Source organism: Haemaphysalis longicornis, unplaced genomic scaffold (assembly GCF_048455015.1).
Source record: "Haemaphysalis longicornis isolate Haplotype H1 unplaced genomic scaffold, Haemaphysalis longicornis Haplotype H1 scaffold_9, whole genome shotgun sequence".
In the NCBI taxonomy this organism is placed as follows: Eukaryota; Metazoa; Arthropoda; class Arachnida; order Ixodida; family Ixodidae; genus Haemaphysalis; species Haemaphysalis longicornis.
In genome coordinates, this window is record NW_027526460.1 from 162,575,101 (window position 1) to 162,854,394 (window position 279,294).

A 279,294-nucleotide genomic window follows, 5' to 3' on the forward strand; every position below is an offset into this window, starting at 1 on the left:
GATTTTATTAAATAAATTGTGTGTTTACTGGAAGATCGATGCCGACGTATAAGTAAGAAAAATTGTATTGGTCTTTCTTGCACTCGTATGTAGGTGTAAACACTTGTTACACTTCTGACTTCCAATCATTCGGGTCACATCGGAATTTTGGCATGTATGTCAAGTTGATTTTACATTTGCGTATGTATGTATCTACTGTATCTGTGCGTAACTATGTATTTATACAATGTTGAAAAATTGACAACATATTCTTTTGTCTATGGTTGACAACAACATGCTCTTGTATGTACTGTGCTCAATGTTGTCCATGTTACAGGAGGCAGGGGCCTCGTCAAGCTACCGTTGGGTGGCTTTTTCTCCCGCCTCCTTGTGTACCAAAAAGCGTGAAATAAATGCAGACTTGAAATGAAATGAAATGAAATATAAAGGTAAAGGAGATAGGGCTGATGCCAATTCGTACAGGCCTATTACAGTTACCTCAGTGGCATACAGGCTGGCAATGCAAGCCATAAAAGCAGAACTACAGGCGTGGATAGAGGAGAACAGCATACTGGGAGAACTACAAAATGGTTTCAGACGAGACAGACGCTTAGAGGACAATTTATTTGTCCTAACCCAATGTATAAAGGTGTCAATGGCTCAGGAGCGACCATTATGGATAGCATTTCTCGATATAGAGGGAGCATACGACAACGCAGATGGAGAACTTCTGTGGAGCATACTTGAGCGGGAGGGATTAGGCCAAGACTTTATACAGCTGTTACAGGCAATTTACAATGAGAGCCAGGTGCAAATTACGTGGGAGGACCAAAAGTGCACGGAACCAGTAGTCACAAATAGAGGTTAAGAGCAGGGTTGTCCTCTGTCGCCATTGCTGTTCATGCTGTACATGCCTAGATTAGAAAGAAAGCTTGAAGGCCGTAAAAGAGGTTTCAATCTATGTTATAGCCGCGAAGGACAGGAAGTGGAACAACATATGCAGATGACATAGTACTACTAGCAGATAGCAAACAGTGTCTGCAACAGCTCGCACATATCTGCGGGGAAGGAGCCACTCAACTGGGGATAGAGTTTAGTACAGCAAAGTCGGGAGTTCTAGACTTTAATGATAACGCCCGTAACGAATCGGTATTCATTCAAAAATTGCCCCCATCTCCCCGCCAGGGAACCCTGGTGTGATGCGGCGCATGCATACGCGAAATGAGAGAGTGCACGTGTTTTAGAGACCTACCTCTTTATTACATTTAAGAATGATGACTTTATGGTCAGTAAAGTGCGCAGTGAGCGGTTGCCGCAGCAGTGGTCGAATCTTGGTTTCATCGTCGATGTTCGAGAAGAACGAGAGCGAGCGCTGACTGAACCGCCGCGGAGTGATACCTGCGTTATATTCACAGCGCTTGAAGGAGAGGAGATTGCGGGAGAGAGTCGCGCATGCGCGCACATGCGCTCCGGAGCAGCTGTTAACGCAGCGTTAACACAGCGAAGCGCGCCAAACAAGCGCGCCAGCTGTCGTTATGCTAATGCGCCGGAGTGAGAATGTTGCGCACAGCTGTGGGAGAGACGAACGGAGGAGAGTCGCGCAGGCGCAGGTGGCGTGCGGACGGACGCCGACGACGCAGGAGGGACATGCCTCAGAGCAAGAGATGCGCCGCATCTTAAAGCAGCAATACCGTGGATAACGGAATACAAATATCTGGGCATATGGTTACACGAAGGTCAGGCGTATCTAAAAACTTATGAGGAGCATTTAAGAATGAAAGGCGGGAGAAACGCCTCTATCATGAAGCACAGAACACTTTGGTGATATAACGGATATGAACTAGTGAGAGGAATCTGGGAGGGAGTAATGCTACCAGCACTCACCTTTTCAAACGAAGTAGTGTGTGCCAAATCAGAGATTCAATCAGGGCTAGAAGTATATCAGAGGGCCGTAGGTCGACTGGCATTAGGAGCACTCAGTAAAAAAACAAATGAGGCAGTGCAGGGAGACATGGGATGGGCATCCTTCGAAGTGGGAGAAGCACAAAGCAAACTATGTTTTGAAGAATGAATTAGAAATATTGATAACCAGAGATGGGCGGCCAAAGTGTTAGGGTATCTTTACATGAAAAGCGTGGACACACAGTGGAGGAAAAGAACCAGAAGTCTCAGGATAAAGCATATGAAACCTGAAAGTGCAGGGGAAACGAACAAGGCAATAAAAATGAAGTGAAAGAAACAGAGTCAACGACCTGGAAAAAGAGGATGGATGCGAAGACGTCCTTAGATATCTACAGGATCGGGAAGCAGGAGATCGCAAGGGAAAAATTATTCAATAATACCAAAGGGAATGCATTGCTTTTTGAAGCCCGGGCGGGTTGCTTGCGGACAAAAACGCTTATCCGCGAGCCGGTACAGGAAGAACTATGCGCAGGCTGCGGAAATGACACAGAAACCATGCGACATATTGTAACGGAGTGCAGAAGTATCCGTCCAGTCTTCAGTGCTGGAGTCATCCAGCTTCCGGAAGCCCTTGGCTTTAAGATTAGCGGAAAAGTGAATTGGACAGCAGTAGAGGTTAGTAAAAGAAGGTTAGAATGTTGGTGTGAAAAGAGCAGAGAACAATCTGGGAAAACATGCGAACAAAGAAGTCAGACTAGCACAAAAATTTCGTAAAAGTATTTGCTTTTTATTTCGATATTATTATTTTTTATTATTTTGTTTGTAATTTTTGGCGAGGTGATTGAACAGCGGCGTTGCGACTAAACCGCTGTGCAACACCACCCCGTTACAAAGGGGAAGCCACTAAGCATCATCAGCATCATCACCATCGGCGGGGCCCTCGTTGGAATGGTCTATATTAGCATTGTGTGGGCTTTGGAGTGAACTGTTATTATGATTTAGGGTGGCCCAGGAGCTTTTGCAAGGCCACATGCGTGAGCAGAAGGCGGGGAATACCCTCCTTAACGAGCGCACGTTGTACGTGGAAATCAGACACAAGGAAGCAGGCAAGGAAATTGATGTGTCAGCCATTTCCGGCTGTACCTAAGTATACTCATCGTTATCTTGCACCAGATGACAATTGCTTTGTAGTACTATAGCGCACACCGCGTTTGACTCGATTTATGATCGCCAGCTTCACGGCGAAATGCAAATTCGGACGCTTCGCGCTAGCTGAGCCGTCAAATAAACGTTTCTAGCGCGTAGCCACCAGAGCTACACTTCGGAAAAAAAGCATATAAATCGCGAACGGTACAAAACACAAAGAACTAAAAAAAAAACTTGGTGGACGGGCCACGATCATTTTTTGCATGGGGTGCGACAGCTCGCCTTAGACGGCGCAGGTCCGTCACGATAGGGAGGGAGAGCGAGGAGGAGGGAAGGATCCGCCAACTGCCCATGAGCGGCCGGGATAAATCACTTTACTTTATTTATTTATTTATTTACAGATACTGCTGTCCCATGCCTGGGACATTGCAGGAGCGGGTACAGGAAAATCCAGCAATACCACAGAAGCAAACAATAGTTCACACAAATTTTGTGGCTAGCACATAAAGTTCTTCCCGAACTCTACAGTGTGTAGTCTACGCAAAGCACCATCAAGCTATTTCCACAGTTCCACGACGCGCGGAAAAAAAAAAGAATTTGAAACAATCCAAACGAGACCTGAAGGGTACAAGGTTCAAAGCATCTGTACTACGTGTTGTGCGGACTGGTACATCAGCGAAAGATAAGGGTGCGTGAACGCGGGTTGTTTTGTGTACAATCTTGTGCAACAAGCTGGCACTGTCACGCGTACGGCGGTGTTGTAGTGACGAAAGTAACAACAAGTGTGTCTGTAAAGACGGTGAGAAGTCTCGATCATAACAATTAAAAATGAACCGTACATCCTTTTTCTGCACAGATTCTAACCGGTTTTTATATTGTTCAAGATGAGGCGACCAGACCACAGCGGCGTACTCGAGCATCGGTCTCACTGAAGTCTTGTAGGCAGTTAGCTTGCAATCTGTAGTCGAGATTTTCAATCTACGGTTTAAGTAACTAAGTTTTCTTAGAGCTTGAGAGCTTATCTGATCAACATGTTTGCCCCATTTAATAGTCAGGTAAAAAGGTGACACCGAGATACTTGAGTTCGCTCACATGTGCTAGGGTGCACCCACTGTAGTTATAACTGAAACTGATAGGCTGTATTTTATTTCAGAAAGTCATAGATACAGTTTTCTTGTAATTTATGGGTATTTGCCACGTGAAACTCCCATCGCAGAATAACGAGATTACGTTGTTGAGCATTAATACGTCTTCAGAATTAGTAATGCAGTTATACAGTACGCAATCATCGGCATACAGACGTATGTTTACAGTATTTCCAGAGACGACATTAACAACATCATTATAAATATAATAAACAAGAGAGGCCCAGCACAGAGCCTTTTGGCACACCGGATGTGATTTCAACAGGGGATAATTGCACCTGGTTGAATGTAACAAATTGAGATCGAGAAAGCAACTAATCCGCAATCCAACCGAGTAATTTAGGGCCTTTATGAAAGTAAGTAAGTTTTAGAATAAGTTTTTTATGGCATACGTTGTCGAAAGCTTTGGAGTAGTCTATGAAAATTGCGTCCGTTTAACCCCTTTTGTTAAGTGATGTGGCAATGTCGTGTGAATTCTAGGAGCTGCGTTGCTGTAGAAAATCCTGCTCGGAAGCCATGCTAGCGCCGGGACAGAAAGTTGATTGCGTCCAAATACTAAACAATATGTTTATGAATAATATGTTCCATGAGTTCAGCTTGTTGAAATTAGGGAAATTGGCCTATAATTGAAAATGAGCTGCCTATTGTCAGATTTAAATAACGGGACAACATTAGCTGTCTTCCAAAGTATGGGAACAGTGGCCGACGCAAGCGATTTCTCCAAAATGACAGTCAAGTAACGAGCGCACCATTCGGAGTACCGCCTCAAGAACGTATTAGGAATGCCATCAGAACCGGAACATTTAGTTACGTCTAATTTTAGTATCAAATTGTGAACACCCGAACAAGAGATTCTGATGTCTGGAATTGTAGACTGAGCGGAGTTGCAAGCACAATCTGGGATAGCGCCAATATCAGGAGAGAAAACGGACTTGAAATAACTGTTAAAGCTTTCTGCAATAGTCTTAGGATCGGAGCATGATTGATAATTCATTAGGAAACAAGACTGAACAGATGACTTAGGGTTAATAGAATTCCAGAATTGGGTCCGGTTTTCTACCATAAACCGTGCCAATGTATTGTTGGAATGGAAATTTCTCGCTTGCTGCACTTTGTCCTTCAAAGTACACTTCAAAGAAATAAGCAGTGATGATCGCGCAGCTGACAAAAGAGGACAACCTTTGCGAAGTCGCTTTATAGGGCGAGTTAGTTGAATAATTTCCCTTGTGTACCACGGATGTTCTGCATTGCGTTTATGCACTTCTGAGGCAGAAACTTTGATATGCACTCCTGCACAATACCATAAAAATGACCAAGGATTGCATTTACATCACTTTGTTCACTGCTGGGGAAAATATCATGAAAACTAGATGCAAGCGTATTAATAATAGAGTTGTCATCGGCATGACTAAAATTAAGCACACGCTTAAATTCAGGTTGAATTGGCGGGCACACTATATTTAGGCACGAAATTACAGCATTGTGCTCAGACAAATCTGGGACAACCTCACTATGATATCCTTTTTTTGCAAAATTGGTCGCTTATGAAGACAAGCTCAAGTATTGAATTTTCACGGGTGCAGAAGTGACAATTTGATTGAGGTCAAATGATAGTGCCATATTAACGAGCTTGTCACAAAGCTTTGTGTCACGACCCTAAGATGCAAAATTGTCCCAGTTACCACGGGGCATTGAAATCGCCAGTCAAAATTATTTACCTAGGTGAAGCTTGCGATCTACAATGTAGTTGGTAATATCAGAAAAAACGTCAGAAGTTTCGTTTGGAGGCCGATAAATAGCCCCTACAGTAATATCCTGGCCACAAATTTTTAACTTGCACCAGATAGATTCGGTGTTTGGCAGATCAGGAAGCAAAGAATATTTAATCTGGTTTTTGATAAAACGTGCTACACCCCCTTCACGACCACTTCGTCTGTCTTTACGTAAAACTACATAACCCGGGGGCAAGATTTCAACATCTAAGAACGAATCATTTAACCAGCTTTCAGTGACGCAAATAGTCGAGGGCTGGTGGCATTCAATGAGCCAATTGAAGCAATCAATCTTGTTTAGTAAGCTACGAGCATTAATATTCAAAATGACCAAATTTTGTTCAATACTCAGTCATTCTGGAAGCCGTCGTTGAGGAGGAAGTAAAGGCGCATGCGCGGGCGGGCGCTCAGGCGCGGATTCAGAATGTTTATTAAACGTACCGCTGGCTTCGTCCCAGCTGTAACGAACGCTGTCAACGATAAGAATATCGTGGCGAAGTCGAACTTTATCTGCATTTTAAATGCAGAGCATTTCTTTAATTCACGATGTCACCCAGCGTTGGCGTGCCTCGGCGTCCGTAACAGCCGTTCCAGGTGCGCCCTCTCCCCCACTCCTCCTCTCTCGCATCATTCTACCCTCCTCGCTCTCAACAACAGGTCCGCAGCCCTCCCCCTACACTATATAAAAAAATAATACTTACCGGCGCCTGGTTTCTATCCCACGACACTGCGGGCGGAACGCAAGGTACATGGTGCTCTACCCACTGCGCCACAAAGCCGACAGAGAATGGAAGGCTACGAACGCGCCTTATATCCTTGACTCATTCAAACTACGTCAAGAAGCTGCTGATACAACGCATTCACTACATGTGGGCGGAACGCGAGGTACATGGTGCTCTTCCCACTGGGCCACAAAACCGACACAGAATGAAAGGCTACGAACGCGCCTTATATCCTTGACTCATTCAAACTACGTCAAGACGCTGCTGATACAACGCATTCACTACCACCAACTCCACAAACACTAAACGTTAACGAAATACACCCACCCCCTATGCGACGCATTTACTCGAGTCCCCCTCGCGGGGAGATGGGCCCTTTTTTTCTGACGCCAGCCGAATGCTGCCACAAAGACTTGCGTATCTGTCGAACAGTGCCGAGAGGCCTTCATTTATGTATATGCTTGATCTTTTAAACCTTCGTGCGTTGCTTCAAATTTGTGTCTTCGTACGAAAATCAATGAGCTTACTAGTAACAGGTCATCGACTACTATTTTTTCGCATTCCTAGCCTGTGCCACCGTTCAATGTTTTCACACGTGACACCCAGTTTGACATTTATGAGTTCGTACAGAGTTTCCAGTAGCGGCTCCGGAGTCTCTTTAACCGTTTCTGTTAGTCCGTGAATGATCAGGTTGTTCCTGCGAAGGCGATTTTCCAAATCGTCGTTACGATGATCAAGAATTGACACCGTGCTTTCTAGGTCCCTAACAGTGCTTTCAATCTCGCTCATTCGGGGAACCAGGTCCGCAGCAGCAGCTGTCATTGCCTCCACGGTTTTTACCCTGCTATCGAGAGACTGTAGTAGTAAAGCTAGTTTTTACCCTGCTACTGTAGTAGTAAAGCTTGAAATGTCCTGTCTAATTTTTTCCTGACCGGCAAGCAACTCCTTTAGCATAACTTCAGTCTGCGGTCCAAGATTAGACTCGATGTCTCCAGAGATTAAGAGTAACGTTCTTAGCCAACACAACAATGAATTCACAACACATGTGCAAGGCAGCGGGTGCGGCAGCAGCAACAAGAAACAATAATCGCTTCTGTAACACTTGAAATGGTAGCGTACCTGTAAAATCAAGCAGACTAGCTTGTAGCGATCGAACGCCATGCCGCCGCTGGACCCACTGAAGAGGAGCTGTCGATGTGTACGTCTTATATCCAACCCGCCGCGGTGGCTCAGTGGCTAAGGCGTTGCGCTGCTGAGCACGAGGTCGCGGGTTCGATTCCCGGCCGCGGCGGCCGCTTTTCCGATGGAGGCGAAAACAAAAACGCCCGTGTGTACGAGATTTCGGCGCACGTTAAAGATCCCCAGGTGGTCAAAATTAATCCGGAGCCCTCCACTACGGCGCGCCTCATCGCCTGCGTTGCGTCGGCGCGTTAAACCCTACAATCAATCAATCAATCAACGTCTTATATCCACCGCTGATGCCGCAGACGTCACTGCTGCGCCGTGCCATGCGCTGTAGAAACAGTCCCATTCAAGTCCGTAACCGCTGCCCGTGATAAACCCCGATGATAAATTGAGGCGGGGGTCATTCCTGCGTCATTTGCCGTTGGATATACCGGGTTTCGTTTGTATTTTCATTCGAAATGGACGCAAGTTTTGCTATATTTTCACTGCAACTATACTGTTACCGCAAAGAGTTCGACATACTGGATAATTCGGTGTAAATGGTTTCCATCAGTTGGGTTCGGGTGTACAACTGTACTTTGTTCTCTTTACAGATGCACTTTGTTCTCTTTGCTGGCCTATTTGGTGAAGCAAAGAGAGGATGACATCTTCACGACACTTGTGAGAACAGTGAGCTTCATTTGCGAATTAGATGGCAGCATTGGCAAAGGGCTCTTGGCTTGAGTTGCCCTCGGCGTTAAAAATATTAGGGTGTACCCAATCCTAAACTAAAAGAAAGGATTTACATGTAAGAGAGCAGCTGGGAAATCATTTCGTTGCTCTTTAGAAAGGCTCACTGACGTGTTTAGGCTTAACGTTTATGATCACTTTGACCACAGGTAGCGAAATAGCCCTATCCCTGTACTTTTTTGCTTTCGTAAAGGTCAATCGCACTCAAAATTTTGGTTTCTTGAAAACGTTAATTTTGTAACTTAGCACAAACAGAAGCCTTAAGGGGCGCTCCAGACCCTGGGAAGGAACAGCGTGTTTAAGATATCTGCCAGGAAAGTCAAGCTTTGGAAAGATCCACAGTGGGATAGTTGCTAGTGGTTTTTAAAGACGATAGTCTTTCTTGGGCTACTTAAACACAGAAATTTTGGTCTGTCTGTATGTCTGTCCGTCTGTCTGTCTGTGGCCCGATTGTTGTTGTTGGTAAACTTTATTGACACTTTATATAACTTTATAAAACACGCGAGGGGCGTTTCCCAGCAGACGAACTTTAGGTAGAGTGAACTAGAATATTCTAGTTCACTCTACTTTAGGAGCGCCTTTCCGAACACTACAAGGACTGCATCACAGAGCAATGACATGTGCCATTCTTCAGAGGGCGCTACAAAAAAGGTTTTTGAGAATGAACAGCATTTATATAGATTATTTGCACACTGGGCCTATATAAATGTGATTCAGAAATAAATATCGTTCGTAAAATATAAATGTTGTTTTGTTGTAGAACAAAACTTGGTTTTTTGTTACTAGTGTTTGTTCCCTCCTCACCTAGTCGCGCTTCAATCGCCACTCCCATAAGCCCCCATGCTGATGTCGCTGGCAATAGGTTCTGAACCGCTTTTCGCCCGAAGCTTCGCTACCATTTATATTTACCTTGCCGCAGCTGCGAAGCGCCGACCGGAGTGAAGGGAGAGGAGGCGCAGTCACCTGAGAGAATGCAGAACTAGCGGGTTTGTAGTATCACGTGTACACCACGCAGTTATCAAGCCGCTATAACGCCGCTGAGTCGCCAACGCACGCCGCTGACGACGTAGTTTGAATGCGTTAAAGATATAAGGCGCGTTACTAAGACTGATATCAGCGTCGCGTCCGTGGCGTAGTCGGTAGAGCGTCGCGCTGCGGCCGCAAAGTCCTCGGATCGAAACCTTGCGCCGGATGCTGTTTTTTTTTTTATATAGTGTAGTGGCCTGGCTGGCGCGCCGAGAGAGGGTGTTGCGAGCTGGAGAGTAGTAAAGGGGCTTTAGGAGAGTAGGCGAGGGGGGAGAGGAGGCGCTATGCGAGCGCCCTCATGCGTCGGAAATCCGGCGCCGTTGCTAGGCACGGTAGCTAGCTCCGTTTCTAGGCTGCGGACGGAGGACGGCGGTGGAAGCAGGAGTAGGCCCGACTAAGAAGTGCTTCGCACTTAAAAGAACTGTGTTTTCCTATCGATGCTTTCTTGTAGCTGGGCAGCAGCTGCTAATTGTATGTATCACCAGCACGGAGCAATTTATGCTTTTGGAAAAGTGGCTGAGTGTGTTCTAAGTACGAGACATTATCTATAGCCCGCACGTCCTTTCTTGTATTAGTACGAGTTTCTGTAGGTTCTGTGAAGTGGTGTTTGTCCATACTAATGCGCAATAATTGAGGTGGGAATGCAGGAGGGAGTTGTACAAAAGTTTCTTGATGTTACTTGGGAGTTCGTGGCGATGTCTGCTAATGACACCATCAACCTTCCGTGCTTTTGAGGTGATAGAGTTAACATGGTCATTCCAACTCATATTTTCCGAGAATATAACACCAAGTGTCTTTATTGATTTTTCGATATCTCTTGTATAGGGTCCCAATGTAACGATTTTCGGTGAATCTAAAGAGTACCTCGAGAACGAAAAAGAATGCGCTAAGGTTTTGATTCATTCAGTGATAGGACGTTTAGTTTGGACCAACTTTGAAGCTGATAACAAATGCGATTTGCTTTGGGCAAAATTTCTGGCAAATCCTTTCCATGGACCAGCACAGTGCAGTCATCAGCGTAGATAATGAACCTATAATGGAGTCTATACGTACAATGTCATTTATATAAAATAAAAAAAGCATCGGTCCAAGAATGCTACCTTGTGGCACCCCAGCAGTTATTTGACGAATGAGAGATTTACATTCAATATTTCTACGTAATGATTTCCAGAGCATAGGTATGACCGCACACGTTCCATGGGAGTCCCCCGAAAACCGTATCGTCCCAGTTTAGCAAGTAAGGTCTCATGATTAACACTATCAAACGCTTTGCTGAAATCTATGCATGGGCCTAACGTCATCAGCTCATTTTCTATGTTTTCCAAAATTGCTTCCTTCTGGGCTAACAAGGCGGATTCCTTCGAGCGACTTGCCCTAAAACCGCGCTGACAGCTGTGATCAGGTTGTACTTTTGTGTAAAGCTATTGATTCTAACAATTATTATCTTTTCCAGACCCTTAGAAAATAATGGTAATATAGATATTGGTTTGTAGTTGCCCATTTTGTTTCTATCACTCCCGTTGTAAGTACCCGTTGCTCTAGCCAATTTCATATTTCTGGGGAAAGTGCCAGTTTGCAAAGCGAGGTAGAAAATATGCGTTAGTACGGGCGCTATGATGTCAAGCACATATTTTACTGGTCCAATTTCAAGGCCATCAGCATCTTTGCATCGATTATTTTTAAGACTCTGGAAAGCGGCAACAACTTCTGAAATATCTGTTGGCCGTAAAATAATAGTATTTTATGTTTCAGGAATATTATGCAATATTCCTGAAATTACAATATTACATCAACGTGGCCACCAAGTCCGGTAAAACAGTGGTTAAACTTGCCCGATAGCTCTACTCCAGTTAGGATTTCACCATCAGCTACAATTTCTTCCAGCCGCGGCGGCCGCTTTTCTGATGGAGGCGAAAAGCAAAAACGCCCGTGTGTACGAGATTTCGGCGCACGTTAAAGATCCCCAGGTGGTCAAAATTAATCCGGAGCCCTCCACTACGGCGCGCCTCATCGCCTGCGTTGCGTCGGCGCGTTAAACCCCACAATCAATCACAATTTCTTCCAGGCGAGAAGCACGGGGTTTCCGTTTGATTATCTTATTTAACTTTTTCCACACGACATCACTTCTGAGGAGGCAGCCGCTGACAAATATGCGATAATAGTAATGTTTCTTTGCCTTTTGAATCTGCTTGTTAAGTTTATTCCGAAAAATTTTAAATTCAGTCCATGCTGGTGGCTCTCCGGATTTGAAAAATGCGTGGAAAGTTTGTTCTTTAATTTGTTTTACAATATGCGGACTGATTCACGTTTTTCGCAATTTCTTTGTTTATATTCTCTCAGTGGGAAAGATTCGAAATACTCTGCCTTGAAAAGGTCCACAAAAGCATCATAAGATAAATTTGCATCCTGTATTACGAAGATCTCAGCCCAGTTTACTCGGTCAATATTGTTTCTAAAGGTGTTAAGTGTGTTCTGTGATATTACGCGGAATGAGCCTTCGTTAGGCTGCGCACCTTGGCTGGCGCCATGCTTATCGACAAAAAGGAATATTGGCGTGTGGTCACTTATTCCGGGGCTCAGGACCTCAGATATGTTACGATCCCTTGAAGAGTTTGTGATGAACATGTCAAGAAGGAAACACGTTGAGCTGGTGACACGTGTTGGTAGTGTGATGACGTTGCAGAACCCATTGCGCTGAAGGATTGCCAAGAATTCAGCTTTTGTATCGGAGTGTTTCGATACATCGATATTAAAGTCTCCCCCAGGAACTATCAGGCAACCCGTGTCATTTGCATACGAAAAGAAGCAATCAGTATACCGGGAAAAAGCAGGAATACATCCATTTGGAGGGCGGTAGATAACAGCAAATAGTTCTTTGCCGTTGTTCGTGCATAGGAGTTTCTAATTATCTGTGATTTCACTGTATTCAGAGACTATTTCAAAGCTGGTGAATGATGTTTGAATCGAAACGCCGCCTCCGCGGTTGCCTATGCGATTCATATAAAAATGGCTGTAGCAGGGCAGAATGTAATGGTCTGACTCTCCGGTATACCAAGTCTCGGTGAACATTACAACATGGAATTCTACGTTGCATGCCTCAAATAGCGTTTTGTTCTGAGTGATCGGGTGTTTAGATGAAAAAGCTTCAGGCCTTTATTTAGATTGATGTCTCCAGCGGCTGAAACAATGTTTTCTGGCAGAATGTAATCGGTGCTCATGAGAAGGCAACTGATTGTTTTCTGTTTACGGACAGATAACCCTACGCGGAATTCTGTGCACCGTTACTTTGGTTATCGCTTTCACTGGCGCGGGGAATTACGGGCGACTTCTGAGCTCTATGTACAGTGATATGCTCAGCGTCTTCCACGCATATCTTGTTGATATCACTTTCAATGATTATGGCAAGCATTGGTGACCTTTCCACTTTGCGGGCAAAAATACTGCCGTTTTTTACCCACACAAAGTTCCACCCGTTTTCGCGTTTGCGTGCATTCGCTATTAAAAGCAATCGTTTCATTCCAGGGCATAGGTGCTCATTTATGTATATAGGCTCATCCGATCCTAGTTCAAGGGTTTCATTTGTTAGACGTTTCTTACGTACCTTTTCGAGAAACTTGTCTTGCTTTTCCCGGCGTTGAAATTGAACGACAATGTTATGCATTGCCGGGGTTCTTGGTTGGAACCCTGCGACAGACTTCCATGTCATTTGGGGACACGGTTTTACCGGCAGCTTTACCGATCTTTTGCACAATGGCAACTAGGTTTTAGCTCGGCTCCTCTTGAACACTTTTGATTTCGATATTCCTATTTCGGGAATATTGTTCATTTTTCAACAAATTGTGTTGACTTGGGCTGAGCTCGTTCTCGAGCGTGTAAATCTTGTGCCGGAGTGCTTCATTTTCTTTTTTTAGGACACCGTTTTCTTCTTGCACCGCTGAGCAACATCCATTTGCCTCATCAAAGCCTTTGCTCATAAAATCAAGACTTTTCTTCACTTCTTCTATCTCTATGCGTAGGTTTCGCTCGTCAGATCAAATGCTACATTCCAATGCCTCTTTGAAAAGCCTCAGATTATTCCTCATCCCTTCCTTAAATTCTTGCAACACTTTTACCACTTCCTTTGTCAATTTGATCAGCTATAAACCGTATTCAAGAACATCAAGAAATGAGCAATGGGCAGCAGCAACTGCGACAGACGCAGTAAAAAAATCTAAACAAACATTCCTAATTGAGAAAACCAACCTGCAAGGTATGCAGGAGACGCTTAGGGTGGTGTGCGCAGCGCTGTCACTGCTGGCGAAATTTTGGGCACCGGCAGCTTGCAGGCTTTTATGGGCGTCGAAACTGGCCACGTGACCGGCTGGTCACAGCATGTTTCCGCTGGCGCTGGGTGAAAGGCAGTGATGCCACATGTGCCGTCCTGGTTTGTGCGTCGTCGTCGGAAGTGCTCGTTAAGGCCCGCATCTGCTGCTTCTTTGATCTGCAAGGTATACAGGCGACGCTTAGGGTGGTGTGCGCAGCGCCGTCACTGCCGCAGACTCTCCTGCAGACTCTCTTTGGACTATTTGTCACGAGTCTCTCCCTAAGAGTCCCAGGACTCTGTACAGAGGGCTCCGAGCATACGTGGGTGGAGGATTCCCACCCTAGGGCTGATCTCCGGCTCCTGCAGCTCTGGGCCAAACTTAGGCAAGCCGAAGTAATTTCCGACCGGGACCCTTCGTCGATTCCTGCCAGCTCCAGTTTCAGCGCGTTACCACTGCTGCCAGAAAGCACGAGAAAAGGCTGTCCAGGCAGCGCTGGCTTGACTGGTGCGCCTCTCTCGGTTCGTCATCTTCAACGGCGTCCGTCTGGCGTACTTTTAACGCCATGGAATCTGGCAGTCGCCCTCCGGAAGCAGCAGCCCCCGCTTGCCATGCATGCAACAAGGATCCGGCGCAATTCGCCCCCCCTCGTTTCCCGGGCCTTGTTTCCAGCCTTTGATGCTGTGTCAGTGGCAAAGCCGGTTTCGTTCCCCCTGCCGAACAGTGTGGGCATACAACCGACTTGCGAAGCCATTTTGGGAATCCAGTCACCGTTTACAATGGCTGAATTCTTGGCCGCAATCGATCAAGCTAAACTACGTACTGCTCCGGGCCCGTCGGCATTACGAGGTGTTCAAAAATATTGACGCCCCAGCTCTCACGATGCTTCTGGACTCCTTAAATCAGGCGTGGCTCTCTGGTAAACTCCCTGAATCGTGGCTTCGGGCGGATATTGTCCCCATCCCAAAGCCCGGGAAATCACCACATAAACTTCGTAACTTGCGCCCAATCGCGTTGACATCTACGCTGTGCAAGCTGTTAGAACGGATGCTTGCCACGCGTCTTCAGTGGTGGTAGATTCTTTTCAGTGGTATCGCCCGGCACAAATCGGATTCAGGCCTCATCTTGGTACTGAGGATGGCTTGGAGTACCTGTCATGTATGGTTTTGGTGGGAGGTCGTTCTCGCCGTGTGAGGAGTGTGCTAGCTATGGACATATGCAAGGCGTATGACAATGTTAGCCATGCTGCCATCTTAGAGGTACTAAGTTGTCTCCGCATCCAAGACAAAGTCTGTGTCTTTTTCGGGCACTTCCTACAACACCGCTCTTTCTCCGTACGCATCAACGGTGGAAGTTTCGGCTCCTTTACACCAGTGCGCGGTGTGCCACAAGGATCTGTTCTGTCTCCGCTACTTTTTAACATCGTTTTGTTGCCGCTAACCTCGCACCTAACCACAATTCAAGACCTGTATTTCCTCAAGTACGTGGATGACATCACTGTATGGACACTCCATCCAGACCTGCCAAGACAAGCCGAGTGTCTCCAGCAAGCGTTAACAGACTGCCAGAAATGGTGCGAGTATGTGGGCCTCCCCCTTTCTCAAGAGAAGACTGCTGCACTTACAGTCGCCAATTCTTGGGGCCGTCGCTCCCTTGGAGTATCGCCGATCGTCCTACAACTGAACGGTACCGCCATTCCCATTGTCAGACACCTTAGGGTTCTGGGCTTAGAGATATGGGCCTCAGGGTCGGCAGCTCAGTGGATACGATCTGCTCGACAGAAACCCGGACAACTGCTCTACCATGTTCACCGCATCTCCCAGACGTCTGGCGGGGCCTGCTGGACGATGGCCCGTCTCCTAGTGCGTTCTGTACTACAGCCAAGGCTCGTGTACCAGGCACAGTTCCAGCACATGACGCAAGGGGACTGGGACCGGCTGGAGGCTATTAACAGGGCCCCCATGCGCACTATTACTGGACTCCCCCGCCTAACAGCAATTCCACAGCTCCAAGCAGAATCCCAGCTAAACACGCTTGATGAACTCATTCATCAGCGTCGTTCCGCACGCCTGCTGAAACGTGGACTGGTTCCAGAGGCAGCAGATCTCGCCGCGTACATGGGCCAGCCGCCGAATACGATGCCAGCCTTTTCCATCCCAAGGCAGCCCTGGCTGTTCCATCAGGTGACGGACAACAAGCCTCTGACAAGGCTACGCGCCCGTACCTCGAGCCTTCACCAGCCTCCAGATGCCGTCCTTCATGTCCCTGACTCGGCACCTGAGACGCAACCGCTGATTATTCAGGCTTTTGTGGACGCCGAGGCATACGACTTCTTCGTTACCACGGGCTTGACGTGTCCCTCCTACCCTGCCCTAAATCAAAGCTGCGCGTACAGGTCACTCCGTGCACCCCCAAGCCTGCTATCAGAACTTCCTGCCATTAGGGATAGCCTGCACCCGCTTGCATCGACTTTGACTACTGGGGACAAGCTGGAACTTTACATGGACTCAACGGCATCGATTCGGGATTTGCGTCGCGTTGCGCCTTGTATAAGCATGGCCGACGCATTCACGACATTATGGACACTTATCCATGCCCTGTCCGCGTTTCATGTACTCGCCGGGACACGCTTCCTGCCCACACTGTGGCAGATCGCGCCTGCCACCGAAGAGACCTCCCACGGCTACTATCACTACCTCGAGTATCTACCCAGAAGAACTGCTGGTGGAAAAAGAGAACCTCCGCCGCGCCACGCGTGCTTTACTTCCACCGCGTGGAACTGACTACCCCAGTGAGCTCGCTCGCTGGGAGTAGGTCTTGCTGCGGAGGCTTCGAGTGGGGTGGCGTTATCCCCAGCAGTTACTCACGCTTGGCCTGCCCGATACCAAGCCCCGCTTGCGGACACCTGCCTTTTCTGTGAATCCTGCACCAGAAGCTGATGTTGAACACCTGTTGCGGACTTGTTCAGGTCTTAGAAACGCCAGAATCCAACACCTCCGAAGCACAGGGCTCCATCCTGGGAGGCCCCCCGATCTTAAGCGTTGGGTATGGGGTATGGGGACCCCAGTAGCAGTCTCTTCTCGGCTTTCTGCGTGCAACTGGTGTAATGATGTACCTATAAACCTCCCTGTTATGCCGTAGGGCAATCTATCGCATTAAAAAAAAACGTCTGGTGACCCTCCCCATAAGAGTCCAAAGGTGGACATTTCTGTAGCAAGCCAGTGACTATGTGTAATGATTCAGTTCTGACTACCTTTTTTCTTAGAGTGTATACGTAGCGACAATGGCTTTGTTTCCAAGACAAAATCCAATCACTACATCTACCAATTGGTTTCTTGCTTGGGGTCATTTTAGCTTTCAAGTCGTAAGTTGTTCGTCGTCGGTTTGGGATTATTCAATGATGATGTAACTGAAGAACAGCGTGTCGTCACTGGAGTGTCCACCACAGACTATCTCACCGCAGATGGCATCGTTCACTGGCTCAAGCCCCAGAAATTATAGGCACAAGCAGTTACGTTTTCAAGAGCGTGTGCAAGTGGGGACTGGCCGGGAGCGGCAAATCTAGGGAATAGCGTTGGCCAGTACAGCACCTGTAGTATTCGTTGCTCTGTGGATGTGCAACCCTGTGTGAGTTTTCAGGCTAGCAGCAAATGAGGAATTCCGGTGGTAAGCATAGCCCAATACCTCTGTACAGGTATGTGCTCGTTGGTGGTGCATAGCACTTGCGAGCATCGGGACTCGCGTGAAACAGAAACCTGAGGGAAGAGAGAGAGAGAGAGAGAAAAAATTTTTATTTCTCCAGCAGAGGCTGATGTGTGGGCGTCGCCCCGTGGAAGGCGTCCCTAGTCCGGGACGCCTTCCAAGAGCGTTGGCTATTGCACCTCTGCCGCTATGTGATATGGGCTTAGTTAGTCTAGCCTTGGGCAGCCTTATCTTTGAGGTTAAGCGTGTTCCAACCAATATAAAACCTTTCGCTCCTTTAAGGCATTACGCCTTTATTTACGCCTGTATGAACGTTAGAGTATTGGTCAATACAACCCTTCGAACTCAGTGTAGCAGCTTCGCTCTAAAATAATGTACCCATATTTTGAATATTAAACCCATTTTTTTAAGCAGTAGCCCTAGTAATAGAACCTGGGCAATCATTCGAAATAATTACGAGATGTTAACACATTGCGGTGGGACGGATACATTTCGCTGTGAAAGAAGCCAAAGAAGAGCGGAGAAGAGCCGAAGAAGAAGTTGAAGAAGCGGCATGTATCCGGAAGAGCGTCTTGCTGCTGGCAAAGAAGGCTCCTGCAAAGAGGGAGCCTCCTACTGGCTGCCTCGCATTGGCAGCTGGTTAACGATTGTCCTCGCGGCAGTCATATTTGCTTGGGCCTACTACGCCTACGTGATCGTGTACTGCGGCCTCATCTGGCAGGACAACGCACCGAGAGCCGCTACCTACGGGATCGTTTTCCACGTGCTCCTCTGCTTATGCCTATGGTAATTATGATTCCCGCGTTTCTTAGAGCTAGTTTTTTTAGAACTATTGGCAAGAAGTCGGCCCACCACTCTGTACAAAACGTTACGGCAATCATGCCCTTAATACAGCATTGAGCTACACGTAAGTAGCACCGAGTTCGAGTTAGTAGCACCAATCGAAACTTTCCAAAATAGCTCGCAGCGACCTCTTATTCAACGTATGCATAAAAATTACACCGTTGTGCCCCCATGGCTTCGAACTCGTGGGAGTGTGCTGCGCCTGACGCTTTGTGTGTCTCTGAGGGGCGAACCATTTCGCATCACGCGCTTTATCTCGGCAGTACGGAAATGTGGCTGGCAATGCCTGTCCACCGCAGATAAGGCAAGGGTGCATAACAACACAGCCAAGCCAGCTAAGAATCATGCAGGAAAACAGTCCCTCCTCGTCAATTCTCGCAATATATGGGCAGCGGAACGGGCCGCGCCGCAGCCATTCGAATGCATAGTCTGGAAGCGGGTACGGAAGCAAATTTGGTCAAGCGGCAAGAGGACGTCACTTTCCAAACGCTATACGGACGCAAAGGCTATAAGACATTCTGTCATACGATAATTCTTGTGCATTTAGAACACCCCAAATTGCATAGGTCCTCTCAGAATGATCTCAGAACTTCACTGTGTGACAAGGTCACTGCCCTTGTTATCGGAGTCGGTGATTTTAATCACGATGTGTCGCGACTGGAAAAGAAGTTATTTACGCGTTTTGTGCGAGATAGTTGGCTTGCGATGCCTCACCAAAACCGCCGAACTTTCCACCTCGCACCGTAAGTGCACAGATTTGGCGTTATCTGAGAGTGCGTGTTCAATTGTAAATAAACCGATTAGTTTATATCAAATCGGCAAGAACGTTATTTCAGTCGTTTTAACGAAGTGACAACGAGTGGTTTAAAACGTCAATTACAAGTATTCTTACCCCAAAGTTCATGACTTCGCTCGTCATCCACCTTCGCAGACCGGGAAGGCCTTGTATTCTTTAACAATAAAGATCGTTGTTATGGAGCAGCAAACAGCCGGATCGGATTCCCTCCCCATTTCGTTACCCGAATGCTTTCTTCAGTGTTAAAAGTGCTCGTTTCCGTATGTCGTATCTTACTTCCGCAACTTACCCATGAAACGGCCATACGTGAGAGGCTATTTTGTCCTTAACGAGCGAATATAGCTTTGCCGGGTGTTATGCGTCATGTAAATTAAGAAACGATTGGGCTTTCCTGTCTGCGTATTGTTCAGCTTTCCTCCCGCCTGAACACGCACGTCGTCAGTACATGCTACTATCGCAGAGTCTGCCGCTACTGCAATATCCAGACACAAGAGTGAACAAAATGCGTCCATTATTTCGCACACGCGAGAAATTCTCACAGAATTACAAACTCTCTTACTGATTAACAGTAAAGTCTACTAAGGATTTTTTTACGCCGACCGTTGTTAATTTGCGCTGCATCATTTTTCCCAAGGCGTAGCAACTAGCTCAGTTGTCGTTGTTGTTTGTCGGTAGATACACATGTGGGAGTGCTCTTCTAAGGTACTGATAAAATGTCTTTTTAAGGTGTTCATTGGCCCGTCAAGTTTGTTTGTTCAGTAAACGAAGCCCCACGGTCGTGGACGTGCATTTAGGAGTGGTTTTTTAAAAGTTCGTTCTCATGTGGGCCGAGCAACGTAGCCTTCCACTTGACGATGACTGTCAATGCTCAGGTCGTACGCGGCGACGACGCTCACGTGGGAGGCTCCAATACCAGCGTTCTACAACCTGACCGTGGAGGAGCAGCAGCAGCTGGCGCTGTGCGGCGCCGGTTATGCGCGAAAGGCACTGCTCGACCAGCTGGGCGTCATGCGGGGCGTGCTCACCCTGGACCTGGACGGCAGTGTGCGCTACTGCGAGCCGTGCCGACGCATCAAGCCCGACAGGTGCCACCACTGCTCCGTGTGCTGCAGGTAGGCGTCTTACGAGTGCGTAGATAGGGGAAAAGTTTTTAACTTCCGTTCGTTAACACCGCTGTCTACTCATGCAGGAACTAGGTACGGGCTAATGGGCTTGCTCGGTCAGTGTTCTGCGTCGTGCTGATGTGGCACCGAATGCGGTGGGAACAAAGAACGGCCTCAACGTGACGCTTCTTGTTCGCGCCAGTCAGGAATCAGCGTCTATTGCTTGTGACTTACGTTAGGAAAACGGGCCCTTCCATCAGTATGCATGTGATCCATTGAGGAGATTGCGACCATGATGGAGCCTTTTTCTCGATCTCATTCGAGCTTTTACGACAGTCCGGAGACGAGCATGCGCAGCGTCTATCGAGGGGCGCAGCCAGAACGCATTTAAAAAGGGGTCTTTTTGCATTCAGAATCACGTGAGGTTTTCGCTCTATGGAACTAAATCTAACAGACCTCTGTTAAGTGCAGATCACTTTAGGGTGTCGCCTTGTCGTCGTAGCTGGCAAGCTGGACACATGTAGAGCTACACGGATTTCCGTCGTAGCCGCTGTCATCGCGGCGCAACCCGCAGGCTTCGAAAGCGAAGCAGTTTATATAGTACTAAGCGTTCGAAACGCGCGAACCGCTTCGCTTGTCATAAATCTCCCCGTTGTTTAGCGCAAATAAAGGGCACCTATATTTGATGCAAAATATACGTAATTAACCGGCAGCACCCGCGTAATTAGCCGGCAGCACCCACCTAGGAACGCTTGTTGGATTGGTTTTTACTATACCACGCGGAAAAATTAAAGCCGTTCCACTCAATGTGAAAGCTGTCGGAAGTGCAGAGCAGTGATTCGCCATAATGGGCTGCACGGCCGTTATCTGCTTACTGCTACCACCCCACGCAAATCAAATTTACTGCCTTCGCAGTGCTCGCGCGCTCCCTCCCTGAAACTGCGCAGGCGGGAGATCAGTTCTTTCGGTTTTTTTCCCCGCACGTGCCGGCGTTGCAAGATCATATTTTGCGCTAGCGCGAGGATTCAATTAGATTGGATTGCATTGGATTGTATGATAAGCTGCGGTAAGCATGATAATCAGCTAATCCTAGACAACCAGGAAAGCTAAGAATAACCAGCAGAACCTTAGAACCTTAGCTCACGCTACGTATATCCTGGCATAGCCGGGCTAAGCCATTGCTAAGCGCCAGCGGTTCACTAAGGTCCCTAAAATTACTTAGGGGCCTTACGGTTCACGAGCTTAGAGCGCTTATGACTGTATAAACCGCTTGGCTTTCGAAGCCTGTGGGTTACGCCGCGGCGAAGGGACCGTGAAAGGCTACACCGTAACGCCGTGGCGATATGCGTGGCTCCATGCACTTAAAAAGTGGAAGTGCAACGCCGGCACGTGCGGGAGAAAAAGCAAGCACAAAAAAATTCCCGCGCCTTCCCGCGTGGGGAACACGAGTAAATGCAGAGCATTGGGGGTCGTTAACGCCGCGTAAAGTCGCGTTAGGGTGGGTAGTTTGGTCGTAGTTGGGTTGGTGTTGGTTTGGGGTAGAGAGAGGAGAGTAAAGTCGCGCTAGGGTGGAGCGAGTGTCAACCAAGGAAGGAAGGAGCAACGCAGTGACTGAAGCACGAGCGACCGCTAGCCGCGTTATATTTGCAGCGCGCGCAGTAGAGGGAGAGCAGTACGGGGGGGGGGGGGGGGGAGAGCGCGCACGCGCAAACAGCGCGCGTCCTTCCACGCCCCACCGCGCTGCTATCACGCACCTGTTACGCCGAGACCACGACGGAGCGAACGGGCTGACTACGACGCATGCGCGCGCCAGCTGCTGTTGAGAGACAGGAGGGAAGGAGGAGAGGCGCACCTGCTGCGGACGCGGAGCTGTGGACGCCGTCCGACGCAGAAAGAGGCGAGGCTAAGAAATGCTCTGCATTTAGAAGAACAGGACTCCCGCTGGCCCAGTTTCAGGCAGGCGGTGCGCAATCACTGCGACGGCGTTAAATTTAAATTCCATGGGTTGGTAGCAGTGAGCGGATAACGGCGCTACAGCCCATTATGGCGAATCACTGCTCTGCGCTTCCGACAGCTTTCACATTAAGTGGAACGGCTTTTATTTATTTTTAGTATATCCTTTCAAAACGTGTCGCTAACGGTTACTGGACGAAACTTTCATACTCTTGGGTTCACATGGTTACACACAAGGATCACGTAACCGACCGCGACCCATGAATTAGTAGCGACGTGCCCCTGACCTACTTATTAAGTACCCATTTAGTAATGGGTATGTACGCGTGGGTCTTCAGGCGAACAGATGAGGACTCTAGGAGAAACTGCTAAACACATGACAACAAAAATGCTTACACCTATGACGAAAGGTTAAGGAACAAAAGTCACTTCCACGGCTGTATGTAAAGAACATAACAAAAGACGCCAGTGCGGCTGTACTGACACCCGACGAAGAAGGCGCAAATGGTTGCGTTAATTTTGCTTTAATTAGGCACGTAGAACACGTGCGTGCAGGTGTGCGAATTTGCAGTTATTGCGGTTAACTATGTGTGCGGTGTCTATAGATTGTCCGGGTCAGACGGGTTCTCGTCCAACTCTTGATCTCCCCCGTTAGGTCGGGAATGCGGCACATCTGCAATCACTGAGATTCGCCACCAAATCTCCCTAATCAGCGGATTTGCCGCCTTTCGTGTGCACCAGAATGTTGAATTGATGTGCGAACAGGCCGAAAGTGATGCCACAACCACCAGCGTCCGAACTAGCGGAATTCTCGATGCGGAAAAACTGCTCCTAAAAGCCACAAGATTGGACTGTACAAAGAGCAGCAACGATTAAGGACGAGCTGTGATTTACCTTCTTGTCTATTCAAAACACAGTTTCGCAGATTTAGTACATTTGACTAAATCTGAGTAAAATGACTGCAAATTTAAGTAAATATAAAGTTATGCGGGTTTTTCATCGTGAATCTTCTTGCCCTTCTTATAGTATTAACAATTTCTCTTTGCTTTTAGCAACATGGTACAATATCTTTGCGTCATTCCAAAATCAAACGTGTCACATAATATACATGTCACTACTATCATGTACTAGTGCGGACCGCATTCTCGGGTATGTGAAACTGAACGTTCCCAAAACTTGAGCATCCTATAAACTTATTTTGTATCAGTGACTTATCTCTAGCATACTCAAAGATGCTGCTTCAATTTGGGACCCTTTTACAAAATCGCTTATCGACGCCGTTGAAGCTGTGGAAAACAACGCAGCCCGTTTAATTTCTTTGAAGCAGTACATGTCTAACCCCCCACCCCCAACTTTCATTCCGGTGAAGCCGATTTACTCGGTGCCTCTCCGGCGCGCCCCCTCGCCACCTCCTACTCGTATTTCACAACTGTTATTAGAACGATAGCGTTATTAGGCTCGCTTTTCGATTTCGATGTGGCTCTTAGCTTCCGCTATCAGCCGAACTCATCCGGCGTCCACAGAAATACGGCACAGCTGCCACCCGGAAGCTATGACTCAGGCAGCAAGATTCGAGGGCTGCGACGAACCTGTCATGTTGTGCTAGGGGAGCAGAAGTTTGGAAAGGAGGACAATGACACAAAGTCGGATACAAAAGAAAGGACACGCGTTTTCACCAGGTGCCGCGCCTGCGTGGTGAAATTCGTTCTACGCCAAGTCGGAGGTAGCATGCTCGGCAGACACCACCTCCATCCGTGTCCTCAACTTCCGCCATCACACCAAAGCGTGTTTCCTCCTGAAGATTAAAAATATATATTTCCGGTAATTCGTGCCCCGAAGCTACTTGTGGGCAACGAGGCAAGTCGTGGTAGAAGTCTCCGGAAGACGTTTGACTAAATACGTAAATTCCCTCGGAGACCGAGGTGTTCTGGCCACTGGCGTTTGATTGAAGAATACTTGTTCGGGACATGGAACAATGGGCCGTAGCCCAGCCTGTTCTTGGCCTTGCGAGGCCAAGAGCAGAGCAGTCTATCGACAGAGCAGTCTATCAAGAACATTGGTTTTTTCGACTAGAGGCTGTTCACCTTGGAGACCTGTTTCGGATGTGGGTACGGTCCGGCCCCAAAATCACACTCCGTCACTCGGATTTTAAAGGGCCGACAGGAGCGCTCCGGATAGCGGAAGAGCCGCACTGCTCTACGGCCTTGTTAGAATCTTTAGCGCACGCCGAAATCTCGACCCACGGGTGTTTTTCTTTTCTGCTCCCATCAGAAAAACGGCCGCCGCGGCCTGGAATCTAACCGGCGTACACGGGCTCAGCAGCGCAACGCCTTACCCACTGAGCCACCGCGCTGTGCTTTCCACCGGGACTTATGCCGGACCAACAGTGGGTGACCTAACCAAACGGAGACAAGGGGTTAACGCCGGCCTCTAAGAAATCAACGAAGGCATAGATTATAAGCCTAAAATGGCTTAAATAAACCCTCTATATAGCATGTAATCCCATGAGTTTTCAAAATACTTTTCACTAATGCCACTGTTATGTCTCCGCTGCAAGCTCGGTTTGGAAAACAACAGATGGTTCCGCGCGGCCAAGTTAAAAACCACCTTAAAAATAGGCCCGAATATCCTCCCATGGAAGAGCCACCTAAGAATTCTCGGCGGCGTTCTCGACAAGCGGGTAGTTCCGAACTCACAATCACAAAAAGCAGAAAATCTTTAACCAATTATTACCCACAAGAAAAACGTCCAACCAACAGAAGAGCAAGAAAACGAGAAAAAAAACGATAAGACTCATTCAACCACTGGTCATGACCACAATTTTGCAAAGCCTGTCGGACCACAAATTTACCCGAACCAAAGAAAGTGAAAGAAACACCGTCATTAGGAGAGCATATGAGGCAGCTCTCCACATCGCAATTTTGACCGTTAGACGAACTAAGAAAGGGTGGACCACAGGGTTAACAGAATGAACACGCATAGATGGGTCTAGGAGGAGGGAAGGGCCGTTTACTCGATGGAGGGATGAAATAACCATATTTAAAGCAAAGTATAGACTCGGAAAGCGCAGGACAACATCGGGTGAAGATCAGTGGAAGAGGCCTGCACGCTGCAGTCGTCCTAAATAGGATGTTGGTGATAATAATGATGAATAGGTCCTCAACTTCTGTCCTCCTAACGCATTTCAAGAAATGGGAGAAACCATTCTCATAGCACCAAGAAAACAGATGTAAAAAAAAATCCCCCCACCTCCCCGAAGGGGATCGTGCGGAAATGCGAATGCATTGGGTGCACCGATGAGTGCGGTGTGAGTAATTATTATTAATGGCGTATTAATGAAGAGAGAGAAGAGTGTGAGTCCTCCAACCGATGATGACGTTGAAGCAACTGCAGTGACGTCACCGCCAGCGGGAGGTGTAATGCTCAGGTTGCATTGTGTTACACTTCGTGCTTGCGGTATCGTTGCCGCGAGGGATTCGACTTCACCGACTTCCATCGCTATCAAGGTGCCAGGCGCGCGCTCCACTGCATTATATAGATTCCGAGCGCAGCGAGCGGAGAGAGGGTATGCGGAGAGGAGAGAGAGCCCGCCGAGCTCCGCGATGCGAGCGCCCTCACACGCCCGAGCGCGCTCCTCCTCTCCACTCACTCTCCGCTACTCCGCCCGAGCTCCGCGATGCGAGCGCCGCGGGTCTGCCGCGCCGAGACGACGACGACGACGACGAAGGCAGAACTACGAGGCGCGCGCTCACGTGTGCTCGCGCTAGAGGAATGCAGGCGCACGCCGACGGAGCACGACAACCCCCGACTAAGAAATGCATTCGCATTTAAAACAAAATCGGGAGGGACGATCATACCCCCTGTGAAAAGAAACAGGCACTCTCGAAGAGGCATCTCCAAACAAAAAAGCCAGGCACCTGCCCCCCCCCCCCCTCGAATGGAAACCACTACATGCCACGATAGACATGCCTGCGATACAGCGACCCCGCATGAAAACCCTCCTCGACCAAAAATCAGGACAAAATCCTACACAAGCAGGAGCGGTATGGCAGGCTCAAGTTTATCGGCAAAAGCTTCAATATCATGAGACTACAGTATACACGTGCTGTGGGATGTACGAAAGTTGAGTAATCTGGCAATCTTTGTGACTGCATGACCCTCCAACATACAGGCACAAAGAAGTGGAAATTGGAGCCATCCTCTTGGCAATCTGAATAGCGGAAGTATCAAATAGAAGCGTAGCATCATTACAGACTCACGAAGGACATTACACAGTTTTCTGGAGGCAGAACACCAAGCGCTTCAGTAAGATATTCCCATTCATAATGCAGAAATTTAGCAACGTTAACTGGACATCCAGATCCAATGGTCTAGAAACGAACAATGAACTGTGCAAGAGGAACACGAATTCATATACTGTGCTTCTTCTGACCACGTCTACCACACTACCCTCTTCGAAAAACGTTAAGAACGAATCCTTATCCTATGCTTAGGACCACAATCTTTCCCTTTGCTAAAAGGAGGTCTTAGTGCCGAAGGATCACAAACTCTTTGGACGGAAAACCAACACTGTTTTCTGAAAATTCATGTGCGTTAAGGTGTTCGGTGCGAACGTGTAAAATTAACTTAAAACTCTGCTAAAATAGGGCAAACATCCATCCTATTGCGCGCAACCTTGCCATGTCCAGCGGAAAACAACTCAGACTTAACATACCCTCCCTCTTCGAGGCACAGGAGGCAGATTTGACGAGATGATTCCTTCAAGATCAGCGTGAGCTGATCTAGAGTGCTGATGTGGAATGAGAGGACAAGAACAGGAACTTCTGCATCTGGTGCCGTAGACTCTGGTTCCGTTAATAAACACCTTTGCAATTGGTTGAGTGTGCGGGGTCCCGTGCTCATCGCAGCGTGAGGTTACGAAGTAAGTCTGCGTCCTTCCCTGTCCACTCACGACCCTTCGGGAAATGGCGCCTTCTTCGGAACCTGCCATCGCCTCTCCCGGTGCATTCCGCGAGCCAGATCCACCCTAATTCAATGGCACTGACGATCAGGACGTCGAGGATTGGCTCACATCGTATGAAAGGGTGAGCGGACATAACAGATGGGATGACATGATGAAGGTGAACAATGTTTCATTATTCCTAAAGGGAGTTGCTGAGACGTGGTACCGGAACCACGGTGCCGACTTGCAGTCTTGGTCATCCTTCAAGACCGATTTCATGGAAGTATTTGGTCAACCATCCATGCGGAAATTTCGTGCGGAACAAGGTTTGCGAGTGCGGGCGCAGCACGCAGCCGAAACTTTTAACATTTGCATAGAAGACGTCGTCGACCAGTGCAAGCTTGTAGACCCTTCCGTGAGCGAGGCTGACAAGATCAAGCATCTCCTGAAGGGCATCGATGAAGACGCCTTTGAGATGTAGCCGAGTAAGGATCCACAGGATGCTGGGGACGTTATCAACGGGTGTCAGAGCTTCGACGAGCTCCGCAAACAGCGTATTCTCACGCGGCGCTAAGCGTCACAGCCGGGAGGGCCCCTTTAGAGATTGGTCGTCGGCAGCGAGGAGCCTTCCCTCATACCCCGCACCCCCACCAATTGAAAAGATGTTTAGGGACAGAGAATGGTAGCGTTCCAGGTAATGGTAAACAGGTAGATGCCGAGAGGAATAGCCTGAGCTATGATCCAGGTGCAGCGAGCTATCCGAAATCGTGGCGCGTTCTCAGCGAGGCTAGTGCCTTATCGTCGTCGTGTTCACAGTCCCCATTCACTGCAATACCCATTACTGCCCATGGCCACATACTGCAGCATACCCACGCGGGGCATAGTGCGTCTTTTGCAGTGTAGAATAGCTTAGTCTAATAAATAAATAAATAAGTGAATAAGTAACTACATAAGTAACTAAAAATATAAAGAAAAAATACATAAATATTAACCGAGATAAGGTTGAAACGCACTTCGAATCACAAGTTTATCAGCACTAAAGATGCGAATGACTTGCATATCTTTCAGAGATTTGGTAATTATCTAATTTATTTATTTATTTATTTCACTTACTCTCAATCGCCGAAGCATTGTAGAAAGGAGTGGTTTACAGAGTACACACAAAAAAAGACAGATGCGGCCATTTACACAAAATCTCTTAAATTGGCCAAATATACGTGGTCGCGACATAAATACCATAATCAAGAACAATTAGTTCACATCAATATATTCACATCACAACATATATTCAGATTAAATAAACAACAACTCAATTAAACAACTCAAAAGGCTATAGACCAGATTATTATGCCAATCAGGTTTCTTCTTGGGAGCGTCGTATTGATGTAACATTAAAAAAAGCTACATGATCTTCTAGGAAACAAACAGTTATTAAAAAGAGCTTTCCAGAATAATACCAAACGGGGAAGCTATATTCGGTCAGAAACTCGCTATTAAGTTTGTTCGTCACTTTGTAAGTTTTTGTGAAACTATTGCGTCACATGATCTCAGTAGCGTTGTTTCCATTGAAGTATCTCTATTACTCAGCCCGGTGGATGAAGCTACAGTGCCGGGGACATTCAACCCGCTAAACAACGCGACATGTTGTGACATTGATGAACTCGAAGTCAAACAAATGAAGTTTGTTTTTGACATTATTTCGCCAGGCGTAACGCACAGTTTAACAAATGCATTACCACTGCACTGTTTCCTCGTGGTATGCAATTATCGCGTCTGTTCGTATTGAAAAAACATGGTGACAGAAATCAATTCGTAAATTATAGAGCAGTATGTATACTGCCTTATATAGAGCAATATCTATACTTCCTAAAGTTGTCCGAAAAAGTTATTTATAGGCGCTTTGTCAACTTTGAATCAAAGCATTCCCTGATTTGCGACTCGTAGTTTTGTTTCAAAAAACACTATTCGACAGCATTTGTTCTACTGGAACAAAAAGAATATATTTTCGAGGAGCTCCACGAGACACAAATTAAAACTGACACGGACAGTAATGATGGTTGTGGTTGGTTTCCCCGAAGTCCGGTGTTGATCAGGGACCAAATCGCCCGGGCTCTGGTTGATTTGGCAGGAGGCTGGCAGGGCGATGGTGTTGAAGTTCTTGGAGATGGCAATTGAATTGACGAACGCGAGGCGTTGGGGTTGATTAAGTGAAACGAAGAGTTTATATACAGCTATTTACAGTAGGAAAACTGGGTACATGAGTAATGAAAAAAAAACTTCAAACTTCATCTAGACGCTAGCTCCAAGTGCGCACAAATCACTCGAGCTCCTCAACTTCGTCTAACTCTCCTATTCTCGGAGCGTACACAAACCTATCGAGAAACGACGGCCGAGACTCTGTCACGCCGCAAGATCCGTCTAGTTGCCCGGTATGGCGCTGTACCCTAAACCTCCGACGCGATCTTAACCTCTAGCCTAGCGGGGCTCACAAATCCCAACCTAGCTTTAAAGGTCGAGACTCCTTGTCCCGCCGGGAACTTCCCAGCTAAGCGCTCAGACAAGAACGATTTCCAACAGCCAAGTTCAGCCTTATAACACCTCGAGATCACACTCTCTCGGGAACGCCCCTATAGCGTTCGTACACGCGTAAGGGAGTGCCCAAATTCACGTACACAGCTGTCACTCAGCACGCTACGGAATATTCAATGAGGCGCCGCCATATTTGGGTCAACGGCACGCCCGCGGACGAGCAAGTGCGCGCGACCCCGCGGGGTGAGAGCGAAAGGCGGCGACAGTGCACCGTGCCGACCGGGGCGCGTTAAGAATGGCGTCTCGCGCGGCGCGCGCGTCGACACCGGTAATTCCACCCCCTCCACAAGTCATGTCGACGATTCTCGGAATCCGGTGGCGCCGTATGCTTTCTCAATGGGGGATTATCCCCGTGGTATTCGGTGGGCCAGATAATCCGTCTCCCGTGCGCGCCGTGACGAATTGGCGACGGCTGCGGCGTAGAGTTCACAGTGCTGAGGCCCCAGACAGAGGGGTGGGTTCTCACGTACAGCCCGGGCGCCTGGCCGCTGATCTCATAAGTGGACCTTACAACTCCCCCCTTTAAGAGGGTTACTGGACCTCTTGGTTCAGTCAATCCAAAAAGAATTCAAAAGGGCCACTCGTTTCATCTCCCTTCAGCAATAACAGCGGAACAAACAAACAAAAAAGAAACACGTGGAAGGAGCTAGGTATAACCACAAATGAGCCCCCTTCCATTTCTGCAGCTGATCCGAACCTTCTCTCACCTAAACAACAAACACAACCTATTCACTATCCGTTCAACAGGGACGGAATACTCCAGCAAACCGGAAACACACACAAAAAAATGCTAAAAACACTAAGTGCGAGTAAAAGGAAATTGGGTGGTGTCTCCGGGGCACGTAAACGCCACGAACAACGAGACAACTCAACCTATAACACTGATGCGCGCTATAACTGCAAACACGCACAAACATTGCGGCACTCGACTACAAGAACAAAAGGAATAAGTACTAAGTACTAGCAAACAAGACGGGCAATTTTGCAGTCAACAAAACTAAAACGTTAAGAAAGTTTGCATTGTCACTATGCGCACGCGCGCAAATGTCCTCCTTGACGGCGTAGCCTGATAATGTTCCTTAAAGACTGTTCGGCTTTGCTTTCGCTCACTTGCGGTGCACAGAAAGTTTGATTCGGCGCGCGGATCGATCAATTCGGTGCACTAATCGAGCAACCAAGGCGCGCGCGCGCGCACACACACACACACACACACACACACACACACACACACACACACACACACACACACACACACACACACACACACACACACACACACACGCACACGCACACGCATACGCACACGTACGCACGCACGCACGCACACCACCACCACCAGAGAAAATGGTGTAGCCCGAAAGAACCCATTCCCGAAACGCCCTTCCCGCTTGGGCACTTCCTGTTTCAGCCCGTTCCCAAAACGCCCTTCCCGTTACAACCCGCTCCCAAAGCACCCTTCACATTTGAACCCGCATCGTTCCAACCCATTTGAATTTCTGAAAATATGCGTTACCGTCTTCGAAACTGTTCCCCAAAATGTGCTTACAAGCAACGGGTCATGCACTAAAAACTTGTATGCACCACATTTTCGGGAATCGACCGATATTTCAGGCCGATAAAAGTTTCTGAATGGCTTAGGCCGATACTGCCCTTTTGACACAAAATTTGTAGCGGCGAAAGTGTACTAGAAAGATACCCAATATCTTGAGTAATGCGCGCATTGGATTTTTCTGTAGTCGGTGTTCGTACGTGCGGCTGAAATTTATTTATCAGCCACTCGTATGCTCATTGTTTGGAGCGTAGCTTTGTCTTCGGGTTCGAGAGATCTATAGATCCAAGATGTCCGTAGGGGAAACTTTAAAAAAGGCAACAAAATGTGCAGAAATCTGAGAATTGGCTACTCATTCCTTTCCTACGTGAGTAATGGGCAGATTTTTTATTTATTTACCGAGACTTTACGGCCTGGTCGGGCTCATGCAGGAGTGAACATAAAAACACATCAGTATTGGTTGGCGTAGTTTAAAAATGCCCAGCAGAAATAAGTAAAAGACATAAATATGTAATAGACTCAAAGAGGTCCTACGCAAAGGGGTCCGAACAACGATATGCATTCGCAATGTATTCCAATTTTAAAAAACGACGATTCAACCAGAACACTCATTTCCAATACGTGGGGAAAATTCTTCTAACGATACCGAGTTCACTGTTCGTTTAGTTAACTTATTCCAGTAAGAAATTGCACGAGGAAACAAAGAGAACTTTCGAATAGTAACTCTGCTGATTGGCTGCCAAATATTCTTACTATGATGTCTTCTCGCTAAACGTCTGAAAGGCCCTTGGAGGTAGTATTCCCGCGACAATTTTAAGTTACTGTAGTAAAAAAATTTAGGCTAGAGACGACCCTGCGCTGCATAAGTTTCTGAAGGTGTGCTCTATTATGCAAATTGAGTACACTAGACTGACGGGGATAAACAGAATCAATAAAACGCAAAGCTAAGTTTATAATTTTCGCTGCTTCTAATGACTGCGGTTTTTTATAGCCAGATGTGGCAAATGTATCCAGATACATAGGGTTACTTTATCTTTATACATCTTTCTATCTTTTATAGTTTTCATCTGTTTATTTTTGACATTGATGTACACTTGCGCTATTATAACGATTAAATGTGTTAGTCCGCCAAATACGATTTCTTTCTAAGAGAGGGTGTTTTTGCGATTGTTTATTTGTGCTTCCGCGGCGCTTTTCTGCGCTTTTTGATTTTATCATTTTTGGTAACGGAGTATCAGATAGTTTTGATTTATTTAGTTCACTTTTAACATTTGTTGTCTTTTCTGGGGGGGGGGGGATTTCAAATATTGGTTTTTATTAGTTATTTACTCGTCCTTTGAGGAATATCTTCAAGCTTGAGTTAAAGTTTCCTCTAGAGTGTGAATAAAATATGTTTGTGTATAAACCTTTGGTTAATCGTGTGTGTTAGTAGTTCCTCCTCACACTCTTTCGGAACCCGGCCATGATGGCTCCATTTTAATGTAATAAAACTTAAGTGCCTGGTGTTTTGGGGGTGGATCTAAACAAGCTAGAGACGAGAGTCAGTTGACCGAACAAGTGCAAACGAGGGCAGACGCAGGGCGACCCTCGCAATCTAAATACATTTAGTTATTAAGTGCATTTAGGTATTTCGCAGTTTTTGTTTTCATAAGTGACGTGTTTGTTAATTTGTTAATTTGTTGTTATTTGTTAATTGGTTTGTTAATATAAAAGATTAGTTTGATAATTTCTTAATTGTTCATTTGTTTGTTATGCTTCGTTAATTTAAAAGATTAAAATATTTGTAATTGGTACGACTTGAATTGTAACCAAATGTAAAAAAATATGAAAATGTTTTATATAATGTTTCATAAACTGGGTACGTTATTCTGGGAACGGGCTAAATAGGAAAATACGAAACGGGAAGGTAATTTCGCCCCGGGTTGAAATGGGAAGGAACAAACGGGAAGGTTGAAATGGGCATGGGTTCAAACGGGAACGGGCCAATTGGGAAAGGGCGAAGCGGGAGGGTCGTTTCGTGCCGGGTTGAAACGGGAGGAAACAAGCGGGAAGGGTGAAATGGGAATGGGTTCAAAGGGAACCTCCCGGAGAAAAAGGACAGGTGAACGGGAACGTTCACGTCCGTCGTGGCGGTATTAATGCTGGGAGGCAATTGAATAATGACCTCCCTAAACAACATTCCGAAAACAGAGTACTGCATTCGAGGATTTCAAACCCCTCTGCAGATGATCCGGACCGTGTATCGTTGCAATGTCAACGCAAGTCTCGACAATTTAGCCCCATGAGGCGAACACAATTTCAGGGAAGTTGGAGTGGTATCACAAAAAGCGACTTTGCCTCCTGTCCCATAGGCCAAGTGGCCATGCCTCTCCAATGCCCCAACGTAAGGCAATGCTGCGTGCTGGCAGCGTGAGCGAAGGGTTGATGCTGTAGCGGAATGGCGGCCCGCGAACGCGACGACCTTCTTGGTATCATTCTTTCCCTTACGCACAGACTGCCCCACAACAACAACCTCACAAGCACCTGTTATTACCAAAAACCACTCGTGCATGCTAGGTGCATTCTGAGCAGCGCCCTGACAGACAGTTTTTCGGCTGTCCCAGCACACACTCATCCTGGCAAAACTCAGAACTAGGGCCTGTGACACACTGCCAGGTCGCAGAACTTAGTGCGTCAACCCATCCAGCGCGGCTCCCGCTTAAATCTCGGTAATGGCCACAACCGAGACTAAAGCTACGAAGCTCTATCTCAGACACCGGTTTTGCAAGACCGCTGATTGCGTCTCGTTCCCCTGTCTCCTCGGCATCTGTCTCATGACATGGTTTTTCTCCCTCCTTTGTAACCTCCTCGGGAGCTCTCACGCTTTGTTTCGCAGTCCCCACGCATTCGTTTTGGTGTTCTCTGTCAGCCCCCTCGGGACCCCTCTCACCATCAAGACTACCTAACCCACGCGACATCTCCATATCGTTCCTACCCTCGTCAAATGCTCTCAGCTCATTTTCTTCCACCTTCTCGCGTTCTCTCTCATTTTCTTCTCTTTTTTCTGCATATTCAACCCAGTCTACCTTCTCAGCTCCATTATCCGCCCTTAACTCGTGCTTTCCCTCACCCTGATCGTGAACTCCGCCTCTTTTTTTGCCCCGTCTCGTCACATGCTTCCTCGTCTTCTATCTCCTTTCTCTTCTGGGCGAGCTCCTGAACGCCCGACACGGAGTTCCCTTTCTAGTGCGACTTTTGAGCGGAATATGGAACCCGGCGTGCCCCAGGACTTTCCTGTGCGACGCCAATCTCCTCCAGTCCACTGATTAGAGTTTGGGTGCTGCCCGTGCTAGCAAGTTCGGCTTGTATTAGCTCGGTGTTTGGTGCAGGCGTAACTTGCGGCCCTACACTCGCAATAGGACAACCCTTTGACTCGGCTCTTATACCGATGCGCTCGCGGGAACACTCCTCACGTTCGCTTCCCTTTCCATGCAACTGTTCCCGGCTGAGACGCTCGCCACCTGTGCGCAGCCAAGGTAGCTTATCTCGTTCTCGCGCGGCTTCAATTAAAAAAAAAACCCGCCCGCATCTTCCCACGTGGGGAACTCAAGTAATTGCGTCGCAGAGTGGTGGGGGTATCGCGTGAATGTTGCGTAATTGGGTATGGTTTGGGAATGCCTAATTGTTATTTCGTCTTTATTATTCTTATTTATTGAATGAAAGAGAAGCGAAGGCAAGGAGTGTAAAGTTAAAGTCAGTCTTTATAGCTTGGTGCCGTCAAGCAAAGCGTCAAGTCAAGCGAAAGCCAAGCAAAACGCCCTTGACTGAATTCCGAACGCGCGCTCCGCCCGCGTTCGAGAGAGAGGAGTACGGGGGAGAGACGCGCATGCGAACACTTCCGTACACAAGCGCGCGAACTTTCCATGCACCCACCACGCCGTTATCACGTGTACACGCCCTGCCGCCGTTACTGTTGAGCGCGACGCAGCGCACGGGTAGCTACGACGCATGCGCTCACAGACGCGCTCCCCCCGCACCGCCGCAGCTGTTGTTGAGAGCGACGGAGTGCACGGGGTACACGCGCTCCTCCCGCATCGCCGCACCTGTTGTTGAGAGCGAGGAGGGTACGGGGGAGGGACGCACACCTGCGCCTCGACGCGACGCGCATGCGCAGTGAGCGTGTGGACGGCGCCGACAACATCGATGAGTGACATCGCGAGCCTAAGAAATGCTCCGCATTTAAAACGGGCTGACCGCATTCAACTTTGCTGTCAGTGCATAACTGGGCCTGCTCGACGGGTTCTGACTTATGTGCTGCAGCTCCATACCCAAACTTTGCCTGCGAGGCTGCTCGTCATGTTCGAGCATCACTTCATTACGCCGCTCTACGGTATCACCGGACGCTCTACGGTATCACCGGACTCCTCATCCCAACGTCCGTCTCCACCCGTTCGACACCGGCGGAAATGCTAGCCTCGTGTAGGGAGCCACAGCTACTTACTTTGGCATCGCCAAGTTCAACTCCTACTAAACATTGGCAGGCGCCATTCCAATTCACTCGCTGGGTCTGTGCCCCATTGTTTCTGCTCGCGGGTGTCCGAGCGCAAGGACGTCTGCCTTCTCCGCTCCAGCTCCAACTCATACCTTCACAACCGCTCTTCAGATTCGAGCCGAAGTTTTTGCATGCGCTCCTTCGATTCTCGCCCCTCTCTTCTCTCTCGCTCCGCTGCCTCTCGCGCTCTTTCCTCCGCTTCGCGCGCTCTTTCTCCTTTCGCTCTTGAAACTCAAACTCCATTCGTCTAAGAATTATAGTTTCAGACTCCGCTTGCAAAGACCCTCCTGCCGCCGTTCCTCCTTGAGGTGGCGCCTCATGTGTCTGAACAGTTCCGTCTCCTGCCGCCATGTTCGCCTGCATGCTCCGCGTGGCCCCAGACTCAGCCTACACCGCCACAACGAAGCTCAAGAAATGCCACTCACCCGCACCTTCGGTTGTCGGCTGCCGCGTCGTTGGCCCCGTGCGTTGGCTTGGCTCTGCCGCTCAACTCCACGCGGATTTCAGCAGCTGCCTATGAGGGCGGGCTTGCGTCTGCTTGCCGCCCCTGGTTGTGGCCTGGTGATTTCTTCTGCCAAATCCTGTCGGCTGCGCCAGTAAAAATGGTTGTGGTTCGTTTCCCCGAAGTCCGATGTCGATCAGGAACCCAATCGCCGGGGCTCCGGTTGATTTGGCAGGAGGCAGGCAGGGCGATGGTGTTGAAGTTCTTGGAGATTGCGGTCGAATTGACGAACTCGAGGCTTTGGGGTTGATTAAGTGCAACAAAGACTTTTTATACAGCTATTTACAGTAGGAAAACTGGGTACATGAGTAATGAAAAGAAAAACTTCAAACTTCGGCTAGACGCTACCTCCAAGTGCGCACAAATCACTCGAGCTCCTCAACTTTGTCTAACTCTCCTATTCTCGGAGCGTACACAAACCGCTCGAGAAACGACGGCCGAGACTCTGTCTCGCCGCAAGATCCGTCTAGTTGCCCGGTACGGCGCTGTACCTTAAACCTCCGACGTGATCTTAACCTCTAGCCTAGGGGGCGTACAAATCCCAACCTAGCTTTAAAGGTCGAGACTCCTTGTCCCGCCGGGAACTGCCCAGCTCGGTGCTCAGACAAGCACGATTTCTAACGGCGACATTCGGCCTGATAACACCTCGAGATCACACTCTCTCGGGAACGCCCCTGTAGCGTTCGTACACGCGTAAGGGAGTGCCTAAATTCACGTAGAAACTGTCACTCAGCGCGCTACGGAATATTCAATGAGGCGCCGCCATCTTTGGGTCAGCGGCACGCCCGCGGACGAGCAAGTGCGCGCGACCCCGCGGGGTGAGAGCGAAAGGCGGTGACAGTGCACCGTGCCGACCGGGGCGCGTTAAGAATGGCGTCTCGCGCGACGCGCGCGTCGACACCGGTAATTCCACCCCCTCCGCGCGTCACGTCGACGATTCTCGGAATCTGGCTGCGCTGTCTGCTTTCTCAATGGGGGATTATCCCCGTCGTATTCGGTGGGCCAGACAATCCGTCTCCCGTGCGCGCCGTTACGAATTGGTGACGGCTGCGGCGTAGAGTCCACAGTGCTGAGCCCCCAGCCAGAGTGGCGGGTTCTCACGCGCAGCCCGGGCACCTGGCGGCTGATCTCAGAAGTGGACCTTACACCGACCATGGGTGTTTAAAAAACGAAAAGAAACATTTGGCCTCTCGTACGGGAGCCGAAACGTCTTTTTTTGTTTCATAAACACTCGGATTCGGTGACAGTTTTTAATTTCTATAATGCGTTTCCCGAACAGACGGGCTTGCGTCCAACAGCTGGTTCAATTCAGGAGCTCCACAAGAACAACATAGTAGTGACATCTGTGTCGACATTACAAAGGCATTTGATCTCATAAACCATAAACAAACGTGTTTAGACCGGAAGGTGTTTTATTATTTAGTCTGCTCTGCGAACGTGTTTAGACCACTCAGCAATTTAAACCGTTACCGATTTCGTGGCCATCCACCTGCATCTGTAAAATCTTATCTTGAATTCCGCGGACGGGCGGTTGATCTGAACGGAACCTTGTGAAATACACGGCCTATTCCGTGTGGCGTCCTACAAAGGAGCATTTTCGACCTGTTTCGTTTCTGTATGTTCAATAATGACATCCTGCGCGCAATACCATTCGCAATACTTTTGTTCTACGCAGACGACACGAGCATATTTCTATCTGCAGGTATAATAGAAGAGTCTACAGAACGAGCGAACGACGCACTAGAGAAACTTGACCAGTTCACATGAAAGAACGCAAATAGCCCAAAAACAGGTCATCTTTATGTGAAGGAATAAATAGTCACATAAACAACAGATGTTTTCAATGCATTCCCCCAGAATTTGTGCCATCAATTAAAACATTACGAGTAACCAAAAAGAGTCCTGGGGCTACCACGTGCCCTATCATGTTACGAAACCATCCCAGACCATACGCATTGTTTACTGGAAACGTGAAGTGCCACCGTTGAATGTGACGATCCTATTAGTGTTTATTCTCCCCTTAACTACTGTCCCTTAGTCTGGGGCACCACCGCACAAGAAAACCAACAAAAACTAAACGTTCTACAAGAGAACCTCGTAGGCATAATTGAAAACCTTCCTGAATTACACCACACAAGACTGATTTTTTAAGAAGCATAACATTGCGACGGTAACTACACTGTACAAATATCATCTGTGTCGCTTTTCAGACGCGCAATTACATACACTAGTACATCTTTACTTGGTCATATTTCTCTGGTAGTGCCACGAAAACATACACGCAGAACCAGTAAAGCAGGTATATGGAACGTTCAAAAGTTCAGAACAACTTATAGAGGGCAAACTCTAGAAAACAAGATTCCGCGACGGCTCAATAGCCGGCAGAGAAAATCATAGGCCTTGAAAGACTGCATAACAGACGGTTATTGGCATTCCTTTTTTGATAATTTGTGTTCTTTGTTTGCACTTTTATGCCTGAAACAGTGCTTCCTTTGAACTTTTTCCCTTCTGTGCGTTGTTATTCAAATACAAATCACTATAACTTTTACTACAAGTTTGTGTAACTGTACATATTTATTTATTTTTTACTTTTCTTGTATTAGTTTCTACGAAAAGTTTAAAATGCTTACCCAGTATTTCTGTGTATTTTTTGTATAAACAGTAACGGTCAAATGAACTGCGAACGCCAAAATGTAGACCATAACACGCAAACTGCAAGAACTATTCCTGAAGGCTTAGTAATTGCGCGCTGTTGGTACAGTTGGAATGCCGCATTTTCTGACTTTGTTACTGAAATTAAGGCACGCGCCAATATGACCTACATGAAAAGAAACTGCGCTATTAGTGCGTTATGGTTCATACATTGGCCTGGAACCTTGTGAAAGCGAGCTAGTTTGTTTGCAACAAACAACAAAAGCTCCATGAACATTATGGAGATTTTGCAGGGAGAACTAACGACCATTGGGTTTCTTGTGTGTCGATGAGCAAAGTAGCAAATCGCGTGCACCGACGCAAGCGCGGAAGTCGCGTACAGAAAAATTGTTCTGCAGATCCTCTGGAAAGGCAACCAGCTTTTACCGCCAAAATGAATCGCCGTATCAGGGCGCGATTCGCAGTTCGTTTCTGTTTATGGAATCAAACCAGCACGCCTCTAGAGTCAATTTGGGCAATACGTAAAGGCCTCCTTTGAACGCCAGTCAGCATTCAGTGCCGCATTTTTTATATTACCACGAGGGGCAGGTAAGCTATAGCGACGTCCGCCATCAGCGAATGCGTGTGGCCTTAATGTGTTACCACAGATTCTGTCAACCATTACGGCGCCAGGGCCTGTTAAAACTGAGATTCTTCTCCCTCAGTATGCCAGTACCCTACGTAAACCAAGTCTCAAATCGGATACTTGAATATTCAAGGCCGCTTTTAGTGCGTACGGCTCTGTCTCTTCGTATTCTTGCACCATCGGACGCACTGTTGCTTTATCTGTAACCACCCCCAAATTCGACTCCTCTCATATTCCATTACAGCCACACATTGCAACACACGGTATCACCTTTCGCGAATGTCTTTCCCTCGCAGGTGCATCCCCAAGATGGATCACCACTGCCCCTGGTTTAGCAACTGCATTTCCTTCACGACGCACAAGTTCTTTTTGCTCACTCTCTTCTATATCGTGGTCCTGTCCACCTTTTGTGTCAGCACCACGGCAGGATACCTGGTGAAGACGGCGCAAACGAAGAACATAACGGGCGCCTCCCTCCACATCACGATCATGGTGCTCGGGGGTGCTTCCTTGTCTTTCACCCTCGGAACGTTCCTCTGCTCCCACGTGGGCATGGTGCTCCGCAACGAGACGACGCTGGAAGGCAAGCGGGCACCCGTCTTCAGGAACCCGCACGACTCCTTTGACATCGGACGATACCAGAACTTTGTCCAAGTGTTCGGCCATGAGATGATACTGTGGCTCATCCCCGTCTTCACCAGTCTTGGGAACGGGGTGCAATTTCCGACCAGGCTTTGTCCTGGCCCTTGTGCTGCACAGTTCCGGCCACGTTCTGCGGTACCCGCAAGGTCGCGAAGTGGCAGCACCTCTGCGTTAGTTTTGGCAGAGCTGCCTTAGACACCTCACAGAAAGACTTGAATAATTCATGGTAGCGTGCACATATTCTAGCGTATAAAAGAATGAAACTCAAATACACAGTTTAAACCAGAATAATGAGTTTGTCCAGGTGGGCCGTTGTGAAATGATCAATAGTAGAGGTCTCTATTAATGACATGACCAGATACAAAAGGGTGGCATGTTGGGCTAGTTGGTGGTTTTCAGAAGCAAGGAAAGAACAGCGCACATTCTAACAAAGATTTCCAACTCTAACAATATTGGGTTAGAATGTGCGCTGTTCCTTCCCTTGCATATGACCTGATACCTGAAAATGAGAAGCAGTAATGCCTTGTTGTTGGACGTTGTTTTTTCGTTCTTGATGATATGTATTCAGTAATTCGTGATGCTTTGACGTTTGTCGGAAAACATTTCTTGGGGCCGTCAAGTGTTCTGATGTGGCTGGAATGCGCGCTTGGGTCTTATTGGCGTAAAATTGTCGGTACACCTCGCATCAAGACACTTGGCCGTCCCCCTACAGATTCCCCTAGCGCGCTATGGATCCACAATCTGCGTGATCCTCCCATAGGTCCTATGAACACTAGGCAAACGTGCGTAGACACGCCCGCCATGAGATAACGGTTCGCAGGGTCCCATTGTGCCACCAAAGGCTGCTTGCTGTTTGTGCTTAGTGTTTATTATTTTAGGGGCGAAGCTCCTCTTGCTCGGGGCAAGTCCCTCGGCGCGCCGTGTCCACTAGTTCTCGAGTCGCCGCTAGATGGCGCACTGCCGCTCAAGGCGGCGCGGCACACACCTGCACTCCTCCGTCTCTGCTGCTCCGCTGCATATTCGGGTGCGTGCGCTAGTTAGAGAGGCGACCGCCAGTAGGCCGCGCATATATAGCGCGAGCGCTTTTGGCGCGCTTCCTTTCTCATTGCCACGAGCTGAGTGAGTGCACATCTCCAAGCAGCTTGTGTGTATATAAGTGTATATAATTCCAATGATATGTAAATAATAAACATAGTGTATATAAGTGTATATATAATCACCCCTATAGCAACGTGTCAAGTCTTTATACGATGTGTGGGCGAATGTTTCACGGTTTTACCGATAAGCATTGGAGCTGCGCCCCACTCATCATCGGTCACTTCATGGAGATGGCGGGATTTGTTCTTTCTTGGCCCCTCCCACATGAGAGCCGTGTTGGAAGGGCGCGTATGAATTTGTGTACGCACTATTTGGGCCGTCGCCCTGCAAAGAATGCAGATTTTTTACCTCGTGGGGCAAGCTCGGCATACGCCCCGACCATTTTTTCCTTGATGACCTTGAAATATAAAAAACACAACAGTCATCATAATGAAGGAAAACCTCCAAAGTTCCACCAACTTTAGTAACTGGCTTTTCATTTACAATGGGGTTACATCGGACTGCAGGTTTAGACTTCACTAGACAATTGATCAGATCGGGTGTGTGCGAAGTGGAGTAGCAACTGTGTGCCTTCGTCTGCTCTAAATGGTTCCCTGCACCGGGATAGAAGGTTTCGTGCGCAACCCTTCCAACACGATGAGTACTCGGACACCTCTTTAGGTAGAGGTTACGATGTTGTCTAGCCACTGCCCGGCACTGCATGTCAGACCTCCTTGGTTGCACTTCGGCGATTTATTCATGTCTGGTGGAGCTTTGTGAAACAAAGCATTGTTTCACGTTTAAGTGCATGCTTTGCTCTGAAGATTTGATTGTAGGGTTTAACGCGCCGACGCAACGCAGGCGATGAGGCGCGCCGTAGTGGAGGGCTTCGGATTAATTTTGACCACCTGGGGATCTTTATCGTGCGCCGAAATCTCGTACACACGGGCGTTTTTGCTTTTCGCCTCCATCAGAAAAGCGGCCGCCGCGGCCGGGAATCGAACCCGCGACCTCGTGCTCAGCAGCGCAACGCCTTAGCCACTGAGCCACCGCGGCGGGTTTTGCTCTGAAGTATAGAATGACTGTGTTGACAAAAATAAAATAACGTAAAAGCCGGCTGATTTCGCGTGGTAACGCAAGGCGTCCGGAGGTTCCCAAGCTTAAATTTACCCTGAACACTTGAACTTCTTTTTAAAGTTTAACTTTTTAAACTTTTTAAACACACCCAGTACTTAGATTACGGGGTCGCAAAGTACCTCAGACAAAAATTACTGTTCTGTGGCATAGGATAACTTGGAAACTCGCTCAGAAGATGTTTTGTTCCTCCCTGTCTTGACGATCTTCGACAGCCCGAATTACGTCACTGAGACTATGTAGTGGCTGCTGGCCGGTTTTCCTTCAGTTGCAGGAATGAACGATTTTCGATAGACACTTTAAAAATAAAGCCACAAGAACAAAGCACAAATGAAAGGCGTATCTGAACTGTAGGCGGAAGCTACAGTTATCAAGTAAATAATCTTAGTTATTGCATTGTGTAGGATGTTTGAAGTGGGTAGAGCGCTTTTGCCTAAAATAAGTGTTGTTTGATTCAAGAAATATTTGAGGAATAAATCTTGAATAAAATCTTGAATATCTGTAAAAACCTTCTCATTTCAAACGGGTAAACAACGCGCTGTGGTTTCAGCGACTGAAAATTATCATCATCATCATCGTCGTCATTATCAAATGTCTTAAGTCCTCGTTCGCCCAACATCAAAACACTTCCGAAGAGTCTGTTTAGATTACCGAGCACATGCCTTAGTTAGCTGTCCCAGGTCTGCATCCCATTATCGTCATCAGCCTGTCTACGCCCACTTCTAGGGCAAAGGCCACTCCCATAGATTTTCAATTCCCCCAGTCCTGTGCTAACTGCGACCAATTTATCTCCGTAAAATTGCCGCCCTGCCCACGCCCATTTCTTCTTAATTTAATTGTTCTAATACATCCCTACCCGGGTTTCATCCCTGACCCCCCGCGCTCTCTTTTTGTCCCTTAATGTTACACGTATCACCTTCCGTTCCATTGCTCGCTGAGTCGTCCTCAATTTAGGGTGAACCCTTTAAGTGAGCCTCCACGTTTTATGTATTAAATGAAACTCGTAAACCAGATTTTTTGCGGTACTTGAGGCTAGAAAAGCTTTGCTATTAAACGAAAGTAACAATAAAGAACTAAACTATACAGGCACAGAAAACATGACAGTATTAGCTAATACGTTGTGTGAAATATTTCAAACCTAATACCACGTGAAACTTCAACAACAATAGCTCTGGCAGTCCCTTGCATTCCTTAATGTTTTGCTTTCGGTTGAATTGTACCGAAAATATAAAACAAGCAACACGAGGGAAAAGTATTGTTACGAGGCGGTGAGTTTGGTAGAGAAAAATGTATCTACAATATTTAAACTATTTACACTATTTACAGGGCAAAAAGCTAGGCTGCCACTATCATTCATAACGGATAATAAAGAACCTCATACTTTTATTCCGCCAGCACCCTTCGCTGAACATACTTTTTCCCTTCTGCTGCAGCGCCCCATAAACACGACGTTCGTTACTTGTCTTCTCGTTGGCCCCGTGGCATTACCCCCGAAGGAACGAGCCCCATCAAGACACTATGGTGAATCGGTGTCATACCCTTTGTACGGCTTGGGACGTACAACGTTGGCAATGTCCGCAGGAGGGTCACGGCTCGACGAGGTCCGAGATGCGGGGGAGATCTCACACGTGACATGGGTCACTTGAGTACGCAATACATGGGTACGCGATACGTCCACAGTACAGGGCAAGAGTTTTTCAGAAAGCCCGGCTCTCCGGTTAGGTGTCCAAAGGAGAACAAAGGATCCCGGACTTAAGCGCGCCACGCGGAGTTTGCGGTCGTAAATCGCCTTCTGGCCAGCTTATGATGTAGAAAGTCACTGGCGGGCTATCTGCCGAACATGATCAGAGCGATCAAAGGCATCCCGGCCGTACTCCAACCGCAGTGCTATAATGCGTAAGGGAGTGGGAGGGCGCATTGCGATCACTGCCATATAACAGGCAGAAAGGTGAATACCCGGCTGTATCATGCCCTGATGAATTATAAGCGAAAGTCTTTTGAAGTAGAATATCGTCGCAATCTCAATGGTCTGCAAAAATGTAGCAAATAGCATGTCGGTCAATGTACAATTGAGGTGATCGGTAAGACCGTTTGTCTGGTGTGATAGATTAGTTTTGCGGAACATCAGCGAAGAATATCGTCGATGTCTTGGGAGAGGAAGTAACATCCCCAGTCAGTGATCAACTGCCAAGGCGCCCCAGGCTGGAGAATTAGGTCTCGAAGCAGAAAATCTGCCACATCGGTAGCACAGCTGGTCGGCATAGCGAGTCGGCACTGCGTAGAGCGTGGCGCAATCCGTGGCGACAGCAATCCGCTTGTTTCCCGATGTGAACAGGGGAAACAGACCAAGCAGCTCCACACCTACACGGAGAAAAGGATCTCCCGGAACGTCAAGAGGCTGGAGCGATCCCACTAGAAGCGAGGTTGGTGTCTTTCTGCACTGGCACTGGTCGCAAGCTCTGACGTACGGAACAGTATACGCCAGTCTAAAAGAATCGGCTGCGTACTCGATCATAAGTGCGACATATGCCGATGTGCCCAGAGATGGCATGTCGTGAAGCTACTGGAGCAGAGTTGGTCGCAGATGCAGGGGAACAGCGAGCAACAAGTCAGGCCCATCAGAACGGACATTGCCATGGTACACGATGGTGTCACGGAGCACAAACATTACCGGCGAAGTGTCCGCTGAAGGAGAGTTCACGTTCTCTATAATAGATCGGAGTTCCGGCTCTCGCCTAATGTGAAGGAGTCCAGATATAGTGCATAAAAAAGTTGCACCGTCACCGTCACTCTCGTCAAGCGGGTCAACAGGATAGCAGCACACGAATCACCGTCTTGATGCAAACGTCCAGATTGGCGTTTGACATCAAACGCGTACTCCTCGAGGCGAAATGCCCATCGACCTAGCCGTACTACAGGGTCCTTTTGCGAGGAGAGCCAGCACAGCGTGTGATGGTCTCTCACGGCCGTAAACGAGCGATCATGCAGGTAAGGACGAATTAGGTCACCGACCAAGCAAGAGCGCGACATTCTGCTCCCATGATTGAGTAGTTGCACGCTCAGGTGGAAAGAGGGCAGCTGGCATAGGCAACCACATGCTCCAGTAAACCCTGTCGTTGCGCCGTTACTCAGAACAGCCCCGATAGCGTAACCACTGGTACCCATCCCACGGGGCAATATATTGTCCCATCAAATGCACTATATCGAAGTAAATTTGAATTACAATTTTAAAAGCGTACTTCTCTCTGCAACTCACAAAACAATTATGGACGCCTCCGAACCGTTTCATTATACAATTCGTGGAAAACGCAGGTCACGGTTCGAGAAATGTGCTTAGTTCTAACCATCTTGCAGGTTTACATTGAGCAGAATTGTATAAGCCTTTTTAAAAGAACATTTTGGGGGCGGAATTCTTCAAGGAGTTCTTATAGTGCCTAACCGCCTTGGAACCTGCTTAGCGTGCGCTCAAAATGAGCGTTGAGAGTGGCTATACCCCATTAAAAGCAGCAATAAAGAAAAAGGGGGCACAACAACGCTCGCGTAAAATAGTGGCAGGTGACTTTCTCTTAATGTTGTACACCATCCATGCTATCCTGGCCCGCTGCGCATAGACCGACGAGTAACTTATAAACACCGGCAAGATTTGTACATTAGCCCGAAGGAATGAATGAATAAATTGATTTCACAAGGATGGCTCTATGGCCGAAGAAAGAGGGGCTGGTGAGAGGACGGGTAGTTCACATTTGCCCGTTTAGGTTTCTCCTAAGAGGTGTGCCTCTTTGGTGAAGGCCCACATCGTGAGTAGCGTGTGTTCCACTTCATTGTTTGGGTGGATCCATTCGTTGAGCCTTCGTACTCGCTTAGGCTTCTGCTTGTGTTGGATATCTGCTGTTCCGGGCAAGACCACAGGCGATCGCTAACCTTCGCCGGTTCCCTGTGATATTTATGCCAGAAGACCTCGTCAGGCGGAATTCGCACGTTTTCATGCTGCCTCTAGTGCATCCAACGTGCCGCTGTATCATTAGTGATGGCTTAAACAGTTCCTGCTGCGCCAGGGAGCACTTAAGCCGCCCTCGGAATGCTGCGGGGTACGAGCTGCTGCAAATATTTTTGCTGCTAGGAAAAAGACGCGTCACGACCACTAGGTTATTTTTGCCTGAAACGTCCGTGCTCTCATCCACATTGAGCCAATACAGTGCACAAGACAAGTCTTTCAAAATTTCTTCTCTAAACGTTGGTCCCAGTAACTTTGTGACGGCTGCAGCACACGTCTTCCAGCCCAATGTGATGCCCTACACCAACGCTGAATCGCTGACGCCCCCCCTGGCCACGGGAGCCCGGTGGTGGGCAGTCAAGACCCTCCCGTAGACGGCAACATAAGCAGCCAGGCGCAGCTCTGCAGCCTTTAGCTCATTGGAGGAAGCTGAACAGACTCCTTCGGTCTTTCGAAAAAGGATGCCATAGGCCCCGGCATCTTTGTTCCAGAAGAAGCTTGATGTTGCTGCATTTTTTTGCTCTTTTGCGGTGCAGTTTAAAATCTAGGACGGGAGGCCACAGTTCCACCTTGCAAGCGCGGCAGTAAGCCCTGTCGCTCGAAGCAGATTACGACAGCCAGTCTCCAAGGGCAAAAAAAGAGAAAAACGGTGGCGCTTCATTACCTAATTGTAGCTACAGTTTAAGAGTATTTCATATTATCACAGTGAAGTTATCGTGCGCAGAGGGAGCACATCTAAAGTGGAAGTATTGTCACGTAGCCAAAGAAGACGCAGTTGACTGGAAGGTAAAGCACGTTTATTGAAGCGCACTTCTGCTCCCATAACAAATCAAAGAATACATAGGCGGCGAAGCAGCAGTCAACAAAGTGACGTGCGCAGGCGAGTGTCGGTTATAGAATCCCGCGGCATCCACTGTGCGAGCGTTCATCTTTCGGCGCGAGTGTTTCACGAACCGTCGAATTACATCCAGAATACTGTAGATCAAAGGAGATTATTCTAGGCTACTGACGTTAGTTCAAAACACTCTCCCTATCAAAGGCGATAACACATGTGGCATAAAAACAATTAATGGAACAAGCGCTTCACTTAGCCCACAGATAACACCGATAACACAGCCCGGCGCTGCGGGGAGGCCAAATCAAAACATCAATAAAAAACGCCAACGCATGCTTCGCGGCATTAACCCCCCAAAGAGTGCATCGACCCGATGCTAAAATAAAAGGACAGTCCGAAAACAAAAACAAATCAATAAAAGAGTCCATCATCTTGCGTAGTGAGGTTTTAGGCGAACCACGTGGACGATTTCGGTCCACGTGCGTCGCCGTGATATTCCGGAATCGCCGTCGGAACAACCTTGTAGGTACGTTGGCCAACACGTCATATAATCGGGTAGGGTTCCAAATACCGTCGCAAAAGCTGCTCACTGAGTCCCCGTCGTCGGACGGGAGTCCAAACTCACACGCGATCCCCTGGGTGGTACTCGGGGTATCGGCGTTGCAGATTGTAGCGTCCGGCATCCTCTATCTGCTCGAGCTCGAGCGAACTCGAGCGAACTCGAACTCGAGTTCGCACGAACTCGAGCGAGTTCGTGCACGAACTCGAGCGAGCTGGCGGGCCTCCTCCGCACGCTGAAGGTATCCTTGGACGTCGGCATTCAGGTCGTCGTCTTCTACATGCGGAAGCATGGCGTTAATCATCGTAGTCGGCCGTCTTCCGTAGACAAACTGATGATTGATTGATTGTGGGGTTTAACGCGCCGACGCAACGCAGGCGATGAGGCGCGCCGTAGTGGAGGGCTCCGGATTAGTTTTGACCACCTGGGGATCTTTATCGTGCGCCGAAATCTCGTACACACGGGCGTTTTTGCTTTTCGCCTCCATCAGAAAAGCGGCCGCCGCGGCCGGGAATCGAACCCGCGACCTCGTGCTCAGTAGCGCAACGCCTTAGCCACTGAACCACCGCGGAGGGTCCGTAGACAAAGTCGAATGGCGTCATTTGCGTAGTTTCCTGGATAGCCGTGTTGTACGCAAAGGTGGCATACGGCAGCACTTCGTCCCAGGTCTTTTGTTCAATGTCGACGTACATAGACAGCATATCGGCGAACGTCTTGTTCAAACTTTCAGTTATTCCGTTCGTTTGGGGTGTTACGCCGTCGTTCCTCGGTGATCCGTGTTGCTGTAGCGTAATATTCCTTGCATCAGCTTTGCGGGGAAGGCCGTCCTGCGGAACGTGATTAGGACTTCACGGGTTCCATGTCGCAGCACAACTTCGTTTATGAAGAACTTCGCGACTTCTTATGCAGTCCCCTAGGAAGAGCGGTGGTCTCTGCGTAGCGCGTCATATAGTCTGTTGCTACAACAATTAACTTGTTCTCGGATCGTGACTTAGGGGACAGGCCCAGAAGGTCCATTCCGATCTTCTGGAAGCGCCTCAATGGGATGGCGATCGGCTGCGTAAGTCCGGCGGGTCTCGTCGGCGGCGTTTTTTGTCGCTGGCAGTCACGGCAGCTTTGGAAGTACTGAGACACATCGGTTGTAAAGCAGTTCCAGTAGTACTTCGCCTTGAATTTTACAATAGTGCGTGCGGTGCCGAGATTTCCGGACGACGGGTCGTCGTGGCACGCTGCTAAAATTTCGTCACGGAGGTGTGCAGGGATAACAAGAAGATAGTTCGGTCTCGTTCCGGGGCTGAAATTTTCCTTCACGAGGACTGAGTTTTAAGTGTGAATACACTTTATAAGCGACCCCAAACCATCCACCGCCAGCGGCGGCGTCGGCGTCCGCAGTGCTCCTCTATAAAGAAACAGCATCCGGCGCCAGGTTTCGATCCGCGGACTTTGCGGCCGCAGCGCGACGCTCTACCGATCAAGCCACGGACGCGACGGTGATATCAGTGTTGACGCGCCTTATATCTTTAACGCATTCAAACTACGTCGTCAGCGGCGTGCGTTGGCGACTCAGCGGCGTTATAGCGGCTTGATAACTGTGTGGTGTACACGTGATACTACAAACCCGATGGAAGAGATGGAAGAGAAGGCGGCGAGGCGGTGGTCTGCGGGGGCCGAGTGCAAGCGCCGCAAGCGGGCCGACAACCGTGCATTCGCACTTTCACATTCTCCCCCTCGGGGAAATGCGGGAGAATTTTTTAAGCTGAATACTACAAAGTTGCGTTTCAAGGCCTTAGGCACGGTGATATTGCGTCCTTCGAGGTAGTCGACCTTGATGCGTAACTCAGGCTGCAAAGCGGACAGGTCGCTCTCGGTCTCCGAGCAACGCGACGTATGCAGCGGAGTCTTGAGTTTGTGGGTCGACGCGGGCGCGGGACAAAGAGGCGGCGTAGGAGTGTTTCCTGCCGGATTTGTAGACGGTTGTAACCTCGAATTCTTGTAGGCGCAGGCTCCATCGCCACGACGGCCAGGGGGTTCCTTCAAATTGGCGAGCCAACACAGCGCATGTCGGTCTGTCACAACCTTGAACAGTCTACCATACACGTATGAGCTAAATTGATTGATTGATAGATTGATTGTAGGGTTTAACGCGCCGACGCAACGCGGGCGATGAGGCGCGCCGTAGTGGAGGGCTCCGGATTAATTTTGACCACCTGGGGATCTCTAACGTGCGCCGAAATCTCGTACACACGGGCATTTGTGCTTTTCGCCTTCATCAGAAAAGCGGCCGCCGCGGCCGGGAATCGAACCCGCGACCTCGTGCTCAGCAGCGCAACGCCTTAGCCACTGAGCCACCGCGGCGGGTGTATGAGCTAAATTTTGAAATGACCTATTTAAATGTGTCAATAAATGAGCCATTTCAAATGAGCCAGGCAGTCTTCCCCCAGGGCACAGAAGTTGTCCTCCGCCTTCAACAGACCACGGCTGGCATAGGCGATTGCCTTTTCGCAACCGCTTTGCTTTTGGACGAGGACGGCACCGAAACCAATAGCACTGGCATCCGTGTGGATTTACGTTTCGGCGTTTTCGTCGAAATTAGCGAGCACGAGCGGGCTTTGCAGGCGTTGTTGCAGCTGGCTGAATGCTTTGTCTTGCGAATTTTCGCTGCTGACAGGGTTGCTATCTTTCGTCAAGCGTGTGAGTGGCTTTGCAATGCGTGCGAAGTTGGCGGCGAAGCCCCGGGAGTATGCGCACAGTCAGACAAATTTTTGCGCGCCCCTTTTGTGTTTCGGTCTTGCTAAGTTCGCTATGGCTGAAGTTTCCGCCACGTCAGGTAGGTCTCCCGCTTCGTTGACGACATGGCCCAAATACTTGAGTTCCTCGGACGCCAAACGGCACTTTTGAGGCTTCAGCAGTAAACCCGACGTACCGATGGCCTCGACTACATACTTCAACATTGCAAGGTGTTCGGCGAAAGTCCGCGCGAATACCACATTGTCGTCGAGGTATACGAGGCAGCTGTGCCACTTCAGGCCAGCTACAACAGTGTCCATGACTTTTTGAAACGTTGCTGGCGCCGTGCATATCCCAAACGGCATCACTTTGAACTGGTATAGGCCGTCCCGGGTTAGGAATGCAGCCTTCTCTCGATCTCTCTGGTCTACTTCAATTTGCCAGTAGCCTGTCTTCACATCCATCGATGAGAAGTACCTCGCGTAGCAGGGGTGGTCGAGGGCATCGTCGATTCGTGGCAAGGCGTACACGTCCTTTTTGGTGATTTTGTTCAGTCGCCTGTAGTCAACGCAGAACCCTAATGGGCTGTCTTTTTTCTTCACGAGTACGACCGGCGCAGCCCAGGGGCTTTTCGATGGCTGTATAATGTCGTCATTGAGCCTGTCGTCGACTGGAGTCCGGATGTCTTCCCGCTCGTGTGAAGAGACGCGGTACGGTGACTGTCGGGTAGGTCGGACTCCATCTTCGGTTATAATCCGGTGCTTCGCTAGCGGTGTCTGACGTAATTTTGAGTTTGACGAAAACCACTCGCTGTCGCGGCTCAGCAAATCCTGTAATCTGTCCCAATTTTCTTGCGGCAGAGCCGGGTTCACGTCGAAAGGATGCGGCAGCTTGGAAGCATCTGCGCATGCGCGTTCAAAGTTAGCGACCGCGATCACTTGACTTGCTTCTTGCGTTTCTTCGAGGAACGCAATTGCAGCGCCCTTATTTAGATGCTGGTACTCCTCGGTGAAATTGGCGACCAAAACGTGGGATTTACATTGCTTAAAGCGCACAATGCCTCTTGCGACGAAGACACAGTGGTTGAGAAGCAAACTTTCGTCATCCTCTACGATAGCGTCGACGTAAGGAGCAGCATCTTCACAGTAGACGGTGATTATCGAACTTGCGTGGGGTGGCAGGGTGACTGATCATCGGCGATCCTTACTGCAGCACGGTGTTCGGAGTTAGTTTCCGGCGCCACGGAGTGATCGGAGGAGAAAGTTGTCGACGTTGTCTGCAAATCAACTATTGCGCCGTTGTCTCTCAAAAAGTCTATTCCAAGAATTACATCGCGGGAGTAGTGAGGAAAAATGACGAACGCAGCAGCGCTCGTGGTGCCGTATATGCTGACGCGCGATGTGCACGTTCCACTTGGCGTTACGAGACGGCCTCCTACTCTGCGTACGCATGTGCGGACCGTCTCACCTTGGCTTGATTTGTACGGGCACCATCAAGTGCTGATGAGTTCGGTCGCATATGCCGAGGGATGTTTAGGCATCTGTTTCTTCCTAAAACGTTTACGTTGATTACGAAGTTTTCGAGCATACTTGGTCCACAATGCTATCTAACCGAAAATGTTGGCATATCATTTATTGTGCGTGTTTACAGTTTTTCGTTCGGCATTTCGAAATTTACTCTCAAGTGGAAAATTAAAAAAGCTGTGGTCCTAAATAGGTTGATTTTATTCGTTTGTAATTTCGCCTGCTTCATTCCTAGGGTAAAGCCCTCGAATAACACTTTAAGAGTGCAATCATAACGCTGTCAATCAGGCTTCGATATTATGTATCTCAAGAGTACACATTATATGTGCGGAATAGTTGCATTCTTTTACCTAAATAACACATATGCAAAACCCGCCGCGGTGGCTCAGTGGCTAAGGCGTTGCGCTGCTGAGCACGAGGTCGCGGGTTCGATTCCCGGCCGCGGCGGCCGCTTTTCTGATGGAGGCGAAAAGCAAAAACGCCCGTGTGTACGAGATTTCGGCGCACGTTAAAGATCCCCAGGTGGTCGAAATTAATCCGGAGCCCTCCACTACGGCGCGCCTCATCGCCTGCGCTGCGTCGGCGCGTTAAACCCTACAATCAATCAATCAACACATATGCAAACTGGAAACGCTGCCTACATACGCCCGAAAAATAAATTGAAAGAACGAGTAGCCTTTGCCAAAATTTTAGCTGGCCATAGTGCAGCCATTTTCAAGAAAAATGGGAGTTTAAAAGTAGGTTCTTTTGTCTGTTAGGGTTACTGCAAATATGCGAGTAAAAAGAGCTAAATTTAGGGAAATTCCAGCTACTTTTTGTAGAAGACGTGATCTAGCTTAGAACAAGTACATTATTAAGCTTCAATTTTGTTAACTTTGTAAAACAAATTTCAAGGCTGCGTATCACACAATTGAGTGGAGGGCAGTATGGCGTCCTTTTGGGTGATTTCGTAGCAGAAAAAAAAAACGGCCTACATAGGGTTTTGTTGTTCTGCCGCCAAAAAAAGTTACCTGAGGCAGGACGCTTCTGCAAAATTGATAATGATGTACACGTGTGTATCTGCACAGTGCTCGCGCGTAAAGTCAAACGAACTCACCTCAGACAGCCTTAAATGTACTCATCGCTCTCTTCAGGAACATAAACGCTGGATATCATGGGTGCGGTGCATGGTGTTGGGCGCTTGTTCAAAGTCGAGCGCTGGGTTCGCCTAGAGCGGCATCTGAACACGCGCTTCCTAAAATGAGTGGTTGTAAGGGATCACTAAAATGCAACAAAGAAACAGTTCGACTTCTGATTCAGATTTTAAAGAAGAGCAAGTTTATTACAGCGTAATTCATTCTACTGAAAGTGGCGCAACTGTGTGAGTAGATGGTGATTTTAAAGTTGTGTGGCTACACAGCGCTTGTTGATACCGCTGCTTGTTTTCTTTCTTTCAGCGAAAGTTTGTACAATCGCAACAGTGAAAAAAAAAGAGAAGAGTTCAATTGGCTTTATAGTCGGAGTTTTTTCAGCACTGAAGCCTAGTTTGCCTGCAGAAATATAATTATTGCATAGTGCAATAAATACGGGGAAATGTTTTAGCCGAAATCAATTTGTTAGCTGTCTTATATGCAGTCCTAAACAATTTCTAAGCAAGGCGTACTTTGAAATTTGACAATAAGACGAGTACTGTTACCGCAGGGTTCTGGTGCTTGTTTAGCCTCAGTTACAAAAAAAGACCCGAGGCGTCCTGTGCTATAACAAACTTTATTTTGAGCGTTTTTCAATTTCTCTTGTACATAGCTAGCAAGAAAGTGTTACAACTGCGTACAAAGTACGCTTTATTCTGTAATTTTTAAATTTGACATGTCGCTTGAGTAAGTCGTTGGTCCTCACTCTTTGGCTTGCGCCTTGACTGTTCATTCCAGCTTGCTTATTTCCGACCGGTCGATGCACTTCCCGACAGCGCAGACCTGGAAAGCGTAAGAAGTGTCACTGGGGATGTGTGGTATACATCAGCACGCAAAATTTTTAGTGCGCTGCCAAATATATAAGCATTCTCTATAATTAAAATAAAAATAAAACTAAAGTGTTTTATTAGCAGAGAAGGAAGTAGATATAAGGTCCACAGCACCCAGAGCCTTCTCAGGAGCATGTACTCCTGCGACACCTTGTAACCCAACGCCGCAGCCACTAAAAAGCGCTGCCTGACACCCGACGGCTCTGCGAACAACAACAACAAAAAAACATGCATTACGCCACTACCGATTGCGCTTTTAAGTATTGTAAATGCACCTAAACCGTTCCAGCGGTGATGGCTACGCGCAATTGAGACTTAACAGAGAGAATGCTATGTTAAATGGTAAAATGTAAATGGTATGTAGAAGTTCAAAGCTCTAACGCAGTGTGGCGGTATGTCGTGCCTCCGGGTACCTACGGACATTGGTTGACAACCGGACATGAATGCACATCTGCTTGCCCCCCCCCCTTCCCCCAGCCATTGCACGCAGAATGTTATCGCAAAACGGGCGCACTCAAAGGCGAATGCATTTCGAAAAAGCTCCCAAGGACTCGTTTTCCAACGTGCCGTTGGCTGGTTGGATATGCTAGGCGATAAACGCTACCTGAGGTCCACATTGGGATGTGAGAAGAGACAATAAAATCAGCGTGGATAGGATGTGCCGAGCTGGCCGTACCTTGACGTACAAAATTATGTTTTCAGGATTCTTTGCATCATGTTAATTTGTCTGGAAGTGGTCACATCTACTTACTTCCCGGAGTCTCGCACAGTTTCGCACCTAAAATTAGGAACACATGAAATTGTCATCCCAGAATTCTGATTTAAAAAAGCAATTGTTTTCTTCTTTATCCATATAGAGTTTCGTCGTAGGCTGATGCTTGCTACACAATCCAAGCATTAAAATTCGGCGAGTTGAATGCATGGGGCGGATCAGGGCCTGATTGTGAGCGAGAACGTTCTTAGGCCTGCCCTGAGAGCAAGATGTGTGTGTCTTATACATTTGATGATGTAGCCTGGCGTACAGTCTGGGGCTGCGCACAGCTCAGTAATTCGTCTGCTGTGGTAGCGCCTTACCGCGTTTTGGCGCTTCCGGCTTCGCCTTCCCGCCCCGTAAACTACCGTTTGGAACTCGTTGTGGAGACGATATACGAAATGGGCGCGCGTTTGTATGAAAAAGAAACGTCTCTTGAGCAAACACAATCATTCTTATGTCATTAAATCGCTTCCATCTCCCCTTCCGCCTTGTTTTGCATTGTCGCGTTTCTCCGGACATAGCGTTGGCGCAATTCAACAATTTTCTGCTTCCTGGCTTCCTGCCAACTCCACGCCTTTCGCGCTATTGTGTACCTTTACTTTTCCCTGCACTGGCGATGGACCAATCCTCGTCTTCCCCGAACTCGACGGGGGGGTCATTTCTGTAACATGAATTCTGCTTTTTTACGGGGCGTTCACTGTGCTGCTTGCCCCTAGCTGCTATTCGGTCCTTGCACTGCCGCCATCAAGCGAACGCAGGAAACGCATTCAAAGTATATTTATCACCAGTTTCTTGGTGAAAGCAATTCTTCTTCTCTTTGAGGGCGGTCATGCGGTTGGCTCTGCCGCGCAAGTGTCAGGCAAGACTGCGAACGTAGATACACTCCTCCCGTTTTATTTCCTGGTCTCTGTATACGCAGTGGCTGTGTTTTCTTCGCCACCGTCCTCTTCATCTAATTCAAGGTTAACACATAAAACACCTGATGCGCACTTCCAATCACAAACCATGGCCCTGTTTGCTTCTTTTTCTACCCATAGCAATTTTTTGTCCCTTCGGCTTCTTCGGCGTCAATATGAGAAACATAGCCCTCGGCTATGTAAACAGAGCACTGCGGCGGAATCTTAGTCTCTTCGCTGAAGACAAGTTTAGTGATGGTTGTATTGTCACTGCACCCGTCACAAGCTGGAGTAAATACAACTTCCTCACGCGCACAATCGATGACGACGTTGTGTCGAGCAAAGAAGTTCCAGCCAAGAATAACATTATGGGAACACGAAGGAGGCGCAATAAGTTCGATTATGTACAAGGTGCCTTGGTTGGTGACGCGAGCTGGCCATGCCGGCAACGTTTGAATCTGTTGCGCTTTTTCAGTACGCAGCGAGAAGCCACCCAACGGCGTCATGACGTTTCTGTGCATGCAACAAAAATGTGCACTAATCACTGACACAGAAGCGCCCGTATCTACTAAAGCCTGTGTAGGTCTGCCTAAGACCAATACGTCAATAACGTTCAAGGGAGAAAAACCAAGACTTGGACAGTTTGATCGTAACGCAGTTTTTGCCTCTGGAACGGCGCTGGCTAGTTTTGCCATGCGGAAGCGGTGGATCCTCGACGCATGGGAGAAATGGTGCGGCGACGCGAGGACGGCGAGCGACGATTACCAGAAGGGCGGTGGTCGGAAGGTAAGGGCTGAATCCGTCGGTGGCGTCGTGTGGGGCATGCGGATGCTTGGACAAAAAACCATGAGTGGGCGGTCGGAGAAGATCACTGGGGGCGTTGTACGGCGGCAGCAATATTTCGGGACATGTCCGGCATAACAGCAAAGGAAACAAATTTGGCGATTCCCCGCGTTCGCAAGCCATTCTTACCCTGTAGCGGAGGCCAGACTAGAGGAAATGGGCTAATCGGTGCAGCCGGGTGCTGATGAAAGGGTGGGGCCTAATGTACAGAGACGCAATGGGTATCAGCACACGTCAAAATCGCCGCCGGGGGCGGCCGGGTGACAGTTTCAGCATACGTTGTTAATGCGGTTACAGCAGTCATGATATTCGGAGGATGCACAACGGCGGCAGGGCTTCACCTACCTGCTCCTTAATTGCGCTACTGAGTGTCGGCACAACTGGGGAAGGAGGCTCAGCAGTGCAAGGCACCAGAGAAAGCTCACAGGCAACTTCGTCACAGAATAGTTGCTTTATGCGCGATAACAAAAAAGGACATAACTTAACAACGTGTGAGTTACAGCTAGCTGGTAATCTCTTGTACGACTTTCAAGCGTGAAAATTCAGACAGGGGACGAACGGGACAAAGCAAGCGCTAGTTCGAACTGAAATTTTATTTACAAAAACGACATATATAAAAGCAATGGTGCTAACAAAAATACAAAAAAGAAACAGAGTATGTGTGCATTGTACGAAACGAGAGTATGTGCGCACTGTACAGGCGAGCAGATGTTCCTCATCCCTTATGACATGCGCGCACCCAGGAAGGCCAGCTTTTCGCTGTCAAAGATACGGGGGTCATGCTAACGCAATCTTCGCCCCCACATATGCATGTCAGCCGCCTCCACACTCTCCTGTGTGCGCTGATCAGGATCTCGAAACACAACCGTACATTCATTAAACAGAGGCGAACACTTGCAGTTATAGCAATGACTTGTAAGGTTCCCGTATGTGCCTTTTTCCGCTCTTTTGGCATGCTCACGGAAGCGTTGATTAAAGGGACACTGAAGTGAATTTGTCAAGCTCCCGTTTTTGCTTGCACTGCGTAGACTGGCTCAAATTAGCACACTTTTCATCGTTTATCCGGTTGACAAATCGGTAATTATTTTACAAAGCGCGAAAGAAGAAAAACTACCATGCGCGGTTTGCGGCAGCAGCACCAACTAAAGCTGTCACGTTGGGAGGAGCGGGCACCGTGATTGGATGATGCCCAAGGTGAGCAACCAAACAAGTTTCGGTTTCGGTTCTGTAAAACACAACCGGTGGCGTTCGATGGGCATTCTCAATAACTCAGTAATCATCGTACCGCGCTTCGGCCATGTTGTCAGCGGTAAAAATGCATAAAGATAAGCCTCCCAGGACGGCTTGGAATCGTAGCATTCACTAGCCGAGACCTACGCAGTACATGAACGCCCTCCGCGTACCCGCAGACGCCCAAATGTCATGCGCTTTTCCCCCATATTTCGAGCTTACCTCCCTCATGCCTGTATCGTAAAAAGCGTGTTCGCACCAGGCCAAGGGTCTGTTCATTCTGGCCTGTGCCCACTGCCTGCAAGCAGTCGGTGCTTATGGCAACAGCACGCCAACGAGAACTTAACTTAAGGCGGAAAACGAAAAAGTTAACTTACAAAAAAAGAAAAAAGCACGTACCCGCGGGGATTCGAACTCGTGACTTGCAAAATACTTGCGGCGACATACCTAGCACCCAAGGCCACTCGGCCACGGGCCGGGCTGTATAACCAGTCTACACTTTTATTTAGTTTTGGCACTTCAAGCAGCTTAGGTGACTTTTTGTTGTACTGCGATCGTGCAGTAAGTGTCGCCCGAGTTGCCACAGTAGCTCACGTCTAGCAATTGCATTTCGTAGACGGAAAAGCGTTCGCAGATGCGTAGTCGTGCTGCTGACCGCTGTGCTTGTTCGCCCAGCGTAAAAAAGTGCACCCTAGTTTTACGATGTACGGTAAAAATATCAGTTGATTTTATTTCCTTAGTACCTATATTGACTTCGCTGACTCTTCTCCCGCCTTCAAGAGGCCTTATATTTTCCTACTTGCGTACCAGTCAGCGAAGCGTCGCATGTGTGCGCTTGTGCAGCGCTTTTGTGAAGCGACCTTGACTTGGAGCTAGCTACAGTGTACAAACTAACCAAGTAAAAAAAGGCAGATTCTTCCATTCACCAGCGTGTCCTGGCTTCGTTTCCACTGAGCGAACGAATTGCGACGACCCGTCGACGGCCGGCGGACGAAACGCTGGGCCGACTGACTCTGTCTGAAGGCCGGGGAGCCATGCAGTAGCCAATTGCGAGCTCGGCTCCTCTCGACGTCACACGAAAACGCCGCAGAAAATGTGCGAGCGTAAAGAGAGGAGGACAGCGTTTTCGAATTAATTTTTCTACTAAATAAAATCGCGTAAACGCGCCCAGGGTGGTCGAAACATGGCTTGGGGACTCCGGACTACAATTTGCGCAAGTAATCCCGCAATGTTTACATATCACTTCAGTGTCCCTTTAAGGCACCGCCCTGCTTGCCCAACGTAAGCCCCATGAGAAGACAATGGGAGCTTACACGACTCCCGCAGTTCAGTCAACGTACTGATTGTGGTGCCTAACCCCGCACTTTTTTCTTTTCTTTTCAACCGGGCACGTATCAGTGCATAGCCGTGATAGTTTTTCTGGAGCACACATCACAACGTTGACGCCGACCCTTCCACCAATCTTTTTAAGATTGTGTAAAATGCCGTGCAAGTAGGGAACAACCACCACCTAGGTAGGTTGGTGGGTCGCCTGGTTATCATGGTCGCCTTGCCCATGCCAGCCCGTCTTTGCTTTGAGCGAATCGCGCCAGCCACCACTACCATCACGTTTGCGGGGTAACCAGGAGACCTAAGGCGACGCACTTGCAAATAGAAACAGGTGTCCATAAGGTGCTCACATGTTTTGTTCAAAGCACTGTTGAGACTGCTGCTAGCAATGGCTCGTTTCACCAGTTTTGTGTGAGTAGACCTGAACGGCAGTAGCGGCTTCCGGAAGTGGGGGTCGCACATCCAACAGACATATTTTTCTGACAACTGAAGTCTCAGGATAGCTGGTCAAATGCGCTGAAGGGTATGTTCCGGTAGGGGAGCTGATAGCCGAGACGACTTAATATTGAGCGACCGGTGGTTGCAAGGAGGAGGCGTTCTTTTTGGCTGGTGAGATGTGCCTCGATGAGCTCCTCAAGGGTGTTGTGAACACCGAATTGTTGAAAACGGATTGTTGACGTGGTGATATGTAGCCCAAGTGCCATTTTGTAGCTTCTCATTACGAGGGCGTTTAATTTATTGCGTTCCGCAGGTTTTAGTGTGAGATAAGGCGTGCCGTATGTTATGCGACTTATTAGGAGAGCCTGTACAAGACGTGCAGTGTCGCGTTCCTTAAGGCCTTGACGTCAGTGGATAATTCGTCGAATGAGGCCAAGTATACTCCGTTTCATACATCAAGGGCAACGCTGTCAAAGCTAACGCTCTTGTTTGCGCTGTGTGCTTCCGCGACCAAAAGTTGTGGGTTGCTTGCGGTGAGCCAGAAACAATAAATGCTTCGCTGGCAACCTTAAAGCATAAATATATATCATCAGCTTGACAAAAAACGTCCGTGTTGCCGGACAAACGATCGAAATATGCGAGTTTGTATTTTATGTTTGTCGCTTTTGTATCAGGTTTTCACTGTCCGCGCAACCTTGAACGCCGGTTTTTGTTTGCTCTTTGAGGCAGCGTTTAAAAAATGGCGTCCAGCTCTCGGGCTTCGACCACGTCTCCTGTAGGCATTTTTTCGAGAGTTTGCACATCAAAGTTGCAAAGAACGCTAAGCAAGTAATTGAAAATATGTACGCCCGTACGAGGATGCGTTTCCCGGGGAAATCTGTGCAGAATATACTGAGTGTTGTGTGCAAGGACACCGGAGTATCTCCCCGTACCGTGGCGAAATTGAAGGCGAAGTCTCTGCGTGGGAATTTGGTGTCTCCAAAGAGAACACCACGCGAACCGTCAAGCATGACAGCTTCACAGTCCATGCCATCCGTCTGAAAGTGCAGAGCATGTATGCCAAGAGGGAGATCCCGACACTGGACAGCGTGCGAAAAGCTCTCAACGAAGACGACGAGGTGCCGAACTTCACGAAAACCACCTTCTGGAGGTGTTTGAAGGACATGGGCTTCACCTATGATAAGAGAATACGGAATCTTGGCATCATTGTCTGGCGCTGCAGGTACATGCGGGCGATCAAGGAATTCCGAAGACAGGGCAGGGGGGAATCGTTGATGAACTTCCCAGGAATGTGTGACCTGTCAGTGGCGGCTTTGTTCACAAGAGTCAACTGGCAGAGCTGGAGCGTGGACACCTTTCTGTCCAGCCTGCTCCCGCTGCTTCAGGCTGAGCCGATTCCCCGATAAGGCTTCGTTACCGCGACAAAGCAAACTATGGTTCCTCGTCGTGTGGTTTTGTTTGTGGAGTTTAACGTCACCAAGTGATTCGTGCTATGAAAGACACTACATTATAGTTCTGTCCTGTTCGTTGGTGAAGTGTATACAGCCGGAACAGTCATATAACTTCTGCAAAAACTGGGTGGAGGAAAGGAACCAAAGGAAGAAGTCGGAACCCACCAGGAAATTGACCAGAGGTGCTCTCCTATAAATAAAGTTTGTTTTTTAAACCGCGAAAGTCAGCCTCCTCTTGCAATATTTGTGTATGACACACAATCTGTATTGTCCCTGTATACATTTATGCATGACAACAAATCTCAAATCTTGAGCTAGTACTGTTTTTTGTCACAGCAATAACCTATACCATATACATTTCCAGGTTCCGCATGTAAAAACTATTGACCTATCCATGATTCGTTTGCAAATAAGAGCCTAGCTTAAAGAGCTCTCTTTTCAATCACAAAATAAAATATAACTCTTGCTTCCGGGGTGAAACAATGAAGTAAAAAAATAATAAATCACGGACAAGAATTCACAAAAATATTGCATATATTCGGTCTGGAAAGAGGCGAACAACAAATTTAAAATATGTAATTTGCGTTTCTGTGCCAGAAATCAGTATTCTAAGGTACAGAAATCTGCACGCTTTCTCGCCTTTCCCATGAATACTAAATGATACGTTATTCGCACCAAGTGCTTCGGGCTGCACCAGAGTGCAGTGCCAAAGTCGGTTCCAAACTGTTTCGGTAAAAACTGAACGCGTTGCTCTGCTGGCGGCCCGGTATAATCAATAACATGCTCAGTCTTAAGAGAGGCCCAGAAAGAAGTGGATCATCAAGGCAACGGCGAAAACAAAAGTTGAAAGTGAACACCTGTTCGTAATTCACCCTGGTTGGAGCAGCTATGCTAACTAATCAATGAATTAACGTGTTTTTCTTACACAAAGTACTCGTAGAATCAACGAGGTAAACTGACAATGCTGCAGAATCGCGACAAAATCACCATTGCTGGTCAAACATCGGTGCGAGCTTGTTTCGGCCCGCACAAATGAGCACGGTATGCATCCAATGAACCCATACGTGCAGTTCATTTCCGCATGCGCGTAGTGTTTAAGTTACTGGGAACGAAATAAGATTTAGAATTGAACTCGCAGAAGATGTGATGAGAAATAAAAAGAAACGTCGGAACGCGGTTTCGAACCCATGTGCTTCAAAATTCAGCGTCTTTTCTCCAGAGCGATGCGTTAGACCACACGGCTACAAAACCACGCGGAGCGATACACCTTTCTTTGCGGACTACTTGTGTAACCTTCACAGCGTTGCACTTGATGTATGAAACGGAGTATAGTTGCAGTACGGTGGTTTGCAGTTGAATGAGAGTTGGGTGGCCAGCCCCATCTTGTTGAATTTGAAGTCCCAGTACTCGAAGAACGGTCGCCTTGGGAACGGGTTTATCCTGTCTGTTTAGTGAGGCTCAGGAGGTGGAGACGGTCGTCTGCCACCAAAGCGGGTGCGGACAACGAGTACAGACATTTTTCCGGGGCACAAGTAAGTCCGCAGGTTGTCAAATAGGTGAGAGTGGCATCGATAGCTTGTTGGAGCGGGTCTTCCTGGTCGCCTACTGATCCACCAGTAGTCTAGATGGTGAGGTCGTCGGCGTAGAGTGCGTAGTGAATGTGAGAAAGAGGTCAAGAGCTGGTGGTAACTTGAGAAGTGCGATATTGAACAGAAGTGGTTATATTACTGAGCCTTGTGGCGTGCTGGGTGGAAAGAAGAGCTACGGAGAGAGAGAGAGAGATCAAACTTTATTTAAAGCGGCCCATGTCCGGGCTGCCGAAAATGTGGTTCTGGTGGGCCTGGAAGACGTTCAGGTGGGAATTCCGCAGGTGTCAGGGCCCCGCACGTGGGCAATGTGCCGGGCGAGGCGAGGCCAAAGGATGGGGCGAAGATCAGGCGGAGGAGCGGCCCAGTTTTCCCATGAGTATGGAATGTGGGATGGTAAAAGGTGTGGATGAAGAAAGTGAGGTGATCTCCTGGCGCGAGGACAAGTCCAGTAGGTGTGTTTAACGTCGGGATAGGCACCACACACCTGACAGTGGGGCGTGCCATCTCGGGTCATGATATAGTGAAGAACGAGGTCACAAGGGAGGGAGAGAGTCTGAGCCTGGCGGATGTAAGTGCCTTCGCGGCGTGTGAGTTCAGAAGTGGGAGGAGGAAGATTACGGCGAGATCTGCGAAGGTCCTTCAGCTGTTGCCTCCGGGCCTTGCGATGGGCGGCGCGTTCTTCCTTGGGGCTGTAGTCCTGGGGCCAGGGTTGAGGGTCGCTCGGGTTTCGATTTGCACGAGCAAGGGCATGAGCTTTTTCATTCCCCACAATTCCCTGGTGTCCGGGGACCCATTCTAGAAATACCTGCAGGTGACTGTGGGCTGCCATGTAGCATGTCAGCTCGTGATGAATGTGCGCAGGTAAGGAGTTAGTTGCGAATTCTCTGAGGGCAGATTGACTATCCGTGCGGATGGTAATGTGGTCAGTTGAATGGGGTTGCAGCATGATCGAATCGGCAATGGCTTGAATTTCAGCAGCTGTAGAAGCAGGTACATTACGGTAATGACGGATGGTTTCTTCACGTGGACCTACCGTGACAGTTGTGGCCATGTTGTCGGTAAACGTGGCGTCTGTGTAATATGTGTCATGTGATGGGCTGGAAAGATGGGGGCGTACATGGGCTGGAAAGATGGAGGGCTCTACTTCGGCGCCTGCCGGAGTCTGAAGACGGGTCCATGTGGCGTGGGATGGGCTTGACCATTATTCTAGGAATTGTGTCCCATGGTGGAGGTTCTTTTGGTAGAGGAGGTAAGTGAGATGTCGCAAACCCTATATCAGCCAGGATGGTGCGACCTTGGGTTGACGTCGTGAGCCTGTGCTGTTGGGCAGCGATGTGCGCGGCTACTTTCTCCTCAAGAGTATTGTGGAGGGCCGTGTCGTCAAGAAGATAGTTGGGGGCGTACATGGGCACCCCGAGCTCAGTTCGTAAGCATTTCCGGATGGCGATCTCCAATTTATTGTTTTGAGTTTTCGTGAGTTTAAGGTAGGGAAGGGCGTACAAAACTATGGAAAAGGTAGTTGCTTCTACTATCTTGCGAAGCTCGTGTTCCTTGAGGCCTGTTGTGTGGCGGGTGACTCGACGAAGAATGTTATTAATTAGATTGATCTGATTGGTAATACTTTTGGTCCATACTGTGCTCTTCCCATCTTGTTGCCATATAAAGCCTAGGATGCGGATGTGGGGTCGTCGGGGAATGGGGTGGCCATTGACAGTGAGGCTGATAAAGGAACGATAGATGTCTGTTTGTTTGTTACTCTGATTAAGAACAACGACGTATTCCGATTTTTCTGGGGAGCATTCCAAGCCCACGGATCTTGCATGAGCTTGAATAATATCCAAGCCATCCTGGAGGGCACGCTCCTGGGCACCCGGACTGCCTCGAAAACTCCAAATTGTAATATCGTCGGCATAAATGGCATGGCGGAGATCTGGAACCGAAAATAATTTAGAGGGCAGGTTTTTCATAGTTAAATTAAACAGAATGGGCGGTAGGATGGAGCCTTGACGCGTACCACGGCGTACGGAGAAGGGGGCTGATGGTTGGTTGTCGGGTCCAATAATGCGGGCAGTGCGATTGGATAGAAAATCTTTGATATAATTGAAAAGGCGTGTGCCAGGCCGAGTTTCTTGAAGGCTTTGGAGGATCGCGTCATGGGCAACGTTATCGAAGGCCTTTTTTATATCCACGCCGACGATAGTGCGGAGTTGGGCGGTGCTTGGAATTTCAAACACGTCTTCCTTAATCCGAAGCGCTATGTCTTGGGTGCTGACATGCTTTCGGAACCCAACCAGGGTAGGTGGGAAGTGGTTTCCGGCCTCAAGATGCCATTCGAGGCGAGTGAGGACCGTTTTCTCCATTAATTTGCCGCTACAGGAGGTCATCGATATAGGGCTGAGGTTTTTCGTTGAAGTTAAGAGCTACGGAGGTCACCGATCCCGATAATAGCTGTCCGGCCAGTTAAAAAGTTGCGTACGCAGTTGTAGGTGTGGAGGCCGCAATTGGTGCTTTGTGGGTTCTTTAAGGTGGCAGCATGGGAGACATTATCAATGCTCCTTCGACGTCTAGAGCCAGGAAGGCCCGTGGGGTGGATGTGCGGAGATGGTCCAGAACCTCTGATTTGGAGCAGGACGTCTTGCGTTGAAAGGTGAGCTCGAAAACCAATCATCGTATGCGGGACTAGATTGTTGTCTTCAAGATAGGCTGTAAGGCGAGTATGAATGAGGTGTTCGTAAAGCTTGCCTAGAAAGGATGTCAGGGAGATCGGGCGGATATTATTAATGGAGACCGGTTTGTTAGGTTTCGGGACAAGTGTTATATCCGCACGTCGCCACTGGGCTGGAACAGTGCCTTGGGTCCATTGCGAGTTGAAAAAGTCGAGTAGTGCTTGGAGAGAGTCGTTGTCGAGGTTACGCGGGGTTTTGTCATTGATGCGGTCATGGCCGGGAGTGGTGTTGCGGGTGAACTTGGCCAAGACGTTTTGAAGTTATTACATTGTAAAAAGGGCGTCGAGGGTGGGATCTGGGGCCCTGAGTAGTCTGAATGACCTATTGTACAAGAAGGGGGAGGCCCAAATAAGGTGGTTTTGATGTCAGGGAGTAGCTGGTCTTGGGATCCGGGGTAGTTGTGATGCAAACGTTTGAGGTGATGTGCCGTAGCAGATATGGAGGGTTTGTCCCCGAGAAGCGATCGCTGTATGTGTCATGTCTTTGTAGTTCCAAGCGTTCCTTGCGAGCTGTTGCAAAAGGTAGCCCAGTTTTGTTGATGTAGCGCGAGGGCGTATTGGGCTGCCTCTTGGTTGATCTCATTATTTCGGCGGCGGAGTTTCTTGCAGTGTTTTTGTTTTTTCCATCGTCAAAGTAGGCTCTTGTGGGAGTCTAATAAGTGGAGAAGGTGGGTATCCATGACTGGGTTTTCGGAGGTAAGAAGGAGAGTTTTGCTGTGTCGTGATACGGTTTTTTGAATTTGAGAGACTCATTGATCAAGGTCCGTGATGGTGACAGATAAGATGACACATAGGAAATTATTCAGGGTGACCAAAGAACCTAATTTATTGGTATGTAGCTGTTGAAGGATCTTTCTGTTTTGTTACAAAAATAAAAAATGGGCGCCATTGGTATTAAGCGTTGGTATTTTAACGCGCCAGTACGCAGGCCTAAATTTAGGGCGTCAAGGTTAGCGTGGTTGGCGATTCCATAGTGACGATTGAGATTTCAACAAAAAAGGAAACGGCAAAAAATATATCCCACTTTCATATCTCTTAGCGGTGGCTTTATGATAGTCGCTAGAACAACATAAAGTCCGGGCGAGAAAGTAGGTGGTAACTCGTCGCCACTTCGTCTGTTTTCTAATATCGCCTAATTGTTTGAAGTTTACTTTGCAATTGTGCCACTGCCCTTGGGGAAGACCAGTATTTTCAATTTTCGTTTGTATTTTCACTCTACTGTCGTGACAAACTACTAAATTTATTTTCTAACTTCAGTGATAATTCAACTCATCGAACCGGTTCGCGAACCGGATCGGTACGTGATTTTGCCGAACCGGAACTGAACTGGAATGAAATGATTGCGCCTGAACCAGAACTGTGTATTGTTTCGGTTCGATACACTGATGTATATATATATATATATATATATATATATATATATATATATATATATATATATATATATTATATAATGGGGTTTATTGGTTGCAGGTCTTGCAAGAGGCACCAACGAGGTCTGGCGCGCAGGTCTCGCGCCGAAGCACTGTCGATGGAGTTGCCGCTGTGTCGCTACGCGGACATATACCCACTGGGGGATTGACGCCACTCAGAAGGTCAGCCTCGGCTTTAGCCGAACACATACCCGCTCGGGGAGACTGGCGCCCTGACGGTACTAGGAGTGTAAACGGTACGATGTAATTGACAGGAGACGTTTTTTCGACGACTCGGTAGGGACTCTGGTATTTCGTCTGAAGTTTGCTTGAAAGCCCAGCCCTGGGGCCGTGGACGGCATCCGTAGCCATACAAGGGAGCCAGCAGCGTATGTTGGCGTTCCACTACTGTCGCCGTGGCGATACTGCTGACGTCCTTGGTCTGCTACCGTGAAGGAGCGTGCCAGTTGGCGGCACTCTTCGGCTCGCTTGGCGATTTCCGATACTGGAACACATTCCGAGATATGAGGGCGGTAAGGGAGGATGGTGTCCAGTAGGCAGGAAGGTTCACGCCCGTACAGCAGAAAGAATGGTGAGAAGCCGGTGGTTATTATACGGTATTATACGTGGCGTGGCCGTATTATACGAGTACGTGACGCAAGGAAGAACTAAGTCCCAGTTCGAATGGTCACGCGAAACATACATCGACAGCATGTCACCCAGTGTACGGTTAAAACGTTGTCATCCCGTTGGTTTGGGTGTCGTAGGATGTAGTCTTCCTGTGAACAACGCGGCATTCAGTGAGCAGCGCCTCCACGACTTCGGACAAGAAGACTTGTCCCCGATCTCTCAATAGCTCCCTGGGCGCTCCGTGCCGCAGAATAAAACGTTGAATAAGGAAGGATGCGACATCGCGAGCAGTGGCAGTGGACAGTGCAGCTGCTTCCGCGTACCGTGTCAAGTGATCAACTGCCACAATAATCCAACGATTGCCTGCGGCCCTGCTGGGAAGTGGACCGTAAATATCTATTCCAACACGGTCAAAAGGTCGTGCTGGACACCGTAGTGGCTACAATGCTCCCGTGGGATGTTGATGGGAACACTTACGACGCTGACAGTCTGTGCCCGAGTGGATGTACTTGATCACAAATGTGTACATCCCCCGCCAGTAGTAGCGCAAACGGAGCCGCTGATACGCTTTCAGCACTCCAGCGTGGGTGCACTGTGTTTCAGCGTGGTGGTAAGAGCAAAATTCGGAACGCAAATGGCCAGGAATGACGAGTAGCCACTTCCTGCCTTCAGATCAGTAGTTCCGGCGGTAGAGCAGGTCGTCAGGTATGGCGCAGTGTGAAGCCTGGCGGTGCGTTGCCCGGGATGCTGGAACTGTTGATGGACTCGACAGGTATTGCAAGATTGCGGCAATCCACGGATCCTTACGCTGTTCTGAGGCCATATATGGTGACACCACCGCGAAGTCTGTTGTGGACAGGCAACCAGTGTCGGACACGACGGGTGACCGAGACAGGGCATCGGCATCACTGTGTTTGCGTCCGGACCGGTATATGACTCGGATGTCCTACTCTTCAAGTCGAAGAGCCCAACGTCCGACTCTAGCGGAAGGGTCTTTCAGTGAGGACAGCCAGCATATAGCGTGGTGATCCGTGACAACGCGGAATGGACGACCGTAAAGATAGGGACTAAATTTGGCGATAGCCAAACAACAGTCAAACATTTCTTCTCGGTGACGGAATAGTTCCGCTTCGCCTTAGTTAGGGTGCGACTGGCGTATGCAACAACGTATTCATGGAAGCCTGCTTTACGCTGAGCGAGAACGGCACCTAGACCGACGCCACTGGCGTCAGTGTAAATTTGAGTAGGTGCAAGCGGATCAAAATGGCGTAGTATGGGTGGCGACGTCAGCAGGCTTCGCATAGCCACAAATGCATTTTCACAAGCAGGAAGCCAGTCGGTAATTTCTGCGCTTCCGTTGAGGAGCTGTGTCAAAGGGGAGATAATGGCGGCAAAGTTTCGAACGAATCGCCGATAATAGGAGCAGAGGCCAATAAAGCTTCGAAGGTCTTTCAGAGTGGTCGGTTTTGGAAACTCTGCCACTGCACGAAGCTTTTCCGGGTCCGGAAGTATGCCGTCTTTAGAAACAACGTGGCCCAAGATTGTTAGCCTCTGAGCAGCAAAGCGACACTTTTTCAAATTTAGTTGCAAGCAAGCTGAAGCAAGGCACGTCAACACTTGTTCAAGGCGCTCAAGGTGCGTGTGGAAATCTGGCGAAAACACGACAATGTCATCGAGATAACACAGACATGTTTTCCACTTGAGGCCCCGTAAAACATTGTCCATCATCCGCTCGAAGGTAGCTCTCGCATTACAAAGCCCGAAAGGCATCACATTGAATTCGTAAAGCCCGTCGGGCGTTATGAACGTTGTTTTTGAGCGATCGGCATCGGCCATGGGCACTTGCCAGTAGCCTGACCGCAAATCGAGTGAGGAGAAGAATTCGGCCCCCTGTAAGCAGTCAAGAGTATCGTCGATACGAGGTAGCGGGTAGACGTCCTTGCGTGTAATCTTGTTCAGGCGACGGTAATCTACGCAGAAGCGGATCGACCCGTCTTTCTTAGTTGTCAGTACAACGTGGAAGGCCCACGGGCTGGTAGAGGGCCGAATTACGTTGCGCGGAAGCATATCTGCCACTTGCTCGTCGATCACGCCGCGCTCCGCAGGTGACACGCGATATGGCCGCTGCCGTAGTGGCACGTGGGAGCCGGTGTCAATTTCGTGGGCGACATTCGACGTGCATCCCAAGGTGGCTTGCTGGCAATCGAACGATTCCCGAAAACGTTGTAGAAGGTTGATGAGCTGGTCGCGTTGGGCCGAGGTGAGGTCTTTATTGATAGACTGTAGGAACAGGTCTGGACTTGCCGTACACTCGGGACTAAGTGCACTCACAGGGACGAAGGACGGTTCGTCGGGCACGGCCTCTACATGTGAGGAATCAATAGCTTCCACGAATCCCAGACATTCCCCGTGGAACAGTGTTGTCGGGCAAGAGGATGCATTGCAGACCGCCATTAAGCTTGAACCAGAGCGAAAGGAAGGACAGCGGAAGGCAAGGGGAGCAACTTGCGCCAAAGAAATAAACTCGACGGTGTGAAAATCACTGTTGTGTCTGCAGCGACATTGCAAGAAACAGGAACAATGACGGAGCAGCTCGGGGGAATATCGGTATCTTCGGAAACCAGCAACTTGATCGACAGTTCGTTCTGCGGCGGCTCCCACAACGGTAGAAGTTCAACTTGCGCACGAGCGCAATCGATTACGGCGTGATGACGGGATAGAAAGTCCCACCCAAGAATGATATCGTGAGAACATGACGGTAGCACCACGAACGCGATGACGTAAGTGATGCCTTGGATGAGGACACCAGCGGTGCACATGGCTAGTGGCTTAACCTCTTGCGCACTTGCAGTCCAAAGTAAGTCAGTACCCCGAGATGTGTTGTGACTTTACGCAACGAGCGGCAGATACGATCACTTAACACTGACACTGCGGCTCCCGTATCAACAAGCGCGAGTGCGGCGACACCTTCCACAGTCACATCTATAACGTTACTATAACGTTAGTGGGTGAGACAAGAGGACTTCGGCATTTTGACGTTCGCGCAGTTCTTGCCTCGGGAACTGCAGCCGTCAGTTTCCATCGGCAACCGGATTTTGTCGGGGGCGCATGGGCGACACGGAGCGGCGACGCGGGGAAGAAGGGCGACGGCTCGAAAATGGTGGTGGCTCACTAGTACAGGAGCTCGGTGTCGGTCCTGAATCACCGGGAGCGAAATACGGCTGTGATCCGTAGGCCGATACAGGGTGGACATCACGATCAAGTGGTGGCCGCCGACGGCACATAGCGCCACGTGCCCGGACATGCCGCATGCGTAACAGATCGGGCGGTTGTCTGGTGTGCGCCAAGGATTGAGCTGTTGAGGTGCCGGTCGGGAATACCGTGTCGCCCGCTGGGGTGCTGTGTACTGATCTGCCTGAAAGGCGTCTGGCTGCAGTTGCCGTACGACTGAAGCGTAACTCATCGCAGCCGGTGTAGCGAGAGGCGCAGCCATGGGTACCGTCAGGGTCGATCATACTGGGGAAGCGATAGGCCCTGCGGCGGTAGTTGAAAAGGGCTGTGCCACTGCTGACGCTAAGTGTGAGGTCGAGGGTCAAGCCACGGATACAGGCACATGTGGCGGTTGGCAGGCTGAGGGAAGCGGCTCGGAGACCTGTTCTTGAATCACTCGCCGCACAGTCGGGGGCAGCGTAAAGGCAGGCTCTCTAGCGCTAGGAAGCAGAGCCAGATACCGCGAAACTTCTGCACGCATGAACGCCTCGATGTGCGGCAGAAGAGGAGAAAGGTCGGAAGGTACGGCTAATGACGACAGTGACCCTCGTGAAACATCTTCGTTGGGCAGTGTGCTTTGTCGAGTAACAACACGCTGTTTACGCAGCTCGTCATAGCTGAGTCAACAATTGAGGACTTCTTCAACAGTCTGTAGGTTCTTACCCAGGAGCATCTGAAATGCATAATCCTCGATGCCCTTGAGGATGTGCCTGATCTTGTCGGACTCAGGCATCGCAGGATCCACCCGCTTGCAGAGGTCCACGGCGACCTCAATGTAACTGGCCTCGTCGTCTCGCTGTGCTCGCACGCGAAGCCGCTGTTCAACGGCAAGCTTGCGCACAGCGGGGCGACCGAACGCCTTAATGAACACGGTCGTGAATTCAGGCCAGGTTTTCATGCGCGGTTTGTGGTTATGAAACCACGTGTTGGCGAGCGCGGTCAGGGAAAACTCGATGTTGTTAAGCTTCATCCCATCATCCCGTCGGTTGTAGGGGTTCACCCTTTCGTAGGCAGACAGCCAATCCTCGGCATCGGCGTCGTCGTTGCCATTGAAAAAGGCGGTGTCGCGTTGGCGAAGAGACCCGGAGCACACGATGGGTGCCTGCTGTGGCGACGCCATTTCATTGTCGATTTCTCACTGCAGGGGCGGGAGCACTCGCTTGCTTCGTACTTCCAGGCTGGGGATCGCGTGAAGACTAGGTCATCCACCAAAATACAATGGGGTTTATTGGCAGGTCTTGCAAGAGGCACCAACGAGGTCTGGCCGTTTCAGAGTCCAAACGAGGTCTGGCATCCGCACTCAGGTCTCGCGCCGAAGCACTGTCGATGGAGCTGCCGCTGTGTCGCTAAGGGGACATACACCCACAGGGGCATTGACGCCACTCAGAAGGTAAGCCTCGGCTTTAGCCGAACACATACGCGCTCGGGGAGACTGGTGCCCTGACGGTTGCACACTATCTTTGTTACAATATATATATATATATATATATATATATATATATATATATATATATATATATATATATATATATATATATATATATATATATATATATATATATCGTAAGGCCCGTGAGCAACGGGTGAACCGGGACGTTAATTCGGCGATCCAGTGGGTTCCGAACACCGTACCGACAGCGATGATGATGATGCACGAGGGAAGAGGATTAGGTAATGTTAATGAGAATGATAATGTCACGGCGAGAAGGGAATGCGGGAGATTGCCCAGAGTGTATGAACAGTCCCTAAGAGTGTCCAGGCCGTGGTGACGCGACATTCGCGCTCACAATCATTTACCCTCCGAGTGAAGGCGGACGCCTGACCGCCAATGTTCATGAAGTACGGCGCACAAAAGGTTTCAGCCGTGACACGTGCACGATTTCTGTGCCACGGTATCGACGGTCCAAGGGAGCTTGACTAGGCGTGACACGATAGTTGACAGGGGATGTTTCTTCAAGAACCGTGTACGGGCCTGTGAAACGGTGAAGAAATTTTTCACATAGTCCTGGTCTTCGACTGGGCGTGCAAAGTAAGACCTCGTCACCAGGGCAGAACCGAACAGTACGGTGGCTGGCGTCGTAGCGGTCCTTGCGGTCGTTGTGGCTGGCTACAGTCTGCAGACGAGCCACTCGACGGCAATAGTTTACACGGGAGAGGAACTGTTCTGAGGAGGGGCTTGAGGTCAACACGGGAGCCGATAAAAATTTGGTGTCCAGAATGAACGATGGGTCGCGGCCGAATACGAGGAAATATGGAGAGTAGCCGGTGGTCCGTTGAATTGCAGTATTATAAGCAAACGTAACAAATGGAAGAATTGTGTCCCAGTTGGTGTGATCAGGTCGAATGTACATAGAAAGCATATCCGAGAGTGTCCGGTGAAATCGTTCAGTGAGGCCGTTCGTTTGCGGGTGGTAGGAGGAAGTGGTTCTGTGGACTGTGTTCGAAGCACGAAGTACATCTTCAACAACACTGGACAGAAAAACCCCGCCGCGATCACTCAAAAGAACACGAGGGGCCCCATGGCGCAAGAGTATTGCGCGCAGGAAGAACTGTGCGACCTCTGCTGCGCGGCCAGAGCGAATTGGCGCGGTTTCTGCATAACGTGTTAGGTGGTCAACTGCTGTCACAATCCACCGATATCCTGCAGCCGTACAAGGAAGAGGCCCGTAGAGATCTATACCAACCGTTTGGAAAGGCATAGACGGACACGGAAGCGGCTGCAACAGTCCGGCAGGCGGGGATGTGGATCTCTTGCGCTGCTGAAAAGATGGGCATGAGGCGATCTAACGGGCAACGCAGGTGGACAGACCGGGCCAAAAGAAACGACTGCGGAGTCGCTCGTAGGTTTTTCTGAAGCCTAGGTGGCCGGCTGTGGCATCGTCGTGCAGCGCTTCCAGTATCTGCGCGCGGATGGAGCGTGGCGCAACGGGAACCCATCGGTGGCCAGAAGACAGATGAGTGGAACGGTACAAGATGCCGTCCAAAAACTTGAATTGTTGAAGCTGTCGACGGGACCTACTGTTTGGAGGAGGTGATGATCCGGTAAGCTGGTCGATCATTCTACAGCAGTATGTGTTGGCCCTTTGAAGAGAAGGCAGGCCCGCTACACGATTGGCAGGTGCGATGGGAAGGACCGTGTTGAGGGGTAATGACGCGAAAGTCTTGTTCGACCCCAGAGGGCAACGGGAAAGTGCATCCGCATCCTGGTGCTTTTTTCCGGACCTGTATGTGACAGTAAAGTCATATTCTTGGAGTCGACTAACCCATCGTCCGAGCCGTCCTGATAAATTTTTCAGCGTCTGCAACCAGGACAGAGCGTGGTGGTCGGTCACTACTGTGAAGTGGAGGCTGTAAAGGTAAGGTCGAAATTTTTGAACGGCCCAAACCACAGCGAGACATTCTTGCTCGGTGATTGTGTAGTTTTTCTCGGCGGTGCTTAGGGTACGACTTGCGTAAGAAACAACCCTTTCTCGGCGTTGATCATCAGACTGCAGCAGCACAGCACCGATTCCGTGGCCACTGGCATCCGTGTGCAGAATAACAGGGCGAGACTCGTCAAAATGGCATAGTACCGGCCCTGAGGTGAGCGCGTGCTTGAGTTGTCGGAAAGCTTCCTCACAGTCGTCTGACCACAGAAAGGGTGTTCCGGAGTGAAGCAGCTTGTTGAGGGGCGAAGCAACTGCAGCAAAGTTGCGGACGAAACGGCGGAAGTAAGACGCTAGGCCAAGAAAGCTGCGTAGGGCTTTTTTTTGTTGTGGCCGTGGGAAATCGATGACAGCAGCAATCTTGTCTGGGTCGGGCCGAATCCCCTCATTGCTGACTACATGGCCTAGAACCTTTATGCTTCTTGTAGCGAAACGGCACTTCTTGGTGTTCAACTGAAGACCCGCATTCGCGAGGCATGTAAGAACCTCATCTAGCCGTTTCAAGTGCTCTGTGAAACTTGAAGAAAAAATAACGATGTCGTCCAAATAACACAGGCATGTTCTCCATTTAAGGCCGCGAAGAACGTTGTCGATCATTCTCTCGAAAGTCGCAGGAGCGTTACATAGTCCGAAAGGCATTACATTAAATTCATATAGTCCATCAGGGGTGGCAAATGCTGTCTTTTCTTTATCGGCCTCGTTCATTGGAATTTGCCAATAACCTGAGCGGAGGTCAAGGCTGGAAAAATATTCCGCTCTTTGTAGGCAGTCCAGGCCATCATCGATGCGAGGCATCGGATATACATCCTTTCGGGTAATTCTATTGAGTGCGCGGTAATCGATACAAAATCTGACGGATCCGTTTTTTTTCTTAACGAGGACCACGGGGGACGACCACGGGCTGTTTGATGGGCGGATGATTTTGCGTTGAAGCATATCGGCGACATTCTCACTGATGACTTTTCGTTCGAAAGAAGACACACGGTAAAGACGGCGGCAAACAATACGGGATCCATCTGTTTCAATTCGGTGCGTTGCGACGAAAGTTTCGCCAAGCGTAGTACAATTAGAATGAAATAAGGATTTTTGTTTGTTCAGGAGGTCTAGTAAAGAGCCAGTTTGCGTGGGGGAGAGATCAGAACTGATTGCGGCAGATAGAGCCGGGTGCAACGGTTTAGAGGGCAAACTTGGGCAGGAGGAAATAGGGGAGAGGGGAACAACGCAGACAGCTTCGGAGTCAGCAGCGGTAGCCACAGTGGTGCCTTGACGAAGGAGAATCGGTTCAGAAGTAACGTTCGCGGCAACGAGTGTGGCCGACCCACGGAAGAAGCGCACAAGACAGATGGCGATCACGATGCCTCTCGGGAGAAACCGAGCACAGGGAAGGATGAGTACGTCCCCATCATGACAGTTGCCACCGCGAACGGAAACTGTGGTCTCAGTACCAGGTTTGAGGACGAAATCGGCACTTGCCACGATGCACTGCTGCTTTACGTCAGGAACATCCGTATAGTCCGTAGCGGTGATCTCGATGTCGGGGTGTCGGCAGGAGATGACCGCGGATGCCGATGATAGAAAGTCCCATCCCAGAATGAGTTCATGGGAGCAGCTAGGTAACACTGCGCACTGAATATGGTGCCGAATTCCCTCTATCAAAACACGTATTGTGCAGTATCGGGATGGCTCGAGCACCTCTCAATTAGCACCGCACAACGAAGGTCCAGTATACCGGGTAGCACGTTTCGGAGGCGCGAACACAACTTTTCATTAATCACTGATATACTGGCTCCGGTATCCACAAGGGCATCAACACAAAAACCTTCAACGTCCACAGACAATGTATTTGATGGTCCTACCTAATGGAGGAGTTTTTGGCTTTTTGACTAGTGCAGTTTCCCCTCCAGAAACTGCAGGCGCTAGTTTTCCGATTGGTTGTCATTGGAGCGGGTCGCGGGTCGAAGAGGCGACAGAGAGCGGCGATATGGTGAGGGTGATCGTCGCCGTGATGGACGCTCGGGCCGAGGCGGGCCGAACGAGGTTTGGGGCAGCGATGGGCGACGCGGGAGCGAACCATATGTGCCACGTCGGGACCCGTAAGAAAAGCCAATGTCGCCTTCGAACGGTGCGTACCCACGCCGTTCATCTTGCTGACGTCGGCGACAGAAACGAGATATGTGCCCGCGAATCCCACAATAATAGCAGACGGGGCGGTCACCCGGGAAGGGCTGGCAGCCAGGGTGCATGGTTGTGTAGTATCCCCGTGGCATGCTTGCTGCGGATGTCGCTGTTAAGTGTCCGTGGGTCAGCGGGGCTTCCATTGGTAAAGGCGGTTTGGATGCGATGGCCGAGTAGGACGGCGTGGGAGTCGCAGGACCAGGAGGCCTCCATGGCGTCACCCCCGCAATATATGCCAGCTCCTCTTTCACGAGGTCGCGCAGCTGAGGAGCTTCCGTGCGAAAGTGATATCGGGGGGCAGAAAGCGGGTCGCTGAGCTGCAGCTCTTCGCGGATGATTTGGCGTATGAGAAGCCGCAAGTCCGTGTTTCCTTGTGACGGCGTAGCCAGAGCAGCCGGTCGCAGACGAACAGCCTGCAATCCGTCCAGGCGCTGGCAGGTTGTGCGCACATCGCTGACGCTAGTCGGATTTTGCACCGCGAGGGCGTTGAACGCGAAAGAAGCGATGCCCTCCAGGATGTGGCGAACCTTGTCGGCCTCTGGCATGCTTGCATCCACGCGGCGGCAGAGAGCAACGACGTCCTCTATGCATGAGGTATACGTCTCGTCAGAGCGCTGAAGCCGAGTGACCAGCTTCCGTTTCGCCTCGTCCGACTGAGCGGCTGTCGTGCCGAATATCTTGCGCAGCTCCTGGCAAAATCTAGCCCAGTCGTCGATGCGGTGTTTATTGTTCAGAAACCATGTTTTTGCCACCTCGTCCAACGAAAAGGAAACCTGCTGCAGCTCCGCCGCGTCATCCCAACGGTTGAAAGCACTGACTTGAAAGATTGAAAGGTTGACTTGAAAGCACTGACTTGAAAGCACTGACTTGAACGGTTGAAAGCATACTCATCCAACCAGTCATCGACGTCTTCACCGCGGAGCCCTGCGAAATGCGGGGGGTCGCGCTCGCGGCAGGTGACGGAAAATGCAAGAGGCGCAGGAGTGGAGGCGCCAGCGTGGCTGCTTCCGGCCTCACGTTGCATCTGTGTTGAAGGCAAACGCCGGCCGGAACGAAGCTCCAGCGGTGCGCTTGGAAGGCGTCGAGGACGGGACCGAGGTCAACCTCCACCACTTGTAAGGCCCGTGAGCAACGGGTGAACCGGGACGTTTATTCAGCGATCCAGTGGGTTCCGAACACCGTACCGAGAGCGATGATGATGATGCACGAGGGAAGAGGATTGGGTAATGTTACTGAGAATGATAATGGCACGTCGAGGAGGGAATGCGGGAGATTGCCCAGAGTGTATGAACAGTCCCTGAGAGTGTCCAGGCCGTGGTGACGGAACATACGCACTCACAATATATATATATATATATATATATATATATATATATATATATATATATATATATATATATATATATATATATTGCCGCGAACCAAGTATGGGTTTGTTTATTTATTGTTTGTTTTTACTGCCGATGTGTTATCTGCGTTCCAAGCAAAGCGCGGCTTCCATTCTTTATTTTTATGTCGCACGGGCCATCACATTCAGATAAGCAGACTGTTTCGCCGTAACGTCACTAGCCCAGAATAATCTTCTGTGATCTACAAAGTTCTGGATGTGAATCGATGGTTCCAGAAACACTTGATCCGAAAGATAAAAGCCTGCAGAGCAGACGCCGCGGCATTCGATCGCCGACGCTCGCTTGGGCATACGTCACTTTGCTGACTGCTGCTTCGCCGCCTGTGTACTCTTGGAGTTGTTAGGGGAGCACAAGTTCGCTCCAATAAACTTGTTTTTTCTTCAAGACCACTGCGTCGTCTTTGGCATCGTGACATCTGGTGACAATATGTAAGGCAGATATAAGTGTTGGCCGTCAAGAAAACCTCGGAAAGCAAAGGGCAGGATATGGTAGGTCATTGAAACAGATAAATAATTTGGAAAGAAATGAAGTGAAGAAACAATGGCCGCCACGTGGGATCCGAGCCCACGATATCCAGAATACCGGTCTGGTGCGATTACCACTACGCTACCGGCGGGGCTGTTTTTCCCCTCCACTTCTGGGGTATTTATTTCAATGTAATTTTTTCCTGTGCTTGAGGGTGGTAGCCAGCGCCACTCGGACTTCTCGGGGTAAAAGGTACCTTCTATTTAACCCCCGGGCCGTGACTCGAGTGTCTACGACATGTCGAGAGTGGTCGAACAGCGTTGAACCCTCTTAAGCTCCCTATGGCACCAAGACTTCCAGAACAGAGGCCCTCGCTATGCATGTAGCGAATCAGAATAGGAAATGAGGGGCTCGTTGAAATAAGACAGAAAATAAGGGTTGGCAGTCAAGAAAACCTCGGAAAGCAAAGGGCAGGATATGGTAGGTCATTGAAACAGATAACGAATTTGGAAAGAAAGAGAGTGGCGAAAAAATGCCCGCCAGGTGGGATCCGAACCCACGATCTCCAGAATACCGGTCTGGTGCGATTACCACTACGCTACCGGCGGGGCTATTTTTCCCCTCCACTTTCTGGGGTATTTAGTTCAATGTAATTTTGTCCTGTCCTTTCGCGCGGTAGGTCGCGCCACTCCCACTCCGAGAAATCGGAGTGGGGAGGGGGGAACCGGAGAGGGGAACCCCTCCGATATATATATATATATATATTGTCACGAAGACAAGGACGATGCAGTTGTGTTGAATGAGAAACACGTTTATTGGAGCGAACTTGTGCTCCCCTGACAACTCAAAAGAATACACAGGCGGCGAAGCAGCGGTCAACAAAGTGACTTGCACAGGCGAGTGTCGTCGAATCGAATACCCCGGCGTCCGCACTGCAGGCTTTTGATCTTTTGGCGCGCGTGGTTCTCGAAACGTCGATTCGCATCGAGAACATAGTAGATCCAAGAAGATTATTCCGGGCTGTTCACGTTAGATCGGAATGCTCTCCCTATCACAACAGATAACACATGCGGCACAGAAAGAAAGAATGGAACACGCGCTTCCCTTGGCGCAGAGATAACACAGACCGGCGCAGCCGGGCGGTAAAAGCAAAACACAAATAAACAAACCCAATGTATGGTTCGCGGCAATATATATAGTGTCAAAATGTGAGCCCGCATGATCTGCGGGTGACGCTGTGGCTTCTTAACGATTCAACAACCACCGCAATGAATTCTCATGCGGACACAGCATCTAACACATAAAGGAAGCCTGGGAAAAAAGGTGTACGGCGAAAGTTGGACGGAATGCAAGTTCATGCCGACACATTCGCGTCACAATCGTCTCATTGCCAGGGAGACGTGGCATGGATGACCTCGCTGCCTTCCGAAATTCCTGTGCAACGGTCAGAAGAAGTTACATTGAATTGTCAGGTATCGAGAACCGACCTAGTTCTTAAATCGTAAGACCAAGATGGTAGCATGGTTGTCTTGCCAATCAGACAATACATAACTGAAGGTTATAGGTATCGTAACAACACTCGCTCTTACAAGCCGTTAGAAAACGATCCGAGCGAGGAGCGCAGCCTGGCGATCCTGCATACACTCATAGGTCTGCTGTGTGCAAAATTATTGATGATCACTGAATTAAACGTAATGAGACAGTCTTATAAGAAGCCAGGACATTTTTACCTTCTCCCAAAGGAACACAAAGTCTCTGTGGAATGTTTGTTTACAGCCGACATTCCTGGCAGACCCATAGTTTCTAATAACAATACCCAAACCGACGCCACATCTTCGTTTCTGAATGGTTGCCTTTGCGAAATCAGGTTATTCCGCCTTCACTGGTTCAGGACACCCTCCACTTCCTCCGCATAATGGAACAGATACATTAGAGTAGGCGCCTACTCAGTAACACCCTCCTATTTACACTTGACGTTGCCGCCCTGCCTACAAAGATCCCTCTCACCGAAGGAATCAAGTGTATTTCAAAACCTTTATCAGGTAACCCACACCAAGAATGCGCAAGAAGTGTACATAATTTTGGTAAAAGCACAATGAACTGAACAAGTGAACTGAGACCTGATAGTTGGTGCATGATGCTACTTTGAAAAAGCAGCGCCAAAAACGATACAAAAGGAAGTAAAGGCAAACACTGCGCTGAACTGCCAACTGAGATTTATTTAGAACAACGAATAAATACTAGAATCGAAAACAAAGAAGACAAAGAAATCTATAACCTGAACACACTAAAAAGGAAGCTGATTGCGAAAGTAGCCCCGTGTAATGCGTCGTTTATGATCTTACGTATTTTACCTCCCTGCCCTACAACTCGATAGAGGGTGTGCTCACGCACCTTTCTCCCATTGTGCGGATTACTAATGTCTCGTGTATCTCCCTCGGGCGCTGTTCACGATACCGCTTCAAGATGACGGTGCTATCAAATGCTGTTGGGGATAGCTGGCATTGCTTGCACTTTGCACTCTGTGCAGCTAAATTGCTGCCAGTGCCTGTTCGTAATGTGTTTGCGTGCTTCATGAACCGATTGTTAATGCAGCGGCCAGTTTGCCCCACATAGCTTTTGCCACACGAGAGCTCAGTTATATTACAGTTTATAGGCCCCGTATTCAGCCGACGGCACATACCACCACGTTTTCTAGGAGCCGAAAAAACAACACGTACGCCCGCGTGACCACCGGCCATCTTAATCCGATGGGACACGCTACGAACATAGGGTATCACCGCAGTTTTAATGCCTACCTTTTTTTGCCGAATACCCCAACTACCGGGACCGTGTAACGCCCCCCCTTATCACAAAAAAAATTAATTGGAGGAAGTAACAAAAACAGTGAACTCCCGTTAAGACGTACTCGGTTAAGACGAACTCTCTCTTATGCCAAACAACGTGGTTACATTTATGTGTATTTCCATAAACAGCAATGCAAAAGAAATCCTCTTAAGGCTACATCCTGACCACCCTGTTGGGTTAAGACGAACAAATTTCCGAGTGACCACCACTGCTGGTTATTCTGGGGAGAGAACATGGCAGGCTTGGCGGGGAGCAGCGGGGCATTTACATAACCGGAGAAAAGGAAAAGTAAAAGTAAACCACAGCCCGAAGCGAATTCCCGCTACGGAGGGAGGGGGCGAGAAAAAAAGACACGCGGAAAAAGTTATCACTTCTCCCAACCGTCAAAGAGCGGAGCCAGTGGCAAAGCAAAGAACAGAAGAGCAAGTCCGCGTTTTAGGGGCGAAGCACCTTAGGACATCGCTTTTTCCGTGGCCTATCCCTTCGCGTCCGTGTACAGAGGGTTAAGCATGCGCGAGTGAGAAGCATTGGATTGGACTGGATTGAATTCGATTGGGTTTGAATTGTATTGGGCTAAATTAAATTGTATGGGCTCGGATTTGATTAGAATTGTATATACTATAAACACGCGTTGTCACTCATTTGAGTGCGCGAGTGGGCAATGCCACGGGTGATTTTCAGTGGGAACGATCCCCAATGCTTCGCCCACTGGTCATGATTCACTTCGTGGAGATTCGTGATTTTTTGTGAACGCTCTGCTACGGAGGAAAGGAGCGCCGAACTATGAGAATAAAAAACTAAAAAGAAGCGCTGACGGAGGCTTCCTGTTCGAGAAAGGAGCAGCTCTTCTGACCAATGCCGTTGCTCAGCGGAAGCATGTGAGTTCACGTCCGTCAGTTCGCGTCGCGAGTCCAATCACGTGACCACCGAGAAAGCGAGTGGTTCCCTTTATGTGCTGCGTTGTCGCTTGAGGGAGCGGGTGTATGCTTTCCGTTACGGCTTGGGCGGCATAAAACAAGCAAGCAAGAGCCCTTGCAGACGGTCTTCTCTCAAGTTCCGCACTCAAATAAGTCACTATTCAGATGCTTGGTAGTAAGGAGCCAATGCTGTATAATGCTTTATAATGCCAATGCTTTTTAATGCTTACACATTATAAAAAGCAGGGTCCAAGCCGAAAAGCAAGCTTACCTTGTTACGCCCACATGTAACACCATCCACGGCACCAATCAGCATGCTGTTCTTTTTTTTGTCGATGTAACACTTCACAATGCAATCAGTCATGTTATGTTTCTGAAAAAAAAAAAACCACATTCAACTATCATAGCAAGCAAGGCATTTTAACCCGGATAACATCGCCACACTTCATTAAACATCTCTCCCCCTCTCTGTCACCGGTAAAATATGCTTACGAACCGGTTTGGCTATAGCTTGCGACAGCTCCCAAGCGCCTTAGTAACAGATGGTGTTTTCCGGCGCCTGTGAAGTCGCGTGAGAACATGCGGGATTATAAAAAATATTTTGCCGCTAGAAACGCCGCGTCAGTTCTCTTTCCCTGAAAAAGGATTAAGGCACAATAGTATAGCCTCGTCGATGCTATAGAAAGGTGCTATAGATGCCTATTTTGAAATGCTAAGTAGGTTTTTCAACCAATGCGTTTTGCGAATATGTTGACGAAGCGCCTTCTCATGTTAATTCTTCATTCGTCTCTGCGTATCTGTCTGTCGTTTTCGGTGGCTTCCTCTTCAGCGCTTCCTTTTTCAGCTCTATGTCTAGCGGCGCCCTCTCTGTTAACGCATGCGCGCATATTGCACGACTGGAAACTCCATATCGGGGTATTCGCCTATAGTCTGTTGTTTCCATAGTTGCATCCTGTTTTGCGTTTCGTTGGCTAATGCCGATGTCCAGAGATCCAACTTTTGATCAAGTCATACGTATTGTAAAGACAATCTTGCTGTCGGATGTCGCAACAAAAACATTTCGCCACCAGTGCCGAGAAACGGGCAGGATGGACTTGTGGCTACCGATACATGTGAGTTATGTGTCAGGTCGCAGGACAGGGAGAGGGCGCGACCGGTTGTGGAATACACGTTTTTGGCAATGAGATCTGGATAAAGAGCGTCTGAAGAACCTCTTAGGCAAAGCTTTACTGATACTGTCGAACGGTTACGCCAGCGCGATTAGTTCCACCTTAATTTGAGAGCAGCTACGCGGTATCTCTAGCAGCGCATCACACTCTAAAGAAAGGGAGTCTACAGTGAGTCGTAGCTTCAATGACTCCCTTAGACTACTAAGACTCTCTTTTACGCTCCACGACCCTCTTTAAAACAGGGGGGGGGGGGGTCACAGGAACTCTTGCACTTTGCAAAGGGAGTCACGTGTCAACAGCGTTTTTAGCATATATTTATTGGCTGGTTTTATATCCACAATGGTAGTTAGGTTTGTTGTTGCCGTATTGCAAGATTTTGTGGCGCTGATACAAAAACATGCAGAGTAAGGGTACACAGGTGTGTGCCCCCTGGTTTTGTTCGATTCTGCGCAAAGGGTACAAAATTTTATTTTCGAGGAATGCAAAGCATAAAAAACATAACGCCCTTTGTGAAAAAAACAAGGCAGAAACGCCAAGCTTTCTCCGATACAAATGCAAAGTCCACAATACCAAGTGGTGAGCTAAGCAGCGGCCGAAGCGAGAATGTTAGCACTTGAGCACTTGGACAGGTCGTACAGAGATTGTGTTCATGTGTTCACGGACGGATCTGTCGACAGAGAAGCCGATACCAGCGCAGCGGCCTTTGTGATTCCCGGCATGAACGTTTCCTGGGCGGCTCGCATTGACCAGTTGACGTCATCAACAACGGCAGAGTGCATAGCGATCGAGGCGGCCTTGAAAAAGATCAAATCGCTTCGGGTGCAGCATGCGGTAATTCTAACGGATTCCAAGTCGGCCCTACAACTCTTGCAGCTTGGATTTCCAGCAGATAAAATTTGCCAAAGCGCCCTGCGTCTTCTTCAGCAGATAAAGGAAAACGGATTTTGCGTTAGCTTCTAGTGGGTCCCTTCCCACGTAGGAGTGCTTGGAAACGAGGCTGCAGACCAGTTGGCTCGTGAAGCGACATCGTGCACTCGTCTTCTGAAGGTGGCTCCAGATGAACGGCGCATTTTAAAAACAATCATACAAGATCATTTCCGCTCTCTTTGGCGACCACAACATCGACCTTGTGTCACAAAAGGAATGAAGAGGACAGAGGCAACCTTACTGTTCCGCATCCGGACCAACTCAGCGCGGACACCGGCGTGGCTCCATAAGCTGAACATTATCGCTTCACCTCTGTGTGGAACGTGTGGTACTACAGGCGACATCGGTCATTTTATTATGGACTGCCGAGAGCATGCGGAGGAGTGGTTAGCTTTGTTTAAAGAACTGCGAAGGATGGCCGCTCCGCATGCCTCTTTGAACGATTTAATTTTCCCGGAAGGCCATTGGATCACGAGGAGGGACATCTTTCGTTTGATCCTGCAATTTTTACGTGTCACAAACCTCAGTGAGTCATGGTGAATTCCCGCGCATAGCGGTAAAAAGGTGCTGATCGGGTGAGCAATTGCCGGCATTCCACGCAAGGCTAGGTCCACCTGTCAATAAACATCATCACCACCACCAATGCGGTGTTATTTTTAGTGCGTAATTGGGTCATCTGAATATGCTGCTTCGGTTAGCTCAGCGTGTTGATTTGCACTTTGGCTGATAGGATTGTGGACTTTGCATTTCTATCACAAGAAAGCTTCGCATTCCGCCTCCTTCTCCCCTTCCTCTTCTTCTTCTTGAATATGTGCCCTCCAAATGTGTAAAGTTGGCTTTCCTACTTCGCCTTTCATCAACATCACAATTTGCCCTCACATTGTGTAAAGTTGGCTTTCCTGCTCTGATGTAATCATCATCATCACCACCATAAGCCCTCCAATTCGATAAAGTTGGCTTTCCTGCAATGCGTTCAAGCGTAAGCGCCATCAGTGGGGCATAGAGAGCTTCCCTTTAATAAATTTTGTGAATATGTCGTATCAACAAGCAATCATCTGCAATACATACAACACCTATGGTAGCGAAAATTTTTTTGTTCTTACAATTGTCGGTAACTATGGGCGAATGGAAATGCTAAGCGCGCAAAGACTAGCAAATATTTTAACACCGCATAGAAACCGCAGGTAACAATAACACAATACACTTAATGGGTATATAGGTAGTAAAGTCTTCACTGTAAGCTATTCCAAGTTGAAGAAATAAGCAGCAAGTATGATTGACATTCCTTCTGTATATGATTTAAATGGGTTGTCTGTTTTTTACGTTAAAAATCATGCCAACTGTGCGCCGGATAATGCTCTGCGAATAAGAACAAAAATAGAACTATACTTCGTAATATATATTGCCACGCCACTAAATGGCCTCCTCAGGAACCCTACAAAACAGGCGGGAGAATATCAGGACGCGTGACGTGTTCGTAACTACCATTTGTGTCTGAATTACGCCGCTCTGCAATTCAGCCTTTTTATGCACAATATTGCGCGCCTGCTTTCTTGCACCGCCTGGTTGTCATGAAACAAAGCCTACTATACGGCAGAGGTTATTCTCATTCGCGTTTTATCAATTATGCAGTATGTTTAGAGCTTTACGTGCCACTAGTAATTTTGTACATGAAGTATATATAGATGTTAAGCATCGCACTTGCGCGCGTTCGGAGCTCTGTGTTGAAATGTCGCGTAAATTCACACCAAGCTGACCTACCAAAACCAGAATACAAGTGTTAGTCATTCAAATTCGTATTTGTAGTTGCTTTTATTCAGTAAAAACTACTTAATGCTGAGATAATCTTTTTATTTATGCGATTAATACATATTGCCCACAATTATTATATATTTGAACCACTGTGCGAAACAGAGAGAGAGAGAGAGAGAGAGAGAGAGGGAGATAGAGAGAGAGGGAGAGAGATAGAGAGAGAGAGAACTTCATTTTCTTAGAGCCATGATCGGGCCCGCTAATCCGGGGCTGCCGGTGGCCGACGAGTAGCTCTCTCAGCCCGGTCCGTGAGCCATTTTTGGCAAGCTGGATTCGGGTTGAGCAGGGTGGCCCCCATTGTCTCGTGGATCTGTTGTTCGGTGTAATGTTCTTCATGTTGGGATTTTGTGTGCAGTGCCACATCGTGTGGAGTAAATCTCCCGTCAGGTCGCAGTGCAGGCACTGTGGTGTTGGGTAGATGTCTGGGTAGTATTTATGTATGCTTGCGTGAATTGGAAGTGTATTTGTGTGAAGCTGTCGGAGTAACACCTCCTCCATTCTTGTGAGCGAGGGATGAGGGGCTGGAAATCTCCTCCTGCCAAGCCTCTGTTCAAGCAGTATCTCCCTGTAGGCGGTACCCAGTGAAAGGGGTGAAGTTTATCGGCTGGCTCCCTTGCCTGGCGGGCAATCAGCGGGGGTGAACGCCCGGAATAAGGAATCGCAGGCGAACGCGTGCGCGGCGACATTCCCCCTGGTCTGTCCCTGATGACCCGGGAAACATATCATCTATGCCCCTTCAGGCGGCTGATTCGCAATTATGCGAAGGGCCTGGCGAAAAATCCTGCGTATGAGAAAATTTCGGCGAGCTTTTTGGGAATCGGTTAGTATAATGGCCCGAGGATGGGCGGAGATGGCGAGGGCAATGGCGACCTCTTCCACGCGGGTCGAATCCGTCGTTTTGATAGTTTTAATGGATGCCATTGCAATGGGGTTACCAGTGGACGAGCAGGCTGCTGCTGTGGTCACCCCATTGGTGGGGCCAGCACCGTCCACGTAAATTGTAGCAGGGTGGGAGTCCCACGTTTGGAGAGGTATTGGGCCCGGAGTGTTCTGCGCACTTGATCGTGTTCCGGATGCATGTGTCTGGGAAGGAATATACGTGAATGCGTTCTCTTATTTCCCGAGGGTTGTCGAATCGATCCTGCACCGTGGTCGGAGGGGTTATATCCAGTCTATTTAGGATGGCTCTGCCTGTTTTAGTCCTCGTGAGGCGCACCTGTTGGGCTATTCTCTGAGCATCTATGAGCTCTTTTGTGGCGTTATGGACGCCGGAGCCATTAGGCGCTCATTGGACGTAGATACTGGGAGGCCCAAAGGTAGTTTGACGCACTTACGAAGAGCCCGGTCATGTCTGTCCTCTTCTCTGGGTTTGAGGTTCAGAAAAGGAGCGACGTACGTGTATCTAGAGACCACAAAGGCTTGTACCAGCTTAGTGGTTTCAGTCTCATTCATTCCGTGGTTTTTGGAGGTCACTCGCTGGATCATTCGGGCTACCTGGTTGGCCGCCGCTATAAGGCCACTCACCGCTGTAGTGTTGTGTGCCATGTTGGAAAATTGTACGCCGAGGACACGGATCTCCTGCCTGGCGGTGATAGGCATGAAATCCACGTGCAGCTTGATGGCATCTTGTTTCGGGTATTTGGGCTTTCCTCGTATCTTTTAGTGCGTTTAAAAAAGCCGCCAAATAGTCCCATGACTGATCTGTGTTCGTAGCATAAAAACTATGTATATTACGTAAAACATAGATATAAAAAAGTTTGTGCCAGAACAAGTTTTTTTTTAGAAGCGACGCATCTCTTGCTCTCGGGCGTGTCCCTCCTGCGTCGTCGTCGCGGCGTCCGTCCGCATCCCTCCTCCCTTCTTCTCTCCCACAGATATGTGCAACACTCTCACTCCGGCTCATTAGCATACCACAGCTGGCGTGCTTGTTTGGCGCGCGATTCGCTGCGTTAACAACTGCTCCGGTGCGCCCAAGTGCGCGCATGCGCGACTCTCCTCCGTTGTCTCCTCTCCTTCAATTGTGGTGAATATAAAGCGGGTATCGCGCCGCGGCGGTTCAGTCAAGCGCTCCCTCTCTCACTGACGTGACCTTGCTTTGACTACTTCGTGCTTGACTACGTCGTGCTTGACTTGATTCTTCTGATGAAGACGTGATGGAAGCGACGGTACCTTCAGTGAGTGGGCTGACACAATCCAATATCATACGCCCATCCTCCCGCGTATGAGAACACTAGCATGTGATGGAAATGCATCATACGCGTTCCCAACACGTTTCACTCGATTTAGAGAATCAACCCAACGGAAACACCAATTGAACCCCCCGATGCGTCGCATCACATCAGGGTTCCGTCGCGGGAAGATGGGCGTAATGTTTTGTCTTGCATTTGCTTTAAAACACAATAAATGGAATACATGGATTGGAATGGAATATTATAGACAATACGAATCAATAGAATCCACTGCGAGCCAAGTGGATTAGGCCAGTGAGTGGCGCGAAGACAGCCGATTCAGCGGGGCAAGTTGACGAATTTTTGTCGAATTAACGTTTTAAAACTGCTGCGGGATGTAAACAGCGTGACACCGGTATGAAATTTCCTGTGTGGAATTCACTACACACCGCCTGAAACCATCTACTAAAGTTCTTCGGTTCAGGAAGCCGACGGCGCGCTACGGCTGAATGCGAAGCCGGAACAAAGACTGTTCACGTGAGTACTGTGCCTGATAATAATACCAAGTGAAATAGTTGTCTCGGTGAGCTTTCCGGGCACGTGCCGAAAAAGTTACACAAGCTGTGCTTGTTTGGTTGCGTGCTGGCGCTTCGTAAGCGTTGTGAAATCTCCCTCTTCCTGTACCCGAGACTGTTAATGTTAATTCTGTGCAGTGCGCTTCGCAGCTATTGCGCTCGCGAGACCGGCTGCCGCCGTCGAGACCGTCCTCCTCGCCGTCTTCGGGACGCGATATGCGTCGTAATATGCGTGCTCGTCAGCAACGTCAGGCGTCGTTAAATTGCCGTTCTCGCTCGCCAACGCGCCCCGACAGCGTACGCGTTGACCGGGTTCTGGAGGCGTTGTGCTGGAAGAAGAGTAGGCAAGAGGTGAGGACGCAGGAATTGTAGTTAAACAGGGGCGGCATTCTCGTAATTGTCCCTTTTGAAAGCGTCTCTTTTGCGTCTCTTTCATCGTGACGTACTTCCGTTTAAGCAATGGTGGTTGGCAGTAGGTTTGCCACGCTTGCGTTACGTCACTTCCGGTTGTTTGCTTTTAGCCAATCAGAGCTCGCGAAAAGGGACACTATTTAAAGGGACGCAAAAGGGACAAAACTCGAGAATACCGCCCCAGATGCGAATTTTCAAAGTGCAGGGGAGAGAAAATAGTATGCAAGGGCAGGAAACGGTGAGAGAGTCAAGGCCGCGCGCCAGCGAGCGAGTACGGCAATTTCAAGACGCCTGCCGTTGTTCAAGCTTCACGAGTACGGCACGCTAATGACGACGCCCGTCATAGAGTTCACGTAGAGCTCGTAGGTGCATAGAATTCACATACGGGGAAATTGAAGGTGAACTTCGCGCATGTGGCCTCGCAGGGAATCAACATAGTTTCGAGGTTGGTTTTACAACGCTTACGAGGAGCCTGCCCTAACTTGTTCATCCCGTCCATAATGTTTAGCACACCCTCGTTTTGCCCTTGTGCACTAGCCCACGTCAAGCTGGTATCTACCGCTACTGTTGTGTTTGCTGTCTAATGGCTGCATTTTGCACTGTCGGTCGCGGAAAAAAATTTGACCGTTGTGCGGAGCGGTACAATCCTGTAATACACGGCGCTAGTTTGCAATGGCAGGCTATTCAAAAGTGTGTCAAGTTGTTCCCTTTTTTCGTTCTGTAGTTTTCTTCTCTGACGATTCGTGAAATATTTATGATCACAGAGACGGACACAGGAAAACTACGTACAATTTCACGAGAAGACCGCGCCGTCTTCTTGTGAAAGTGTGTGTTGTTTTTCTGTGCCCGGCTCTGTGATCATAACAAGAGCAGCTTACCTTAGGAAGCATGTAACACCAACTAGCCCGACAAAAGGCTTTGCAAAATATTACATGTACTGATCGTGCACTCAGTGTGTACTTTCTGTATTTAGTGAGTCGCCTGTTTGGATCAGTATTGTCTGTCACACATGTTTGTCACTTGGGCACTACTCTAGCGTGCAGATTAGCGTTGCACAAGTAGACATGCTTCCTCTTCACACGGAGCAAAAAGACTGCACGAAAGACGAGGATGAAGACTAGGGTGACATGACAGCGCTCGTCCTGTCACCCTCATCCTTTGCGCAGTCTTTGTGTGCCATGAATCAACTAGCCAGCAACCAACTGGACCAAAGATGACCCGCGACACACATCGCTGAACGATGCTTCTCAAGTCAGTGAGAGCATTTCCGTTTTTCTCCTGACTTGAACCGGAATTCAGGGACTGTACTTTGCCCCTTGTGTTCTTGTTTGCTGCTGAGTTTCCCTTTCACCGTTCGCCATTTTAGTGTTGCAAATACAACTCATTCTGTTCTCTTTCTCCAGAGTTCCGTTTCCACATGTCACACTCCTGCAAGGCCGAGCGAATCTTCACACCAACAATTAATTTTCCTGGAAGTTTAGAAAGGGTCAAGCACCATACACTTGGATATTTGGCATGGAAAGACCCAGCATTGAAACATGTCACGACAGCAGGTAAAATCTTACAACGCTGCATATTTTCACCGACATGGCTGTCTGCAGTGATGCGGGAGGTGCAGGGATGTCGCGCCAACTTGTAGTAGGTTTCAGGGGGATATAAAATTTGCTTGTGCCTGCTTTAGACTGGCCCTTGAGGCAGGCTTCAAATTGCTTGTGCCGCTTGACGTCTGCGTAGAATTGTCACTTGTTGCAACTGCTCCCACCCTTACTTTTGCTTTCGGCTTTGGCTCAATCAGACATGGCCAGGCGTGTAGCCAGGAATTTTTGGGGGGAGGGCCCGTGGTCGACAGAAAGATGGGACGTGGAAATATGTAGGCAAGGCTTCTTGCGCGTTGTTTTTCAAACGAAGCTTGAAATAACTAACTTTAACATGCGATTTGTGCATCTATGAGTTCTGTGTAGAATATTCTGGAAGCCGCCTAATACTAACAGGGGATTTTAATTTACCTAATATTAATTGGTCCAAACTAAGCTCTTCCTCCTCAAGTGATCAGGTTGTTTTTGATTTAATGCTGGCATGCGATCTTGATCAAGCTGTGAATGTGCCGACAAGGGTGCAGGATCACACATCGTCGATATTAGATCTCGTGTTTCATAGCAAATGCCTTTCTGACATACATGTATCGTTTCATGATGGCCTATCTCATCACAAATTGGTTCTCTTTACATGCCGTCTTGGTAATCAATCTGACAATATGCACGGGAAACAAAAAGTGTTTAAAAATTTTTTTAGAGCCCATGACGAGACAATTCTAGATTACCTTGATGTAGCCTTCGATCGCTTTTCTGGTGATGATGTAAACTATCTTTGGAATATCTTCCGGTCACTCTGTGGCTATTGCCTCGACAATTTTATTCCAAACAAAAATAAAAAGCAACATTCCAAAAATCCATGGATAACTACAGAAATCATTCACATTACACGGAAAATGAAGCGAATGAGAAAGCGCAACTCAAAAGGATTGCCATTTCAAAAATTAAAGAGAACGCTTTCAGAAAAAATACGGTCCAGCAAAAACGTATTTTATTCTGTTAAATTACCCCAATTCCTTAAGAGTGATCCAGCCAAGTTTTGGCGCCACATAAAAGTTAATCAACAGAAAACTGCAGATTGCATTGTGCTTGGCGATCAAAATATTGAAGATGAGAAACAAATGGCCAGAGAGTTTAACCGTTACTTTCACTCTGTTTTTTTCAATCCATGCTCATTTAATAGTGCCATTGGTAGTAATTCTGTAGAAATTGATCCTGACTTCATAACATTTGAAGGTGTCTTTTCCATGCTTCTGAACCTTAAAACAAAATCTTCTTGTGGTCCAGACAACCTGCCAAATGCTTTTTTACGTCGTTACGCCGAGTCGCTTTCCCGTTTCCTTGTAGTAATCTTTCGCTTATCGTTATCTCAAGGCATTGTTCCCTCCGACTGGCGCATTGCTAGAGTAATTCCCGTTCTTAAAAAAGGAAATACCACTTTTTTGTCTAACTACAGACCAATATCCCTAACTAGCACTTGTTGTAAACTTCTAGAGCCATAATTTCTAACTATATGATTACTTTTCTAGACGAGCGCAACGTACTATCACCATTCCAGCACGGTTTTCGTAACGGTCTATCCACTACAACCCAATTAGTTTCCTGTATACATTCTTTATCCTCAGTCCTAGATAAATCCGGTCAAACTGACATTATCTTCCTTGACTTCAGCAAGGCATTTGATAAAATACCCCACTCCAAATTAATTCACAAACTTAACTTGCTTGGTTTTCCCTCGACCATTGTTAAATGGGTAACATCGTATCTATCTTCTCGCACACAGTTTGTTGATATAAATGGTACCTACTCCAATCCTCTTCCTGTTAACTCCGGAGTTCCCCAGGATAGCGTCCTGGGACCACTACTGTTTTTAATCTACATCAATGATATTACATCCTGTGCCAAACATGGTGTTGAAATGCGACTGTTTGCCGATGATTGCCTTCTGTTTCGTTCAGTCAAATCCACAGATGACCAAGTGTTATTGAACCAAAGTATTGATGCTGTTAATAACTGGTGTGAGTGCTGGGACATGCACATAAACCCCGAGAAAACTGTATCTATGCGCATTACTAACAAAAAGCAACCACTACTCGTACAGTATAAAAGGAACTCCCATTTTACTTACACAAAGTTATAAATATCTTGGCGTCACAATCACCAACAATTTAACTTGGTCCTGCCACATTGAAAAGATTTGCTCATCTGCCCGTAGAAAATTAGGGTTACTAAGGCACACCCTCAAAAGCTCTCCCGCTAAAACTAAACTCCTCGCATTTAACACAATAGTCCGGCCTTGTTTAGAGTACGCGTCTGAAGTCTGGGATCCGCACACTAAAAAAAATATTAACCATCTTGATAGAGTCCAAAGATTAGCTGTTCGGTTTATCTACAATCGCTTCCGCCAGACTGACTCCCCGACAGAACTAATAATTAATAACAAAATTCCAACTTTAGAATTCCGAAGGAAACTAGCGAGACTTAAATTTCTTTTTCAACTATCCAGGAAAAACAGCATCACGGAACTTTCTCACGTCCTCACTCCGTTATCTTCACGTCCTACTAGAGGATACCATTCTTACAAATTCACACCTATCTTTGCACGCACTCGCAACTTCAAGTACTCTTTTTTCCCACGCACAATAACAGACTGGAACGAACTGCCGCACCATATTTTTGAGTCTGGAAATGTACTAAAATCTTTGGAAAATTACTTTGAAGTGTGATTAATGTTACTTGTGAATATTTTGTATACCTGTCTTTTTTCCGTTGTTTTTTTTCTTTTTTTCTCTACACCTGTACGACTGTGTAATTGGTCATATCATTATCGTTGTACCACCTCCCACTCCTGCTTGGGCCATTTTTATGGCCTGCAGTATTTCATAAATAAATAAATAAATAAATAAATGAATAAATAAATAAACGCTAACAGGAAAGCCCAACTTTAAAGGAGCCATGAAGAGAAAATGCAAGTTGGTTTTATTCGAAAGATTTCGTGTTTTATAGTGCCCCCAGCGCTTGTCCGGATACAAACGGTGTTTATTCACTGAGAAATTGAACAATTTAAGTTAAAATTTTGATTTTCCCGCTCAATCGTGCGTTTTCGTGGTCCCAAATGACATCACAGGAACCGACCGCTCTGCAGGCTAGAGTACCTTCATTCACGCATCCGCCGTACAGGGTATAGACACGTATACGCTGGCGCCGCCATTTTCGGTTGCTCGCTCGCCGCCGAAGCAAGTCATTGTGTCAAAACCGCGCTAAAATTATCGCCGCAACGCGGTTTACTGAAGAAGTTTGAATCATATTGTCTGTTTCGCGTTGCTAGGTCTCGTGGGAAACGAAAGGAACAACGCGTTGAGCACGTTGGCCCAATTCCGGCGGCACGGGACCGTTCAAAGGTTGTCTCCACCCTGTACAGCGGTGTTGGTTTGTTCCCGCGTATCTTTACGTTACCCGAACCTAGATGGTGCCACCATACCGTGGCAAGCGTTTGGTTTGTTTTTGCCCATTTTTAAACCTGGCTTGTTTTTGTTCTGGGAGAAAATATTCGTTCCCTGAAACAGTGCTCGCTCGACAAATGTGGTCACGTAAGACACCGTTGCTTGCGTCAATCGGCCAGTGTCGTCTGAGACAACCCCAAGCCCCGCAGTGATGTGCAGCTAACCAAGCCTGCTGTGCGCATTACGAACAGCAGTACGCATCAGTACTTCTATGTTTACATGTGCTATCGTAACTTCCGCTGTTTGTCCCATCATTCTTATTGCTTTGTAAAGAATGTGCCCTAAATTTAAGCGCAAATCGCTCGTTCGGCTAGTTTGTAAGCTCTACCTAATTTGCGTCTGCTTCTGCCAGCCTCCGCCAATCGCAGAGCTTAGCTCATGTGACATCATAGGTTCTGTTGCGGGAAATGAGCTGGTGGGTCGCATGACCATTCACGTTTCTCCTAATTATGTAGCTTATTTGAGCGAAGTTTACGTTAAAAGTGGCGTCAGTATGATTCTAACGAGACAATCTTTTAAATGAACCAAACTTGTGTTTTCTCTTCATGGCTCCTTTAAGGAGCTTAGATGATGATGATGACCTAAATGCCCGTTCGCTGGTCTATGAGTAAGCCACGGGTGATTCGTTCGTCCGTAGAGCAGGCGGTTCTGCGGGCACGCGCTCTTGAGCGTCATCATGAGTGTGCTCGTGCGTGGCGCGCTGTCCCCGAAGTTCGTCAGGTGGAAGTGGAGGCCCACACTGAGTGTTTACTATCAAGTTTCGCGTGCTTTAGATTTTCCTTTAGGAAAGTAACTAATAAGTCTTATTATAAGCTATGAAACATTTGAGCATGATTTGAATGTTATCGCGGCAGCATCGAGCGGCCACGCCGGCCATGGTCCTACGGTTTCGTTTCGTAAGCACGGAAATCAAGATTTCGCACTTTTCACTCCCATTTAGCTGTTACATGCTACAACAAAGGCCCACACGACCGACTTGCCACCTTTCGGGTTTCAAGCTTTACATTCGTTGTTATCAAGCACAGACTTGGTTGCCTTTTATCTACGCCGAGAATAACGAAAGTGGTATGGAAGATTTGCTAAAGCTGGCGTTCTGTCTGTTTCTTCGAAAGACTAGCTTTCCTTCGATAACCTTCGAATCGCTCTGGACTGTACGTGCGGCACATTCGTATACTATGGCGGTGAAGCTAGCAAGCGTGCATCTTCGTCCTTACCTAATCGCTTTTTTGTTATTGTTTGTGCTGGTAACGTGAATAGTAAACTTGCGCTTAGCGGAACATCTCATTGCACTGCTGTTGAATGTTGAGCTTGTTGCGCCTTCGTTTAAATTTCATTATATTTTTATCCGTTATATCGAACAGAGACATACATTCAGTAAAGCAACGGTCAAGCAAATGCAGAATGCTGATTCTAACCAAGAGGGAGGTCGAGGAAACAATAGAATAGTGCCAAAACGACAAAGCACCGCAATAAAGAGAATTGCACAGTTTTGTTGGTGTGGAGGAAATACAAGATGGACAGAGCAATGCTTTTCATACAGCAGAAATTATGGATCTGAAATAGTCAAATAAATGCGATATGGGTAGAAAAATAAACATACCAGGGAATAATAGTTGGGGGAACAAAATAGAGTGACATGTTCTGTCATGTGATTACACTTTGCACCAGGGTAAAGACAAGGAATGACACGCTAAAGTCTTGACCACATGCATGCCTATATGGCGCTTTTCCTGCTGTTCCGCCATTTCTCGGCCGTGCTGTTCCGCCAGCGACACAGTGGGACTGCCTTGATCGGCTCGCGGCAGGTTTCCGGCGCAGCTCGGTGTTTGGAGTGCGCAATGCAGCCGGGTTCTATGTGTTGACATGTACAGCATCTGGAGCGGGCACAGGGATCATACGTTGACAAAGCCCTTGTTTTCACTTTTATATGAACAAGAATGTCCTTAAAAATGCAGATTCTCTGCCTGCAGGCGACTTCAGGTGGTTGTGCAGGATATTTGAACCGCACCCCAGCCTGGCACGAAACATTTTTTTTGGGGGGCGGGGGGACACAGTCCCGGTATGCCCCCCACCCCGTCTCTACGCCCCTGTATTTGGCTGCTCTTAATCCGCAAGTCCTGTGCATGTCCATCCTTAGTGTGTACTCTGCCGTTTTACAGGTTTGTATTACACTTGTCTCTATCTCAGTTCCTTCAGTTTAGCCCATAACCGCCATTTGCTGTCCTAGGTATTGCATAAATATTGTTGATTTCAAGTTAATTCCAAGTACCGGTTGGCTACTGTAATTACACGAAGGCATCTTTGGATGTTAATGCTGTGCAAGTTAAAAATTGAACCTTTTTGTCACTCCTTTTTATTCGCAGAGATGTTGTGTGACTTCTGTTATTTATTTTTACGCAGGAAAGGCTTCACATAAAAAACCAAAGCTTTATAATACTAATGGGTCATTCCACGCAAAACATCTAAGCCCAAAAATCGGCCACCGCCAATTTTATTGAGAAAATTTGTGCTACTGACCGATTAAGTGTAGGAGATCTGCACGGAGTATGTTTGTTGAAAAAAAATTTTTCGTCGTCTTAGGGCTCCTTGAAATTTCTGCAAACGCGCCAAATGTGGTTGTAGATAATAAATTTTGAATAAAGACTGAAACTATGTAGAATGACAAATAATATTTTAGAACACTCCGCTTGCATTGTTCTTTGATGTGAGACCATGAGTGAATCCGTGGAAGAATTTCCGGCGTTGTATGAGCCAAGTAAAAACGCAAAAAGTGGCGCTTTTTTTTAATTTTTCGCAAAGGCACCATAAAGCTTGAGCCAGAATATTCCCATCGTGCGTTGATATGGTCCTTGAGGGTCTACTAAAAATATTTTGAGTCGAATAAAGAGCGTATTTTTTAGGAAAAGCTGTTAAAATGCAACAAAATACGTTTTTGCCAAACTTAAGACCTAAAAAAAGCACCAAGGTCCTCGAGGTAAAATTGCATCAGATGGCTCATTTTATGACTCAGAACTTCAGCTTCTCATTCAGAACATTTCTTTCAAGTAAATTGTCACAACTGGGACGGTACATAACTGACTCATACAACAGATACACTGAAGTCGCCCTGGCTAGGCTGCGGATAGTCCACACACATGCGACGCACTCCCACCTGCTCACTGGAACTTCGGGACTCACGTGTAGCAGGTGTGGAAAGGGCCTATCCGTAGTCGACATACTAATCACATGCAGAGCACTTGACACAACACGACACAAACATTTCCTTGAATTATACAGACGACGCATTCCTTTGCACCCATCATATTTTTTAGCCGACGAACCAATGTTTTCTAGTCAGCGTGTTTTTAAGTTTTTAGCTGAGGTGAACTTTCTGCAGCTCTTGCCATATCACGTGTAATCATCCTGGCCCTATACACCAGCCATCTCCATTGTCTTTTGTTTTGCATCACTTTTACTTTTAGTCACATGTTCTAGTATTTACGGTCTCATCACAATTCAGTAACTTCTTTTTGGCGCTCTTTGCCCATAGTCGGCCTTGCGCCAATAAAACCCAACTATCATCATCATCGTCATCATCATCAAGTAAATTGTCCTTGAGGCGAGAAAAAAATTCTTGAAATTCACAATGAGCCACACTTGTGTCCTCTGTGGAACTGTGTCCCCAACTCGGAACGCGTATGTGCCGCCGGCCTTTTTCGTGGCATGCATGTGCACACCTAGCTCTCTGCTAAACGAATATGGTTTGTGTCACTTGCCATTACAAAATACACCGTAAACGGCAAGCTCCAGTCCACCACTTTTTATATTTGGGTTTTCGCACACTCACTCACAGGAACAGAGCGAGCGTTTTGTAGTTATCCGCGAGATTAACCTGCCCCTGTCCGATGCGGAGAAAGAAGGATCACAGAGTCATTTTTCCCTGCCCACCGCACTTCACCTGGCCCAGAGAAATTCACTGCAAGGTACCTCTCACTGCAAACAGAACATTTCTTGCCACTTGTTTATTTTGCCTTCCGTTTTTTTACCGACAGAGGGTGAGTGCTTTACCAGTTGAATAGTCAGCATCAAAGAAAGCTGGCTAGTTGTTCATTGTCGTTTTTTTACCTGAATTTATGAGGAGCTTAAGTAGAACGCAATGGCAACACCAAGTGTTCAAAGTGTACCGGGTCCGAAGTGATGTAATTGTTGCGCTCCTTTGATTGCCATTACGAATCGTGAATCATGTTGTGCCCTTTTTTCCTATAGTTTTGAGATTGGAACCCAGATTACTGTTGCTGCTTCGACGTTTTCAGTCTAGGCGTACAGGTCCTTTCGGGTTGGAATGTGATCTTAGAAAGGTCTCTGGAGACTTGCGCTTGCTGCCGGACTTTGAAGTGTGCCGCCGACGTCGTCACAAGCACTTTTGCCGCGTGAAGTGGCTAAGAAATTTCATCCTGCCGACAGTTTAATGTCGTCCTCGTGGTGGCAGTGATTCACGAAGTTTTTTTTGGTTGTTATACTGCGAAGCTATGTCAGAGTAATGACGAATTTATTTTAGTTGAGGCAGATCTTGCTTCTGTATTCAAGCACTGCGCTCTGAAATGTATGAGCAGCAACTGTACAAAGTGAGTGTGCAAAAACCCCAAAATAAAAAAGTGGTTGACTGGATGGAGTATAGCTGTTTACGGTGTATTTTTTGCTATGTCAAGCGACAAAAACCATCTTCGTTTAGCAGAGAGGCAGGTTCGCACATGCGTGGCACAAAAAAGGCTGGCGGCACGTACGCGTTCCCAGTTGGGGACACAGTTTCATGCTAAAAGCTAAAAAAAGCTAAAAAAAGCTAAAGAAAGCTAAAGTTCTGATGCGTGTAATGAGCCATCTCATGTAATTTTACCTGGAGGGCCTTGGTGCTTTTTTTAGGACTGCATTTTGGCAAAAACGCATTTTGTTGCATCTTTTAAACGCTTTGCCTAAAAATTACGCTCTTTAATCGACTTAAATAATTTTTAGCAGACACTGAAGGACCATATCAACACACGATGGGAATATAGCGGCTGAAGCTTTTGTGGTGTCTGTGAAAAATTCCTGAAAATGTGCCTTTTCTTGCATTTTCATTTCGCTAATACAACATCAAAAATTCTTACAAGGCTTCAGTCATGGTCCCACATCAAAAACAGTGCAAGCGGAGTGTACTAAAATATTTGTCATTCTACATTGTTTCACTCTTTATTTACAATTCATTTTCTACAACCACATCTCACACGTTTGCAGAAATTTTAAGGAGCCCTCTTACAACGGAAAAACTTTTTCAACAAAAATACTCCGTGCAAACCTCCTACACTTCATCGGCCACTAGCACACATTTTCCAATCTTCATCGGCAACTAGCACACATTTTTCCAATGAAATTGGCTGTGGTCGATTTTTGGGCTGGGACATTTCGCGTGGAATGACCCTAATGTGAAATTTTTCAGCAACATGACAATTAAATGGTAGCATAAGGTATCATATGTCATTTATGCGTCTTAAATGGTAATAAAACTAATTAACTTTTTAAGAGTGAACATAGCTAAGAAGTTTTGAGTTCATTGCAGAGGCGGGCTAGGAACACGTAATGCAGCAGTTTGCAATAAATTATTTCGTGTAATAATAAATAATAAATTTCCACTATTCTTTGTATAAAATTCCAAACAATTACAACCCGTTGTTATAAGCAAATGCGTATGAATGATAGTACCACTATAGCTACATGCTTCGTATTACATTCAAATGTCATCAACTTTCACTTATAGAAAAAGCTTGTGCAGTTATTTGATATCCAGTGCATTTTGGGATACTCAACAGCATTGTGCGTTGTCATCATAAGCTACAAAGCTAATTTTACCGGATTTTTAACAGATCAGGTAGGAGAGAGTAAATCCACCTTTCGTGATTGTAATTACGATTTTTCTAAAAAATACAATATTTGTAATTTTCATCTTTCCTCTAAGTTACATGAGATGCCGATTATTTTGTACCGACACATGCACATACATATTGAAGGATGGAGCCTACAAGATAGGGAGCAAACAGGAGAAAAATCTGGAGGAGCAGCCTCAACCCGAGCAACAACGGTGATCTTTAGCATGCCTAAAGGCCTGAATACATGGAGCGAATATGCGACGAAAAGTCGACGAACAACGCTCGGCGGCGCCCGCCCGACGCGCGGAGGCTGAAAAAAAATTGCCCCCACCTCCCCGAAGGGAATCGTGAGGAAGTGCGAATGCATTTCTTGCGCCGAGAGTACACGGCGTAGTAATTCTGCCATCGCCTTGAGAGGCGCAGTACCGGCGAGGGGGAGCTGTCAGGCGAGGGGAGAGGCGCGCGCCGAGGGTGAGTGCAAACCTAACGGGGGGAGAGGCGCGCCAGCTGCAGAGCTTGTGACGTCACGGCGCGAGGAGAGGGGGAGCAGACGCAAAGGCGCCAGCGCGCGGTCACGTGGGAGTGTGACGTCACGGCGCGAGGAGCGGTGCGGGAGCCGGCGCGGGCGCGCGCAGCCACGGCGCGGGAGGCGGATCGCGCGCGGGTCACGTGGGGTGTGACGTCGCTGCGCCGTTGCTACAGACGCTCCTCTCCGCTCCTCGCGCCGTTGCTAGGGGAGAGGAGGAGGAGCAATGTGGACGGCGGATTCAGGGTCGCTTATAAAGTGCATCGCACTTAAAACGTCGTCTGCCACCGATCTGCCGAGGACAGATAAGTTCGTCCGGCGTCGACGGCACCGGAAGCGGCAAACAAACAGCGTACCAAAACTAGCCAACCAGGAGGTCTCGCCGCTCGCCCCCATTTCCGCCTGCTCCGCTTGTCTGCGTCGTCTGCGTCGTCTGCTGGGCGTGATGTTCATCGTTCACGCCGCTGCACACACTCGACGCGCACACAATGAAGCGGCGGTGACCTGTGCAGCTGGGAATAAGCTACTGTGCATAAGCCGCTTTCGGCTACTTCACGGCCACCCAAACACCCACGGCCCGTATTCCTACCTAATGACCGTAACCATTCAGCGGAGGTAGTGATAAAAGCTTCGCGCGTAGCTGGAGCAGAGAATGAAGTGCAGACGATTTTTGCCCTGTGTAGTCAGACTGCATTCAGATCGCCGCTTTCTTTCAACTGCGGCGGCACATGCATATCGGCAACACAACAACAAGATTAGAAACTATTTTAAAACAATAATTTTATGCGTTTATGAAGTGTTTCATAATTTTACAAAAAGTTGTAGTGGTATCAAGAGCCTTCTGCTTGTGATGCACTTCATTTCGCTGCATTTGCCTCATCTAGCCACACTGACAGCGACCCAGCGGCGAGGTTGCGGTAGTTGCGGCGGACGCCGTGTCTTCGCCCCGTGTAGCGCAGCCCGACGAACACTCGGCGCTGTGCCGCGGCGAATTTTCCGCTGGGCGAACTTCGTCGTGAAAGTTCGCTCCATGTATTCAGGCCTTAAGACAGTTGGCGAGAGAGAAGCAGTGTGTCAGAGAAAAGAGCGAGTTAGCAAAAGACCAACCAGGTGTTGCTGTAGGTGCTTTTCAGAGGAGCCAATTGGGAAAAGGCAAGCCATGTGTCAATATTTTTTTTCGCATTTCAGAAAGGGTGTGGGGGAGGGTTGGACGGTGCAAGATTGTGATGCTGCAGTACGTCGAATGAAGAACATTAGGCTTATATTCTCGCAGGCGGGGCTCTTGGACGTGTTTTTTTATATCGCCCTGCCTGTGCATGTCATGCTACGATAACATACTAGTCATGTACTGTCGTACTACCTTCCTGCTGATGTCTCCCAAAGCCTCACCAAAAGTGCTGCGGTGTCACTATCCAGTGCCTTACGCTCCCCGCCCCCTTTCCTCACTGGAAAGAACTATTTCGACACATGACTTCCCTTTCACCAACTGTGTCCGTCAAAGGTACATCCAGCAACACCTGATTTCTCTTCTGCTAAGTCACTCATGTCAGAACAACTCCTCTCTCACACTTTGTGTCTGTCTCACCAATGCTGTATCACCGAGGCAACGTATCCCTTAATAAGGCATCCCGAAACTGACTGTTGTTTCTGGGCTGATGCTGCCGATATTTGGTCTCTTAAAAAGTATGTGTGTGTGTGCTTGATATGTACAGACATAAAGCAGGTGAAGGAATCCTGAACTACTGTGAATATGAAAAAACTTTCATACAACAGCTGTAGAAACCCTAACGAGGATTTCAATATTCAGACAGGTGTGATCAGCGGACAGAGCTTCCTCAAGGCAACATTAGACTAAAATAACGCCGAGCACGGCAAACACTAGTTCGAAAAAGTTTTTTTTCACCCTCTGGTTTTGTGAGCAATGTAACGACCATAATTGAAAACATACAAACCAGTTATTCTCTACAGCACAAAGGCGAAGGAGTCAGGGAGAGGGTAAAAAGTGCGAGCTGCGCTTTTGCTTGAAACTCGAACGCAACACCCCAACGAAGGAGTCGTGATTTTCGTTGAGGACATGAAGCGACTTTTTCGTCGTGTGGACCCTGAAATGACCGAGGAAAAGTGGCTCAGGTTTCTAATGCGAGGAGTGAAGCAAGAGCTTTTTGCTTGTCTCGTCCGTAACCCTCCGAAGACAGTGGCGGAATTCGCGTCTGAGGCGGCCGCGATGGAGAAGAGGCTAGAAATTCGAACGAGGCAGTACGACCGCCCTGTCAACGCGCTGTTCTCGGAGACCATCGGTGCCGCAAATGGAAGCTCCGATACATTGCGAGAGACCATCCGAGCAGTGGTCAGGGAGGAGCTTCGGAAGCTTTTTCCAACGACGCCGCAACCTCAAGTGGCTTCCCTGACCGCCGTAATCCGAGAAGAAGTCCAAAACGCACCTGGAACTTCTACGCCGTCGGAAGCACCCCGCGAACCACAAGCCATGACCTACTCCTCGGCTGTTCATCAACCCCGCCCTGCTCCAACCCGTCGTCAAGATGCCGAGCCATACCGCCGTCCAATGCCGCCCGCCCGACGCCCTGTAGACCAATACCAGACACCAAGGAAGACCGACGTGTGGCGAACGCCCGATAATCGCCCGCTGTGCTACCACTGCGGAGAGGCCGACCACATCTACCGTCGCTGTCCCTACAAGAGGCTCGGTTTGCGAGGGTTCTCCGTCGACGCCCCACGCCCCCGATACGGCCAGAGCCCTGGTGAGATCGAAGAATACCTCTCCAACACCAACCAAGGACCAGCCCGCTTCAACCGTTCACCGTCGCCATACCCGTATCAGTCACCGAACCGCCGCAGCACTGCTGACTTCTCACGTGTAAGGTCCCCCAGCCCACGCGGGGGAAACTAAAAGCAGCAACTTCCGGAGGTAAAGTTGCACAACGGCGGAAAAAATCAAAACATCCCCCTCGCGAGGGGCACGATCAAATGCAGAGCATTTCCGCGGGGGGCGTGCCTGCAAGTCTTATGGATTACGTATTGGTGGTTGTTGTTGTAATTGTTGTCTTCCAGCGTAGACATTGTCGATGAAGTCGATGGTGAAACGTGCCGTGAACCCCCTGCCGCGGCTATTACGCAACGTGGAGAGGCTACGACGCAACGTGGTGCGGCTATGACGCAACACAATCCAACACAATCCACTTTAATCCAACCCAATCCAAATCCAATCCAAGCCAAGCCAAGCCAATCCAATCCAATCCAATCGAATCCAATCCAATGCCCTTCGCGAGGGAGTGTTATAGCGCCGAAATCGTGTCACCACATGAACGCGAACTGAACGCGGCGAGAGAGGGTGTTTTGAGCGGAGAGAAGGCGAGGAGGACGCGGGGGAGAGGGCGCACCTGTGGCCGACGGTTGAATGAGTCGAGGATATAAGGCGCTTGTGTAACCTTCCATTCTGTGTCGGCTCCGTGGAGCAGTCGGTAAAGTGCCGTGTACCTTGCGTTCCGCCCGCAGAGTCGTGGGATCGAAACCTGGCGCCGGAAGGTATTATTTCTTTACATAGTGTAGGGTGCGGACTACGCAGTGATGCGGACTACGGACGCCAACGCGGGTGACATCGTGAGTTATTCAAATGCTGAGCATTTAAAATGAAAACCCTCCAACGACGCAGCGACTCGCTGAAGACCATCATTCACGACATGCCCTCAACCCGACGTCCCGACCTAGCCCTAACGAGACTCCTGAACACGACGACAGCTACCCGGCGCGACGCGTACCCGACCTGACCGAGACGTCCGTTGAGAAGACGACGACAACGACGATGCACAGTGCCCGACCGTCAACAAGCAGAGATACGACGCCCCGACGAACCCGGAACTCGAGGAAGACTGCATCTGACGTCAAGGTGTCCATCGACGGCTTTGACGTAGTGGCCCTCGTAGACACGGGAGCTGACTATTCGGTAATGAGCGGACCATTTGCGTCTAAACTGAAGAAAGTTATGACCAGATGGGACGGTCCGCACATACGCACAGCAGGAGGCCACCTCGTGACGCCAAGTGGAACGTGCACATCGCGCGTCACCATAGACGGCACGACGTACCCTGCGGTGTTCGTCGTTTTGCCCAACTGCTCCCGCCACGTAATTCTTGGAATGGACTTTTTGATGGACAATGGTGCAATAATCGATCTACAGACCAAGTCAATAACTTTTTCCCCCAATCACTCCATGACGCCGGAACCGAACCCCGAACGACGTGCTGCTGTAAGGATTGCCGATGATCATGTCACCCTGCCACCCCGCGCAAGCTTGATGGTCGCAGTCTACTGTGAAGATGCTGCTCCTGACGTCTACGCTATAGTAGACACCGATCAAAAGGTGCTTCTCGACCGTGGTGTGTCGGTCGCAAGAGGCATTGCGCGCTTCAAGGAACACCAATCCCACATTTTGGTTACGAATTTCACCGAGGGGTACCAGCATTTAAACAAGGGCGCGGCAATTGCATTCCTCGAAGAAGCGCAAGAAGCAAGTGACGTGATCGCGGTCGCCGACTTTGAACGCACACCCGTAGAAACCTTCAAGCTCCCGCAGCCATTCGACGTGAATCCGGCGCTACCGCAAGAACAACGGAACAAGTTATTGGCTTTGCTGCGTCGCTATGGCGAATGTTTTTCGTCGAGCGCAAAACTACGTCAGACCCCTCTAGCGAAGCACCGAATAATAACCGAAGATGGTTCCCGACCTACCCGACAGTCACCGTACCGCGTCTCTTCACACGAACGGGAAGCCATCCGGACTCAAGTCGACGACATGCTCAGCGACGACATTATACAGCCATCGAAAAGCCCCTGGGCTGCGCCCGTCGTACTCGTAAAGAAAAAAGACGGCACATTAAGGTTTTGTGTTGACTACCGGCGACTGAACAAAATCACGAAAACGGACGTGTACCCCCTCCCCCGAATCGACGACGCCCTCTACCACCTCTGTCACGCGAAGTACTTCTCATCGATGGACCTGAAGACCGGCTACTGCCAAATTGAAGTGGACGAGAGAGACCGAGAGAAGACTGCATTTATAACCCCAGACGGCCTATACGAGTTCAAGGTGATGCCGTTTGGGCTGTGCACAGCACCAGCGACGTTTCAAAGAGTCATGGACACTGTGCTAGCTGGCCTTAAGTGGCACACCTGTCTCGCATACCTCGACGACGTAGTGGTATTCGCCCGGACTTTCGACGAACACCTTGCAAGGTTGGAGTCTGTACTCGAGGCCATTCATACGTCGGGGTTGACGCTGAAGCCTGAAAAGTGCCGTTTCGCATACGGGGAACTCAAGTTCTTGGGCCACGTCGTCAACGCCACGGGAGTCCTACCTGACCCGGCAAAAACTTCAGCCATTGCGAACTTCCCAAGGCCGAAAGACAAGAAGGGCGTGCGAAGATTTTTCGGGCTGTGCGCATACTACCGGCGCTTCGTCGCAAACTTCGCACGCATTGCAGAGCCACTCACGCTCTTGACGAAAGATAGCACCCCTTTCAGCTGGGAAAACGACCAAGAAAAAAAGACAAATATCCCTCGCGAGGGTCACGATCAAATGCAGAGCATTTCTGCGGGTGGGCGCGCATGGAAGTCGTATGGATTACGTATTGGTTTTTGTTGTTGTAATTGTTGTCTTCCAGCGTAGACATTGTCGATGAAGTCGATGGTGAAACGTGCCGTGAACCCCCTGCCGCGGCTTTGACGCAACGTGGAGCGGCTATGACGCAACGTGGCGCGGCTATGACGCAACACAATCCAACACAATCCACTTTAATCCAATCCAAATCCAATCCAATCCAATCCAATCTAATCCAATGCCCCTCGCGAGAGAGTGTTATAGCGCCGAAATCGCCACCACGCGAACGCGTGATGCTGACGTCACGATCACGCCACAGATGTTAGCGACCGCAGCGCGCTTAAACGACATATGTGGTTTAAGCGCGAACCGACCGGGGCGAGAGAGCGCGATGCGAGCGCCCCACCTGTTCTTGCGCGCGAACCTAACGCGGCGAGAGAGGGTGTTGCGCACGTCCCCACCTGTTGTGCGCCCGAACCGAACGCGGTGAGAGAGGGCGTTGCGAGCGGAGAGAAGGCGCGGAGGACGCGGGGGAGAGGGCGCACCTCTGGCCGACGGTTGAATGAGTCAAGGATATAAGGCACGTTCGCAACCTTCCGTTCTGTGTCGGCTTTGTGGCTCAGTTGGTAGAGCACCGTGCACCCTGCGCTCCGCCCGCAGAGTCGTAGGATCGAAACCTGGCGCCGGCAAGTATTTATATAGTGTAGGGGGAGCGATGCGGACGCGGACTACGGACGCCAACGCGGGTGACATCGTGAGTTACTGAAATGCTCTGCATTTAAAAGCATTCTGCGAGCTGCCAAAACGCCTGCAAAGCCCGCCCGTGCTCGCTCATTTCGACGAAAATGCCGAAACGGAAATGCACACGGACGCCAGTGATATAGGCTTGGGTGCCGTCCTTGCCCAAAAGCAAAGCGGCTGCGAAAGGGTAATCGCCTATGCAAGCCGTGGTCTGTCGAAGGAGGAGAAAAACTATTCTGCCTCTGAGAAAGAGTGCCTGGCTATTATATGGGCGATTTCAAAATTTCGCCCATATGTGTATGGAAGGCCATTCAAGGTTGTAACAGACCACCATGCGCTGTGTTGGCTCGCCAATTTGAAGGACCCCTCTGGCCTTCTGGGGCGGTGAAGCTTGCGCCTGCAGGAGTTCGACGTTACAGTCGTTTATAAATCCGGCAGGAAACACTCCGACGCCGACTGCCTGTCCCGCGCCCCCGTCGACCCACCGCCACAAAACTCTGATGAAGACAGCGCGTTCTTCGGGATCGTGACAGAGAGCGACCTAGCCGCCCAGCAGCGTGCCGACCCCGACCTACGCGTCGTAATCGAGTACCTCGAGGGATGCAACGTTGCCGTTCCTAGGACCTTCAAAGGCAGCTTACCAGCATTCAGCCTGAGAAACTCCGTCCTCGTGAAGAAGAATTTCAGCCCCGGAACAAGAGCGAATTACCTTCTCGTCATCCCCACAGACCTTCGTGACGAAATTTTGGAAGCGTGCCACGACGACCCGTCTTCCGGACATCTGGGCACAGCCCGCACTATTGGAAAAATCAAGGTGAGGTACTACTGGCCTGGCCTTACCTCTGACATCACCCACTACGTCCGGAGCTGCCGTGACTGCCAGCGACGAAAAACGCCGCCGACAAGACCCGCCGGACCTCTGCAACCGATCGCCGTCCCATCGAGACCATTTCAACAGATTGGAATGGACCCTTTAGGCCCGTTCCTTACGTCACGATCACAGAACAAGTGGATTGTCGTAGCGACAGAACTCATGACGCGCTACGCAGAGACCGCCGCTCTTCCGAGGGGGACTGCACAAGAAGTGGCAAAGTTCTTTATAAGCCAAGTTGTGCTGCGACATGGAGCCCCGGAAGTCCTAATCACCGACCGCGGAACGGCATTTACGGCGGAGCTGATGCAAGGAGTATTACGCCACAGCAACAGGGATCACCGAAGAACGACGGCGTACCACCCCCAAACGAACGCACTAACAGAACGTCTGAACAAGACAATCGCAGATATGCTGTCAATGTACGTTGACGTTGAACATAAGACTTGGGACGAAGTGCTCCCGTATGTCACGTTTGCGTACAACACGGCCATCCAGGAGACGACGCAGCTGACGCCGTTCGAGCTTGTCTACGGTAGAAGGCCGACTACGATGCTCGACGCCATGCTTCTGCACGTAGAAGACGACGACCTCAACGCCGACGTCCACGGATATCTTCAACGTGCGGAGGAGGCCCGCCAGCTCGCTCGAGTTCGTATAACGGACCAGCAGCTGGTGGATGCGGGCGGCTACAACCTCCGACGCCGAGACGCCGAGCACCAACCAGGGGATCGTGTGTGGGATTGGACTCCCATCCGACGACGCGGACTCAGTGAGAAGCTCCTGCGACGGTATTTCGGACCCTACCAGATTCTAGGACGTGTCGGCCAACTTACCTACGAGGTGATCCCCGATGGTGATTCCGGAACATCACGACGACGCACGCGGCCCGAAGTCGTTCACGTGGTTCGCTTAAAACCTTTGTACGGACGATAACGAATTTTGTTTTTATTTTCGGACTGTCGCTTATGTTAGCTTCGGGTCGATGCACTCTAAGAGGGGGTGTAATGCCGCGAACCATACATTGGGTTTGTTTATTTGTGTTTTGCTTTTACCGCCCGGCTGCGCCGGTCTGTGTTATCTCTGCGCCAAGGGAAGCGCGTGTTCCATTCTTTCTTTCTGTGCCGCATGTGTTATCTGTCGTGATAGGGACAGCATTCCGATCTAACGTGAACAGCCCAGAATAATCTTCTTGTATCTACTATGTTCTCGATGTGAATCTACGTTTCGAGAACCACGCGCGCCGAAAGATAAAAAGCCTGCAGTGCGGACGCCGGAGCATTCGATTCTGCGACGCTCGCTGACGCAAGTCACTTTGTTGACCGCTGCTTCGCCGCCTGTGTATTCTTTTGAGTTGTTAGGGGAGCACAAGTTCGCTCCAATAAACGCGTTTCTCATTCAAGACAACTGTATCGTCCTTGTCTTCGCGACAATATCTTACTGGAGCGGCAAACATATATCAAGAAAGAAACCATTTCGCACAGAAGTTCGAGTGCCTCAACTACAGTTGCCTAATTTTTAAAGCTCTTCTGGGACCATAGCCATCTCCCTCGTCTCCGCGGAAAGTGCGAGCCGTGTTATTTCATTACCTCTATGACATCGGTGTCGCTGAGATGATATAGGACTAGAACATTCTCACGCAATTCAACCATCTATAGACTTTTCACGTGCCGCACTCCCGGTCTCCAACACACACGCTACATCTTTTTTTACTTTTTTTACTTGTTTTGTTTTCTTCTCCGTTCGGCCCTACTTCTTATTGTGATGTTATCCCCCGTGCTAGTCCTCGCAGAGTAGCATGTAGGCCACAACATTTCGGAAAACCTCTCTGCGTTCCTTTATTAAAGAGCTCTCTGTCTCTATTTCTCTCTCTCTCTCTCTCTCTCTCTCTCGGGGCATTCTGCTGCTGACTTTTATGACCCCAGGGCTATAAGGACGATGATTCTGGAAGCAATGCCCGGACCCAGAAAAGTACGCACTCAAGATGTTATATTTGTCTGAAGCCCGGAATAAACTACATTATTTTCTCAAAGAGATAAGTATTCGCTCCTTGAGAAATTGCGAGAAACTCCAATGTGTTCGTCTTACCCTGTCAACTTCGACGAATTTGTATTGATGGTAAACATTTCGGCAGAAGGTCTGGCGACTTGACACTTCCCCTGGAAAGCGGGATGAGTAGACGCCGCGCTCACGTGTATTCTCCTTCCTTAGGCACTCGTATGCGGGACGGCTGAAAAATACAATGCGACGCATGGGACTCTTAATCAACATGTCTTTCAATAGAGTTATAAAAACCAACATCATCTGGCTCACTCCAAACCTTAGATGATGACCAGTTTCATTGGGCTCCACCCGCTCTTAGGCTCGGTGAAAGCAATATATATATTATATATTTCAATTTTTTCGACGAGAGCATTTATGTGATCTCGGCCTGCCATTCGCAACTTCATATTAGCCTACTCACTTCTGGTGAGGCCTTCTGTCGGGCACGCGTGCTATTCTGCCATAATCAAGTCATGTTTTACACTTGTAACTGGAACTTTTATGACGGTATTCCGTTCTTTCCTATGTATATTATTTCTATTACCAATTTTTAACTTACAATACTTTTTTGTGTATGTGTGGCCTATCTCATTTTCTCTCTAGTGGTTACGGTTAAAAGAAAAAAAGGAAAATGCGCAAACCCGCCGCCAATCGCGCCGTGGAGAGACGGAGAGAGGCACACAGACAGACAGAACAACTCTATTGGGCCACACCTGGGGTGACTACACCGCTGGAAGTCCTGCGAGTCAATTTGAATTGCCGTGATAACATTGTATTGGCCTGCCCTGGTTATACTGGGTGTACGCAGCACGAGAATGTTCTTTTCGGAGTTGAGGCGGAAGATGACTGCCGATGCTTCGTCCGCAGAGATCTTAGCAGCGGTAACAATGGCGTCTCGAAGATTGGCGGAGCTGGTTCCGGCAACGTTCATTCCACCGTGGGCCGAACAATAGTCTTGATGTGCTCTCGCGGAAAAGGAGGCAGACGTAGGGGTGTGCGTGATAGAGAGCGACTAGCAGCCTGGTTGACCTGGTTGCTAGAAGGGACAGCTTCACGAAAGGATTGCAGTGCCCGATTGCCGCGGCGCCGGTAGCATTCCAACCAGCCTTTTTCGGGAGTAATGTCCGTAGGCGAGATGTCCTCATCTTCCACTGTGACGGCATCCATAGTCATTGGGAGAAACCGGGACTCGGTTGGCCCTACAAGCCGACAGCCTCGCAGGGGGGTGTCGATGAAATCTACCAGGCGTTAGGATTAGTCCAGGGGCCGGGTCGATGTAGACATTGCAGCATTACCACGGTACAACAGCAGGGGTGAGGCAGTTGATGCTTGATAGACCATCGGCGGGGTGTCCTAGGAGATTTCACACACCGCTTTTGAGGGTAGGAGCAAACTACGCCAACAAAAAAGAATTTGTTGCGTACCCCATGCGTGGCACGGCTTACTCCGAATACTACGGAGAGAGGAAATCCCCGGACATCTCCACTAAGATGAAATTTGAAGACGGGCAGTATTCATGGCATCTTGGCGTTTTGGCCACCGGATATAATAATAATAATAATACTTTATTTGTACTCATAGTGGGTGAAACCAGGCGTACAGGGCCGCAAAAGGCAGAATTACCCATACCAGTCAGGCTTGCTTACCCAACCTGGGACCCAAACCGTTGGTTGACTAGAGAAACCGTTGGTTGACTAGAGGTATACAGCTCTGCTGTCAGTCTCTTTTATTTGATGCACGAAGCTCTGTAGCGCCACGAGTAAACGAGTAAAGTACGCGTTACGAAGCGCTCAGCGCAAGGCGTAAACGAGTGTCCCTGTGTTTTAGTACATTGACTACATCACACGACGATTACGGCGACGAGGACGACAGGCGAAGCAAACAGTCCCAGCCCTTAAGGGGCGTCGCCCCTGATATCGCCTTAGTATTCTGCATTGCTTCCTAAATTCATTTTGCATTGAAGTAACCTCGTTCGTTTTAAAACAAAGCTTTATCTAGCTACACGAAGTAGAATCTAGTGGCCACGGGTTGCCCGAAAACTCCTCCAGCTCAAACCCATGCGCATGCGCGAAAAGCCAGATTGGCCAGCAGAAAAAAGTGAGGGGAGAGAGGTACACTGGGTTTATGGACGACGTAGGTTTCCTCTCTCATCGGCCGATACATCCCAGCCAGTGAAAACGTGTCTCGCAGCAGAACTTGCTCGCCGCAAGGTACGGCGCGCAGTAAATCTCTCGTGACAACGGCAAGCAACGCGCCGGTAGTGGGGGCTGAGCTGCATCATCGTGACAAAAGCAAACAACCCCCGCACTTTACCTTGAAATGGGTAGGCCGCTCGCCGTGCGAACTCGCAAAGAGAAGCCAATTGAGGATCACCTATTCTGCAAGCAGGAACGGCAATGAACTTGTTTCCGCCGGGCCTATGCTTCAGTCGTTTGAGCTTCGCCAGTAACTCTTCGTAGGCAGAGCATTAGCGCAGCACTGCTGAAAAGCAGTGCTGTTTTACAAAAAATTTGGATAAACTTGTTTCTTCTCCTAGATCGCTGCCAGGATTTTATCACGTGAAGTAAAAACCTCTCTACTATCTCAGTGCTTGACAAGAGATTTGTTAGTTTCATATCAATTTAGGCAAACTGATATTTCTTTAGCAATGCAAATTCAAATTTTCATTTAACGTCACCTCGTCGAATGCACGATAAAACAAGGTGCCAGATAAATTCCGCAGATTATATCTGTCATTATTTATGCCCCATAGTTTCAGGTTTTCAATTTGTATAGTGATGTAAGGCTAAATATACATTGTGCATTTCGGTCTAATAAGCTTTTTGTTTCACAACTCCCGCGTTTTGCTTGAAAGAATCGGTGAACTGCCTTTTGTAAGAACCCGAAGGAAAGTAAGAAGACGTTCTGCTTTCGTTTTTGTCGAGCTGAGAGCAATAACCACGAGACAAACGGCCATGACGAGGGAGCGAGTGGTGGTTTCCCTCTTGCAGAGTTCAAGCGCAGTGCCGGTATCTCGACGGCTGGAATAGGATTGCTGGCAGCGCCACTCGTGCCGCGTGCCTCGCCGCTCGCACCAGGATCTGCAGTCACGCGGGGCGCTGCTCCGGCAGCGCGAATTCTCTCGGCAGCCCTGGTTCTACATATGTCAGAGACTAGGAAGCAGACACGGTTTAAGTATCACCGGTTTCTTGGCGACTTTTGAAAGGGTGATTCGTTAAAGGAAGAAGATGATGTCATCAGCCTTGCTGCCCGTGCCATTTCTGCTGGGCTCACTGCTCCTGCATCGTCTTCCTTGCAGCCAGATCATATTTTGCAATAAACTTCTGACCCTCAACTAACCAAGAAGGAAGCAGTCATCTGGCGTCGATTACAAACAAACACATATTAAAACGCACCCATCCTCCACGTTATCTCCCCTACCCAATACACCCTCACCTGCCAATGCTGCCCCTCTCTTACTACTACCTACCACATGGGGTGGGCCTGTGAAAACACCCCATCGCTTACCCCCAATCCCAGACCTTCCCTAGAGCAGTGGGAGGGCCTGCTGACCAGCTCCCGTCACGCTGACCAGATCTTTCTGGTCACCCGTGCCAGGGCTGCAACCAAGGCCCAAGGGTACCTGGACTGAGGTGAACCCACCCCACCGAGTGACGGCTCAACCACCACCGTCTGCTCTATTAAATGTTTGTTCTCTTTCTCTCTCTCTCTGGCCCGTAAAATAAGGATGTGATGGACCAATTTCTTGGATCTGGAATGAGCTATTTGGCATTAGTCTCAACCCTCAAATCGATGCCACAGCTAAATCAGTCGACAAGAAATGATTCCAGGAGGCGAACGCACTTCATGTAAACTACCTTTTCCATCTCTTCCTGGGAAATCTGACTCACTCGTCAACGCTTGTCGATGGGAGCGTTTCTTCTTATGCTTAACAAACTCGGTGTCTCCGAGGTAGAGAGGAACTGATGATTTCATTAAAGCCACATTTCTTTTTATTTCCTTGGAATCATTTCCTTGGAGTCCTCATAGACTTCAACGGAATGTTTTCGCTTTTTTAGAGTCGTAGGTGGTCGAGCTCTCTGAAAAGCTTTGGGAACGTATGCACGCTCTTCAGTAGCCACGTGCAAGTTTGTCACCAGTCCTGATTCAATGCTTGGCGAGATAAATTTCGCGTCTTCCTGCACTGTACGCCCAACAATCGCATTCTGGGACGTCTCTTATTCATCCGCAGAGCTGGACACAGGTGTCAGTATTTGTGCGGTTGGGCATTTCTATGTTTGATCGCAAAAGGAAGCAATTTGACGTCCTTTGGAAAGGCTGACATGAAAGTTTTCTTGCATTTCTGCGATCCTTAGCGCGGTGAAAGGGCCTGGCACAGCGAAAGCAACATCCCTCTATTCGCAATTTGGCTTTCGCTTCTTCTAACGGAAGTTCAGCCGGGCAATTATCTGTGCGGTGTTCGTTATATTCACAAAAAAGACATCTATGGCGGGATATCTTGACCGTAGCGTGAAAGAACCTTGAACGTTGCCGTCGACTTCGTTCCGGGTTGCTTTTATTTTCGCAAATGTGTCTGATCCGGTCATCAATGAAGTGATCTTTCGACTTGGTATTTCAAGGTTCAAGTAGCGTAAGACATCGCAGGCCGTTCCGCCCGCGGTCCTCGTGTTGACGTCTGCTTTAAAGGAATACTGACACAAAATTTTCCAGGCGAGGTAACATTGGAGATAGATTAGTGTGAACACACACACATCATCCGCAGAATATCAGCGGCAAATAGAGCCTAGAACACATTTGAATTAATCTTAAAGTGCGCGAAACGCTACCAAGCAGCCAGCGAAGCAGCTAGCAGCTATGGGGTAGCTTTCATCGGTTTTTGGAATGTCGCTGATAAAGCCTTTGGCTATCCCCTTCAAATATTTGCTCAGATACTTGAATTTATCCACGTCGGCTAGCGAATGGTTCTTATGTATTCTAGACTCGTATAGATACCAAAACTAAGGATACTGAATGAATTCTCTATTGTAAGGCTAGTAATTTCGGTAGTGGAAGATAAACTCTTTCATAAGATGAGGTGACCTCTTCTCTCGTCAAACGGCACGCAGCTGCAAGTTGTCTTTCAGGGCGGAACATCACACGAGCGATTGAATCTTGGTTATGTTCCACTTTGGCAAATCCCGATCTACTTCTCCCTTCGGAGCATGTTGCTCGATTTCTCTCTCCAAATCGGTTAAAGTCGTCGCTTTCAGTTTGAGCATATTCAGGTGTTCAGTCAGCTCACCGATCGGTAGCGGAATCACCTCCGTTATGGACTTCATACTGTTTATTATCTGTGTAATGTAGGCGCGCAGAGCACCAGCTTTTCGTTTGAGATGGTTTATAATGGTGGGCGGTTCACGGAGCTCCCTCTGTAGCAGGCGCTGAGGCGATGCTTCCCTCTTGGCCGGAGCGTCCTCTTCAATGGGCTTGCTTCACTGAAGTGATTTGTAAACATTGCGCAATTACTAGCGCAAATTGTAGTCCGGAGTTCATAAACCATGTTTCGACCATTCTGAGCGCGTTTACGCGCATTTATTTAGTGGAAAAATTAATTCAAAAATGCTTTCCTCCTCTTTGCATCCTCGCCCATCTTCTGTGGCGTTTTAAATGCGAATGCATTTCTTAGTCGGGGGTTGTCTTGCGTACGTTGGCCGGCGTACGCGCAGGTGTTATCTCTCCGCTCCCGCGCGCGCCCTAGCAACGGATGTGGCGCGCCTAGCAACCGGAGCAGGTGGTGAGCGGCGGAGGGTAAGGAGAGGAGGAGCGCGCGCGGGCGTGCGAGGGCACTCGCATCGCGGAGCAGCGGAAGGTAAGGGAGAGGAGGAGTGTGCGCGGTCGGGTGAGGGCGCTCGCATCGCGTAGCTCGCTCGGGCGCAGAGAGAGAGCTCGGGCGCTCCTCCTCTCCGCGCTCGGACTATGAACCATGCACACCAAGGACTCTATGCGGTGTCTCTCTTCCGGCTCCGCCAACACGTGCCCCACTACCATTCACGGGAGTTGCATTGATCTGGTCTGGTCTTTACACGAAACTGTGACGCGCGTATGCTTCTCAAAGACCCTTTGACCGTGCACTTTAGCGACCACAAGGCGGTCATTGTGGCCGTCAGGTACAACGATAACACAAACAGGTGCTGATGAATGAATAAACGGGTACGTTCACACTCACGGCTCTCTTCATTTAATTACGCCATTAATAATAATTACTCGCAGCGCACTCATCGGTGCACCCAATGCATTCGCATTTCTGCACGATCCCCTTCGGGGAGGTGGGAGGGATTTTTTTTGTGTGACGTCAGGAGGAGATGACTTCGCTTGACCATTGACTGCGCTACTGCACGGCTCGCCGATCTTCCGGCAGAGTCAGTCGGCCCCGAGTCCGCCGGCCGCCGACAGGTCGTTGCAATTCCTTCGCTCAACTGAAACGAAGCCATGACACGTTCGTGAATGGAAAATTTGCTTTTGTTTTGTTACTTTGTTCACTGTATCTAGCTTCAAGTCAAGGTCGCTCCACACAAGCACAGCACAAGTGTACATGCGACGCTTCGCTGACTGGTGTGCTAGTAGAAAAATCTAAGGCCACTTGAAGGCGGGAGAAGAGTCAGCTAAATCAATACAGGTACTAAGGAAATGAAATAACTGATAATTATAACATACAGGTTAAAACTAGGAAGCACGAAGCACTTTTTTGCGCTGGGTGAACAAGCACAGCGGTCAGCTGCACGACCACACACCTGCGAACGCGTTTCCGTCTAAAAAATGCATTTGCTAGACATCAGATATTGTATAAATTTTGGAGACGCGTAGTGCACGATCGCTATACAACAAATAGTCACTTAAGCTGCTTGAAATGCCAAAACGAAATAAAAGTGTATACTTTTTCTTAAGCCATTGTTACCCCATGCAGTCAAACGGCTGCTGGGATGAGTCCCTTCTTGTTTCTCCCCCCAAACGGCTTCCCTGCTTGACATGTTGCCCGATCTTTCTCTTTGGTGTTCCATTTGTTTTTCCTCCTGTCTTGTTTTTTCTTTTGTTTCTCCGAATATGTATACGCTTTCATGTTTTTCGCTTCCCCCCAATTGTGCAATCCTCCTGTTATTGCTGTTGTCATGTTTATGTAGTCTTATTGTTCCTGCTGTTGTCGTGTTTACGGGGCTTTGATATTGCCCCTGTGTTTTTCCCTTGTTTTATCATGACCATCGGAAGCTCTAGTTTCTGCCCCCCCCCTTATATAATGCCCAAGACAGGGCCTTTAAGGGTAATTAAATGATGATGATGCTGGTTATACATTTTATACCTTATATTTCCAATGCTGGCAGTGCTGTGCTGTCCGAGATTGGCAATAAAGAAAAAAAGCCCCGTGGCCTAGTGGTCTCGAGTGCTAGGAACATTATTTTGCAAGTCACAAGTTCGAATCCCCGAGGGTACATTGTTTTTTTCGTAAGTAGACTTTTACTTTTTCAGCCGCTTTTTTCTATACTAAGTTCACCATTTTTGGCCGTTACGTTCACTGCTCCACGAACTACTTCAGAGAACACGCGCGGTCTGACGCTGATGCGCTAGCGAGTTCTCTTTGGCTTGCCATAAGCACCGACTGATTGCGGGCAGTGGGCACAGGCCGGAATCAACAAACCCTTGGCCTGGTGCGAACATGCTTTTTACCATACAGGCATGAGTGAGGCAAGCTCCAAATATGAGGGGAAAGCGCATGGCATTTGAGCATCTGCGGTGACGCGGAGGGCGTTCATCCACTCCGTAGTCCTCGGCTAGTGATTGCTGCGATTCGAAGCCGTCCTGGAAGGCTTATCTTAAGGATTTTACAGCCGACAACATGGCAGAAGAGCGGTACGACGATTACTTAGATATCGAGAATGCCCATCCAACGATGCCGTTGGATGTCGAGCATGTTGTTTTATAGAACCGAAACCGAGACTTGTTTGAATACTAAGTTTGGACATCGTCCAATCACGGTGCATCTCCTCCTGTCGTTACAGCCTTTAGTTGGTGCGGCCGCCGCAAACCCCGTATAGTAGTTTTTCTTCTTTCGCCCTTTGTAATATAATTGCCGACTTATAAACAGGACAAACGATGAAAAGTGTGTTAATTTTACCAGTCTACGCAGTGCAAGCAAAACCGGGAGCTTGACAAATTCACTTCAGTGTCCCTTTAACGGTGTTATCCTAGCAACCTGGTCAATTCACCGACTTGCTGCAAACGTGAGAAGCTCAGCAAGCTGAGCTTCTGACGTTTGTGCATGATATTTTGTGGAATGCTCCAATCACTGAGCAAGAACGTTGTATTTCTGAAGGTGTCGACGTCCTGTCCCGCACTAAGCCTGCCCCATCCAGTCTACCGATCAAGCGTGTCAGGACCTTCCATGAAGAGCGTGACCTCACCGTGCTTGCTGCGGATAGAGAAGGTGGCTTTGCTATTTTTCATTTTTATCATCCAAGCTCTATAAATGTAAATCTGATCATGCGGTGTCATCCGTGTTTGCATGCCATGAAGATGTAAACGGAGCAAACGTTAAGAGGCATGTGATGAAGTTATGTAAACAGAGTAATCTCAGCAATCTTTCCAAGGATATTTCTTATGCTAAAAAGACTTCATGTTTTTTCTCAGTGTGAAAACACATAAACCGGATAAACCTTTTAGACCTAGTGTGTCCGAACGTGACACCTGGCAACGACAGCTTTCTCAGTTTCTGCAGAGTAAGCTTAGTCTTCTAAAATTTGAGGACCCATACTTAGTTAGAAACTCTAACGAGATGCTCGAGTTTGTACAATCTGGCAACAGTGATAACCTTCTGGCTTTCTCAGTAGATATAAAAGGTCTGTAATATTGTCTGCCGCATGACATTTTACTAAAATCTGTAGAAGATTACATTTGCATGTTTAGTTTCGTGGCCTTTAAAAACTCTGTGGGTATGGCTGCTGATAGTTTTCTAAAACTTTTATCCTTTTATCTGAGGTGTACTTTTGTCTTGTGGAACGATAAACCCCATCTTCAAAAAGAGGGCATTTGTATCGGTTCGTGCATTGCGCCAATCCTAAGTGACATTTTTTTAGCCAAACTGGACACGTCCGTTAAGGATACCCTACATAAAATGGGGGTTGCGAGAGCATTTAGATACGTGGATGACTTTTTGTTTTTTATTGATTGTGACCAGACTTCCTTTGAATGCCAGACTTCTAGCATACTCAGTGTGCTCAGAAAAAGGTTCAACCCGCTCGTTCTGACGAATGAAATGCCTACTCACAATAGTCTTAGATTTCTGGATATCAGCCTCATCTTTACCCCAATGCATACTTGTTGGGTGTATGAACCACGCAGTAATAAACCGCTTCTTCCCTTCAGTTCCGCCCACTCTTAATTAGTCAAAAGAGCTATTGCCAATTTATGCTTTCTTAATGCCCTTCGTAAATCTTCTCCGCACATGATGCTTGATTGTCTTCTACAACAGTGCAATAGGCTTTCGCTCGCAGGATATCCCGGCCATCTTCAAGTCTCCGTTGCTGAAGCATTGTTAGGAACCTAAAATCTGTAGACCATCTCTGTGTCGCTGATCCTGGTCAAAATAAGAAAAATTGTAGTGATGCAGTACCTACACACTGTGTCCCACAATTTGAAACGTATTGCGAACCGAATAGAAGTTCCAGTTGTAATTTCAGCCCCTAAGAAGTTGGATAGGCTTCGTAAGATAAATAAGGGTGATGGGCAGATATCTAATAATTGTAAAAAGAAACACCAAACCCCGTTCGTTGAATGTATAGATAGTGTTGTCTACCAGATTCCCCTCTTTTGTGGTAAACAGTATGTTGGACAAACCCGTAGTTGTCTAGATGATCGCCTTCGTGAGCACAATCGTAATGTAAACAACAAAAATGAACAAGATGGACTACTAGTTATGCACTGTAACGCATGTACAAATTGCAGACCATTGCTTGATAAGTGTTTTATTATTGGTAAGAATAAGGACAAGTGTACACGTGAAATCATTGAAGCGGAAGTGGTTAGGAAGCTCTTGTGTAAGTTCGACTTCCCTCTAATTATCAGAAAAAGAGATTGCCTACTTGCGTTCGCGCTGAGGTACGCATGTGTGTGACGTCACGGGATTCTTGCCTATATATGTGTGATATCGTTTTCAATAAAGGTGTTGGAAGTTAGCGCCGTGTGTGTCTACTTGCCTGTGTCTCTCGTTTTCTGCGCGAAGTTTGAAAATTATGTACCAACAAGCCCAAATTTCTACACTACAAGATGACTATTGATGTTAATAGTATGTAAGCCACTTGATGTCTCATTATTTTATTTCTTTTCCCGCCATACTAGAAGACTCACGTTCGCTAATTTTAACTTGTCGCCTAGAAATAACGTTCATGGGGAGAGATTAATGCACTTCACAGGAATAAAAATCTTCAATAGTTTGCCCACTGAATTAAAGAGACCACACAATGCTGCGGTAAGACTAAAAATCAGTTCTTGATCAGCCTGTAACTGCTTTTTTTTTGTGTGGTGATAAACACTTATTGTTTGTACAATTATACACTGTTGAATCTTGTAAACCTAGCCTTTTTGTTTTCCTCTTCATAAAACCCGTCATAGCTATCGTGCTTTCGTATATTCACTATCATGTTTCTGGGTGTGTACACAAAGTACTCTGTCGTACTCGGAACATATTGATTGTATGCACACGTGTAGTTTTGTTTTTCCGGCACCCGATTGTTTAAGGATAGAAAAATTTGTCTACTGTGAAAAAGTGTGCTCATAATTGCACAGAAGTGATATTAACAGTGCCTGCACAGCTATAACTCTTTTATGTGTAATTGATATTTCCCGCTTGTGTCCATTACTTTTTCTATTGGTCCCTGCACTAGCCTCTGGCTATGGGTCCAATCAGTGTTTGTAAACTTCATGTGACAAATGGTAATAAACGTTCGATCAATCAAATCTGGTCGAGGTATACGTGAACCTCAGGTGACCATTGAAGGGCAGAAGTCACGTACCACCCCTGTGGGTGTCGGGTCTTACCATACCCAAAAACGGCTCTGGACTGCACACATCTTTACCGCTGCAAAAAACCCTGTCGCAACTGATGCACCTTCTGCAACACATCTCCCAACGCCGTCAAGGCCTTAAAGAGAAAGATACCCTACTTTGCTGCAAGCTTTGCTGATTAGCCGCATTACCTAGGGAACCCCATACCTGGACCTCAAAACAAGCATAAAAGGCTCGGCTCAAGATCATGATTCGCCAAGCGTGCAAAACTGCGCTTGGACTCCCCACTGCCACTATGACCCCAAAACTACTGGCTTTTTGAGGTCAAGACACGTGGGAAGGGCTGCAAGAAGCCCAGAATTCAGACCAACTCCGGCGCATGAATGGACACCCGCAGGTGCACAAGTTCTTGTAGCACAAAAAAGTCTCCCGATATTCGCAGGTAAAAATAACGAACCCCTTTAGCCGTGCAAGATTGCATCTGGGTTGCCCAAATCCCTCGCTATATGCACGCCAACTACCCCATTGGCCACCGGGCTGCTCGTGCTCGAGCCCTTGCTGCACGATACGAGACCCCGCTGTCCTATACACAGATGCTACCCCCTACCCTATCGCGCCGGCCGCATAGACTGCGTAGTTATGCATACTGGCCAATGCATCAATACCGCCAATGCTACAAAACATCATTCGATGTCGCTGAAGAAATAGCCATTGCCCTCGCCGCCACTTCCCGCCATGAACCAGTTAGTATCCTCAACAATTCGCAGACAGCCTGCCGAAACTACCAGACTGGCCGCATTGCTTTATCAGCCCTACTCATCCTCAAAAGCTGCTCGACAACCTCTGATATCGCGCATCGTCTGGGCTCCCGGACACGCAGCAATCCTTCGTAGTGAAGCGGCTCACGTCGCGGCTCGCGATTGGATACACAAAGCCACTGCCGACGGTGGCCAATGTCTACACCCTCAAGATACACCTCACCCACTGAGTGGCTGAAGAGATATTGTCGCCCATTACAGGCTCAGCATCACTCGCCGCAGCATCACACCACCACACTGTCCCCTCTTACACGCCTCACGCCTCCTCACGCCTCCTCCTCATCTTTCCCAACTGGCAACCTTCCATCTGTGCTTACTATTTCCAGCCTGCAACCTTCTACCATATCATATAGGAGTGGCAAAGTACTCCAGTCCTGCCCCCACTTCCCAGCCCCACCTACGAATAGCGGAGGGCTTCCCAGGCCTGCGCGGATCCGGATGTCTAGCTCATACTGGCGACTCGAGCACGGACGGCCAGCTGTAGTCAAGGCTTCCTGGACTAGGGATGCCTTCCACGAGGCGAGGCCAACACATCAGCTTCTGCTTGATAAATAAAAATGTTTTTCTCTTTCTCTCTCTGTTTCATCATCTTCGACACGAAGACCTTGAAGAAACTGCGGGGCTCTTTGTAATATTGTGACGTGGCAACGAAGGGGATGTATTTAAAGGTTGCAATTAGAAAAATAGATGGGATAGTAAAGACAGATGACGCAGCCGCGATGTCTCAGGTACTGCACGCACACCAAAATAAGCGAGCGTCTTCTTCTTCTCCATCCTATGGGTCCGGGCGGATCTTTTAGCGAAGAAAGCCAACATAGGGCTTTCTTCGCTAACCACAAAGGATTTGCCGTACAAATATGGACGGAACTTGCTGACTGCCCAGACGAATGCGAGGCATTCACGTTCCGTGATGGAATAGTTACGTTCAGCGGGGGACAGACGTCGGCTGGCGTAGGCTATCACCCCGACATAAACAGTCTGTTTCTGAACCAGTACTGCCCCTATCCCGTGGCCACTCGCGTCCATGCGAACTTATGTGGGAGCCAACGGATCGAAATGGGCCAAAACTGGGCAACGAGTCAGGCGGTCAACGAGAGCGGCAAACGCTGCGCTTTGCACGGTGCCCCAGGAGAATGAGGTATCGGCATTAAGCAGATGTGTCAATGGCCGGGCGATCGCAGCAAAATTCTCGATAAAACGGCGAAAGTATGAGCATAGTCCCAGAAAGCTGCGAACATCCTTTGCCGAACGCGGGATTGGAAATTCTTGGACGGCGCGTACCTTATCGGGACCAGGTCGGACACCAGAAGCATCGACTACGTGGCCGAAGATCTTGAGTTGCCGGCCACCGAAACGACATTTTGAGGAATTCAGCTGGACCCCGGCGCGACGTAAAACCTCTAGGATGTCTTCAAGACGATGGAGATGAGTTTCAAATGTCAGGAAAAAACGATGACGTCGTCCAAGTAGCAGGTGCAGGTCAACCACTTGAAGCCACGTAAGAGGGAGTCGATCATTCTTTCGAAGGCAGCCGCCGCGTTGCCCAGACCAAACGACATGACCTTGAATTGGTACAGCCCGTCCGGCGTCATAAATGCGGTCTTTTCGCGTTCCTCGGCATCAACGGCAATTTGCAGTACCCAGACCGAAGGTCAATAGAAGAAAAGTACGATGCACCATGGAGGCAATCGAAGGCGTCGTCAATCCGAGGGAGCGGATAAACGTCCTTTTTGGTGACTTTGTTCTAGTGCCGGTAATCAATGCAGAAGCGCCACGACACACCCTTCTTTTTCACCAAAACGACTGGTTACGCCCATGGATTGGAAGAAGGCTTAATTACATTCTTTTTCAGCATTTTCTCGACTTCATCTGGAAATTCTTGGACGGCGCATACCTTATCGGGACCAGGTCGGACACCAGAAGCATCGACTACGTGGCCGAAGATCTTGAGTTGCCGGCCACCGAAACGACATTTTGAGAAATTCAGCTGGACCCCGGCGCGACGTAAAACCTCTAGGATGTCTTCAAGACGATGGAGATGAGTTTCAAATGTCAGGAAAAAACGATGACGTCGTCCAAGTAGCAGGTGCAGGTCAACCACTTGAAGCCACGTAAGAGGGAGTCGATCATTCTTTCGAAGGTAGCCGCCGCGTTGCCCAGACCAAACGACATGACCTTGAATTGGTACAGCCCGTCGGGCGTCATAAATGCGGTCTTTTCGCGTTCCTCGACATCAACGGCAATTTGCCAGTACCCAGACCGAAGGTCAATAGAAGAAAAGTACGATGCACCATGGAGGCAATCGAAGGCGTCGTCAATCCGAGGGAGCGGATAAACGTCCTTTTTGGTGACTTTGTTCAAGTGCCGGTAATCAATGCAGAAGCGCCACGACACACCCTTCTTTTTCACCAAAACGACTGGTTACGCCCATGGATTGGAAGAAGGCTTAATTACATTCTTTTTCAGCATTTTCTCGACTTCATTTTGAATGATTTTGCCTTCGCCGTGAGATACCCGGTATGGTCGCCGATGGATGGGGCTCGCATCCGCGGTGTTGATGCGGTGGGTTATCGTCGATGTCTGTCCCAAAGGGCGATCGTCCAAATCAAACATTTCTCTGTACGACGAAAGCAGGCAATGTAACTCGCGAGCTTGCGACGAAGGAAGGTCCGACGCTATCATTTTTGCGATGTCACCAGGGGTGGGCCAACGGTCCTTGAAATCATTCGGCGCAACCATGCAGGCGTCAGTGGACACGGCAGAAATTTGGCATTCGTCCAGGGGAAATCGCGTGGCCAGCAACATCCGCTCGGGGAGAACTTGGGGCATAGAACCAAAATGAAGGAAAGGCAGGCTGATTTGGTTGTTCGCGAGCGTGACGACAGTGTAAGGAATAGCCGCGTGGTGTCGGAGGAGGACGTCGGTTATAGGGGAAACGACGTAGTCGCCGTCCGGAAAGGGTTGGCATGGTGACAAAGGGACGTAGGATATTGTGTTGGGAAGCAAGCGGATATGTACTGTGGAGCAGAGGCGGTTGGGAAGTTTGGTGTCGGCAACAGGACCGGTCGGCAGGTCAAGACGAAGAATACCCGAGGCACAGTCAATAAGCGCGGCGTTGTCGGTTAGAAAGTCAAGCCCGTTAATGATGGAAGCACGTTACTTGCGGCTGTTGTGACCGGAGAGGCTTGCAAAGAGGAGGAAGCGCGCTTCCAGACGAATACCTACCCACATCCCCTCGCCTCCACCTCAACTTCCCCAACCAACAACCTTCCGCCTGTGTTTACTGTCCCCAGCCTGCCACCTTCTACTATATTACGGGGTGGTCTAGCCGACGTGAAAAAGGACTGCCTTTTTGAAGAGCTCGTACACGTCATGGCTCAGGAACAGCAGCAGCAGCAGCAGCAGAAGTTCTGCCACAATGTTCTCTGGGACAGCCCTACTGGCGATGTTGCAGCGCTGAGCCTGGTTCGTGAAGCCTCCGATGCGAAAATGTCTGTCAAGCAGCGTGGAGAGCACAGGAGAATTATCATGTGGAGCTCCTGCAGTTCTGGGCGCGTGAGTTTGCGTGGCTGTACCGATTAGTTGCCGAATCAAGTACGCCGTGGTAAATTCACGGCTTACGTGTCCTAGGGCGCGATTGCAACGCTGAATTGGCGGTGGTGATGGCCCCTAAGACAGTTGCCGTGAGTGCCCTTTGAACTGTGGTGTGGGCGTATTTTCCGGGTCAGCAGTTATGACGAGGATATGAGAAGACGTCGCGCTTTGTGGAGCCCTGAGCGATGAAAAGAATGCAGGCGATAACCTTGACGGCGAGCTATGATGCCCGTGGGGGATTCTGCGTAACAGAGGCCGGGCGTGGTGCCAGCAGTTCGGCGGCTCGAATGCAACTGTTGGCCGTGCCGCTCATGGTTCGTGGGTCGCTGCTCGTAACTGGATCTGCACTAACGCGTAGCACTGCTCCCGCGGCGCCAATGCTTTCGGCAGCCGTGCTTGAGCTGCGACAAAACGTTTCAGAAACCCGTGTAAGCCCACTGAAAGTTTGTGTTTTGCCATACTTCGGAAGGTAGCGTCATTATTACTGAGTAAAACCTCCCTTGGGTGCTTTAAAACATAAGCAGTAAGGTTTGTTTCATACTGACTGATATAATACCGAATATTTTGTAGTTTTTCTAAATACAAAAACTAGCATACCATACACATATAACCCAGCATTTGTGGTACGTTTTTGTCACCGCCATTTAGAAATCACTGAACATTATTGTAGTTATTACTGCTACGTTTTACCTTATCCAATTGAGTTGATGAAGATAAACAGGCACAGTTAGGATTCCGAAGAGGGCTGTTTTGTCATACACATCCACAGGCATATGGAAACAACAGCGGAGCACAAAGTAATGCAGCGTACTCACGATATAAGCCGTAACATACAATACACTTTCACAAGGTAAAAAGATTTTACAATTCAGGATACAAGAAAAAGTACTGAAAACTAATTTTTCTAGATTCTAAGGATATCCTACAGACAAATGAGTGAGCGCTTCTTCAAAAGCAATAAAATACTGCAATGTGGCGTGACTCTAGAAACAGCTTCATGGCAAGAAATGAGCGCTTTTGCTGGCTCGGTGTTGGCCATGGGCCCAGCAATTGGGAAAGGTTGAACGGTTGAACGTTTCCCTATGTCTTTATACACAAGGAAAAGTTCCTAAAGGAAAGGACTCCTAAAATGACGTGAACATTACTTTTGCCATAATGACCACATAAACAGTACGCGCTACGAACTTCGCCAATTTTAGGCCCAAAATGTTTTGAATAAGCTGTGCCAATACACAGGCGGTGTATAAGCATCTCTGAGTTTCTGGTTACGGCTAGCGGAATTTTAAACCGCAACAAAAGGATCACCATCAAATAACAGGCTGATTTGGGCTTGTCCGGCAAGCCACGTATTCGGACTAAGGCTAACAGAACATTTCATTTGCAAAAGGCGCAATTGTGGTTCATCAATCATCACCATCATGAAGGTCTCTAGCGCGGTGCGTAAACGAATGTCCCGGTATTTTTTACTACGCCTTACGAAGCGCTTCAGCGTGAGGCGGAAACGAGTGGCTAGCTGTTTTCTAATTGCAGAGCACTTTAGTTGCTCGTCTTGTCGTACGTCGCTCGCTGGACCTGAGCCACACGACGTTGATTGATTGATTGTGGGGTTTAACGCGCCGACGCAACGCAGGCGATGAGGCGCGCCGTAGTGGAGGGCTCCGGATTAATTTTGACCACCTGGGGATCTTTATCGTGCGCCGAAATCCACACGACGTTCCGTCGTAGCAGAAATATCGCCGCGGTGCAACCCAGAGGCTTCGGAAGCCAAGTAGTTTATATAGTCATAAGCGTTCGAAACTCGTGAACCGCTGGCGCTTGTCATACATATCCACGTTGTCTAGCGGAAATAAAGCGGTAGGTGCATTTGAAGCAAAATATACATAAATTAGCCGGCTGCGCCCGCATTCATTTAGATAGATTGGTTTTTACGATAGTAAGCGAGAAAAAGTGGCAGTGCAGCGCCATTATGTGCGGGAAGAAAAGCAAACACAAAAAGAACAGAACTTCCGCTGGCGCAGGTTCAGGCAGGGCGCGCGCGAGCACTGTGAAGGGAGAGTGCTGTCGAGGTGTGCGGACGTACGAGCGCGGCGGAGGCATCGATGACGAAAACGGATAAGTGTTTGAAATTAAATATTCCTTTTTTAGAGAGACCATGTTTTAGAGAGAGATGTGGTTTTAAACAATAGGGTTAGCTGAAAGGGGCAGTAGTTGTTAGCGTAGGGAAGTGACCGAATCAGATCTGTGGGGCGGTTGTTGCACGTGGCGGTTTGAAAGAGTGATAGTTGGTAATTCGTGAAAGAAGAATTGATGCTGTGGGGAAGAATGGCTCGTTGCGGCTTACTATTAGATTGGAGGGGAGCGCTCGAGAACGCGGCAGTGAAGTAAGTGAGAGTTGGGCACGCCTCGGAAGGGCGGTAACATGCCTCAGAAGCAAAAGCAGGGTGTGGTCTGCACGGGGTGCGAGCACGAATACCCGCTCGAGGAGACGAAATTCGAGTCGGTCGAGGACGCGGAAGGGCAGGACTTCAGGTGCAGAGTGTGTGTGCTAGCGTCGCGCCTCTACCGGCTCGAGGAAGAAAAGGAGCAGCTGAGAGTTCAGGTAGGCGAGCTACAGGAGGAGTTGAAGGAAGAACAAGAGCAGAGGAAGGCACTCGAAGCGAGGTTGGCACAAATGGAGGTCAAACTGGCGACGAAACGTGCCATCCCGACAAACGATGAAGCAGGTCACGAGGCAGGTGTGTCGGCAGTGCTTGACCCCGAGAAGGGAAAGGAGCAGGACAAAGATGCCACGTCGGAAGACGATCCCGGACTGGCGCTGACTCAGCCGGTGCGGGAGCAGGTTGCCGCGCCGGGGGGGCAGCCAGGAAAAGGAAGAAAGGCGCATGGTTATCGTGGCGCGGGACTCCAACATGCGGTTCTCAGAAATGGAGATTAGAAGACGGGTGAGGGAGGACGAGAGAGTGCAGGTTGGCGTGTTCGCCGTGCAGATGGTCAGGGTAGTGTTGGAAAAGGCGAAGGATAAAATTTGAGAAAATATGTAAGGGCAGAACCTAGTGATTATCGCAGGAGGAACCAATGACGTTCTGCAGAGAAGGGGCGCGGGAGTGCGCAAGCAGCTAGAAAAGGGGGTGAACGAACTTCGGGCGCTGTGCCCACATGGGCAGGTCGTCGTGAGCACAGTACCAGAGATAATTGGGAGAGGGGTACATGTGAAAAGGGAAGTTGAAGCGGTAAACCGAAACATACGGGAGCTGGGCAAGGAGCTGAGTTTTGCTGTCGCAGACATCAACAGGGATATCTGATGGGTGGGCTGGAAGAGGGCGTTCCAGCGTGACGGAGTGCATTTCAGCGGGCAGGCGGCAGCAGCCATCGGAAGACGACACGCGGGGCGAACTGTGGCTTTTTTAGCGGGCCGCAGCACTTGCGAAGGTGGCGTAGACAAATGCAAGCAGAAAAGGTAGATAGCGGGGTCGGTGCAGATTGGTGCAGGCAAACGCAAGGGACGACGACGGCGTGTAAAGAAGAGAGGGGGGAAACTGAAGATCGCATACATAAACATGCAGGGAGGCAGGAAAAGACAGAAGTGGATGGAGATTAATAAGCAGCTAGAAGAGGAAGATATCCAGGTATACGTTGTGACCGAGTCGCACCTACGGGACTTGGAAGAACCTCCGGTAACCGGAGAGTATGTATGGGAAGGTTATAACAGGACGGCTGGATTGACAAAAAGGCGGATGAGTAGGTATGCTTGCACGGCAGGGGGCTAATTGGAAGAGAGTGAAAGAAGACTGTAAAGAACATATGTGGATGAAAAGGATAGTGGAGGGTAGGGAGATTGCTTTAGGGGTGTCTATTGCTGTCTATTAGGAATCTATTCGCGCACATAAGGCTCACCTTAAAGGGACACTGAAGTGATATGTAAACATTGCGGGATTACTTGCGCAAATTGTAGTCCTGAGTCCCCAGGCCATGTTTCGACCACTCTGGGCGCGTTTACGCGATTTTCTTTAGTACAAAAATTAATTCGAAAATTCTGTCCTCCTCTCTTTACGCTCGCCCATTTTCTGCGGCGTTTTCGTGTGACGTCGCGAGGAGCCGAGCTCGCAATTGGCTGCGCTACTGCATGGCTCCCCGGCCTTCAGACAGAGTCAGTCGGCCCAGCGTTTCGTCCGCCGGCCGCCGACGGGTCGTCGCAATTGGTTCGCTCAGTTGAAACGAAGCCAGGACACGTTTGTGAATGGAAGAATCTGCCTTTCTTTACTTGGTTAGCTTGTACACTGTATCTGGCTTCAAGTCAAGGTCGCTTCACACAAGCGCTGCACAAGCGCACATGCGACGCTTCGCTGACTGGTACGCCAGTAGGAAAATATAAGCCCTCTTGAAGGCGGGAGAAGAGTCAGCGAAGTCAATATAGGTATAAGGAAATAAAATCAACTGATATTTTTACCGTACAGCGTAAAACTAGTGTGCGGGAAGCACTTTTTTGCGCTGGGCGAAGAAGCACAGCGGTCAGCAGCACGACTACGCATCTGCGAACGCTTTTCCGTCTACGAAATGCAATTGTTAGACGTGAGCTATTGTGGAAACTCGGGGCACGCTTACTGCACGAGCGCAATACAAGAAATAGTCACCTAAGCTGCTTGAAATGCCAAAATAAAAGTGTAAACTGGTTGTACAACATATACCTTATATTACCAAGGCCAGCGGAGCCCGCCCCGTGGCTGGGTGGTCTGGGGTGCTAGGTATGTCACCGCAAGTGTTTTGCAAGTCACGAGTTCGAATCCCCGCGGGTACGTGCTTTTTTTTGTAATTGTAAGTTAACTTTTTCGTTTCTCGCCGATGTTTTCTACATTGAGTTCGCCTTTTTTGGGGCCACAACGTTCATGGCTCCACGAACTAGTTCACAGAACGCGCGCAGGCTGGCAGTGGCACGCTAGCGAGTTCTCGTTGGCGTGCTGTTGGCATAAGCACCGACTGCTTGCGGGCAGTGGGCACAGGCTCGAATGAACAGACCCTTGGCCTGGTGCGAACACGCTTTTTACGATACAGGCATGAGTGAGGCAAGCTCCAAATATGGGGGAAAAGCGCATGACATTTGGGCGTCTGCGGGTACGCGGAAAGCGTCCATGCATGGCGTAGGCCTCGGCTAGTGAATGCTACGATTCCAAGCCGTCCTGGGAGGCTTATCTTTATGCATTTTTACAGCTGACAACATGGCAGAAGCGCGGTACGATGATTACTGAGTTATTGAGCATGGCCATCCCATAACGTCACCGGTGGTGTTTTACAGAACCGAAACCGAAACTTGTTTGGTTGCTCACCTTGGGCATCGTCCAATCACGGTGCCCGCTCCTCCCAACGTCACAGCTTTAGTTGGTGCGGCCGCCGCAAACCGCCCATGGTAGTTTTTCTTCTTTCGCGCTTTGTAAAATATTTACCGATTTGTCAACCGGATAAACGATGAAAAGTGTGCTATTTTGAGCCAGTCTACGCAGTGCAAGCAAAAACGGGAGCTTAACAAATTCACTTCAGTGTCCCTTTAAGACGAAAGGAAGACGAAACGCGGCTATAATGAAGCATAGAGCCCTCTGGGGATACAGCAAATACGAGGTGGTAAGGGGAGTCTGGAAAGGGGTCATGGTAACAGGATTAACTTTCGCTAACTCGGTTCTGTGCATGAAGCCAGAGTCCCAAGCGGGCCTGGACGTAAATCAGAGGGCGGAGGCAGATTGGCCCTAGGGGCCCACAGCAAAACTACAAATGAAGCGCTACAAGGGGATATGGGCTGCTCGTCTTTCGGGGCGAGGGAGGCGCAGAGCAAGATAAAGTTTGAGGAGTGACTTCGTGACATGGAGGATGAAAAATGGGCCGCGAGGGTGTTTAAGTACCTCTATACGAGGAGCGTGGACACGCGGTGGAGACGGAGGACCAGACAGCTGACCAAGCTGTCCGGAAAGTCGCTAGGGGAAAGTGGGGTTTACACAACTGTTAAAAAGCATGTAAAGTCAGCAGAGACAACGAAGTGGGCACAGAGAATGGAAGCGAAAAAAACCCTGGAGACTTATAGGGCAGCGAAACGGGAAATTAAGAAGGAGGGATTCTATGGCAGTACGAGAGGCAGTGCGTTGCTCTTCGAGGCACGGGCAGGGTGCCTGAGAAACAGGTAATACATGGGTAGCTACAGGCAGCAGGATGAAACATGTGCATGCTGCCGCAGTGATCTGGAAACTATAGACCATATTGGCAGGAGCTGCACAGAGATACTGCCACCACGGCGTGAGGGGGAAACGACGTTGGCGGAGGCCTTCCGATTTCGGGTGAGGGGGAACCTCAACTTCAAGGCCATAGAGGTGACGAAGAGGCGACTGGAGTGGTGGTGGAGGAAAAGTAGGGAAGGGGTGGGCACGCAGGCGGAGTAATCATACGGATGAGAATTTAGAACAGCGAGGGGAGAAAAAAATGGTGCGATGAGTTTAAAACAGAAAAGAGGGAGAGATGGGAGGGAGAAAGTAAATCTATAGGTTAGCTGGGAGTAGGGCAAGTAAGCGTAATAAAACAGGCAAGTCGGTTGCTGACAACCGACGCCCCGATTCAAAGGGAAAGCCACTAATCATCATCGGGGGGGAATTTGAGTTACATGGGGTGTTAGCAGTGAGCGGATGACGGCGCTAAAGCCCATTATGGCGAATTACTGCTCTGAACTTCCCAAAACTTTCAGATTGCGTGGAACGGCCTTAATATTGAGTACGCGTTATGTTCTTTCGCGAGGGGTAAACGAGTTTCCTGATGTTTTAGTACCGTGACTACATGAGACGACGATTACGACGACGACCACAGGCAATGCCAACAGCTCCAGGCCCTAAGGGGCTTCACTCTAAATATTCTGCATTTGTCTCATGCCGCCAAGGAGCTGAGTTAGTTAAAAATGAATTGCGCAAGCATTGCGAAACGCTTGTTCAAATGTCAGTTAAGTCGTCCATCATTCCGCTTGTTCCCGGTTTCTTTTTCGACATATTAAAAGGAGTTTTTAGGACTGAAGTAGCATTGTCTTGTTGTTCTCAGAGTCCCTCAAGAAGGGATAATTTGAAAATAAATAAAGCAAAAACTTAAAACCAGGATTTCTCAAAACGCCCTTTCCACTGAGAAAAAGAATATTTTTTTTTCAACTATTCAGGTTTCCGAGACTATTTTATTGTCAGTTGTTTAGCAAAGCTGTATGCATATTCTGAATCAGAATGAGCTTGTTCCCACTATATTTGTTTCTTGCTCAAAATTTTTTCCCTCGAAAATGATTAAAATTTTAGTTCGTGGAATGTAAATATTTTCTTAAAAAGCAACGGTTATTGGCACTCTAGTATTCTGGTTCAGATGGAAGCGTTAGGCATTTACACATATGGAAAGTGTTTCAGACCTGCGTCAGTAAAAACATTTCGGAAAATGTTCCTTACTGCAGAAAAAAAAAGCTAAAAAACTCGGGACTTTTTTTCAAAACTTAATGAATACTTACATAAGAATAATTACTTAGTTTTTTATAGTAATGAATACTTACTATACATATCCTCCAAAATTGCAAGCTGATCAATCAAAAAAAATTAAAGCAGTTCCACTCAACGTGGAAGCGGTCGGAAGTGCAGAGCAGTGATTCGCCAAAATGGGCTGCACCGCCGTTATCCGCTCACTGCTACTGCCCCATGCAAGTCACGTTTTCCGCATTCGCAGTGCTCGCGCGCCCCCTGCCTGAAACTCCACCAGCGGGAGGTCTGTTCTTTTTGTGCTTGCTTTAATTTTGTATGGTGGAGCTGTTTTGCGTCATTTTAAACGCGTAATTTTTTTTTTGCGCGTCTCAAGCCTTTCTCCGTCATTTCGAACGCGCCATTGTTTTCTTGCGCGGCTGGAGCCTTTCTGCGCTATTTCGAACGCGCCATTTTTTTCTTGGGTGGCTACCTTTTAAGATTAATATCGCAAAAACCAACCGAAAGAGCGTTATAACTAAATGCACGCGGGCGCTGCCGGTTAGTTACGTATATTTTGCCTCAAATGTACCCTTAGTTTTCTTTGCGCTGAACAACAGGAGATGTAGGACAAGCGCCAGCGGTTCACGAGTTTCGAACGCTTATGACTATATAAACCGCTTGGGTTTCGAAGCCTCTGGGGTACGCCGCGACGACAGCATTACCACCGGACGCCCTGTTGCTCTACTTGGGTTCCAGCGAGCGAGCCACGACGACAAGGCGGGCGCTTAAAGTGCCAAGCACTGAAAAGAAGCGAAGCTAGCTGCCGACGTAATTGGACACATACGTCATCTATCCATCCCCCCTTGATGTGCTTTGCGAGCTGGCACGTGTGCTGTTGGGTTGCCGAGAATCCCACCATGGCCAGGAATCTATTAGTGCGCGCTCTTAGAACAGGTACGAAGTAAATTATCACATAACTGGAAGCGTCGAAGCATACAACTAGAGCCAAAAATTACCATCCCTTTTACCGTGACACTTTCAAATGATGGAAGGAAAACGTGGCGAGATTTCTGCAGCACCTTATCGCCTTGAAACGCTGTCAAAACATTGGTTGATTTGATTATAAGGTTTAACGCGCAGACGCAACGCAGGCGATGAGGCCCACCGTAGTGGAGGGCTCTGGATTAAATTTCACCGCCTGGGCACCTTTACCTTACGCCGAAATCTCGAAAACACGGGAGTTTTTGCTTTTCGCCTCCATCAGAAAAGCTGCCGCCGCGGACGGGAATCGAAACCGCGTCTTCGTGGTCAGCAGCCTTAGCAACTGAGGTCACAAACTTAGCTATTGGATACAAGGTAAGGTCACAAACTAAGGTCATTGGATAGTTATGTGGTTAAGTGGCTGAGAGCTACCATTTCGGAGCTCTTTCTGTTTCCCGTGGAGACCCACAAAGAACTGGGGCTAAATAATTTTGTTGGGTGGTAATTCAATGAGGTGTCGAGACAAATCGCCCTGAATATAGAGCCTGTGCAGATTTGGCTAACCAAAGAGTGCGCTTCTGATCGATGATGAAAAGCATCGCAAGAATCTGGTACAGAACAAGAGTGGACCACACAGAGCGCTGAACTCGCGTCTGACAATTTATTAGAAAAAACGTGTATTTATACACAAAACCGTACTGTCACGTGGACAGATAACACAGGGGTTGCATGTTAGCAACCACAGTTGACATCCTTAAACAGTGTGGCGCGTGACGATGTTCCGCATCCAAGAAGGGACACAATCTGCTAGCGGATGAGAAAGTGAAATTCTTTTGCAGATAATGACACATAAGGTGCAGTAATGCACTTGCCCTTGTTCCTTTTAATGTGAGGCGTTCCATAATAACAGGAACGAGGGCATATGCGTCAGTGCCCCTTCTCTGTCATTACTTGATATAATAAATTTAATTTTTTATCTTCTAGCAAATTGTGTCACTTCTTGGATGCCGAACACCATCACGTCCCACACTGTTTAAGGATGTCAACTGCGGTTGCTCGAATACAATCACCTTATTAGCCATTCAAGCAGTAGTGCGGTTTTGTGCATAAATGCGCGTCTTCTTTCCAAAAAAATATTTATTTGCCAGTTCAGCGTTGTGCGTCATGTCCTCTTTTTTGTCCCTGTGTTTCTTGCTGTGATTTTCATGATATGGCTGAATCCGCACCAATTAGCCCAGCTTGCCATCTTACTTCAAAAAATGCGGAGTTTCGGCCGGATTGATTAAGAGTTGCTTCGGCTCGGTCTTCCCTACGAGCCTCGTGATGCGTCGGAGGCATGTTGCGTGGCAGTGGGGCCCTTCAATGAACTTGCGAACGACATGGGGAAGCTGAGCCGCACCGGCCGCCTGCGGGTGTTGCAGAGGATACCGCAGGTGCAGTTGAGACAGACTGGTTCTACCGCTAGGGATAGAGCTCAGTCTATACAGACGCCGCTTCATATCCTAGGCGAAGAGCTATGACCGCTGTGGTTTCTACTACGGAAGACGTCATTAAACGCGCATCAATTCCTACCATCCGCTCTTGCACACGGAGAAAGCAGCCATCTCCTTAGCCATTGCACAAACCTCTGAAGAAATAATGATTACAGACAGCCAACAAGCATGTAGACCCTTCTCCGGCGGTTGCATATCACGACTTGCCAGAAAAAGTCTTCTCCAGGATCCCCCTCTATATCCCGTAAGGATTGTGTGGGCTCCAGCCCAGTCCCTCCGGCGACAGCCCAGTCCCTCCGGGCGAGTCGACCCACCGGGCAAGCCAGGAGTTCGGCGAGCAGTGGCAGGTCTACCCCCTCTTGTCGTTCCATGAATTCACCCTGCATTGCCGCCTGGAACAAACACTATATCCTCTTGCGCACAAAATCATCACTAAATAACAAGAGCGCCACCTCCGAGGTATCCAAACAAACACATTTCCCCACCCCACTAGAGCCCACATTCCGGCCCCGACCCTGTACTCCTCGCAATGCCGCTTCTGGGAAGCTCCGGGCACCCTCTACTATATCATGTAGGGCTGTGATAAGAACCCCCACCTACCCCCCATGCCCTTCCCCTTCCCTGAGCACCGGTAGAGCGCACTGTCCAGCTCGGACACTGACGACCAGCTTTGGCTGGTACAGAGAACCCAAGAAGCCGGACGGAGTCAAGGGGTCCTGGAATTAAAGCTTTTTCCCAGGGCCAAATGTTTTAAAGACACGTTTATTCCTCCTCCTTCTTAAAAAGTGCGCGGAAAGCTCCAACTTCCGCATGCCCAACTAGGCTGTTCGTTCACTCACAGTGAATTAAAGAGCGCACTAGCATCCTGCCGAAAGGAATCGGTACCTTGCTCGGAAGATACCACGTTTGCCATACGTAAAAAGTTTGGTTTCACGGGTACGTCTGCACTGCTAGCTGAATTTAAGATTTGTAGCCTCGGGGAGCTGTCCCGGACACTTACAATATAGCGTGCCTAAATGCAATCCTGAAGCACAGCAACACACCACTGTCGCTTGACTCTTCCAGTTCAGTAAGCCTGACAGGCTGTTTGCGCAAGGTTAAAGAGACACTGATGGTGGCAAGGCTTCCAAGGTAGGGTGACGGTACGCAAGTGTTCCCTGAGTACATGTGTAGATTTTGAAGGAAGCGCTTGTCAATGGACGCAGTATTTGCTATCATGACATGAGTCAGACATGAGCGCAGTTGCGGAAACATCACAATGGCTGTTTTCTTGGACATAAACCTGGCGTTTAACACTGCCAGTCACATTCCTATTTTGCAAAGTGTGCTGGAAACTGATACACTTGAGCGAATATTAAGAAGAATACCAGACTTTTTTACTACCCAAAGTGTTCTCATGGGCACATCAGATAGTTGTACTGCCGATGGACAATTAACCTATCGGTGGTAAATGCATAAATACAGAGATAAGCACCTGAAACGCTTTTTTGCGCCTCACGTTGTTCAATGTCTTGTCCAATGTCTTTTGTCCAGTGTCGCGTTGTCCAATGTCCAAACGCTTAGATTTGCACTTTACCTCCAATCGGCCATCATTCTTCTACGTGTCTTGGAGCTATTTTTTGCCGCCGTGTAATGGGAGGGTTCATGACGGCACACATTTGACTACTTTTGTGTTCCTCATCTGGCTGTATGTTTACGCTCTCTTTACTTGCGGGCCACCACTCGCGACAACCGTAATTTGTGTGGTGTCGTAGAAAACCCGTGCTATGTAAAATACGCCAACCGGGGATTGGCGAACAGACATAAAAGCGAATAAAATTGAAACGACAGCGAAATAACGTTGATGGTGGTGGACAAACACAACAAAAAAACAAGATGGCCAAGGGGACAAATCCTCAAGCGACCAAACGAGACCTCTGAAATGGTTAGAACGTAAAACAGGGTTGTTTGAAAGGGTGCTTAAAACGCCACGTTTCAGAGTTGAGCAGGGCAGGCTCAAGGTTCAGGAGTGACGAGATGGGAATGAGATGCAGTCATATTTTCTAAAATATCCGGCGCTGAATCATCCGTCATTCTCTGCTTATTGTTGTTCATTGCTTTTATGTAGCGTACAGTCGACAAAACCAGCTTAAGTGGTCGAGAAGGCTACGTGTTGTACCCGTCCTGAAGAGACGGGTACAGCACGGACTTATCGTTCTTGAGATTGAATGTATCGCGTGAATTGACATATATATGTCCACTGCAATGTGTAAACGCGAGGAGATGGACTCGTCAGTACACTTTAATTTGGCCATATACATACACCTCGCGGGCACCAAATAAAGATATAATTTGTTTTGGTTTTTGCCGTTCAAACCGCAAATTAGTGATGTGGCTACAGTAAAGTCTGTGGAATTGCGGCTGTGTGGGTTTTTTGATTGGATGCAGACACATCCTGGCCTTAATAAGAAAACAAGGATGAAAAATATCTTACATATAAAGGTTCAGCACTTCTCGTTGACAGCACTCGGAGAACGAGTTCTTATGCGGTGTATTGTACTTGTAGCTCATCATCAATCCGTCATCCCAAGAGCAGTCCTTCGCCCCAATCAATCCTGCCGGCCAGTTTTCTGGATCCCTTCCGTCATGAGCGCAGCCAAGGCTAGTGAAAAAACATGAATGGACCGATTATTGCACGTTCATATATTAATATAGTAATTATACATATGCACGAAGAGAAGTACTGTATATATTCCGGTGTATTCATAATTATTGTTCTTGAGATTGAATGTATTGCGTGAATTGACATATATATGTACAGTGCTATCGCGTGTGTAAAAGAGAGGGGTTGGAAGCGTTAGTAGACATTGGGATTTCCTTTCGCCTTGCTTCGTGGGCATATGCATATATGAAAGTGAAAGTGAAAGTTCATTTTATAAAAAGAATACATACATAATATTATACAGACAAGGGTCCCATAGTCGACAGACTGTAAGAGGACCCTTGATTATGTATACACAAACAAATGTGTGAAAGCAGCAAATGGGCGTATCATCTCATCATAATAGTAAAAAGACAAGTGAAGTTAATCTATAATCTACATTCACTCAACAGTAAGCCTAGTATGTATATACAAAAAGTTATAAAATGTGAAGTAACGCAAAAGAAATAACGGCACAAGCAAACAGGAATGTCACTCATAAATACGAACAAAAGCACGATTGTAATTAAACCAGAAGAAACTCTCTAAGATTGTTTTTAAAGCATGTAATAGAAGATGACGATTTAACCGTAACAGGCAAATTATTCCACAATGTGATAGCTGCGAAACAAGATGTTTTCTTACCGTAATTAGTACGAACAGGTGGTAATAAGAAATTATTATTACTTGAAAATCTGGGGAAGGTTTTGCTTCGTAAACTAACAAGATCAATGAAATCATAATAATGGTAAGAGTGCAATAATTTGTAAAAAAATACTCCCAGGTTATAGTGAAATACTGCATTAATACTGCCACTGTACCAACTGCCACTGTACCAACTGCCACTGTATACTGCCACTGTATACTGCCACTGTAAATACTGCCACTGTACCAACAGCTGCCGATTACCCTCCCTGCGCGTCGGGCTCTGTGGCCTGAAGCGTATGGTCGGCGGGTACCCCCCTCTCTGCCCCAGGGCTATGTGTGTAATACCAGGGCTGGTCTCTGTACCGTGAATTACCCGGAATTAAACCAAGTTCTGAGGAGCTACTTCGTCTTCGCGGAGTGACTGCGCACGTGTGGCGAGGGCCGCCGCGGCCGTATACGGCTTGGCTCGCTCGAACCCATGGACGGCACCTTGGTAGGCTGCACTGCATTGGACAGGTGAGGCCCGCAAATATAAGCCTGGGGAATGCTAGGGTAAGTATGAACACCCCCTCTTCCATCATTATTACACGGCACTTACGAACTGCAGACAATCGCAAATGAATCTAGTCGTTTCCAGTACTTCCACATAACTATTTCAAGGACCCAGATTGAAACCTCGTAATGCGTGTGCTATTTGAAAGCTGTACAGTTTGGCTTGTAATTCTTCCCGTAGAAACGCGGGGAGGATTTGCGGCTGAACGCTTTGCCAGTCCTTGGTCTTCTTTCTATGCCTGACATGAAAGCGTTTTTTTTTTATTTCGGGGTTTCTCTGTAGGGTAATTCACAGAACACTTCTACAACTCACCCGCCAAATGCCGTTGGGAAGGTTTGACCCCAGCTAACCGGTCGACATTTCAAAAGGTCAATATTTTTTTAGCTGGCTCACCACGTCGTGGAAGCATGAGCGTGAACGAAACTCGTACATAGAAGTCCTTCGCTTGCAGTGCGCCTACTACAATGTCCGTCTAAAACACATGGAGCGTGACATAACAAAGAAAGCTGCGCGAATCGGTAAGGGTTCATGGTAAGACAAAGCGCGAAGAAACAATGACAACCAGGAGGAACAAATACAGCGGTACGGAGTGCTTTGGAGCGTTGTAAAGAGCAAGAACAGTACCATTATAACCTTTTGTAATGAAATGAAACCGCTGGGAATGGCGCCGTAGACACGAGGCAGCAGTGGCGACAGAAAAAAAAACCACCAAAGGAAGATGAGGAAGAGAAAAACTGGGACAAAGCGCATAGAAAAATGCGCTGAAGGAGAGAAAGAAAAAGATTGGTCGAGGAATTACGCTCATTTTGTCAGTCGGAGCAAAGGAACTGGGATTCTGCCACAGGGATCTTTGCAGTGCGTTGCACTCATTCATCCTGGAATCAGGCCGTATGCCGTGCTAGACATCATTTAGCCGTACCGGATTTCCCTTGTCAAGAATATGCGCGCCCAGCTCACTGCTTCGTCTCTACCAATTCCTTCGTGTTTCTTACTTCCAATTTTCATTAAATGGTGTTCGTTTTTACCTTTGTTTTCTTTCTGTAATCTCCTTATCTTTATTTCTCATAGTCGTCTACTAATAATCCATCTTAATATTTAAATATTTTTCTTTCCCTACAAAAATGACCTAATTTCTTTCGGTAGGGCGCCCATTTCCCGGCCAATCCACCTCATTGGCTGCGCGCCATTTCACTGGAACCACCACCACCACTCCATCGGACGCCTGGTTCGAGGGACGCAACCACTGCGGCAGTCAACGGGACTGCCAGTGTACAAGGCCGACGCCAGTGCCCTTCACCAGGTACAGCATGCGCGAATGGGGCATCAACAAAGCCCTTCGTGTCTGGACGTGAGGCGCGGATGAAGCACCGTCGCTGCCGCCGGCTGCTGCTGTTCCGCTGCAGTTTCGCTGCCTGACCTAGGTCGCCGTTGCCGTCACCCGTGAAATCCGGGCCCTTCCGCCAGAACTGTGAAACTGTTCGGTTTTCCTTTTACGTGATTTTGGTGCCGTATAAACCATTTGACGCATACCGCCCAGCTCCGTCTCATTTGGGAGATCTCACGACACCCTGATAGTCCAAAGATCCTGCCGATAACATCACACCGTTATTAACCCTTTCAGCCCTGGCATCCTCATTTGACGACTCTACACAATATTCTTTATCACCTTAAGAACAAAATATAAACTTCTAGTTTTCTGGGCGAGGGTGGCTTAAGGGTGCCTCTTCCGATAGAAATCACCATTGTTGAGTTTTCACGGGGCTGGACGATATGAAAGACAAGAAGCTTCTGTGGACACAGCGTATGACCACAGGGCGGGTAAGGAAACAGAAATTCCAGTTTATCAAAATCTCTGTAAATCTGCAAATACTTGGATTACCAGCTTTATAATATTTCTGTAATATAAGGATGCCATAGGTATTGTGACAAAAACTAAATTTTTTTTTACAAGAACAAACATTTGATTGCGTAATGACCTAAATATTTATCGTTCCTGTAAGTTAACAAATACTTGCAGTATTAGCGTAATTTTTCATTTCTCTTCTGAGCTCCAAAGCTGTACGAAAACACGGAGAAAAACAATATTCGCTCGAAATAAAAATTCAAGACTGAAAGGGGTAACAGCTGCGGTGAGCACGTTCCTAATAGCACTGCGCATCCCCACTTAAAGGAGCCATGAAGAGAAAACAAAAGTTTGTTTTATTCGAAAGAATAGGTGTTTCATAGTACCCCAAGCGCTTTCCCGGAAGCAAATGATGCTTTATTCACTGAGAAATAAGGCAATTTAAGCCAAAATTTTAAATCTCCCGCTAAAATTGCACATTCCGTGACGTGAACAATGGCGTCATACGAGCCGGTCTATGAAACAGATACTTAGTATGTCGACTCCATATAGCACCCACACGCGGGAGTCGACCGAGACGGCGGCCATTTTAAAAATACTAGTAAAACCTAGTGCACCCGCAGCCCTAGTCATGGAATCGCCTGATCCGGAGAACAAAACTCTCGCCGAGGAGCTCGGGCTTGCATTTAACAACCTCACACCACTTGAACGCTCAATATTTCTAAGTGCACGAGCGGCAAGAGTTGTGGGATACGCGGTGGACGGGAAAGCGACCATTCCGCGATAGCCACAACAGACGAACGCCCTGCCATCGGCACCACTGCCTCGTCAGCCCCGTCGCGACGGACGAATACAGACTGGTACGTATGTGCCGTATTTTTATTACGGTTAATAATAGTTCAATTTCAGTAGCAGTATCGCTTATGACAGTTGGCCGGTGTCGTGTATGGAAAGCCGTCCGCGCGAGCCCTCTGCTTCGACTAGAAAGATACGAGCGTCAATGCGCGGTGTTTACGGCATTTTTTTCCCCAAGGTCAGAGCAATTTGACGAAGTCGGCGACGAGCGCCAGCATGTCCCTGGAGTGAGCTAACGTAAGGGTCCCTGCCGTAATCACTTCCTCGCAAATGAAGCGAGCACACTCGTACTTGCTTTAGCTCTCTTTCTCCTCCGTTTGCAAAGTTCACAAAACGTAGCCACTTGCTTCGCCGAGGTTCTTCGTTGGGCAGCACATGAAAGGAGATCTCCTCACCGGCGGGGATGTCGCACTCCCTCGACGATTTGCCCGTACTACATGGGCATTTCAAAACGCAGCAACGAAATTTCATTGTAAAGTACTCGAACAAACTGAAGTTGTCAGTGGTTGTAAACTGGAAACGAGCTCGTAACGACAGCAGCAAGCCAACACCATTCGAAACTTCTGCGACGACTGGCACTATCTCGTCGCTTCTTGCTGTTCCTTACTCCCCTCGTTTCTATTTTTTACCTTTGCTGGTTGGCGATATGACGGCCAACCTCCTATCAAGGGATTAAGATACCAAGCAAGGTCGCGGCTGTACGTGCTGGAACGGTTCGTTGGCACCTAAGAGCCTCGAACCCGAAAATTCGTCTGCGCGACGGCGAGATGTCGAGCTCGGCCGGCGGTAGTTTCGTACTCATTGGCGCACACGCTTGAGTGTTCGTTCGGAACTTCAACCGTTTACTCCACCGTTCTTTGTCATAAAAAGAATGTGCAGTAGGTTTCACGGGCATTTATCTCGCTATGCAAACTGAAAGCCCTGCTGAACATGGTTTGCTTTTGCCGGCCTCCGCCAATTGCAGAGCATTCTCGAGTGACATCATAGGTTCTGTTGCGGAAAATGAGCTGGTGGGTCGCATGGTCATTTCCTTTTTTCCTAATTATGTAGCTTATTTGAGCGAAGTTTGCGTTATAAGTGGTGTCGTTATGGTTCTAACGAGGCAATCTTTCGAATGAACCAAACTTGTGTTTTCTCTTCATGGCTCCTTTAATGAAACATTTACCCGCTGTTTCAAGAATTCGTTAATTTCTCGTGAGCCCTTACCCTGTCAAACCCATTTCCCCTCAATGGATGTTACTGTTGTTGGCTGTGCTGCGATCAGAACTATCATTAAGAGGCTTAAGCGGTCACTTTTTGTTGCACTGACGGAATTACTTCTAAATTTTTTAAAAGCCCTTTGAAATACATTTCAATAATAGTGCATTGTATTTTACACAAATCTCTTAACGATGGATGCTTGCCTACGGATTGGAAAAGAGGCAAAATAGTTCCGCTTCACAAATGAGGAGACACGTAAACACCATCTAACTATCATCCCTTTTCACTCACTACTGTGCCGAGCAAAATCCTTGAACACATCATTTTTCCGCATCTGGTTAACGTCCTTGAATTGAATAATTTTTTCCATCCATCGCAGCATGGATTTCGAGAATATTGTTCTTATAAAACACTACTTCTCATGTTCACTAACGACTTGCACTCATTTTTCGACTCCGGATTTGAAACCGATTGTGTGTCTTCTGATTTTGCTAAAGCCTTCGGCACGGTTAACCAACAACATATAAGATTAATTTCAGTCAGTTAAACGTCGACTCTCAAGTCTTGCAATGGAAGACTGCCTTCCTACCTAATCGAGCTCAGTATGTGCTCGCTGACGAAACAAACTCACCTGCAATCCCTGTCACTTCTGGTGTGTCTCAAGGCTCTGTTTCAGCACCGTTGCTCTTATTAATGTGCATCAACGACCTTCCTAGTAATATATCCAGTTCTAACTGTCTTTTTGCTAATGATTGTGTTGTGCACCGTAAGCAAACGACTAACTAAGACATTATAGCACTACAGACCGGACTCGATAATAACAAATGCTTGGTGCACACTCGGGCATGTGAATCTCAACATTTCTAAACGTAAATGAATGAGAATTTCGCGCATCCAATCATCCTGTCCAAACTTTTTTCTTAACAATATTTCACTTGACTCCGCAGTTTCATACAAGTACCTTTGTATACATATCTAATAATCTTTCCTGGAAACAGGAAATATCAAGTATATAGTTTCAAAATCGAACCGTATGCTCGGATACCTGAAACTCAACTTCCATCTTGCACCGCCTTCACATAAAAACTGATTGTATTTCACTTACGTTCGATCTAACCTGCAATACGCCTCTTCTATTTGGGACCACCGTTATGTACAGGTGCCGTCAGAAGTAATTGGAGCACGGAAGGTGTGGTCGAACTACATCGGAGCGCGGTGTAGCTGTACCGGCGGCAAACGAAAGGACGAGAACACGCATGAGCGCCTACCGACGGCCTTAGCCCCCTCATACATCTCAAACCATTTCTTTTAACCTGGCTTCAGGCATTCTTCGCGGAATACTCGTCTCGGCGATGGCGCTGATAGCAGAAACACATCTGACAACGCCTTTGGCACACTTGCAGCGCACGCGAGCTGCCGGAGAAGCGGCGCTCTGCAGTGGGACAGTTCAAATATTTTTAGGCGCGTATGCTATCAGCGCCATCGCCGAGACCAGCATGCTGCGGAGAATTCCCGAATACCGGTTAAAAGAAGTGTGAGACGTATAGGCAGGCTATCGCCGTCACCAGGCGCGCATGCGTGTTCTCGTCATTTCGTTTGCCGGCGGTGCAGCTACAGTCTACACGGCGCTCCTTTGCGGTTCGGCCACAGCTCCTGGGCTCAAGGTACTTCTGACGGCACCTGTACATCGATACATAGCTGATAAAACGTTCAGAACCGCTCAGTCCGCTTCCTTCTTTGCAACTACCACCGCTCAGCGAGCACTACTAACAGGAAGGCCACACTCAACATTCCCTCTCCTGCCTCTCGCAGAAAGCTGTCTCGACTATGTCTCTATCACAAGATATATTACTGCAATCATCTGCTGCCATCATGTTTCATCGTCTCCCCTTCCTGTACTTCCCCTGTAGACCACCATCATAAAATTCTCATTCCATTTCCGCGCACTACAACATACAGTAACTCATTTCTTCCAAAGACGTGCGCTGATTAGAATTGTCTGCCTGCCTGAATGGTCACAATCACAGACACATCTTTTTCGCGTTGCCCTTACAAATCATATCTAAAACGTACGCCCCTAAGCCGTATCTGCTGAAGTTATCTTTTTTCTTCCTTTATGGTGGTGACGTGAAAGCGCGCGCACTAAAATCACCTCTGAATTTTTGTACAGCGATGCATTTGTGATTTCTTGCTTATGTTCCTTTTATACCTGAACTTTTTCTTAGCAGTTAATGTTTCAGTTGTTGATAATATTGACTTTATACTTGTTACTGCACCGTAACATGCGTGTCTTGGCTCATGCCAACTTCATTGAGTTCCTTTTTTTTACGTGCTTTGTATTCTACTATTGATGCAGTCCATCTCCTCTATAACGCTTCTTGTAAGCCCCGAGGGTAAAAATAACTAAATAAATAAATAAATTTCAAGAGAAAAGTAATCATTCTTCTGATGGCATCCTGGACCAGGACGAATTTGTCTTCAACTGCGAAGTTTATGAGAAAACTGTATAGCTTTCATTTGTAGCCGTATGGCTGCATTTAGGTGGATGTCAAACTTTCCTTTGAAGAATCTTACTCCACCTTGGGGATTTCCCCTAAATCTGGTCGAAACCCCCCCCCCCCAGAAAAAAAAACACGGTATTTATAAACCCCATAAGACATCGGTAATTATTTTAATACATAATGCTGTTTTATATTGAAGATGAGGCTTCATTTTGGTTTTGCAATCGCTATACTAGTTGAAAGTGGAGAACCAGAAAATATCGCTCAATACAGAGAGCTGATAAAAAATGTTGATAAATATAAATGGGATCTTTCATAAACCATACCTGTGTGCAACTTCGTGTGCAAAGAAGAAAACGCCAAAAAAGCTGCCAGCTTGTTCTTCGGACAGTCCCACTTTCCACTCTGTGCATGCTGCTCCGATGTAGGCAAATCCTAGGAGCACAAAAGAAAGTTAGGCTGATGTTCAATAAAGTTGTTCATCGGGCGAGTTGGTACATACTTTCAGGGGTTTAAATGGTGAAGCAAAACATAAGGCAAAAATGGAAGCATCTCCACTCCGTGGATGATGGCGAGGGTGCGGAGTACGGGGACTCGAATTGTCAACCAAGTTGCACCCCGAGTGACATCCGATTTGCGTCCCGACCATCACTTGATTAGGCCGTGAGTTTCACCTTGATTATTCCCTAAATTTAACTGCAACTCGCAGCGTTATTAGAATTTCGCTTGATTTTCGCTTGATGGTGGTGTGCGCACAGATGGACGCGGACGGACATTGGGAGGTCCTAACGTACTCCGCACCGTTACAGGCGAGAGAGTAAGCCGTTTGAGAGGGAGTAAGCTCGTCTCCGCCGCTCTGGTTCTACACTGTCCAAATAAATGTAGGAAGCCGCACCAGGCACACCAACCGAGTCTGCTTTCCTATACTCTTTTCTGCGCGCACCAAGGCATTTCCCCTATTGCGGGCGGTTCTGGACAGCGATCTTAACTGTTCTTTGGTGCACGCTTACATCGAGCCCGAGGCAATTCACATTCGGAAATAGCAGATAGCACAGCAGCATTACCCAAAGACACCCGACTTGTGTTTGTCTCGCACAAATTGAATTTTTCGATGAATGCTGAATGAACTGAAATGCTTCCACAAGTGATCGTAGAGTTCATCGACCGGAGATGTAGTCTGGAGGGAATTCCAATCGTAATGCTCAACTGCCTAATCAAATAGCTATCAATTATTTGAACTGAATCGGAATTAAAGGGGTCCGGCCACATAGTCACGGATGGAGAAAAGACACGACAGCCTGTAAAAAAAATGATCTGACATTTTTTTGTTCGACAACAAATGCTGTCTAGATTGCTTATCCAGCCTGAAATTAACGGGGCCAGAGAAGAAGAAAGAAGTTTCTCACGCAGAAGTTCAATGCGAGTTGGATGAATAATCCCAGCTTTGACACCGACATCCAGAAGAGTAGTCAGATATTCAACTTCAATATGTTTTTGTTCTTTAAAAAGACGACGTTTAGGTCACCAGTCATGTAATTACGGCCAGCAAGCCAATGAAAGTGTTTCAATTCTTCGATGAAATGTCAAGCATTTATATTACGCGGATGATAAGATGCGTGTAGCGTAATATCAAAGAGTGGGTTCTGCGGGCCCAGACCTACGGATTGAGCACCGTAAAAGCAAGTGGTGATAGTAGAAGAAAGCCATTTATGTCTGACGAAAATCGAAATTCCACCACCCAAGCCGTTGGCACGAGTAAAATAATGGTTGTGGTAGCCTGCGATTGAACACTGTTGGGTGAAGTATTCCGGAATGTTTCTGTCGGTGAAAACAATGGCATCTAAGGATTCGTTTAGTTTATCGGTTATATAACGAATCTCGTCCCACTGTTTCCGAACACTACGAATGTGTACATGAATGAAAGTGAAAGAGCTATCCGTGGTTGCAAAAAGCGAGTCTTGAAGTGCATCAAAATCCTTGAATACAAAGGCGCCAGGTGCCATAAAAGCGCGAAACGAAGTATAAAACGGGCCGGATAATTCAGAAGTTCGAGATCTGAGAGCTGTTGAATTCGAATGGCTGAATAACTTTAGTACGTTCCTATACTGAGCATAGTTTGCGATTCTTAAGCGACGAGATCCCCGTATGGCTGAGGGTACATTTTCCATATTTGTCGGAGAGGAGAGTGTGGTAGCCGTGGTCAACAGCGAGCATGGTATGCGAGTTAGAGTGGATGTTGGTCGGCTGCGTCGCTCCATTCAAAACCTTGTTTCCGTCTGTTAATATACGGTGAACTTTTATCATTGTGGATTGAATGTTCTTTCTCATGCATTAAGGCAGTCTGCCTCCAGCTAAGAGACTAAGAAATTACAGAGTTTGCGTAATGATGTTTAAACATGTCTTCGATAGCTCCTCAAGTTGGATCGCAGAGAGGATTCGATTCCGATGTGTAAGAAGGTAACCCAGTTACAGCGACTGCCACGGTACTCCAGTACAATTGCTGCGTCCGTACTTTCGAACGTCCTCGCCTTGGCGTTGACGAGTTGTTTTCTTATTTTTGGAACTCCCCTAAAAGGAATTTTATAATGGCTTATCGTCTGTCCTCGCGTTCGTTTCGATGTATGTTTTTCATTTGGAACATCTTGATGGTAGCGCACTTACACATGGACACTAAGAAAAGAGACGACAAACCACAGCGCTGTGGTTGTTGTTTGTTGTATTAGTGCTTGATTTGATTGATTGTAGGGTTTAACGCGCCGACGCAACGCAGGCGGTGAGGAGCGCCGTAGTGGAGGGCTCCGGATTAATTTTGACCACCTGGGGATCTTTAACGTGCGCCGAAATCTCGTACACACGGGCGTTTTTGCTTTTCGCCTCCATCAGAAAAGCGGCCGCCGCGGCCGGGAATCGAACCCGCGACCTCGTGCTCAGCAGCGCAACGCCTTAGCCACTGAGCCACCGCGGCGGGTGTTGTCTTAGTGCCCGCGTGTAAGTGCGCTACCATCAAGATGCTCCAAATGCGATACCAACTAGCCCAGTTGTCACTACTTGTACGTTTTTTAGTAGGGGGACGAATTTTTTGGGAAGATGCCGAATCGGTGACATATTCACCGCGGCGTACCGCCTTGTTTTCCTGGAGATGTGCCACTATTTTGCAGGTGACCAACCCATTTTGTTTTTCCCAGACGCTCCATTTGCGCTAGGAGAGCGTCCTCTCTGATTTTTGTAAAAGATTTCACGTAGCCAAAGACGACGAAGCTGTATTGAAGGCAAATCAAGTTCATTAGAGCGAACTTGTGCCTCCCTAACTACTCAAAGAATAAACAGGCGCCGAAGCAGAAGTCAAAAAAGTTACGTGCACAGGCTAGTGCCGGCCAAGAGAAATCCGCGGCGACTGCGCGGCGCGCATTTATCGTTCGCCTGATTGTTTCTCGAATGGTCGAATTACATCGAGCACAATGTACGTCACGGAAGATTAGTATAGTCGAGCCACGACGGGGCCCTCCATATTAAATAAGGAAGAATGAAACACGCGCTTTGCTTTGCAACACAGCCGGGCGGGACCGGTCGGTTAAACAAAGCATATAAACAAACTAACCTAAAGTATGGTTCGCGGCAATACCCCCCCCCCCCCACGCCCCTCTACAGATTGCATCCACTGATGCTAAAGTAAAACGACAGCCCCAAAAACAATAAAAAGTCCGTCCTCTTGCGTACTAAGGCTTGAGGCGGGGTGACTCCGGGCCGCGTAGGTCGTCAGGATTTACCTTATTTACCGCCAGGGATTCCCTAGAACTCTAGACAGATGTGTTGAGTTCTTATGTGCTTTGATTTGATTTACCAATTTTAGGGTTTAACGCGCCGACGCAACGCAGGCGATGATGCGCGCCGTAGCGTTGGGCAGCGGATTAATTTCGACCACCTGGGGATCTTTAACATGCGCCGAAATCTCGTGCGAACGGGCGTTTTAGATGCGAAAGCATCTTATAGTATCGGCATGTCCCGCGTCGTTGTCCGCACTCACACTGCGCATGCGCAACCCTCCTCCTCACACCCACAGCTGCGCGATACTACACTATAAAAAAAAGATATAGTTAGCAGCGCCCCCGGTTTCGATCCCACGACTCTCTGGCCGCAACGGGAGGTACGCGTGCTCTTCTCACTACGCTACAAATCCGGGACAGGAGCAAGTGCTACGAACGCGCCTTATGTCCTTGACGCATTCAAACTACGTCAAGAAGCTACCGATACAACGAAGGCACGCGAAGCTGAGCGTCAACGGAAACGACGAACTGAAAACTTTAGAGGAGACTGTTGAATTTCCCGTGGGAAAGCTGTGGCGGGAAGCACCACGCGCCTTGCAGCTCAACCAGCCCCGTCCGCAGCGCCTCTGATGCTGATTGTGGCAGGATGCCCCTAGGGATTGGCCAACCAAAGAATCCATCACGAGATAGGTTCGCGTTCAACCACCGTCGTCATCTTCCCGTAGGGGAACCGCCGAAGAAGAAGAAGGAGAAGACAAGGCTGCGAAGAGGAGGGCGTGTACATTGCTCTCAGCCGGTTCACCAATGTCAACAACCTTTACCTCACCAACGCTGACGGAGACTACCGATTCTACCACAGAGACAACATCGACAAGAACATGATTGACGAGTTTCGGCGCCTCGAGAACCACCGCCTACTCACCGTAACACAACAGCACTTGCGTGCCTTTGCCACCGGTTTGGACCCGGACGCGGAATTCCCTCTGGCGCTAGTAAAAACCAGATCACTCAACATAACGGCAACACAATGGAACCACACGGAACCGCCACGATGCTTCGCATCCTCATCAGGGTTCCCCACGGGAAGTTGGTGTAATTTTTTTTCCTTTTCACCTTCATCAGAATAGCAGCCCCCGCGGCCGGTAATCGAATTCCCGCGTCCTCGTCCTCAGCAGCATAACGCCTTAGCCACTGAGCCACTGCGGCGAGTTGTTCTTGGATTCACTTACTACGCGAACTTGTCACACGGTTTTAAGTTTGGATATTGGCCTCATTTATACGAGCATTTTTTTCAGTGACGTATGCTTGCCTCCACCCGATTTCAATACGAACCAAATCATTAGTATTCATTTCTACCAGTATAATTTCCAGTTTAAATTATTTCTATTTTAATTTTTTTTAACTGGATTGGATGACTACTGTTTCCACGTCAGCCTTAACTGTTGGATACCTCAATACGTGTGATTTGAAGAGAAAGGCCCTCATGTACTAGGTCGATTACCGTGTGCCTGTGGAGACGTCATGGCAGTTTACAATATCGTTGTGTAACCGTGAGCATTGTCCCGTTTGTTTCCATGGGTGATAGCATGGGAGCCTTAAAGTTGAAGGTCAACTCCCGCGTTTCTAGTGGTCATTTTATCGAGAGCGAAAGGAATTCAACCACCCCACAGCCAAAGCTTAAAACCCTTCCTCCTTCGCTCCGAATTTTACAATCTGTGCGGGATAAAGGCTGGCACCGATAGACGGCCAAGGCGTTAAAAAATAAGGCAAAGTGTGAACGTCAGCCTCAATACGTAAGTATTCGTGTATTGCCTTGTGAATGCCATGTGAAAACCCGTGTAATGCCTTGTGAATACATTAATCGTTATTAGAGCCCATGTGAAAAGTTGAAACAAAAAACAAAAATAGAAACAAACGGAACAAAAGTCACCCAATCTCGATAGTCGCATCCAAATCTGCTATCTGCCCTCTATCATCTGTTGCCGGAGTCACACGTAGATAACAATATATTAAAAACTAATTATTCCGTCACAGTTCCACCTAACTGTGCGCTTCCAAGAGTGTCTAAGAACAGCAGGCATTGCAGCAGGCCCCGTCAGCAGGCATTGTAACAACGTCTGCTGAAAAATAGTCTTCTGCTTCTTCTTCTTCTTCTTCTTCTTCTTCTTCTTCTTCAAAAAAGAATAGAAACTCGGGATTAACTTACAACATACACCTATATACCGATTCCGCGCTCTCACGAGATTGCCTGTCTGGATTTCGGCCTTTAGTGCCTCCGAGGAAACGCAAAGTTATTGAACAAGAAAAACCAAATCAGATTTTTTACGCAACAATAGACAATTCTCAAAATTTCTGCAATATTTTTATGCTGTGGGCTTTCTTTGCTCCTACTACTTGTGACAGTGGTTTCAGTGCAGCGCAAGCAATGCAGTTTCTGGTTATTTAAGCGTAGGTCGCAGGTTCGTCCTTCACCCACTCTGTAATTTTGTCTTTCTACTACTTTTGTACTACCATGCCGTATTTATTACCATGCGGTATACTAACTTTCTACTACCATGCGGCATTTATTCTGGAAATGATTCCCGGTGGCTGTTGTGAACGTATTTCTGCGAACGGTTCTACCGCAAGTAATGTAGTTACCTAGCGTAGTTTCTCGACCTTTTTCTTTTGGGGTAACTCTTCTAAGGCACTCCGAACTTTTTCTTTCGCTCGTGCACGACGCCGCTTCTTCATCCACTTTCAAAGGCCAGCACCGCAGCATACTTGGATAGGCTGGCCACTCCAGCTTTCCAGGCCCGTTTAGCTGCAATGTATTTTTCGATGGGGCAAACTACACGCAGGCAACAATACTGCATGAAACATTTGCGCAAAGGGACGGATTTTCACATCCAGCTCAACTTCCAACTTAGCGCATTGAGCGTTGTCTACAATCAGCAAAAACTGACTGTGGTCGTAAATCGTACACTTATAGCCTGCCTCGTAAAGGTCGCCTCCACGTCCAAGATTTACCTGTCTGAAAGTTTCCTTTGGTTATCGCCGTTCTGCAAGCAGAACCTCACAAGAACGACAGAAAGCTATACACAAGTACGGAGCGCTATTCGCTGAAGCAACGGTGGTGCCGTACAACGGCCGCTCGATCCTATAATCTCCGCAAGTTGGTGACGTCAGCCCTACGCTGAAGTTGATGTTCGACTGGTCGACGCCAGGATTGTAGAGGTTCTTACAGGGACACCTCCGAAAACTGTCAAATGGAGTAACTTCCCGTTACTTGCGTTACTAGCGCTACTTGCCGATCGGTGCATCAAATGTGATTTTTTGTATAATAATGTTTCTCACAGTCTTTATGGAATCATATTTCAGTAGGAAATCCGTGGCGCTTTTTGAAGCGCAATGGTAGAGTGGTGTTCGTGGGCATAAGATTCTCTAGCTGTGACAAGTTGTGGAAAATTTCTTTCCGAACCCGTGCTAAATGTGACATAAACAGCTATCATAATCCAGATAATATTATAAACGTTTTCTACTATAAGAAATTTACGCTGTAATAAGCTTAGCACGATTCGGGGAAGAAAATTGGCCTATATTTGTTAACGGTTTTTGTCGTTCCCCTTTTGTGTGCAGGAATCGTGGTATAGGCACAAGCTGTCCATGGCTACCTTTGCGTGGTTGCGTTGCTACCTGCAGTCTCCATGTTTGATCTTGTATCGGCAAGTCTAGGTGCGCCTTTGTTCTTGATCGCGCGTGGTCAAAGATGGCAAAAAAGTGTTGAATACCAAACTATAAATAGCAAATTCAGAAAAATAATCGCCGCCAACGAGTTGTAAGGCGCCTGTGTCACCTCTCCTCCACTTTTGTGAGGCGTAGATGACACGGGTAGGTTAGTTTGTGCCGCAGGAATTGGGACCGCTCCTCCCGGAAGAACAGAAGGAATAAAGTTACGTGCAAGCCGGATGACCGTGTTGGAAAGCGGGATTTAAATTCTCCCAGTGTGCGCGACGCACGTACTGCTCTTCACGTTTTTGAAAGGTATGTTACACGGCATTGTTACTCCATGTTTCACGGATGCTTCTATGTCGTTGCTGTTGTTCTGTCGTTCCAAGCATGCTTCGTCATTTGCGAGAAACGCCACTCCAAAAAACAAATTACACCATCTTCCCGTAGGGGAACCCTGAGTAGTATGCAAAGCAGTCATGGGGTGTATTCAAGTACCCATTAGTGTTCAGTTCGTCGTTTCATTTGTTGCGCCGTCCGCACCCTCACTGTGCATGCTGGGCTTGCTGAACGCCCGGTGGTGTCTTACCCTTTAATGGCTCATGGAGCGACAGTGTTACCAGTGTCTTCCTTGGCCGGCCCGAGATGAGGCGAGCATGCGCAGTGGGGGTGTGGACGGCACCACAACAAGTGAGGGACATAGCCCTGACCATGAGATGCTGGAGCGACCGGTGTCTTCCTCGGCCGGCACGAGACGAGCGCGTTTCCCCTTAAAGGGCTCCTGGAGCGGCAGTATTGCAGGTATCTTCCTGGGCCGGCGGATGGATGGACGACGGACGACGGAGCCGAGAGCAAGAGATGCTTTGCATCTAAAAAGTTGGCTCCAATCCACGCTGTGAAGGTGGTTGTACTGCGAAGCTGCAAACGACTCCCACAACGATTACCCATGCAACGTCACTTGAATACACACAAGTGGCATATGCTCCCTGCTGCCACCCATCACGCATCTTCGCCTCCCTGTCTCATTCCTCTCTATGAATTGAACGGAGGTTGGCAGAATACAATTCGAATTTTCGCCTTCGCAGTGCTCCCTCGCCCGCTTCCTGAACAGTGCGAGCGAAGTTCTGCCCTTCATTCGCTTGCTTTCATGCCGCACGTGCCGGCACGTAACTGCTCAGTTTGGAACGCACCGTTTCTGGCGGCCACTTTTAGCGTCTTTCGAAAGGCGAGGAAGAGGGCGACAGCGCGTCTTTGGCTTCATCTCTCTCACTGATTTCCCCTCACTGTTGTTTCATGCGTCAGAGCCGAAGAGCGCCTCCCCCTCCACAGACGCTGCATACAAACAACCGTCTGGCGCCTCCTTCTACACGTCCGGGCGTATCTTAGTCGCAAAGACCAAGGGCTGTCGCTCCTCTTGTCTACGCGGGCAAGGTTCGATCCCTGGCGGTTCCAGCAGTTTGTTTGCGTAGCCAGGGAGTAGGTAGTAGCCAATAGTAGCCTGGGATGTATGCTTTTGTAGCCAGCCTGGGAGTTTCCTGCTGACGCTGACACGAAAATTTTTTAGGTTAGTTAGAGGTACACTGCTTCGCAGTAAAAAGTATATTTTGAAACGAAAGTTCCACTACACTACATCTTTTAAGGACTTTCATTGCATCGCAATGACCTTCAGTTGCCGGTGCACACGCTGCGCCTTTCGTATGGCTTCGCTTGTTCGGACCTTCGCCTCTGCACACCACACGACCAGGCGAGCGTTAAAGGGCTGCTCCGCCTGTTCCTTATCGACAAGTGACGTCTGGGTGGTCTGTCCGTGCCGTACAGCGCACGCGAACGACGGGACTAGGTCACGGTGACTAGGCCAGGGTATAACGATTTATATACGAAAACACTGAGATGACGGAGTTTGCACGAATAAAGACAAGAGAAGAAAATTGGAGCAGCTTGCACTAGGGCCGCAAAGCTGGAGGAATTGCGGAGCTGATGGTCCCTCCCACTTCGTCGAAGACCTGGCACGTCACATGGATTTGCGAACTTGCCGCTGAAGGTTTGTCATGACTGGCCGGAAAGGATCGCTTTGCCCGGAGCCTCGCACATCTCTCTCAAAGTGGACCGCGTTAGCATGCGTTAGAACCGGTGGCAACCTGATTCACAAACTCGGCGTCTGTTGCGTGAACTAGGCGTCTGTGTTCCTCCGCACTTCAGGCGCCAACGCACGCGAATCGTTTTCTTGGGATATTTGCGAGCACCCACGTAGCGCAACCCCACGCGCAAGCCTCGACAACGTCGGGCGCTCTTCACGAGCGCGCGCTCACGTGCACGCGGTATTGCTCTTGTTATTTGTTTGCAAACATATTCTGCGGACGCCACCGAACCAAGCTCAGACTTAAACAGCTCTGCTGCTGAAATACAATGGCGACAAACAAATGCGCCGCTATGCTGGAGTGTTTGGCAGGGCTGGGTTCCTCAGACTCGCCATCTATGGCGCACCAGCTGGGCTCTATGTGAGCGTTTATGGGGCAATCGGAAGGGTAAGTTAACTGATCCAAGTAGTTATAGCTAGAAAGCAGGCTGCCAAATCTTATGCAAAAGGAAATTTTCACGGAACGCTGTACGCGTATTCCTTGCTTTCGCTCGTGGTAACTAGACTAAGAAGTGTTAAACCTGAGCAATTTTTCGACTGACTACAGCCCAAACGAACCATTAAAAAATGTTCGAGAAAATTTTTGCAGATATAAACTACCCACGGATAAACACTTTTGTTGCTCGTCGCCCGTCCTGTTCGTGTCATAATTTTTATAGCGTATTAATTTCATGGCGTTTGACCAGAATGACAGCAAGCAGGATTTTGTCGCAGAGAGAAAGGCAACTCCTGCATCATGGCAGTAGCAGAGGGTCGTATACTTACCTCCGTACCATGGCTCCACAATATTACCATTCAAACGAGACGAATTTCGCCTGAAAAAAAAGTGTATTTACAACCTCAAAAGCACAGTAAGAAAAGCGAACATGCTTCTCATATTGAATTCAAGCATAAAAACATTACTCGAAGTGGACCTTATTTTGAGGGGGCGTTATTTCTCCTATAATTATTCCTGCTCTACGTGTTTGCTTATTGGTTATCGATCTCTTTATTTGAGAAGTTCAGTAAATATTTCTTGTACTTAATCACGTAATTGCACCAGAAATAGGTGTAATATGTGCCGGACAGTGGAAGTCCTTTTTCGCGCTGTGGCAGGTTTATTCGCCGATTTACGTACACCTGTGCAGGGAAGGATGATGGTTATCGCATGTATTCTCTGGTGTGAAATTGGAAGTTGTTTCGCTAATGTATATGCGAGTGCCTAGCTACATGGGTTGAAGAGCGCTGCCTGGGTCATACACAGAAGAAAAGCTGTTCGAATGCACCCGCCTGTTGGGCCACACGTCCACAACTCTGTGTTGCACCTAGAAAGGCATTTTCTTCCTTGGGCGACATTCTTTCCCCCTGTGATGCTGTTTTAGCACACATCTTTTCTGCCTCTAAAGCACCTTTCGGGCGAGTGGGTAGCGGGCTAGTGGGCTAAAGACCTAGGCTAGAGTACTTGCGCTGAAAAGGCTCTGAAAAACAAGGACGGAGACAAAAAACACAAGACGAGCGGGGAGGTGCCAGCTGTCCTTTTGGGACTTTCAGTTTTGTGCCTTTCCGTTCGTCTGGTGTTTCCTTGTCTCCGTCGATGAGTTGTACAGCCTTTGTAGCGAAAGTGTTCTATCCTAAGGCCAACGTTTCCTGTTCTTTACACACACTCTTTCACTCCTTCCCGTCTGCAGTCAATACATGATTGTGTACGGAGCTTACCCAGAACTCTACCGAAATAAATGTTATGACCATTTTCCGCTAACACTAGGGCAACATTACGCTGAGTTTATTCTAATTTTCATAATTTCGAAGTTCACAGCGAAGTTGCGAATGTTGTAAAGTTCCCGTCAGCTGTCGGTACGTTAAGAAAACGAACGGCCGGTATAAATTTGATGACCTTCGAAATTTTATCGTGTAATTAACTACGAACTAACTCAATCGCATATTACAAAGTCAGCGTTTTGTTTCGTGGTTTCCTACGACTGCACCCAGCTTTTCTGGTCACCCCCTTCCACAGAGCGGAAAGCTCATGAATATTTTTTTTTCCGGGCGAGAGCTGCAACCCCCTTTCGACCGGCATAGCTTTAGTTATTGCATTTCTTGAGTTTTGTGCATTCCCTGTGTGAACATTCCTAAAAGGAAGGCGAACAGAACCTTAACGTTTAAAGAGCCGCAGCTGGGTTTATTATTACAAAAAAGGCGGCCGTACTGCCGCAATGAGCAGTGCCTCGTCCACCGGCAGACAAGAGCAACGTCTCTTCAGGGGCGATAGCGAACTGTAGAGGAACTTCTCATTTCAACAGGTATAGATTTAAGCACTGTATTTCTTGTATTGTATTTACACATTGTATTTACTTCGCATTGTACTTGAAGCGATGCAGTGGTGGCGTAGAGGTAGAGCATCCGCCTTGCGTTCAAGAGGACCGTGGCTGGAACACCGGTGCCGCGCAATTGCCACCGGATAAAAGAACAGGAAAATCCCCGTGTTGGTGGAGTTGCAGACGGAGTCTTGGGGTGCGACCTGATCCCGCACGCCCTCGACAGAGCAGGATTGGCCATTCTGTGTAGTAATGGCGACAACCTCCCATCAATACGCACATTAACCCTCGGCCCTCAGTCTCCAGCGGCGGTGAAGCAACTGACCACGGCGGCGGTCAGACTTGCGACGCAGCAGAGGGTTCTAAAAATCCTTGGATCCCGACAGGCCGCCATTGGAATCAGAACCTGGCAACGTTTAATACGACAAGTTCATCTACCAAAGCGAATCTAGAGATGTTGTTGAGGGAATTAACGAAGAGGTCAATGGGATGTATTCGGGCTTGGTGAGGTTAAGAGACCAGGTGAAGCCGTTACTGTGATGAAAAAAGGACACGTCCTAGGTTAGCGTGGTCTAGTGGATATAAGAGAACTGGGAGTGGGGTTTCTAGTCAATAAAAGCATAGCTGGCAACTTTGGCGAATACTATAGCATTAACGAAAGAGTAGCCGGTATAGTAATTAGGCTAAATAAGAGGTCCAATTTCAAGGTGGTACAGGGCTACTCTGAATCCAGCCATCAGGACCAGCTAGTTGAACACTTCCAATAAAGTGTGGAAAAGGCAATGGCTAAAGTAAGAACACAGCATACCGTAGTTATGGGATACTTCAATACTAAAGTGGGCAAGAAGCAGGCTGGAGACAAGGCAGTTCAGAATTATAGTATGGGTTGTACGAATAACAGAGAGGACGTATTAGTAGAGTTCGCAGGAAGGAATAATCCACGCATCATGAATACCTTCCTCCGCAAACGGAAGAGCCGGAAGTGCAAGTGAAGGCGCCCGAATGGGCAGCATAAAAATGAAATAGGCTTTTTACTATGCGATAACTCTGGCGACGTTCAAGATGTGGGAGTGCTCGGAAAGGTGAGTTGTAATGACCGCCGTATGACAAGATCTCGAATTTGCCAACATTTGAGGAGGCACCGCAACAAGCTAGTACGGAAGATGCCGATCAAGGAGCTAACAGTAAGACGGAAAGTTGAAGAATTGAGGATCGCGCTGCTCAGCGATATTCCGCTCTACCAAAGAAAGCAGAGAGTTTACGACACAGAAAGCGAACTACGATCTTACAAGTATTACCCTAGAGTGTGCAGTACAAGTTGGAGGTAAGATCGCTAGACAGGATACTGGTTATATTTCCCAGGGGACGATAGATTTAATTAGGAAACGGCAAAGCATGACAGTGTTCACCACAGCTGACAGAATGGAACTAGCGAAGCTTGCAAAGTTAATCAATAAGCGTAAGACAGCTGACATACGGAAGTATAATATGGAGATGATCGAATACGCTGTGAAGAACGGGGGTAGCCTGAAAGCAGTGGAGAGGCATTGTGGGGATCCTAGCGCCCGAGCCATTGCGCGATCACTGGGTTTGTGCCATCACGCGGCGCTTTTCCCCTCTCTCCTCCGAAATTCCGGCTCGTCTTGGCGCCTCTGTGTAGAGCCGAGCCGTCTCTCAAACTCTTGCGTGAGGTGAAGCCTGCAGAGACCGTTGCGGTGATAAAACACTGTCACGCAGCGGGCGCTCCGCCCTGGTAGCGGAGCTAACCTCACCTCATTGGTCCGTTTGAACGAGGCCCGAACCCGACTCTCGCTTGGACGCGAACGCGCGCCCTGCGCGGGGGTCCGTTCGGGGAGACGCTTCGAGGACGCCGAAGGCGTTGGCCGAAGGTATGTGACGCTTTCTTTACCAGCCGGCTGCAACCCTAGCTGTTGCGCCGGCGAAAGCCCACCAGCCCTTCCGGCTGCGGCCCGTGCCTAAGGCTGCTCCTGTTGCCCCTACGCTTGCATATAGTAAGGCCGTACCTACCACTCGACGATCACGCCGTGCAGTACGCGCCTGTGAGCGAATGGGCCCCGTCTCCCTCGCTGCTGCGAGCCGATCTGGCCAGCACGGCGATGCGCGCGCGCACAACGTGCGTGCACCCCGGAATTTACCCTGACAGAAGAGCCCACTGGCTCTGCGCCGACGAAACGTGCGCACTTGCGCGTGGCGCCCCATCGCCCCTTTCACCTATCGGGAAGTACGTACGTGTACTGTAAATTATGTAATTGGGACTGTAAAATATGTGACTAGAATGTTAGTATAAAATAAACGTCTTCCCTCCGTACCCTGGGCATATTCCTTTGTCGCCCCCTTCTCCACCTGCCCAACAGAGGCGGTGTTAAGTTGGCGCGACGGCGTTTCAGTATCGTGAGCGTGCTCAACTAGCTCGAACCCGCGGTGGTTCCTCGCAGTGTGCATGAATGCCTGCCTTGTGCAAAGCTAGCGTTATGCATATTGTGAGGTAGAGAGACCACAGCATCAAGGCAAGGGGGAAATTCAGATGTATGCACTTTATGACAAAACGAGGCAATGTAATCACAAACAAAGATAAAATAGTGTTAGGAGCCGATGAGCTCTGTAGAGATCTGTGCAGTAGCCGCGCCATCCAGGATAATACCGAACGGGAAACGAGTTCAGATGAGGTAGACATATCCACCAGTACCGACAATAGAAGTAAAGAAGGCTTTGAAAGAAATGCAAGGGGGCAAAGCATCTGGTGATGATCAGAGCGGGCCTCTTGAAAGATGGCGGGAAATTGCATTTGAAAAACTGTTAAACCTGTGTACGCAATGCCTAATGACCGCAAGTATACCGGAATCTTGGAAGAACGAGAACATTATCCTAATCCATAAGAAGGGTGACATGAAGGACTTGAAAAATTACTGGCCCATCAGCTTACTGTCAGTCGTATACAAGGTACCTAAGTACTAAGGTAATCGCTCACAGAATTTCAGCCACGTTAGATTTCAGTCAACCTAATGAACAAGCAGGGTTTTGTAAACGCTATACAGCAATGGACCATATTCGCACAATCAATCAGGTGACAGAAATGCGCGGAGTATGGTAAACCTCTATAATATAGACTTCATAGATTATGAGAAAACTTTTGACTTTGTTGAAATCTGAGGAGTCATTCAGGCATTGCGAAATCAGGGTGTAGAAGAACCATACGCAAAAATACTATTTTATTGTATTTTTACGAAAATTATATTTCAAGTATTTTTCCGTAAAAGTTCGTAAAAAATACGTAAATGTAACTATCACCAATGAAGAAAAGATTGTGAACACAGTTCAAAATTACGGAGACCGAGTGCAACGCTAAAGTAGCTGGAAAGGACATGGAAGAAAGGGAAGTTGGCAAGTATGGGACAGGCTCTCGCAACAGCCGAGGAGATACTATGGTATTTGCAAAGAGAAATGACCCGAGCTTGATGCACACAGCCCAAAAATAAAGAAAAAAATGGACATGGCGAAGCCACAGCGGTTCATTAAAAAGGGAAATTGACTTCTTATAAAGTGCAAACAAGCTAATTTGCAGGACGCAAAGGTGCTAGACAAGATTCAGTGCAGTGATTAAAGGATGGTTACATCGAAAGCAAGGCTGAATCAAAAGACAGAGAACAAAATTAATTAAAAGTAGGAAACCCAGCATGAAGTCAGTCAGACCCAGGAAGCATGAATTTAAAGTAACCCTCCAGAAGAAATTCACGCTTCTAAGAGAGGTGAACGAGGATAGCGTGGAGAGGCTAAATGAAAAACTCACAACGGCAATCGGAGACTCAGAACGAGCTGTGGGAGAACCAGCACGTAGGAAGGTAACTGGAAAATTAATTGTAAAACTTAAGAAATGAAAGGTTTCAGTACCGCAAATCGCATTGAAATAGTAGAGCTGTCGAAATTGATTAAAATCAGAAAAACAAAGTAGATTTGCGAGTACAACATCCCAGAGATCGAGAAAACGCTGGAACTGGAAGGGGTAGCCTCAAACCAACTAGTGGAAGATAGCTGTCGGCAAAGACAAAATGTGCGTACTAAGATACAAGCAGGGCCACATTACGCACAGCATGGGCGATATAATAATTAGCACAACAATTGTACACCAGACCAGTGACGGAAGACTACGAGGAGCTGCTTAGCGTACACGTTTAGCTTGCGATGCCCCATTAGAAACTCCACAGAATGTTGAAAACGCCCTCTAGAGCATGGAGAAAGGAAAAGTACCGGTGACGAAAGCATAACTGTGGATCTCTTAAAGGACAGAGCAGATATTTTACTGCAAAAAATTGCCGCCCATTTTCAGAATGCTTAAGGACTCCAAAAGTGCATTCAACCTGCAAAAACGCCAAGGTAATTTGAATTCACAAAAGGAGAGATACCGACGACCTTAAGAATTTCAGATCCATCATCGTACCCTCATTTGTATGTAAGCTATTTACCAAAGTAATAGTTAACCGCATTAGCCACAGCCAAGATCCCTAGCAACCTAGACAGTAAGCTGGGTTTAGGAAAGGATACCCAACTACGGGCCACATCCATGTGGAAAAAAAAATTCGGGGAGTTCATAAGCTTTATACATGTCATATACAGACTACGAAAGAGCGCTTAAATTCGTAAGTGGTGCAGCTGTGCTTGAAGCAATGACAGACCAGGGAATAGAGGAACATACATGGGGCTCCTAGACGAAAGCATGTACGGTAGGACAACCCTTCGAGAGAAAAGTGAGAAGATCCCGAACATAAAGAGAGTACAACAGAGAGATACCATCTCGCCGTAACTGTTTACAGTGTGTCTGGAGGAGGCATTTATGAAACTTGACTCGGACAACGCAGGGTTACAGAAAATCGGCGACTACTTGTGCGGTTTGGGGTTAGTGGACGACGCAGTCGCTCACTGATTGGGCAGAGCACCCGCAGAAATGCTTGAGGATCTACACTCCGAGGTCTCGGCCATGGCGCTGCAAATTAATATGGATAAATCTAAACTCATCGCAAATAAACACGTCGAAAGTGCCGTTTTCAGCTTACAAAACCGGGACGCTACGAAAAATGGAAGAACGCAACTGCGTTGCACAAGTTTTCAATGCTGACCTGGAGAGAGAGAGAGAGAGAGAGAGAGAGAAAAAAAGTTTATTATGAGAGTGTTTACGGTGATCTTGTAGGAGTGGCTCCCTCTTCACAGGAATCCATGAGCTTGCTGACCCGGACCACGGGTAAGAAATCCGCCGCAGAAGAGGTATACGCTAAGGCAACTCGGCTAACAGTCCGACCAAATAACACGTAAGCTACCTATATGAATAAAAACTAATGTCTGTACAACAAATGCGCTTATCCTGCCTGCGGTGACATAAGGAGCGGCGACTTCGTGCCTCACTTCCCAACCAGAAAAACAACTCAGGTCGGCCCAAAGAAGAATGATGGAACATGGCACACTGTCATGCGAAGGAATCGTATGACAGAAAAGGCCAACACCACAAAAAACGCCCAAAGAAGATGACAACAAAGAAGACGCAAGGCACGCGGCGCGAAGGACATTGACACCGGCTACGGCGCCGAAGGCTACCGACCACGGCATGAGCTTGCACCGGCGACCAGCGAATGGGACGCGGCCAGCGACAGCAGCTAGCGGGGGAAGCAGTGGAAGAAGACCGAGAGTGAAGAGAAACCGGAACGCTGGCGGCCGGGTGCCCTGACCCGGGCCACGTCCAAGAGGTCCTTCACAACGAAACACCTGACGCCCTCTCCCGCAAGCAAGTTGTCTCGTCGGACATCGGCAGCGACGTTCCAAGAGAGCTGCGTCGGCTCTTCAGAGACGGGAGCTTGGAGCGTTTTGCCCTACCTTCAGCCACGAGATGTCACGCCCTGACTGTGCTACCGGGAAGTGAGGTGCGGCGGACCATTTACGGTGACAAACAGGTACTTTCTCTACTTTTGTTTGAACTGTAACGTTTTGCCAATAGTTAGCCTCGCTCACCTTTTGTTATCCTTTCATCTCTGCATCCATTTCTGTTGTGTGTATTTGGAGTGGTTTGGAGCTATAGAACTTAGCCTCGGCGAAATTTTTTCATTTTTTTTTATTATTATTGTACCGAACCTGACAATAATTGGCGACCACGGCAGGACGAGGCTAGTTCATTTGGCATTCCCTTAAAAAACCGAACCCGAAATGGACACAGGAGACCTAATTGAACTAGGTGTGCGCCTAGGCTTAAGCAGCGATGAGCTTGAGCAGTGGGGTATTGAGGAGCAGAGATACTGGCGGGAAGAGAATGATTTAGAGCTAGAGTCGCTCAAAAAGATTGCCGAAATAGAGAAGGAGCGCGATGAGCACGTGCAAGCGCATCTGGAAATCGAAAAGGAAACCTTCCAACTGCTTCTACGGCTCGCGGAGCTTGAGGCGACGAGAAAGGCGGCCTGTCAGTCTGAGGATGCCGTGAAAAATTTGGATCAACTACAACATTTCTCACCACCGACTTCTAGCGCAGGGGAGATTCTGCTGCCTTCAAAAGCAGCACTAGAGGTTAACCAACCATGTGAACCTGCGGGTGGTGGCGAACTTAGTGTCCCTGCATGACATCCTACCTGAGGACCACCGCCTGGAACAAAAATGTGTCCCACTGCGAGACAGTGGGGTGCTACAACACCATAGTTTCACCCAGAGTCCCCAGAAATCGTCGAAAAAGAAGCAGCCGCTAAATAAGCTGAGTAGTAACTTCAATCGGTCGAAGGGGCGACGTTCAACAACAAAGAAAAAGATATTCAAGGCGGCAAGAAGGGCAAAGCCAAAGACGAACAGTTCATAAAAGAAGGCCACCGGCAGGCAGAAAGGTTCCGGTGAACTTTTCTCTGTGAGCTACAGTGAGTTCGCTCGCGTTTTGATATCTTATAAGAGCAGAAATATTCCCAGCCGTGTCTCGTGCGTGTATCGAAGCGGCAGGGGATGGCACCGCAGCCACTGTCGGAAAAGGTACAATCTTCCTGCCGGCTTGTCTTTTCGGCTGATATCTGGTCCGTGTATATCACTTGTGCGTCTCGTGTAAACATTTTCGTCATGAAGTTGGTGCCTTGGTTCATTATAGACGGCAAACAGTTTTGTAAACTTGTTGTAGGAAAGCAAACGAGTGCACCGCCAGCCTGACATTGTGAACTTGTTTTTCTTATGTATTTTGCATGCGTGCGCTGTTTAAAACCTGGCCGTGAGTTTTGGTGCTTTGTTCTGCCGCCAATTAGAGTTCAGCCGCCAATTTGGTTAGGGTTGGTGACGAGTGTGTAGTGGACCGTGAAAAAACATTTTTCAACTGAAAAATGCCTAAGTGCGGGGACGTGTCATGCGAAGGAATCGTATGACAGAAAAGGCAAACACCACAAGAAACACCCAAAGAAGACAACAAAGAAGACGCAAGGCACGCGGCGCGAAGGTCATCGACACCGGCTACGGCGCCGAAGGCTCGCGACCACGGCACGAGCTTGTGCCGGCGACCAGCGAATGGGACGCGGCCAGCGACAGCAGCTGGCGGGGGAAGCAGCGGAAGAAGAAGACCGAGAGGGAAGAGAGACCGGAACAATGGCGGCCGGGTGCCCTGACCTGGGCCACGTCCAAGAGGTCATTCACAACGAAACACCTGACGCCCTCTCCCGCAAGCAAGTTGTCTCGTCGGAGATCGCAGCGACGTTCCAAGAGAGCTGAGTCGGCTCTTCAGCGACGGGAGCTCGGAGGGCGTTGCCCTACCTTCAGCCACGAGATGTCACGCCCTGACTGTGCTACCGGGAAGTGAGGTGTGGCGGACCATTTACGGTGACAAACACGTACTTTCTCTACTTTTATTTGAACTGTAACGTTTTGCCAATAGTTAGCCACGCTCACCTTTTGGTATTCTTTCATCTCTGCATCCATTTCTGTTGTGTGTATTTGGAGTGGTTTGGAGCAATAGAACTTAGCCTCGCCGAAATTTTTTCATTCTTTTATTATTATTGTACCCAACCTGACAGACACTTAGGGCCAAAAAGGAAGTTAAAGGAGATAAGGTAAAAACTCGAGAATATGGCATCATATCTGAAAAAAGAAAAAAAGGGCTTTGGCTAGGTCCGGTTGCGGCATGGAGCGCAGCTGCGATATGTTTGTGTTTTATTCGGGGATCTCGGCACGTTCGGGTAACCACTATCAACACGACGATACTCATCTGGCGCAACGACAGGGCAGCCACTTGGACTGACTTGGACAGTTAGATGTGTACATTTTACACTCTATAACTTGTATCTGTCGTCTATATGCATTTCATGTAACTCTCCCACTCCTGCTATGTCTCTCGTTGAGACAGGAGTATTTGTAAATAAATGAAATGACAGCCGCTGGACCGCCAGGGTAAATAACAGAGCACCGAGAAACGTGTAACAAGACGGGGAAAGCCACGAACTCATGCAGGAAAGAAAGAGGAAATTTACGTGTAAAGAATAGACTCGAGAAGCGCATGTAGGGAATTTAGGAGGTCAATTGGAGAGGCCTTCGTTTTGAAGTGGACATGAGTACGCTGCTGCTGATGATGATGACGATAATGACGAATAATAGTTCCGCATGGATTTTTAAAGCGAATTGGCACCTCCCACACACATGTTATTTGTGTAAGGACATAGCAAGAAATGGTAAGTGCGCGTTCTCCTGTAACGCAAAAAAAAAGTAAACTATATGCCCCGCCCCGACCGCAAGATCTCAATGCCCGTAAGACATTGTTCACAGCATTGCTAGCATTCCAAGCTCACACGCCGTTTGAAACCACACCGAAATTGTCTACGCATCTAAAAGCTGTAATTTTGCAATAAGCCTCAAGGCGAGTAGCAATTTTCTGTTGGACAGAAATCAAAACAGGTCGCTTGAAATGGGGGCTACATATAAGAAACAAAGAATACGGCTTGCTTTTGTATAAAAACGCATCGCTAGAATGGACAAACACTACTGTCGGATAGGATTGACGGCTTATTAGCGAGGTAAATAAACGCTTAAATGGCGGTACGTGTTTAAGAGGGAACTTACTTTTATAAAGGTAACTTATATATAAAGGAACTTAAAGGAAGAAAGGTAACTTATTTTATAAAGGAACTTTTTTTTATCTAGCATTGATGGGGTGTGGTAAGGCGGAATTCATTAAATAAAACATATCCAAAGCGGTTCGCTCCGCTTTCCCAAACTCCACGTTGAGTAAACACGATCTTACATTTACGGCCGTGGCTCAGTGGCTAACGCACGTGCTGCTGAGCCTAAGAACGCTGTTGCGATCGCGTCCACAGTCTGCCGGTAGTGGGGCCGGTCGTTTTCGATCAACCCGAGCCAGGACTATAGGAGATCTTAGAGGGAAGAGAGAGAGAGAGAGAAAAGACTTTATTTCCGGTCAGACTAAGACCTATTGGTGTTCTTCAGCCAGAAGAACCATGCTGAGCTGGTCGTCGAGGGCCGCCGACGCCAACCACACCCGCCAGTTGGGAAGAGGAGGGTTAGGGTAATGAGGGGACTGCTGGGCGACTGGACAGGAGAAGATGATGTGCTCAACATTTGCGTACGTACAGGCGCAGTTGGGACAGGATGGGTCTGAGCGACGACGATAGAGGTAAAGGCGTGCCGGAGTGATTAGAGTGTTCAGCTGAATTGCCCGAAGGGTGTGCACTTGTGCAGTAGATAAGGAAGTGTGGGGTGACGGAAGGGTCTGAAGTGAGTGTCGGAGATGCTTGTAGTGTTGTTTGAGGGTTTTCTTGTAGAAATATGCCTCGTCCGCTAAGGGCGGGGAAGGCCAAGGGATCACCGGCGCCCGGCTAGTAATCTCGCGGGCCAGCTGGTGAGCCAGCTGATTGCCGGTGATCCCTGAATGGCCTGGCACCCACACCACAGCAACCGAGGCAGGGGAGAGGAGCGAAAGAGATTCAGATATGTCGTCATGGAGATCTTCGGGAAGTCGGTTGTCGCGAAGAGCTCGAATCGCCGCCATAGAGTCAGAGCAAATGCGATAGCGGGGAGAACGGGGTTGCAAAGTGAGTTTTCTAGCTGCGTGGACGATCGCCGCCAGTTCGAGGGCTAAGGGTGAAGTAGGATGGGAGAAAGGGCCTGCTGTGGAGGTGATTGGGGGGCCATCGGGGCTAGCCATAATGACACAAGCAGTGGAGCCCCGAGCAGGGTTATATGCGGCGTCAACATAGCATGTGACAGTGTCCGGAGAGAAGGGTTCGTGGTGGTGGGCACGAGCTTGTCGTCGTCCCTCGTGAAGGCGTGGGGTCATGTTGGACGGAATGGGGGCACAGCGGAGGTAACCGGGAAGGGGCCGTTGGGGGTTGTGCAGAGGAAACTCAATTGGCCGAATGCCCGCCTGCTGCAACAGCCAATGGCCCTGCTTAGAGCAAGACAGACGGCCCAGCTGTCGATCCCTGTGGAGGCGCAAAAGATCGGGAAGAGGAAGGAAGAGACCTGTGGCGTATAATTTCTCTGTAGATGCGTGCATTGGGAGATGCAGGTCAGCTTTGTAAAGTGTGTTAAGGGCAGATTGAACCCTTCGCAATTGTGTCTGGGCTAATGTGCAATATGGGAGACAGTACAAGATTTTGTTGAGGGCGAAGGCTGTTACCAGTTGACTGGCTCTGCGTTCATCGAGACCACCACGCCGCTTGACAACCCGTCGGACCAAGTGAGTAACTTGTTGGCATGTGGTGATCGTAGACTTCATGACATGGGTGAAGGAATGGTCTTGGAGGGGAAAGCCCAGAACACGGCAGGAGGAAGCACGGGGGACGGGGGTACCATCAAGGGTAAGCGACAAGAGCGGGTTCACAGATCGTTGATATTTAGAGCCGGAAAGCAAGAGCAGCTCAGATTTTTCTGGAGCTGCTTGCAGGCCTGTGCGGGCAAAAAATCGAGAAATCCTTCAACGAATTTATTTCTATTTTTACAGTGATAAAGACAGGAAATTATTCTAAGTGTCACAGCGCGCCCCTTTTGTATACCTTAGCTCCCTAAATTCCTAGAGTGCGGTGAACTGGACAAGTTTGTGAATGTTCATGGTGAAAACAACGCATCAAAGTGAAGACATAGAAGGGAAAACACAAACAAAAAAGAGAAGTTGCATATCTTGATCGCGAATGACTGCTGTGTCTATCGCTTAACGTAGTAGTCAGTTCTAACTGGTTTCTTCTCTTTATTTCTTCTGTGTTTTTCTTGGTGTAGACTATAGGTATGGCTTTTTTGCTTCATTAAAATCACCAGTGGCGAATCAGCGCCATGTTTGTGTTTTCCCTTATATGTCTTCGCTTTTGATGGGCTGTTTTCACCATGGAATAAATTCTAAGGTTGGGGATCAGCATTCAACACAGATGCGTATTTTCTCGCCCGCCAGCACCACCCACAGGCAGGGACACACCCTCGAATTTAGTGCGCGCACACACACACGCACACACACCACACCCTTTCCACTTGACGGATAGCAGAGCAGATGAAGGGAGTTTACCCATGCCAACAACTCAGGACTGTAAAGCGCGTGATACCCTCAAGTTCGTTGCTGTCTACGGGGAGCTAATCGCTCATCTTTATTCAAGCAGTGGTCATCCAACCGCCGCTACCTACGTACTCCCTACGCTGTGGGAAGCGCACGAGTGTGTCACCGAGTGGCTGGGGTCGGTGGCTTGCAGTCCGCAGTAGTGCTACCCCACCTAGTCCGCGCAAGGCATTTGGTTTGCTGCCCGACCGGCAGTGACTCATCAGAAACAATGCTCAATGGGTCGCCATCGTGTCTTCGCTACTCCGTGCTTCCCTAAGGCATAACAACACGTGTTAAAAACTTCAATTCCCGGGCGCGGCGGCCGGTTTTCTGATGAAGGCAAAACGCTAAGACGCCCGTGTGTCCACTGTTGGCCGGGGAAAGGAAGGAAAGCCTGTTCGCAGGAGAAATCATGGAGTTTTCCGCTGTGAACGTGCGTTGGCATTCCCTCCGCAGTACAGATATTGCCTTGGCATATTTCCAAAATGCAGCGTTACCGCTCAAATAGAACTGGAGGAGCTACAGAGCGGGAGGAACATTAGTGGCTTCTTTTAACAGACCAGGTACTCTCAAGAAAGTGATTTCTTTTATAGTGAGTGTTTCAGAGAGGTGGCCATGGCCAGGTGGATGTCTAGGTTTCTACCCAGATATCTTAGGTTCTGCATTGATGATCGCTTTGTGCCGCACTATTCAAAGGAACCCGCCGCGGTGACTCAGTGGCTAAGGCGTTGCGCTGCTGAGCACGAGGTCACGGGTTTTATTCGCGGACGCGGCGGCCGCTCTTCTCATAAAGGCGAAAAGCAAAAATGCCTGTGTGTACGAGATTTCAGCGAACGTTAAATATTCCCAGGTGGTCAAAATTAATCCTGAGCCGCCCACTACGGCGCGCCTCATCGCCTGCGCGGCATCGGCGTGTTAAATCATACAATCAAAACTATTCAAACGAAGACCTACAATTTCATTCTTAAAATAAACAACTTCAGGATTTATTCCGCGCTCTTGCAAGTTAACAATGGCCGAACCTGAACGCAAGTTCAGGTTCAGCCATTGACTGAACACGCATGACCTGAATATTTCTGTACCACCAGTGAAATGGCTCCGATATGTAGGGTTGGTACATAATCGGATGGGAATCAGCTTTCATTTAGGCGAACACAAGATGGACTGGCAATACATGGCACACCGCGGACATCTGGTGATTTTAACAAAAATGCTGTTTAGGCCGAACAATATCTGTTCGTTGCACTGTAAACCCTCGAATTGTGAGGAAAAGTGTCGCGGATGTAAGGAGCCCTCGCGCAAGTGTTGGGAGGGTGAGCTTGAGAAAAAAAAACGTGCTTAGGGAGGACCGAGATTTGAACCCAGGACCTTCACGCAATTAAATACTGAAGACCAGTGACCTGCCATCCTGAAGACCTTCGATTAATGGGGTTAACAGCGCCGGGGGAAAATACTATGTCCAGCCAATTAAAAAACGTCTTTCCATGGTCGGAATCGAACCTGGATCACTGGCTTTACGGAAATGGCGTCTATCGGATTGAGGTATCATCGAATTCAGGGTGCACAGCATTTCCTTTAGGTTGGCAGCGTGGGTGGTGGCGTTAGATTTGACCATGAGATTTAGCGCTTGCTAACGCAGTTCATGTTAGGATATGTGAAAGCCTGTGGACGCAACGTCCTAAGGCTGCCAGTCATGGATAACTTTCAGCGGCAATTTCGGAATTAAGTCGGACGTGAACCGCCGGGTCTGTGGCCAAGGGAGAGTGGCCGCCAGCACTGCGGTTTCTCCAGCGTTGCACCACTAGCGCAACTTGCAGCAATTTTATACTGACTAAAACACATATTTAAACATACAAAATGGCGCGGGGAGGTCATTATTATGATTTGAATAGATTGATGCGCAGAAACTATTTGCAATGCTCGGCAAGGCCACAGACGCAGTCATCGCTAGCATCGTCCAGCACCAAAGCTTGTACTATTTCCCGTCGAGCTTCCTTTATTTCTTTCCGATAAACTTAATATCATCGATGTACACTTCACACGGCCAGTCTCCAACTTGAACAGCAATGTGGGCGGACCGAGTTGTGAAGGGATGGAGCGTGCTGTCGGTACCTGTTGTCAAGCAGAGCCGGTTTAGCTGATGTAGACAAAGCCGCTCTTTGAAGAAAAAACGGCGCAAAAAAAAGACCAGGACACAGAAAGGACAATTACTGCGCTGATCATGCACCAACACGGCGAATTTTCAACGAAAAGCCCACTTTAGGCGAGTTTTATACACCACATTTTTGCTGCTATCAGCGTATTTTGTGTGGTGTTTCTTGTCGCAAGCAAGCTCTTGCGCAAGTGTTCAACCGGCGGCACATGCGCTAGGCCTTGTTAGACGTAGAAAAAACAACCTCGACGCACTGTTTCCACCCCACTTTTTGTTATGGAACTGGTGAACTCGTGTACGTACGGCAGACCTGTCATAGGTATTTTGCTGCCTTTTACAGTTTGGCAAGGCCGTCTCTTGTTTTTTTATATTGATCGTCTGCAGGGGCGTTTCGGTGACGTTTCGGTTTCGGTTTTGGTTTCGGGGCGTTTCGGTTTGGGTGACCCACCTGTTTTATAAATTCGTTTGGAAGGAAAGCTTTAGACGAATGGAGCTCGTTCCTCCAGCAAGCGTGGTGCTGTCCAAAATTAATGGCGATGTCCAGAAACCTCATTGACGCGTCTTTGGGAGCTTGTGCATGAAGGAAAGATCTGGGAAGCATGCCTTAAATACATTGAGAAACGGGTTCAGGCATCGGTTTGGTGGTGTGAGCACGTTTGTGCTGCAGATGACGGGGAATTCGTCTACGTACTGTACTATAAGAGCACGCCGCTCCTACGAGAGTGGCCTCCATTACTCTTCTGCAGGCTGCCAGGATGATTTCGGACAGGTGTGGTACAACACGGGACCCTATGCATATGCCTTTCTTTTGAACGTAGTTGGCATTTTCGTGCGTAACAACGGTAGCAAATGTTCCAGAGTTTGTCGAGTGGAGTTCTAGAAAACTTGGCTTGGGATATAGAGAAGTACATGTCCTAAATGCCGCGCGAGAAGGTGAAAGAAACGCTTGATTTTTTCCTGTCTAAAAACAATGTAACAGAATTAATTGGGCACATTGTTGATGTCGCGTATACGCACGTGTGCTAGGTTCTTGGCTAGGTAAGCGGGAAGTTGAGTTCGCAAGGCGCTTCATTGCGAGACGATGGCCGCGAGTGGGACGTCCTTTTTGTACGTTTTTGTCGCAAGCGATGCGCATAGCGATCCTTTTTTGGTGCTTCACACTTCGGAGCAAAGCTTTTCAGGGGTTGGCCGTGCATCTCCTGTACTTGTGTTCGCCTAAATGCAAGCTGCTTCAAACCGCGCCAGTGAAATGTTTCCCTGCTGTAAGGGATGCTATTGGTGACTTTGGACCTGCGGAATTTCAAGGCTGTACCGTTCTGAATGTTACCAACTTTCGTTTGACGCTACTGTCCTACCTCCCCTAAACTGCTGTTGATTTTAACAATCAGCTTTGTACATAGAAGCAAGGCGTATGCATTCCTGCTTGCCTAGTCTGCGTTATAACGGAGTCGTGAAGAGAGTTTCAAACAATTGTGCTGTGTGGGTACTTATACTGTGGAACCTTGATAAACAAACAATGCATACCAGTTTCGTTGCCCCATATTGTCAAATAGAGGGAAAATGCAGTTACGGTTTCACCGAGGCTTTCCTGCTCAATGCGTGAAGTGACGTCTTTGTAAGAAGCCAATCACAGTTCCCCCGTGTCTGCACAATATGCCAGCATAGAGCGGGCTTGGAAGGGGTCACATAAAGTTACAACTCTGGCACTATGATTCAAAGTGACCCTGCGACTGAACGGGAGATATCTTATCTCTGATACAACTCATCAACATGGTCGAACTTTCAGTCAACAAAATTAGCGAGGGGTCTAGGCAGACGTAACCACGATTGAGGTAAACTGGGTACAGTAAAATCTCATTAATTTGAACTCGAAGGGGACCATAAAATGGTTCGAATTAAGCGGAGTTCGAATTATCGGGCGGGCACTAGAATGAATGGGCATCGCGACTCACTACGCGCGAAGAACACGAAGAAGCCACCTCTGTACTCGTTATCGCGAGTTAGCGCTACTACACGCTTGTTGCGGACGCCACGCGATCGCAAACCCACACCAATGACCGCGGCAGAACGAATACCTGCAATGGCACTCGCCGGACCACTGACGCCGGCGGCGCGGCGGCCGCTGCGGAAGCGAAGTACGCTGTCGCAGCCGCGTAGCGCACGCGCTCGTAGGTCGGCAGAACAGAAAGAAGTCACTCAAACTCAATAACAATTTTTTTCGTTCACTCTGTACGCAATCAAACTCAGACTCAAAAAGCTGGTCTGTCCTCAACATCAATCGTACTCAATCATCACATACGCAATTGTAATTCACTTGTCCTCACCAGTATTCGTACTCATGAGTACTCAACTCATCTGTACTCACGAGTAATCATACTCAATCTGTACTCACGAGTACTCAACTCATCTGTACTCACGAGTAATCGTACTCAATCTGTACTCAATACTGTGTACTCATGAGTACTCCCTCGGTACTCACGAGTACTCAATCTGTACTCATGAGTATTAATGAGTACTCATTATGAGTACTCAGTTTGTATTACTCACGAATACTCAACTTATCTGTACTGTTAGCTAGCTCGGTGGTGGACTGAAAGACTACATAGAAAAAACTAAAAATATTTAATTATTGAGAAAAACTGAGGGTACATTTAGACCAGGACACAGGAGCACTGGAAGAGAATGGCGGACGCGGTGCACTGTTTTAGGGTGATTCACTGCGAGAGAGCGAAACATAACGTAAGCGCTGGCGTTGCTTATGGCGTCTCCTCTTGTTCTCAGGAATAAAACCAAGCCTCGTCCGTGTCGGACTCACGAGGAGCTCACGGCTTCTCCGTGCAGACGTGGCCCTAAATGTCGGTTTTCTGCGTGTCTTTGGGTGGGAGGTTTTCCCGCCCGTTTTCCTTTCCGGGCGCTCTGATATTCTCCTAATCGTGCTCCGAAGCCGAAATGTGCCTGCCCCCAAGCACAATTAAGTGCTCCCGTAGGCTGACGTCCGTTCGTATCCAGATCACTTTCCGCTTTTTCACAGATGCTCGATGCTGGCGTTTGTTTCTTGTTTTACTGGATACTAGAAACTTCGTTCGTGCGGATAAATGTAGGTGAACTCTAAATCTGCTTGAATTTATTGTGTGTGTGCCATGGTATTCACCTGGTGGGACTTGAACTTGACAGCGTTTATAGCATTGCGTTAGTCACCCGGCTTCCGTCGGCGATTGTGTTCGTTGCGTGCTTGATGCTTCTGAGAGTGTAGACGTCCGTTTTGTCCGGTGGTGAGCTGCGGTGTGCTGGGATACATACTTCGGTGCGTTGAGGACGTTGCTTCAACTGAGGTGTGCGTTGCGTATGGTGCGGGAGCCATTGGGCTTTCCGTTTAGCGTGCGGTAGCGTGGCGTTGTCGTAGGGTGGCGTGGCTGATTGTTCAAAGTCGTTGCGGCTCGAACTCGCTGTCGCCGTGGTTGCTTCGGAAGTGAAATTGTTGTGGTGGGGACGCGGGCGTAGGTAGTCTCGTCCGTTCGGTCCCACATTCCTTAGCATCGCAAGCGTGACTTCACCGCTAGGGCATTCGTTGCCTTCGTCTGGATCGGGTTCATTCGTTGCCGTTCTTGCCGTGTCCGTATCGTCGCTAAAGCTCTCGTCTTTCGCCCGTTATTTCTATAATGCTAAAATCGATATCTCTCCAATACAAGCAGGCTCGAAAGCGTTCCGTTCGTCCCGAGTCCGCTTGCTCGTGGCTGAGTCCTCTTGTACGAAATGGAGTACGCCGGGTAAGTCTCGATCAGAGCAGTGGGTGCCGGGGATCTTGTACATTCCGGCTCAGACGTGTCGCATGCTCTGGCCGTGTCGTTGCTCGTTGGCGGACCTACGTGCATGAGTGTGATGTCGTTTGTTCGCTGGACTCTGGCTGGAGCAGCGGGTGCCGGAGAGCTCGTACGTTCCGGTAGGGTTGAACCGCGTGCGCTGGGTCTTTTTTTGCTTGTGGCAAGGTTGATTTCGGCGGTTGTGATATTCGCTGGCCAAGTCCGGATCGCCAAGGGGGATCGGAGGATGTTGCGAATAGTGGTTTCCCCCGTGTGTGCTGGCTTGGTCGCGTTCCGTGGGCTGTGCATTTCGTTCGCCGTGTCAGCTCCACCTGTCAACGTTGGATGTCGTTCGTCACCTCTGTAACTTTTCTATGCAAATTAGGTGAGAGGGTGAGGGTACCCGCCGTTACTAGTACAAACACGCTGAACGCCAGCGTTTACCATAAAGGCGCTTAAACTTGCATAGAGAAATGAAATTAAGTGTAACCGTCCTTGTGATGTAGGCGAAAAGCGAAAACACTCGTATGTTCGAGATTTCTGCGCACGTTAAAGATCCCTACGCGAAGCTTGCAAAATTTAAAAAGAACGGCAGTAATTAAAATATTTGCAGGAATAAATACGCGTACTGCACAGTACGGTAACTTTAAAGCATAAAAAAATCTCTGCTAATATTAAGGCTCTGTTAATGTTAAGGCATGTTTACGGAGCATCCCACACGTTATATGCAATCGAAGTCGGCAGAAGCGGAAGTGAATGTAGGCACTCGAGAGTTCAGATCTCCTTGGCAAACCTCTTGCGCTTCTATATTTTTCTTCAAATAAAACCTGTGGCTACTAGTTAAGAAGGAAGGAAACGAAATTCTAGGTAAATCGGACATGTCATACACCTAACTCCGTGTGTTATTACCCTAAACACTCTCACAGATCGATGTTTAACGGTCTGCCATTCAAAGAACCAACGGTTCAGGCTTCGGAAATTGCAGTATCGAGACGCAATGGACTGCAGTGAATGTAGATAAAAAATTACACCATCTTCCCGTGGGGAACCATGATGAGGATGCGAAGCATCATGGGGGTTCCATGTGGTTCCATTGTGTTGCCGTTATGTTGAGTGATCTGGTGTTTAGTAGCGCCAGAGAGAATTGCGCGTCCTGGTCCACACCGGTGGCAAAGGCACGCAAGTACTATTGTGTGACAGTGAGTAGACGTGGTTCTCGAGGCGCCAAAACTCGTCAATTATGTTCTTGTTGATGTTGTCGTCTCTGGGGTAGAATCGGTAGTCTCCGTCAGCGTTGGTGAGGTACAGGTTGTTGACGTTGGTGCACCGGCTGAGAGCAACATACAAGCCTTCCTCTTCGCAGCTTTGTCTTCTTCTCCTTCTTCTTGAGCGGTTCCCCTACGGGAAGATGACGACGGTGGTTGAACGCGAAGCTACCTCGTGATGGATTCTTTAATTGGCCAATCCCTACGGGCACCCTGCCACAATCATAATCCGAGGCGCTGCAGACGGGGCACGGACAAGTGACATGCCCCCGAGAAAGAGATGCTTCGCATCTAAGCGTTAGTGAAGTTAAGGTTGTTGACGTTGATGCGCCGACTGAGAACAGCGTACACGCCCTCCTCTTCGCAGCTTTGTCTTCTTCTCCCTCTTCTTCTTCAGCAGTTCCGCTACGGGAAGATGACGACGGTGGTTGAACGCAAAGGTATGTTGTGATGAATTTTTTGGTTGGCCAATCCCTAGGGGCATCCTGCTACAATCATCATCAGAGGCGCTGTGGACGGGAAACGGACAAGTGACATCCCCCGAGCAAGAGATGCTCCGCATCAAAAAACAAGCAAGAGATGCTCCGCAAGCGCCAGCCCGTCAGCGCTTACCTATGGAAGTTTTGTAACGAACCTTGTTATTTCCAGGGATGTGGCTTGAGGCTTCCTCGGCGTCTCAGCGTGGCTTGTCTTGCAAAGCGGGAATGAGCTTCTCCTCTGTCCTCTCGTTCGGCCCGTTGGCGAAGTAAACTCGTTGCTTTCGGCCGTCACCTTGACGGCACTCCGACATCGCGAGACTAAGCTATGTTTAATGCGCCTCGTATTTTCATCATATGAACGCGGGGTTTTAAAACCTGTATTTTAAAAAGACACAGTTCACATTCCAATTTTGAAGCCGAAATTTCTCTCGGCCAAAAGTCTCGTTGGTGCCCGTCGAGATGTCTGGCCCGGCTTCATTTTCACCGATCACCCGCTGCACAGCCGTCTCTCTCATGTTGACCATTGGCCACCTTGACTCCGTGCCCTTTCCCGCTCAATCCCAGTGTTCTCGAGCTCTGTTCATAGGAATGCAGCTCGGGGTTCGTAAACCCGCCAGAAAGGTATGATTCGTTGTTGAGGTGGGTGGTGTCGTCGTTTAGGATGGTGAAGGGCCCGATGACGAGACGACGCAAGTAGATGATGAAGAAAAAGTGTACTTACACTTATTCGCACGATACTACGAAGCATGAACATAGATAACACAAGACAATGAAAACTGGGTTACATTTAAAAGGTGCCGCAGCGCACAAAAAGGGTATCGCGTTATGATCTCTGATGGGGGCCCGGGGGCCGAAAAAAGGTGCCGAACCGCCGCTTGGTTGTCGAGAAATTCGTGGAGCTCTGGCGCCCAGAAACCGCCACGGGAACAGGTCTTAAAGCGACCGCTGTTGGCCGCAGCTCCGGACAAACTCATCAAAAGCTCCGGATACATAGACCCGACGAGGGAGGGTCGAGTCGACTGGCGGGTTCAGCTACCTCGACTCCTCACGCGCATACATGAGCTCTATTTAAAGAGTCGAGGCGAGTGGGCTGGAGAAGGAGCTACCGTATTTTTACGATTCTGGCGCGCACCTTCTTTTGCGAAAAGCTAGCCGCGAAGTTTGTGAAAAGTTGTGAAAGCTGCGAAAAGTTTGTGGGTGCATCACAATCGGCCTCAAACCCGAAACAGGTTTTAAATCGGCCAGCAACATTGCCATAGGTACGAGGTCCTCCCAAACTCCAACTCAATCCAATAAAAAAATCCGTCAATATCACGAGAGTGGATTTCGGCGCACTCATTCCTGAATGACATACCTTGGTCAGCTGTTACACATTTTTCTACTATTGCAATTACCCCGTCACACGTAGAATTATGAAGGTCAAGATACTTGAACTCGCAAACAGCCTCAATGTTTCCCACTATAGTTTTATTCCCTGCAGGAGCTGGATAAGCAAAAATACGAAGCACAATTTATTTTTGGCTGCCACAGTTGCACTCCCAAAATAAAATCTCTTCTTCTAGGCAAGTAGTGTCATCATTAAATCTACGCGGTAAATACCTCGGCAAAGTTGGCGCGGCTCACTCAAACTCACTCACAATTTTTTTTTTCTAATCACCCCTCACTCAAACTCACACTCAATGCTGAGTAGCACATCTCCGCTCACTGAAACACAAACTCACATTGAGCGCAAAACTCAGAACTCACTCGGAGTCAAAATTCAAAATGTACTCAGAACTCAAAATGTACTCAAACTCAAAATGGACTCAAACCTCATATGTACTCAGAACTCAATATGTACTCAAACTCAAAATGGACTCAAACTCAAAATGTACTCAGAACTCAAAATGGAATCAAACTCAAAATGTACTCAGAACTCAAAATGGACTCAAACTCAAAATGTACTCAAACTCAAACTGTACTCAAAACTCAAAATGAACTCAGAACTTGAAATCGGCTGAGAACTCAAAATGAATTCAGAACTCAAACGGCCTCACAACTCCCTCGTGCTAGGAATTTACTGTGGCTCAGATGGACTCTGATTTCATTAGCATTCAGTGTTGTCAAATTCACGCGTGGTAAAAATATTACGGGTGCAAATTCGTGAGCTCAAACTCTTGCATTCGGCACGACATGACACCGTAGCTCCTGTGAGGTCGGAAACAATTTTCGTTGCACATTTAATACAGCTATACCTGCTGCCCATGATGACTAGCGCTGGTTGCAAGCAATTGTACCTATATATTGGATACCAACCTCTTGATGTAGGCTCCATGTTCGTGTTTATGACAGAGGCGGTCCAGACTCGATGGTGTGCTGGGTCCCTGGGTCGAAACAAGCAAGATTGGGCGAGGGGATGTGCGCTCACTGCTCCGTTCATTTATATCCAAGCTGTTTAGGGTTACGGTTCTGTACATTTTTGCTCTGCATCCTGAAAAAACGCCTTGCGTCAAAGCGAACTGTCCCCGCGAATCTCTGAAGCGCGAGGCGTTCATTGATATGCCTTTGCTTTTTTAATGCGTAGCATTCTTTGCCAAGTACCCCCCTCTCCTTACCCCCACCAGGACCGTGTAACGCCGTGCATTTACACAAAAATGCAGATATCACGGAAGTTCAACCTGTAATAATTATAAAAGCGTAAATGTAGACAATTGATCAAACTATATGTAAAAAAACTTAAAAAATAATAAGAAGAAAAAATATCGAAAATGGCTAACCGTGTAACACGGGAGTCATGGATAGTCTCAGATTGGGTTAAAATTCAGAGACATGTGGCGCTAAAGAATGTGGGGTATCAAATTGAGGGTCTCGAGGAGGGAAATCATGTGGGACAAACAGAAAAGTGCCTCGTTGTTTGCTGAGGCACTTGTATTAGTTTTTATTAGCACTTGCTAGGTGGGATGAGCTCTCGTAGCTCGGCTCAGCACCACGCTATCGTTGTAAGCAATAACCGCCACCGTACCCAGCTGTTAATTTCCAGCATGCACCCATGTGAGAGTGCGAGTGCGAGTGCGCGTGCGTTTGCGTGTGTGTGTGTGTGCGTGTGCGTGTGTGTGTGTGCGTGTGCGTGTGTGCGTGCATGCGTGTGTGCGTGTGTACGTGTGTGCGTGTGTGCGCGTGTGTTCGTGTGTGCGCGTGTGTGTGTGTGCGTGTTCGTGTGTGCGCTTGTGTTCGTGTGGGTGCGCGCGCGCGTGTGTGTGTGTGTGTGTGTGTGTGTGTGTGTGTGTGTGTGTGTGTTGCGTCAGTCATCTGTTCTTTCATTGTGTTTGAGATGGAGTCGTTGGAGAACTGCAGAGCCCGAGTTAATTCAGTTCCTTTACATTGTCATCATGTGCTAGTTTTGATATCTTGCGCTGATTTCTCATTGTAATAAAATCAGTTCGAACGCACACACAAACTACGCTTGCTTATTTTTCTGAAGTGTTTTTCTTCTGTCACAATGTCTGTTTATGTTTTGGTGGCTCTGTTGCCTCTCTATCTCCTACACTCTAGCAAGGAGTTAATGTCTCACATGTAATTGGCCAATTCTGGATTTGAGTGCACGTTGGTACACTGGGGGAAGGAAATTACGGACACGAAACGCGGCCGCAAGGCTTATTCATAAACAAATGTGAAATTCGCCTTTCTGATGAGCTCTGATGCCCCCTGTTACCTATGGTCGTCCACAATTTCCACAACACCATATGTGTCGAAGGATTTGCTTGTTTGTTGGGACACGGGGAAATGGAGGAAGTAACGTTTTAATGACAGCTATTAGCAGAGAGGTTTTGAGTCTGGTGATTTAAGTTCGAGACGCCAATATTTTTATTACTATATACCGCATTCATGGACATCTCTGGACAAGCCCTCGCATGTATATTGCACAACTGCCTTATGGGTTGGCAGGGAATTTTGGTTAAACCCTACCCAGCAATTAAAGAAAGATACCATTTGGTATATCCTCATAACTATAATCAGAAAGCATTTTTATATTTGTCCCACGTGATCCCCCTCGACGAGACCTTTAATTTGATACGCCATACACCCTAGCAGGATCATATGGAATTCATACCAGTCAAACTAACCATGACTCTCATGACTGTAACCATAAGGCATTATTTAAATGTCCGACGTGATTCCCCTAACTGAAACCTTCAATTTGACGCCCCACATGCTTTAGCGGCCTCAGCTTGAATTTAACCCAATCTATGACTCATAATGACTCTCTCACGATTAGAACCACGAAGCCTTTTTTATTTGTACCACGAGATTCCCCTCGTCAAGACCGTAAATTTGATACCCTACACGCCCTAGGGGCACTTCGAATTTTAACCCAATATAAGACTCGCCTTGACTATCTCATGGTTATAACCAGGAAGCATTTTTGTATTTCTCCCACGTGATTCCACTCATCAAGACCATTAATTTGATACCCACCACATCCTAGCGAAATCAATTTGAATGTTAAACCAGTCAATGACTAACCATGACTATCTCATGATATAGCCATACCGCATTTTTGTCCCACGTGATTTCCCTCATCGGAACTTTTAATTTGATGCCCCGCACACCCAGTGGTGTCATTGCGATTTTTAACCTAATTTATGACCCACCTTGAGTATGTCATGGTAATAATCAGGAAGCACGTGATTACCCTCATCGAGACCTTTAATTTGATACGCCACACGCCCTAGCGCAATGAACCTAAATTTTAACCGATTCTATGACTAACCTTGACTACGTCATTAACCATAACTCATTTTGTCCCGAATGATTCTTTGCATGGAGACGTTGAATTTGATTCCCCAGATGCCCTCGCAGCGTCATTTTGAATTTTAACCCAATCTATCACGCATTATGACTGCCTGATGACTACAATCAGGAAGCATTTTTTATTTACCCCGCGTGATTCCGTTAATCGGGACCTTTCATTTGATACCTTACACGCCTTAGAGTCATCAGTATGACATTTCACCCAATCTAATGCGGTCATTATTCTAGATGTCTAAAGGAGCGTGCCCCAGTCAATACAGTTAATTCATTTGAAACAGCAGAAGGGACAGGAGCCGCCCCCTTTTCCCCCCGGCTCTAACCTCTTCTTTTGTGACCCCCTAGTATATCAAGCCGTTAACAGTAGCAGGTGAACAACAACCAAGCAAGCGCCACAGTGTGCTTTCCCACCACCCTTTCCCATTCTCTTAGTGGATCCATCAGGAGGAAAAGTTAAGACAACCCTTTTTTATTACCTCACCAGTCAATTATCACGCACGCGCCAGCCGCGAAAACTTGGTATACAACAAGTGCTTAGGGTCATGAAAATTCAACAAGAAAGTAAAAAAATCAGACACCCCCTCCCTCCCAACCGATCACGCGGATCGCAAATGGTGCCGTACCCTCAGGTAACCTGAATTACGAGCCCACAGCGACGCAGGAATCTTAACAGCCAACCATAGCTGCCTGCTAGGATACTCATATGTACTCAAACTCAAAATGGACTCAAAACTCATATGTACTCAGAACTCAAAATGTACTCAAAACTCAATATGTACTCAAACTCAAAATGTACTCAGAACTCAAAATGGACTCAAACTCAAAATGTACTCAGATATCAAAATGGACTCAAACTCAAAATGTACTCAAACTCAAAATGGACTCAAACTCAAAATATACTCAGACCTCAAAATGGACTCAAACTCAAAATGTACTCACAACTCAAAATGGACTCAAACTCAAAATGGACTCAAACTCAAAATGTACTCAGAACTCAAAATGGACTCAAACTCAAAATGTAGTCAGAACTCAAAATGGACTCAGAATTCACTAGGTCTCAGGCGTACTCAAACTCAATCGGACTCAAACTCAGTCGGGCTCACTCGGCTCAAACTCACTCAAGCTAAAACTCACCTTGCCACACTAGCCTCGCGCTCACTCAAACTCAAACTCACGCGTGAGTTTGAGTCCAAATGAGTCTGAGTGAGTGGACTCATGAGTGAGTTCGCCGACCTCTGACGCGGTAAAACTGACGTCCAATTATTTTTTCGGATTTTCTTGCGCGGACCTAGCCACGCGATACAATCGGTGGTGCGTTATAATCGTGAAAATACGGTATTCAGCTCCCCACGGCCCGCCGACTCAGCCCGACGAGCGAATCAACCTACCCCCTGCCTGCGAGTGGAACGGACTCGCCCCGACGGCTTTTCGACTAACCACGTCCGTTATACATGAGTGCATCGAGTCCAAAAAACCTGTGTATTTCAACTCAACGCGCCCTCATTGGGTCAATGTAAACGGGGCTAAAGTGGCGAATGCAGTCGCAAGCGAAGCCACCCCCGCACAGCAACACACGTACCAATTAGGATTTTGACCCCCGCTCCCCCCTGTCCACCGCTCCCGAAGGCCGTGAGGAAACGAGTCTTCCCAAAAGCCGCGTAGAAGTTCCGCGGCAAGGCCGTCCCAAAGGGTTGCAACTCCGCGGACGAGAAGGGAGGAGGGTCATCCCCCCGACGGGGTTTACCGGCGCTGGCATCACTACACCCCCGTTGTGCACAGCAGCCATTAAACACAATGGCTGTCAATCACCAGTGCCGCTGTCACTGCCTTTAGTTGTCCAAGGGTATAGGGACCGGGCGACCATTGTGTGGCACCACCGTCGTTTCAGCGAACAGCGCCGCTCGTGGCGAACCGCTAGTCAGTGGAATGCCGGTGGCGGTCAGCGCAGCGTAATTGTGCATGGCTTTCTGTCGTTTCTCTGCGGTGCGGCTTGCAAAGCGAACGTAACCTCACGTGCATTTTTCAGATCGGTAAATCTTGAGTGTGGATGTGACGTTTACGAGGCATGCCATGTGTGTTATTTACGCCCATATTCACTATTTACAAATAGCAGACGACGCTCAATGCGCCAAGCTGGAAGGCAAGCTGGAAGTGAAAGTTCATTGCTTCATGTAATTTTTTTATGCCCGCATGCAGTTTCGCGAATCGAGGAGTATATTGCCGTTAAATGCTCCCACAAAGCCGGTGTGTACAACCGATCTAAGAATGCTGCGGAGCTGGCCTTTGGCAGTTGATGACGAAACGGCGCCGACGTCGTGCACAAGCAAAAGACAAAGTTGGAGGGTGTCTTGGAAGATTTACCTCAAAACAGAAATTGTGACGGACGACGCTTCCGCATCTTCATTACCTACGGCTGAAAAGTGTTTAACTTCACAGAAATTAAACACGTTAAATTAAACACGTTAAATTAAACAGAAATTGAAATGCTCTTACTACAGTCATCGGGAATCGTTGATAGAATAAATACCGTATGATAGTAGAATGTTATTGCTTGTCGTGGAGAAGCATTGCTTTACAAGAATTGCAATGGTTGCTGGCTAGTTGGTATACTGGTTTTTCAAAAACCAATTCCTGCGTGGCTGAAGGACGCAAGACAGGAGGGTGCCCGAAACCTGTACTGAGCTTCACAGCTGAATGCTGCGGTCGGTTTACAAGCTGCCACCTACGCTTGAAAAATCATGCACACCTCTGTCTAACGACGATGATGGTTTATCGAAAAGCTCTATTGTATGGATTTCCTTGGTTGCCTTCTGGATTTAAACTTTGACTAGTTAAGCTTCGAATGTGACCAACACACAGTTTGGTCTTTTGAACGCAGCGTCTTTGACTTTGACCATTTTCCATTTGATTTCGCACGAAGAAAGCTTTGTGTTCAGCCATCATAATCATTAGACGGAGGGCTAGATGATTTTGCTGTTTAATTTTGAACTTCCATGCCCCCTCTCCAAATCTAAACTTTTTCCAGCGTGTCGGAAATGTGTCCGTGGTGGAGGACTCGGGCTCATGCACCCATATTTGAGGCAACTAATCGCGTGCTTTTGGTGTCTTCACTAGGCATTACACAATTTTTTTAGGTACTCTGTAAAGAATACTTCAGCATAAAAACACCGGCTGACGTTAACACTGCCACATTTTTTAACTATCGGTGCCAGCCTTTATTCTACGCAGGTGGTAAAACGGGAAGCGGAGGAGGGATGGTTTGCAGCTTGGGCTGTTGAATTGGTGAATAACTTTGGCTCTTGATAAAATGACCACCACAAACGTGGGATTTCCACTTCGGCTTTCAGGCTCCCATGCTGTCACAGTGTTGCTCACCAAAACCGAAGGTACAAAGCTCACGGTTACAGAAAGTGTAAACAACCGCAACATTTCTACGACTACACGGTAATCCATCTCGTATGCAGGTGCCTTTCTATTTAAAGCACACATATCGAGGTATCCCAGCGCTAAGGCTGGAGTGCAAACTGTAGTCATTGAAACCAGTGAAGATAATTTAAAGTGGTAGAAATGAATTTTAATATTGCTAATAGTTTTATGCCTACTCATATCGCGCGGAGCCAGGCGCAGAGTGCTGCAAAAAGCGCTCGTGTCAATGTAGTTCTTCCCCAACCTTACAATCATCCAATAAGTTCCCGTAGCCGTGAGTGCATTTAGGAAAATAATACTAAAAATAGTAGTTTTATTCGTACTCAGAACGGCTGGAGCCAAGCGCAGATCGCTGCAAAAAGCGCTCATGCCATTGCAGCCGATACCCAACTTTAGACGCCTCCGACAAGTTTACGTAGTCATTACTGCATCTAAGAACCCAACACATCTGTTTAGACTTCGTTTATTCTCACATTTCTGCTCACAACGCCAATAAAACCTATAAAGCACCGAAGCAAACACGACAAAAACAACGGGAGGCTGTGTAGTCCAATGCACCGGCTCATTCCACTGACGAGGGGAGCACCGAGTGGTGGTGCCACCCGTCCAGCTGCCCGGTCCCTATGCCGCCGGTTCTCTGGCCGCCGTACAACAGCGATGCGCGCCTTCACTTTGTCACCCTGCCGTCGTCGGGCTTGGTAACTTTCTTGGGCTTCCTTTTTGAGCGATTCTTCTTGTGCAGACGGACGCGACGGCTGTGGAACAAGGCTTTTGTACTCCCACGGTAGCTTTCCCTAAGCGGGCGTAACCTTAGAGGCGCTGGACGACGGGGTCAAGCATCCCCCCTCGCCAATCCGCTCGTCGCCATCCGGTTCCAAGCCCTTGTGTTGACTTGGCGTGTTCGGCGAACGCTGCACACATGCGCGAGCTGGACGTTGGAAGATATTGCGTAGAGAATCCCTACAGCGCGTTTCTCTACGGCAAGCACACTTCATACCCTTCTTACCGACAAACTGAAAAGCAGAATTTCCACGAAAACTGCTGAAAAACGCCCTGTCAGTTCGGCTCAGGGAAGGAAACGGTTGAGCCACAAACAGCAGGCATGGGCGACAGTATCCGCAGACACCACGGCGCGGTAGGGTGGAGGGATGTGTTGGATTTTTAAAGACAAATATTTTTTCCCCACCAAAGCATATGCGAACCCAGCCGCTGAAACCGCCACCCTGGCGAAAAGAGCGATAAGCTACTGCTGTCCGAGAGAACGGAAGCACCGATAGCAGACGGACAGGGTAAAGGGGGTGCTGCGAATTGCAAGTTGCAGGCCGGCAGCAGAGCGCGAAGCGAGTGTACAGCGGTGCTGGCTTCCGTGTAAGCGAAGCAAACAAACCTCGCCTGTTTTTTTAAGTCCCACGTTGACCACCAAATGAGGCGTCTTTTTTTTTTTTCGAAATGAACCTAATTCACAAACCAAAACTAAGTCAGATATAACTGCACTGCCAAGAAAATCCCGGCAACTTTCCCCGAAAGTAATGGGGCAGATAAATAGTTGAGATAATTCCCCGCAAACGTGTTCGCAGATCTCACTTCGTATGGAAAATGAGCCAGACCCTGCTGTGGCACGGATCAAAATGAGCCAAATTCATTTACCAAATGGGATTTCGCGTTTGGTGCGACGTTTCGGGCTGTTTTGTGCGTTTTTGCATCAATGTCTTTTTTTTTTGCTTTTGAGAGCTGGCTTATCATGAGTTTAGAGAGCAGTGGGGAGATCGGCAAAATTTCTTCCGCGACACGTCTACGATAACGTGATTGGAAGTGAATGAAATGAAACTGAGAGGTGTGATACTATCATTTTATTTCGTCTCCGTCGTCCTTACGGAGTACATCTGGTTATTATTATTGTTATTGCTCCCGTAGTTCACATTTACGTACTTAACAAATTAGCTGCTGCTTACAAGCCATGGCAAGCCATGGAAGATGATATGAGCTGACTTGTGAAGCGTTTTGGAAATTTATGACAGGGCAATGAAGAGCTTTATGATTGTTTTCAGGCGTGCCCAAAAAAGTGCCTTAAGGAACCATTCGAAACGAGCTGCTAATCTGCCAAGAGGACTCACCGCTCTTCATGTATAGTCTCACTGTTCTTGAAGCTCGGTTGCACGTTTATTGCCCTTTTTGCTTAAAACTCGATCGTACTATTCTTGAAAGTCGATTGCAATAAAGTTTTCGTAAGAATGCCGCACCAACTTGTCTGTTTCAACTGAGTACGCGCCAAATCTGAACTTATCCTAATATTGCTCAAATTCTCCGCATAATTTTTAATTACTTGTCGCTATAAATTTCCCCTGGCTTACATGTGAAACATGTCATTTAATTGTTTTGACAGCACTGCATTTAGGTCCGGTTCAGAACTTTCGTTTTTTCCCCCTCAAATTCTCCTTGGGCGAACTTGGCTCTTTTCGAAAAATAAAACGCCTCAAATAGCTATCAAGCCCAGGATTCATATGGCAGCGGTTTAGAATGTGTGTGAGGTGATAGGACAGGTGGCGCGTGGAAGGAAGCCCGCAATGGACTCGAAGCTCCACCAAAAAAGGCCCAAAACAACTGCCGCTAAAGCAGACAACAAAGCCGTACCCGCCGACACGCCCGCCATCGAGCAGCCACTTCCTCGCGGGGAACGCCGGGTAAATTCCCCGCGCCATTTAGAGGGTGCTCCATGTATGAAACCCTCCGCCCCCCTCCGCCACCCCAGGCCGCCTCCGCCGCGTTCGGAGTTTATTGTCCCGCACGCAGAGAAAGAACCATTGGCTGGCAGAGGTAGAAAGCTTTGCTTTAAAAACAGGTGAGGGAATGTACATTTCTTGCCCTCTGCTCTGGTCTGTTGGAATAATGACTAGGAATGAAACTCCGGAGGAGCGAAATTTCGTTTCTAGACACTAGAGAATCAGGTACGAGTTCCGACGGAAACGAAAACACTGGAGGTGCACTCTGGTTTAGCGGCGCTTAACATCATTATTAGCCTTGTAGAGTTGCTTTCGAATGAACCATTTTGCGCTCTAGCACGTCAGCCCGTCGCAATATTGTGGTGTGCCTCCAAAATGGAAACAGCACAGCTGTGTTTCGAAGCGTAGTTTATTTGATATTTAGTCCTAGTACTTGTGGAGTTCAAGAACAGGTCGGGGTTTTCGGGGAGTATTTAATTTAGCATTCGGAGTAATATACAGCAGAAGACTGGGGTTCTTCAATCGGCGAATTTGCCCGGAGGGCCAGTGAGGTCCCTGCATCCCGGCCTAGATAACAGGCAGGAAGCCCATCGGCAGGAGCTCAGCCAGAGCTGCAGCGACCACCCTTCGAGGCTTGTGCTATTCACCCCAAACTCATTGCCACCGTTGGTAGCAGTGTGAGTGGGGGAGTCCGGGGTCCGTGGTGTCGCCATTACCGTCACATTGAATTCACAAGATGCGGGACGAAGCATTTGTGTTTTGCTTGGAGCCGTTTTACGGGTCAATGTTTTGTATTTTCAAACTCAGTTACTTTCTTGTACCTTTCGAATCCGAAATTATCTTGAATGTCCTGTTTTTTGCGCTAGGTTATTCCAGGAGCAACGTCCAAGTTTTTCAGTTCAGTTTATCTTTTAAAAAGATTATTACCGAAATACTAGGACAAGTCTTTCGCCAAAAAGCTCTGTGCATTTTGGTAAGTGCCAAGGTTAGAAATACTACTTACGCAGTCAAGAGGAAAACAACGTCAGAGCCGTCAAAGTAGTCCTGCGTTTTCACATGTTCGTTGAATTTTTTTAGCGTCTCAAAAAATAGAATGTTGTTTGTCCTTTCATATCCTTTAGGATATACCATATAAGGTTCATTTTGCACCTGTAACAAAAAGATCATAATCAGGAACCTTCACTTCCATGCAAACTGCTTCTGGCGTTAGCTTTTAAACAAACAGATATCAGTGTCAATGCTCACATTCTGTGCTGGGGATGAATGCCTCAATTCGTCGTTATCACAGAAAATGGAAGTGCCGCCTACCAGTCTTTCATATGTAACATGTGCCATGGCTAACTGTATCACCTAGCGTACTTCCCTGCGGCAAACCGAATTGAGGTACTTTCTAACTTTTTTGTAGCTTGATCCCGAGATATCTATTTACCCGATCTGTTCTATGTGGCATAAAGTGAAACTGCGTTGTGTCGATGATCTATAACCGCAGGGTTGTTTGAATATGGCACATTGATATTGAATATTGCAGGAATATTGCATATTGAATATTGCAGGAAGGGCACCCAAGACGACTAGGTTTTGTTTCTATGTTGTTTTAGACTTTCAGCATACCCGATGCGCTCATAATAGAAAGATGCAAACAAACACTCAAGGCAGCGTTATTTTTACGGAGATCAAACTTCACTGTCTTTTTTAGATTATACTCTTAGATGAATAATATTGTAAATGTGTTGTTTTGGGTTTTTTGTTTTATTTATAAGCACCAGCACAATGCTTTAATTTTTGTTATTCTTTTCCTTCACGCGTAGCTTCGAATAACGTAGAATTAAAAAAACTAAAAATATCATTTCAAAGCAAACATAAGCAATCAATATTGGGCAGCATCCTGACCATTTTTGCGCTCGTGCAAGCTACCTCCATGCGTTTATCGAAGACAGCTCTCCATTGTGACTTTTTAGGGGTAAAACCCTTTAGGGGCTTGACCCCTTGGCTGTTGGCGTCTCCTGTCGTCGTTGTCGTAATCGCCGTATCGTCAAGTCCCTGAACTAAAACACGCGGAAACTCGTTTACGCTTCGCGCTAGAACGAAACACGTACTAAAAATTAAAATCGTTCCACTCAATGTTAAAGCTGTCGGAAGTGCAGAGCAGTGATTTGCCATAATGGGCTGCAGCGCCGTTATCCGCTCACTGCTGCCACCTAATGCATTTCAAATTTCCTGCCTTCGCAGCGCTCACGCGCCCTCTGCCTGAAACTCCGCCAGCGGGAATGCTGTAATTTTTTTTTTGCGCTTGCTTTAATTCCGTATGCTGGAGCTTTTTTGTGTGATTTCGACTGCGCCATCTTTTTCTTGCGCGACGGGATCCTTTATGCGGCATTTTGAACGCGCCTTTTTTTCTCGTGGGGCTGGAGCTTTTCCGCGGCATTTCGAACGCGCCCTTTCCTTTGTAGCGGAAGCCGCTCTACACCCGCGGGCATTCATTTCTCCCTGGTCTGCCGCCGGCTCGACGACAGTGCGCGTTTGTGGAAGACGCGTATTGGCGACGCCACCGCCGGCTTAGGGTTCTTCCCCCGCGATCTTCAAGGGTCCCTTTCGGGGGAGCGCTTAACTTGTTGTCCCGCCGACTCCTGGCATTACTTCTGGTGCTGTTGTCGTCTGCGCGCTCGGAGGGGGAACGGGGGGGGGGCTTTTTCCTCTCTCTTTTGAAGGACGCATGGGTTCCCCTTCTCACCCTCGTCGGGGAAAGCTCTCGGCGCACGCATCTTTTGACAATAAACAGTCTTGTCTTGAAACTGCAAATCAGCTCCACGTCTGATTGATTGATTGTAGGGTTTAACGCGCCGACGCAACGCAGGCGATGAGGCGCGCCGTAGTGGAGGGCTCCGGATTAATTTTGACCACCTGGGGATCTTTAACGTGCGCCGAAATCTCGTACACACGGGCGTTTTTGCTTTTCGCATCCATCAGAAAAGCGGCCGCCGCGGCCGGGAATCGATCCCGCGACCTCGTGCTCAGCAGCGCAACGCCTTAGCCACTGAGCCACCGCGGCGGGCAGCTCCACGTCTGCTTTCTCGCCTTCTTCAGCAGCCGGCATTCCGGGCTGCTACACTTTCTTGCGGGGCCGCTTTTTTCGCTAAAAGACCAACCCAGTTCCTAACTAAATCAACCTGTGGGGTGTAGGTTATATACCCAGATTTTGCCTGAAATGTACCTGCAGGTTTCTTTGCGCTAAACAACGGGGTGATGTATTACAAACGCCAGCGGTTCATGATATTCGAACGGTTATGACTATTTAAACCGCGTGGTTTTCGACGCCTCAGCGTGACTCCCTGACGACGGTACAGAAGGCTCTCCTTGGGTCCGTTATCTCGCTGCGCACCCTGATACAGGCAGTCGCATCCACCGTTAGCGAGCTACGACGACAAGGAGAGCCCATAAAGTTCTCTGCACTGTGGGAATCGTGGAGAACCGCGGCCCGTCATCCCGAGACGGCGCGCTCTTCGGGAGAGACGCATTGCGCTGAAACCGGACCGGCGCTCCGCTGGTTCGTCGGTGCCCCCCGTGAGGGGACACCACCGGTCCGTGCGGGGCATAGGCATGTCATAGGCGGCCGGGCGGCGCGAACGTGTGCGCGCAGAAGACGGGAAGAGTCCCGCCGGAGGCCCGGTCGGGGCAAGGTCGGCGAACAGCGTGGCGGTGGTGGATACTGTCTCTCAGGTGGGAACTGTTGTTTGTCGCGCACTGTGAGTGCCTGCCTCCCGTTCACAGTCACGACCCGGACTGCGTTATTCCTGAACGTCGTCGAGCTTTGTGCTCGCTTGATTTGGGAGTCCCCAAGTAGGCGGCTGTGCTGTGGCACTACTGTCTACAGTGTTCTCGTATCGGCGAATTTCGCTGGCTGCCATAGGCTCGGGAGCCCGCGTGGTGGCCTACGCCGGAGTATTGGATAGTGTCGTAGCCGGGGTCCGGGGTCTCGGGGCTCACCGCATCGGACCAGGATTGAGGGGCCAGGGCGACAAGGAGAAGCAAGAAGGTTTATATACAGTTGGGTTACATGGTCAAGATACAGGGTCGAGTGTCAAACAAAGGGCCTGCACGGTCTTAAATAGAGTTTCAGGTCCTTGTACGGGGTCTCTGGCTCTAACCGCACGAACCAATCACAGCACGGACACCGTGTTACCAGGGCCCCTGTCATTGGGCCCTCCGGGGCTTTTCACTGGGGACACACGAACCAATCACAGCGCAGGCTTCGTGTCTCCAGGCTGTCGGTCCGGGGTTCTCCGGGGTCTGCAAAAGTGGGCCCACGTTCCGTTCACGGCGAAGGACGCAGGAGAGGGGTGCCGACCTTGGCTGCCAGGCTCTCCAGAAGGGCGCATTCCTTTTCGTTGTTTTACTGCTTTGCAGTATTCTCGGTGTTTTCTCAGCGTTCGACCCGTGCTCCGAGGAAAGACGCTTGCTTGGCTTCCCGGGAGCTCTCCGACCCGGTGGAAATGGTTGCTGGGCGCTTTGGGGACGATTCCACGAGCCGCGCGGAATACACTTGCGAAACAGCACGTGAAGGCTCCGAAGTTTTGTTGTCGGTCTCGGTCGCTACAGCTTCCTCCCCCACCAGGAAACCCGACCTGAGGGTGAGCAGCCGGACCTGGTCACTCGAAGCGTCGGCTGTAGTCGAATGGCGTCAACCACTGCAGACGATCTTCTTCAGCCTTCCGCTGGTTTGGGCAGCTCGGGCGTACACTCCTTCACCACTTTACAGGATAACACAAACGCATACAAAGGCACACTGCACGATAAGCACCTGGCTCACTCCAGAGCCATCGGGTCAAGTAACGGAGCCAACTGTCCACTATGAAAAGCTTATTTTTATAATGATGAAGAAAACAACACTAAAACCCTTCCCAGAACACAACGGAAGCCCGAAATTTTGTGGATACAAGTTTTCATTCTTTCTCTCTCTCTGACGTGGTTGGCGTCAGGAAAGGCTGCGTACCTGCCTCACATCGCATTGAAGGCCTGCTCAAGCCATCAGCATTGCCGTGCGTTTTGCCCTTTTTGTACCGAACATCGAGGTTATACTGCTGAAGAGCGAGACTCCATCTCAGGAGACGGCCGTTTTTGGAAGACATGTTTTGGAGCCATGTCAATGGACAGTGATCTATCTGAAAAGAGAAATGCGAACCAGCTAGGTAGCAAGCTAACTTGTGTGCGGCCCATACTAGGCACGCGCACTCCTTTTCTGAAGCGCTGGAGGCTTCTTCACGAACGGTAAGCTTTCTGCTCATGTACACTATAGGATGCTCGTTTCCCTCTTCGTCCCGCTGGCACAGGACTACCCCCATGCCGCGGTCACTGGCATCGCATTGCACGATGAAAGGCCTATCGTAGTCTGGCGCTTCGAGAACGGGGCGGCTCATAAGTGACGCCTTCAAACTTTGGAACGCTTTGCGCTGTTTTTCGTCCCACGCAATTTGTGCGGGCTTGTCCTTTCGTAGTGCATCTGTTAGTGGGCTGGCCATTTCCGAGTAGTTCTTTATGTACCGACGGTAGTAGCCGGTAAGCCCGAGGAAGGCCCGGACGTCTGTCTTAGTTTTCAGTCTGGGGTAAGACGCGACTACCTCGACCTTAATTTCCGAGGGCCTGCGTTTTCCGCGTCCCACAACGTGCCCAAGATAGGACACTTCGGCTCCTCCTAGCTCGCATTTTTGGGCTTTCACCGTCAACCCAGCTTCCCTTAGCCGCTGAAACACCTTTCTGAGATGCTCTAGGTGCTCTCCCCACGAGTCTGAGAAGACTGCTATGTCATCGAGGTAGGGCAAGGCGAAATCACTCATGCCCCGCAACACCCTGTCCATAAGCCGCGAAAAGCAAAATGGGGCATTCTTTAGCCCGAAACTGAGCACAAGGGGACGGTAGGACCCGAAAGGGGTCACGAACGCCGCATAACGGCTTGCGCGAGCCGTCAGAGGCACCTGCCAGTATCCGCGAATGAGGTTAAGGGTAGATATGTAGCGAGCCCTGCTGACAGTTTCTATCCTTTCCTCAATGTTCGGGATAGGGTAGAGCTGATCCCTTGTCTTCGCGTTGAGTCGTCGGTAGTCTATGCATGGCCGCGGCTTTTTCCCTGGGGCCTCTACCATTATCATCGGCGAAGCATAGTCGCTGTCGCCAGCTTCGATTACCCCGAACTTTAGCATCCTCTCTACTTCAGTTCTCATCAGGTCAACTTGCCTCGGAGAAACCCGGTAGGGTTTCACTTGCACGGGCTCGTCGGAAGTCAGCTCAATGTCGTGAGTCGTGATGTGCGTTTTTCCCGTCTGCCAGTAAACAAATCCTTGAACTCTTCTATAAGGTTCTCCAAATCCGCGACTTGGTCACGTGCCAAGCTCTCGTATTTTGTCATTTCCCGAGCAGCTTGGCTAGTGAGGGCCTCGTTTTTCACTTCCCCAAAGATAGGGATGTCGACCGGCATCTCTTCGTACCCATTCAGTGAGAGGCAAATCACTGCTTCCCTGTCCACGTATGGCTTCATCAGATTTACGTGATAAATTTTTACGTTCTTTCTTCGTGCTCCCAATCTTACCACGTAGTTGGTGTCTGACAATTTCTTCAGAACCTCGGCTGGACGCTCCCACTGAACTTCAAGCTTGTTTGTCTTGCAAGGCCGCAGCAGCATGACCTTGTCGTTTTCTTTAAACGAACGCTTCCGGGCTGTGCGGTCGTAATAAAGCTTGGATTTTGTCTGTGCGGCACTCATGCAAGCCTCTGCCACCTCGCGCGCTATGCGCATTCTTTTGAGCAATTCTAGGACATACTCAACAACAGTTGTCTCCAGTTGCTCCCTCGTCCAGTTTTCCCGAAGCATACGGAGTGGCGACCGCAGTTCGCGGCCGTACACCAGCTCCGCCGGGCTAAACCCGGTAGACTCATGCGGCACAGTGCGCAACGCAAACGTCGCCGCTGGGAGGCAACGGTCCCAGTCGGTAGAGTGCTCATGGCATAAAGCCCTTAGCACACGTTTGAGCACTGAATGCCAGCGTTCTACGCTGTTTGACTGTGGATGGCAAACCGAGCTGTGTACGACCTTTATGCCGCACTTCTCCAAGAAAGTTGTAGTGAGAGCGCTCGTAAAAACGCTACCCTGATCACTTTGCAGCTCTGCGGGGAAACCTACGCGCGAAAAAATACTCAGAAGACCGTCCACCACCTCCGTAGAACTAAGCTCCTTAAGGGGAACAGCCTCAGGAAATTTTGTCGCCGGACAGAGCATTGTCAACACATACTTGTGCCCTGAGGTTGTGGTGGGAAGCGGTCCTACCGTGTCAGTGACTACACGCCGAAACGGTTCGGTGATCAGCGGAACCAGTTTCAGCGGTGCCTTCCACTTGTCAGACGATTTTCCGACGCGCTGGCATGCATCGCATGACCTTACGAAATGCTCCACGTCGCGAAAGCAGCCAGGCCAGTAAAACTCCTGGAGGAGTCTTGCTTTCGTCTTTTTCACTCCTAGATGCCCCGACCACGAATTATCATGGGCCATGTGCAGAATATCTGTTCGATATTTCATTGGAACCACTAACTGCTCAAATGATCTGCCCCGCCTGTCTTGGTAGCGGCGACAAAGCACGCCATCCTTCTCGAAAAACTTGACATTCTTTCGGGCCACCCCCTTTTCCGGGAATGAATCCAGGCGCCGTATGCTCTCGTCCGCCCTCTGCTCCTCACGCAACGTAACCGAGCTGACGCCACGCAGGCGTTGAAATGCGGCGGAGCTCGGTGGCAATACGTGTGCCCGTCCCTCCTCTCCTTCGAGTTTGCTTTCCTCTGCGTTTTCTCCGCACATAGCCTCATTGACGGCCTCCATCTCTTCGCCGCGATCGCCTGCCCACAGTTCGGCGGTCTTAACTGCCGTCTGGTCACTCTCGGGTTCCTTTCGGCTCCGAACCTCTCTTCCTTCGCTGTCGTCGGGATGTTTACGCTTTTCCTCCCGCGCTGGAATGTTCTTGTCTCCTGGTGCCTCGTACTCAAGCCTCGCGGCCATTTCACGTGCCTTTGCTCGCGTCAGTGCCATCACGGTCCCCTCGCAGAAGCCGAGGCCTCTCTCCCTCAGAAGTTGGTCCGATTTGTTAGAAAATAAATACGGGTACTGCAGAGGGAGGTTCTTTGACACCGCCGCTTCGGTCTCCAGCTTCCCGAAGGGTCCCTCTATCGCTACTTTCGCCACCGGCAAGCAAACGCTTTGTGCCTCCACGACTTGCCTTATCCAGGCACATTCCCCCGTGTAGTCCTCTGTTCTTACAAGGTCTGGGTGAATGACATCTAATGTAGCCGCGGAATTCCTGAGAACCTGGCAGGGTTTTCCGTTCACCGTCAGCGCGTGCAAATAAGGGGCCAAAAGTTTCTCGTTCTCTTCGCAGTCGCTGACGTACGAAAAGACCACCCTGCGTTTCCTGCAAACCGCAGCTATGTGGCCGGGCTCTCTGCAATTGTAACAAACTAAAGGCTGTTGAGCTTCGAATCTTTTCCTTTGTTCGTTGCGCGCAAACTCTGCTTCCCCCTTTTGGGTCCACCTGCTATCGCCTGCTTTCCAAGCCCGCTCAGCAGTCTGTTGGTTGGGGATGCTTTTAGACTCCGGATTGTGACTCCCATCCCGCTTAGGAGCATACCGTGGGGCTGTGCTTGGCGGCTTTGTGAAACGTTCGTGATCGTTGACCTGGAGCTTCCTACGGGACGCGTATTCTTCTGCTAGTTTGGCCGCATCGTCGACCGTCGCAGGATTTCTATCCTGAATCCAAAATCTCATCCCGTCAGACAACCCTTTGTAAAATTGCTCTAGCCCCACTGCCTCAACGACTTTGTCATGGTTTCCGTATGCCTCAGCTCCTTTCAGCCACTCGGTCAGATCCGCCTTCAGCTTGTACCCATACTCTGTAAATGACTCGCCCGTCCTAACCGATGCACCACGAAATCTTTGCCGAAACGCCTCGGCAGAAAGGCGAAACCTGTCAAGCAGCGCCTTCTTTACGGCCTCGTAGTTCCCCGCCTGCTCTGCCGTCAGTCGCGCCACTACATCCGCCGCCTCGCACGGTAAAAGTGTCAGCAGGCGCTGGGGCCATGTGCCGCGGGCGCAGTTTATCTTTTCGCATGTTCTTTCAAAGTTAACGAGGAACAGTCCTATGTCCTCACCAACTCTGTAAGGTTGCATGAAATTCTTCATCTTTACTGTTTCGGTGCTCGCCTCACTGCGCGTACTCTCCTCGCTCCGCTCTCGAACCTGCCTTGCCGACTCTCCCAGCTCCATTTTCTTTAGCTGAAACGCCTGCTCCTCCGCTCGGCGCCTATCCTCCCGTTCCTCCGCTCGCCGTCTTTCCTCTCGCTCCTCCGCTAGGCGTTTTTCCTCGCGCTCTCGCTCGAGCCGCTTCTCTTCGCGCTCTCTCTCTTCGAGCAACTTGGCTTCATTTCGCCTCTCTTCGATTATACTCCAGCATTCCTCAAGCTCGTCATCCGCGGCACCAATAGCTCGAATGGCCTCTAGGATGTGTGGCTTCCTGCATGTTCTCCCCAATTCTATCCCCAATTCTTCGCACATGAGTACGAGATCGGGCTTCCGCAACTTGTTCAGATCCATGATCAGTGCTGCTTTCTTCAGAGTAATGAATTCAACCACAAAATTCCTGGGCAGTTGAAAACACGCTACCGGTTTTAGCAAAAACCTAGGCTAAAGACCCGATGCCTCAAAGAAGAAAAGCCAGGTACTCACCCGTACCGCATGACTCTGCTGCGCTTCGCTGATCCCACCGCTCGCCGTCCAGTTGTCGTAGCCGGGGTCCGGGGTCTCGGGGCTCACCGCATCGGACCAGGATTGAGGAGCCAGGGCGACAAGTAGAAGCAAGAAGGTTTATATACAGTTGGGTTACATGGTCAAGATACAGGGTCGAGTGTCAAACAAAGGGCCTGCACGGTCTTAAATAGAGTTTCAGGTCCTTGTACGGGGTCTCTGGCTCTAACCGCACGAACCAATCACAGCACGGACACCGTGTTACCAGGGCCCCTGTCATTGGGCCCTCCGGGGCTTTTCACTGGGGACACACGAACCAATCACAGCGCAGGCTTCGTGTCTCCAGGCTGTCGGTCCGGGGTTCTCCGGGGTCTGCAAAAGTGGGCCCACGTTCCGTTCACGGCGAAGGACGCAGGAGAGGGGTGCCGACCTTGGCTGCCAGGCTCTCCAGAAGGGCGCATTCCTTTTCGTTGTTTTACTGCTTTGCAGTATTCTCGGTGTTTTCTCAGCGTTCGACCCGTGCTCCGAGGAAAGACGCTTGCTTGGCTTCCCGGGAGCTCTCCTACCCGGTGGAAATGGTTGCTGGGCGCTTTGGGGACGATTCCACGAGCCGCGCGGAATACACTTGCGAAACAGCACGTGAAGGCTCCGAAGTTTTGTTGTCGGTCTCGGTCGCTACAAGAGGTCGCCCCGAAGAACCCCACGAGATTCCACAGCACTTAAAGGAACACCGGGGTACTCGTTTACGCCTCACGCTGGAACGCGTCGTAACGCGCACTAAAAAAACACCGGGACACTCGTTTCATCCTTGCGCTAGAGAGATTCGTGCTTCAAAGACAAGAGAGCTTTACAGCAAAGCCGTATACCTCTACCCCCCAACGGTTTAATCTCCGCGGTAAAAAACGCCAAGGCGCCAAGAATACACTTATACACTGCATTAGAGTGTCCTCGTCACAACTTCACCTGTGCATACCGTGCTAAGTGAACGCTCACAGTGCAGCGCAGACTTTATATGAACAATCTTACCCTTCCCTTTTCCCCGTGTCCCACAACAGGGCCTATTGGCCTCCTTCTATAATAAAGTCATCCATTCCATTCCATACACTGCATGCTTCGCTTCTCCCCAGGTTTCACGTTAGTGGAAATGGCCCGGGTTTTTTTACATGGTGGCTGTAGAAAGATATGTTGATGGAGCAATAAAGAATAAGTAGGAGTATCTCAGCGCAACGTGTAGTGGCCTTCAAATCATCCTCCTTTTCTATTTGACTGAACTTTTATTCATTTCAATAAATCTACAAAAAGTCTGAGACAGGTCGACTGGCCGCCAGGCCACCGATTGTTCGAGGAGCTTCTACTAATTCATCTTCATTAGTAGCTTCTTCAACATCTTTTTTTTTTTTGAAAACCAGCCTCGGGACAAAAATGGAGGCATAATCTGAAGATCCTTTTTTTTTCTACACACTCCCCCGTAGAAATATCCAACGCTCATTTCCAGGAAACGTGGTGTCGAGACCCTCCTGCTGCTAAGCGCACGGATCATCCACGTCCTTTCTCATCACAATGCGCCTGACGTCAATAGTCTTGGCTCCTTTTATGTCTCATTGCACACGATGTTTTCTTTAAGACCAACTTGTGCGAAACAAGCCTGCAGACTTATTAAACAGCTTTTCGCTCATGCTGTTGAGTACATGATGTAGAGGCATCGATTGACCTCTTCCCCGACCCGCCGCGGTCGCTCAGGGGCTAAGCCGTTGAGCTGCTGAGCACGAAGTCGCGGGTTCGATTCCCGGCGGCGGCGGCCGCTTTTCTGATGGAGCGAAAAGCAAAAGCGCCCGTGAGTTTTCGGCGCACGTTGAAGATCCCCAGGTAGTCGAAATTAATCCGGAGCCCTCCACCACGGCGCGCCTCGTCGCCTGCGTTGCGTCGGTGCGTTAAACCCTACAATCAACCCAGGGAATTAATCTTACTGGCGGGCACAAGGGCAAAACTACAGAAGGGGCAAAATAGGTGCTAGATTTCCGGCTCAGTTTATGTACAGAAACGCGGTAAATCGCCTACATCTACATTCGCCGACAGGCTCACTTGGAGCGCCGGAGCGGTGGACTTCCCCACATTCGGAAGATGCCTGCCGGTTGCGCCTGCGTTTCGGACAGGTTGCTCTACGATTGTGCGGCCTCATAAATGGTCGCGCCCTTGTCGTTTCATCGCATCGCTTGTCACCAGTTACTGACTCCTATGTTTGGCGAAGGAGGCGCGAAGCTAGAGTTCCCGTATAAGCGATATACAGGAGCACTACGCGAAGCGAAATGACTGGATGATTAAAATGAGAACGGGATGAAGCTATGATGCTCGCTACATCATGATAAGCTATTTTGCTTCCCCACCAGGATATATGGCACTATAACCACCCATATGACGCCGCTTCATTATTTGTTCATGCTTTGTCGCCCGTTCTGTGCGGGCGAATAAGCAAAAAGCACGTTGGCATGATGTTTTGTTTTTACGAATATTCCAAAGCACCAAGATTATTGTCTTCATGAAAAACAAGTTTCATGAACAAGTTGTCTTCATGAAAAACAAGTTTATTCGAGCGAACTTGTGCTGCCCTAACAACTCAAAGATACAGGCGGCGAAGCAGCTGTCGAGTGGGCATGGAACTTCAGCGAAGATGTACACGCATCTGACACCCTTCTGTTATATTGTGCAGATCTACACCGTCATTGCCTCATGTACCAGTCCTTTGCCCGGAGCTGCGTCTGCGCACTCGGTACCGTTCCTGGACACGCGCATCAACCAGACCCTGCGATCACCTGACTACCTGACTTTCCCGCTTGCCAGCCTTCTGGATCGTGCTTTCGGGAATGCCTTCCGGTGCTCGCCCCCCCCCCCCCCCCCCCGAAGTTATCAGCATCGACGGATGCATCAACTGGCGGCTATATAAGCAGCTGGTTCTTCGGCCGCCCCTTTAGTGGGCATGGAAATTCAGCGAAGATGTACACGCATCTGACACCCTTCTGTTATTTTGTGCAGGTTAGTTCACCGGTTTCCCTCTATGCTAAAAAAACAAACAATGTTTGTTTTCTGATGCTTCCATGCCCACAAGATTTGCTTATGTCCATTTGCGAGTGCGTTCATGTCGTAAGGCTTCTGGTTATGTCCGGTGATGTTGAGGAAAATCCGTGCCCGCCAAAAGAAGATACGGGGAAGCAATACAACGAGTTAATTTCGTTGATTAAGGGGCTGCACTCTAAGATAGACGCAAAACACGATGAACTTATGGAATTCATTAACGTAGTTAGATAGGCGCAAGTGTCTCTTGAACAAAAAGTGGCAGAATTAGACAACCGATTATGCGCCTTTGAGGAATGTGTCCGGGTCTCAGACAGTGAGCCGAATCGTCAACAGGTACCAGAGGTACTTTCGGTCAACAAGCGTCTTGACGAATTTGAAGATCGTTCTCGCAGAGAAAACTTGATTTTCTATGGAATTGAAGATTGCGCATCGGAAACGTGGGCGCAATCAGAAGAAAAAGTTTGCCAGATCCTCAATGAAGTTCTGCAGCTAAACTTGGGAAGTAGCGACGACCGCATATCCCGCGCGCACAGGCTAGGCAGATTCGTAGCTGACAAATCTCGACCAGTGATCGTAAAATTTGCTTCTTTCAAGTTCAGAGAAAGCGTTCTGCAGTCTAGAAGTAGTTTTTGCTAGTCTAATGCATCAATCAGTGAGGATTTCAGCCGCGCAACAAGAAGCGTGCGCAAAAAGCTTTTTGAATTCGGCAAGGCGAGTAGCGAGAAGTATAGCGTTAAGTACAATAAGCTGTACATCAACAAAAAGTGCTTTGTGTACTCTCCGGTGACAGACAGCGTTTGTGAGCTGCATACGCATGCACAGAACCTATCAGAGGCTTAGTCCTCCGCTACGCATGCCGACGGAGATACGCTTTTATCCTAACAAAGTGCACCCCTCGGCCACTTATCGTAAGTACTCATTTTTATATTATAACGTACGAAGTGTTCTTAACAAACGCGATGCATTATCTTCAATTTTTGATGACTGCGTGCTGATGTTGTAGTGTTAACGGAAACCTGGCTTACCCCTAACATTGCAAGTTTAGAGCTGTTCGATTGTGAAACTAATTATACCATTTACAGATGTAATCGAGACGAATCGCCAGGAGGTGGTGTCCTTATAGCCGTAGCTGATTATATAGTTTCTAGCCCAGTAGTATAACATCACCTTTAGAATTTGTTTGTGTTTCCGTCCATGTCAACTATCAAAATGTCATAATTTGTGGCTGTTACCGCCCTCCGAGTGCGACACCAGTGTTTTGTGAGCAGCTGCACGATGTTTTGAATGATATTGTCAAAAGGCACCCGCATACACCTGTTCTGCTCCTAGGCGATTTTAACTGCCCGAAAATAAACTGGTCACTTCCTTGTTCTTCATCAAGCACAACTTCAGCCGACAGTTTACATTTTGTGGGACTGTGCGAAGACTTTAACCTCACCCAACGCGTAACGCAGCCAACAAGAATGGGCCCTACTTCATCAAATGTTCTTGATCTCATTCTCACCACTGTACCAGACCTTGTGCATTCTATTTCATATATCCCAGGCATAAGTGACCACTGTTTCGTGCACTTCAATCTTACAGGTTCTTTAAGGCGTCGGTCAAACAATCGGAAAACAATAAGAGACTACTCACGCGGCGATTATGACTCAATCAACAGGGAACTCGAATCGCATTTTGAGATCTTTGCTCACGGCTTCTTTGATCGCACTGTTCAAGAAAACTGGAACTTGTTCAGAACGAAAGTTGAATCTTTAATCACGCGATACATTCCCACATACGTTATCAAGGGCCGCCAACGCTCCCCTTGGTTCTCAGCTGATTTAAAAAAAATGCGGAATAAAAAGAAACGGTTGTTCCGTCAGGCAAAGCAGACTAACTCGTTCGCCCGTTGGCACGTGTACAAATCCGTCCTTTCCGATTACAGAGCAGCTATCAAGGAAGCCAAGCGCGTTTTTCATAATAATACCCTTCCCTCAATTCTTGCAACCAACCCTTCTAAGTTTTGGAAAACTGTTAAACCTAGTGAAAAGAAAAACATTTCGCTTACAAACTCAGACGGGCAGCCAGTTCGCTGTGAAGACTGTTGTATTGCAATAAATGATTTTTTTTGTTACTTCTTTTTCGAATTTTTCTGCATATGCGTTGCCACAAATGCCTAGTCGTGATTTTTTACCTATGTATCCTGTGACCGTTGATGCCGTTGGAGTGCAACATTTAATTCACAACCTTAAGTTATCCTCTTCTTGTGGCGTAGATGAAATCAACTCGAAGTTTCTAAAAAATACTGCACTGTATTCATCAATTTATTTGTCCCTAATCTTTTCGCAATCTATTCCGAGCTGCACTTTGCCGCTTGACTGGAAAGTGGGGAAGGTGGTCCCTCTGCACAATTCTGGTAACACACAGTCTCATCTCAATTACAGACCAATTTCCCTAACCAGTGTTCCTTGTAAAATGTTAGAACATATAATTTACTCCAACCTTGTCTCCTTCCTAGAATCAAACTCCTTTTCTACTCCCTACCAGCACGGATTCCGAAAAAGTTACTCATGCGAAACCCAACTTCTTTATTTTACTAATGACATAGCATCCGCTTTAGATCGCGGCTCACTTGTGCATTGCATTTTTCTTGACTTTCAAAAGGCTTTCGATACAGTACCTCACCAATTACTCCTCCTGAAAATTAGTGCCTTAAACATTGACCCGAACATTCTTAAATGGATTGAATGCTTTCTGACTGATCGCACTCAGTTTGTAACAACTAATGACTATAACTCACCTCTTTCTAAAGTAACATCTGGCGTACGGCAAGGTTCCGTTTTAGGCCCTTTACTTTTCCTTATATATATTAAAGGGACCCTGCAACACTTGCCATCGCCTACTAGTAATGTATTTTGGGATAAAGTCTATTATCCCAGAAATCTCCTCCCGCAAGAATTATGAAAATCCGTTCACAATTAACGAAACTACGCGCGATGAGAAATCGCGCATAATCGTTCCCTCTCAACTCGACCGCGGGCAACGCGACGAAAGCTGCGCGCTCTCTCCCGGAGAGGGGGGCGGCTCGCGGCGTTCTCTTCGGCGGCCTTCGATATATCACATGCCGGGTAGTTTTCTCCTTTTCTCCGCAACGCGGAGGGGCCTATTTCCGGTCTGGTGCCACAAAAAAGCAGGCATGGGTGCCTGCTCGCAAGTGCGCGCTCGGGCTCGTAGGGCGTTTTTGAAGCAATAAACGTTTGTAGTCGAGTGGTCCCGTTGAAAGGGAAGTATTGAGCTCATCACTCAAACTCCGCGCGCACTCAAAACACAAAAGAAACGGCAAAACTGTGCCTACAGGTTCAGGCATAGAAGAGGTCCGTACACAGCGATGACGACGACGGAAATGGGAGAATCTACCCGCGAAGTTGACCAGTGACAGCCGATCGGGCAGCCATGGCCTATGTGACGTCCCTCAGGCCATGCATAATGAGGACAACTGAAGAGAGAGCGGTTTGTTTTTCCGCGTCTTTCACATCGATTTGCGCGCTCACTGCTTCACGTGCACGTGTAATATTTGGCTCAGGTATTCCTGGCAGTGTAATCTAAACGTTGCGCAGGTTTACTTGCACTGCTCAAAGAGTGTTGCAGGGTCCCTTTAATGATCTCCCCGACAGTATTAACTCCTCTATAAGGCTATTTGCAGACGATTGTGTCCTTTACCGCGAAATAACCAACGAATCAGATAACCAACTCCTACAGGCAGACCTTGAGACTGTCTCAACCTGGTGCAATAAATGGCTTATGACACTCAACTCTAACAAATCCAAGTGCACGTCAATAACCCGGCGATCTATTTCTCCCGCTTGTACCTACAGAATTAACGCAGTCCCCCTCCAGCATGTCTCTTCATATAAGTACCTCGGCGTTTACATTACCAACAACCTATCTTGGCACACGCATGTTACCTACATCTGTAATAACGCTAACCGAACGCTCAAATACTTGCGCCGCAACTTTTCTCGCGCTCCGCTGTCCCTTAAAATTCTACTATACCGATCACTAATTCGCCCAAAGCTCGAGTACGCGTCCGCTATATGGGATCCCGCGCAGCACAATCTAATCAACGCGTTAGAATCTGTTCTGAACCGCTCAACTCGGTTGATTTGTTCTAATTATTCCCGTACTGCTAGCATATCAGAAATGATCTCTAACCTTGACCTACCCAATTTAACTGTCCGGAGGAAACTGGCGCGACTTCATTTTTTTCATAAGATATTTTTTCACCACCCATCAATGAGGCGAGACCTGATTTCACAACCATCGTACCACTCATCACGCATTGATCACCAGCATAAGGTTGCCATTCCGTTTTGCCGCACGAAATTCTTTTCAGCTGCCTTCTTACCGAAAACGTGTGCCGATTGGAACCACCTTCCCTCTTCCGTTGTAACAATAACAGACCCTTTGTTGTTTAAGACTGCAGTTTCCCAGCTATTTTTGTAACTCTATGCGCTTGCCATTATCTATATTTGTATTTTATATGCTTGAATTCTTACTACAAATGCATTCTTTTTTTTTCAGTTGATTTATGTTGCCTTCGTAATTTGCGCTTCTGACACTTGTTTCTTTTCTTTGTTTTTTTCCTTGTTTTTATTCCTTTGTGTGTTATGAAATGTTGTACCCACCCCCTCTGTAATGCCCAAAGGGCCCTGAGGGTACTCTCATAAATAATAAATAAATAAATAGTGACGTGAGAAGGCGAGCGTCGACGATTGGAAGGCCGCGGTGTCTGCTCTGCAGGCTTATATCTTTCGGCGCGAGTGTTTCTGGAACCGTCGATTTACATCCAGAACAATGTAGATCAGAGAAGATTATTCTGGGCTAGTGATGTTAAGACGAAACAGTCTGCTTATCTGAATGGGATGGCCGGTGTGGCATAAAAATAAAGAATGGAAGACGCGCTTCGCTTGGGACACAGATAACAGAACCGGGCTTGGACGGGCAGTAAAAACAAACAATAAATAAACAAAATCATACATGGTTCGCGGCAATATGTAGGGGTTGAATTTTACATGTGGTGACTAACACTACTTCATTTTTCAAGGCAAAAAAAAAAAGAAGTGCCCAGCAGATTCAGATGCGAGCCGTCAAGCTATTGAACCATCCAATACAGTACTGGGTGCGGTTTCTGTCACTAGTATAATTTCCCGAATTACATTCAGAATATAATTTATGTAATGTAAGCGTAATGTGAGCATGGTACGTCGCCCGAGTGTATTTAGGAAGAATTCACGCGCCAGAAGGTGGGGTGTCAGATAAGCGTAGAGTCGCGGCTTGCTTTCGGTTGTTGTGAACCGCAAGAAACCAGGACGCCAGGATAGGGCAGAGCTGAAAGCGCACTTCCACCTCCTTTATTTACTAATGATAATAGTCTGCACACCCCCATTTATCTCCTCTACTGCCACAACATCCTCTCTCGGGCTTTTCACGATTTCCAGGTGATACAACTTTTGTACGGGACGCGTCAAAAACTGTCCCGCCGAAAGTACAAATTTGCATGCACGAACTGCGTTGTCACGCCCAGGAAATGTTTGTTCTATAACTCCCGTTTTCAACAATCCTCGTGGGCCTCTTCCTTTTATAAGTGCGATGTCTGCAATCATGAGTGGTGCAGAATTTTTTGTATGGGCATGAAGAAACGATGAAAGCTGAAGCACGTACTCCTCCCATCGCAGCCAAAATGCGCTCATCAGAGCCTGTCCATAATACCATTAGTAGAAACCCCTCCTTCATGAAGTGTTTCTGGTTCGTTGACGGCGGCAAAGAAGCCGTTCGCTGCGGGTGCTCGGCGGTGGTGGTGGCCAGGGATGAGACAAGGAAACGGCGACGGCAGATTCGATGAGCAAAACGAAGAAAACTGTATTTACGGTTATTTACAAAAGTTGGTTACAAAATTGATTAAACATGGCATGTCTTAGCGATCGACCCTTGGAGTTGCGCCCTAGGTATCAGACCTTAGCGGTCGACTCTGGGTTACGCCCTAGACGGCAAGGTTCTGACGTGCACTAAGCACGGAGGCTCGCTGGTCCTTGATGACCTCAAAGATTACAGCCAAGTCTCCCGCTGACCGTTATGCCCGGAATTATAATCCCTCGTGTCTATTGTGAGCCGGGAAGCCCACCTGATTGGTCAGCGCGACATCTCGAATTCCACCAATCGTCGGGCCGAACGCCGCCTTCCCAACTTCGTGCACTTCCCTCCTCTCCCAAGACGGAGGACGCGTACACGTGTGCGGGGCCGCTTTGACACGGCCAGGGTGGCCATTAAGCGTCGCGGCACTTTCAAAAGCCGCTGCCCGGGCTTACGCACTCCAAGCGTAACACGGTGGCCCCGAGGCACGCAACCCCAAAGCGGCGTTTTACTGCCCTAATTAGCCGCGCCCTTTCGGCGCATCCGAAGACGGGAGCCGGGCTCTTCAAAACTAGGCCGGCGGCCACAAAGAGAAGCAGGGGTGGCGCTTACAAAGAACGTAGTCCCGGCATAGGCACCGTGAGAGTGACACGCTGACCTCGGAAGCACTCAAGGGCGCGTCATTGAGAGGCATCCAAAAAGGGAAGCCGCTTTCGCCCCGAGAAAAAAATTGGCCGCGTATCTGCTCCTTTCGTTGCAAATGTCGTCAAAAGACGATAGTCTTTATCAACTTTTGCCAAGTAAATGCCTCCCTTCGGTTGCTCAACTCTCATATTTTTCCTCTTGCGTCGCGCTCCTCTCAAGGTAAAGACGCCAAATGTTTGCTTAAATCATTTTAAATTTCCCGCGTTCCACTGCTCCAAACCGGGTGTCTCGATGCCAATGCTGCCGTACGGCGAAGGCGTGCGTGAATCGACGCGCCCTACTTTCACGTTTATAGAACCGCGTTTCCCTAGTCCACGTGCGTTCCAAGCAGAACGTGGAATCTATCTAGTTCAACCTTTCGTAACTGTTGCCACTTGATTTCTTCAAATGCCGCCTGAACCTATATGGCGCGGGCGACAGCAGGCGACGGCGGAGTGATATTTTTTTCTTCAGTTGATGAAGTATTTAATCTCGGCAAAATCAAACATGTACAATTTTTTATAAAGGAACGCTGCAAATATCACTTCTGTATTAATTTGTTGCCTTATATATGCGTAATGTCTTGTTGTTCTTCAACAATATTGACAAGTATGAACAGTGCACCGGAATTAGACGGGCACATTTAGCTGTGACTATATAAGACTATTGCGCAGGTATTATTTTACTTTGGCCGGGTGGCTGAATCGAGTCAGACAGACAGACGGACAGACAGACAGACAGACATACAGACAGACCAAAATTTCTGGGTTTAAGTAGCCCAATAAAGACTATCGTCTGTAACACCAATTATGGCGGCGGCCATTAAGAGAAGTGAGGGCGGCAATGTGCGCGGCCGCGCGGCTCGCGCATCTTATCTCTCAATCTCCCATCATCCGCTATACCCAAAGGCGGCAGCAGTCCTACACCATTTTTTGGTTATGTCGGTAGCACGTTGTTCCAGGAGATCGAGTTGAATGGTGGGTAGAGCAGTCAGTCATTTACCGATGAGAAAGTGAGCTGGGGTCAAAACTTCAGGCTCACCGAAGGAATTGCTCACAAAAGTAAGCGGGCGGAAGTTAACTACCGCTTCAATTTCGCACAGGATTGTGTTCAATTGCTCTGCATTCACTGAAGCTCTTCCGAGAACAGTTCGTAGTGCTCGCTTCACGCTGCCAACAAGTCTCTCCCAAAAACCTCCCCACCAGGGTGCAGCTTCTGAGTTGAACTTCCAAGTTATCGCCTGTTTAGTGCAGAAGTCTTGAATTTCAGGAGAAGCGCCAACTCGGAAGAGTGGTCGAAGCTCTGGGTTGGCGCGTCTGAAAGTATTTCCATTCTCGTAGTAGATGGTACTTGGCACTTCTCTTCGCGCTATATATCGCCTGAATGCCAAGATCAATGAGTCTGTCTTAAGACTGGAAACTTGCTCCAAGTGTATGGCTCTCGTCACGGCACAAGTTACCAAAAGGATGTATGTACGTCTTTGTCACTCCGTCTTTAACCAGCAGTGGTCCAGCAAAGTCAATACCGACGACGTCAAACGGACTTGACTTCCGAAGTCTGTCAACTGGAACCAGTAGTGTAGATGCAGTACCTGAGTTCGCCTTGTATTTTCCACAGGTTGGGCATCTATAAATGAAGGATTTGATGCGCTGACGGGCCTTCTGTGCCCAGAATACTTCGCGAAGGTCTACCAGGATATCCCTGACCCCGCTGTGCAGAAGTCTACGGTGAGTAGCGTTAATTATTAGGTCGGTCAAAGGGCTCTTGGTAGGTAATATCACCGGGTTTTTAGTTCCTTCGGCGACTTGAAAATTAGAAAGGCGGCTTCGGGCGCGTATCAGGCCGTAGTCGTCAATGAATGGTTGAAGCGCCATGATAGGGGAAGTTTTGCAAATCCTCGATGTTTTTAAATAGGCGAGTTCTTGCTCGTAGTGTTTCTGTTGCTCTCCTTGTATCAAAACCGCTCCGCTGGCTCGAGTTCTCGTGTAAAGAGGAGAACCTTGGGACGCTCACCTGTCTTGACACAGAACCGTAATACCCATGCGATTACTCTGATCATCTTATGCAAGTCGCTGAATTTGTGAACGTTTACGACGTCGGCTTCGATGATTCGTGTGCAACCGGTGAGTACGGCTCTACAGGGTTTGGCATAGACTAGTCGGGGTGAACGCTGAGAATATTCTCAGGCCATGCATTCGGAGTCAGTCTCAGCCAGTCAGGACCTTTCCACCACAGTTGGTTTCCGAGTAGCTCTTCAGCCAAACAACCTCACGTGATTAGATCGGCGGGCTTATTTGATACAGGACAGTGTCTCCATTGTGAGGGATGAGACGTCCGACGAATTCCGGAAACTCGAATAGCGACAAATGATTTCAACTTTTTGTTACCTGTTATCCATCCCAACGGGGTTGAGAGAGAGAGAGAGAGAGAGAGAGAGAGATAACACTTTATTTAACCAAGAATTAGCGCAGTCTGGTGGCCGAAGACCGTAGAGCTTCGGTGACTGTGGCTTCCCGACTCGTGAGTGACTTCCGGAGATCCAGGCTTGAGCATCCCAGCGCTGCTTCCCACTGGTCGAGGGAGGTGATGAGAGGGAAGGGGTCGTACTTGCAGGCCCACATATGGTAATGTAATGTGGCCCGTTATCCGCAGTGCTGCCACAGTGTTGTGGGGTACAGCGAGGGGTGAATGTGATGTAGTACGGCTAAACAGGGGAGGGATTCAGTTTGACGCTGACGCCAAAAGCGGTCGTCTTCCACTGATAGGGATGAGTGGGCGGGAGGGTATTGGCGGCGGGAGAGGCGGTAATGTTCTGTGATTTCTCTGTACGTGAGTAAAGTATCACCGGTTGATCTGGCTCCATGAGACGCAGTGCTGGCATCACCGCCCCGGGAGACGAGAGCTCGGGCTGCGGTGTGTGCCACTTCATTTCCTCCAATACCCGTGTGGGCAGAGAACCAGATCAATTTTACAGGATCAGTAGGTGATTTTTGATTAAACATTTGTTGGGCCTGAGGCGAGATCTGGCCTCTGGCATAGTTTAGAACGGCCGTTTTCGAATCTGAGAACATGAATCAGGGTGTTGGCCTATGTGTGAGTGCAAGTGCTATCGCCGCCTCTTCCGCCACTTGTGACGAGTTTGGATGGTGAGGGAAGTAAGTGCGGGATAATCGGGTGAGTTGATGACTACCAGGGCAAAAGCGTCCACATGGCGATACTCCGCTGCATCAACATACAGTTTGCCTGGATCAATGGGGTATTTTGCTGTTAATGCACGGGCTCGTTGCGCCCTTCTTTGGGAATGTTATTGAGGGTGCATGTTTCGAGGAAGGGGCCGAATAATGATGTTTTCTCTATTCACAGTTTCGATGAGTGATTTTATCTCTGGCTCTTGTAGGTAGCCAATGCGCAGGCTGCAATGAGGGTTTTGCCGGCTGCACTGCACGTCAGGCGGCCAAGCTGCCCCGTGCGATGTCCTTCGATTAGCTCTGTTGCCGTATTGTACCCGCCTGTGCTTTCCAGTCTGGTAGTGCAAGCTCCTGGCGGTATTTGTTGAGCGGCTCGATAAGCCTTCCGAATTAGTCAATCCACTTTTCGAATTTCCGTTTCCGTGAAGCTAAGAGATGGGAGCGCTAATGTAATCCTACTTATTAAGAATGCTTGTATTACTTTTAGCCTATCTTTTTCTTTGAGGCCATGTCGTCGTGCTACAATCTGTCTAAGAAGCCCGATTATTTGCGCTGCATGAGCCGACAATTTCCTAATGTACGTTGTGTTTCGTCGGTCCTGTTGTAAAGGCAGTCCAAGTATGTTTATTTGCATTAACCGTGGTACGGGTGTACCCCCCGCTGTATCGTGATTGAGGCGTCTCGTGGTGCTCTAGATTCCTTGGGTGGAAAGACTAATAGTTCGGATTTCACTGGTGAGCAATGAAGGCCAGCCAAGGCCGCGCCTGCTTGTACGGCTGTTGCTCCAGCCGGTAGGGTGGCTTCAAGTTGAGCTTCACTATCTCCCTTTACCCAGAGCGTGATGTCGTCCGCGTAAAGGATGTAATGCAATTCCGGTATCTGCTCTAAGGTGATTGGTATATGAGCCACTGCTAGGTTGAAGAGCAACGGGAAAATCATGGATCCCTGTGGAGTACCGCACGATGGAAGCTGTATATCGGTAAGTGTGAGATTTCCCAATCGGAGTGTGGCCGTCCTTTGTGTGGGGAACACGCGCACGTAGTTATATACTCGAGCTCCTGGTCCTATGCGTTCCAGACCTCTGAAGATAGCATCGTGCGTAACTGTGTCGAAGGCTTTGGTTACATCCAGCGCTAAAACAGCTGTGGCATCCGCTTTGGGTGCGTTTTCTAGAATATCATGACGCAGCCTCAAGTGTATATTATTTGTGGAAAGCCCTGCTCGAAAGCCGTAAATATTGGGGGCAGAGATTGCGTGTTTTCGATGAAACGATTTAACCTAGCTAGAATTACCCGTTCTGCTCCCGGTTTTGCTTGCACTGCGTAGACTGGCTCAAATTAACAGACTTTCCATCGTTATCCGGTTGATAAGTCGGTAATTATTTTATAAAGCGCGAAAGAGGAAAAACTACCATGCGTGGTCTGGAGTGGCCGCACCAACTAAAGGCTGTGACGACGAGAGGAGATGCACCTTGATTGTACGATGCCCAAGGTTAGTAATCAAAGAGGTTTCGCTTTAGGTTCTTTAAAACAACAGGATTGACATCCGATGGCATCGTTGGATGGGCATTCTCGATATCTCAGTAATCGTCGTACCATCAGCCATGTTGTCGGATGTAAAACGTCTAAGATAAGCCTCCCAGGACGGCTTGGAATCGTAGCAATCACTAGCCGAGGCCTACACAGTGGATAAATGCCCTCCGCGTCATCGCAAACGCTGAAACGCCATGCGGGTTTCCCCCATATTTGGAGCTTGCCGCACTAAGGCCTGTATCGTAAAAAGCCTGTTCGCACCAGGGAAAGGGTATGTTGATTCTAGCCTGTGCCCACTTCCCGCAAGCTGTCGGTGCTTATGGCAACAGCACGCCAACGAGAACTCGCTAGTGCGTCAGTCTCAGCCAGTGCGCGCTTTGTGATATAGTTCGTGGAGCAGTGAACGTTACAGCCCAAAAAAGGTGAACTCAGTATAAAAGACATCGGCCGAAAACGAAAAAGTCAACTTACAAAAAAAAAAAAAACAATGTACCCTCAAGGATTCGAACTTGTGACTTGCAAAATAACATACCTAAGGCTCGAGACCATTCGTCCACGAGGGCAGGACTGCAAGCGTTGGAAATACAAGGTATATAATGTATAACCAGTTTACACTACTATTTAGTTTTAGAATTTCAAGCAGCTTAGGTGACTATTTGTTGTATAGCGCTCGTTCAGTAAGCGTCCCGCAAATTTCCACAATATCTCACGTTTAGAAATTGCATATCTTAGAGGGAAAAGCGTTCGCAGATATGTGGTCGTGCTGCTAACCGCTGTGCTTGTTTTCCCAGCGCAAATAAGTGCTTCGTGCTCCCTAGTTTTACGCCGTACGGCAAAAGTGTCAGTTTATTTTATTTACTTAGTACCTATATTGACTTCGCTGACTATTCTCTCGCCTTCAAGTAGCCTTAGATTTTCCTACTAGCGTACCAGTCAGCGAAGCGTTGCATGTACGCTTGTTCAACGCTTGTGTGGAGTGACCTTGACTTGGAGCTAAATGCAGTGTACAAACTAACAAAGTAAAGAAAAGCACATTCTTCCATTCCCAAACGTGTCGTGGCTTCGTTTCAACTGAGCGAACGAATTCAGACGACCTGCCGGCGGCCGACGGACTAAACTCTCGGCCGACTTACTCTGCTGGAAGGTCGGCGAGCCGTGCAGTAGCTCAGTAAAGCCAAGTGATCTCCTCCTGACTATTCAACGCAGAAATTTGGGCTAGTTGGTGATACGACTTCGGCATGGTAAAAAGCGCACTAGACGGGGACACAAGAAAAAACAGGGACACGGGACGACCGCTAATTAGCGCTCAGCCCGTGTCACTGTCTTTTCTTGGGTCCCCGTCTAGAGCACTTTTTACCATGTCGAACTCCTCCTGACGTCCCACTAAAACGCCACAGAAAATGGGCGAAAATGCAGCGAGGAGGCAGCATTTTCGAGTTGATTTTTCTACGAAATAAATTCGCGTAAACGCGCTCAGAAAGTTCGAAAGATGGCCTATGGACTCCGGACTACAATTTGCGCTAGTAATCCCGCAATGTTTACAAATCACTTCAGTGTCCCTTTAAATAGTCATAACAATTAGAACAGAACACCCGCTGGCGCAGTTTCAGGCAGGGGGCGCGCGAGCACTGCGAGGCGGGAAATTTGAAATGCATTAGGTGGCAGCAGTGAGCGCATCATAGAGCTGCAGCCTATTATACCGGTGATGATGATGATGGCTGGCTTTGATGGCGCAAGGCCAACTAGGGCAAAGGGCACCAAAACAATGGTTAAGTATCACGGATGAAAATGTAAACTCTAAAATTGCTCAACAAAAGCAAAAATTAAATCAGTAAATTCAGTAGAAGGCAATCAGAATGGCTGGTGTTAAAAGCCAGGGTGTGATAGTGCATGGCATGAAAATAGGTGCAAAACCTACGCGTGATATGAAATGAGGTGTAAAAATTTGACTTCACTAGGAAACTCCAAAGTGCGTTGTAGAGGAATCATGGGACTATCCGCTAAAAACAGTGTTGGGTGTAGTGGGATGCGTTGCCTGTACAGTTGTGGGAAATGTTTGCGTCTTGTTGTGTGGAGTGCTGTGAATTACGGATAGGGCCTCCCACACCTGCTACACAAGGGTCTTGGGGATCCAGTGAGCAGATGGGAGTGTGACGCGTGTGTGTGGCCTATCCGTAATCTAGCTAGGGCAGCTTCGATGAATCTGTTGTGTGAGTCAGTAGTGTATCATCCTATGTGTGGTTTTATTATGTGTAACTTGTTGTCTGGCTGTGTATCCTAGTTGGCTTGCCATATTTGCGAAGGTGTTGTCTTATGTGTGGCTTGAGGTCAGTGTAGGGTACCGTTATGTCCACTGTGTTTGTAAGTGCACCAGCGGCCGCCATTTGATTCGCGGTCTCTTTTCCCGCGATTCCAGCATGGCCTGGAACCCAGCACAGGATTAGTTGAAAATTTTGAGCATATATAGACAATATGGCATTAATAACAACATTGAAGATGTAGTTTTTTCTGGGTCTGTGTGATGACAATGCATCCACAACGCTCAAAGAGTCTGTAAAGATGACGGACTTAGGATTTTTTTTTTAAGAATGTGCTGAACGGTGATTAAAATGCCATAGGCTTCTGCTGAAAAAATAGTTGTGTGTACGCTCATGGTTCTGCAAGAATTAAAGTTAGGACCATGAGCGGCAAAAGACACCATAGTTGAGATTTTCGAGGCATCAGTGTAAAATTCGGCACATTAAATTTATCCTGCAGGGACAAGAAGTGCTGCAGAATCGCAGCACTCGGAACACTGCTTTTATCCATTTTCATAAAAGATACATCACAACAAACAGGCTGCAGTTTCCATGGTGGCATAACGTCAGAAAATGGTGATGTGCATATGTATAAAAACCCAACGGAAACACCTGAAGCTTCCTCTCTCACCCTGAGTGAGTAGGGCAAAGAAGCAGATGCACGATGTGAGAATAGCTGGGTTGTAGATGTATCCTTGAGGACGGGTTTAAAAGGGTGGTCATTAAATGAGACCTTAAAAGCATACAATAAATCTATGTACATTCGTTGATGTTCCAGGGACCTTTTGTTGGTTTCAACGTACAGACTCTGGGCCAGGTTAGTGCGGAACGCACCAGACGCAAGGCGCAGGCCCAAGTGGAGCAGTGGATCAAGCATTTTTAGGGCTGTTTTTGATGCCGACCCATACACGACACTACCGTAGTCTCACTGAGGCCCGACTAAGGCGGTAAAGACATGGAGAAGGAATTCTTTGCCTGCACCATAGGATTGGTGGGAGAGGACTTTGAGAATGTTTAGTGTCTTCAGGCATTGATGCTTAAGTTGTTTGATGACACTTAACATGAAATGTGACACTTAAAAACTTGCGCTCCTTTTTTACAAGAATAGATGCACGATGAAAGGTAATCTCAGGGTCCGCCTTAATCCCGCGCTTGCGGGAGAACACAACACAAGTACTCTTTCCAGGGTTCAGTTTAAAACCGTTTGTGCCCGCCAAGCCAACAAGTTTGTTCACCCCAAGCTGGACTTGGCGTTCCCAAATTGAAAAGTTACAAGACCTAAAAGATATCTTGACGTTATTCACATATATAGAACAGGAAATTGTTGGTGGCAATGCCTTGCGGTGAGAGTTAATCTTTACAATAAATATTGTACAGCTCAAGACACCGCCTTGAGGGACGCCACTTTCCTGCACGTATACATTCGAAAGAGCACTGCCAACCCTCAATCGAAAGGTCTTTTCCGACATCTAGCTAGCGAGGGTGTTCAGCATGTTGCCGGAGACATCAAATGACTGGAGGTCACTCAAGATGCCGTACTGTCAGGCCATCTCATAGGCCTTTACCATATCGAAGAAGACTGTTATACAATACTGGTTATGGATGAAGGCACCCTTTTAGATATGATTCCAACGCAACCACTTGATCGTTGGTAGATCTCCCCGCCCTGAAGCCAGCCTGGCAGCTCTCGAGAAGACCATTGCACTCTAAGAAGTATATGAGTCTCCTATTGAACATCTCATCGAAAAGCTTGCACAGGCAGCTGGGCAGGGCAATGGGTGGGTAGCTAGCGGAAGAGGATGAGTCCTTCCCTTCTTTCAAGAACGCTACAACTATGGCCTTCCTCCAAGACTTTGGAATGTGCCCCGAAAGCCATATCTTATTGTAAAGCTGAAGGAGGGTTACAAGAGTGTCTGTGTGTAAGTGCTGTATCATTATATATCTGATGTCTGGGCCTGGAGCTGAGGGTTTACACGTACTCAGAGAAGCCCTCAGTTCATGTAGGGAAAACAGGGAGTTGTAAGAAGTCTGTGATTTGTTGTTGCCGCCTAGTCACTTCTTTTCAAAAGAGGCTTTATGTTTCAGGAAAGTGTTTGTGTAGTGTACAGAGCTGGGCACGTTTCGAAAGTCTTGTGGAAGTGTGTTAGCCTGATCTTCAAGTGTGTTCCCTGTTGTGCTGACCAAGGGAAGGTGGTGTGTATGTTGTCCATTAAGTTTACGTATTCGTGTAAATATTAGCGTGCGTCTGTGTATGAATTTATGGATATGATGAGGCCGCACCAACTCCCCCTTTTCGGCTCCACGCGCACGCGTTTTCCCAAAGCCTTTGCCCTTTTGAAAGAAAAGAAGTTAGCCGACGTGGGGTACCTGCGAAGGACACCCCACGCCTTGCTCTACGCCTGTCGCGCCCGCCTGCAGTCATGTGCGTTAGTTATGAGTGTGTTATGTGCGTTGAGGTGATGAGGCCGCGCCAACTCCCCTTTTTCGCCTCCACGAGCACGCGTTTTCCCAAAGCCTTTGACCTTTTGAAAGAAAAGAAGTTAGCCGACGTGGGGTACCTGCGAAGGACACCCCACGCCTTGCTCTACGCCTATCGCGCCCGCCTGCAGTCATCATTCCACCTTGGCCTCGTCTGGTTGCGTGGAGCCCCGCAGACCTGAGGAATGGCCATTTCAGTGACGTGGAGGACGTGTGCCATAAGTAGTTGGGTAGCTTCAATGTTTAGGTGTGTTATGGATGTGTGGTGTAGTTTTGATGTTTCTGTAAATGTGCTCCAGTTCGCTCTAGCTTCATTGAACCTGTTGTGGGAAGGTGAACTGTTCGGGCCTTTACCTATGTATGTTAATGTGGTTGGGAAGTGGCCACTATCATATGGGTTAGTGCCAACATCCCATTCAAGGGATGGAAAGAGTACTGCAGAGCCAATAGCCAAGTCGAGGTGTGAATAAGTGGTGTGTCCTATGTTATGGTATGTACGCTTGTTTTTATTGAATAGGCGTGCTCCTGAAGATGTTAGATATTTTTCGATGAGCGACCTCGGGCATCCGTGTGAGCAGAGCCGCAAAGAGAGTTATGTGCGTTGAGGTCGCCTAAAAGAATGAAAGGTGCAGGTAGCTGATCTACAAGGCCCTCCAAATCCGTGCTCGATAGCTCGAAATCAGGGGGATATAAACGGAGCATAGTGTTATTTGCCTATTGCAAATCATGGTACAAATGGCGACAGCCTCAAGGACTGTCTGCAATTAGATAGTGTGACACGCCAAGGACTTTCGGGCAATGATGGCCGCACCCCCTGAAAATGTACCACCACCATTCCTCTCCTTCCTAAATACCAGGTAACTATCAAAGAATTTGTATGCTTGGAATTTAAATGTGTTTCTTGTAGACATAGGTCACTTGGCTGATTGGTGTGCCGTATCTCGTACACATCGTCAAGAGTTTTCAGAAGGCTTCTACGGTTCTATTGAAATATGTTTTGTCTTCCAATTATTTAGTGTGAGAGCTACGCAGTGTGTATGTTTATGTGTCGTCTTTCGGGGCTGTGTCGGGAGGCCTTGGCGTCGGGACACGTCCCTTGCGATGCACCGCAGACAAGAACAGTTCGACATCCACTCAGTCGTCATACGTCCTCGGAGTGCCTGAGTGATCAGGCTCCTTGGACCGCGCACCCTTTTGGGCGTGCTTTGCCTGGCCCGCAACCGGCCGAGGGCTTCAAGAACGCCTCGGATGGCGCAGGCGGTGCAGCAAGGGTGGGAGCTTCCGCGGGTGCCTCCGTTTCCTTCTCCTCCGTGCCCCCGCATATGCTTTGGCCCGGTGGAGAGGAAACTGGATGCAGCAGCATCCCAAACCGATTTGGTTGCAGCCACAGCCGCTGCTGCCTCAGCGAGCGGTGCGGATGTGTTTTGGGCTGCCTGACATAACCTGGAAGGGGGCAGGGGGGGACCAAGTCCGGCTCGCGGTACTGGGTCTCCGCCTTAACCAGACGCCGCTCCACCCCCCGGCGAGCTGCGTCGGCGTACCTCCCCAGGGGGAAAGAGGCGAACCTCTTCCGCGTCTCTGGAAGGTGATGTTCTATGTTACCTTGACATTGATTATTTTTTTCTCCATTTGGAATCTCTCGCAGGCCCGGAAGTATGCCGCGTGCGGTCCCCGGCCATTAGGACAAGTAAGTTTAGTGGGCGGACAGTTGTCAGTGGGGTGGTCCTGTGTAGCGCACTTTGCACAGGTCACACTTCCACGGCAACAATTAATACCGTGCCCGAACCGCTGGCACTTGAAGAAGCGGCGCGGGTTTGGTATGTAGGTTCGGACTGCACATCGGATAAAGCCTGCATTGATGTATTCTGGAGGATTGTATCGGTTGATTGTTAAGATTATGCGATTTGTTGGGATTATCTTATCATCTTTTCGGGTAGTGATGCGTCTGACCGCCGTAACACCCTGTTCCCTCAGGCCTTCAAGCAGATCGGCATCAGTGTCGGTCAGCAGTTCTGGCTCAGATATCACACCCTGGGGGCTGTTCAGGCTCTGGTGGGGTGTGACCCTCATGTCCAGATTGAGGATGCGGGTTTGGGCAAGGAGGTTGTTCGCCTCTTTTTCTGTGTTGATCTCAACAAGGATTTCACGCGTCTTGAGTTTTTTCCTCATACTTAGCACCAAGAATGCTATGCAGGAACTTTGAAATCACAAATACAGACATCGACGCTACAGGTCTTACTGAGTCAGCTGATTTAATCACCAAGAAACGAGAAAACGAGAATAGTTATCGGGCTTGGAAATAATGGTTGATGGGAGTGGCGGAAAAGATGCTAAAGATGCTCCGGTGCGGTCCCTTTGCGGGGGCCGATCAAGTTTGGAGGTAGGTTTAGAAGATACCATACGGCATGTACTGGAAGCAGGGAACGGGGGTATGTTCTTTTCAAACCTTATCCTGATAGCTTGAGAGGTCCCGGAGCTCAATGCCTGGTAAACAGACAGGGAGCCCATCCGCCGGAGCGTTAATTGTGGCTCCGACGGCCACCATTTTAGGTTTCTACCCTTCACCCTAATACTCATTACCATGGTCGGTTACAGCTTGAGTATGGGGCTCGGGGTCCGCGGTATCGTCAATACCGTCACCAAGATTGCTCAAGGTGTCCCGTGCGGGGCTATTATACCAAATCACTGCTCTGTACTTCCGACAGCTTTCACATTGAGAGGAGCGGCTTTAATTTTTTTCTCTTTGGTGGAGTTACAGCTTGTTGCCAAAGTCCTGAGATGTTCTATTCGTGCTGTACTGAAAACTTGTGTGTTTTTATACAAACACAACTTCAATAATGCAGGGATAAATGCGAATTGAAATATTTTAAAATATCGATGTCGAATCGCGGGTTTTTCCTTGTGAAAACCATTTTTACTCTCCTTTATCACTATTTTAGATGACGCAGTTTCCCTTTGACCTCTTCTTCCACTCTGAGCATACTTTGTTTACTCGCCAATCTAAGGAGTGTGGCTTGAGTGAGGCATTCTTCCCAAGATCAAGAGCCACCACATTAGACAGCGATTGCAAGCCCCCGCCTTCTATGTATATTCTGCTTTACAGTCGTTTCTTCAATATTTCCTTTCTCCTGGCAGCATGGTGATGATTCCGGTCGGACAGCTGTGTCATCGCACACCTAATCAGTTCATGGTAAAAACCAACCGTGATAAGTAGTCAGTAAGACGTGTTGCTGGGCGAGTTGGTTCATATTACAGAAATAGATAGATAGATATGCATATGCATACATATGCATGGTGTCTTTTCAATAAAAATCCAGTCGCGAATTACCGACCGTCCGTCCTTTTAACCGTCCGTGTCTTTCAATGCGTAAAATCTTGTTTCTGTAATTAGTCAGTACTGTTAGACATTAAAAAGGGCGTTTTAGGCGCCAAAAATAGGCAGGTAAATCTTGCAACCTCTGCAACGTTTTAAGCCTCTAACATCCTAAAAATGGGCACAAATATGTTTTTTCACAAGTGCAAATAGTTTACAACGAAGACGGGTGCAACCTGGAAAACCAAAAAATGTTATGGTTTGTGACGACACGAAGGCACCAACAGTCGTACATAGCCGTTCCATTTTTACGCAAAAGTGCTGGACTAACGGGATCCATTTAATGGATTCAACAAGCGGATTCCTCATATTCATATCGAATAGCCACTGTCGCTTGCTCGAGCGTCGCATATACCTAATCCAACAGGCATAAAAAAGAATACTCTGGAGCCAACAATGTGAATACAAAATGCGTTTCTTTATAAGTGCCTGACGCAACAAAACAACAAAAGCGGCAAAACAGACACAAATAATAAACTTAATAGGGATGAGGATTTGTCAAGAAGTCCACATGCTCTTACATTAGGGCTGTTAGGTACAACTCTAGCCAATTTGTCATATACAATAATATTATTCTAATTATTCAAGCAAGTGGTCGCAACAGTGCTAAATACACTCAGACACATTCGAAGAGCATTTTCAAAACGTCTTCAGTAGTCAAACAAATTTTTCACTGAAAAGAACGATTTAAATCTTGTTATGCAGCTGCGCAGTTTTGTTTCGCCATTGGCTTTTCAGCACAGGAATGATTGCCGAACAACGGCGGGTTGGATGCTAAATTGTTGCGTTGAAAATAGAGTTCTTTTTGAGTAAGCTTCTAGAAACGAGCATCCGACTGCACATATTTTAACGAAACTGTTTGGTGAGCACGCGGAACGTAGTCGAAAAATCACACTGGAGATTGTGGAAACAACAGCAAAATACCACCATCACAAGTTTCTGGATTCAAAATTTTGCCCCTTGCGAATAAGAATGAGCGTCCTACTTCACTGCTTATAGTGGTTGTTTTCGGAATTTGGTTGAGTTAGAAGGTTGAACCTCACACAGTTCCGAACAGTCAATGGGAGCTGACGGGTAACATGACTAACGATCTCAAACTGTACTCGGAAGCAAGAAGTGAGGTTACGTGGCGCTAATGACGGCACCGACTTTGAAAATAGGCATTTTAGGCATTTATAGCCGTTTAGGCAGAAACACCACAATAGGAATATATCGGCACTATAAAAAACCTTAAAAACTCTTCGTCATCTATAATACTGCTCATATATGTATGTCGGACAATAGGAGCGCAATGAACGAAATAGGCATTTGTCCAAAACCCACTATCTATTCATAGGTCACCGTCATAAGGACTAATAAGACGTCGCTCATTTCCTAGGAAGGTGCAGCCAGGCCCGTTTAGAACCGTCTGGTAGGTACCCCAGTTGTTGCCTAGATTAAAATATTGAGCTGATGCTGAAGTTACCGTATATCTGTCATTTGCCAGAGGCGACACGACCACCCTTCTTCCTACCATTGTCTACAACGCCACGATAACATGAGGACTCCTCCCTGCACGTCTGTACAAAGCCCCATGAGGTATACATTGACTCCACTTTTGCAGTCAGTGAATTCAATTGCCCTTGCTTCACTAATTTGCGATTGGCCTAGGCTTTACCATTCCCCACGAAAAACACCATGAGCCGTGGAATTTATGCCAAGCGTGAACTATGTCACGCTTAGAGACCATTACGAACATTTCCAGCGCCTGTGCATCCTACGTTATTTTACGACAGAATACAGCAAGTCAAGCGCCTTCTTAGCGCAGTGCTCCCTGAGGCACTATTCCATGCGGTGGCTGAAACCTTGTCCAGGAACAGCCCCTCGCAAACACTGAATCCCCGGAAAATGAACGCTGCAAGCTGCAAGTCATGCCCTATTTACACGCAATTTCTGAGTAGCCAAAAAAAGAGTAGCCAAAAAACATGATGCACCCCCGCGCAAGCTTTCAGGCTTGTGTGCTCGTATACTCAACAAGCAGCCCAAGAAGAAGTACTGCAAAATGCAGCATTAAACAAGATTCGTTGAGGCGCAGCCCATGTCATATATTCGGGTCTTTTGTCCTGCAAAAATGTGTACATCGGCCAAACGGGCCGGTGTATTAATGACCGAATTCGCGAACACCGCACGTGACTCAACAATGGTAGGGGCAGGAACTTGGCGGAACATGTGCGCCAATGCCTTTCAGCCCGAATCTGAAAACTGTGTCAACAGTGGGGCGCGGTGCGACAAAGCAGGAGTGTGAGATTATCGAAGCCTTAATAATATATAAACACGGTGAAAAATGTGTTCAGTGAACCCTCCGTGATAATCACCGAAAAAAAAATGCGTTTCTTAGCGGACTGCAACACGTGTAGGATTGGGTTTTGTGCCTTGCTTGCCTCCTTGTTACGTAAGGTGTGGCTTTTCTGCGCATGAGAAAGCGAAGGAAATTTTGTATTTAGCCAGGAGAGTTCGTTCCCAATAAATCAATTGTAAGTCCAGTGCCGTCCATGTCTGTATTCTTCCCTTGTGTAGCGTCTTAAGCTTTGGTTCCCACTTCAAAGAATACAGCCCCTCATTAAAACCCCCCAAACGATCGAGTTGGTACACATACCTACTTTAACGCTGAACAACTTGTTGCGGCTACAGCAGGTAACAAAAATACGCTGACAGTGTTGGAAGGTGCCAGGCAGGCTACTGGATTGTAGCAAACAAGTATTCTGACGAACTGAGCGAGCATTGGTACTTTTGGTATGGCTACTCACGCTATCGTATAGGAAAAGTGTACGCAATGTACAAAAATGTCTTCATGTTTGGCCCTCGGCTATTCCTAGCATTCTACTTGGCTGCCCTATCTAATACACGCAACCTTTGCTTCCCTTTACCATCATCTAGCTGCCTAGAAGGTATATCATTTAGCTGACCTGCGAGGTACTATTCGCCTTTGAATAAAGGGTTTCGGAAATAGGTTTTCCCGATACATGGCTGTTGACAATTTCAGATGAATTGATGTTCTAGTAATCACCTCCTTCAAGAATTCTCTTAAAGCGACGAGTATTAGTGGAGTTCTTGCAAATGAAAACATCGCATCTTCGGCCCACGCCGCGATTACCCCTCGTTTCGTCCACCTCCTCACACCGCGGGAGCGTGGCTGCCCATAATGCCTCGCAACATCCGGTTTAGCACGTCGTCTCCTACTGCGATATTCTCCGCCGCAGCATCGCTCTTGGACGGGGCCGTCTAACATTCTGCGTTGCATTTGGGCCGTTTGATAAAGCAAAGCTTCTTACCAAACCTGCCAGCCAAAGGTTTCGTCCTGGCGTGCGCCACAAGAAACTCCCAATCAGGCTAATGAAAACTACTCACACCACCAGGGATCGAACCTTGGCCCCGAACAGAAGCTGAGCGTGAGCCCGTCGGGTTAGCGACTAAGCTACGCCCAAACTTTGAGACAGCGACAAAGTCGCTGGTTTTGATTTAGCGGCTGAGGAGGCACAGGGAGTTTTTTGGAGGCGACACATAAAACACGAATGAGGGGGAGGCAGGGAGAGAGATGACGCAGTAGTCGCCGTTCTCCTCACCCTTCGAAAGACGCTCTTCTCCGTTTTGTGTTTATTTTGCCGACGCACGGCCAGGCAACATCGGCGGCCTCCGTCGCTAAAGCGTGGACGGGGCCGACGTTCCTGCGTTCGGGACACCGCCCCCACGAATGCCTGGTAACGGCTAAAGCGAAACTCCTCTATCGACGCCTTCAGTTCATCGCAGGCTGCCATGGGGAGTCAACGCAAAGTGAAGACTGCGGAAGAGCGGGAACACAAAGCTCGACGAAAAGAACAGTACCGTCTCTCATGAGACCGCCGTTCCAACATGATGCTAGAGCAACGTGTGTGAATTCAAGTGACGTCGCTTGTCCAATTATTGTGGGCTTTGTTTGCAGCCTTGCTTTCCGACCACCTTGACAGCGTGGATTGTAGCCAGTTTTTTACCATTTGGCTTTTAAATCCTGCACTCCACACACGGCTGGGAAAGCTGAAGGAAGAAATGCGGCGGGACATTTACACTTTTTGCACAACTCCGTAAGGGGGGCAAGCGCTAAGAGAATGATTCTCTCAACAAGTGTTCGCGGCGATGACATCCCTTGGTACATATAGGAGTCTAAACTATGCGAGAGAATGACTAAACAATCGCCACAAAACTTCTTAGATTTAGCACGTATATGCAATTCCAACGGACGTTTCTTTATGTGTTGCTAAATTGGCCGCTCCTTCCCGCCAATGTCGAGCTTGGTCGTGTTGTGGTAACGCCTTGCAAGCCCGTACACAGACAGTTGTAGTATTCCATTCCGTATTTCCTTCGGTTCTAAATATTGAGAGACAGGGGTCCGATGCGACGTTTATAACAGAAGCTGAGACGGTAGAATAGCCCGCGCACCATGATGATGATTATGTACAGATGAAGACGAGGCGCTAGCAATCTGTACATAGTCCACTCGCTGGGCAATATAGTACACAACGCTCACACATATTTTCCCCCTCGCGCGGAAGTGACCTCCTGGATACGAATCAGTCTGGGTTACGACGCCTGAAGGGCCTGAGTCTTGACACGTGGACAATTTCGACGCCACGCCGACGGAGATCAGTGGGAGGATTCACGGGAGTTTCTTATGACACCATTGTAACTCCCCTTAAACTGTGTAATACCCTCCCCAGAGGGCCTGTAGGGTTTTTTTTAATAAATAAATAAATAAATAAATAAATAAATAAATAAAATAATTTACAGGGAAAGTTTCCTTGAGGAATACGTATGGACCCAGAAATCAATGAAGAAATTTTTCACACAGACCAGGCGTACGAAAAGGAGTCCAAAGGAGCACATCGTCTCCCGGGTGGAAACGAACAGACCGATGTGTGGAGTCGTAGCCGGTTTTGCGGTCTTGTTGGTGAGCTTCAGTTCAGCAACGGGCGACCTGTCGGCAGTGTCTGAAGCGTCAAATGTACTGTTCATGGGGGGGGGGTGGGGGGGGAGTGCACCAGAGGAGACAGGTGCCGACAAGAAATTTGAATCGAAGGTGTAGGATGGATGGAGAGCGGCCAAAGATGAGGAAGAACGGCGAGTATCCGGTAGTCCGCTGTACTGCAGTGTTAAAGGCGAAAGTGACAAACGGCAGGATTAGGTCCCAATTTCGGTGGTCAGGGCTAATGTACATGGAGATCATGTCTGAGAGGGTTCGATGAAACCGCTCCGTTAAACCATTCGTCTGAGGGTGATAACCGGACGTCGTTTTGTGCACAGTGTCGGAAACACGCAGGAGTTCTTCGAGGACGTTGGATAGGAAGGTCCTACCACGGTCACTGAGGAGGACGCGTGGTGCCCCATGTCGCAAAATGATTTAATGCAGGAAAAAGTCTGCCACCTCTATTGCCGTGCTGGAGCGTACTGGCGTTGTCTCTGCGTATCGGGTCAAGTGTTCGACGGCTGTGAAAATCGAACGGTAGCCCGATTCTGTGGAAGGCAAGGGTCCATACCAATCGATACCAACAGTGTCGAAGGGCGCAGATGGACACGGAATGGGCTGCAGTAAGCCGGCAGGTGGAGTTGTCGAGCGCTTGCGGTGTTGGCAAGACGAGCAGGAGCTAACGTCTTTAGCAACACTCGTCGAGAGGCTAGGCCAGACGTAGCGCGCACTGATTCGGTCATAAATCTTGTTGTAGCCAAGGCGCCCAGCGGTTGCGGCATCGTAATACGCTTCAAGAACAGACCGGGAGGGAGAACGGGGCAGGACCGGTACCCACGTACAGCCAGTTGGGTGGTAATTGCGCCGGTAAAGTGAACCCTGCTATAGCTGGAAGTTTTGTAGCTGACGACGAGTGCGGCTGTTCGGAGGGCGGGACAATAATGGGGCCACAATAAGTGTCTGCCCTTTGCAGGGACGGCAAATCTGGCAGCGTGAGAACATCAGGATGGGTGGTTGGGACCAGGGAAAGCGTGGTCATCGACAGGTGCGGAACAGCTGGAGGCCGAGGACTGGTCAACGGGCATTGCGACAGGGCGTCTGCGTAGAGATGTTTCTTGCCTGATTTGTAAGTTACTGCAAAGTTATACTGTGGGAGGCGTAGAATCCGCCGGCCCAGGCGTCCAGTCAAGTCTTTAATAGAGGACAGCCAGCAAAGGGCATGGTGGTCAGTTACCACGGTAAAGTGACAACAGTGCAGGTACGCGCGAAACTTCTGTACAGCCGAAACAACGGCAAGGCACTCCTGTTCAGTGATCGTGTAATTTTTCTCGGCCGGTGTCCTTGAACGGCTTGCATAAGCAACAGCCCTCTCCTTCCCCTCTGAATTTCTCTGAAGTAGAACAGCCCCAATGCCATGCCCACTTGCGGACAATGATAGGGCAATTATGGGCTTTGTCTCGACAAAATGGGTGAGCACTGGGCCAGATGTGAGGGCGAGTTTCAGCGCTTCGAAAGCATTTTGACACTCACTGGACCAGACGTAAGGTGTGCCTGACTGCAGGAGCTGGTTGAGAAGAGAGGCAATCGCAGCAAAATTCCGCACAAAACGGCGAAAGTACGACGCAAAAACTGCGTAGCTCTTTTACTTGAAGTGGCATGGGAAAGTTGACGACCACCGATATCTTCTCGGAGTCAGGCCGTATGCCTTCTTTGTTAACCACGTGGCCTAGTACTTTGAAGTTTTTGCTGGCAAAATGGCATTTTTTCGAGTTTAGTTGGAGCCCAGCGTTTGATAGACACGTCAGGACTTCATCGAGACGCTTGAGGTGTTCATGAAATGTCGACGAGAAAAGAACAACGTCTTCTACATAACTGAAACAAGTCTTCCATTTGAGTACCCGGAGCACAGTGTCCATCATTTGCTCGAAAGTTGAGGGAGCGTTGCAGAGCCCAAACGGCATAACGTTGAATTCATAGAGGCCGCCGGGAGTCGCAAACGCTGTCTTCTTGTCCGACTCATGCATAGGGATTTGCCAGTAGCCGGAACGGAGGTCTAGGCTGGAGAAGTATTCGGCTCTTTGTATGCATTCGAGCGCTTCATCGATCCGTGGCATTGGATATACATCCTTGCTGGTAATTTTGTCAAATGACCGATAATCAACGCAAAATCGCACAGAGCCATCCTTTTTTTTCAACCAATACCACTGGCGAGGACCATGGACTTGACGACGGACGAATAACTTTCCTCTAACATATCGGACACAGTTTCCTCGATGATTTTTCTTTCTGAAGAAGAGACGCGATGAGGGCGGCGACGAACAATGGTATCACCATCAGTTCTAATATGGTGCGTGGTAGCGGTCATTTGAGGGAAAATTTTGGAATGTGTATCAAATGAAGCACGGTGCTTGTTTAAAACTTCCAGTACCAATAGTTTCTGCTCAGACGTAAGATCAGGGCTGATGATGCGTTCGAAAGAATACAGAGAAGCGGTTGTTTTTGGGGAGGTGCAGGTAGGAGTTGAAGCGGAGCTGGCGGGGAGGAGTGCGATGTCGGTGTCCGACACAGAAGCAAGCGTAGAGCCTTGCGGAAAGAGGACACGTTCAGCTGTGGTGTTCTGTATAGGGAGTAGGACACGTCCTTGAGAAAGTCGGATAAGGCAGGCAGGGACAGCGATCCCTCGAAAAAGGAGATGCCAAGAAGAGACGACTAGCATGTCTCCGTCAAGAACTGTCCTGCCGAAACCGAAAGAATGTGCTCGCGACGAGGCAGTACAACATAGTCTTTAGTTAATACTAGGGGCAGGGCCTCGAAGCCAGGAAGTACTGAATGTTCAGTGTCCATGAGGCTGATTGCGGGCGTGCGGCAACAAATAACACCATACGTCGAAGAGAGAAAATCCAAGCCGAGTATAGGCACGGAGCAAGGGCACGGAGACAACACGGCGCATTGAATGTAGTGACATAATCCATCAATTGAAACACGAACTGTACAGTGTTTCGTCGGCGGAATGGAAGTCTTGTCGGCGCCACGCAACGAAGGACCGCCGTGCGGATTTTTCACTTTCAGAAGTCGTGTGCACAAATCTTCATGAATATTCGTAATACTTGCGCCGGTGTCCACCAATGCTTTAACAGAGTTGCCCTCAACTGATACTAACAAGACGTTAGATGGATGCTTTGGAGGAATTGTTATGTCCCAATCGATGCAGTTTCCTCCCCAGAAACTGCATGGCCTAGTTTTCCGAGGGGTGGTTGGTATCGTGAACCACAGGGCGAAGAGGTGAAACAGTACGGCGAAGCGGTGACGGAGAAAGGCGTCGGTATTCACGGCAGTTGCGGGAACATCAGCGGAGCCCGTCGCAGGTTGAGGTCTACGCGTTGGTGACTGGTAGGCTCGTTGGCGGTAGGTGTAATGGAGTCGCAGATTGTCACGTTCGTCAGGGGGATAACCGCGTCGTTCGTCCTGCTGGCGCCTACGACGAAGCCTGGTGACGTGGCCATGAATACCCCAATAAAAACACACAGGTAGATAGGTCGGCCGCAGAGGACGTGGTGATTGCCACCCGGTGTGGTTAGGCCACGGCACCGAAGAAGGAGGGTACATGGCGACATAGCCGTGTTGGGGCCGAGAAGTTATCGGTGCCAGCGGGATGGGTGGTCGTCCAGCAACTTCAGAGTACGATGGCACGGACAAAGCAGCAGCGTGATCTGAGTGCCTGGATCGGCCATCGACGCCACCTCTTCTTTGATAAGGTCGCGTAGGCCTGGTGTGTAGGCGGTTTGGGACAGGGCGGTGAGCATGCAGCGGAGTGGTAGTTGAGCTCTTCACGAATTATCGCTAGTATGAGCGTGCGAAGATTTTCGTCACCCACATTCAGAGCGGGCGTCACCGGCTGAAGACGCGCTGACTGAGGGTCGTCTAAGCGCTGACAAGTAGCCGTCACTTCCGCAACGGTTGTCGGATTTTGGACGGCGAGAGCGTTGAACGCGAACTGCGCAATCGCTTTCAGGATGGGACGCACGTGATCCGCCTCCGACATATCCTTGTTCACCCGACGGCACAGGGCCAGAACGTCCTCAATGTGTGAGGTATACGTCTCTTGCGGATGTTGCATGCGCCCCCCGAGTTTCTCTTCGCGGCGTTAGACCAAGCAGCCGGAGACCCGAAAATCAGGCGCAGCTGAGTGGCGAAGTCCGCTCAGTCAGTGATCGAAGCCGCGTTGTTTAAAAACCACGTCTCTGCCACTTCCGTCAGGGAAAAAGAGACATTCCAGAGCTTTTCATTGGCGTCCCAATGGTTGAACGCACTCACCCTGGCATAGCTATCCAGCCAATCCTCGACATCACCTCTGGAAGGCCGGCGAACTTTGGAGGATCGCGCTGGCTGGTCGTGAGGATACACTAGACCGGTGCGCCTGCCGAAACGTTACCCGCTTCCAGCGGCATAGGCATGGTGCGCGGCGCTAGACGACGACCCGAACGAAGCTCCAAGGGTGGGATCCGAGAGGTACACAGCGTGATCAAGACGTACCCTCCACCGCTTGAGAGACAGGGGTCCGATGCAACGTTTATTACAGAAGCTGAAACGCTAGAATGGCCCGCACACCATGATGATGATTATGTATAGATGAAGACGAGGCGCAGCAATCTGATATAGTAAGGCCTTGGCACCGAAGAAGGAGGGTACCTGGCGACATAACCGGGTTGGGGCCGAGAATTTATCGGTGCCAGCGTGATGGGTGGTCGTCCAGCAACTTAGGAGTACGATGGCACGGACAAAGGAGCACCCTGATCTGGGATGCCTGGATACTCGCTGGTCAAAATAGAACACAATGCTCACAATATTGTTACGTGGCGGTAGAACAGATGACGCGAATCATGGTTGATGAGCAAGTGATCTATTTATAAGAGGAGATGGTCTATTTACATTATTTACAAGAGACCTGTTACAGTATGTTCGCGTAGGCTGCATGCGCCACACGCAGCTTCGTCGTCGTTGATCATCGGGCCCACAGCCGCATGCGCTACTGTGGCCTTCGTCTTCTCGTAACAACAAAAAAGCAGCCGATGGGTTGCACGGTATGACGCAGGGACATTTTTTAAGTTGGCTCGTGCATACCATTTCCCCGTCCCCCTTCCTTACCGTGCAACTTCTTCGCGACCTTGTGTTTATCAACCACTAGACTAGTAAACCGTAATGGATATTACGAATGGTCTGGGTAGAGTAGTGTGATTTTCAGGGCCCTGCGCGCCTGCCTCTGCGCGCCTGCCTCATAATTGCACAAAACAATTATTCCACCCCCGCTTTTTTCCTTGGCCTGGAGAGCCTTTTGTCTCTATAAAGGATGTTCGTTCATTTTTTACGTACTCATTGCTATCGATTGCGATATACGGGTTTTTTTTTTGCCGGATGCGGTCCTATATTCCCGAGTCTTTCCACCCTACCCACAAAGTCTCTCTTGTTCTTTGTTTGAGTGGTTGGGATTAAACTATGTTTCCTCTATATAGAGACACACCAATTTTTACAACATACACACATCAGTATTTCTTCCTCTGAAAGTACAACTGCCTTTTTTTATATACATAAACCGCGAGCTTAAAACTGAACAAGGCGTGCCTATGACCTGAACGATGCATTGACGTTTGAATGGTAGTTTCACAGTTCAACCAAAATGTTTTCTTTTTACTTCGCGAATACGATTCCCCAACCATGCCAATGAGAAGGTAGAAAAAAATTAAAAGCAGCACCTTGCCGGGATTTGAAAGAGCGGGTTTGATAGAGTGGGCGCGAGTCCACTGCGACGCAAAATAACAGGATAGGGTGCTGCAATAACCTGTATACGACATTGAGAAACATCGTTTCGGTCACACCAGTGTTTTGTACATGACTGCAAGGATTCCTCGCTGGTTAACTAAACATTTCTCAAATAACAGTTTCTCATTAAGGTTTCTGAAAGCCCCCATCATAGCTGACCTCCGGAAACAGCTCTGTTCCGGCTACGACTGCGACTTCGCCCTGCGGGAACAGTGCTCGCCAGGCTTTTGTTTTACGCTTTACGCTAAAAACTTTGGTCGATATAGATTCCTTACTACCTAATAAACCTTCCGTAACTACTCTTCTGCTCCTAACTGAGATGATATTTTCTATTGAACATTCAGTGTGCAACTCCGGGAAATTAATTGTCGCCAAAGCGAACGGCCGAAACACGTCGCAATACATTTCCTTCAGCGAGGTGCATTCGAGTGCTGCTTTGTGGCGCTGTCTTGGAGAGCTCTGCTTGGTAATGCGCCGGTAGCAGACAACGTGATTCTAAAGATTAGCGTCACACACTAACTATCTTAGGTGCTGCTTACGACAGTCGACGGGCGACAAGGCAGCCCAGTGATCACCCCCCTCCGCTCCTGGTTCGGAAGGCACTGAGCCTATAAACAATTCCATAGTAGAGCGTTTTCTGGCTCGCGCAGAATACATGTCATGTATGAGCTTGCTTGGAAGTCTTCGCACTTTGACATAATGACGTTGTGTTTAACAAAGCAACGTCGCAGTTTGACATAACAACATAACGAAGTCTTCGCAATGTTACGTAACGAAGTTTGACATTACGAGTTTCATCACGAGCTACATACACCCGCGACGTGAATCTTAACGACAGGCAATACGCCCAGCCGTAAAGGGTTTTTCAGAAAACCGTCATTCGCCTATTATGCCACCACAAACTTAGACCTTTCTCTGGACTGCACAGCTTGCAATGCCCGCGCTGCCATCAGGAATTTCCTGCAGCACAACATTTCTTAGCCTCACTCTTTTTCCCCACACTGCTGCGCCACACACTTGGTTGCGTCTAAAGCTATTACAATTTATTCAGCATATGAATGCTGGTTGGTTATGTAGAATGTTAGAGGTTCAAAAGGATTTTAGAGGTGCATACCTTCATTGTCGCCGTGACGCCGACTATCCTCAGCTTAACCTTCGGCTCCCGCATGCTTAGGAATCGCAGGTTGGCCTGTTGAAGCAAAACACCGGCTTTAAAATGTTTTCTCTGCAACGAAACCCGCGTCGCGTACATTTCACAACCGGGCGGAAAACCACCATTAAGAGGCAGTGGAGGCGTGCTTAGAAGTTTTCTTCTGTTTTTATTAATGTACGCAAGAAATGTGTATTCGTCATTTAAGCTGAAGATTACATGTACAGCACTCACCCATGTAGGGAGAAGGAGAGAGTGTATAGAGTTTATTTTCGAGAAAGCGCTGATGTTGAGATGCTTCCCCGTTGCATTTTCAGAGTTGACTCTTCGGTATTGAATTCTAAGTGTGCCACATTTTTCATGACTGCTGCTAGGTTTAAGTTTTAGGCTTACATAATGGTGTAACAGTTAAACTTCTGTTCGTGGCAGATAATCACTTAGTATCTGGACGATGAAACTGAGAAGCTGTCTGCATATACAAAATTTGGTTGTAGTTGAACAATTCTTGGTCGCATTTAATAATTTGTAGCTGTCATTTCTCGGGTTTTTGTTATCCCCTCATAAGCAGTGTGCAGGGCTACCAACTAAACAGTCAGCCTTTAGTTATAAATCACGTTGGACAATTCGTTATATATCGTTTGTTGACCGTAGTGCGAAGACACACGCAACACGCACACAGGCAAAACCGCAAGAAATTGCCGTAGTGTTGGCTCACAAGTGATTTAGTCAGAACACCTAGGCACTTCGAAATCAAATCAAGTTTATCCGACATCAAAGTACAGATGTCAAAAGTGCGGACAAAAAGCCAACAGAAGCGGCTTGACGAGTTCCGTGTCCCCTAATGAATAAACACTAATGTGTACACCCGGCGTCAATATAAGCCGGGGCACGCGAGCGCGTGGCAAAATGCATCGCCGCGACATCTGACGTTGCACTTCTGGTGTCGAGACATCCATGTGCGCGTGCGCGTCCAACCACGCTCGCTAGCCTGTCTTTTCCTTCGCTTCTAACGGCAGCGCTGATCACATTCAGAGCTTGGCGCCAGGGGTCACTTTCTTTGCTCAACACGTCTTGCTCGTACACGCTTCAGCGGCCGAGGGCGAGGGTGAAGTTGCGTTGCTCGCCCTGCCATGCTGTGACAGATAACTAATCTTGCCCGTCTCGCGGTGACAAAATTGTGCCCCACATATGCTCTCCAACATCGGTATTTCTAACAGCGGCGCTGTTCTTGGGCTGGGCTTGACTGCAGCCTGTCCTTGTATCGTTTTACTCTCTCTCCGGAGTTCCCAGCAATGCGTTTGTGTTTACAGGTAAAGCCGACTTTATGAAGACCGGCGGAAGCTTGGTCTTTGTAAGCTGGCCTTCCCACACTGCCTGTTGCGCAGCGAGGCATGGAAATCTACGGAGGGAGTATGATTAAAGACAACGGCTTTAACTCATGTGTTATTAAATGTAACCAAAAACCATTTGTATGAAAATTTGCTAAGAAGACGATCTATACCGCTGTACCAAGTTTCGCTTACTTGTCGTAATCAGCGACAATGGTAGGCTGCTATTCATTATCTGAGAATGTCTGCCATATGCACCCCACCCCATTCTGATCCTTCTAATTATCTCTGCCTCATGGTTGGGATCTGGGGTCACAACTTGGCCTAAGTAGATATGTTCGCTTACCACTTCCACTGCCTCGCCACCTATCTCAAACTGCTGTGCTGTCCCGAGGTTATTGATCATTACTTTAGTTTTCTGCATATTAATTTTCAGGCCCACGGTTCTACTCTGTTCGCCCAGTGCGGAAAGCATGCTTTGCAATTCGTCCCCCGAGTTACTTAGCAAGGCAACGTCATCAGCAAATCTGAGGTTACTGAGGTATTCTCCATTAACCCCTACTCCCACCTGTTCCCAATCCAACGTTCTGAATACTTCTTGTAAGCATGCTGTGAATAACATTGGAGAGATTGTGTCTGCTTGTCTGACACCCTTCCTTATAGGTATTTTACTGCTCTCTCTATGGAGGATGATGGTAGCTGTAGACCCACTGTAGATATCCTCTAGTATTCTTACATAATGCTCATCTACCCCCTGGTTCCGTAATGACTGAATGACTGCTAGAAAACAAAAATACCTTAACATAAATACCCGAGAAAGTGCTGGGGAAACAGCCCCGCCGGTAGCGTAGTGGTTATCGCACCAGACCGGTATTCTGGAGGTCGTGGGTTCGGATCCCACCTGGCGGGCATTTTTTTACCACTTTCTTTTCGACTCAAAAAATTCTTCATCTCTTTCTATGACCCACCACAACCTCCCCTTTGCTTTCCGAGGTTTTCTTGACTGCCAACCCTTATTTTCCGTCTTATTTCCCATTTTCTGATTCGCTATATATATATATATATATATATATATATATATATATATATATATATATATATATATATATATATATGAATCGGTGTTGTCAAAAAAAATCACAGTCCTTGCAAAAATACAATCAACTAATGTTAAAAAACAAATTTAATACCACCGTGCACTAAAAAACTTGCACAGAACCAGAAAGGTGAACCAAAAAATGCGAAAGTAATAACATGTACAATCACAGCATTGTTCATTGCTTAAAAGAATTTAACAGACATGGTAACGTTCAGTAGACTCTGTTTTCTATAATTAGTACGTAGGTACGGCCATGCTGAAAATGCCATCAAATATATTCCAATAAAACTATAACACCTAAATTTGCCTGGCCTACGGCCCATCGCGACTATCTGGAGACGGCACGGCAACAACAAAACCAGAAATATTAAAGCTATAGAGACACTACAAAATTCCTGCCATATTGACATGAAAAATATGTAACATTAAAAGATGGCTGCGGCTCTGCTCATCTCACCCTAGATAAGCAAAGTGAAACTTGGGGCGATTTTCCAGAAGGCCCGAGATAGCTCGGTCCCGAGTTTCCAGCTGCTGGAGTTAACACAGTAGTAATAGTATAGCATCCGATAAACCTCAAGCGATACCGGCGCTATCGCGCGGAGCACGCTTAGCATTAGAGAGTTTTAGCTGACCGTTTTTGACGCTCCGCTATACTCCCGACGTCTCGCTCAGCACAACAGGAGCGTCAGCAGCCGGAAGGCTTTTAGCTAAGCGATAACCGTATCTCCCTCGACGGGGAATGATTCGCGTGACTGGTCGTTTCGCATGCGCGTGTAAACCAAAACTTCCTAAAGGAAACAAGAATTTGTATTTAGTCGCCCAAACAAAGCAAAATACCGTGTTTCTTGACCTCATTCAACCTTTTTTTTTGTATATTGTAGTCGGTGAAATGGTATAATTTTATTAAATAATTAAGAAGCCGCTAAACTTTGGAATAGCCAAGCCAAGGCTGCCTTTCTCGGCGCTGCATAGAAGCAGCCCCGCGCTTCAGTCGACGTTTTTCGCTTCCGTTTTAAAGATCTTTGAGGTGTGTGGCACCATTGCCTATTCGGAAGCGCTTTCGCGGCTTCGTCGCTCGGGTTGCAACTGAAGAAACGAAGTTCGCCGCAGCGCGCTCGCATCGCGGGGGCAGCCATGTTGTTATTCCGCACGGTAGCGTAAGCTGCCGCGACGGTCCGCTAAGAGGCCCCGGTGGAGCGGGGCCCCGCTCCGGTATCGCCGGTAGCGCGCAGCGTGCCACGCATGCGAAGTGGCGTTCCCGCTTGCTATCGGAGCGGAGCGGAGCGTCAGAAACGGCCAGCTAAAACTCTCCATTATCAGCACGCCCAGTTGAGGCCGCTCACGTTGAAAAAACACAGCTTGCACGAACATCTGTGTACAGCGCCGTCTAGAATCGAGTGACAATATGCAGTTCGTTATGCAAAGTAGATAACCCGGCTATTCCTTTTAAAACTCCGGCCTGGCCCCAGCCTTTTTTTAATGCTGCCCCCTCTAAAAGCGGCGCGAGGCGGCTCAGATTTTCTCAGTTTTCCACTGAATTTTGTTTGTTATGTGGCTTGAGGGTGGCTCCAGTGCAGCTCAGCCCAAGCCCAAAGCAAGCGAGGAAGTTCACTGTAGCGAAAGGAACGCACCCTTCTCCCGACTGTCAGACTGACCAGCTTTGTTTACGTGCGGACGGAGGGCGTAGGATCAGACATCGCCCCTATTTAGCGTGTCAATAGCGAGTTTTAGCTGACCGTTTTTCACGGTCCGCTCCGCTCTGATAGCAAGCGGGAGCGTCATTGCGCATGCGTGGCGCGCTTGGCCGCGAACGGCATTGGCTCCGCTTGCGCTGAGTGTGCCGCCGATACCGGAGCGGACCGTCGAACGCGGTTAGCTAAAACTCTCTATTAGCGTGTTTCAACATTTTACGAGTGCGTTTTAGACGTTGAAGGTGTGTTATCTGCCGTCGATTGTTTTTGCTGTATGGGAAATACAGCTGCCGTGGGAAAATCTTGTCGCCTTGGCCGCTGCTATCGTCCAAACTAGAGCGAGCACTTCGTTAGGACTGAACTGCCCCCACCCCCTCCCCTGTGACTGTGGCAGCATTTGACTGACGCTAGCCTGGGGACGTCATTCGTTCATTTTTTTCTGCTAAGGTTTGCTAACAGAGCATCTAATGCAAGTGACTTCGTGGCTGCGACGCTGCCCCATCGGCGATATAGACGCAATGGCAGCCATAGTTGGGTGGGGCTTTGCTTGCTACGCCACGCCAACGAATGGGCTGAGTGTGTGTGATTGAAACTCGGGAGAGATATTGCGCTGCCGAGTTGAACTCGTGACGCTCGTTTTGGCGGCTGCTGCGGCATGGATCATGGTTCACGGTCACCGTAGCAGGCATATATTAATGCCGACAGAGTTTCACTTTAGGGGAGGAGGCATTTCAAGCCCTTTTTTGTCTCTCGAAAATACTTTGCATTGACTGTGCAGCCATGTGACACCCGACCCCCTTTGCAACGACTTTGAGGCGGCTTTCGCTTCGTAACTGCCGAGGAGCAAATGCGCTGCGGTTTTACGCGACGGATACCTTTCACGGAAGCGTGTTAGCGACCGTACCAGCGACCGCCCTCAGTCGACAGTCAGCCGGTGTGTGCGCTAGAGGATTACTGCAGACAAGTTTTTCGCCTTTTTTTTAGGTGGTGAGCCGGACATGGCTTCTGCAGGTTCTACCATGCGTTTATCCGTCTGCAGACAGAGCGTACGCTTCAGTCGCGACCGCTCGATGAAAAGAAGGTTTCCATTGAGTGTCCGTACGTACTTCAGTTATCGTCTGCTAGAAAAACTTTCCTATGTGGTGTTGCATGACCGTAGACTTCTTTTACCGTCAGCGAGGCAGATAGTTTTCTTTAGGCGTTTCGTGTCACACCATTTTTGCGAAAACTTTACTCGCACGATAATATACAATCAACGGCGTGTGTCTAGTATCGCAGGCAAACTTTGCACATTTCAACGGGTTCTGTCCAGCGTCTTTGTCGTCTGGCTGGAAGCGGATCATAAAAACCCTGTGAAGGAAAGATTGAGACCGAAAGAAACAGCCTGACGCCAGAAGAAAAGTGAATGTGTATAGTCCATCACAAAAACCAACGACTGTGGAGAGGAGCTTCGTCGAACAAAAGCTGTGAAGAGCAAAGTGAAATAAAGGAAACAAATTTGAAAAGCTGTGGTTGTTGCTATTCTTTTCTTCGTAACACATGGCAAATTGGGTGAATTATCCGAAATTGAGGTCTTTGGGAAGTGAATGAGCTCGGTTTTGAAAGTTCGCAAAACTGTGAATTGGAAAATAAATTTGTAGAATAATGCGTCACACGTGAACGTGATGGCACGTGAAAATGACAGGTGCACACCAGCTGCGCAGAACCACAATTATAGGGAGGCTGTGCTGTGTACCAGTCTTCTTGCTGGCGAGAACACCTAAAATAAAAAGTAAATGAACTTTGTAGTGAAATGCGGATTATTAAAATAAAAGTGCCATAAAGTAATGTAGTTGGATTTGCTTGCCCCCAGTAGCCACCGGTGCAGCAGTGGAACGAGAGACAGCAGTGAAACGCGCGCCACGCCCTTGTCGCGCCTCCATGGAACGCGCTGCTCTGGATCGGTTACGTCCTCTTAATAATCAGCGAATAGCATGAATTGCATTTTTAAAGCGCTTGAACTCCGCCTCCAAATATTATCATTACGTGACGTGGGCGTCGCTAGAGCTCGTTGTTTACCGAGTTTCGCTCAATCTCGGGCCTTCTGGAATAGCATCCCTGGTTTTAGCCTGGTTATTTCCTGGTTTTACTTAGTTAACCTTTGATTTAGCTGTAATTATTATACTGTTCAGCCAAAGCCTGCCTTTGTGTCCGCTTGTGGTCTCGCTTCCGGTGCTTTCCCAGCCGAACGACTCGTTCTGCCTGAGTTTCCGACGGTTCGCGCGTTTGGCATTCCGCCCTCTCCAGCGAATCAGCTCAGAGGGCGATATCGCGCTTCGGGTCATACGCCACGTGCGGACGAGGGCCAAAAGCCTCCCACTCCCACCCCATGCCCCGAGAAGACAGCCTGGCTTCGCTCTCATTGATTGCCAAGCCCACGCGCACGCAGCTAGACGCGTAGTCAGGCGGGGACCGAGCTGCGGAGAGCGCATGAGCCAAGCAGGCGGCGGATAGGGACGGTGACCGTTGGCGGAACTCGTCACGGCGAAACACGTGATGCGTTGCCAAAAATACGTGGCAGCTGTGTACTAATGTATTTGGAATTTCCCGCGACGGCGAAACGGCTCGACGGTATTAGTAAAGCTGTGCTTTTAAAAAAATTCGCTCCAATGCACGCTGTAAAGGCGGTTGGAAAGCAAAGCTGCAAACAACACCCATAACAATCGCCCATGTGACGACACTTGAATTCCCACACGCGGCACTACAAAGAGAAAAGGCAGATTCTGCAAGCCGTCACCTCGCATTCGCGGCGGCGGCGTCCCGAACGCAGCTGCGTCGGCCACGGCCGGGCTAGAGCGGCGGACTGCGCCGCTGTAGCCCGCCGTGCGTTGGCAGAAAGAAAACGGAGAGGAGCGTCTTTCGAAGGGTTAGACAGCAGAACCTAGCCATCCTGGTGTGCTAGCTCGGGGCTACAGTACGACGCGACACAAGCGCAGACACTAAAACAATTTGGCATGTGAGCTCAGTGTTTACCATTTAACCGATTTAAAGGGACACTGAAATGATTTGTAAACAATGCGGGATTACGAGCGCAAATTGTAGTCCGGAGTCCCTAGGCCCTGTTTCGACCACTCTGAGCTCGTTTACGCGAATTTATTTAGTAGAAAAATCAATTAGAAAATGCTGTCCTCCTCTCTGCACTCTCACCAATTTTCTTTGGCGTTTTCGTGTGACGTCAGCAGGAGAGGAGTTGGCAATTGGCTGCGCTACTGCACGGCTCGCCGACCTTCCGCGACCGAGTCAGTCGGCCCAACGTTTAGTCCGCCGACCGCCGACGGGTCGTCGCTAATTCGTCGCTAATTCCTCGTCGCTAATTCCTCGGTGCGATGTCATGTTCTAAGCTGTTGATTTCGCCTTCAATTGCCCATTCTAACCCTTACCCAAAGTTTCAATCGAAAAACGGCCTTCGTTTTTGAGATAGAAGGACGATTTTTCAGCTATTAAGCCTTGCAAAGTAGCGTTTGTCGTCGTCATAGCAACAGGCTCGCGGGGTGGCGAACGCAGACGACGGGAGCATTGTTTGGGGTCGTACAGCACTGCGGTCTTTGCGCGCTACGTCACAGCAGCGATAAATTTCACTTCACTTCACAACGAAGAAACACAAAGTGAGCAAAGAACGAACTGTGGCTCTCGCCATCGCTGAGCGAAGGTGATTTTCCCGCTGCGGCCTGGGTATGAGTTAAAGGGACACTGAAGTGATATGTAAACATTGCGGGATTACTTGCGCAAATTGTAGTCCGGAGTCCCCAGACCATGTTTCGACCACCCTGGGCGCGTTTACGCGATTTTATTTAGTAGAAAAATTAATTCGAAAATGCTGTCCTCCTCTCTTTACGCTCGCCCATTTTCTGCGGCGTTTTCGTGTGACGTCGAGAGGAGCCGAGCTCGCAATTGGCTGCGCTACTGCACGGCTCCCCTGCCTTCAGACAGTCAGTCGGCCCAGCGTTTCGTCCGCCGGCCGCCGTCGGGTCGTCGCAATTCGTTCGATCAGTTGAAACTAAGCCACAACACGTTTGTGAATGGAAGAATGTGCCTTTCTTTACTTCGTTATTTTGTACTCTGTATCTGGCTCCAAGTCAAGGTCGCTTCACACAAGCGCTGCACAAGCGCACATGCGACGCTTCGCTGACTGGTACGCCAGTAGGAAAATATAAGCCCTCTTGAAGGCGGGAGAAGAGTCAGCGAAGTCAATATAGGTATAAGGAAATAAAATCAACTCATATTTTTACCGTACAGCGTAAAACTAGTGTGCGGGAAGCACTTTCTTGCGCTGGGCGAACAAGCACAGCGGTCAGCAGCACGACTACGCATCTGCGAACGCTTTTGCTAGACGTGAGCTATTGTGGAAGCTCGGGGGACGCTTACTGCACGAGCGCAATACAACAAATAGTCACCTAAGCTGCTTGATATACTAAAACTATAGTGTACTAGAATTACACTGTACTAAAACTAAATAAGTGTAAACTGGTTATACATTATATACCTTATATTTCCACCACCGGCCGCGCTCAGCCATACTTGCGGGACCATACGAATAATGTTTTAGACCGTGTCAAGCGTATGTGCGTGCCGCCAAATGTCAAAACATTTTTCTTTAAGCTTCATTCGCAAACGCTTCCAGTTAAAACATGGCTGCGAGACAAAGGAATGTCGATCCCTTGGTCAGGCAATTGCCGCTTGTGCAACCAACCAGAAACTATTGACCACTGTTTTGTGGTGTGCCGTGACGCGGTGTTTTTCTGGGACGTTTTGCAACGGACACTAAAAAAGGACATTGACATCACCCCATACACCATTCCCTTCTTCCCATTTGAGGACGTTAATCGGGTGCCGTATGACGTTTTTGTGCTCCTAGGTTTGTTTAGCTTGTGGAAGTGCCGCATGACTGATCGGCATGCTGAACCCCCTAGGCCGACCAAGGTCATTTTCGGGAACAGGCGGCGTTGGTACGGAGCGTTTACGTTGCGCAGAGTGATCCACCAGAGTGGCTGCATCTTTTGGATGCGTGCGTTTGCTTGCCTGAGTTTTGAATTGGTGCCGACCTTCGTTAGACTGACGTGCTTACCCTTTGCTGTCTGTTAGTGTTTATATTGTGTGTCAATTGTCTTGGCTGACTTCTCTCTAAAATTTCCATGTATTAAAGAAAAAAAATAGCGCCCGTGGCCGTCTGGTCTGGAGCGTTAGGTAGATCGTCGCAAGAGCTCTGCCCATCGCAAGTTCGAATCGCTGCGGGTACAAGCTTTTTTTTTTTTTTAATAAGGGGACTTTTTTGTTTTTTGTCGATGTTTTCTATACTGAGTTCACCTTTTTTTTAGGCCGCAACGTTCACTGCTCCACGAATTAGTCCGCAGAACTCGCGCAGCCTGGCACTGGCGCGCTAGCGAGTTCTCGTTGGCGTGCTGTTGCCGTAAGAACCGACTGCTTGCGGGCCACTGAGTGGGCAGAGGCCAGAATCAACAGACCTTGGCCTGGTGCGAACACGCTTTCTACGATACAGGCATGAGTGAGGCAAGCTCCAAATATGGGGGAACAGCGCATGCATTTGTGCGTCTGCGGGGACGCGGAGGGCGTTCATGCACTGCGTAGGCCTCGGCTAGTGAAGGTTACGATTCCAAGCCGTCCTGGGAGGCTTATCTTATGCATTTTACAGCCGACAACATGGCAGAAGCGCGGTACTACGATTACTGGAATATTGAGAATGCCCATCCAACGACGACATCGGATGTCAAACATGTTGTTTTACAGAACCGAAACCGAAACTTGTTTTATTGCTAACCTTGGGCATGGTCCAATCACGGTGCCCCCTCCTCCTAACGTCGCAGCTTAGTTGGTGCGGCCGCCGCAAACCGCGCATGGTAGTTTTTCTTCTTTCGCGCTTTGTAAAATAATTACCGATTTGTCAACCGGATAAACGATGAAAAGTGTGCTAAATTGAGCCAGTCTACGCAGTGCAAGCAAAAACTGGAGCTTGACAAATTCACTTCAGTGTCCCTTTTAACTAGTTTAGTAAGAGTGAGAATTACGAGTAAGCTGAGGGAACTTTTATAATCTCCATTTATCAAAACCAGTTGCTCCTTTCACTATTTGTAATAGCTGTTAAAACACAACCGAATTGGTATTTACCAATTTAGAAAGCGGAATCCCATTACTGGCAAGCCATGCGCGAATGTAGCGTTTCTCTAGCGGCCGGATGTCTGTATGTGGTATCTACACTTTGCTTTCCCGCTTTGGAAGCCAATCCTTATTAACGTATCTTTGCCGTACGATCACTGAATTCCTTTGGATCGGGGTTGCCCAGGCGGTGCTGTCAAATACGTTAATCATTCCGTGCGAAGGAAGCGCGCAATGGAAGCGACGCTCACCAAAACAGGCACCAAGCAACTGCCGCTAAAGCAGACGACAAGGCCGACGTAGTGGGTCCCGCAGTCGCGCCCGCCGGGGTGAGCAGGCTCGGGCGCGCGAGGAACGCTGGGTAATAGCGCCCATTCGCCGCGCCATCTACAATGTCGTCCGTGAGTGAGGGAGAGCGAAATGCCAGTCGGAGAGAGCGAAGTCGGCGCTCCTCTTTTTATCTTATTCTGCGGTCCCCTTCAACAACCGTCCTCTTCCTCCTCAGCCGCATTGGGAGTTTCTTGAGGGGCATTAGCTGGTAGAGGTAGAAAGCTTTGTTTTAAAGAACACATCGGCAGCTAATCCACTTCTAGTGTAGAAGAAACTGCGCGTCGAAGACATGACAAAGGGGACAGGACGAGCGCACAAGAGAACACAGCACCCGCCGTGTCCCCTTTGTCGTGTCTTCGACGCGCAGTTTTTTCTACTCTTGAAATGCAGTACCAACTTGCGAAACAACATACCGTACTGAGCTAATCCAGATATTACAGATATTTCTTTTGTGATTGCGCAAGGTTGTAGTATGGCCCTCGTGGGTCCATTTATCGCGTTTTGAGTGTGAAATACATCCTTCACCTAGTAAAGTCTCCAAAGCTCACGCCATGAAGACGGATGGTCCCTATTATAGTATCAAACTTGAAGACTTAGGTGTGTTTTGATTGATACCATGCCGCTCACCACGTTCTGAACTCCGACAGCTTTAACCTGTCTCTATGTGATGAAATTGTAACTGCTGTGCTATTTGGGTCACAGGTATTTTTCCCCGTACCCACCCGCAAAGCCATGTTCCCATGACGTGCATCTCCGTGCTGGCGTCGGGTCTAACATGCAACCATAAGAAGTTTTCTCTGGAATTTTTCTGTTGCACCTGTAGAACGCACGCGCACGGCAAAATGGTCAAGAATGAAGTTGCGCTGTGATGCGCTGCGACCCCATGATTTCCTATAGTGCTAACCCAGACTAAACGGTGTCCAACCACAGCAACCTTGTGTCCTCAGGCCTTCTTCCGCCTAATGCTACGTCGCGTTCGCGGGAAGTCACCATCGTACAGCTCCGCTTGTTCACGTTCTGGCGTAAGAATGCGCACGTTTCTTCCGCCGAGGCCACCTTCGATTTGCACCACGTCACCTCGGAGGCTTCTCGGTATCGCCGCTTGCTTTGCGATCTGCCTCCTGAAGTGGCTCGTGAAGTGGCGGACATCATCGAGGCACCTTTGGGCCACACCCCATTCCAGCGGCTCAAGGAGAGCAATCTGGACCGCCACACCGCACAGTCTGATATCGCGCGGCTCCAGCACTAGCTCACCCGCGAAGACCTTGGAGATCGTCGTCCCTCCCAGCTGTTCCACAGCATGCGGAAGCTCTTCAGTGCGAGCAGTGCTTACTCGAACCGTGTGCTTTTGAAGGATCTCTTTCTGCAGCGCTTGCCACAGTCTACCAGGATCGTCGTAGCTACTTTAGGGGACTTGACGCTTGACCTCTTTGCCGGGCTTGCTCATTCGAATCCACGATGCAACTTCTCCCTCAGGGGCCACCTTCGCTTCAACACCAGAGTACTGAGCCTTGTCCCCCTTAGAGACCCGGACGTATCAGCTCGCCGCATCCCTCTACGCGTTTAGCATGCGCGCTTAGCATGTCCTCGGATTGCAAATGCAGCTCCTCCGTACCTCCTAACCATCGTTCGTCGTCCTCTGGCGGTTCCTGGTCATGCAACCACGGGAGCTCGCCTACCTGCTGGTACCATCACACTTTCTAGCATCGCGCCCATCACTGCACTTTCCCATGCAGCTAATCTAGAAACGTGACGCGAGATCACTCACCGCAGAATGTGACCTCGCCTAACGACCTGGCCGCCTTTTAGTGGTCATGGATCGCATTTCCCGTTACCGATTCCTGGTGGCCACGGCTGCTGATGTTAGTGTACTACCATCCACTAAGAGTGACGGCACTTCGAACTCATATGAGCCCATTGTTCGTGCAGCAAACTCTATTTCTATCGCCACGTATGGCCTGCACTCCCTCACCCTCGACCTTGGTTGGCGGCGCAAGTTCAAGTGGGTTTCCATGGTAGCCGACGTCAATCAGCCCATCCTCGGCTCCGACTTCCAGACCCATTTTGAATTAGGCATGACCATCCATCACCATCACCTCATCGACAGCAAGACGCGCCTTTCCATGCTGGGTGCACTGTTTACTGTCGCTCCCACTGGAATACACACGCTGATCCCCTCATCTCACTACGCAATAATTCTGAAATCATTTGTGAGGTTACAAGGCCATGCAATTTAAACGAGCCGCCCAAGCACAGCGCTATCCACCGCTTTCATCATTCACATCATTCACCGATTTCCACAGAAGTGGGAATCGGTGAAGGATGTGTTTATTTATGCACGCAAAAGTTACGCTGCGTTTGCCAAATCCTGCTATTTGTATCATCTCGAAGATAAATTTTAAAGGGGTACTGACACAAAATTCTGAAGGCTAGATAACTTCGGAAACAGATTGGTATGAACACACATACATAATCTGCAAAATATCAGCGGCGAATACACAATCAAACATATTTAAAATCAATATTAAAGTCACGGTGCGAAACGCAACCGAGCAGCCAGCAGAGTACCTCGCGCAATCGAGATCCCCTGGATATTTTGTAAATAAACAGCATCCAAACACGTCACGAGTTTGCGTTTGCCGCTTCCGCACTGCCGGCGTTTTCCGCCGGCTCGCCACTCCAATCGGAGGGCGGAGCTTCTGCTCGCGAGAACGAACGACCCGATCGTTGGTGGCGGGGGCGCCGTGATTTCGTCGGCTGACGGGGCAGTTGGCCGCGACCAAGCATGTACAGCGATTCCAGGTACCCTATCTTTATTACTTTTTATTTACGTTGAACGGGAAAACGCGCCGTAGACACGGAAAGACCACTTAGCGAGCTGCACGGTCGCTGTGCAGACGGCGGCCACGGCCGCGAAGTGGCACTGGCCGGCGCAGATAGCTCGAGTGATAGCTTGTTAGCGCTGCACGAAATTGGACTCAGGTCCCAACCATGGCAGCTTATATGAGAAAGGAGTCAGCCGCAGTGCTAAGCCGAACACATCTGTAGGCGGACCTGTAGGCAGATCGGCCGGCTGCTCCCAGCGCGTGTCTTTCCACCCACTGTCTCGATTTTCGCGCGTCACTCTCTAGCTGCCGCAGCATTTGCACTCGCAGCGCCTGCGTCACGTCTACGGTCGCTTTTTTAATTAAGCGGCTCACGAGATCAGTACGTGGGGGTATTCGCAGAAACAGCCGGCTACACGGATTCGACAGTGCTACGGCAGCTTTGCTCTGCAATATACCTCATACGGTCACGGGGCCAGCTTTGTTCACAAAAATTCATTGTTTCGCGGCACCCGCTGAAACCCAAACTGCGACCGGCCGAAATGAAAATGCCTTTAATTAAACAACCGTCGCACGCTGAAGCAAATGATGTTTCGACAGGTGATAAGTAGGTCACTAGCTACGTGTCGCAACAAAAAAAAACCAGATGAAAAATTTTTGTGTCAGTGCCCCTTTGAAGGAGTAGGCACACGAAATTTCAAAGCTGAGATAACTGTAAAACGCTTCCTTTTTATCAGGAGATATCTCCCAGCAAGTTTCAACAGCAACCGTTTGGCGTAACATATTTTAAATCCATTTTAATCTTCGCCCGCACGAGAAAGTCCAGAGAGGGTCGACAAGACATCATCTGCTACTTGCCCCAAACTGCCGACGTCGAACTCCCGTGACGAAGCCAACGTGCTGGCTGTGGTTGGCGCGCGCTGCTCCGGAGTGTGTACACGTGATGGTTTTGAAGCTGACGTCATGCTGCCCGGGCGCATGGGGACGGTGAAGACCTCGGCGCTCGCTCGCGCGCGCCCAGAACGTCCTACCGCACATCACGCGATACCTCCTGTCATGGCGGCCGTTCAGCGTTCGTTTTGTCAAAACCGAAACTGACACGAATAAACGACGCCGTAAATGATTGTTTACGCGGTGATCGACCACCTAATCTGTCATTCTATGATTAGTGGGCTGGAGGACACACATAGCAGCGAAAGAAACGTAACACAAAAATTTCGTGCCAGTACTCCTTTAAGACCTCGTCGATACGAGTAAGAGATCCTGCTTCAAGTATTACAAATTACTGCAGGCTACAGTGGTAGCGCGCTAGTAGGACCAATCATTTGTGACGATCTTTTAGGCCTAGTAGCAAAGCCAGCGACTACTGCACCTGGTACCTTTATTTCACTAGAATATATGCTTGAATATTCTATCGTTTGCGCACCTAGCGACGTGGGATCTAATTTACGACTCCAGTTAGGGCGACAAAATATTACTTGCTCCTTCTACAAAACGTGCGGAATAAGCCACGCGTAACAGCAAAACAGCAACAACGACCAAATTTAGAAGCGCTGCATGGAGCTCTCAGTTCTTTTTACTGTGTTATCATGCTCGGCACCAGCCAGCCTCCTTTGCGTGGAAACAATAGCCAGGACAACGGTTGAATGGGACTCTCTACGACATCAACGAGTCTTACTCCATCCCTGCCCGGTCAGTTATACTGGCATTGCGCTAGCTCTATTCATGTGCAACACTGCCGTTTGAAAAATACAATATTGAGGCTAGGTGGGGCGGCGGCACAAAACCGCCGGTTGAGATTTGTTAAAATTCGCCCCGGCTTTACTTAAATACCTTTATACAACACCGTAGACAATGCTGTGTGTTTTTGTTGATGATAAAATACCATTGGATTGGATATTAATTGAGCCTTGAGTGTGATGTATGTGCGCGTTTCTGTGACACGGAACAAAGGCATAAGTAATCTATTTCCAAACATTCACTCACTAACACGTAAAAATAAAACACCTTCAGCTTTGTCTTTCAACGACTGAGGCAGAATACAGTGGCGCTATATATGAAGCTGACGTCTCCTGGTTTTATTTCTGATCGGAGCTCTTTTCACACCAACTATTAGCGGCAGTGGCTTCAACGACATTGGGTATCTTTCTTCTGCTTCTGCTGAATGCAAAACGTAAATGCGCTTTCACAAAATGTTATGTCAACGTACTGTTCAGTAAGCGGTAATGACCTTTTATTCGCAGAAGGGGCCAGTAGACCGCATTATTTCTAATTTCCCTCCGCGCTTTATGTAATATCTTTCCCTCGGTAAAAATTTGCGCTCGCAAGTCAAGTACGTCTTACCGCACCCTCTTTCTGTGAAACGGTTTACAAGGACTGCAGAAATTACATGGAAGCCAAAGGTTTCTTCCTAGCAAGTTTAAAGGCTGTCTATTGTTATAGGTTTCTACCGTGACAATATGCCAAAACCAGAACGTCATTCATGCGTCACCTCGCCATGATGAAGTGCGTTTTCCTTTGCAAAGTTCGCTGTGCCTCAGGAACAGCGGAGTATTATAGAGCATATCCGCTCACGCTGTTAAAAGTCTTCGGCAGAAGCCAGAGATGACAATCACACAGGTGACACGATAAAGCCAGAAGTTATACTTCAGGAATGGATTAAATTGCACTATCTCGAAAGCAATTGTGTTACCGTCTTCATTAAAAAGTGAAAAATAAACTTGTACGCATCACAGCCACTTCCGAACGGAACATTGCGCATGATCACAGCTCGTCATAATGTCGCACGCTCTTTGGTACTATTTATATACATTCGTGTACAGAGAAAGTACTACCAGTTGTGGTGAAGAAGGGACCAGGAAGAGCCAAGACGCCCACGTCGTACCAGAACTGGGAAGAAGCGCCCTTCCTCTTTTTTTATTTCAGTGCTGCTGCGCTGCGCGCACTTCATCATCCTCTACTTCTATGATATCCTCCCCGGGGCTCTTGGCGAGCTCGAGAGGGTACAACTTTTGAACAGGACGGGTCAGGAACTGTCCATTCGGGATTCGGACTTTGCAAGCACGAACTATGCCGTCACGACCGGGTTGTGTTTCCGCTATGATTCCTGTCGTCCAAATTCCACGTGGACCCTTTCCTTCGATGAGCACAACGCCCCCGAGTTTAACAGATATGGTCTTTTTTGACTTGACACGATGGAATGATGACAGTTGAAGAACGTAGTCCTTTGTCCATCGCGACCAGAAAAGATTTAAGAGTTGTTGGCGGTAATACCATTTTTTCGTAATTTCTGCAGGATTCTGTTCACACAGTTCTGCGCACACAGTTGGTAATCATGTTAAACGTCTGCCGATGATAAAGTGAGCAGGTGTGATGACTTCTGGCTCGTTGATGGAGCTTTCCACGAAAGTGAGAGGACGAGAGTTTACGACTGCTTCTATTTCGCACATGAGTGTGCCCAACTGCGCTTCGGTTGCAGATGCCTTGCCCAACGTGACTCGTACGGCTCGCTTTACAGAACCGACCAGTCGTTCCCAAAATCCGCCCCACCAAGGTGCAGGTTCCACGTTAAACTTCCATGTGATGCCACGTTCAGCAGCTAAGTTGCGCTTTTCGTGAGAAGAGCACAGTCTGTACAGGGAACGCAGCTCTTTGCTTGCGCGCTTGAATGTAAGGCTGTTGTCCGAATAAACTACACTTGGCACGCCTCTTCGAGCTATAAACCTCTGGAAAGCATACATGAATGCTTCTGTGGTCAGACTTGAAACTATTTCCAAGTGTATAGCCCTTAGAACAGCACATGTAATGAGGAGGATATACACCTTGCGAATTTCTGCTCTAACCAGTAGGGGCCCGGCAAAGTCAATTCCGATTATATCAAACGGGTTGGACTTCCGAAGTCTCTCTTCCGGAACAGGTGCCGTTGGAGCTGAGGCAGACTTTGCTTTGTATTTTTTACATGTGCTACATGAATGCAGGACGCTTTTCACTCGCTGGCGAGCTTTTGGTATCCAAAATCTTTCCCGCATTTCTAGTAACACGTTTCTGATTCCGCTGTGGAGTAGTCTTCTGTGAACCGAGTCGATGATCAACTCCGTGAAGTAACATCTTGACGGTAGGATGATAGGGTTCTTCGTGCCTTCGTTTACAGTGAAGTATGATAATCTACTTCGTGCTCGCAGCAGTCCTTTGCCATCGATAAACGGGCGAAGAATCGCGATGTCGGAGTTTTTCGGATCTTGCCCTAATTTAATATCTTTCATCTCTTGATGGTAGTGTTTCGCTTGTTCTGCTTTTATCAAACATTGTTCCGCCGTCCTTATCTCGAATGTAGAGAGTGGTCCTGTAGGTCGCTCGGAACTTCTTAAACAAAATCTTCTGGTCCATGCAACCACTCTGAGAAGCTTATGCAGACTGCTAAACCTCTCGACAGGTATAACTTGTGCTAGTTCATCTTCGTTGCAACCTGTCAGCTCCACATGTGTCAGCTCTGTTGACAAATCGCGGCTTGAGACTTGAATGTCATCTGGCCAATCTTCTTTGCGAAACTTAAGCCAGGTCGGTCCCTCCCACCAAAGTGAGCTGCTAATCAATTCGTCAGCCAAACAACCTCGAGTTAGTGTATCCGCGGGGTTGAAAGATCCTGGGCAATGACGCCACTGAGTTGGACGGGACGTTCCTTGTATTTCCGCCACTCTGTTCGTGACGAACGATTCCCACTTCTTGCCGCCACGTAGCCATCCCAATGCTATCGAGGAGTCCGTCCAAAACGTGATAACGGTCCTTCTGTCAAAAACCTTGTTTTTCAGCTAGGCACCCATTCTTGCGGCGATGAGCACTCCCATGAGTTCCAACCTAGGTACGGTAAGTTTTCTGATTGGAGCCACTCTAGTTTTTGCGAACAAGAACGATGTTTCCGTTCCTCCTGCGCTGTTCACAAAACGAAGGTAAGCTACCACCCCATATGCTTCCGGACTTGCGTAACAAAGTATGTGAACTTCCCAACAGTCCGATCTGTTTTCTGCGTCTGAAAGCAAGTAGCGTTTGACTCTTGTCTCTTGCAGCTTCGGAAGAGAATGAATCCAGTCATTCCATTCAGACTTCAGGTTATCCGGAAGAGGCATGTCCCAACGAATTTTCTGTATCCAAAGCTGCTGAAACAGAATTTTGCCTTTGATGACAAATGGACAAATCAATCCTAGTGGGTCAAAGATTCCAGCTATTGCTGGGAGTACGGTCCTCTTTGTCGCTGGTGTCTTGCTGGATGCAAGAAGCGCAGATTTCATGCTAAGGTGAAGTGTATCATCTTTTCTCCAAGCGATGCCAAAAACTCTTCTGTTTTCAGGAGGCAAGGAGGCTTGATGGCTTGCTTCCGCTTGTCGTTTTTCGCTGTCGTGAAAATGATCTTGCAGAGAAGCGGAATATGTCGACCACTTTTTCAGTGTCATGCCGGCTTTAAGCATGATGCGATTGGCTTGCTCATAGATGCGTAGAGCACTGTCTTTTGAATCCGCTCCGGCAAGGAAGTCGTCAACGAAGAACTATGTCTTCAATAATTCCGCCGTCTTCTTGTCCTCTTCTGAAGCTTTACTCAGGTAATATTGAATAGTGGCCGCGAGGAGAAATGGGCTTGATGTAGCTCCAAAAGGAACACGTTTCATCCGCCACTCTTGCAGGTGGTCTGCCGGGGTTCCAGTTGATAGGCTTGAATACCAGAAGAACCGGAAAACGTCACGGTCTCTCTCCTGGACGCTGATTTGGAGGAATGCCTTCTCCACATCTGCACTGAGTCCAACTGGGTACGTCCTGAACCTCAGTAGTAGCTCCAGTATATCAGCGTTCAAGTTGACTCCCTTGTGCAGGCATTCGTTCAGTGAGAGAAAACCCGGAGCAGATGACGATGCATCAAATACAACTTGTAGTTTTGTAGTTGTGCGATTTTCCTTGAGCACTTCTCTGTGGGGCTTATAGTAAATCCGCTTGTTCTTTTCTGGTGTAAAACGTGTCTCAGGAACAATCTCTGCGTGACCGTCAACGAGGTACTGTCGTATGGCTTTGTCATACCTTTCGAGAAGGTCTTTGTTCTTATGCAGGCGTTGCATCAAAGAAGTCAATCTTCTCATGGCCACGAAACGGTTGTCTCCGAGAGCTGTCTTCTCGATAGGCCTCCACGGAACAGCCACTTCATAACGTCCTTCAATCTTGGTAACTGTTGATTCGATTTCCCCTAACGCTGGGTTTCTGACCTCACCGTCGTCGTTTGTGCTTATTCCCATAGTCTCCAAGTCCCAAAACTGTCGGGCAATGTCGTCTTGGCGACAATCTTGCTCCGGACAGCTGATGTTACTGTGCAAGACGCATACCATGCAGTTAGACGGTGCGGATCGGTTTTCGGTGTCTGTAGCACCTTGAAACGTCCAGCCGAAAATTGTGTTCACGGCCACAAGGCTAGAGTTAGTATGGCGCGTAACTTCAGCTGTCAAAAGCAGCCACATTTGATCTGCTCCGATTAGAAGTCCAATACTGTCGTCTCCAGTGCTCCAACCAAATTTGTCTGAATCACCGATATTTTTTCCGGTTTCTTCGAATTTCTTCACGAAAGGAACATCAGCCAAGTATGATTGAATATCCTGGCATATTTCGGGAATTTCAACCACGTCCAGAGTGCATTCTGAACGATCAAACTGGCTTTGTAGTTTTAGCCGGACAATACGATATTGGCAAGTTTTCTTTCGGCGAGTGTTTCCAAACGTGTTGATGGCGAGAGAGACTTCCCCTACAACTGGAAGATTCAGTTTTCGGGAGATGTCCTCACGTAAAAAACTCCTTTGGCTGCCACCGTCGATGACCACGCGAAGGAAGCATCGTCGCTCCTGGGAGACAGCCCATGCCCGAAAAGTCTGAAGCAGTACGGTCTTGCTATGCTTGACGTTTGTGCCCGAGTCTGCAGCCGCATAGTACGCTTTATCTGAGTCAGGTTTCGGTGGTTGACTCCCGGTTGTCGACTGCAAGCATAGCGATGAAGCATGCCTCCATTGACATTTGGAGCATGAAATCCGTCGTTGGCAGTCCTTTGAGCGGTGTCCCTTAGCCGTGCATCTGAAGCAGCGGGCTTCTCTTGTAAGAATCTCTCTTTTCTCATGGTCCGGCATCTTTGACCTACACTGCTCCGTTTCATGAGTGGTACTGCGGCAAAAACAGCAGTAGGTTCGTTTTGTCGGCGAATGTTCAGTGTTTTGAAATACCGCCACTGTTGGAGGATGTGGTCGGCGAAATCCACCTCTATTTTGTTCCACGTTTCCGTCAAATCTATTTTCTTTTACATAAAACATCGTCTGGCATTTTTCTCTACTTTCCACTTCCACTTGAATGAAAGATATCAGGTCTTGTAACCTTTTGTCCGCTGCCGTCGCGTATTCCTCTTATGTTGTGTCGGAAGGGAGCTCGGTGTTCGCTCGACGCCGATGGTACTCGATCACGATGTCCGGTGGAAGGCTCCGGAGCAAAACATCGGTAAGCATCGATGCGTACGATGTAGTAGGCACCTTCAAGGCTTTTCATCCCCGGGCATGACTTTGCAGGGTGTCGTAAAGTCTTCGCAGTCCGGCAACATCAGAAGACGACTTTAGAGCTGGCAGACATCGCAGGCGGTAGAGATGTCTTGCTCGATGCGGAAAGGTTCGCCGAACCTTGAGCGAAGCATGTCTATGGCGTCTTTGTAGCATGCGTCTGTCGTCTGAAAGTTAGCAATGGCTGACGCAGCCTCTCCCGATAAATACTTTCTTAAATAATGAAACTTGTCCGTTGTTGTTAATGAAGGATTTTTGTCAAAAGTCGCTTCGAACTGTTCCCAAAATTGAAGCCATTTACTTATTTCTCCTCGAAAGGTCGTAATGTCAAATTTCGGTAATCGTGGTCCACCTAACCGAACGGCAGACTGAAGGTCATCTCGAGAAGCTGAATCCTCGACGCCAAGATTGTGCGTAATCGCTGCGGGACGTTGATTCTGGAGATCCTCTATCACAGTCCTTAAACTTGATAATACGCCGATGGCTTCGTCTTCGTACTGCACGATAGTCTGAAGCTCGGTCTCAAGTATCTCGACGGAAATTAACGGGTCAAGCTCGGCGTTAATTGCTCGCAGTTCAGCGTCGCACGCTGTCAAACGTTCAAGCAAGTTCTGAAGGCTCACCAAGTCAGGAGTTGAACATTGTAGCGCTCCGTTCACTTCGTTGACCAGTTTCGTTTGCTGGGCCCGCCGGGTCGTTCGTTTGGGCTTCAATCGGTCCATGGTCGTTCCCTCTTCTCCCGGCGGTTCGTCGCAAGCTCGGAGAACATCGAGCAACGGGTTTTCGGCACCAAGATGTGTTGAAGAAGGGACCAGGAAGAGCCAAGACGCCCACGGCGTACCAAAACTGGGAAGAAGCGTCCTTCCTCTTTCTTTATTTCAGTGCTACTGCGCCGCGCGCACTTCATCATCCTCTACTTCTATGACACCAGTATTTGGGCAGAAGCCTTAAATGACCGGCTCTGCGAAAACGTGCCCTTGTTGTTCTAGTTATCTGGTGAACGAAATGGTTGCCGCAATAAAGAAAATATAAATAAAAACACTTGTCATCCGATCAGCTTTTAACCTCTGTCTCCACAGTAGCAGCGCAGTGCTGAACAAACAGCGTGTTTTTTCTTCCGTGTCATTTAATTTCTATGCAAAAAAACATATCTGCAAGAACCATGTACAAGCCATGCCGATAAATATACACTGCGAAACAGGTAATCCGGAATTATGCGAACAAACATTGACAAATCCCGGTAATAATACACGCCGGTACAACTGCGTTCCTCCGGTGTATATGAAATTAATTTAGTTATAGCATCCTTTTCGCCTAATTATCATTCGATGAAAGCGCAGCTTGGAAGAAATCTTTCTTTTTCAGGCGATATAGATACGGGAAACTTACCGTCGTAACTTAGCTGCGCAGTAGGAACGTTTTCCTGTCTTGTGTTAACTGGCGACTTTGTGCCGCTCCAGAAAACATTCTGCACTATTCCATTGAAGGGAAAAACGCTGTATTCCTCGGTGATGTGCCTCAACTGACACTTTAAAAGTACTTTAGATTAACTCCTCACAGTGTACAATGCCTTCCTTCTGTCTCCGTGCGATGATGTGGCAAGTGGTCTTTTTTTCTTATTTCTTTACGGAAAGCGTGCATGTTAGACAGAAACGTTGCGCCGATGGTATCTTTCAAGTTGCACTGTGGTTTCTCCGTACGTTGCCAGCGTAGAACAAAAGTGGGTGCCCTTCTTGCGTCCTTTTCTTTGTGACATATACACAGTTAAGGAATGGTTAGGAATCAAATACTTTGAGGGCGATGTGCCCGCTTCGAAAATTCACACGACTATAAACTAGAAACATAAAAGTTCTAGAAGGGTTTGCGCCGCTTGATGCCTGAACATGATGGGACGTGAGTACAAGATCTGGATGCCAGCCGCGCAAAAATCTGATTCTAGGAAAGCTGTGGCAGGTCCCAGTCTGCTTTCGGACGTAATTCGCGCCTTGCTGTGAAGAAACTAAAGCGGAAAGACGCATACACGGCGTAGCAAGAAAGGAGTCCGTTGAGGTGGTTTGCGCCGAAAGACAACGAAACAAATGCGAAGCCATCGATACAATTGCGATGTTGCAGCAAAGAAAGTGCTAATAAGTATTTGCGGGAGTTATCGTTCAAAGCGCGTAAGCAGAGTTAATTGCCCCGAGGAAGGATTTTTATGGGGTCATACCGAAGAAGAGTAGCGTATAATTTCCAGGTATCGCCTCATACCAACAACATTATAAACCAAAATATTAAGATTTCTAGATTCCTGATTGTTTTAGTGTTCAATTGACCTATTTTAGTTTTTTTGCGAATTGAATACTATCTTAGGAATTGCCCGCGATGACTTGTAACTTCCCGATTCGTCCTTTGGAGACCCGAATCAACAATATTTGCTGTTATATATTAACCTCTTCGGCATGAATTCGGAAGGCAATGCAGAACTTTTTTACTCCAATTGTTCTAGTTGTCTTGGAAATGCTCTACGAAACATGGTTACGGATTGGCCATGGTTAAGCTCGGTGCTTCAAAAAAACAAAAACAAAAAAAACGTGACGCATTAGTAGCACTCACCAGGCGGGATCAGCCGATATTGCTTATGTATCGCTAGTGCGATCGAACGAGACATGACGCAGGGGTGCGATGCGAAGAAGGCCGCATATTTATTGTAGCAGTGTTTTTATACGGAGCGAGACAAGAAAGGGTGCGTACTAGGGGTGTGCGAATATCATTTTTTTCAATTTCGAAGCGAATTCGAATAATCAAAACCCGCCGGCATCTTCCCACGGGGGGAACTCGAGTAAATGCGTCGCAGAGTGGTGGGGGTATCACGTGAATGTTGCGTAATTGGGTTTGGTTTGAGAATGCTTAATTGTTATTTCGTCTTTATTATTCTTATTTATTGAATGAAGGAGAAGCGAAGGCAAGGAGTGTAAAGTCTGTCTTTATTGCTTGGTGCCGTCAAGCAAAGCGTCAAGTCAAGCGAAAGCCAAGCAAAGACGCCCTTGACTGAATTCCGAACGCGCGCTCCGCCGCTTATATACACACCGCCCGCGTTCGAGGGAGAGGAGTACGGGGGAGAGACGCGCATGCGCACACTTCCGTACACAAGCGCGCGAACTTTCTACGCACCCACCACGCCGTTATCACGTGTACACGCCCTGCCGCCGTTACTGTTGAGCGCGAGGCAGCGCACGGGTAGCTACGACGCATGCGTGCACAGGCGCGCTCCCCCCGCACCGCCGCAGCTGTTGTTGAGAGCGACGGAGCGCACGGGGTACACGGGCTCCTCCCGCACCGCCTCACCTGTTGTTGAGAGTGAGGAGGGTACGGGGGAGAGACGCGCATCTGCGCCTCGACGCGACGCGCATGCGCAGTGAGCGTGTTGACGGCGCCGACAACATCGACGAGTGACATCGCGAGCCTAAGAAATGCTCCACATTTAAAAACAAAGTTCGAATCAAATCGAATATTTTTCGAATATTTTTCGCATACGAATACTTGTTATTTTTTGTAAAATTAAAGTTTTCACCATCTAGAGACACAAAAACTGCCACTTTCTTACACAACAAATCATATAAAGTAAAATTAGGAGTTACACAATACCATTGCACTCAACAGGTTCAGGTCTGCACTCACTTAAATATTATCATGGAGAAAGGTTAGCTGCTCGACATGTTTGGGGAGCAGTGACAACCTTCTGCTCGTCACGACTCCACCAGACACTGAAAACAGTCGCTCACTTGTGACACTAGTGGCTGGTATCGGCAGGTACCTCTTGGCAAGCAGAGCCAACAGCGGGTAGCTCTGAGTACCATGCTTAAACCACCACTCGCATGGGTCTTCTTTTCGTCCTAAAACTTCATCATGGACATATCTCTCAATCTGCGTACGTGGCAGTGAAGACTGCTGCTGGTTGATAAGACTGTCAAAATCCTTCCACAGTGCTGATGTAGAAGGAGTCTCTCCTTGAAGCGCAGTTTGTGAGAGCATTTCTGGGTTCCGTGTCGAAATTTTGTTTGCTTCTTCCAAAGCCACGTTGTTAACCCAGTTTGCCATTGAGTAATCCTGATGGTACACAACCACTCTAAAGCGAGGATCTAAAAACATTGCCAGGCTTGCTACTTGGTGAAACTTGTAGTCGGGGAAGCGTGTTTTTAGACACTTAGCGAGATTGGCAGCAAACATGGAGGCTTCCCCCTGCCAGTTGGTTTTGTCCAGGTGCTTGAACTGACAATACAAAACTGGCACTTGAGCTGAGAGTGTCGGGTAGTGATCAGCACCAACAGTGGTTGTTGCTTCTTCTAATGGCTTCAGAACTCTAACATACCCACCAATTTGGCGCCATTCTTAGGCACTAAAACAATCAAGGTGACCATTTTCTGAAGCTAGGTCCATAGTAATAGCATCTCGCAGTTCCAAGAGTCTTGACAACATTGAAAGTTCGCTGTTCCATCGTGTTTCGACATCTTGAACAACATGCAATGGCTGCTTATCCATCTTCTTGCGGCAGCAGTTAAGCCTTTCTTGTGTTTTTGGGCTATGCTTATAATGACCAACAATCCCTCTAGCTTTCTTGCAGAGTGCAACGAGACCTGGGGTCATAACCTTAGCATCACCGATGGCCAACTGCAAAGTGTGAGCGAGACCTTTCGTGCCACGACAATCCGCGAGTGGCTGCCCTCATGTTGTGTGCATTATCTCTAACAACATAAAAGGGGCAAACAGTCACTGGTACTTCCCAGTTGGACACCAGCTGCTCAAGAACTGAGGCAATCCTAGCTGATGTGTGGTTGCCTGGGAAAGGACAAGTGTTCAAGTTATACCTCCCCAACTTGAAAGTCTGATCCATGTAGTGGCACGTGAGGCTAATGTAGCTTTCATTAGCCCTGGATGTCCAAATGTCGGTTGTGAAGGAAAGCGACTCCAATCCATGCTGAAAGGCCCTCGCCAACTCCAACTCTACTTTCTTCCTGGTGTCGTCATACAGTTTGGGCACCAATGTCCGAGAGAGGGTCGTTCTTGAAGGCAGCTGATATCCAGGAACGGCCTCCTGAAGCAAATCTTTGAAACCGCTATCTTCCACGATAGTGTACGGTTGAAAATCGAGCGCAATCATTCTCGCTACCTTCTGGTCTAGGGCATGGCGTTTCACGTTTGTCACTGCCACTTTCTTATTCAAAACATCCGCGATGCTTGGCTGGTTCGCAGTTTTCGTTTTAGCGGCTGCTTCAAATTCGGCATACAAGTCCCTGTGCCGCTTCAGGTGGTTGTCGATGTTGGCGTCCGCAGTGATGTTTCGCAATAGTTGCATACAGCCTCTGTTGCCGAGATTTTGTGGAAGAAGTTCCATATAGTACTTCTCGTACTAGTTGGCAGTCGTGACCCTTGACGCGGCTCCAATGGTGCTACGGTGGCCTTCGGAGTCGCACTCGCTTTACGCAGGCACAACCATGAACAAAATATAGTCAGCTCTTACGAGGACGAGAGTCGTACCACAGAACAGGGAGGATTTAGGTGGTAGCGCACGCCGTGGGAGCCCTAAGTTGTACGGCTTTTGAGCACTACACGGAGCGGAGCAACACACATACGCAGCTGCGGCAATAACTCCGCGTGTGCCCCGAACATTCTGCACATGCTTCTACGAATTTTGCATCAAATATTCGAGATAATCTTGCCTCAAAAAATTAGTTCATAATTTATTACGACTATATTGTCTGTATGAGCCCAACACCACTTCGCGCCAGAAGCCACCACCATGTTGCAGCCCCCGGCAGCGCGCAGCTTGCGGGTGGTTCCGCGGCAGCGTCAGCGCGCCTTTCGCGAGCAGAGGTTCACGCTTTACAATCAATTCGGGCGAGCGAGTGGCCCGATCGGCGCGGTGTTCGTCACAGGTTTATAATTTTCACCCGTACAATGCTTGTTTCTAGGGGATTTCTCTTTTGCGATGTTAACGTCATTCAGCGTTGGCCACTCATGCATTTTGATTGTTCCTTTTAGAATATTATCTGCACTTAGTTGCGATGGCATGCCTCGAAGCTGATAACTACGAATAAACACCGATACAGTCTGCGAAAGCACGCACTGTTCGCCGTGTATATGCTTCGCGACTTTGCTGTTGAGACCCGTGCTGACTTTTTTTTTTAGTTTTGGGTGGTTCGAATATTTCTAACAATAAAAGTGTCTCTCGAATCGAATCGAATACCAAAAAATTCGAATCGAATATTCGAAGTTTTGAATATTCACACACCCCTAGTGCGTACCCTTGCTGCACTATCGTATCATAAAGGTGAGGGTTTGACACGAGGCGCATGGTGCGCAAGATATGATTCAGCTTACACTTCACTACTCCTGAGCTTATTTAAGGGCATAATTTTTACATCTCCGTCTCAACAACAACGAAAAAATTCAAACATAATTTTTTAAACGACAAGCAGTTTTGTGACAAAGCCATCACGAACTATTTCAACCTTTGACTGCGGCGAAAAACTCCAAATAGAAGCTGCCGACAACTGTAAAGGTCAGCCTAATTTTAAGTGACTCCTGTGATCTCCATCACCTTATGAGGCAAAAATCCTTTTCCTTGCCGCAGTAGTCGCACTCGGCGAGATTTTGTAGAGCATGCCTTTTCCGTGAACAGCGTATAACCTTTTCTAAATGGGATAATTCCTGCCTCGCCAACAACAAAGTATTTACTGCAGTGAAACCCCGATAATACGACTTTCAAGGGAACGCGTGAAAGCGTCGTATGACCGGGGTGTCGTACGACCGAGGTGCGGGTAAATCACGGCCGAGTAGAATGTCTCACGCGAAAGGTGGGCTAAGAACTTACTTACACTACTATATTTAGCGCGTTCTCGGGTTATTTGCGAAACTTTATCTGCAATCCCAATTAAAAAAAAAAAAGCAACGCCTATGTTGTGCCCCCCTACCGTTTATGGTGTCCAGCTAGCCCGCCAGCCAAGCGCCGCGCGCAACGCGATATGAAGGCGACGTGGTCAAGCAAATTGAGAGTGAAAAAGGCGAGTTTGAAACTGCCGAGGTGAAGCGAAACGAACGATAGTACAAAGCGGAGATGAACAAAAAACAGCATTGCCATACATGGTGGAGACATCCTTTGAACGGTCCCGTGCCATCGCTATTGGCTTATAGTGCTCAAAACATTGCAAAATATGCTACAGCGCGAAATAAAACACCGACACAGAAAGACGACGGGACGAGCGTTGACTTCCAACTAAATTTAATACGATGAACCTTGCACTTTTTATACACATTCTTCATGTTAACATAATTACAGAAGAAAATTCTAATCTCTAGTATTACACAACCATATCAGCACGCGTTCAATGCACTTGGCACAATCTATACAAACAACAATTTACGTCATGCGCAAAGTGCAAGGTGCAAGGTTCATCATATTAAATTTAGTTGGAAGTCAGCGCTCGTCCTGTCGTCGTTCTGTGCCCGTGTTTTATTTCGCGCTGTAGCATATTTTACAATGAACTACCAACTCGCCCAACAGTACACTTTGTTAAGCTCAACACATAGCTGTTTTAGTTTCCCGCAAGACCCAGTAACGAGAAATAGATAACAACACTCAACCTTCGCGAGTAAACCGTATTGCGGGCGAAAATTATTGCGCGGCTTTGCTACAGTGACTTGCCGCGGCGGCCAGCGAGGGACCCAAAAGGCCGATGCCAAAGGTACGTGTCTCCGCCATCGCCTCATGTATTTTGCTCCGCCATTGCGGGAAAAAGCGTAATTAAGGCACCCTAGCAAAGGAAAGAACGGAGTGACATCGCGGCTTTTGATAAGCAGAGAGCAGAGATATAGGGAGAAAGACTGTTGTGAAACGAAGAAACTTCGATCAATCGGGCGGGAAAGCGACTGCCCCGTCATCACCTTGGGGCTGCGTCGTATGTGTTTCTGCGTTCGTCGGCGGCCTAACACGAGCTTCGAATTCACGGTCCATCGGCCACCTGAACTTCGACTTCTCGCGGTGGCCGCGTTGGCGTGCTGCTGCTGCGTGGGGCCATCGCAGGTTAACTCCCGCTGACGAGTACCCGCCCGCTTGCTGCTCCCATCCATTCAGTAAGTGGTCTGACCCGCGTGCGGATCTTTGCACGTCAAGCAGCGTCAAACGGGGGTTAAGAATAAAGAAGCTCTGGACGGGCGGCGAAGCGGTGTAAAATATCCGAAAAGCGCCCGTTTATCCGTGCCAGGGTCCGTCGTATAAAGCGGACCGTGTGCACCTGAGCGTCATATCATCGGGGTTTTTAATGCATTGTTTCTATGAGTAGCTTGCCGGGACCACGGTGATACGTCGTAAGAAGCGGGTCGTCGAAAGTCCGGGGGACGTATCAGTGGGGTCCCACAGTATATGCAAAAATTTACGACAAAGCGTTTTTCTTCTACATATCTCAAAACCGCCACTGATGGTAATGATATCTTTTGTAACGACCTCAGTAGGCGGTGAAGCATTTGGTGGGCTTTAACAGTGGTCTTGGGCAGTGTAACGTCTTTCCAGAGGGCTAGCGTTTGGAAACCGGAGATAAAACGTTAGCGAACAAGGATGATGTAAACTGCGAGAACTTTTCTTGCACAAAAGTAGCCTTCGTTTTAACGCACCGGCATTGAGTTTCGCTTTGTGAAAAACGGATGTGCAAATAACCTCTGACTTTGTTTATTTTTTACGTATTGGTCGAAACGCCGCATGAGTCCTCCGCCGAGTCCTAGAAGTGAAATGAGGCGTGCGAGTGTCGACAAAACGCGAGTTGGTAATCACTAGAAGTGGAAATCTGAGAGGCACACCTGCTGCAACATTATTCTATACTCCCATTTATTCTCTCCAATTTGGCTCCTTTTTTGGATTCCGTTGATATCTCTCACTGTTTCACACCTCTACAAAACAGCGCAAGCTTTAGCGCTACGTCCTAAGAACTGCAAAAGTGGTTACAACGATTACGGCGACATTTACGTGGAAGAGAATCTGACAGCTTATTTTAGCTTAGACATAACAGCAGCCCCGATGTCTGACACGACACGTGTCGCTTGCAACGACTGCCTAGGCCTGAGCGTACGTTTAACGTACGATGGAAGAGACCACGCAGCTACTGGAATAACGCCGGTCCCCAGAACACACGGCCGACGGCATATTTGGCGTCCCTCTTTGTGTTAAATAACAAATGTCAATAGGGCATAGATAAGTTGACGTAAATGAGCATACGTCGAAATAAACCTTCACGTAGGCACCTAAAGCCAAATCTTTATAAAATTACCTTATAGAAACGTCAGTCAGGTATGTTTTTGTGTTGGAATGAAGAAATGGTTGGGCATCTAATGGTAAACAAGTAGAAAGAGCTCATTTTTTGTAGTCTGCATACAATACTAAATACAGAGATAGCTCGTTAACTATAAACTTAAAAGAAGTCATTCTAGTTCAAAGTAAGGAAATTTGGAACCACTGAAAGTAAGAAAAACAACAGTTCACTGCGTTTGGGAAGCAGTACGGCGTGTACTGCTGTATGCTTCAGAATGTCTGTCAGTGCAGTCTGCCTTTTTTGCTAAAAGAGACAGCCAGCACTTTTTGCTCTGGGGAGTGAACGTAGGGGAAGGACTGCTCTGCGCTTTCTTCGAAACTATAGAGGATACGGCCACCCGACCATGGCTTCCGAGCGGACCACCACTGGTACTTCGTCCTCCCCGTCGTCATTGCCATCGACAGGTTCTGGTCTTTTGAGTTGGGAAATGATGGGCTACATTGTCAGAGCACCACCCATGGCGTTCGCGTTAACATTGACGTTGTGCTCAAAAAATACATCTTCCAAAACGTATGCCAGGGCGGTTTTAGATTCCTTTTTCCCAATTTTGCCTTCTCTTCGGTCTATGGGCGATGAATCCTTGTGTGTAGGCAGCTGGTGTGTTTCTCGGTCCATTTGTCAGGCGCCAAGCCGCCCTCACGGCAGCGCGTAGTTGGAATTGTCCTGTGCGGAATCTATTCGCCTTCGAAATAGCGGACTTGTTAGGGGCGAAGCCCCTAAGGGGCTGGGGCTGTTGGCGTCTCCTGCCGTCGTCGTTGTCGTCGTAATTGTCGATCGTTTTATGTCTTAAAGGTACCAAAACACCGGAAAACGCATTTACGCTTCGCGCTAGAACGTAACGCGTACTAAAAATTCGCCGCGTATCTGCTCCTTTTGTTGCAAATGTCGACATTTGCCAAGTAAATTTCTCGCTTTGCTTTCCCGCTCACCTCTCATGCTGTTCCTCTCCCGTCGCGTTCTTCCCAAGGTAACTACGCTAGAGGTTTCCTCAAGACAAATTAAATTTACCGCATAACACTGCACCAGGCGGGGTGCCTCGATGCCAGCGCAGCCGTACGGCGGAGACGCGCGTGAATCGAGGCGCCCTACTTTAATGTTTATAGAACCACGTTGCCCGTCTCCACGTGCGTTCCAAGCCGAACGTGCAACCTATTTAGTGGAACCTCTCGTAACTGTTGCCGCTTGATTTCTTAAAATGGCGCTAGAAGCTTTTGTGGCGCGGGAAACAGCAGGCGACAATGAATTCTTTTTTTTTTTTTTTTGCAGTGGATGTAGAATTTACCATGGCGAAAATCAAGCATCCATGAATATTTCATAAAGGAACACTGAGGATCTCACTTATGTATTGATTTTTTTGCCTCATATTTTAGCAATGTATTGTTCTTGTTCAATAATGTTGACAACCATGACCATTGCAACCGGACTTTGACGTTTACATTCGGACGCGGGTATATATAGCTATTCTGCTGCTTCTGTTTTACTTTGGCTGGCTGGCTGAATGGAGCGATAGATATACCGACAGACCAAAATTTCTGGGTTCAAATAGCCCGAGAAAGACTCATTTCATTTAAAAAAACACCGGTACACTCATTTACCCCTCGAGCTAGAGAGTTCGTGCTTCAAATACACGAGACTATTACAGCAAAGCTGCATACATGTACCCTCCAACTGTTTCGCGTCCGTTGGAAAAGACGCCTAGGCGCTGAGAATGCACTTATACACTGCGAGCTTCGCCCAACCCCAGGTTTCACGTCAGTGGAGATGGCGAGGGATTTTTTTGTACGCAGCATGGCCCAATTGCATCGTTCGAAGTTTCCATAAATTTGAATCATTGAAATTCAAATCACCGAGCCTTCGCCTTAAGCGAACGCTGATTAGCAGTGCGTAATAGAGTTATGTATAATCGCTCATGACGATAGAGGATTTCGATAAACAGTTATACCACAAAGTGCTCATGCACTATTTTTTTTCTTCTTTGAACTTGCTCCCTAGTCACCACAAGTTGCCTCTCGAACACTTACCGCATTCGCCATAATGGCGATGTACTTCGCAATGATATGGACATTAAATTTGAGGGCTCTACTTAATAAAAAGTCAACGACGACGTGAACTTCGGGGTATATCTTTGAAGGAAACGGATGATCTGAAAAATAAAACACAGATAAGTATACGAGAATCCACACTTTCTAATGTAAATTAAATGTGATTTGACTACAGCATTTCGGTTCATTTTCTCGAGCGTGGTTTGTTATTGGTGTCTTTATCGTCCAACTTTCAGAATGGTAGCATTACTGCGCTACATGTTTCCAAATCATCCAATGTGTCTCGAAGGACCTGCAGCCGCCGGGGACCAAACAGCGCCTTTTACAGGAAAGCTTTATCACTCCCGCTGAGTGGTTTCGCCGCCACGGAGAATTCGACCTCTAATTGACCGCAGCTGCGCCGCATCCTTGGCAAAGCACCTCTTGACTCGCCGTGCCGAGCTCCTACTTCGGCCGCGTTAAGTAGCCGCTGCCGCCGCCGCTGCAGGCTTGACGCATGCGCTCTTCGCAGCTGCGTCGCCATTGAGCACGGGACTCACCACGTCCATGTGGTCGTGGCCATGGCTGAGACCAAGGCAGGGCCGCCTTAGCTTTCCTCAAGAGCTGGAGACTTTGAGCCGTCGTTCGCAAGCGCCGTGTAACCACCCCACGGATATAGCCCGGTGACCGGTTTGGCTTCGAAAACGCCGGAAGCGGGACCACAACCGATGAAAAAGGCAGGCTTTGGACGAATAGTATAATAATTAGAGCTTAATCAAAGGGTAACCACACGACATCAAGACTTAACCAGGCTAAGCCAAGCTTTCACTCTGCGTATCGAGGGTTAGCTGAGTGAAGCCGCAGCCATTTTTTTCTATTCACTTCTCTCGCTACGAACCTCGCTGCTGAAACCTCTTGAATGGGTGAGAGTGAAATGCCTAGTTTGCTGCGCTTGACCGCTCCGCGGTATCTGTGTGTGCACTTCAGCCCAAGCAAACCATGGGACCAGGCGAGAACTAAACGCTGTGCCCCGGCTGTGTCGCATGTTTACGTGTTCCGTAACACTTTCTAGCTACCTTAAAGCTGAAATACCTACCAAATATTTTATTTAGCTATGTGTACCTGTTAAATTAGGTTCACTCCAAAAAGGTTTTATACTCTCGGCCTTTCCAGATGGTATGGGTCACTGTTTACGATAGAGTTCTTTTTTGTGATCCAATGCTGTCATTAGTAAGCTTAAAAATCGCTAAACTCTCGATGGTGCATTATGTGGATAAAATTCCATTTTTAATTCCTCCTGGTGTCTCAAATCCCGAATTTTGTTAGTTGTTTTCAAACGTTCGGTGCCGTGTTGCAGTTAATGGGGAAGAAAAAAAAATTGACTCCGTACTAACGGCGCGGCCTTCGAATGTGTCACCGTTTTGTTTGTCTGGTACGGAGGATCGCTCCTTACTTTGTTTTTCTATTGTACGGTATCTCGTTAACTTGCACGAGACGCAGTGAAATGGTTTAGGAGGGCTTGGGTTTCGGCTAGTTCGTGTAGGTCGTCCATCCCTTCCTGTAGCGCAAAAAAAAAAAAACGAACAAGCACTGAACGACATAACGGGCTACATGCCCGCTACCATTGCGGGCATGTAGCGCTTGTGGGCATTATGTATTTTTGTACGCTCCTTGAATAAACCGGCGGCCACGTATTACGGCCTGCGAACATTAAAATTGAGTGGTCCCGCCCGGCTTCCCGGGCCAAAACGTACAGCAATGCGGCGCTTACGAATTATGAACACTGGCTTGCTTCGAACTGATCATCACAAATTAATTCCCCCTTTCCCTTTCATGGGCAATAAGGTTCTAATTGGGCGCGGGTACGCATTACCGAGAGCAACATCGGCGTGCGGAGAACGGATGATTAGAAGCTGACGAGGGTCGCTAAGACATGTTGTTCCTTTTGACGCTTCCTGTCGGGATTCTTGCTTGCCCCAATTCTTGAGCGTTCACCATAGTAGATAACTGACTTCTCTGATCGCGAACCAATGTAGAGCACGTCTTTGTCAAAATTAAACTGAAAACATGGTGGCCGGCTTGAAGCATTAGGGACGCAACAAGTCTCGCAATGCATAGAAGCTGTCGTTTGTGTTTTTTAAATAAAATGAGCCCACGTAAAGTATTGATTGAAATTTGTTTTACGTGCGCAACCACTGAAGAACAGATTATTTGAGGAAAAAATTTATCTAAACATTTCTCTTATGTTTTCTCTAATGTTCTCTAAACATTTCTCTAAAACATTTCTCTAATGTTTCTCCAACTTTTGTGACGTAACAAACTGTAGCGTACGGGGCGTCGAGGCCCCTTTCATGTTTCTCGCGTTTTTTTGCCTTATTCAACAACTGCTAGTCACGAGAATGGTATATTTAGATTCCCAACGCTGTAATCTATCGATACAGGCCAACTTGTTGTACCCTTTGGTGTCTCTTTAACAATGAGAGTGACGGGGACGCCTGTTTTGACAGCATGTCGTAAAGTGGAACTCCAAGCTTAACCAGGATCACCCGATCATAACTAAATTCGAGAGCGGCTTGTGTCTGATTACCAAGGCAACTGGTGCCTGAGAATGCCGATGTAGGGGCACCGTGAATAGCGATAAAAAAACCACAAATGTTGATTTGAATCTCCCGCCCTGAGGCCGCTTCTACGAGTCTCGCGGAGAAGCATGCAGATGGCGCCACGCAGCCGCCTAGAGTAAGGTCCCTAAAATTACTAAGGTAGCGCCATCTTTAGATCTCGCCGCCTTTCGCCCTCGCCCGCGCTCCTCTCTTACTTCGTTTTTTGCCATTTTCTTTTTCGCCGGCGAACGCCGCGTGCCATTGGCCAAGGGAAAAGTCACGTGGTTTTGTTTTTTTTGCTCCGCCGCCGGGTCGCCTCGCCGATGCCTCGCCGGCTGGGACATTGCGCAACGCCGCCGCTGCGACGCCATTGCTGGCTTCCGAGCCACCGTCGCCACCGTGCTTCAGTACTTCGAAAAAATGTCGCACCGGTGTCGTTTTAGGTTGCTTCTCGGTGTCGATGTGTTGTGCCTTAGGCAGCGCGAATATCGTCAGGCAGGGCACAAGACTTCGTTATTCCGTCCGGGAAACGCGACGCAGAAAGGAGAAAAGTTTGGTTGCATAGATTTGAACGGGCATACTTCAGGCCGACGCTACCATCACTCTTTTGCGAGGTAAGTTTCTGAATGCTTGTTCTTGCTCTGTTAAATTCTGCGCGAGCTTGAGCGGTCACTTACGAAGAAATGCGTATTCCCTTCGCGACCGTCGTCCACGCTTTGTTCTGAGTAGGCATTGCGCGCAGCGCCGAGTTCGTCCCGTCGTAAGCTTTGGTTTGGATAAGAGGCCGTGTATTTGTCATGTGCGCGCTTAACTTCCAGCATCAATATCAGCGGCGTAGCATGTTCAGTCAGTTGTCGTAAGGGTTTCGTGACGCGAGAATTGTTCACCTGAATTCATGCTTGTTTTGGCCGACGGCAGCTTGCGTCTGACCATGTATCGTGTGCGTTCCGAGTGCGTGTACGCTCTTTTTGGCGTGAAGTCATGTTTTGTGTGTTAGCTACCCGGGTGGTATTATAATCCCGTTGTTATGACATCGGAGTGATTTGCTGCGTAATATGGGCTTGGTCGGTGCGGCGCAAATTGAGGCTGTTGCGAGAAAAAAAAAATTGCGGCTAGGTAAAACAATTTAAGGTCAGTGACCGCGCCGTTGACGTACGTTTGATGCGCAATTTCTGTTATCTATTAAATTCGCGCACGTTTGAATGAGCACTTCAAATGCATATTCGCACCGTAACGGCTGTACGCCCTTTCTTCCGTGTATGCACAGAGGAACGTTAATTACGACTTACGTTTGCATTACACGTGATGCCGTACATTTGCAGTGTGCGCGCTTACTTCATCTTAGTAGTCAATGGCGCAGCGTATCCAGTCATTGCGATTTGAACCAAAACACACTGGGCGACTATATTATTTTCAGCAGACGTATTTTTGTCCAGCAAAGCGCTTGCTAAACGGGTTTAGTGTAGCGAGTTGAGCGGACGCGGCACTGAGCAGATGCGCGAACACGAATTTGACCATGCTACGGTAGAACAGTCACTAACTCCCTTCTGCAATGCATTATTGCCTATATTTGCGTAGTGTTTGTGGCGCATCTCAAACTCGGTGGTGACATTTCTTTTCCCTTCTCAATAGGATTATTTCACGGATCAATTTGAGCAACGGATATTGGAGAAGCTTGGCGTTAAAAAAACTAAACCCAAATGCCACTCCCAACATTTTTTCTCATGGGAAGCCACGTCAGCAGCACAAGCCACCTGCACGACGTCATTACGGACGTTTGTTCCAATAAAATATCTATTTGCTGGCACCAATTCATTTTTGTGATTTATTGTTTTCTCTTGATAATCATCGTGACATTGGTCCTCTTTCGAATTTCTTTCGGGTGTATCCCTGTGTTAGTGCAATGTACAAATCTGCCAGAATATATCCCAGCACAAAACAATTCTGTCCAGGCGCCTCCATTAATAACGGCTGTAAACGACCGCGCCCGGTGAAAAAACGTATTGCATGATTAATTAACTGCAGTAACTAGTTACATAATTTGTACCTAGAGGGACTGTAATTTCAGTTTACCCGATCGATTGATCGCAGTCTTCTCTGGCGCGTATTCCCAGAATTACAAGTCTGCGTTTTTCACTAGGTTCGCACATGAACGTACGGCCGCGAGTGTAGTTTAGTGTATCCGGCTGCGAAGTCGGGGAAGCAGGGGCTTTTCACGTCGCTGTACGTGCACACACACACAACAGCATGTGTATGTTTTTAGTCTACTCACAGCAGCCTATAACGACATGAAGGTGAAGGAAACATTTCTACAAAAACGGCAAAGCACTCTAAACTGCGCGTAATTAAGGTAGGCTGTAGGTCGTTAGTAAAAGCGGGCGCAGAGTGAACGCCGCTGAGGATACACAATTATCGCAAGAAAGGCGAGTGCAAGGACGCCAGCGCAGCGCTCGAACTACGGCATTTGCGAATGAAGCGCACTGTATACTGCCGCGAACCGTGCGCAAGACCTCTGTGCAGTGATTGCACGACCACAGTCACGCGTATGCAAGAACGGAACTACCGTAACAGAGCAGTTTGAAATGTCCACGCTCGATCCTTTCGCATTCACGAGCTATCCTGAGGTGTTACAGAATGCCGCACACGTAAATAAAAACCGCGCTGTGCGTATGCGCCAGCGGCATCCGCCCCGCAAATATCCCCTTGTAGACAAAAATATAAAACAAAACACTATCACTCAGTGCCTGTTGGTAAAACGGGGCTCTAGAAATCCTATAAATGCTACCAAAGAGCGATTTCGGCGCGAAAACAAGAGCAAACTGCAGCGAGCGCCCTGAAGCGTAGCGAGGGCGTCTGCTCTCAAGTGGCCAACAAATATGGCGGCCCCGCCGCGGAGTTAAAGGGACGGCGGCGCCGCGGGTGAAGGGAGAGAAAAAAGAGGAGGGCAGCGGAGAAGGAGGGAGCAGTTGGCGCTACCTTAGTTCTTTCAGGGACCTTAGCCTAGAGGCAGAAATGCTTCCAACTCGTTCGCGCCTCTCCAAACACACAGATACATCCCCCTCGCGAGGGGCACGATCAAATGCACAGCATTTCCGGGGGCGCACTACGTTAAGTAGTTTGCGTTACGTTAATGTTGTTGCACTTGTGGCAACTGCTGACGAGAGAGCGTTCGTCAGCAGTAATTTGAATGAGTCAACGATATAAGGCGCGTTCATAGCGTACCATTCTTTGCGGCTTTGTGGCGCAGTGGGTAGAGCACCATGCACATTGCGTTCCGCCCACAGGGTCGAGGGATCGAAATCGGGCACCGGATAGTATTTTTTTTATATAGTAGGGGGGGGGGTGCGGTGCGGACTACGGACGTCAACGCGGGTGACATCGTGAGTTACTGAAGTGTTCTGCATTTAAAACTCAGCCCCCGGCGGAGAACGCTTTGCCTACGTAGCCGATTTACGCCACGCTTTGCCCCAAGAATAACCGGTAACGTGGGTAAAGCACTGGGAAGGCTATCGATTGAGGGAGAGTGGCAGGCGTTGGAGGAGAGGATTTGCTTGGTCGCTCGAGGCTAATACGTTCGCAATTGAAAAAAAAAAATGGCTGCGTATCTCCTCTTACGTTGCAAATGTCGACAACAGACGGTAGTCGACTGGCGCCCCTGTCAAGTAAACGACTGCCTTTTCTTTCCAGCGCAACTTGTAACACGCGTTGCTCCCAAGGGTTGCTCCCAAGGTAACATGCTAGGGGTTTGCTCAGGGCAAATTTAATTTACCGCATTCCACTGCTCCAAGTCGGGCGCCTCGATGCCAGCGCTGCCGTAAGGCGGAGACGCGTGTGAATTGAGGAAACCTACTGCAACGTTTATAAAACCACGGTGCCCTACTCCACGAGTGTTCCCAGCTGAACGTGGAAACTGTTTAGTGGAACATTTCGTTACCTGTGGCAGTTTGAGTCATGTGGTCGTGGGTTTGAAGCAGGGAAGGTTTGTGTTTCCAACGTAATTATGATTTGGCCATGACTTAAAAGCATTAATAATATTTTTGCTGTCTCCCCGGCCTAACTACCCATGTAGTTACATACAAAACGTGTAATTTAGTTTGTTACCAGTGACGGATTCTGGGAGGTGGTTGTGACACCCCGTTCATGAGGATGCCTCAAATCCGAGTTCTTTCACTTCAAAATTGTCAGAAGCATTAGGCTTGTTTCTAGAAGAGCGGCCTTTTCTCGGCAGGGCCTCCTCTGTGAAAGAGGCTGCGCGCACACACTGCGCCCACATGGGGGCGGACGGATAACGCGAAAAAGACGTACTATCGTGATACAGTGGAACCCCGTCCCCCGGACTTACGAGACCCTCCTCTACGACGGACAACCACGGTCCCGGCAATCTTCCCATAGAAACAATGCATTAAGGCGGCACTGACACAAAATTTTGGAGGCGAGATAACTTCGGAGATAGATTGGTGGGAACACATATGCATCATCTGCAAAATATCAGCGGCGAACACAGCCTAGAACATATTTAAAATCAATTTTAAAGTGTGCGAGGACCACACGCAAAGAGGACCACACGCAATCCACATCCCGAGAATATTATGTAAATAAAGAACATCCAAACACGTCACGAGTTTGTGTTTGCCGCTTCCGCACTGCCGGCGTTTTTCGCCGGCTCACCTGGCTCGCCGCTCCAATCGGAGGGCCGGAGGGCGGAGCTTCTGCTCTCGAGAACGAACGACCCGATCGTTGGCGGCGGAGGCGCCGTGATTTCGTCAGCTAATCGGGCAGCTGGCCACGACCAAAGTTCTACAGCGATTCCAGGCACTCTGTTTCTATTACTGTTTATTACCATTGGATGCGAAAACGCGGCGGAGGCACGAAAAGCCCACTGAGCTAGCCGCACGGTCGCTGTGCAGGCGGCGGCCACGGCCGCGAAGTGGCCCAGGCCGGCGCAGGTAGCTCGAGTGATAGCTTGTTACCGCTGCACGAAATTGTCCCTAAGTCCCGACCATGGTGGCTTGCATGAGAAAGGAGTTAATGATGCGATGGCGGGTTGCATTAAAAATTGTCATCTGCACCGCTTACGAGAGCGGCGCTCGAATATCCGCCGCAGTGCTAAGCCGAACACATCTGTAGGCGGACCTGTAGGCAGACCGGCCGGCTGCTCCCAGCGCGCGTCTTGCCACCCACCGTCTCGAGCGTCGCGCGTCGTTCTTTAGCCGCGGTAGCATTTGCACTCGCAGCGGCTGTGTCACATCCACGGTCGCTTTTTAATTAGGCGCCTCACGAGATCAATACGTGGGGGCATTCGCAGAAACTGCCGTCGATGCGGATTCGACAGTGCTACGGCGGCTCTGCTCTGTGATATCCCTCCGACGGTCACGTGGTCAGCTTTGTTCACACAAAATCCACAAAATCCATCGTTTCGCGGCACTCGCTGAAACCGAAACTGCGACAGGCCGCATTGAAAATGCCTCTAATTAAACAACCGTTGCAAGCTGAAACAAATGAGGTTTCTACAGGTTATAAGTAGGTCACTAGCTACTTATCGCAACAAAAAAACAAGATGCAAAATTTTTGTGTCAGTGCCCCTTTAAAACCCCGATGATATATGACGCTCGGGTACATGCGGTCCGCTTCATACGGTGGACCCTGGTGTGGATAAACCAGTGTTTTTTTTTCATATTTTACGCCGCTTTGCCGCCTTCTCCTGACCTTCATTCTTAATCCCTGTTTGACGCTGCTTGACGTGCAGTGGTCCTCATGCAGGCGGCACCTCTTGCTGAAGAGACACAACCAAGCAGGCGGGTACTAGTGAGCGGGAGTTAACCTTGGACGGCCCCACGCGGCAGCAGTACTCCAACGCGCCAACGGCTAAATGTTCAGGGTTCAGGCGGCTTGCGGACCGTGAATTTGAAGCTTCCATCGAGCCGCCGACGAATGCGAAAACACTACGACGCAACCCCACGGCGATGACTGAACACCAGGGGCCGTATTCTGCTATCCGACGCCTATCCGATGCGCTTCGGATGGTCGTGACGTGAAAATGGCGAAAAAAATTGCCACCGCCCCCGCCCTCGTAGAGCCCGGGTAGTACGTCATCGCCTTCGGGGACAATCTCATAACTTTCAAATGCTGCTAGAGCGAAATTAATAAAAGTGATAAAAGTGCGTAAATATAACAAAGCCTTTTCTGTTTGCGGATTTTCACGGGCAGTGTTGTCGCTGTTAATGCTAGTTGAACAGGTTTACACGCATTTATGTTTTTACTTTGTTCCATTATGAGGCGCCAGGGAGCGCTGCGCGCGGCACAGCTGTTTTTAAAGGAGGCATATTTGAACGCTCAGAACAGTTGCTGCACAAAGATTTCGTCCCACAAGGGTGTTCTCTTGGGACGAAAAGCGACGTAAACGGTACGCTGTTGCCCGGCAGTTATATATAAGAGGACTGTGACGTGAGTACGATATTTTCATCGATTTTCTAACGCCATGTCATTGTTCGGCCACTCTCGCTTGTGCAGTGAATTAAACCCGTTTGTCAAAACGTATGTGCGCGCGTTTTGCGCACGATCAGATTGCGTACTTATATTGTCACGAAGCCAAGGATGACGCAGTTGTCTTGAAGGAAAAACAAGTTTATTGTAGCGAACTTGTGCTCCCCTAACAACTCAAAAGAATACAGAGGCGGCGAAGCAGCGGTCAACAAAGTGACTTGTGCAGGCGAGTGTCGTCGAATCGAATGCCGCGGCGTCTGCTCTGCACGCTTTTATCTTTCGGCGCAAGTGTTTCTGGAACCGGCCATTGAAATACGGAACATTGTAGATCAGAGAAGATTATTCTGGGCTAGTGCCGTTACGGCGAAACAGTCTGCTTATCTGAATGAGATAGCCCGTGCGGCATAAAAATAAAGAATGGAAGACGCGCTTCGCGGATACAGATAACAGAGCCAGGCGTGGCCGGGCGGTAAAAACAAACAATAAATAAACAAACCCATACATGTTTCGCGGCAATATCAAGGCAAGCTCGTTTTAATTTTTTTAAATGAAAGCAGGGGTGCAAGTGCAACGTCAATGAAAGAGAGTACTGACCTCCAATCTTTAGCGTCCCGAGGATACGTTTCCCGCTTAGCTTTGTTTCATGAGGTATATTAATATGCTATTCTGCGTGACGAACTGCTCTAACACCCTCAGACTGTATCACGTCACATTGACCACGCCCACAAATTTGGTGCTTAATCATGCAACTTGATGTAGTTTGCTCAGTTTTTTTCTTTAAACATCCTGAGAATCAAACCGCCTTCCCCCAGGTATTGTTTCCATCAACGATAATCACTTGTTTCTACAAGCATAGGTACAACTGTGCAATGAGGGGCAATTTTTGTAATTGAGCACCTGAAATGTATCCTTACGTTAGCATATTTTGTAATTCCATTTCCCTATTCAATGCCTCTACCCTTGAGGGTTAAATAGGTAAAGTATATCGCAATACGATTCGTTAACTAAGATAGAGACCGAATTTTCAACCCCTTGTTGTTTTTTGGCCGTTAAGCTCATAATGAACACATTTTCAGACACACTGGATCTGGAGAGCAGCTGGTTGTGGAAGGCCCTGAACGAACAACCAGTACTGTGGGCCTCAACAAGAATAGATGCCAACTATGAGCACTTCAACAAGCTGGAGTAGAGAAAGCAGTTTTGGCATTGCATCCCAAACATCAATATGCCCTTCTTTATTTTTGCAATGAAGTTGCGTTGGTTTCTGTGCACTTTAAATAAGGCTGTGTACGATTACTACAGAAATGCTATTGTTGATTTTGTCACGATTATTTTTTCCCAGTGTTGGTTACTCTTGGACAGTGCTGCTGCATGCAGGGGAACAGGAAACAGTTCAACATAACTTGTCACACCCTGATTTATTGAGGAAAAATTCAATACACCTTTGAGATGCTGCTGTTGGCATATCATAATTATTTTTTACAAGCAGATGTCCTTCATGATAGAAAAAATCGCCATATCACTTCACAAATCTAAGCAAGCAGTCATCAAAGCACTGAGTGCTAGAATACAGGCAATGGTGGGGCAAATAAAACTTTTGTGACCATTTTTCCACTTATCATGACAATGTCAGAGTAAACCATGACAGTGAACTCTGTGTTAAGAAACAGCCTCCAACATTTTAAGCGTGTTTATTTTTTTGTATCAACAGTGGAGATGCATACTGGCATATCGTGTTCTCTTAAGTAAAATGATCTGTCAGAGATTGCCAAACAAAGTCACCGTGCAATGGTTGTGCTATGTCATAATATAACTCTTGGCAGGACTGAACTAAATGTGCCCAGAAGAGTCCACAGTATACTGATTATTTTTGTTTGTTTGTGGTACATGCATCATCATTCTTTGCTTCATAGCAGAATGACGGCTACAGTGTAATAAACAGAATTTCCTCAAGAGAATCTTGACCGGTCTCTATACTCACAACAAGGCCTCACGACCCATCAAAACAGTAGTCACTGGCTATCCCAGATCAAGCAACACCGTGTCAAGACATAGTATATAGTGGTCGAAAGCAAATCAACTTTCTCTGCTATCCTCACACAACCATGTTAAACACAAAACGACAAGAAGCTTCTCTACAGGAAACAATGTCGCTTCAGGGCATAGTATATGCTGCTTGAAACAACAACAAAACAATTTTCTCCCGACAAAACAAACACCGTACACCACACACAATCAGAAACGAAAGTTAAAAATGACATGTTCAGTGCCGCAAAGCTGTCTGAAGATGCGTTGGTTGCCCTGTCCTTCAGGAGCAGGAATCAACATGTCGGGGGCAGGCACCTCCTCAGCCGCGTCGTCTGTATCACTGCCCTCGTCCCTTGCTGCTGCTGCAGCTATTGTCGTCAGTCGTTCCAACAGGCAGCCACACAACACACACTGACAATGTTGGCTGCCAGAAGAGGCCTATGAAGAAAAGCTGGTGCTACTGCAGGCAAGGAAAACAGCTCTTGAGAACTGCAATGCTGCACTTCACGACAGACCACATCGAAGCATGTGCGGCATCGTACTTTTCTTCAGGTGTCTGGGGCCTGGACGACGAGCAGGGGGTGTCATGAGCCACGACTCGAGCAGGTGGGCACCATCAACCCCAGAACTCGCCAGGCTTTACACGTCACGGGCAACAGTGAACAGCCAGTCACACAAAGGCACTGTAGTCGGCAGTCACGGTCAGGGCCTTCATACTGGCGTCGCACACCTGAAAGAAATACATAACACAAATATGTACTAAAGCATTAAACAAGTACACAGTTTGAAAAAGGAAAAGGTAATAAACAAGAGCAAGAATACAAAGAACTGGGTTACTAGGAACTGATTCATTCCGCAACTGCATGCGACGACGAACGACGTCGCCGTGTTGTATGTGCCTTTTCTTTAATCTTGGTTGTTTCGCGTAGCAGGGGAATTAGTGCATGCAGGGGACCTGAGACGAAAATTCGTTACTTACAACTATAGATAAGGGCCCTCCCACCCCTCTATCCGGTACAACTGGGGAACACAACCTCCCCTTCCCACCCCGCATTTCGAAATCGATAAACCCATAAAACGAGCCGACAAGCTGAACTTGTCACCTTTTCACTATGTGTCAAGGACGGCAAAACATGTCAGCCGAAGTGACAAGGCGCCGAAGCAGTTGACACACGATGGGGGCGGGGCGAGGGCGATATAGGTTAGGCATATATTCCACGGTTCATTATGAAGTCAGTTACACGCCCAACACGATACACCTGTTTACCTTTCTTCATAAGCTTTTTTTCTTTCAAGACGCCACCCTATTCGATACCTCTGAACGTGTTTATTTTAGCTAGATTTATTGACATACCTTTTCGATATTATTTCACTTAAGCGGGCATAGGGCGAAGAGTTAAAAGATTATTTACGTATGCATCTGTAGCAAGGTCCTCGAAGGCGTTGCCAAATCACCCCCCTACCCGGCGACCCATGTCCTGCGCTGGCTAGTCAGTGAGCGGAAGCGGTTTGTCCGGTTAGGTAAAATCAAGACAGACTGATCAGTTGCAGTTGCGAAACGGCACCAGCGATGATTGCTGTACTGGATGGGAGCAGTCTGTCTTGATTTTTACCCAACTGGCCAAACCGCTCCCGCTCACTGACTGGCCAGCGTCATTGTTAATTTTTGATAATGACGCTGGCTAATCAGTGCGCGGAAGTGGTTTGGCCGGTTGGGTAAAAATCAAGACAAACTGCTCCCATTCAGTACAGCAATCCTCGCTGGTGTCGTTCCGCAACTGCAACTGATCAGTCTTTCTTGATTTTACCCAGCCGGGTAGGGGGGGGGGGGTGATTTGGCAACGCCTCCGAGGACCTTGCCGCATCTGCTAACTTTTTTTTTGACACACTATTTGATCATCCACAATTGCGAAATTTATGGGTGATCACTGCCACCACACGACACCGCTCGAAACAAACGCATTTCAGTGACTGCTTTTCAGACACCGCGCTCCTTTTCCCTTCGATGCAAAACAATGGGGCTACATCATTTTCTTGCTTCCGTAACAAACGTAGCCAGATACAAGTAGTACTTACCACTGTGCTTACGTCGCCGGGGTATCCAAACTCCTCGTGTGTCGGACCTCCGTCAGTGCCGACACCACAGTCTGAACGCTGCGACTAACGGCGGGGTGCAACAGTAGGGAGTTTTAGCTGACCGTTTTACACGCTCCGCTCCGCTCCGATAGCAAGCGGGAGCGCTAATGCGCATGCGTGGCGCGCTTTGCCGCGAACGGCATTGGCTCCGGTTGGGCCGAGCGGGCCGTTGATACCGGAGCGGACCGTCGAAAACGGTCAGCTAAAACTCTCTAGTGTTTCATGGAAACGCTTTGCAAACTGTCAGTTGTGAAGAGGGACACAGCACGCACAGCACCTTCGTATCTGTTGACACTTCGCTGCACCTCGATGGCCGATAAGGGCTTCCAATTTCAGCGCCTCGCCAACGGCGTGAATGCTGCAGCTAACCGACGGCTGCGTCATGCCGAGAGTATCACCGCTATCGACAATCTGTTGAAAGCTGCCGAGCGAAGAATCTCACCGCGCAAATCACCGTCGCTTCCGTAGGCAGCTCGGCAGCTCCGTCGCACCTCGAGGCCTAGCCTGCTCGGTGGCGCTGCGTATCTACAACAGCATGGCCACGTCGGCCGTGTTGTATGCGCTGCCGCTGTTCACGATCAAGCGCCGCCGGTGGGGGGAGCTGGAGCTGGATCAGCGCCGGGCCATCCGGCTCTGCCTGGGCCTCCCCAGGTATTCTCCCGTGGCAGGCACCTACACCGAGTCGGCCACTTGGACCGTCGAGATGCGGGCCTCCAGACGGGTCTGCGCCACATCGACCGGCTGCAGAAGTCCCTGGATGGGGCTGCCCTGCTGCAGCGGTTCCGTGGCCAGCCCAACTCGCAGATGGGCACGCTGCTGCGGCTCTACGAGGAGAACATCGTGGTGCCGCAGCGGCCCCGTCTGGAGCCGCCTCTGCCTGGCCCGGGGAAGGCCCTGCAGATCGCCACCAAGCTCCCGGGGTACGCAGCAAGCGCACCACCCCACACGCGGCTATGTACCAGGAGGTGGCTGCCCTGCTGCACGAGGGCGCCAGCGGACGCCTACATATCTACACGGACGGCTCGGTGCTGCGCCACAGGGGCACCGCGGCAGCTGCCTGCACGGCTCCTGCGCTGGGCGCCAGCCGAACGTGCCGCCTGCCCTTCCCCGCGTCGTCGACCACTGCGGAGCTGGCCGGCCTGCACCTGGCTGCGGACCTGCTGCTTGAGCGGGCGGGCCAGGACAGCCAGGCCCTGGTCCTGACGGACTCCCGGCCAGCTCTGCTGCGACTGCGGGAGGCAGACCTTTGCGGGCATGTAGAGACATCGTTGGCGGCCAAGCTCCATGCAGTTGCCTCTGGCGGCTGCGACGTCCGCCTGCAGTGGCTGCCGTCCCACATTGGGATCCCGGGGAACGACGAGGCCGACGCCCTGGAAAGGGTGCCCACCAGCCAGTCACCCCTGTCTCCCGGGACGTCACAGCATTCGACGCTGCACGCCAGCAGCTCGCCCAAGTGGCCCTCGCCATGCACCCAGACTGCCGTGTGGTGAGTGGCCAGGCCCCTCGGGTCCTACCGGGGCGTCTGAGCAGGGACGCCCGCAGCCTTCTGCTCCGGCTGCGGCTGAATTGCTGTGACGTGGCAGCCCGACTGCACCGCCAAGGCCGCCGCTCCTCCCCCACCTGTGCCCACTGTCCCGAGCCTGAGACGCTGGAGCACCTGATTTGCTCCTCCCCGGAGTTTGCGGCGCACTGGGGAGTGCTGCAGACTTCTCTCCAGCGTCTTGGGCTACCCTACCAGCGCCTGGAGAGCCTGCTACACCCAGCAGGCCCCGACGGCACCCGCCGTGACGTCTTCCGCCTCCTGCTGGTCTACTTGGAGGCCACAGGACTTGCCCAGCGCCTGTAGACGATAGTCTTCTGCACGCGGCACTGCTGCTGCTTGACGAAGATTCACGTCGAGGCTCCTCGC

The 279,294-nt window shown here is 48.5% G+C and overlaps 2 protein-coding genes across 2 annotated transcripts; one reads left to right on the forward strand and one right to left on the reverse strand.

The window, feature by feature from the left end:
* The first annotated feature begins 20,112 nt into the window (after positions 1 to 20,112).
* On the forward strand, positions 20,113 to 40,613 carry LOC144153537 (palmitoyltransferase ZDHHC2-like). The gene is made up of 2 exons (XM_077685165.1): positions 20,113 to 20,360; positions 39,991 to 40,613. The coding sequence occupies exons 1-2, from the start codon at positions 20,113 to 20,115 to the stop codon at positions 40,529 to 40,531; spliced, it is 789 nt and encodes a 262-aa protein (XP_077541291.1). The 3' UTR covers positions 40,532 to 40,613.
* A 13,375-nt stretch (positions 40,614 to 53,988) lies between these two features.
* On the reverse strand, positions 53,989 to 218,642 carry LOC144153538 (metalloprotease mig-17-like). The gene is made up of 11 exons (XM_077685166.1): positions 218,504 to 218,642; positions 217,683 to 217,916; positions 197,648 to 197,702; positions 197,313 to 197,394; positions 188,559 to 188,704; positions 155,846 to 155,895; positions 145,798 to 145,906; positions 137,665 to 137,832; positions 109,866 to 110,007; positions 82,261 to 82,362; positions 53,989 to 54,137 (listed from the first exon to the last, which is right to left on the reverse strand). Exons 1-11 carry the CDS (start codon positions 218,640 to 218,642, stop codon positions 54,084 to 54,086), a joined length of 1,281 nt encoding a protein of 426 aa, XP_077541292.1. The 3' UTR covers positions 53,989 to 54,083.
* Positions 218,643 to 279,294: the final 60,652 nt, after the last annotated feature.

Excerpts from the sequence above, each read along its gene's own strand:
- LOC144153537 (XM_077685165.1), top strand. The coding sequence starts at position 20,113 with ATGCTCAGGTCGTACGCGGCGACGACGCTCACGTGGGAGGCTCCAATA. Across the intron at positions 20,361-39,990 it reads CACTGCTCCGTGTGCTGCAG|GTGCATCCCCAAGATGGATC; the intron begins GTAGGCGTCTTA and ends TTTCCCTCGCAG.
- LOC144153538 (XM_077685166.1), bottom strand. The coding sequence starts at position 218,642 with ATGAGGAAAAAACTCAAGACGCGTGAAATCCTTGTTGAGATCAACACA. Across the intron at positions 155,896-188,558 it reads GTTGTTTTCCTCTTGACTGC|GCGAAATTCGTCTCGTTTGA; the intron begins GTAAGTAGTATT and ends CTTTTTTTTCAG. Across the intron at positions 145,907-155,845 it reads TGTGGAGCCATGGTACGGAG|GATTTGCCTACATCGGAGCA; the intron begins GTAAGTATACGA and ends TTGTGCTCCTAG.